A 237819-nucleotide genomic window follows, 5' to 3' on the forward strand; every position below is an offset into this window, starting at 1 on the left:
TCGCAGAGGTTCTTGGAACAGTGGAAGCAAGACATCAGGCTGATGAGAGCTTTAGCTTTTTGTGGCTGTTTCCTTTAGTGACTGTAGCAAGTTGCCTTAGTTTGTCCCTCCATCAATGGAGCATTCATTCATTCATTCAACAAACACACGTTGAGCTCCAGCTAGCGCCAGACACTGTTTCAGGCCCCAACACGCACACCTGCCCTCCTTTTGCCTCCTGGGATTGTTAGAACGGGTCATTTCAGAGTTTTGGGACTTGAAGCTGCTTAGAAAAAAGAGACTGACGTTTGCTATCCCATAACCAGAAACGAGAGCCGTTCCACGGCGAGGATAGCCATCGGGAGGGGCCCTGGCCTCCCGCCTCCCGGGCGACCTCAGGACCGGGTTCTCCCGCCCGCGGCAACAGGTCTCAGGTCGAGAGGGGCGGGGCGGGGCGGGGCGGCGCCTGGGTCCCCGCGGCCGCCGCCAGAGGGCAGCCAGGGAGCGCGCCGGGCGGCAGGGCCGAGCCCCCAGGTAAGTCCGCCTCAAGTGGGGCCGCCCCCCTTTCGGGACCCGGTCCCCCAGGGCTGGGGGGTGCGTTTGGCTCCGCGCCGGGGCCCGAGGGGGCGCGCAGGGCGGCCTGGAGCGGCGGGCGGGCCCTGTGGGCCCCTTGCGCACGGGGAGGGGGCGAGTCCCGGGCCGGCGGGGCGCGGACAGGGCCTGCCGCCGCGCTCTCCTCGCCGCCGCGCTCCCCTCGCCGCCGGCCTCGCCCGGAGCCTGGCGCTGGACCCGAGCGGCCCGGGGCGGCGCCTGGGCGCGGCCCCCGGAACGGTTCGCGCTCTGCGTCTGGCCTGCAGCCTGCCAGGGGCCCTCCAGGCAGCCCGTCGTGCGCCCCGAGCCGGGGGGCGGCGGGGGCGGCAGCGGAGGGGAGGGGCGTGGGCGGCGAGGGCGGCCGCAGACGGCAGGCGGCGCTGGGGCGAGCGTTCCCGGCGGGCGAGTCAACAAGTGCCGTGTTTACCGAGCGCCCGCCGGGGCGCGCACGTGCGGCGGGAGCGGCCTCGGTGTCGCCGCGGCCGACCGCGCCCGCGTGGGGGCAGCGCGCCACTGCCCCTGTGCCGCCCGGCCTTGCCTTGGGTGAGGGTCCCGCACTCCTGATGATCGGCGTGGAGCGCGGTGGTGGGCCTGGGCCCTGGCCGGTTGGGCTTTCGCCTGTGGTTCGGTGGTCAGGAGTGGATTCCGATGGGTGCCAGGAGTGTGTGAGGTGGGGAGGGAGGTACTTCTCAAGGCCCAGGCAGGAGTCCCCCGGTTCATCTCTTCCAGCCTGGATCCCTCTTCCAGAATCCCGCCCTGGCTTGGTTTTTCAGGCCTCGGAAACCCTCTCCCAGCAGTCAGGCCCCCCGCTGTTTTTCCCAGGCAGACGGTTTGGAGGAAGTGCTGAAATCCATCCAGGGCGCCTCCCTGCCTTCAGAATGAAGGCTCTGGACTCACAGTGGTGCCCATGACACCTGCGCTGTTGGGCGGAAGCCTCCTTTCTTGGGCTGCAGCCAGGGCTCTGCTGGGAGGTGCGGGAATTTTGTCCCCTGCCTGGTTGCTCAGAAGGCTGAGGACCTGACTTTCCCACCTGGGTCTGTAACACCCCCTTCTGCCCACCCGGAAGGTCGCCCTGGGGAGAGGTGTGATGGGGAAGGTGGAAACCCATCCACAATGAGACCAGGGCCAGGGGGATGCGGGTGAGTGGTCAGGCTCCATCTGTGCAGCCACGTGGGAACCTTTGCTCCTCCCAGCAGTCCCAGGGCTGGGGCACTCAGCCGGTGTCCCTGGACACCCTGGTAAGAGCATTGGCAGAGCCAGGGCTGCGGTCTGGTGCCCCTCCGTCCCCCACACCTTGAGAGGTTGTGCCCTTACCCGGGTCTCCATGCCCCTCCATCCTCCTGCCTCTGTCATCCACTTGGCCTCCCATCTCTTGGGGGAAAAAACAGGCATCGGAGCCATAAGCTTCCTTTTCTCTTTTCTCTCACTGTCACATTTTCCCCAGCACTCTGCACCTGCTGCCTGCCTCTCGGCTCCCCTCTTAATCCTCCGCAGCCTGGCTGCTGGTCTCACACTTTCCTGAAACTGCTTCTCTGAAAGTCGTCTTGTTTCCAAACACTGCTCTTTTGTCAGCCTTGCCCCTCTGCCCGGGAAGCTCGCCCCTGTGTGTGTGTGTCCTCTTTGCAGCCTTCTCTGCTGTGATTTCCTAGGCACCCCTCTCTCCTGGCTTTGTTCTTAATTCTCCATTGTTCCTTCGCCTCTTTGGATCCCTCTTTTCTGGGAGGTCTCGTGAGGCCCCGTGTTAACTTCTTGGGGAGCTCGCCCTCTGGGTTCTAGCTCCAGGGCTGGCTCCTTGGATGTCCAGTGACTCCCAGACTCAGGGTGTCCGAGTCTGGCCTCCTCCTCCTCCCGGGCAGCTGCCCTCGCTTCCTCCTCAGCAGTGGGTTTCCTCCTCTGCTGTCACTGTTCCCTGAAGTGTCTCTGCTGCTTCCCGCCCCTTTGTGACAGGGCTTCAGCGTCTCAGGCCAGAGTTCAGAGGCCCCTTAGCTAGTCTCTCTGATGCCAGAATTCCCTCCAGCCCCTGCAGTCCATCTGGCGTGTCACCTCTAGACCAATGGTCCTTTTCACCCTGTCACTGACCCCTCTCCCATGAGGATCTTTGGAGGCTCCGGGTTTTGCCCCACACAAAGGCCAGCTCCTCTACCTCATGTGGCTCCTCGCTCATGTGGCCTCTCTCCAGAACCACCTTCCAGGCCGCCACTTCTTCCCTCCCCACCGTGGTCACATGCTCGCCCTTCCCCTTTGGGACCAGTGCAGACACTGTCTTCCTGGGAAAGCTTGGCCTCTCCCAGCTGCACTGGAGGCCCCTTACCTGGCCTTCCCACGGCCTGTGCCCTTGGGGCCACCGTCTACCACTATCTGTCTGCTAATCGCAGGCCCCTTTGTGTTCTTGAAACCTCTCCCCTTCCTCCTGGATCCCCAGGACCAGGTACCCAGTAGGCGCTGCATAAAGGCATCCCCTGCCCCCAAAACCTCGAAGAACATGTCCTGTCATCCTTTAGAGTCTGCGTCAAACTCCACCTCCTTCTGGACTCTTCCAGTGGTCCAGATTCCCCTTGGTCTACACTCCTGCCAGGCTTATTGATGGAGTCATTACGGTTTGTGCCACCCAATTTAATCCCTTGTTCTGTTAGCCTCCAATTGTGTCATGGGTGAGAGATGCCTTTCTGGCTCTTGATCACACCAGCTGTTTGTCGAGTGGTTATGTGTCAGGCGTGTGCCAGTCTTTCCAGGTGTTTCCTCATGTGTATTATCCTCTCAGCGCCCAGCGGGGTAGGCGCTGTGATTGTTTTCATTATGCCCGTGAGGATACAAACCCAGAGAGGTCGAGGGACCTGCGGAAACCGCACAGCTGGTAGGTGGGCAGAGCCGAGGTTGGGACTCAAGTCTGTCTGACTCCGAGACTGGTTTTCAATGGTGGGATTTGTCCAGGGAAGCGTGTGCCTTGTCCAGGGAGCCACCTGGCGCAGGTGTGTGGGGTGTCCTGGTGGTTTGGGCAGCTGGTGGCTTGGGACTTTGCTGGACTCTAGGAAAAGACTTTGTAACAGAACAGATGGTTAACGGTGGGACCAGTGACTCAGGGAGGCCGTGATATCCGCCCTGGGGGCCTTTGAAACGGGCTGTGTGTGTGTGAAGAGTTGTGGAACAGAGAACCCCGAGGGACCCTCAGGTCATTTCTTCCCCTTGAGGCACTTTTAAATGCTGTTTTTGGTAAATAAAATCAACCGTGGTCCCCCAAACAGTAGCGCCTTCAACTAAGTTTCTTTAGGAGCTGTCCTTCCCTTCCCTCCACAGGTCACTGTCATATGAAAATGAGTCCCTGCTGTGAAACACAGTTGCCATGGCAACCAGTAGTGCGCAGCCCCAAGTCTCTGGCTCCTGGGTCTCTGCACGGTACGCTTCCAGGGGCTTTTTCCATCTTTGTCGCCTGAAAAAATGAAATACTCCAGTTCACTCACCTTTTGCACGGACATTTAAAATGTTTATTTCTCCAGGCAGCAATTTCTGGGCCCTGTCGGTGCCCCTGCAGGTTGTCACCGGGCTGCTGGCACACCATTAATAATGACCCCGGAATGGTGCCCCCGGTGTAGGTCACATTCGGAGTGAAATCCAGTGTCCTCTGGGTAAAAGGTCAGTGTCTGCGGCTGCCCTGCATCCTTGGTGACTGGAGAGGCAGAGGGAGAGAGCGTGGCCCGGCCTAGAGGGGAGGGCTGCTTGCCGCGGCTCTGCTCCAGCTGGAGCTGCTGAAGTCGCTTATCTTCAGTTACTCTCTCCTCCTGTGCGAGGGCTTTGCTCAGCTATCCTGGCAGGGGCTGCCCAGAGCAGGCTGCTTCAGGGGTGCCGAGAAAGACAGCTTGCCTTTGGCCGTAATCACAGCTACTAACTTTGATGAGCGCTCACTATGTGTAGACACTCTTGTCTTATTTAATCCTCAACCCAATGACGTTAGAAGTACTATTACTATCCCAATTTTACAGGTAAGGAAACTGATGCACAGAGAGGTTAAGTGCTTGCCCAAGGCCACACAGCAAGTAGGTAGTGGAGTTGGGCCTTAGTCCTAGAAGTCGGACTCCTATGACAATGCTCTTTACTTGGTGCCATGTAAACAGTGGAAGGACTATGTTTGAAGAATGAAAGGGTGAATTGGAGAGGTGGGGCAGCTTGGCTTTCTCGAGATTTGAGGCTTAAAGCGGTAGTTTTCAACTTTTTATGTCTTATGATGGTCAGAAGGCTGCAGTGAAAGGCATGTACTAGAATGTTCATAGCAGCACTATTGTAATGGCCAAGAAACCGAAAGTCACCCAGTGTCCATCGGCAGTAGAACGGGCAGATGAATTGGGGTGAATACACACAGTAGAACGCTAGACCGCTAGACAGTGGGGATGTGGAAGCAGGGCCGGGTCAGCTCTCCTTTCCCCCCGTCCCCGCTACTCTGTAGGGTTTGGGGAGAGCTCGCTAAGCCGGCAGGTGGCTCGGTGGGTTCTGCCGAGTCCATAAGGGACCCTTTTCTCGCTGCCGTGATGCCTGGGGGTAAGCGAGGCGACGTGTATCACATTCTGTTGGTTGTGGGGTGTCGGCTTGGCCCCGAGAAGCTGCAGAATACGGCTGGTGCTGGGGCCCTCGGCACAGACACCCTCAACCCTCCGGCAGCAATGAGCTGCCTGCGGAACATCGGCATTTCAAGGACTGCGCCAGCCTGTAAAGTAAGCAGCGTTTGCTGGGAGAGCAGCGGCTCCCTTCACACGGCAGTTATTTGCTGCTAAAAATACCGGAGCACCTTATGTAAGCCGGCGGTTACGCAGTTAGCACCTTATGTAAAAACCCTTAGTACTCCCTGGACAATTAATCAGGTGGGCGTTGCAGGGACTATTGTGGGCGTCATTACGAATTTGGGGTGGGTTTGCCTGGTGAGGAAGGTGGACGATCGTCAGTATCCAGCCCTGCCTGGCTCACACAGCCGCGCTCAGGCCTAATTTACGTGTTAGTGCGTTTTCCTCTTTGGTTCTGGCCGTTCCAAGCCGTGGAGCTGACGCCAGGGTTTATAAAGTTTCCTCTTGCTCAGCCCCCACCTGCTTCTCATTCATGGATAGTGCGTCCTCTGATTCTCAGAGCTGCAGCCTCTTGGGGGTAGAAGGGCCTCCTCCCCATTCAAGAGTCCTCTCAATGAGTAGCTGGGAGGGGTGGCCATTTGGTCTGTGCTACCAGTGACCAGGGCAGCCCGCTTCATGGTTGGACAGTGATTTGAATAGTCAGGGACAGCGATGGAACCAAACTGAGACACAGAACATGCCCAAATGCCAGGCTGTAACTGATGAGAAGAAATTTCACAGGGATCAGGTTTCTAAAGCCATGGGATCTAAGGCTTGGAAAGGAACGTCCCAGTGGACATCAATTTGGCAGAACCTGTTAAAATAAAAAATGTGTCTGCCCTAGGACAGAGATTCTACTTCTTGGGATCTGCCCTAAAGAAACCCTGGCCTGTGTGCGCAGCTGGAAACTTCTGAGATGGTCTTTGTGACAGTTTGCAGTGGTGAAAAACCGTACACAGTGTGAATGTTCACTGGTGATAGAATAGTTACATAAACTCGAATTTTCATACCTGGGAGTACTATGCAGCTTTGAAAAGGAATTAGATAGATCTTTCTACAACAATAATGATGAATCTCTAAGGTTGTAATGTGAAGGAAGCAAATTTTACAGTGATAAATACATTACGATGCCCTTTACAGAAATGTATACACATAGTCCTTCCTACTTTATATGAATACAAATATATGTAACACACCTACGTGTAAAAGCATATAAAAACATCTAGAAAAATACATTCCAAATTTACAATAGCTGTTATCTTTAGAGAAGGGGGAAGAGGACCAGGACTGTGTGTGGGCGTGGGGGGACGATCAAGAAGAAATTTAGCCTTCTCTGTGATATTTAAAATTTTTAAAATAATTTTGTTGATGTTTGATTTATATACCACAAATAATTCACTCATTTTAAGTATACAATCTGTTTTAAATTCTTAAAAGGAAAAGTACTTATATAATTAAAAATTAATGTCTAGGGGCCCAGCCCCATGGCCAAGTGGTTAAGTTCGCATGCTCTGCTTCAGCGGCCCAGGGTTTGGCCAGTTTGGATCCTGGGTGCGGACATGGCACCGCTCATCAGGCCACACTGAGGCATCATCCCACATGCCACAACTAGAAGGACCCACAACTAAAATATACAGCTATGTACTGGGGGAATTTGGGGAGAAAAAGCAGAAAAAAACAAAAAGATTGGCAATAGTTGTTAACTCAGGTGCCAAACTTTAAAAAAAATTAAAAAAAGAAAAGAAATGTAAAAAAAAACAATTGATGTCTAGTCTAACCCCCTTCCTGGTACAAGAAACTTCCTCCATCCGTCTCTGAGTCATGGAGGGACTGTGACAGGAAGCTCACTGTATATAGTGTTTTGCATTTAGGGGCAGCTCATGTAAGTAGAAATTCTTCCCTCTTTTGAGCTGAGATCTGCGTCTGTGTTGCTCTGCCTCTGAGTCTGTCCCTTTGGATCCATCTCAGTGGATCTTCCCTTTTCCATGAGGCAAGATTTTCACTGGTGCAAGATCCCTATCTTGCCCGCCTCCTCTAGGGGAGAAGGACTCCCCTCTTGCAGGGGTTCCTTGTGGAGTCTGTAGGGTGATATGGATCGTGCATTCCACACTCCAGGCTGTGCTCAGCAACCGTCCTCCTAAAGTTTGTGCAGAATTGGACCCTCTGCCCTCAATGTTGCTTGACCGTGACATGCACTTTAAAAATAATGGTCATTTTTTTTTTTTTTTGAGGAAGATTAGCCCTGAGCTAACACCTGCTGCCAAGCCTCCTGTTTTTGCTGAGGAAGACTGGCCCTGCCTGAGCTAACATCCGTGCCCATCTTCCTTTACTTTATATGTGGGACACCTGCCACAGCATGGCTGGCCAATCGGTGCCATGTCTGCACCTGGGATCCGAACTGGCAAACCCCGGGCCACCGAAGCAGAAGTGTGAACTTAACTGCTGTGCCACCGGGCTGGCCCCCAGTTTTTTGAATTATAAAGGAAATTCATGTTCATTGTGGGAAATTTAGAAAGCACAGCAAAGCCCAAAGAAGAAAATAAAAATCTATGCTTATCAGCCTCCAGCGATAACCCCTTAGAAATCAAGATCATTCTATATAAATGATTATGTCCGGCATTTTATTCAGCGTGTTTGAATGTCCTTGTCCTTAAGAGTATTGACTGACATAGATATACAGGACACTTTTTTCTCAGTTCAGTACTGTTTTTCTTTTATTGTTCTTATTTTTAAACCTAGAGAAGGTTTTAATATTTATGGTGTGTTGTGGACTTTTTGTGTTCTCCCAAAATTCATGTGGAAGTGCTAATGCCCAATGTGATGGTATTTGGAGATGGGGCCTTTGGGAGATGATTAGCGTTAGATGAGGTCATGAGGTGGGACCCTCATAATGGGATTAGTGCCCTTATAAGGAGAGACACCAGAGAGCTCCCTCTCCTCTGTGAGCTCACAGCACGAAGGCTGCCATCTGCAAGCCAGGGAGAGAGTCCTCACCAAGAAGCAACTTGGCTGCCACTCGATCTTGATCTTCCAGCCTCTAGAGCTGTGCAAAATGCATGTGTGTTGTTGAAGGCCCCCGTCTGTGGTGTTTTGTTATGGCAGCCTGAGCAGACTGATACGTGTGGTTTGTCCATCAGCCCTTTCATTTTATGATGTCTTCCTTTGCTTTTGGATTTGAAAGGTCTTCCTCACCCCAAGGTCGGAGAAACATCCACCTGGATTTCCTTCTGGTTCTCTTTTGGTTTCAGCTTTTCCGTGCAGCACTCTCTTTTCCATTCAATTCTAATCCAATTGAAACTTATTTTGGTTTATCATGTGAGCTAAGACCCTGATTTTATTTCTTTCTAAATCGTCGACCCGTTCTTTCAGTTCAATTTCTTTCCCTACTGACTATATTTTAAATTTAATTTATTTTTTAATACAAGCATACCTTGGAGATATTGCAGGTTGGGTTTCAGACCACTGCAATAAGGTGAATATTGCAATAAAGTGAGCCACACAAATTTTGGTTTCCCAGTGCCTATAAAAGTTATGTTTATACTGTACTTTAGTCTACTAAGTATGCAATAATAGCATTATGTCTAAAAAAAACAGTGTACATACCTTAATTAAAAAATACTTTATTGCTAAAAAATGTTAACCATCATCTGAGCATTCAGGGAGTCATAATCTGTTTGCAGGTGGAAGGTCTTGTAAAGAAAAAAAAAAAGCAGTATCTGCAAAGCACAATAAAGTGAAGCACAATAAAACGAAGTGTGCTCTATACACTATGCTCATGTTGTTCACATTCAAAAGGTGCGGAAGGCGAACCGTGGAGTCTCCCTCCTCCCTGTCCCTTAGCCTCCACGTGCAGTAACTGGTGTTCCTAGTTAATAGGTTTTTTTTTTTTTTTGAGGAAGATTAGCCCTGAGCTAACAACTGCTGCCAATCCTCCTCTTTTTGCTGAGGAAGACTGGCCCTGAGCTAACATCCGTGCCCATCTTCCTCCACTTTATATGTGGGACGCCTACCACAGCATGGCGTGCCAAGCGGTGGCATGTCCGCACCCAGGATCCAAACCAGCGAACCCCGGGCTGCTGAAGCGGAACGTGCGCACTTAACTGCTGCACCACCCGGCCCCTAGTTAATAGTTTTTGATCTTGGACACTAGGCATCCTTCCTCCTTTCCCCGACTGACTTTAATTGTTGATTATAATGTACAGACATCTCAGTTTCCAGGTTTTCCATTTTCTATTAATCTATCTCTTTTTCCTCCACCATCACATTTTTTCTTATGACTTTATTATATATTTTAACACCTGGCAGTGCAAACTCTCTTTCCGGATTTTCTTGGTTGTGCTTGCCTATTTATTCTTTCCTCTATGTGAAATTTATAATCATTTCATTGGTTTTCTACAATTATTATTAGAATCCAATTTGGAATTACATTAAATTTATAAAATAATAAATATATTGAGTTTCCCTATGCAGAAATATGGTCTGTCCCATAGTGATCCGTGCCTTCTTTTCTATCATCTCTTCTTTTATGGCACTCAGTAAAGTTTCATAGATTTCTTGATGGAGGTGGTGAACATTTCTTGTTAAGTTTGTTCCTAGGTGTTTTATGTTTTTTTGTTGCTAGGGAATAGGCTCTCTTTTTTTCTGTTTTATTTTTAGCTGGATATTGTTGGAATGTAAGAAAGGTTATTGATTTAAAAAAAGTATTGTGCAATAGGTATATATAGAAGAGCATATAAAACATATGTGTAAAGTTTAAAGAAGAAGAAGAAAGCAGACACATGCACAGCTAACTTGAAAACTAGAGCGCCATGGCCCTTTAGAAATTGCCTTTATACCTCTCCTTAAATGGGCTTTCTCTCTCTCCATCCCCAAGGGAGACGCTAACCTGAATTTTGTTGTAATCATTAACCTGCTCTTCTTTATGGCTTTACCACATAGTTTTATATCCTTACACAATACATTGTTCGATTTGTGTATGCTTTCGAACGTTTGTAAATGGAATCACACTGTTTTCCAGTTTTGTAATGAATATGTTTATGTGTGTGTGTTTTTGAGATTCATCCTCTTGTTGGATGTAGCTGTGGTTCCCTCCTTTTTCTTGCTATGTGTGAAGATACCCGATTTATTTGTCCCTTCCACTTGTTGATGGGCATTTGGGTTGTTTCTGCTTTTCCTTACTATCCCTAACATCCTTTCTGTGTGTGAGTTTCTCCAGGATGTATAGCTGGGAGCAGAATGATAAGGTCATAGGCTGCATACATCTCCACCTCCCGCTCTTCTCCAAAGTCTGAAGCAGGGTGTATTCCCCGCAGCGCTGGGCCGAGTGCGGGATGCTCCCCATCCTCATCAATACACAGTGTCATCCATACTGGTAGTTTTTGCCGGTCTGGTGAGTGTGAACCAGTATCTCACGGTGGTTTAAATTGGCATTTCGATGATTACAACTAAGGTTGAATGTGTTTATCGGCTATTTGTCTTTCCTCATTTACACACCTGTTCTTGTCTCTATCCATTTATTTCCTATTGGATTATTACTGATTCATGAGAGATCTTCCCATATTCACATTCTGGTACAATCTTTTGCTTATTATATGTTGCAAATACTTCTCTCAGTTTGTGGCTTGCTTTTTCACTATCTTTATAGCATCTTTTGATGAACAAAACAGTCAGATACTTCAGCAAGCTTATCATTAACTAAAGTTTAATATTTGTTTATGTTTCTTTTCTTTTGTGGTAAAATGCGCAAACAATGAAATGCACAAATCTCATGTGTTCTATCCAGTAAGCTCGGGTAAACACATATACCTGTGTAACCCAAACCCCTATCAGGATAGGGAACATGACTGTCACCCCAGAAAGTTCCCCGTGCCGCTTCCCGAGCAATCCCTGCCTTCTCCCGCAGGATCAACCGCTATTCTGATCTTGTTCCACTGTAGGTCAGTTTTGCCTGTGCTAAAACTTCCTATAAATGGAGTCACATAGCATGTACTCTTTTGTTAAAGGCTTCATTCACTCTCCCTTGACCTAATGTTTTCAGATTTGTCCCTGTTGTTGTGTGTCTATCAGTATTTGCTTCCTTTTTATTGGTGAGTAACATTCCACCATGTGAATTTGTACGATTTGCTTATCCACTCACCCGTTGATAGAGCCCTGGGCTGTTTTTCATTTTTGGCTGTGGTAAATGGAGTGGCTGTAAGGCTTTTTGTTGACATACATTTTCATTTCTCTTATATGTATTATTTCTCTTACATGTTTTACTTCAGTCAGGAGTGGAATCGCTGGGTCATAGGTTAGGTGTAACTTTTTTTTTTAATACTGAAGCATAAGATCCATTCAGAAAACTGCACACATCCTACGTTTACTACTTGAATAATTTTTACAAAGTGAACACACCCGTGTAGCCATCTCCCAGGTCAGGGGGTGGGACCTTGGCCCAAGCTGGGCTGCTCACCTGGGCTGTCCATTCTGGAATCTGAAGCTTGAGCACAGCGAAGCCAGGAGGGAAAGGATATTGGAGTCACTGATTCCCGCAGTGCCGTCTGATGAGACTTTGGGGCCACGATTCTTGCATCCACTAGGGTTCCTGCTTTCTCCCACATCACCGTCTTCAGCCTTCCTATTGATTCTTCCTGTTGATACCAGGTATCGCTCCAGTAAACTCCTTTCTGCTTACATCAGCCAGATGTGGCTTCTGTTGCTTGCAACCAAAGAATCCTGGTGGATTCAGTGTGCCCAACTACTCGCACCAAAAACTTAGTGGCATGTGCCCCTCATGTTGCTAAAACTCAGGGTGGGTGCTACCTTGAAGCAGTTTTTACATGACCCATTTGAACACTTGGACTCCTGGGCTAACAAGGTGAGATCTCAAACAGGAATTCACTGTAGATCTAACTTTAGAAAGTTTGCGGCAAAGCTACTTTAGACATTTAGGCTGGGGCCGGCCCGTGGCCGAGTGGTTAAGTTCATGCGCTCCACTTTGGCAGCCCGGGTTTTGCCGGTTCAGATCCTGGGCGCAGACATGGCACCACTCATGAAGCCACGCTGAGGTGGCGTCTCACGTGCCACAACTAGAAGGACCCACAAGTTAAAAATATGCAACTGTGTACCGGGGGGCTTTGGAGAGAAAAAGGAAAAATAAAATCTTAAAAAAAAAGCATTTAGGCTTGATGAGGTGGTTTTTTTCCCCCCTAACTTTAAATTTAGTTTTCAGTTTTGAAACACTTTTCTCTCAGTCTCCAGTGGGAAGTTGATGGAGAACGCTGGCTTAATTTAGAGGGTGAAATGTAGGGGTGTGCATCACTTTCCGGCCTTCGTATTTGGAAAGCAGGTCCATTTCTCTCGCTCCTCGATGTGGAGCGCAGAGGGGTTAGATGATGGGGTGCCATGATCAGAAAACAAGGGCTGGACCCAAAGTTCTTTGGCGCCATCCCTCGGGGACCGTTTGCTTAAGGAGGCGCAATAACTAAACTGTTCTCTTCTAAGAGGCCCTCATTTAGAAGTAAAAATGGAAATGAATTCTCTTCTGGTTTCTTTTTTAATGTCATCGAATCACATGGATTAGTGACAGGAAACGACCCAATTTCTACCGGTCTGTGAGTTGTCACCGTGCTTGTCCTCGTTAATGTCAGGGTCTGGGGAAGTGTTTGATCAAGGGGAAGGTGCTGTGGGTGAAGTTCACCAAGAAAAGGTCAGAGATGAACGTGAAGTCCTTTCTGACCCCAGGGGTAACAGACGGTCCAGGCTGTGTCTCGGAGCAGCCACCAAATTGCCCGTGTTTTCCCAGTTGTCATTCCACGGCCTTTCTGAGAGCCGGGTCGTGCAGAGTGATCGTCTCTACCTGTCAGTTCTAACCCTGCTGGTAGTTTTCCTCATTTGCAGAAGCCACTGGAGTGGCTTGGGGTCCGATGGCCCTGGCCTAGACACGAAGACCTTTCTCGCACTCTCCAGGCTTGTTAGGACTTTTTGACCTTCGCTCAGCAGAAACAGGACCTGGTTCTTTGCCACGCAGTCTCCCCATCTCAGGGGACCATGGAGCAGGTGACTAACTGCCATGAGTACCTTGCTTGGCCAGGGCTGCAGGTGGCTGTGGACACGAGGGTCTGCTGCAGCCATTTTTGCAGGTTGAGTGCCACACAAGGGCCCCAGTGGAAGAGGGCTTGGGTTTGTGTGGTTTATGGTGGTCGTTTTCTAACAAATGGACGTGAAGCACCTTGTTTTAGCGTTATCAGTGTATGATGACGATTTCCAAACAGGTGGAAGAGAAGTGCCTCCGTGAAGGGGGGGCCTCTTCTCATTCCACACAAAAGTGTCTCGTGGGCTGGGGTGGCCTCAGACTGCCCACAAACCCGTCTCCAGGTTTGGGTGCCATATGGTGAGCTGGGTCACCCTTGATAGGGGGATGGGGGATAACTTAGCAAAGGGGAAACATGGGAGTGAGAAGACCGTACATGGAATCTAAATTGCCTTTCTCAAATTGAAACTTTGCATCCAGGTCACTCTGAGTGTGGAGAGGACAGGCCCAGGGGGAAGCCGGGACTGAACTGTGGGCTGACCTCGCTTTGTGCAGACCTGATGTCCAGGGCGCAGCCTCTCTCGATAGCTCAGTGAGGGGTTGAAGGTTGGCACTGCAGAGGTCATTGCCTTAGAGGATGGTCACTGTGCGTCACTATAGTGGGCTCTGCTGACAGATGTAGGACGTGAACTCTTAGAGGGTTAGTATTGGAATCTGGGACAGGCATGGAGGGTGGACAGCACATTGAGGCAGGTTGGGAGGAGCTGGAAGTCAACACACTCGGGGGAGGGCTGGGTGGCAGGGGGAATGTGCTGGGGGTGCAGGTTTCATAGGGGCAGGAAGGAAAGGCACATCTCCAGAGGTTGGCAGGTGGGCATCCAGGCAGCTGTCTGTGGGGGGCTCACCAGGAGGTAACGGGGTCCTGACAAACAGACACAGCCGAGGACGGGCAGTCTCAGGACAAGAGACCTTCAGAAGTGTGGGGGATGAAAAGGGTCGGCCTGCACGCTGGCCCAGAGCCGGAGGCCAAGTGCTTTCATCACTTGCAGGCTTTTGTCCTGGCTCCACCGCTCCCTCCCTCTGTGTCCTTGAGAGGTCACTTTGTTTCTATGAAACTCAATGTCCTCATCTGTAAAATAGAAGTAATAATAGTATCTGTCTCATCATCACGAGGACTAAATGAGAAGTCTCGTGCAAAGCATTTAGAACAGGGCTGGGTGCGTGGATGGTGGGTGTTGTTATTGTCAGCGTTGAGGTCTCCCCAGTTTGGCCTGACGAGTGTCCTTTTGGCCTTGGAGCTGCCTGTGAATGAGGGTCACACTCAGACTGCAGGGCCACTGCTTTGATTTGCTCCTGACTCTGTAGACCCCACGCTTGCCTTGTTTCTGTGGCTGCTGGAAAGCTCAGAGTCAGACGTGTTGCTCAGTTTCATCATCAGATTTCTGGCGACATCTCCTCTTTCTGCTTTCTGTCTGACCTCTGTTCTCTTTGATCCTTAAGTTGTTTATTTTTTATTGCATTTAAGCTCGTAAGCTGCCTCAAGCCCTCCTTGAAATAGGCAGTTATGAATTTTGAATGAATAAATACAATTTTAGATCATACATTGAATCGGTCACAACATAAGGAGATATGCTCTGCCTGCCTGCGTCCCTGTCCCCTGCTCCTTACCTGAGTCTGGGGGGGGGTCGGTGGAGGCCGTAAGGGTTAGCACTAGGGACAGGTTAGGGTGCACCCTCCTCCCCAGCCCCACAGCAGAGAAAAAACTGCAGATTTTCTGGCTGTGAAGATGCACTTCAGGCCCAGTGGTGGGATTGGTGAGAGGGTGGGTGGAAGAGGATAAACTCTTATCAAGTACCTACTGTGCACCTGGCACCATGTAGGTCCTTAACACCCTTTGGGCTGCTCCAGGAGGCTGCCGCTAGAGATGAGTATGCTGGCTGTGGGACTGTGGAGTTCTGGGAGGTTTATTCTGTAAGTCTGCAGGAGGAGTGAGGATCTGCCCATAGAATCAACCTGGCCTCAATTGTGGGCCACATGAAGGACCGGATATAAGACCTTCCCCGGGACTTCCTCCCGCTCCTCGTACTTGCCAGGATGCATGTCTCAGTCATTTATTGACACAATATTGCTGCATAACAAACCATCCCCAAACCCACTGGCGTATGCCACTAAGCATTTATTCCCCCCTCACATATCTGTGGGTTGGGCGAGGTTTGGCTGACCTAGGCTGCTGTCTGTGGGACTTGGTTGGCTTCAAGCTGTGAGTTGGGTTTAGGTCTGTTCCATGCGTCTCTTATCCCACTTGACCAGTGACCAAGGCATGTTTGTGTCATGGTGACAGGCAGGAGTGCTAGAGAGCAAGCTCAGTTTCATAAGCACATTTCAAGCCTTTGCTCACTTCATATCCACTGACGTCCCATTGGCAAAAGCAAGTGACATGGCCATTCCCAAGCCAAGGGGCGGGGAAGTACACTGCCCACCACTAGGCCATGGCAGAGTGTGCCTGTTTCATACTATTTCAGGGAATGAAGAATTGAGACCAATAATTCAGCCTACCTTAGAATGAGTTTCATTCATTCACTCAGTAAATATTTTTTGAAAGGCTACCGTGTGCCAGGCACTGTGCTGCCTCTGGGGATGGAGTGGTGAATAGGCAGGCCTGGTTCTTGACTTGTGGAACTTGGAGTCTAGTGATGGAAATACACACTAAAGAGCTACTTCTGTTATTAATTATTTAATTACAGCTGTGATTATCAGTACGAAGGAGAAGTACAGAGCACTGGGGGGCACATACAAAAGGGCCTGACCTACCTAGTCCAGGAAGAAGAGATGGAAGAGCTCAGAATTGAAGGGTAAGACTTCATTAGGCAATGGATCCTTAATAAGATTAACAGCTGACTTCTCATCGGAAGCCATAGAAGCCAGAGGCAGTGGGATGACAAGGTCAAAGTGCTCAGAGAAAGACTGTCAACCAAGAAGTCTGTATACAGAAAGACTGTCCTTCAGAAATGAAGGACTAATTAAGATGTCCCAGATAATAAACACTGTTGCTATCAGACCTGCCCCACAAGAAATATGAAAGGGAGTCCTTCAGGCCGAAATGAAAAGACACTAGACAGTAACTCAAATCCACATGAAGAAATAAGGAGCACCTTTAAAGGTATAAATGTATTTTGTTGTAACTCTTTTCTTTGTTGGCATAAAGGAATGATTATAAAACTGTGTTGACAGGCCTGTAATGTATAAAGATATAATTTGTATAACAATAATAGCATAAAAGAGGAAGAAAGAAAGAGAGCTATATTAGAGCAAAGTTTTTGTATATATTGAGATTAAGTTGGCATTAATCAAAGCTAGATTGTTTTAAGTTAAAATGTTAATTATAATCTCAACGGCAACCACTAAGAAAATAACTAAAAATACATATTTTTATTGCATAATAAAAGAGAATTAAAATGGTATGCTATAAAATACCTATTTAATACAGAAGAAGGCAGTAATAGAAGAATATAGGAACAAAAGGATGTAAGACCTAGAAAACAAATAGCAAAATGGCATAAATCTTATCTTATCAGTAATTACATGAAATGCAAATGGACTAAACACTACAGTAAAAAGACAGAGATTGACAGAATGGGTTAAAAAAACCCAACTCCATGCTGTCTAAAAGAAACATACTTTAGGTTCAAAGATACACTCAGGTGGAAGGTAAAGGGATGAAATAAGATAGACCATGCAAGCAGTAACTAAAGGAGAGCTGAGGTGGCTATACTAATATCAGGCAAAATAGACTTTAAGACAAAAGAAGTTACTAAGAGACAAGCATTACCCTTTTGTAATGATAAAAGGGTCAATCTATCATGAAAACATACCAGTTATAAACATATATGTGCCTAACCACAGACCCCTAAAATACATGAAGTAAAAACTAGCAGAAATGAGAAAAATAGATAATCCCACAATAATAGTTGGAGACTTCAAGGTTCCACTTTCAGTGATGGGTGGAACAAGTAGGCAGAGGATCAGGAAAAAAACAGAAGATTTGAACAACACTATAAACCAGCTACCTGACAGACATCTATAGACCACTCCACCCAACAACGCAGAGTGCCTGTTCTTGGCAAGTGCACATGGAGTGTTCTCCAGGAGAGACCATAGGTTAGGTCGTAAAACAAGCCTCCATAAATTGAAAAGGGTTGAAATCATACAAAGTTTGTTCTCTGACTACAGTGAAATGAAATGAGAAATCAGCAGCAAAAATAAATTTGAGAAATTCACAAATATGTGGAGCGTAAACACACTCCTAAATAACCAATGGGTCAAAGAAGAAATCACAAGAGAAGTTAGAAAATACTTTGAGATGTATGAAGATGAAAATGCGGCATGCTAAAACGGAGGGGATACAGCCAAAGCAGTGTTTAGGAGGAAATTTGTAGCTGTAAATGGCTATGTTAAAAAAGAAGACCTCGAATCAGTAACCTTCCACCTTAAGAAAAGAGAAAAAGGTGAGCAAACTAAATCCAAAGCAAGCAGAAGGAAAGAAATAATAAAGATTAGAGCACCAAAAAAATGAAAGAGAGACCAAAAAAGGCCACATATTGTATGATTCCATTTTCAGACATCCCTCCTTTTATTCTGCTTTGCTTTATTATGCTTTGCAGATATTGCATTTTTTTACAAGACCTTCCATCAGCAAAAAGATTACGACTTGCTGAAGGCTCAGATGATGGTTAGCATTTTTTAGCAATAAACTATTTTTTAATTAAGGCATGTATTTTTTTTTTTAGACATAATGCTATTGTACATTGAATAGACTACAGTATAGTGTAAACATAACTTTTATATGCACTGGGAAACCAAAAAATTTGCGTGACTCATTTTGTTGTGGTCTGGAACTGGACCCACAATATCTTTGAGGTACGCCTATCTATGAAATTTCCAGAAGATGCAAATCCGTAGAGACAGAAAGTTGATTGGTGGTTTCCAGGGCCCCCGGAGAGGGAGGGATGGGGAGTGACTGCTATGGGTACAGGGTTTCTTTCTGGGGTGATGAAAATGTTCTGGAATGAGATGGTGGTAATGGTTGTATAACTCTGAATATCCTAAAAATGACTGATTTGTAAACTTTAAAAGGGTCAATTTTATGGTTTGTAAATTAAATTGCAATAATGGTATTAAAAATTTTTTAAAACTGTGTTGATTAGGCAAAAGGGGTTGCGGGGAGCAGGGTTAGGGGAAGCGTTTCCCAGCAGGAATGCTTGGGGCGCCTGCAGGCCCCGAGGGGAAAGAACATGGTGTGTTATGGGAAATACAGAGGCCCAACTTGGGCAGGGGGCGAAGGGAGATTTTGGTGTTATCTCCAGAGCAGTAGGAAGCCACTGCAGGAGTTTCATAGGCAGTCCCACTGTGGGGCTGGCATTTTGAAGAGCTCCCTGAGTCTGTGAGGAGGGCAGATTGGAGAGGGTCTGGAGTGGCTTTGGGGAGGCATCTGCAGTAGCCAGGTGAGAGGAACCTGCAAGGTCACCCCCCTGGATGCAGCCAGACCTGAGTCCCTTGGGTTTCTACTGGCCTCTGCTTTCTACCAGCCCACTGATTCAAATCCTCCCAGGTATTCCTAATCAGCCCAGGTGGGCTGAGGGGGGGTCAGGAAGTGGACATCACATTAATCAGCCCAACCAGGACTTGTGGCTGACCAGGGCCAGCCTAGTTGCAAACAGTAGAGATTGAACAAAAACAGAAATGTATTGCCTGGACACTGGAGTATCTCGCAGAAGCCCAGGCCCTGGAAGCGCTGAATCAGGCACGTGGCCCAGAGGGAAACCTTGAGCCCGCTCTCTGCCTTGGGTTTCCTTTAGTCTCTGTTTCGGTTCCCCCGCTTCTTCCTCTCCCTGAAGGTCACCTTTATGTTTCACGGGGCATTTCTGCATGGGGAAGATGGCCTCTCTATCATGCAGAAATGGCTCCTAAGTTTGCAAATACTATTCCAGAGAGCAGTTGAGTTGAGATGTCACTGTCTTAGCCCATTTCCCAGATTCCCAGGGAGGGACCTTGACATGTCAGCTTGGGCCGGGTGCAACCCTGAAACAGGCAGCTGAGCCCGAGGAGGCTGATCACAGTGTAAATTTGGGGCTTCTGGAGCTCACCTGAAGGCAGCTGGGCAGCTACGGTAAGGCCAGGGAGGAGAAGGGACATCGGATGGCATTCCAGGTTACCTTATGTCAAGGGTCCCTCCTCCTCCACTTTGGGTAACTCACTGGCTAGGATCAGTCTGCCCCTGAGACCTTATTTTGTCACTTGAACCGGTTTGCAAACACAGCCCTCTGACCGTCTATCTCCCCTCCCCTTTTGGCCTTCACTTTCAGCCCTCGCCTGGGCAGGGAACATTCCAGAATTTAGAATTAGTCTTACACCTTTGTGAATTCTGTCAGTTCCCCCAGAAAAGAAAGCTCTAGCCCATGCCCTGCTGAAAACCTGTTGAAAAGACTCCAGTTATTGTCATCGTCTCATTTTTCACCTGCTGTTTGAAACTCAGCGGTGCTGATTCAGGTGGCTGGAAACCCTAGTGATTGTGGAATAAATGAGCCTCTGAGTGGGGACAGGAGGGGACAGGAAATGTTGTGAAGTCCGGTGGGAGGCATGTGTGAGGGTCGGCTGCCAGTGACCTCCCACAGCCCCTCAGTGTCCAGCCTGAGCTCGTTCCCTTTCATCTGGCCCACGGGGAATGCATGCCGTGCTGCCCTTTCTTTCTACCGGGGACGCAGCGGGCAGGAGACGGGCAGGAGACGGCCGGGGGGCCAGAAGCCCCAGGCCCTCCGGGCGGGGGACAGCCATTTCCAGTCCTGAGGAGTGTGATTGATCCTGGATGGCGTTTTTTTCTCTGGCTGTGAGAAGCAGGGAATTGAAGTCCTTCAGGCGTGCTGCTCTCAGATATCAGTAGAGGGAAAAGGAGGGACTCTGCATGCAGATGTGGGATCCGAGGCTCATTTCTCTTTGGATCCCTGCAACATTTATGGGAGACCATGCAGTTCGGCGCTTTCTCATTTAGGGCCATGTGCTGGCTGCCGAGAACGTTGTTTTCAGTACAAATAATGATGCCGGTGGTGGGCACGTAGCTGGTGCCTTCCCACTGATTAGCAGTCACAAATCTCTCTGTTTAATTTCTGTTACAGCCGAGTGAAGTAGGGCAGGTTGTTTCATATGCATTTAATAGTTGAGAAAACCTCAGGTTGCTTGGGCGTGGGGAGGAGGCGTGTGTCAGCTGGTACTAAAACCTGCCTTCTGGTCTCTGATCCCTGATTCTATTCACAAGAACGCCATGGTATTCTGAATTCTGTCAGGCAAAGACTGTATTTTGTTCTTCTTGGGTTTTCCTGTCATTCTTCCATCTCTCCATTTATTCCTCCATCTTGTTCCATAAAGGAATCGAGATGCCCACAAGAATACCTATTTCTTGAATATATACATTTTGAATATGTAAGAAATATAGAAATATGTATTCATAATAAAAAGATATGGTTGACATTATATGCCAGACCTGTATGTAGATATTTTTTCTATGTATGTTTGTGTGTATGTGTGTGTATATGCAATTAAATAGAAACCCATAAAAATAAGATCAGGAAAAATATAGATTAACTGGAAAGTCAAAACCAGGGAGAGAGTTAGACTACGTATTCAGACCATAGACTTGTACAAAGTTTGCTATATTAGAACCACAGATTTAGCTCTGAGCTAATGAGCGATCAAAGCAGGAGAAAAAGTACTTACATGGTTCGTGTGGTCCATAAGGAGGATGCCAGATGCTGAGTGCTTTTCCAGGCTATTAGATCTGAAGGAAATTTCTTGCCTGAGTGGCCGTCTACGGGACCCTGAGTGCACGGAAAATATGCGGCACGTGTGGGCTGCTCTCTACTTCTGCTCCCATGGTAGACATCACTAATCAATCACGGCCCTTTCCCACTGAGGCCAGGGAGCGCTTACAGCCCCTCCAGCATGGTGTTCCAGGCAGCCGTCACCAGTGATTGGGAGTCAGCATGCAAGATGAAACCCACCTGCCATTCCTGAGTCGGGGGTGGTGGCAGTATCGGGAGGTCATGATGGATTCTGAGTGGAGAGCCACATTAAGTCGAGCCAAGCATGTCTGCAGGGGTGACATGGGTGGACACGCCCTCTTGTCCATTGGGCATGTCTGGGTTCCAGTTGGAGTGACCCGTCAGAGAGATGAGAGGGGGTGAGTGTGCCTAGAGCGACACAGGGGATGCGCTAGGAATTTCTGACTCATTACAGTCACTCATTTGTTCCACCATAAATACTTGCCTGGGAAGTGTGCCCGACCCTCTCTCCTCACCCCCGTGGTCCCAGGTTAACATCACTTCCTCAGAGATGCCTCCCACGACTTCCTCTACTCAAGTGCTCACAGATCACGTCCCTCTGTAGCTTTCTCTCTCAGCCTTTATCATAGCTCGTATGATATATTTATTTATGTTTATTTGTTTAGTGTTTTATCCTCCCTCCAAGATGGGAGTTCCAAGGTGGCAGAGACAGCACTGTCTTGTCATTGTTGTACCCCGTCCCAGCACAGGGTCCAGCACATAGTCAGTGCTTGACACAGGATAGTGGAATGAACGAATGAAAGAATAAAGAGGCGTGAAGACGGAGCAGACTTTGACCAGGGGAAGATAAAGACATGAATGAATACAACATAAGGCGACAAATGCTCAGTGCTGAAGGGAGGGGACAGACGACGAGCTAAGGGACTTCAGGGGAGGAGAGGCTGCTCCAGAGGGAAGGGGAGATCAAGGAAGGGTCATGCTGTAGCTGCATTTGCTGGGTGGAAGGATGAGGTGGAGGGGAGGGATGTCTGGGGCCCTGGAGGCAGCAGGAGCAGAGGCAGAGAGGCGGAGCTGGGGGAGAGAAGCGCCAGAATTATTTTGGGGTGCCCTTAGGCAGTGGCGGGGAGCAGGAGGAGCTACACCAGGAAAGGTGGGTCTGAGCCAGCTCCTGGAGCTCTGCCCACCGGGCTTGATTTGGGCAGCATATCTGTGAGTAGAGCAGGGATGGGGTGAGAGGGCCCTCAGGCAGCCCTGGGCAGGCTGAGGAGAGCCGGGGACATCAGGCGGCCTGAATTTGGCCCGAGAGTGTTGGAGACAGTACCCAGGGGGAACACACAACCTGTGCTCCCCAGATGATTCACTTTGCCTCTCCTGTGCCTGTCGACTCTTTGGGTCCACTCTGGCAGGCTCCCACCCCAGGACCCCTGACCAGCCCCAGCCATGCCCCCCACCACCCCAGCCTGGCCCAGCTCTCCCCGGGGGCTTTGTGCAGCTAGTTCACTGAATAACACTGTTGTGAATACATTTCTAATTTTAAAACAATATATATTGGTCACATTTGTAGCAATGTTATCTTGAGCATAGCTTCTTTTAATGTTTTTATTTTCCAGACAGAGATTTATGTTCCTAATTTCCCTCCTCTTGAGCTTTTTAAGGTGTTTTTAGTCACTTATCTAGGGAACTTTTATTTCCTATTTGTATTAATTATCAAATTACTCTATTTCGTGTCTGAGTCATTCAGTTTTTCCCTTTGGCCTCCTTCTTGCAAGTCTTACACGTGGGATTATTAAGTCGTTCGGCACCTGCTTTCGTATTTGCACCCACTGGGTGAGGTTCTGACCACCGAGTGAGGAGATGCAGGCCGATGGGGTTTGTTGCTCATGACTCCTGGATCATAGGATGAGCTACACACTCCCCGCCTATTCCTGCCGAAGGTCCTCCAGTCAGCGTGCAAGGCTGTTCATTCTAGTTGCTCTAGGCCAGAAGACCAGCCATCCTGGGGTGGTCAGATGTGGGCAGTGGAGCCTGGAAGACAGACCTGGGTCCAGGATGACCTCGGGCAGCTTCGGGCATCCCTGGGGGCATGAACAAGCAGGTCAACTTCCTGTGGTCTGGGTGAATGTCGAGGGAGCAGCTCACTCATGGTGACAGACCGGGAAGCTGCCACACCACCCCGGGGCTGTAGAAGGAGCCCACAGGGGAGGGGCGCCCTCTGGACATGTGGCTGCTGCAGTGGAGCCGAAGTTGGCCTGGGAATGAACGCTGGGGGCTTCACAGGAAAGCGGCTCCCACACTGACTTCTCCAGGCTAGCCAGCTGCTGGCACAGGCCTCTGAAGGGCCAGTCGGGCATGGACCAGGAAGCTCACTTTTGGGGTGTTTCTGTTAAGATGTCAGGCTCATTCCGGTTGGTATGCATGGTGTGTTCCCACTCCTTCCATTCCTGGACCATTGATTGCAAACGACAAAGACCCAACTCAAACTAGCTTAAGGGGAAAACTTGGGAATGAAAATGGCATGGCTGGATCCAGTGACTGACAATGCCATCAGGATTATTTACCTCCATCTCTCAGCTCCACTCGGCTTCTTTCTCAGGTTATTTCCAGGTGGCAGCAAGACGGCCATCAGCCATCCCAAATCAACATTGTTCCCACAGCTTGCTGTCACGGAGAAAGAGTGTATTTCTCATTAACTCTGGTGAGAGCCAGGGGAGGACTCCGTACACTGGGCCTGGGTCACATTCCCAGCCCTGAGCCCCACACTCTGCCTAGGGGTGGGGATATTCTGATTAGTCGGCCCCAGTCACATTCACCATGAGGAAAAGGAAGGAGGGGCCCGTTTCTCCCACCCAGCAGGACTGGGCGTGATTTCCTTGGCCCAGAGGAGGAATCATTCTCAAGGAAAGGCATGCTGGGCAGACAAATGTCTGTCCATGATGGAAGGCCAGCAGAGGCCTGGGGCTTCGCTCATGGGCACAGCTGTCTGGGGTCGAGGCAGTTTCCCGGGCACCGGCTGCACAGCAGCGCAGAGCATGCTGTGTTGTGCAGAGTGTGCACACTCAGGCCTCTTCCCATCCCCAGGTCTGGTCCATCCTGGACCTTCCAACCAAGCTGGCCTCACCCGTGCAGCAAACCGCTGGGAGCATGTGGAAACCAGGCTCCGCCACCGTGGTGGTCCCAGGGCTTTGTCCAAGCTCAGCTCCACCCCTGACACCTCTTCTCACAGCTTTTTGGCTCCGGTTCCTGGATCCACAAATCTGCCTGTGATGTCTGCGTTTGGCCCCTGTCCCTGCTGAGGTTTGAGTCTCTCTTTTGGATTCTTGACTCAGCTCAAGGCTCAGCTTGGTTTTGGTGTCACCTGCACTTTGCAGCCTGTGGCCCTGCCAGGGGAAGGACAAAGTGGCCAGGCTGGACCTGGCACAGGCAGCTCCTCTCCTCCATTGCTGCTCCTGAGCTCAGAGCACACGCTCGACGTGAAGGACCAGCTGGTTCCCAGCACACCTGGCGTTGTGGCAGCTGTTTTCCACAAACTCAGAGACAACTTGTGTCACATTCTCCCATTTGATACAATCAGTATCGCATCGGTGCTTCTCAACATTTTTGGCTACAGAACCTTTTCTTCAAATGAAGTCTTCCCTGAAAGTCCAATAGCTGAGGCCGACAAGAGCTGAGTTGCTCCCCGTTGGGGTGGATCACACCCATTTTATTCCCCCTCCAATTCCACATCAGCAGCACTGAAGAGGTGCATGACACCTGTAGGGCCCCTTGGAACCCACTTTGAGAACCTCTTTGTGATTCTGTCCATTCGTCCCTCTCAGTAGCATCTGCTTTTGTTCCCCATGGGGGATAGGTTGCTGGATGTGGTGTTTTTCTTAACCACCACAATGTTTGTTTCTGTCATTAGCTTGCTTGCACTGTGCAAAGGACAAGGAGATCCTTGTCATCGTTCTTCTCACTGCAGGCAGGCATCGGGGTGTAATGCTCCCCAGCTACTCAGGTGCTCGTCATTATCCTCGGCCTCCTCCAGCTGCATTTGGGAGGCTGTTCCATCTACAGTGTTGGTCAAGTTATCTGTGCCTCAGTTTACCTTCTTCCTGGGGAACCATACCCAATTAGATGTCCCACCCCAGCAGGTGAGGCTTCAGAAAGTTATGAGATGCTGACATCTTGTGCATGACCACTACGTGGAATGAATATTTCAGATACCTGTCCATGGAATGTATCCTTTCTAACAAAAAAATCCTTGAAATTCATTAATGTGGGCCAGACTAAAGAAACAACATCCAAAAGAATGCACACGTTCCCAAGGGAGGCCTCCCTCCAATAGGCAGTGTCCTGTGTCTGTCCAGCTTGAGCAGACTGCAGCAGATGGGCTGCGGGCTGGCCTCGGCCAGGCTTCCGTCCGCCCACGAGAATCCAGGCCTGGGTTTGGCTCCAGCTGGGCTTCCCATCGGCTGCCACTTATTGACTTAAGTCTGGGTGATTCAGATCTTCATCAGGGTCGCCCCTGACAACGGTAGTGGGAGGGAGCGTGACCTCCTCCCGTCTGGGGCACCAGCAGGGCAGAGCTCAGGCGAGGCCCCCCTTGGTTCCTGGTAGGTGTTTTGGGGTCTCTGGCTCTGAGGGGACAGAAAGATAACTTTGTATTTCCCAGAGCGGGGGGCCCACTTCATCCAGGGGTTTTCCTAGCGCTTCGCCCCCTCCCAGGGAAGGGTGTGTGTCTGTGCTGCGAGAGTGTCTGGTTAATGGTTGACAGGGGACTGGCCTTTCCAGCCTCCCCGGGTCCTGCTGCTTCAGGGGAAGAGGCAGCAGGGGTCAGAGAAGAACGGGAGCCTCCTCGGCACCCCCTGGACGGTTGTCACCCTTCCTGTACCCTGGCCCCAGTGGACAGGGTTGATTGGGGGCCGAGGGGGTGTGTGCTATGCAGAAAGTTGAGCAGCAGATGGGCCAAGGGCCGGGTGGAGCATGAGGCCATGTTAATGCACCTGAGCAACCTGGAACATTCTGTGTGATAAACGTTCTTATCACATGTCATGCTGTGTGTAGGCACTGGAAGAGGGGTGCAGGCTCTGTGCCCCCAAATTCTCACGTTGGGGATCCGCCAGGGCAAGACCAAGACAAGTCCCCAGATAACTGTGTGACAGGGCCAGAGAAACCAAGGGCCACAAGGAGGGAAATAAAGGGCCAAGGCAGCGTTTCTTAGAAGGTGAAGGGATTTTAAGTATGTTCTGTAGTAATATTAAGTATATGATACAGACAAGAATTTAAAACATTTTAATATTATGTATTTATTCACATGTGTATTAGAACTTTGTTTTCTTCAGTTGCCTTGGGTTTTTTTTTTTTTTTTTTTTCTGGTAAGGAAGATTGGCCCTGAGCTAACATCTGTTGCCAATCCTCCTCTTTCTGCTTGAGGAAGACTGGCCCTGAGCTAACATCCATGCCAGTCTTCCTCTATTTTGTATGTGGGACGCCGCTGCAGCATGGCTTGATGAGCAGTGCATAGGTCTGCGCCTAGGATCTGAACCCACGAACCCTGGGCCACCAAAGTGGAGCGTGCGAGCTTAACTGCTACACCACTGGGCCAGCCCCCAGTTGCCTTCTGTTTATGGCACATGATATGGTTTTCTATTTATGGTGGAGATACAAAGTTTCCTTTGACAGTAAATTTAAGTAAAAGAGTGAGTTGACTTAAAGAAAAATATTAAGTAAAGAAGAGTACAGGGTCCATGTGGGGAGGGCAGGCAGCATGGGAATGCCTGAGGTTTGGGAACAATGGGCTAGAGGAATTCAGACAGGAAAGGAAAGGGCTCCTGGAGGGGTTGGGCGGGTAGAGGGGAAATAGGATCCAGGTGCAGATGAGAGAGGGTAAATCTGTACTTACAGGTCCAGGAAAGTGTGTGCAGATCTTGGTATAATCCATTTCGGTTGCAGTGTATGAATTCCCTGTGGAGATGGGAGGGTGAGCTTGGACTATATTGTAGAGGACAATGAATCCCAGGGTGCAGACTCTGAACTTAATTCAGGGGGCAGTGGGAGCCATTGAAGGTGCTTGAGGAAGGGCGTGGTTCATGATTGTCTTTGAAGAGACTCATTTGTAGTGGGTACCAGGACTGGATGCAGGATGACCAGTCAGGACCTAAGAGGGTATTAAGAGGCCATGGCTGAGGACAAGCTGCCCAGCCACCCAGCTGTTCTCCCTCTGTCTCTGGCAGGCAGCCCAGAGACGTTGGAGAGAGGCAGGTCTGGGGTGGATGAGCCACGCCCCGGTCTCTCTGCGGGGAGGCAATGGGAGCCTGGCAGAGGTGCAGGTCAGAGGTTGTGCATGGAGGCCTGGAGGGGAGAGGCCTGCCTCTCCCACCTGAGCCCAGTGGCCTGTTCCTGGTGTCTCTGGCCGAGCATGGAATGTTCTGGGGGAAGTGGGTGGGGTCGGCTGAAGGAAGCTCCTTCTGGTCCTGAGCACCGCATTCCTGCAGGAGGAGGAAGTGCCTGGTTTCCTGCCCTTCAGCTCGCCAGGGCAGCCTGGCGACGTTTCATTCATCAGTAGAGCCTGCCGCGTCTCGGCACAGGTTTTTTTGTTTAACTCTCCCACTTCTTCCTTCTAGTGCAGAGGAGTTCACCAGGAGTTCAGAATCAGGTTTGGTTTAAAAAACAGGAGTTTTTTGGTTTTGGATTTTTTGAAGACCTACTATGTGTCAGGGACCATGTATGGAACTTCTGCTCTGTTATCAGAGTTCACCCTGGACAAAACCTGTTGGAAGGTATTATTCCCTCCATTGTGCAGAAAAAGAAACAGGGTGTGGAGAAAGCTAACTAGTCCCACATTATAGTCGGTTACCTACAGAGCCTGACTCCAGACTCACCTGCTGGTACTGTCTGTAGGAGCGACTGTGGACAAGATACATCACCTGGGAGAAATCATAGCACACTGTCCGTGTTCCCCTGTCTGGGTGTGGGGCTGCACCCTGCAGCGTGCTGGGGCGCATCTGGAAGGTGGGGGTGCTGAGCACCTGACAGTGTTGTGGCGGGGTTTCTGTGAGTTATGAGACGGCTAAGGTGCTATATACGTGTTCGCCGCTGTTACTGCTCTTATGACATCAAACTCGAGTTTGTGTAGTCCTGAACACTGATTTTACTGGAAGACGTTTTGGGGAGGGTATCCCTTAGGGTCGGGGAGAAGCATTGTTTTAATTTTAAAATAATTAATAGGTATGGGATAGAATGGGCAGATCTGACCTTGGAGACATTTTGCCTTTGGGCTGGCTGTTTCTGGCCGCACCGGGATGCCGGGGGATGTGGGGAGGGGTGGGGGGTGCACTCTCCTCTGTTATTAGCCTTACTGTGGTGAAAGCCTGAGAATCAAGCTGCCCTTGTCCCAGGTCTCTTGTCTCACCTCTGCAAGGTTGGTGCCCAGGACCTTAACTAGCCGTTCTCTGAAGAGTTCACTTTCCAGCTCCACAGATTCAGAGAGGCCTCTTCCTTTCCGGCAATTCTACCCAGACGACTCTCTTCCTGGAATGCCTGCCAAGCCCCTGCCTTTTCCTTTCAGCCCTCCACCAGACTCTCTTCCTCTTTGAAGCCGTCTGGGATTGCTGCAGAGAGAAATCCTGACTGCGTCTGCTCTTTGCTCCCCTGTCCTTTGCACAGTCCCAGAATTTATTAGAGTCATTGTCTGCTTCAGTCAGGATTCATCCCGCTCAGGTGCAAACCGCACTGGGTATCAGGGCGAACAAAAGAGGTGGCCCCCCTCCCTGTGGACCTTAGGGAGATTAACAAGTAAACAAAGAAATAAATGCACACGTTCAAACTGTGATACATGCAATGAAGAAAATGAATCCTTTCAGTCTTCTGCCCGAGGCTGTGTCCCCAGCCTGGGCCGTGTGCTGGGGACAGAGCGGATGTTCGTACAATAAAGGCTTGAACAGTCTGCACGTTCCCTCTGGGCGTGATGAGATCAAATCTTGAATCGACATAAGAACGTTTCGGAGGATGTGACACGTTATACAAATGTAATATTAGTAGCGCAAGACTCTTTCTCATCGATGAAGATTAGGGTAGAATTTTTTTCTCTGTAGAAGAAAATTCAAATTTTTTCCCCCATTGTATTGGGGTAATGTTTGACTTTTTTTTTAAGTTTTAGGTTTACAGAAAAAATTGAGTGAAAAGTACAGAGTTCCTACTTACTCCCCTAACCTGCCCAGTTTACCGTTATTAAGGTCTTGCATTGATGTGGTACATTTGTTACAATTGATGAGCCAGTACTGATACATTATTAATAACTGAAGTCCACAGTTTACATTAGGGGTCACGCTTGGTGGTGCACATTCTATGGGTTCTGACAAATGTATAATGACAGGTATCCACCATTATAGTATTGTCCAAAATAATAGTTTCACCGCCCCCAGAGTCCCCTGGGTTCCACCTAGTCATCTTTCCTTCTCTCCCCTGGAATCGGTGATCTTTTTGCTGTCTCCATAATTTTGCCTTTTCCGGGGAGTCGTAGAGTTGGGATCACACAGTAGACGGCCTTTCACGTTGGCGTGTTTCACTTAGCAGTATGTGTTTAAGGTTCCTCCATGTCTTTTCGTGGTTTGATAGCTCATTTTTATTGAATTTTATCCCATTGTTTGGATGTACCACAGTTCGTTTGTCTGTTCATCTGCTGAAGGACATCTTGGTTGCTTCCACGTTTTGGGAATAATGAATAAAGCTGCTGTAAACATTAGCGTGCCAGTTTTCAGTGTGAAAGTAAGTTTTCAGTTCATTTGAGTAGACGCCGAGGAGTGTAATTGCTGGATCCTATGGTAACAGTATGTTTGGTTTTGTAAGATACTGCCTTCCAACGTGGCTGTACCGTCTTGCAATGTATGAGAGCTCCTGTTACTCCACATCCTTGTCAGCGTTTGATGTTGTCAGTGTTCTGGATTTTGGCCGTTCTAATAGGTGTGTAGTGGCATCTCATTGTTATCTTAATTTGTGATTTCTTAGTGACATGATTGAGCATCTTTTCATATACTTATTTGCCATCTCTATAGCTTCTTCAGTGAGGCATCTGTTCAGATCTTTTGCTCGTTTTTTAAGTGGGTTGTTTGTTTTCTTTTCTTTTTTTTTTAATGAGGAAGATTAGCCCTGAGCTAACGTCTGCCACCGATCCTCCTCTTTTTTTGCTGAGGAAGATTGGCCCCGAGATAACATCTGTGCCCATCTTCTTCTACTTTATGTGTGGGATGCCTATCACAGCATGGCCTGGTAAGTGCTGCGTAGGTCCACACCTGGGATCTGAAGTGGTGAAACCCTGGGCCGCTGAAGCAGAGCACATGAGCTTAACCACTCAGGCACGGGGCCAGCCCCAGTTTTCTTATTTTTGAAAAAGTAGTGTTTCTCCCATTTAGAATCTTATTCCTTGTCTCTGATTTATCTGAAAGGACAGGGAAAAAGGATTTATGTGTGTATGTGGGAATGATTATCATGGGAAAAGGCTCCCAAACACACATAGTTCTGTTTAGCAAAGAGTACGGTTTGGTGTCAAGAAGTTGGGATACCCTTGAGATGAAGAGCTGGAGCTTGGAATTCAAATCCTGGGCTTGGTCAGTTACTAGCTGTGTGACTTTTGGCACGTCATTCACTTCTCTGATCCTCCGTTTGCTCAGCTGTAAAATGGGGCTGTTAAAACCAGCTGTGAAAAATAAAGGAGATGGTTCTGTAAAGTGCTTGGCACCAAGCGTGACAAAGAGTAGATGCTCAGTAAATGATGGTTCTTCTAATACGTCGTTTCACTTCTCCTATGTGACCTTCTGTGTTTCCTTTGTGTCCTAGTCTTTGAGACCCCAGAGCCCACTAGAATCCCATTTGTCCTTACAGTGTTAATCTGGGGTGTGCGCGCATATGGGAAGCATGCCATGCCAGCAGGCACCCACTTCTCAGCCTCAGCCTTTCCCCGGCCTCCCCTCACTTCCCTTGTTGGGAGCCCTGGACTCCTTCTACTCGCCTCTTCTTGGTCACTCCTGCCGCCAGCCACGTCCCCTGGGCTGCTGTTTCTCCAAGCCTGGCTACGAGTGTAGACACTCCAGCTACTCCCCATTCTGACTTCCCTGAACCACAGGCCTGTCTTGTTTGAGGGAGTGAGGCAAAGTCAGAGAGGCAGGAAGGTGACCAGGTTGACGGAGTCCACCCAGCAGTGGCTTTAGACTGGCCAGCTCCTGGCTCCTTTAGAGATGGGCCTTGCGGTCAGTTCCTGACATGGCCTCACCAACAGGCCCCCCACCCCTCTCGGGAAGGCCATATGGCCTTTCCCTCATGCTGGTTTCTCTTCCCAGTAGATATACCTTCTGCTCGCCAGGGCTCTGCCCTGCCCAGAAGTGACGCCTTCTGGGCATTTCCCACAATACGGAATGGAAGGCCCAGAAACTGCCCACATTTGCTGTGGACTGCCTGGAGACAGGGCTGTGCCTTCTAAGGTTTTTACAGCGGTCGGGAAAGTGGCAGGACTGGCCGTAGGCAGAGGGTGGATTCTGCAAAACCATTTCTCCCTCCCGCCAGAGAAGCGGCCGTTGAGTCGTTATGATCGCGGTGGGGAGGGGAGATGTATTGTCCTGTTATGAACTGACCTCCTAGGTTGTTGAGAGAGTCAAATGAATCAATACGGGTAAAATGCTTGGAGCAGAACTCACACGCGTGCAGTGTTAAATAGGATGTGGGCTGGTGTCACCACCATCAGCTCCGACTCTTTTCCCAGGGCACGCCCCTCCCACTCACTCACCCACCTCCCACCTCCCCACTCCAAACTCCTTCACTTCCCTCAGTGGAGCTCAGGGGCTTGAAAGTGCATTTTGGAAGAGGGCAATCCTTACCCCAAAGTAATGACCTGTTAGCTCAATTTAGTACAACAGCGTTCATTGAGGCCTCTAGCTGTGCTCTTCTGGGTCCCAGGAATTCCAAGGCTAATAATACTGACAGTGGTGATGATGGTGCTAGTGATGATGACAATGATTGTGATGATGATGGTGGTGGTGGTGGATGATGACAATGATGGGAATAGTGATGACAATGATAGTGATGGTGGTGGTGGTGGTGGTGGTGGTGGATGATTACAATGGTGACAATGATGGTAATGGTGATGACAATGATAGTGATGATGGTGGTGGTGGATGATAACAATGGTGACAACGATGGTGATGATGGTGATGATGATTGTGACAATGATGGTGATGGTGATGATAGTGATGGTGATGATGACGATGGTGACAATGATGGTGATGATGATAGTGATGATTGTGGTGGTGATGATAACGATGGTGACAGTGGTGGTGATGGTGATGATAATAGTGATGATGGTGGTGGTGGTGGTGGAAGATGATGACGATAGTGACGATGGTGATGGTGATGATAGTGATGGTGGTGATGATGACGATGGTGACAATGATGGTGATGATGATAGTGATGATTGTGGTGGTGATGATAACGATGGTGACAGTGATGGTGATAGTGATGATAATAGTGATGATGGTGATGGTGGTGGTGGTGGAAGATGATGACGATGATGAGCATGGTAGCCCTGCACTGAGAGTGTGCAGTGTTACGGGTCCCGTGCTGGGCATGTTCCCTGTACCATCTAAATCAGGGTTTTTGAAACTTGGCACTTTGACATTTTCGGCTGGATAATTTTATGCTGTGGGGCTGTACTGTGCATTGTAGGGTGTTTAGCAGTATCCTGGCCCGTACCCAGTAGGTTGTAACCGGTGGCACCCCCCAGTATGTCTCCAGTCATTGCTAAATGTCCCTTGGGAGACAAAGTCACCCTGATTCAGAACCACTGATCTAATTTATTCTTCCCAACAGCCTCAGGAGGCAGCTACTCATTTTCCAGATGAGGCAACTAAGGCTTAGAGAAATAAAGGAAGTTGTCCAAGGTCACTGAGCTCATAATCCAAGAGCCAGAATGCAAACCCCAGATACCTGGTCCAAAAAACAGACTTGTAACCACTGCCCTTTATCAGTCGGCAGGAGAGGAGAATTCATCTGCTCCTTGGCAGGACCACCTGGGGCATGTGACCAGGTTAGGGCCTGCTTGGTCAGCCTGGCATCCGTTGTTGGATTCATTTGGGGCTGATAAAAACAGCGGCTGCTGCCCGTTCTCTGACTCGGTTTGAACCCGGAGTGCTGAATGTATTTATGTGGAGACTGTCTCTACAGGCCCCAGGCCTTTGCCGTAACAAGGAGGTCCCACTGCTTCTCCTTCCTTTAGGCAGCCCTATTGCCTGCGGACACCTGTGGGGAGGAGCAACAGGAGTAGGCATGTTTTTCTGCAAATGGGACCTCCTAGGTTCATTGTCTGTCTGCTCCCACTGAGGCTGTGAATCTGGGTTAACGTCTGAATGGCCAAAGTACTCATTTGTAATTTTACTTTTTTTACAATAATTTATTATGAAAAATTTAAAATATAAAGCAAAGTTGAAAGAATTGCACAGTGAACACCTACATACCCAGCACTTAGATTCTGTTATTAACGTTTTACTACTCTCCTATTTCCATTTTCTGGAACCCAGGTCAGTGTCGTCTTAGCTGGTGGGTCAGTGAGCACACTGTGAATTCTCCATGAGGAGAATCCATTAATAACGTAAACAGTGGTAATGAGCCAAAGATGGTCTTCATTAACCAGGCTGATGGGGGAGGCAAAGGGTCATGGATGTCCCTACTCACTGTTAGAGTAAAACTAGTTAATACTAAGTGAATTGGAAAGTTATTTAAAAATGTCATCCAGTACTTAATCCACATCATCTTAGAGAATGGAAATAATACAAGTGCAACAATTTCAAACAACGTCATATAAATCGCCTACCACAAAGTAGGCCACGTCTGTGAAATTCTAAATTGTTGTCCTCTCTGTTCCTTTGGTGGAGCCCTCCTTTGTCTCAGGAGTAAGTGAAGACCCTGGCAGACACTCTCACCCCTTGCTGAGCTACTGCTGCTCTCTCCAGCCCAGAGTGCATGGGGCAGGGGGACCTACAGTGACATCCTGAGCCCCACCGCCTTTCCTGAGTGGGCATCAGCTACTGCTTCAGGCAAAGAGGGGATGTTCCGTCCTATGAGGCCCCATCATATTACACAGCCCTTGGTGTAAGTGATTCCCAACAGTAGACACCTTTAATACAAAGTTGGTGTTTTAATTATGCAAATTTTAGAACCTTTTTATTTTGAAATAATTTTAGACTTATGTAAAAGTTGCAAAAATGCTTCAGAGAGTTCCTGTGTACCCTTCATCCTGGTTGTCCTAACAGCTTATGTAACAATGTGATTGCTCCTCATTTTTTCCTTATCTTTCAAGACCTTCACATTTTTGAAGAGTACTGGTCAGTTATGTTATAGAATGTCCCTCAGTTTGGGTTCGTCTGATATTTTTTCATGATCAGAGTGTGGTCGTGCATTTCTGGTAAGAATTTCACAGAGGTGTTGTTGCATCCTTCTCAGGGCATCATATCGGGAGGTACGTGATGTCCGTATGTCTTGTCACTGGTGATATTAGTCTTGATCGCTTGGTGAAGGTAGTGTCTGCCTGGTTTCTGCCCTGTAAAGTTACTATTTTTCCCTTTGTAATGAATAAATATCCTGGGGGAGATACTTTGAGACTATGCAAATATCCTGTTTCTTCTCAAACTTTTGCCTCCTAATTTTAGTATCCGTCCACAGATCTTTCCTGTGACGGTTCTTCCTGTGGTCTTTTAATGTCGATTCTTCTGTTTCCTTCATTCCTTCGTTTATTAATTGGAGCTCTTCTGTAAGAAAGAGCTGTCCCCTCTATTTATTTATTCGATTGTTTATATCAGAAGGACTCATAAATATTTATTTTATCTTTTGGGTTATAATCCAATACTATTATTTTTTTTTTGCTCAAATTCTTCCAGCTTTAGCTCATTATGAAAGTTTATATTATTGTGAAAATTTTCAACCATTACAGAAAAACTGGAAGAACAGTACAAAGAAAACCTGTCGTCCCTCCACCCAGGTTTGGTCATTTGACCATATTTGCTTTCTCTCTCTCTCTGTCCCTTGCCCCTCTCCCGCAGTGTTTTCACAAATGTACCATCTGTTGCTCTTTTATTGAGGTTAATTTGCAGTTAATCTGTCCCCAGACCATCAGAGGTTGATGGTAAAATGTAAGTGGACAGCTCTTTGCCCCTGGAGACTGTGCCTGGCTGCCCTGTTCAGACCCCAGGTTCATTCTTCAATGTGCCCCGTGATTTTTTTTAGCAGCTTTATTGGGAAATAATTCACATACCATACAGGTCATCCATTTAACGTGTACAATTCAGTGGTTTTAGTATATTCACAGATAGGTGCGAGCATCACCCCAGCCAGTTTTAGAACATTTTCATCACCCAAAGAGAAACCCCCCATCTTGTAGCTGTTACCTGCCCTCCTCCCCTGTAAGACGGAGGCAACCGCTAATCTACTCTCTTTCTCTATAGATTTGCCTATTCTGGACATTTCTTTTAGGTGGAATCATATGCTTTGTGGTCTTCTGTGGCCTGGTATCTTTTTAGCATGTTTTCAAGGTTCATCCATGTTGCAGCGTGACTCAGTACTTTGTTCCTTTTTATGGCCACATAATATTCCATTGTATGGTTTTACCATATTTTGTTTATCCATTCATCAGTTGATGGACATTTGGGTTGTTTCCACCTTTTGGCTATTGTGAATAATGCTGCTACGAACATGGGTGTCCAGGTTTTGTTTAAAGATCTATTTTCAATTCTTTGGGGTATATACGTAGGAGTGGAATTGTTAGGTCGTAGCGTAACTCTATATTTAACTTTTTGAGGAACTGCCCAACTGTTTTCCACAGTTGCTGCACCATTTTACATTCACACCAGCAGTATACAAGGGTTCCGGTTTCTCCACGTCATCACCACCACTTATTTTCCACTTTTTAAGTTTTAGCCATCCTAGTAAGTTGAAGTGGCATCTCACTGTGGTTTTGACTGGTATTTCTTTGATGGCTAATGACGTTGAACATCTTTTCATGGGCTTTTGGGCAAGTGTGTATCTACCTTGGACAAATGTCTGTTCAAATCCTTTACCCAGTTTTTAGTTGTCATCTTTTTATTGTTGAGTTGTAAGAGTTCTTTATATATTCTAGACACTAGACCCTTATTAGGTATATGATTTGCAAATATTTTTTTAACCCCATTCTGTGGGTTATCTTTTCACCTTCTCGATAGTGTCTTTTGGTGCACAAAAGTTTTTAATGTTGATGAAGTCCAATTTATCTTTTTTTTTCTTTTGTTGCTTATGCTTTTCGTGTGATATCTAAGAAACTGCTGCCAAATCTGAGGTCACGGGGATTTATGCCTGTTTTTCTTCTAAGAGTTTTATAGTTTTAGCTCTTACATTTAGGTCTTTCATCCATTTAGAGTTAAGCTTTTAAATGGTGTGATGTAAGGGTCTAACTTCCTTCTTCATTTCTTTTTTTTTTTTGAGGAAGATTAGCCCTGAGCTAACGTCTGCTGCCAATCCTCCTCTTTTTGCTGAGGAAGACTGTCCCTGAGCTAACATCCATGCCCATCTTCCTCTACTTTATACGTGGGATGCCTACCACAGCATGGCTTGACAAGTGGTGTGTAGGTCCGTACCCAGGATCCGAACTGGCGAACCCCAGGCCGTTGAAGCAGAACGTGCAAACTTAACCACTGTGCCACTGGGCCAGCCCCTAACTTCATTCTTTGGCACGTGGCTACCCAGTTGTCCCAGCACCATTCATTGGAAAGACTCTTCTTCCCCCATTGAATGGTCTTGACATCCTTGTCGAAAATTCTTTGATCGTAGATGTATGGCGTTATTTCTGGGCCCTCAATTCTATTCTAGGGCACATGTTTTGAGTATCCTCGGGGCACGAGGTGCGTCCTGCCCTTAGGGAGTGTTTGGTCCTTTAGGAGAGGTCACGCACGTTCATAAACCCCCAGAAACTGGAAAACCCTGGGAAGAGGTAAAAAGTGAATGTTTAAGAAGATGCCGAGGAGGGAGCGGTTGCCACAGGCTGTGGGTTTGGAGTTGGGGGTGGCAGGGGGCTTCCTGGGGGAGGCCTGGGCTTGGACACAGGGGATGATGCCAGGTGTTTCTGTTTGTTGGAGACAAATTTGGCCAGGTGGAGCAGAGCCTGTGGATGGCCGTGAACTCCCAGGGGAGGACACTGGGCTTGATTTGGAAGTGTCTGAGCAGAGCTGGGCCTTTGCAGGGCCCGTGGGGGCAGGATCGGCTGGGTCAGGGGGGCAGTGTGGAGACAGGGGACCCACTTAGCATCGTAGGTGACTGAGGTCTGGGTGGGCACCTGGGTCAGGCGGTGGGAGTGGTGGGGAGCAGGGGCCATCATAGACCTGTGACTTGGTGTCTTTCTGCTCTGTGGGCCTAGGGTGGGGTAACAGCAGCATTTGAGGCAGGGTAGGGGAGCCCCTGCTGCCATCTCCCAGGCCTTGCGCCTCTAATGCCAGCACTGCCTGTTCTGGGAAGCCCGCGCCAGCCTGCCTCTGCAGCAGTGCCTCCAGGCTCCTCCGGCCCAGGGAACCCCGCGCCTGCTCACAACTCCTGTGGCCGATTCCTGCACGGCTCAGTTTCTGTGAACTCCTGCACACTCCTCAGTGCTGGAGCATGAGACGCTGAGGAGACCCCCTGCTCTGTTGCTTTTGTTAGGTGCCACAGCTGCAGCCGAGACTCCTTGGGGGCAGAGAGGGTGCTAGAAGGTGCCAGGGGCCAGCTGTGTGGTCTTGAGCCAGTGGCTGCACTTCTCAAGCATTGGGTCTTGAGCCCCTGCTCTGGAAGGGGACGATGATCATGCCATCCCCCTGGCATTGTGATGAATTTCGGTTGGTCACCCTGTGGCAAGCAGCCGGCAGGTCAGCAGAGCTCAGTAAAGCCAACTGCTGTCCCTTCCTGATTTGGTAGCTCGTGGTCAGGCTGAGCACGTGCACGTACATTTTAATTTGTGGGCTCCTCCTAAAAGCCTCGAAAACTTCTGGCAAAATGCTGGTGGTTCTATTTGGCCTTTTTTGCTCTTCTCTGTACCAAGCCATGTTCTGGAAGTGGTCCCCTCTCTCACTCTCAGGGGGCTCCCACTGAGTCCTTGGCAGTCTTCATCATGGTCGTTTGTGACAGGCACCCCCACTTGTTTGGGGCCTTAGCCTCTGCCAGGGGAATGGGGAGTGTGCGGAGAAGTTGACAGCTGGTGCCCGGGCAGCGTAGTACTTAACCTTGGATTTGGAACAGAGAAACGTCTGTTTGTGTTTCCATGAACGAGAGGGGACAGCTGGCCTGCAGATCGGCTAGGTCAGCTGGGGGTTGCCTTGGCTGCCAGCTTTAAACAAACAGCCAGGGCCAGGGTTCCCGCCCCGGCTCTGGTGAAGTGGGTGGAAGAAGGATGGAGAAGTACCTAGCGGAGCCCAACAAGAGCCACCTGAGAGCTAGTGTTGTGGGGGGGGGGGGGGGGGGGAGGCAGTGTGGGAAGCTGCTCCCGGGACCTGGAGCACTGCCGTTGTCAGCACAGCTGGGCACTGGGACTTTAACAAGCAGGTGAGCAGGGGTAGCCCTGTTTTCATTCCAGAGCTTCTCTGCTTCGTGGAGAGGTTTCTCTTGGGCTCCTCCAACTCCCAGGAGTGAGCTAAAATCAGATTTCCTTTGCAGAAATTCTGTTTGCCTGGCACTTTCTAGACACACAAATTGCAAATACGGAAGCAGGCTTGTATTTCTGCATTAAAAGACAAACAGCATTAACACCCATCACTGCACATACCAAGCCAGGTGCCTGGCAGCCCCTGGGAGGACCTGGGCATTTTCGGAGCAGAGAGTCCCTGGGGTCAGGGACACCTGCTGACCCTGAAGCCTTGATTTTATTCTGGTAACCCTTGAGCTGAGGTCTAATTCCATCTCCTGTTCGTTTTTTGTGCCTTTGACCTCTTTTTTGACAGTCTGGCGAATCCTATGGTACCTTTCTCAAAATAATGCACAAGCAGGATTACAGAGGGAACCAATTATATTGACTTACTGTTATCAGAATATTTTTAAAAACAAGCTTTTGATATAGTAACCTATGTGCTTTCTTTTTTTTTTTTTTTGGTAAGAAAGACTGGCGCTGAGCTAACATCTGTTGCCATTCTTCCTGTTTTGCCTGAGGAAGATTGCCCCTGAGATAACATCTGTGCCAATCTTTCTCTATTTTTGTATGTGGGTCGATACCACAGCATGGCTTGATGAGTGGTGCGTAGGTCCGTGCCTGGGATCCAAACCTGCAAACCCTGGGCCACCGAAGCACAGTGTACAAACTTAACCACTACACCCCTGGGCTGGCCCCATGTGCTGATTTGTTGAGTCATTAGGTAAACAGCCTTGCAGCAGTTCTGATAACTATTGCGATCTTAAAGTGGTGATGAGCATAAATAATATTTCAAGATATCTGCAAATCTGTATTGTGATATGAAAATATCTGTATTCTGTAGATAACCAAGACACAGGCACTGATAATACGACTGTGGTGGGTTGCCTACATTCATAATGAAAGGAAATAGAAAATTTCAGTTGCAGGTTAGTGAAAATAAAGATATCATTTGTTCCCGCCCAAGTTCATGGCTCCCCCTTAAGAACTCTCAAGACAGGCACTGACCAAAGGAGATTGTTTTCCTGTATCTTCTTTTTGCATCAACCATGACAAGTCCCTGTCTCAGGATTTAGACCCCTCTCCTGGTCCTTAGCGCCCCAGGAGCTCCAGGGGGCACTTGAGACCAGCTTGAACATCTGATCACACATACTAAAGGGCCCACCCCCGAGGTAGGGCTCTGGGTTCTGTTTTCCCATATGTTATGGGTTGAATTGTGTCCCCCAAAAGGGTATGGTTAAGTCCTAACTCCCAGAACCCCAGAATGTGACCTTATTTGGAAATAGGGGCATTGCAGATGTAACTAGTTAAGATGAGATCATGCTGGATTCTCCTTTGGTCTTAATCCACCGTGATGAGTGTCCTCTCAGAAGAAGAGAGACACACCGCACCTTTAACGGCCTAAAACATCCATTCTAGCTCACCCAAATCCCTGCCTCTTTGTCTGAGGCAGTTTTCTCATTCCCGGGCTGAAACGCTATGCAAAGCCTGCAACCAGAATAAGAGGCACAGCATCCCCCCCTTGCCTGTCACTCAAGTGCCAGCCCTCCGACTTTAAGGCCTCAGCTCCGCCCACACGTCCCCAGGGCACACGGCCATTTGAGGTCAAGAGGCACAGGGAGACGGCCACGTGGAGACACAGAGGGAAGGAGGCCGTGCGCAGGTGAAGGCAGTGATTGGAGTGATGCAGCTGCCAGCCCAGGAGGGCCAAGGAATGCCAGCAGCCCTGGAAGCCGAGAGAGGCGCGGCCCTGCCGCCGTCTTGGTTTGGGGCCTCTAGGCTCTAGAGCTGCTTGAAGCCTTGCAGCTTGAGGTGGTTTGTTACGGCAGCCCCAGGAGGCTGGTACCACGTGGGCTGAGGGGAACGGGGCACTGCTTCGGGCTTGGCTGCCAGCCTCTGGGGCTCCCCTCCTTCCTGTGTGTTCTCGGGGTGACACCTGCCAAGAAGTCTGGTTACGTTGTATTCGGCCGCTATCCTCCATCTCTGTGATGGCCTTGCTTCGTGCCCCCACCTACCCTGTTTCAGGCCTTTCAGAAATGACCACAGCGAGCTGTGCCTCTGGCGACGTGTGGGTGAAGTTGTGGCGCTAAAGTCGGAGGGCTGGCACTTGAGGGACAGGGGACGTGGGAGAGAGGAGGAGGATGCTGTGCCTCGTATTTTGGTTGCAGGCTTTGCATAGTGTTTCAGCTGGAAAATGAGAAAACGGTCTCCGCTAGAGAAAGAGGCAGGCATTTGGGTCCACTGGAATGGGTGTTTTAAGCCATTAAAGTGTGGATTTACTTCTCTAGGGAGAAGAGGCCCCCACAGCTGTAAGTGAGGCATCCTGCCTGTACACTGTGGGAGGCCTTCTGGGCACGCAAAGAACAACCCCTCTCACCCTGCTTGACCTGAGATGCTGGGCATGTGCCTGGTGCAAAGTCAATACCTAGTGCTTGTTTGTTGAGTGAATGAGGGTAAGAAACCAATAAGTAGCTGCTGCTTGTTTCTCTGAGGACAATAGCAGGCTCTGAGCTCTGTGACTCTGGAGGGGCTGTGCCACAGAACAGGCCTTGGGTGTCCAGGATGGACTACTCCTGAAGGGCACTGCCAAGAAAGGCTACAGGAATCTGAGCAGGGCTGCAGGGTCTTAGAGAGCCCCACCTGGGAGGAGGATGTAGGTGGGAGCCACGAGGATAGGTGGGGTGCCGTCGCTGGTCTAACTCCTACTGAGTCATCCTTAGAAAATGATTGCAGAATAAATTCACCCGTAATCCCAAACCCTGCTCCTCTGATGTGTGAACTCTGCATTTTCCACACGGCACATGATTATTATAGGGTGCTGTCATTGTGTCCACCATTGGGTTCTACTTCATGCACCTAATCTTGCTGTAAACCCTTTTCCAGGTCATTTGTCATTTTTTGATATTGACACTGCCATTGACTGTGCCATCGTTGACCACTCTTCAAGAGTTGGAGTCCTTTCTAGATTTCCCGTGGTTTTAGGTGGTGTAAACCACTTTGCAGAGTGGGCCAGAGGCAGGACAGGTGAGACCTGTTCAGTGGATGGGAGCCACCTGCATGTGGCTGGGAGGAAGGTTAAGGAGGTCGGGGGTGACACTGTGGGACCTGAAATTCCAGGCCCAGGAGGCTGGGCATTATTCCATGGGCTGCGGAAACTCTTGAAGGTTAGTGTTAGTTCCATGAAGGTGTACCAGACAACCACCATGTGTCCGAGATGCATTCCAAGAGCTGCAGTCTTCACAGGGGTCACATAGGTAAAGACCCGCCCCCCGCCCAGAATACAGAGTGGAATGAACTGCTGAGGGGAGGCAGGTGGGGTCGATTCTGAATGGGAGTTGGGTGGGGACGAGTTAGAGAATTCCCGGAGGAGGTGGTGCTGGGCCTCTATGGGTAGACCATGTGCAGGAGAGGCGTTTCACGTGAGTTCCAGAGACAAGACTGAGCAGCAGAACATGTCCCGGTTCCCAGTGACTTAGATCTTCCTTGACTTACGCTGGGGTTACATCCTGATAAACCCTTCGAAAGCTGAGAACACTGTAAGTCAAAAATGTGTTTAATACACCTAGCCTACTGAACATCGTAGCTTAGCCTCGCCTGCCTTAGATGTGCTTAGGACACTTACGTTAGTCCACAGTTGGGCAAAATCATCTAACACAAAGCTTACTTTATAACAAAGTGTCAACTGTCTCGTGTAACTGATGGAATACTGTACTGAAAGTGTAGACAGCGTGGTTGTCTGGGGACAGAATGGTGGTTACTGCATCGGTTGTTCACATTCACGATGGCAGGGCTGACTGGGAGCTGCTGCCGCCCAGCGTTACGAGAGAGGATCCTATGGCATATCACTAGCCCGGGAAAGATCACAGTCCAAAATTCAAAGTACAGTTTCTACTGAATGTGTATCGCTTTTGCACCATCATAAAGTTGAAAAATTGTTAAGTCGAACCATCGTAAGTCAGGGACCATCTGTAGAGTGTGAGTTCTGTGGAGGGATGTGGTGGCGGGTGAGACTGGAAGGGTAATTTGGGCCGGATCATGGATGGCCTTGCATGCAGCTTGGGTTCTTTCCTTTGGCAGTGGGGAGCCATTGAAGGTTTTTGAGCAAGAGCATCTCATGGCCTTACCTAGGCTTTGAGGATGAACTCTCTGGCTGCAAGTGAAGGGGGTGAGGTGAGCCCCAGGAGGTCCAAAGGCTGATGGGGAAGCTGTCCCACAGTCTGGGCAAGAGACAAGGAGAATCCAACTGGGACCGGGGAGGGAGGAGTCACTGGGGAAGCAGATCTGGAAGGACGCCTGCTGACAGCGTGAGTTCTAGGGCCGTTTGTCAGGTACTAGCTTCCCCGGGGCTCCTGTCTCATCTCTCGAATCTGCTTGAGCCCTGCCTCGTGCATAATTAGCCCGAGACTCCACAGAGAGTTTCCTTGGGTGCTCAGACAGGCCTTTGAGGCTTCCTGTCTGAATCTTGCATCCTCGTGACAGGTGGAGGAAGTGTCGATGCCTGGGTTCACCTTATCTTGCTGCTAGTGTCATGTTTCCCGTATCATAGTAACAGAGCAGGTGTCAGAGCCTGTTGCTAAGGGTTCCCTGGAATATTAATACCTGGGTGTAGAACTGAGGGCTGTCACACTGTGTCTTTGACGTCTCGGGAACCCTCGGCTTGGTGGCAAGTATTCTTTCATATCATCCCTGCTTTTTCTCCCTCCTTGAGGCCCTCGTCTCCTCCCCCGCTACCCCGGCCCAGGCACCCCCAGCTGTCTGGGGATGGCAAACTCCCCAGCAGCGATTGTGCAGCCACTCTGCCCTCCCGCGCCCAGGGCGGGCATGACTAAAGGATCACAGCAGAGGCTGAATGGGCCCCGAGTCCTTTCTGTGCAGCTCTCCGGGCGTCAGCTCGGATTTGGCACGGGGATGAAGCCTCTGTCCCAGCCCAGCACAGGCCCCCTGAGGTGGCTCTGGGCTCTTCCGCGGTCCTCCTCCTCAGGGCTCTCTGGCCTGTGGGTGGGGAGTGGAGTGGGTTTTGCTCTCCTCTTGCGTCTCCTGTTTGTCTCCTCCTCTGGTCTTCTGGTCTTTCCTCTGCTCACAGGTTTGAAAATCAAACTCCAAACAGCTCTGGGAGGGGTTTGGTCGGATATGAGCTCAGGGTTGGGACTTTATTTACCAAATGCCATTTCTATCAGTTATGTATTTGCCTTGATAATACTGCATAATAACCAGGCCCAGACTCCTTGATTTACAGCCTCGCTTCACTGCTCCTGAGTCTGTGGGTCACTGCTGCTCTTGCTGGGCCGTGCGTTTCATCATCATGGGTCAGCGGCTCAGAGAAAACCTCTCTCTGTGGAAGGATGCGCTTTCGTTCTCTTGGTAGCTCTTTGGAAGTGGTGTCCTGCACTTGCTGGTGACTCCTGTTTGCCTCTGCGTATGGTGTCCCCTCCTCGACCCTGCGGTCCTTCCATCCTGCCTGCCTCCTTCCTGCTGTTCTTCCCGCTTCGTTCCTTCTCTTCCCCTGAGGTCATCCATTCATACCACCTTCGGCTCTGTTATGTCCGTGGAAGTTCCCCTGGAATAAAATCAAGGAGGCGAAAGTGCCAGGGTACAGGCGGGAGAGATGAGCACACCTGGGAGCAGGTGCAGGCGAGAGGAGCTGTCCTCGCTCGGGCCTTTGTGCCTTTGCTCTTTGCTCGCCTCTGTTCTGTTCTGGCCCCGGTAGGCGGGCGGAGCCCCCGTGGGTGTGTTTAATGCTCTCTAGGGGCAGGCTGTCCTGCCCTCCGGGTATCTTTCTCGAAGTTGGGTATGGCTCAGCGAGAGCTGCAGGCTGCCCATCTTTTCCACCCTGTGTTCAGTGGTTGTAAGTTTTGGGAGGTTGGGGGTCAAACAGCAGCATTGTCCTGGAGTAGTGACGAGGTGTGCTGCTCTCTGGAGGGTACCCTCCTTTCGTCCTCACCCCAGCCTGTGGTGGGGCGGACACCCCGCCCCTTTTTAGAGGAGAACAAACGGTGGAGAGGTGTTATGTGACCACCTGGTCACTCGGAGCTCTAAGGCAGGTGCCCACTTTACCGGATTCTGAGCCCACGACGTCCGCTAAGGGGGGGAGAAGGCTTCTTCTAAGTAGGCTCGAACATTTGCAGAAGGGAGGCCCTTTTTCAGTGATTCAAGGACCATACGCATTGTTAAAACCAACTGACTGGAGATTTACAGGTAGCTTCTTGTATCTGAGTTCTGAGTTTGAAAATATAAAACCCGCCTTGGGCCGACGGAACGGGCTGCCTCCAGCAGCCCTTTTTGCGGTGACTGTTTCTAGATGTACGTCGAGGGAGTGGGCGTGAGGCCTGCAACCAGGAGGTCGGAGTGGCTGTGAACGTCACTATAGCAAAAATCGCTTCAAAAACCCATTTCAAAAAAATACACTTCCTTTCCCTTTGGGTAATTTATCCTAAGGAAATAATCAGAGATGGACACAAAGATTTGTCTCCTGGGATGTCCATTTTAGTGTTGAATGTAATAGAACAAAACTGGAAGCAATCTCTGTGCCCCTAAATGGGAAAATGATAAAACATATCCAGAATACTAAGTTAAAATTAAGAATCGTGTTTTTGAGGACTTTTAATAATGTGAGAAAGTACAGTGTGATAAGAAAGCAGAGTGAACAGTGTATGTAATACGAACCCAGTTTTATTTAAAATCTACACACAAATACCTAGGAAAAAATGAGAAGCTCTTACATTAAAATGTTAGGACTCTTCTCTGGGGGTGGGTGATGGGCCGGCGTAGGGTGTTTTCTTTGTAATGTTCTGTGGAGATGCCACGTGAGGTTGCCCAAAGCCGGCTTGGGGAGAGGAGAATTGGATCTCCCTGTCAGAATGTGCTTGTTTGCTGAGATCTGCCTCAGAAAGTTGCCTGGGGCTCACGGACCTCCATCCCCTGGGAATTTTCTCAGGAAATCGTCACCAGGCAACTCCGTTCCTGTCCCCTCATGGGGTCCCCTGAGCCCCTGCGCTGCAGGTGGAGAAACGCTTATGGGTGCAGCCTGGCTTGTCTCGCCCAGCGGGGGGCAGGTGGCACCTGCAGGCCTGGAAGGCACGCTGGCCCCTGCGGGGAGAGGCAGCTCGGCTGTCAGGAGCCCCTGGGCGCTGACTCCGCTGTGGGGAATCCTGGGGGACAGACCGCCTGCGCGTGGGCAAGTCGCAGAGCGCGCTTGGAGCCCAGCTCTGCTCCCAGCACATCTGGCTTGTTGCCTGAGTTCCTCTGTGTCTGGGAAAGGCCGTCGCTCTGATGAAATCAGTTGAATTGAACAGAGGTTCAGCGAACATCCACTTTGTAGGAGGATGAAGGCCCCCTGGGGAGCCCACAGCCCTCTGGGGAAGGAGAGATGGAGACCTGTCAATAGAAGGAAGGTGTCTGGGGCCGGTTCTCAGGTAGAACCCCCACTTCCCCAGGACCCTCTTCCTTCCCCCGCAGAACACACTCACACACACATGCACACGTGCACGCACACACACCATGACCGTGTTCCTTCCCAAGCAGAACACACACACATGCACACACCATGACCGTGTTCCTTCCCCAGCAGAACACACTCACACACATGCACACGTGCACACACACACACCATGACCGTGTTCCTTCCCCAGCAAAACACACACACATGCACACACACACATGCACACACACACACACACCATGACCGTGTTCCTTCCCCAGCAGAACACACACACATGCACACACACACATGCACACACACACACACACACACACACACACACACACCATGACCGTGTTCCTTCCCCAGCAGAACACACACTCACACACACACACATGCACACACACACACACACCCCATGACCGTGTTTCTTCCCAAGCAGAACACACACACATGCACACACCATGACCATGTTCCTTCCCCAGCAGAACACACACACACACACACACACACACACACACTCCCCACAGCCTCTTTCCTCACAGCTGGAAGGACCTGAGCCGCAGGCCCGGCCTGGGTACCCCTTCTCCCCTCGTTGACAGAGGAAGGCCAGCGCACCAGGTGGCCCTCCTTCTGCAGACACCCTGCCTCTGCTCCCTCTGGGCCCTTGGCCAGTCCCGTCCTCCCCCTCGTGAATGCCTGCTTTTTGCTCACCTTTAGACCTCTGTTTTGTTCCCTCATCATTTGGTTTCTGTCTAGGACAGATTGGCGTTTATTAAGCAGGGGTGCGGTCCATGTTGAACTCACGGGGCACTGTTCTTTGGGAGGTTTAAGGACCCACCTCTTAGGAGGACATGGGCCTGATGCGGCAGGGCCTGGGGAAGGGGCCCTCCCGCTGGAAGGGGGCAGAGCCCAGGAGGTGTGTGTTGGGTAGTGGTGAGCACGTAGCCTGGCAGAGCAGCCCCCTGGTTAAGGGGGTGTGAGAACCGGGGACAGTTGGCTGGCAAGTCAGGGAGCTGGCAGCCACTTCAGACTGAAGAGGTTTGGGAACCTAAGCTGGCTCCGTTGGCAGCTTCCTAAGTGTGGCTCCCCCAGCTGCCCTTCCTCTCGCACCGTCTGTCCTGAGGCTGCTGTCTGTGGATGAAGGACAGCTGTGCCTTCTGAGGTGCCAGCCGCAGCACAGGGCGAGCACAGCAGTCCCTGGGCTGGGTCCTGAGTCTTTGCTTGGAGCCACCCCCGTGGACATGCTCAGCCACAAACTTACCATCATTGAAGACCCTGCCAGCCAGTACCCATGGCCCCAGGTCCCAAAAGGCAACATCCTCTCATCTCCTTAGACATCTCTATAGCATTTGACTCTGCAGGCCCATCTTCCCTGAAGTTGCGGGAGCGAGAGGGGTGGGGGACACTGGGATGTCCTTCTCTTCTCTGCCCTGGGGACTAGGCTGGGGTGGGGGCTCAGATCCCACCTCCTGGCTTGGGGCAGCCGCCAGCCTCCCGCCCTAAGACCCTTCCTCAGTCCCTGCCTGCGCCCAGGCCTCCCTCCTGCAGCTCGGCAGGGCGGGGTCAAGTGTTGGAACTGCACAGGGCAGTCCCTCCAGCCTGTCTCCCTCGGGTACCGATGAGGAAACTGAGGCCAGGGAAGACAACTGACTTGTTCTTGCCTTCCAGTAAGTTCGCATAAAAGCTAGATTTTCATGGCTCTTTTCTTTCCTAGTTGAGTCTTCTTTCCACCGTCCTCCCTGCTGTACAACCCTTCCTTCCGTGCCGACGGCCCTGATAGGACGCAGAGAAAGTAATCTTGGTTAAGGGTTAGGAGACTGGCACAGTTAGCTGTGTGACCTTTCCTCAGTCTCTTAACCTCTCTCTTTTCTCTTTTGCTGACCAGAAAAGAATAATGATTAGATTTAGGAAGAACAGAACAGAATAGCCTGTGGGTGGTCGCAGAGTTGTTTTGGCTAAAATTAGAAAAACAATGTAGAGGACTGGACCCTAAATGGCTCAGAGGACAGGTAAATGTTAGTTTGGGGGTTCCCTTACCAGTGATCCCAAAAGTCTGGCCCCCTAGGAAGTGGCCCAAAGGGGACCGAAAGAGTTCATTCCCTAGAGATTCATTTGGGGCTGTGAGGAATGGCTGCGTCTCCACCTGTGTTTGCTGCTGTCTTCTCCTGGATGTCCCCACCTGTCCCCCCATAAAAGAGGTGATGACGATTTGAGCACGAGAGCACAGGACTCCAGCTCCTCCCCCTGCCCAGCTCCACACACTTTTGGTTCAGAAGCTTCTGGAGAAGATGAAATTCCCACTCTGAGATTCCCTGGCCTGCTCCTCCCCTCCGGGGTCAACACTGGTGCACCCCTGCCTCTGTGGGGGTGCCTGGCAGAGCAGAGGGGCCACTGCATCCTCTCTGTGCCCATCCTTGCTGTGCCCAGCTGCCCAGGGTAGGCAGGAAGGCTCAAAGCCTTCCCATCCTGGGAGCAGTGGCCCGAGACCTGGTGCCCCCTGCAGACCAAGGCGGGAGCGACGACACCTGTGAGGCGATGACAGGTGGCTGCCGCCGGGACACCCGGTTTACCCTGGCACAGCCTGTCCCGGTCAGGGAGACCCCCATCACTTCCATTTCTTGAAGCTCCCAGAATGTTTAAAAATAATAATAAGGATTCAGGGCTCCTGAGCTGTAGTATGTTTTAAATGTTTACGTGGAACCGAATAACGCTTTTCACACCCACACCGCGATGTGACCGTGCTATTCACAAGATAACAGAAATTTCAAAAAGCAAAACAAAACAAACCATCGTGCGGAAAAGGCTGGAAGTGGGACACCGGTTTAAAGTTGTTTGATAAGCGTGTCGTTTTTGACTCTGTCTGTGTTTTCCTGGATTCTGTGTTAGCCTCATTTGGAAGAAGGTCAAGACTTTAGATGCGAGGTCTTTGATGACCGTGGCACCCCAGCAGCCCTCCCCGGCGTGGGCCTGGCTGTGGGGTCTCCACGCGTGGCTCCTGAGGTCTAGGGTCCCCAGGTCTATTTCCCGCTGCTGCTTGGATGTGCTGAATGGGACAGAGAGGCCACTGTGGTGAATGTCGTGGCCTTGGTCCCTGTGTGGGTCAGTCAACGGCAGTCCGCAGGCTGCCCCCTGGTGGTCATCACAGAAATGGGTGACTTTGGGCTGGAACAGCAGTTCTCAAACCATGGTCCGGGGGTCCCCAGTACCTTTCAGGGGGTCCGCAAAATCAAAACTTTTCATAAGAATAACAAGACGCTTGGTCTCCTTCTCTCACAAATGTGCAGAAGATGAAAAGTTCGTCGATAGGATTTTAGATGCCACATTGGAACTAATCTTTAAGAAGCTACCATCTGTTGCATTTTGGTGCAATTGAAAGAATATCCACAATTATCTGGAAAGGCAATTAAAATAGTCCTCTCTTTTCCGACAGTAGTACATATCTGTGGGAGTCTTGATGTCCTTCATGCACTTTAACAAAACCATATGTGGCAAAAGATTGAGTGAAAAATCAGCTATGACCATCCAACTGTCTTGTTAAGCCAAACATTACAAAGACTTGTAAAAAGGTAAAACAATGCCATATTCTCACTAATTGTTTTTGTTTTGAAAATATAGTGGGTTTTTTTGTAAAATATGTGAACATCTAATGGGTCTGTGATTTTTTGGTGAATTAATAATTTTAAAGTTTTTCCTCAGTTTTAATTTCTAATATGGTAAATATCAGTAACTATAGCTCATATCATTTGGAGTTCTCAAGTTTTTTTGTTTGTTTTTTTGCAGAGGAAGATTTGCCCTGAGCTAACATTTGTGCCAATCTTCCTCTATTTTCTATGTGGGTTGCCACCACAACATGGCTGTCACTGAGTGGTGTAGGTCTGCGTCTGGGAACCAAACCTGGGCCACTGAAGCGGAGTGCACCAAACTTGACCACTAGGCCCCAGGGCTGGCCTGTCAAGAATTTTTATAGCAGTTTAATGAGATGTAGTTCACATGCCATAAAATTCACACTTTTGGGAGCTGGCCCAGTGGCCAAGTGGTTAAAGTTCCACATGCTCCACTTTGATGGCCTGAGTTCACAGGTTTGGATCCTGGGCGCAGAGCTATATCACTCACCAGCCGCACTGTGGTGGCAACCCAAATACAAAAGCAGAGGAAGATGGGCACAGGTGTTATCTCAGGGCTAATCTTCCTCAAGCCAAAGAAGAGGAGGATTGGCAGCAGATGTTATCACAGGGCCAATTTTCCTCAACAACAACAACAACAAAATTCACACTTTTAAAGGATACAATTCAGTGGTTTTAATTTATTCACGAAGTTGTGCAACCATCACCACTATCTAATTCCAGAACGTTTTCATCACCCCAAAAAGAAACCCTGAACCTATTAGCAGTCATTCCTCGTTCTTTCCTCTCCCTGCCACCACCCCAGCTCCTGACAACCTCCTGTCTCCTTCCTGTCTCTGTGGATTTGAACATTCTAGACATTTCATATAATGGAACCACACAATGTGTAGTCTTTCACGTCTGCCTTCTTTCACTTAGCATCGTGTTTTCAAGGTTCATCCATGTGTAGCAGGTATCAGTACTTCATTCCCTTTTGTGGCCGCATAATATCCCATTGTTTGGATATGTCGCATTGTGCCCTTCCTCAGTTGACATTGAATTGAAGTGACATTCAATTGAACGCACATTGAATTGTTTCCACTTTTTGGCTGTTAGGAATAATGCTGCTGTGAACATTCACGTATAGGTTTTTGTGTGTGTGGACATGTGTTTTCAGTTCTCTTGGGTATATACCTAGAAGTCGTTTCTGGGTATATGGTAACTCCGTTCAACATTTGAGCAACTGCCAGACTAAATTCCAAGCTGAATAATTTTTGAGTGTGCGGGAGTCCTGTGTTTGAGAACCACTGGTGCAGGTGGGCGCAGACCAGGGAGTGTGGATAGCTCAGTACAGCCCCTCATCTTTGCGCAGGGATTGAGATACCCTCAAACTCAGCTTTGTCTTCCCCTCTCTTCTCTCCCCCAACACATATCCTTGGTGGCCCCGAGAGAGCCAGCTAAGCTGGACTGCACAAGTTAAACCACCAGGAAGGTCTGGAGCAGGCCCGCCTCCCTGCAGGATTCCCGAGGGTGCCATTTTCATTGTAGTCCCAGTGGGCGGCACCCCCTGCAGTTGTGCAGGTGGCGGTCATGGCTGCAGCCACCGTCCCCTGCCTGCCTGCCCACTCTGCAGAGCACGGTGATCGTTGGCGGAACCTCCCGGGGAGCAGAGTCTGTGCAGACCTTGTTTGCAGAGCTGAGGAAGGCGGGTGGCTCCGGCTGCATGTGTGTACCTGGGGTCGCCACTCCGGGTCCCCCGGGTTTGGGAGCGGTGTGGGGTTTGCCCAGGCTGTCAGGCCGTCTGCCCTGGCCCAGCCCCTCCTGCTGGGCGATGTGCAGAGGACGGCAGGGGCTGCACTTGGAAGAGCCGGGGTCAGCGCTCTCCATGGCTGGCCCACTAAGTGGAAAATTGAGGAGGTGTGCCTCTTCTCTCCTGTGTGATTCTAACCCTTTGATGTCCTGCCAGTTATGTCTGATCTTGTCACTTAGTCACATGATCCTCCTAGAACTGTGAGCTTTTTGAAAGAGGAGCTTTCAGGGAACAGTTTAGCTGGAGGAGTGATTCTGATGGTGCGATTCCGGGCATCAGTGGAGAGCAATGTACTGGGATAGGTTGGAGGGGCCGATGTCTGCCATCTGAGGGACCCTGTCTGCCACCTGCACCCCTGCCAGTGACCTGCTCTTTCTTTTTCCCTCTTCTCACCTCAGATGTGACCCCCTCCCCCGGCTGGGCGCTCCAGGCCATGGCCGACACCATCTTCGGCAGCGGGAGTGATCAGTGGGTCTGCCCCAATGATCGGCAGCTTGCCCTGCGAGCCAAGTGAGTACCCCAGGGCCCCGCCACGCCTTCCTTCCCCCTCCCTGCTCCCCTCCTTTCTTTGGTGAGCTTCAGTTCCAGAGACGCAGAAAGAGAAGTTTGGACACAAGTGCTTGTCTGATGCACACCATACCCCAGGCCCTGAGCTGGGCACTTAACAACCATTCACTCATTTAACCACCGTGTGGAAATTTGTCCCCATTTTTCAGAGGAGGAAAGTGAGGCTGGCTTTGCCTAGGTCGCTTCGGTTGTGAGTGGCAGGGCTGGGACCACACTCGGGTCCATCTACTCCCAAACATGTGTTCTCTGTACCGCAGCAGACTGCGGAGAGCCAGACAGCTTCCTTTGCCTTCTCTGTTAGAGTCGACATCCCTCTGTCACTGAACCTTCAGTCCTGGGGCTCCTGGAGGCGGGAAGCCTCTGATCTCTGGGTGCCCACTTCACAGCTGAGTGCCTGGCGCCGACAGACAGGACAGAGCAGAGCTGGTCAAATGAGTGAAGAGCTGTCCCTGGGCTGAGACGCTCAGCCAGCCTCGAGGGATCCCAGGTCTCCTCCACTCATGTCAGGGTCTCTCTGTTTCTGATTTGTCCCCTTGGGGTCCTGGTTTTCCTGTTATCCCTTAGCCTGGCGACCCATCTGCTCCAGTTATGTCAGGCTGTGTCCACGGACCATCCCCCCCATGGCTGGAGACCAGGGGCGCCCGGGTGCCTCTCCTGCCTTCCAGTCCTCTCCACTCCTCTGGGGAATTGGGGATCCCTGGCATCCAGTAAGCCCAACAGCGCCCCTTCACCTGCAGATCCTGCCAATTCCGGGAGCCAGAGTTTCCCCAATGGGACCAAGTTCAAGAACTCTGCAGTTAGATGTTATGAGCCTGCAAGGGGACAGAGCTGAAACGTCAAACAGAGATAGAAAAGCGAATCCCAAAAGCGCAGGAACAGTGGAGTCCTGCGCGATTGCAGGAAACTTTGCATGACGGTCAGTTTGTCCCTCTCACTGGGATGGCTCAGCTCCTTCCAGCCCCGCAGAGCCCCCGCGGGGGGAAGGAGATGAGGGATGAAGCCAGCCCCGCTTTCTCTCTCCTCTGATGCTGGGCGAGGTGACGTGTCCCCCAGCAGGACACGAGGAGCTGGGGAGAGCTGTGTTCTTGTACTAGGGCCTAGGGTGACCCCTGGTGACCTCGCCCACAGCGTTCCCTTCAGTTCTCCCTGACCTTGTCTTGCACTCAGCAGCCAAAAGCTGTTATAGCACCTTTTAGAAGAGCCATGCTTTTATCTCCTCCCCCAGGGTGTGCTCCTTGTAATGCCAGGCTCCTCGTAATGCCAGGACTACAAGCCCCCGCAGCCAGGCACTATGCCCAGGGGAAGCCTGGGGAAATTACCTGCTGTGGCTCCAGCTCAGGTCTGTCTTCCAGGCAACATCAGCCGTTTGCTAACCCCCTCCTGTGTGTTGGGCACTGCTTGCACAGCAGCAAACGAGAGCAATGTAGTCCCTTGTCTTAAGGCACTGGTGGGGAGAGGTGAGTGTTATACAGATAATCACCCACAGGCAGTGACTCTGACAGTGGAAACAGGCAGTGAGGGTGAAGGGGGTGCCAACTTAGTCTTAATGAAGGGGGGATTGGGAGAGGCTTCCCTGAGAGTGTGATGCTTATGTTAAGTCTTGGAGGAGGGGCAAATGTTAGATGGAAATATGGGGGAGGAGCTTCTAGGTGGGAGGAACAGCATGTGCAAAGGTCCTGAGGCAGAAGGAACATGGCATACAGAGGGCCTGACAGGAGGCCAGTGTGGCTTGAATGCAGAGAATGAGGGAGTGAGTGGCATGAAGGGAAGATGGAGAGAGGGGCAGGGGCTGGATGGGGCAGGGCCTGGTCCTCCAGAGACTCACATTCTGGAGGGGGAGACAGAGGGTCCCACATTGCCTCATAGTCGTGTTTAAGCTCAGTGGTGGAGCTATGCCTGGGCCTCATGGGAACACTGAGAATGGACTTTTAACCCATCTTGGAAGGGATCAAGGAAAAGCCTCCTGGTGAAGATCATGTGTAAAAGAGTCTTTAAAAAGAACAGCAGTGAGCCAGGTGGAAAGGGGGTTTAGGGAGAGGGGCAGGCACCCCAGGTGGAGAGCACAGCCTGAGCAAAGGCCTGGAGACAGCACGCAGCCCAGAACGCAAGGGAACTAGGGGCAGTTGTTGGTGACACACACCTTGTGAGGCCAGGTGAGCTGAGAGACAAGGGCACCATACGGGGGACGTACAGGTGGGTGCTGGGCATTGCTGAAGCTTCTTCTCTGGGGGTTGCAGCCCCGTCTACACCTAGCAGCCTTGGCGTGGCCTCATTTGGCTATGTGGAGGGGACATTGCAGGGGAACAAGATGCTCAGTGGCAGCCGTGGCCGTAAGTGGGAGTCAGGGCTTGACCAGACCAGGGTAGTAAGCCTGGGAAGGAGGTTGGATGAAAAGACGTAAATTGTCGGAGCTGGTGGGTGATCAGCTGGAGGCAGAAAAGGAGGCTTGCAGGATGCCCTGAGGGAGCCTGGAAAGGCTGTCGGTAGCAGCTGCATGTGGGCTCCCCAGGCCAGGAGGCCAATGAGCCCTCACTTGCCTTTAGAAGCCCTCCAACTGTATCCCGCCTCTTCCTCCCCTGAGAGATGGGGAGGCCTGCCTGCGGGATGACAGAGGTCCAAGGGAGGAGGTCTGTAGGCCCTGGGCTGGAGCGGGGCCAGAGCGAGCTGGAGGGGAGCCTCGCCCCCTGGGATGGGTGGCAGTGCTCGTGCCCTGCCCTCCATCTCTGTGTTCCTCCGCCTGCCTTCTTCCCGTGGGAGGAGTGCCCTCAGTTTGGGGGCCATTTTCCAGTTCTCCTCTGCTGGCCTAGAAGGCCACACTGAGAGGGTGTCCTTGCCAATCACTGACCACCTGAGTTTCTGAAATGGTCAGACAGTGAAAACTAGCAGCTTGGGGTGGGGGAGTGTTTCTTTTCAGAACCGAAAGCCCCTGGGTCTGCCCAGCGCTCAGAAGGCAGGCTGGCATGTGCCCCTGCCTCCCCCTCCCGCTCCGGCCTGCCCCCACTTCCTTTCTCTTCCAGCCCTTTCTCTTCCCACCCATTGTTCCCCACCCCCCCCCCCCCCCGGCTCTGTGAGGATCCCTTGAAAAAGTGTTGGTCTTGACCAGTGCTCTGTTTTTTTTAGTGGGAGAAATAAGCCATCTAGAAGCCTGGCCCCCCAAATACAGTGCATTACTTTATACCTTTGCAAGTGCGCATTCCTCTGGCTAGACGCCCTCTCCGTCCTTCCGTTGGGAAGCACCTATTCATCCTGCAAAACCCCACACAAACACTCCTCCTGTGGTCAAGCCGTTCCTGATGGTTCCACCCCTGATAATTGTAGTATCATCATTAACTACCACTTATTAAGCAATCAGGCACTTCTATATGCAAAGCACTTTATACTTGAGCCTCATTTAATCCTCATGGTGTCCCTTAAAGAGACAGCTCAGGAAAGCAAGGATGAACAGCTGCCCACATTCTCACACCTGGGAAGGGACAGAGCCGATAGATAAGACCTTCGAGTAGATTCCAGGGTCTGAGTCCATCACCTCCACCAGCCCTCTGTCCGGACAGAGAAAGGATGTGCTTTGTAGCTCTCCTAACTTAACACAGTGCTGGCCATGCAAGAGCTGTTGGCCGCAATAGCTTGATGGCACAGTGACGGGAGACCACCAGTGTCCATGTTGTGTCAGGGAACCACCAGGAAGGCATCCACGTCCTCATCTTCCTACTCTGTGTCTTGCATCAGAGAATCTTGTCGTTTCCTTAGGGAAGCCCTTCTCGAACCGCACCCCCAGACTAAGACAGCTCCCCTTTTTCGTATGTCCTCCTGACGCTCACCTGTGTGTCCCACCCAGCGGCATGTCCCAGCACCGAATGAGCCCATCACAGTGGATGCTCAGTGCAAACGCATTGAATGAATAGCTCTTATAGTTTTTCATTGAATACATATTTGTGTAATTGATTGGGCATCTGTTTCCCCAGCATATTGTAGTTCTCCAAGGTGGTGACTTTGCCATCTTGTCCATCTCGGTGTTCCTAGCACTTGACACAATGTGTCGGAGAAGCTGGGACCCAGGGCAGGGAGTCTGGGGCTTGGTCTGCTGCCGCCACTCTCTCCCCATCTAGAAAAACAGGAAGGCTTTGAGTTCTTCCCTTTAGTCCCTGGTCACAGCCTCAGGAGGTGTCACTTCCGCAACCCAGGGGAGTGGAGACGCCTGAGCCCCACACCGTGCCGTCCTGCCTGTCCTCGCCACCCCTCCTCTTGTGCAGCTCTTATGCCCTCCTGGCCTGGAACCTCTAGTTTTCAAAGTGTGAGTCTCCTTTTATCCTCAAGTTTCGATTTTAACCTGATTACCATTCTCTCCTCTCCCATCGTAAATCCGTCTCACTTTCTTGTATGACTCAGATCTAGGTTTTCATTCCTCTCTTGATAGTCTTCCATGCTTCTCCCTCGAAACCGCACGCGCTGTGGCAGTGGCCTTCTCCATTTGCACAGCGGTGCATTTGCCCCTGCTCCCCAAGCTGCTAAGGTGCTGCCGCGTCTTTGCGGAGCCGGGTAGCTGGTGGGTGGCAGAACCGGCTTGGAGCCTGATGTCTGCCCTCTTCCCTGAACCCCTTGCCCCCGGCACCCAGCAGCTGGGCTGTCCCCAGACTCTTCTCAGGGGGGCTTTGTGGATGTGGCGGGCGTGCCCTCAAGGCATCTGTGATCTCTCTCGAGGCTGCAGACGGGCTGGTCTGTGCACACCTACCAGACGGAGAAGCAGAGGAAGAGCCAGTGCCTCAGCCCGGCTGAGCTGGAGGCCATCCTGCAGGTCATCCAGAGGGCCGAGCGGCTAGACGTCATGGAGCAGCACAGGATCGGGTGAGGGCTGCTCCCCAGCTGGGCGGGAGGGCGATGAGTGAGGGGAGAGCGAGGGCGCCTAGCACCAGGTCGGCCGGTGGGGAGTCGGGCAGCCTAGTGCTGGCTTCTCGCCACTGCGAGTGAGTCAGCTCTGCCTGGACACACCTGCAGTGTAGACGTGTAACCCGGCCCATTGAAGCTGCACAGTACCCCTCTGTGAGGTGTGGGTAGCGGCTGGTGTGTGGGCCCCGGGGTGGGGGAGGATGAACGAGTGTGTCGAAACGCGCCAGCGGCTGTGGAGCTCTGCACACAGAAGGGTCGTGTGGTTCAGCCGGGCAGGAATTCAAGTCGAGCCTGAGCAGTGGGTGGTCCCATCAAAGACTCCAACAGGAGCTGCGCTCAGCTTGTTCTGAGCTCTTCTCCTGGCCTCTGGCATCCAGCGCTGACTCCTACACAGTCTTCAGACAGCTTCGTTGTGTCTTTTGTTGTTTGTTTAATTACAAAAGCGATTCATACTTCCTAGGCAATGTGAAAAACGCAGCAGAGCGCCAGAGGAGGAAAACGCATGTGCCGTGCATTGCATCGGGCAGGAATTAATTTGATTCTGGTCTCCTTGTTCTTCTTCTGTTTATCTTTTTCTATTAAATAAATCATCATTTGAAAAAGTCAGACACTGCAGAAATGCACAGTTCTAGAAAGTGAAGGCCCCACTACACAGACCACTGCTGTCCAGAGTTTGCCGCCTGCGCTTCAATAATACTGGCATATTGTTATCATGTTATTACAAAAAGGGTTTACATTAGACAGACCAGTTGTCTTTTCCTGTCATTTGCCTCCCCACCCCCAACCTGGCTGTGGCCCCGCCCTCTTACAGACCCAGCCCTAGGGCCCTGCAGAGCCCCCTCCAGACCTGAATGTGCCTGCGCTGGTAATTGACAGGCCAGCGCTGCATCCCTGGGGCTCCCCCAAGAGGGCATGCTGGGAGCCGGTGGGTGTGTTTCACATGGGCTCCCCAGAGTGGGAAGCATTTGTGCCCCCCTCGCCCGCTGGGCTGCTGTTTTTCCTTCCCTGTGCTGTTCCCATTGTCTGTCCTCACTGTGAGCACTGGGTTTGGCAGGGGTGTGGAGTGACCCGGAAGGCAGGGCCTCAGGTTAATCATCTCTGAAGAAGGAGGTGCATCCCGGGGGTTTCCGTGAGTTAGGAGGCACAGGGTCATATTGACGGGGGGGTCCCCGAGGCAAGTGTCAGGCCAGAGCTGAAGCTGGGTTTGCCCATGGGGCCCTGCAGGTCCCTGGGGGAGGGACAGTGACCCCTGTGGAAGTCAGGGGTGCTTGCTGGAGGGCACATGGGTAGAGGCAGCCTCAGCCCAGTCTCTTCTTCTTTGGCCCCCAGGCAGAGCCTGATCACCTAGGGGAGAGCGTGGGCTGCCATGAGCTGGGGGGGGCGGTGGAGGGGGACTGGGCATGGCCCTGCTCCACCTCTTAGGAGCTGTGTGATCTTGGCAAGTGACTTCACATCTCTGAGCCTCAGTCTTCTCATCTTTAAAATACGGGAAAATAGCATCCTTCTCACTGAGGGGTTGTGAGAATTAGAGAAGATATTGTACCCCCACACTGTCCTTCATTCATTCAAGAATTTTCACCGAGAGTCCACTGGGCACTTGAGATAAAGTGGACAACAAAACAGAAGTGGCTGCCAGTCTTGTGGAGGTTGTAGTCTTACAGGTTGTCATGAAACGGAGGTCACAGTGGGCGGAGGGGCCGTAAGACCCCGAGGAGAGGCACCTACCCCACGCTTAGCGGGGCTCGGGGGATGTTCCTGGACCTCGGCATCTGCAGGTTCAGGGGGGACCTCTTTCTCTTTCTTCCTCCAGCTTCTCTGCCCACCCCGTTGCTCAAACCAAAAGCTTCCACGTCATCCTGGATCTCTCTCTTACCCCCCTCACCCTAATTCCATCAATGCTGCCTCTGAAATCCAGCCTGTCCCATGCTCCATCCCCCCTCCCTGGACAACCCCCCTCCCCGTCCCCCCGTCCCCCCCCCCCCCCCCGGCTTCCTCATCTGCACTCCCCCCGCAATCCTGACTTTGCACAGCAGCAGAGTGAGCTTTTAAAAATGTCACTCGGATCAAATCACTCCTCCACATAAGGCTCTTCAATAACTTCACGTCGATCTTTGAAAATAATCCAAACTCCATTTTGTGACCTACAAAAATCCATGTAATCCAGCCTCTCCTCGCCCCTCCAGCCTCCTTTTATCCCAGGCTCCTGCTCGCTCATGAGGGAGTAGCCACACTGGCCTTCTGACTGTTCTGATGTGCAAACCCTTTCTCACCCCTGGGCCTTTGCACTTGCTGTCCCCTCTGCCTGGAATGCTCCCCCCCACCCCCAGCTCTTCATGTGGTTTGGTCCTTGTCAGCCTTTGGCTGACAGCTCAGATGTTCTCAGGGGGCTTTCACTGATCACCTTCAACATGCCCCTGTCTCCCTCAATCTTCCTCCTCCTGTTTATTTCCTAGCACTTCCCCCTGTTTGAAGTCAGTTTGCTTGTTTCTGGGCTTTCTTCCTTTATTGAATGTAAGTTCCGTGAGAGTAGGGACCATGTCTGTCTCTGGCTTGCTTGTCACAATATTCCCATTGTCTGGCACTTCATAGGTCCTCAATTAATAGTTGGTGAGTGAATAAATGATGTTAGCCAGAGGAAGGGGTGGGGCAGGGAACAGTACCCTAGGCTAGGGAACAGCACATGGGGCATGGTTTAGTGTTGGGGCCCCATGGCAACCGTGGCTGGGCAGTGGTTGGGTTGGAGACAGAAAGCACGTTCCATCTGACTCGAGTCCTGTGTTGCAGGCGGCTGGTGGAGCGGCTGGAGACCATGAGGCGGAACGTGATGGGGAACGGCCTCTCCCAGTGTCTGCTCTGCGGGGAGGTGCTGGGCTTCCTGGGAAGCTCGTCGGTCTTCTGCAAGGACTGTCGGAAGGTAAGGCCCTGTTCTGGCCCTGCCACTCTGGCTACCCAGCCTGGACCAGCTCTGCTGCTGCTCTGTGGCTTTGCATCCTGCCTCCCAGGAGTGTGTGTTGTATGTGTGTGTTTGTGCGTGTATGTGGGCGCACATGGTATCCTGTGCTTCTTGGCAAGAAGGATGGGGGCCTGAAGGTCAAATGGCCTGGTTTCTATGGCTGCCTCTGGGTCTCATAGGCCTGGATGTGAATTCAGCTCTCCCCCTAGCCGTGTGACCTCAGGAAACTTGCTAACGTGTCATGCCTCATTTGTAAAATAAGGATGATGATCATATGTATCTTAGAGAGTTGTGAGGATTAACTATTCTATGCAAAGCTCTTAAAACCTCGTCTGGCACATTAAATACTCAATAAATGTTGTTAGTTGGTATTAAGTAAATACAGTTCTCCTCAGGGCCAAACAGTGTGCTAGGATTGTACTTTCTATTCTGTTGGCCTGCCTCTTGGGCCTTGGCCTCTCAAATGACGGTGATTTGGCAGCAAGGTCAAATGGATTTTCTCCTTTTCTTATACTGGAGAAATTGTTCTAAATTGTGCCACATATTAAATTGTTTCATATTGAGTCCAATGCTTTTCTAAATAACTTTTTGTTTTCCCTAGAGTTTCTAATTGCCTTTCTTTTTCTTGTTGACCAAAGAAAAACATGCCTTCCAATCCTCAAGATTATTTAACATCTCAAAAAAAAAATTATTTAGCATCTCAACTTTGCTCTCCATTGCATGGAGCCTGCATTTTTTTTCCCTGCCAGAAACCCTTCTAGATTCTTATTTCTGCTCCAGCTTAGACTGGTTGCTGCACAGCTGTCATCATGGGACTTCCTTTTTCTGCCCTCCTAGTTTAGAGACACTGTTCCCAAGAGACCAAGTCTTTTTTTGTTTTTCACTCTAGTTTTACTGGAACCCATCCTCCAGTAACTTCCATGTGCCAGTCACTCTTTGAAGCCTGGAGTTATTGTGAACAAGACAGAGAAGGAACCTTCTCTCTTGAGATTACATTGAGTGAGGGAACCGAAAACAAGCAATGATCAAATAAATAAGATTTCAGGAAGTAGTAAATTCTGAGAAGAAATCACAGGGGATAGAAGACTGGGGGTGGGGCATTAAGAGTTGAGAGGACTGTAAAATCCAGGGAAGTCAAAGAAGTTGGCGTGGACCTGGCCACACGGAGGCCACTGGCAGTCTTGACAAAGGCATTTTCATGGCATTCAAAAGCTGGGTGAGAGAACCAAGGCGCAGAAAGGTGAATCTGCCTAACTAAATGGAAAGCCATGACGTCAGATAAGCCAGGATTTCCATTTTCCTCCCCTGCTCTCTGACCTGTGAGGAACCGGGCTGAGGAATGTAGATTAACTGGTGAAGGGTCCAAGAACAGTGGAGGTGGGCGGGCGCCTGGGTATCAGGGAGGGTGGGCATCGTGTGTCAGCTCCTCCTCAAGCCTTCCATGGGCCGTGGACTAGATACCAGCATGGGTAGTGGGCCCGGGGACTCGGGAATGTCTTGCTCCCCATACCTGGGCAGGTGGGGTTATATTGTGTGGCTCCTGCCTTGGAGCATGGGCCCAGCAGCCTGTTCCCTCTGTCTGCCCCTCCACCCCACAACTGCTGTAAATGTCCAGGTCTGCAGGGCCACGAAGATGGGGCAGAACCACATTTCCTTTCATTGGAAATGTCTAGCGCCTCGTCACAGAGGCAGACTGCTGCCTCTGGCGGCTGAAGGGTTAATGCCAGCCGCTCCTTGGAGAGCCGTTTCCTAGGCAACAGTGGCCCTCTCAGGGGAGGACCTCAGCTGGGGGTGGGGGTGGGGGAAAGGCTCTTCCAGGCAGTCTTGCCACCCTCCCCCGCTCCCGCCCCCACCCCGGTACCCTGGAGCGCTGGGCTGGTCCGCAGGACGTTAGAAATTGTTCTTATTTTGCAGCAGACTGAGGACTAGGTCCTGGCTTGGGTGGTGAGGTGAGGAGCCCTTTGAGCTTCTGAGGGGACTTGTTCCTGGGTAAAAGTGGGAGGAGAGGGTGCTGGCTGGGGCCACAGCCGAATGATGGGCATTTGGGGGTTTCCTTCATCCATCCTTGAGAAGATTGTGTCATTCATTCATTCATTCACTCTGTGAATAGTAGAGGGCCCACTGTGTGCAGGCCCTGTTCGAGGTGCTGGGGATACTGTGAACAAGATAAAGTCCTTGCTCTCACGGAGATTATTTTCCAGGGTTGGGAGAAGAGAGACAACAAACAAACAAATACAAAATAATGTCTAGTAAACTGAGGGCTCTGTAGTGAATTAAAACAGGGCAGTGGGATAGAGAATGACTGGGAGGGCCCCTCTGAGCTCAGACCCAGACACAAGCAGGAACCAGCCCTGGAAAGATCCAGGTGGAAAAGTGTTCCAGGCAGAGGGAATAGCAAGCACGAAGGCCCTGAGGCACAAACCAGCTGGGCACATTCAAGGAACTAAGAAAGGCATCTGGGGAAGAGGGAGCGAGAGGTGGGCACAGCTGGTCACATAGAGCTTCACGGGTCAAGGTCAGGAGTGGAGATTTGATTCTGGTTTAATGGGACGCCAGTGGAGCGTTTTAAGCAGGAGTGTGACGTGATCTGATTTGTGTTTTTCAGAGATGAGCTTAGCTGCCGTCTGGGGAGTGGCTTGCAGGGGGACATGGAGTGAAAGGAGGAGACAAGTGAGGAGGCCATGGCTGTCACTGGGAGACGATGGGGTTGGGGACAAGGCAACATAGGGATGGGGCTATACGCTAAGAGAATCAGTCTCTTCAGTGTGTTCTCAGCAGACTGGAAAGGACAAGAGATGGTGCTAAAGGGTCCTAGGAAGGAAAGGGGGTCCTGGACTGCAAATGGGCCAGGGCAAGAGGTCACCTGGTCCATCCTGCGTGGCAAGGGGGTGGCGGTCCACCTGGACTTTCCTCTAAGTGCTGTTCCCATGCGCATGGCCTTGGATCACAGTGTCAGCCCAGCCACAGCGTGGTGACCTTGTGCAAGTCACTTAACCTCTCTGGGCCTCCGTGTCTTCATCTGGAAATGGGATAGTAAAGCTTATGCCATCATTGGGAGTGCGAGGAGTAAATGAGCTGAGACGGGGGAGCTGTTAGCAGAGTGTCAGGTCCATTGCAAACACTCAGTAAAGGGTACCTGTTGTTGTTAGTATCATGGCTAGTATTATTAATCCACTTCAAGGTCCTAGCTGTTCAGACTTCCCATGTGTTATCAGGAATGGCCTGACCTCCCACATATCTCAGAAGAGGTTTAGTGACATCCGTGTGTTGGTCAGCTGAGACTGCCATAACAAAATACCGCAGCCTGGACGGCTCCAGCAACAGAAGTGGATCTCTCATTGTCCTGCTGGCTGGGAAGTTCAAGGTCAAGGTGCTGGCCAGTTCGCTGTCTGGTGAGAGCACTCCTCCTGGCTCACAGACGGCCGCCTCCTCGCTGTGTCCACACTTGGTGGAGAGAGCCCTGGTGTCTCCTCCACTTCCAATAAGGACGCCAGTCCTATCGGATCAGGGCCCCACCCTTATGACCTCATTCAACCTAATTACTCACTAAACACCCTGGCCCCAAGTACTCACACCGGGGAACAGGGCTTCAACATAAGAATTTTGATGGGACAAAGTTCAGCTCATAGCACCCCGCATTTTCCTTATTAGAGTTCATGTCTTCTTGAACTTAAAATCAGAGTTCCCAGAGTTGGCCGCATGTTTCATAATTTATATAAAAGCCTCCAGAAGCCCGTGTAGCCCTCCAGCATTGCGTGGCTTGAGCCAGTGGGAACCCCTCAGTTTTTGTGCAACTTCCTCATATAAACCTAACACTCAATCACTTATTCAGTGCACTGTGGGCTAATTTTGGAGTAGGGGGATCCAGAAGGAGAGGTGTCCAGAATGGTCACTTCCCTCAGGTCCTGATGGGCCAGACAGTATTCTCTAGAATGGTGCTGACTATGGCTGGGACAAGGGTTTCCAAGACTGAGAGCAATCGGGAGGGTTGTCTGGAGGAGCTGGCTCTTAAGGCTGGGCAGGCTTCTGAGAGGCTGAGAGCAGAGCGAAGGGCATTCCAGGAGGGGGAGAGCAGCACAGCAGAGATGGAGACAGGCTGGGCCAGCACTTGACTGTGAGGATGCAGGCCCTGAGGGCAGGGAGAATGTGCTGAAAGAAGAAAGGACACAGGAGAGGATGTCAGATTTGACTTGGAATCAAGGGAACCTTGGAGGAGGGACAGGGGAGATGGGGATGGGAAGATGTGGGGTAGAGCTGAGATCTTTCGGAAGGAAATGGGGCTTGTTAGAAGGAGTTCTCTGAGGGCCAAGCTGCATTTGAGCAGAGCAGGCAGGTCTATAGGGCCCCGAGTCCCCTGGGAGATGGTCACAGAGGTTCAAATGTCCTGGGGCCACTGTGCCAGGTGGTGGTCACTTAGGAGCTGAGTCCCTGGAGAATCAGGAGGGAGGCCCAGTCTTAGCCTCAGAGCCCCCTGCAAAGCTTTAGCCCTTGCAAGGGCTCTCTGGTGTCCAGGAGGGGAGGACGATGTCATCCATTCACTCATCCAACAAATATTTTTTGTATGCCTATTGGTGCAGGCACAGTGTAAAGACACACAGATCCCTTTGGGGAGCGGGGTTAAATGGTTATGGATAATTAATGACAGTCATGATTGGGGTTATGGAGGCATCCCTGAGGGTCTGAGAGAGCTCTAATGGTACTGGCCTAATTGGGGGCATCAGGAGCCCTCTGGGCTCACCAGTTTCTGGGCGCCTCCTGTTTATTCCCATCTTTACTCTCTACCTTCTCACCTTTTGCAATGGCCTGCAGCCCTGGGTCCCATGAGGTGTGTGGGCGTGGGCAGGCTGCAGAGAGGGGGTGCTGGGGGATCTCTGACATGGGAAGTGTCCAGATCCAGGCCTGGAGGGCAGGTCCTCAGGTGCTCCTGGACACACGGAGCCGCCCCAGCAAGAGCCCTGGCAGCATTCGGCAGCCACAATGAGCACGCAGGTGGAACCCCTGGTACCGGTCCTGGTTGCAGCACCCCCTCTGTAGCTGGGCCTGCATGCAGGCTGCCTGCCCTCGTTATTGGAGAGCTGTGGTGGGAAGGGAGAGGGCCCGGCTGGTTAATTAGAGGGGCCTGGCACTCCTAATTGCTTGGGATCTGAGTCAACCGGCTTTCAGTTTAATTGAGCATCCTGCTTCACCAACGATGGGGAGGCTGGGCAGGGCTGCAGGAGAACCTGCCTGAGCCCAGGATGGCATTGTTGCCACATGGGGGAAGCAATCAGATTTGTCTCTGGTCCCAGCCAAAATATATTCCACGGTGTGGGAGCAGAGAAGCCTGCCCATGAACTGGTGGTCTTGGTATTGGGTGCTGGGTCCTGGTGAAAGAGAATGAGGCAGGCCAGCACTTGGCTCAAATCCCTGAGGGAAGTCCAGCTCGGGGGTGGGGAGAGATGGGGGGGTGTCAGGCATCGCTGGCCCAGGATGGGGAGCGCTGGAGGGAAGGGACCTGGCTGGAACCTGATCCCTGTCCCCCGCCCTGCTCACGGCTCTGAGGGGGTATATCTTGTTGGGGTCAGCCCAGACCCCCAGCAGGTGAGCTGGCAGTCACCCTAGGGCCAGTCATGCCATTGTGAGGGCCCCACCGTCATGACCTCATTGAACTCTAGTCACCTCCAAACACCATCTTGCTGGGGGTTAGAACTTCACCATGTGACTTCTGAGGGGACACAAACAGTTAGTCCATAGCACCTGCTGAACAGAAACTCGGGCGGTGGGGGCAGCGGTGTTTCTCTAACAAGCATTCCAGGGGATTCTGAGTCTCCTGGGGTTTGACAATCCCTGCTCGAGGGTCCCAGCCCCAGGCTGTCTCAGCTGGTGGTGAAGGACCTGAAGTGGCCCAGCCTTGCCTCTTCTTGTCGCCCTCCCCTGTGCCACACGCACCCACACCACACGCATACACCCCAGCTCAGGGTCTCCTGCGCCCTCCCTCAGGCCATCCTCGCTCCTGCAAACAGTGAGCACAGAGCCATTGTCCTACCTGTGATGTCCTTTAGAGTTTATAAGAGCGCTTTCACAAAAGTCATCCTTTTTAGTCCTAAGGACAAAGCTGGAAGGGAAGCAGGGGAGGTGAGGCTGTCCCCCGTCGCAGATGGAGAACAGGGGCTCAGCTGAGGTGGTGTGGCCTGCTTGGGTCCCCCGGGGCGTTCACTGCGCCCCTCCATTCCTTCAGACCAGACCAGTCACGCCACGTGCTTTCCCGTCCTTGAGAAGCAGGGACATCTTCCTAAAGAACCCAGGAGGAGAAACATCATACCCAGGGGCTAAATATTGAAAACTTTTCTTATAAAATCAGGAATAAGACAAGTTCCATGCATCTTGATCACCTATTCTATCCAACATTATACTGGAGGCCTAGCCAGTGCAATCAGGCAAGAAAAAGAAACGTATGGCATACAGATCGGGAAAGAGTAGCTAAAACTGTCATCATCCAGGAAGGACGTGACTATGTAACAGGAAAATCTGAAAGCGTCTAAATACAGGTGGTTAGAATTAGTAGGTGAATTTAGCAAGGTTGTTGTATACAGGTTTAATATACCTACAAGAAAATCAGTACTTCTATACACCGGTGACAAAAATGAGAGAAAATAAAAAGTCCAGTTTGTGACAAAGGGGGCATTGATAGGCAGTGGGAGGAGAATGGCCTTTTGAATAAATAATGCAAGGTCATTTGGATATTGATATGGAAAAAAACGTGTCTTGACTTAGCTCACACTAGGCACAAAAATCAGTTCCAGATTGATTTCAGATTTAAATGTTGAAAGGTAAAATAGTAAATATTTTGGAGGAAGAAAATAAATAAATAGATAAGAAAGGAAAGAAAGAAAGAAACAGGAGAAAAAAAGAAAAACAGGAAAAGGCTTTAAAGCGAAGGAGTGGACGCCCTATCTGCCTGGAAGATGTCTTTGGGGACCCCGAGTGAACCCAGATGGCCCTGTCCGGAGGCACGCTCCCACCTGTCCTCCGTCCAGTGCCCGCAGTGCCGGCTGGCTGCCCTCACCACCATGGGGGGAGACAGCAGAGAACAGCGCAGCCCCCTTGGGGGCCTTTTACCTCCTTTGGAGCCAGCTCAGCTCCCTAGGCCCATCCTTGCAAAGGAAGTTGAATTTCATGCAGAGCTTGTTTCTCTGCAGAATTTTTTCCTTCACTCACTCTACAGCGTTTTGTTGGGTGCTGACTATGTGCCGGGCCCCGGAGGTTCTGTGCTGAACAAGACAGGAGGCAGCCTTGCCCTCGCAACCACGACTGGTGATAAGAGCCGGTATTTTTCTCACTGACTATGCCAGACATTGTTCTAAGGCTTTTCACATGTTCACTCATTCGGTCCTCCTAACAGCCCTACAGGGTCAGAACTATTATCATTCCTCTTTTATAGATGGGGAAACTGAGGCACAGAGTGGTTAAGTACTTTGCCCAAGGTCACTCAGCTAATTCATTGTGGAGTCAGGATTTGAACCCAAGCAGTCTGGTTTGCCAGTAGCTGCTGGACTACCTCACCTGCATAAAGCTTATGACCTAGAAAGCACGGTGGACAAGAACAAGTAACTGCAATCATTCCAGAAAGTGGTAGGCAAAAACATCAAATGTTTGAGAGGGCGGGCACTGTAACAGCCAGTGGGGAGGGAGTGGGAAGGCAGCTGTTTTATTGTGGACGCACAGCGTCCAAAAATGAGGAGGTGACATTTGAGCTGAGACCATGATGAGAAAAAGTCAGGTCTGGCAGAAAGTGTCCCAGGCAGAGGGAGGGGCGTGGATGAGCCACTGGGCAGGCAGAGTCAGGCTTAAGTGAGAGTCAGGAGGAAGGCCAGGGAGGCACGGGGAGGGAGCAGGCCCCACAAATGGCCCCCCTGGCAAATGCTCTACCCCGAGCTCAACCCCCTCTTACTGTGGAGCCTGGCCTGCACTGAGCCTACGTAGTGGGGGCTGCCCCACCCCGCTCCTTGGATAGCTTGATCCCCCAAAATAGGAGGCAATTTCTGAAATTATTTATTCTTTAACTTGTGGTGAAATGTACATAACATAAAATATACCATTTTAACCATTTTTAAGTATACAGTTCAGGGACATTAAGTACATTCACATTGTTGTCCTACCATCACCACCATCATCGCCAGAACTTTCTTGAAAAACCGAAACTCTATGCCCATTAAACAATAACCCCGTTCCCACCGGCCCTGGCCCCCGGCCCCCGCCATCCTGCTTTCCGTCTCTGAGTTTGACTGCTCCAGGAGCCTCAGGGAAGCAGAGTCATCCAGTATTTGTCTTTTCGTGACCGGCTTCTTTCCCTTAATGTCTTCAAGGCCACTCCATGTGGTAGAGTCTATCAGAATTTCCTTCTTTGTTTTTTCATTTGAGTTCATAATAGTTTACATCATTGTGAAGTTTCAGTTGTACATTATTTCTTGTCTGTCACCACATAAGTACTCCCCTTCACCCCCTGTGCCCACCCACCACCCCCCTTCCCCTGGTAACCACTGAACTGTTTTCTTTGTCCATGTGCTTGTTTATATTCCACATACGAGTGAAATCATTTGGTGTTTGTCTTTCTCTCTCTGGCTTATTTCACTTAGCATAATCCCCTCCAGGACCTTCCATGTTGTTGCAAACAGGATGATTTTGTCTTTTTTATGGCTGAGTAGTATTCCATTGTATATATATGCCACATCTTCTTTATCCAATCATCAGTCAGTGGGCACTTGGGTTGCTTCCATGTCTTGGCTATTGTGAATAGTGCTGCAATGAACATAGGGGTGCATATGTTACTTTGGGTTGTTGATTTTAGATTGCTTGGGTAGATACCCAGTAGTGGGATAGCTGGGTTATATGGTATTTCTATTTTTAACTTTTTGAGAAATCTCCAGACTGTTTTCCATAGTGGCTGCACCAGTTTGCATTCCCACCAGCAGTGTATGAGGGTTCCCTTCTCTCCACACCCTCTCCAACATTTGTTATTTTTAGTCTTAGTGATTATAGCCATTTTAACAGGCGTAAGGTGGTGTTTTAGTGTAGTTTTGATTTGCATTTCCATGATGATTAGTGATCAGAATTTCCTTCTTTTTAAGGCCAAATAATATTCCACTGTGTGTATGTAATATTTTGTCAATCCATTCATCTGTCGATGGACGCTTAGGTTGCTTCCATATTTTAGCCATTGTGAACAGTGCGCCTATGAATTTGGGTGTGCCGGGATCTATTCGAGACTCTGCTTTCCGTTCTTTGGGGCGTATACCCAGAAGTGGAACTGCTGGGTCCTGTGGTAGTTCTGTGTGTAATTTTCACACTGTTCTCCATGGCAGCTGCACCACCTTACAGTCCCAGCGGCAGGGCCCTGAGGGTTAGGAGGGGGCAGTTTTTCTCAGGGCCTCCCTCCCGAATCGGGGTGCCGTGAAAGTCACCTGTATCTCTCTGTCCCCCACTCCCTTTCCAAACCCAGCCCTCAGAGGCTCTGTCCTTCCTGGAGGCCACAGAAGCAGCCGCCTCCCTGAGCAATAGCCGGTTCATCTGAGCTGCCTCCAGATTGGCCTCGCCGTGTCCTTTCTCCTGCTTGACCTAATTCAGATGTAGAAGACGTGTGTTTGTGCCTCATTACCAAGATGGATTTTTTCATTCAGCTACCGATGTTTCCTAAATTCCCGGAAAAAGTCACTTAATTCGTCTGCCCCCAGGGCCTGCCCTGGCTGCTCGTGTGTCTCCCAGGCTGCTTGGCAGGCATTGACTTGGCTGCTGTTGCCACGATGGGAGGATTGGACCAGACACCACGCAGCATCTTGGAACATCTGCCCTGCTGGGAGTCTGGTGATCAGAATGTCTCCATTAAGGCCCACTTTTCTTGCTGTCCACGTGCCTGGGGCATGCCTTTTCTTCTCCCACAGTAGCTTCTTTCTTGCCACTTTGTGCAGTGCAGAGCCCTCTCTGCTCACCCCGTCTTGCCATTGACCTTCAGCTCAGGGTCAGAGGCAGGTAAGGAGCTGCAGAGAGCCAGGGCCGGCTCCGGGAACCTCGAGGCCTCCTGGCAACAAGGCCCAGAGCTTCCTGGAGAGAGACCAGCATTAGGGTCTTTGGGTCGGTCCCTGCAGCCCTCTAGAGACCCTACCCACTTAGCTCACCTTCGGCCAAGCCCTGTCCTTCTGGAGCTCACCACTGGTGACAGATAATGCAGCGCAGTGTGAGAAGTGCTGTTGGACAGAATGCTTGGAGTGATCCTGGAGGGGAGGGGTGGCGGGGCTGGCACCTGGAGAGGTGCGGAGGCTGCAGAGTGGAGCTGACTTTGGCTGGGCCTGGAAGGGTGGACACCAAGGGGGAGGGCCTTTCAGGAGGAGGCACAGCTCTGTAGAGGCAGGGTGACGAGGAAGCGAGGGGAGTGGAGTGGTGGGCCTTGGGCATAGCTAGTGGTTTGGGGATACGGGGGAGGGAGGAAAGAAGATGGAGGGGGCAAGGGGCAGGCGGCAGGCTGAGGGAGGGAGAGAAGGAAGTGAGGACCCTGAAGGGCCCCAGGTACCAAGCTATGGGCAGCAGAGCCATCAAAGGGTGCTAAGCAGGGGACGAGAATCAGGTGGGCCTTTGGGGAGGTTAAGTCCAGAGGCAGATTTGGAGGAGGGTGTGTGTAGTGGGTTGGAGAGAGCCTGTTAGATGCTGAATTATCCAATTAGCAATAACAAGGGCCTGGATTCAGGCAAGAACAACCAGGAAGGACAGTCAAAAGATAATTAAAAGTTAGAAATAACAAAAGCTACCAGGGATCCAGAGCTCACTCAGGGCCAGGCCCCTGCCCACTTAATTGTCACTCTGGGAGGCCGTGATCCGCCCTTTGGAGGTGAGGAAACAAGTATGTGGAGGTTACGCCCTCGCCTGGCCACGGGGAGTCAGTAGTAGGGTCCCACGGCCTTGCCCAGGCCTACCTGCTGCACTGTGCTGGGTCCTGACGTGCAGGGCTGGGCTGGGCCAGGGGGTGGTGGGCACGTTGGTGCAAGTGGGGCTGAGGTTCCTGGGGGAAGCCACGTGGTCTCTGTAGTCTGTGGGCTGGATTCCAGGATGGGGGTCCGAAGAGGGGCCCTGGTGGGACATCAGCCCAGAGGTGGATGTCGTGGGGGAGACTGAAGTGACATGGGAGAGAGCAGGGATCCAGGGTGAGGAGGAGATTCCCACCAAATGGGGCATTGTGGGGGCAGCTGTCTTCTCCCCTTGAACCTGCCTCAATGACCTGTCTAGAGACATTTCTGTGACCTGTTGTCCCCGTATGGGTGTCATGCTGTTGAAGTGTCAGCCTCTCTGTACAATAAGTGAGCTAAGACTGGTCACTGGGCACTTGCTGTATGCGCTCAAGTCACTCAGGTGTGAGGGGAGTCCCACTGAGAAGGAGCGATCCCGTAAATGCCAGGGAAGCTGCCCAGTGGGGTGGGGGTGGGGGGCAGAGAAGCCCGGGGAGAGCTGGGCCTCCAGGGAGGGGTGGTTCTCCCCTGCCTCGCCCCCCAGCTGTGAGGCAGGCACCTCCCCATCCTCCGGATTGGCCCTGGTGGGGCCGTCTTTGGCACAGTCCCCAAGAGCTCCAGGCTTCTGTGCCCCATCTTGACCATGCCGCACCTTGGGCTTTACCCTGAACCCCAGCTCTACCAGTGCCTGGACCCCCGACTTTACCACTGACTGTGTTTCCAGAAGTGACAGCTCCTGTCCCCTCCTGGGCTGTGTGCCCTGGAGCCCACTCCAAGCATCCTGGTGACCCTGCCCATGCCCTGTTCCTCTCCTGCACCAGGGACCCAAGAGCTGGGTGGCACTTGATCACAGGTCAAAGCCTGTTTTCATGATCTAGAATGTTTTGTTTTGTTTTGGTTTTTTATTAAGATTATGATAGATTACAACCTTGTGAGATTTCAGTTGTACATTACTGTTAGTCATGTTGTGGGTACACCACTTCACTCTTTGTGCCCTCCCCCACCCCCCCTTTTTCCTGGTAACCAGTGATCGGTTCTCCTTGTCTATACGTTGACTTCCACCTATAAGTGGAGTCATATAGAGTTCGTCTTTCTCTGTCTGGCTTATTTCGCTTAACGTAATACCCTCAAGGTCTATCCATGTTGATGCGAATGGAACAATTTTGTCCTTTTTTATGGCTGAGTAGTATTCCATTGTGTATACATACCATATCTTCTTTATCCAATCATCAGTTTCTGAGCATTTAGGTTGGTTCCACGTCTTGGCTATTGTAAATAATGCTGTGATGAACATAGGGGTGCATGGGACTCTTGGAATTGCTGATTTCAGGTTCTTAGGATAGATACCCAGTAGTGGGATGGCTGGGTCATAGGGTATTTCTATGTTTAACTTTTTGAGAAATCTCCATACTGTTTTCCATAGTGGCTGCACTAGTTTGCATTCCCACCAACAGTGTATGAGGGTTCCTTTTTCTCCACAACCTCTCCAACATTTGTCACTCTTGGTTTGGGATATTTTTGCCAGTCTAACGGGTGTAAGGTGATATCTTAGTGTAGTTTTGATTTGCATTTCCCTGATGATTAGCGATGATGAACATCTTTTCATGTGTCTATTGGCCATTCGTATATCTTCTTTGGAGAAATGTCTGTTCATGTCCTCTGCCCATTTTTTGATCGGGTTGTTTGTTTTTTTGTTGTTAAGCTGTGTGAGTTCTTTGTATATTATGGAGATTAATCCTTTGTCGGATAAGTAGCTTGTAAATATTTTTTCCCAGTTAGTGGGCTGTTTTTTTGTTTCAATCCTGTTTTCCCTTGCCTTGAAGAAACTCTTTAGTCTGATGAAGTCCCATTTGTTTATTCTTTCTATTGTTTCCCTCATCTGAGGAGTTATAGTGTCCGAAAAGATTCTTTTGAAACTGATGTCAAAGAGTGTACTGCCTATATTCTCTTCTAGAAGACTTATTGTTTCAGGCCTAATCTTTAGGTCTTTGATCCATTTTGAGTTTATTTTTGTGAATGGTGAAAAAGAATGGTCAATTTTCATTCTTTTACATGTGTCCAGTTTTCCCAGCACCATTTGTTGAAGAGACTTTCTTTTCTCCACTGTAGGCTCTCAGCTCCTTTGTCGAAGATTAGCTGTCCATAGATGTGTGGTTTTATCTCTGGGCTTTCAATTCTGTTCCATTGATCTGTGCTCCTGTTTTTGTACCAGTACCATGCTGTTTTGATCACTGTAGCTTTGTAGTATGTTTTGAAGTCGGGGATTGTGATGCGTCTGGCTTTGTTTTTCTTACTCAGGATTGCTTTAGCAATTCACGGTCTTTTGCTGCCCCATATGAATTTTAGGATTCTTTGTTCAATTTCTGTAGAGAATGTCCTTGGGATTCTGATTGGAATAGCATTGAATCTGTATATTGCTTTAGGTAGTATGGACATTTTAACTATGTTTATTCTTCCAATCCATGTGCATGGAATGTCTTTCCATCTCTTTATGTCATCGTCACTTTCTTTCAAGAAAGTCTTGTAGTTTTCGTTGTATAAATCTTTCACTTCCTTGGTTAAATTCATCCCAAGGTATTTTATTCTTTTCGTTGCAATTGTGAATGGGATTGAGTTCTTGAGTTCTTTTTCTGTTAGTTCATTGTTAGTGTATAGAAATGCTACTGATTTACGTATGTTGATTTTATACCCTGAAACTTTGCTGTAGCTGTTGATTGTTTCTAATAGTTTTCCTATGCATTCTTTGGGGTTTTCTATATATAAGATCATGTCGTCTGCAAACAGCAAGAGTTTTACTTCTTCATTGCCTATTTGGATTCCTTTTATTTCTTTTTCCTGCCGAATTGCTCTGGCCAACACCTCCAGTACTATGTTGAATAGGAGTGGTGAAAGTGGGCACCCTTGTCTTGTTCCTGTCCTCAGAGGGATAGCTTTCAGTTTTTGTCCATTGAGTATGGTGTTGGCTGTGGGTTTGTCATATATGGCCTTTATTATGTTGAGGTACTTTCCTTCTATACCTATTTTATTGAGGGTTTTTATCATAAATGGGTGTCAGATCTTGTCGAATGCTTTCTCTGCATCTATTGAGATGATCATGTGGTTTTTGTTTCTCATTTTGTTAATGTAGTGTATCACGTTGATTGACTTGCGGATGTTGAACCATCCCTGTGTCCCTGGTATAAATCCCACTTGATCATGGTGTATAATCTTTTTGATGTATTGCTGTATTCGGTTTGCCAGAATTTTGTTGAGGATTTTTGCATCTATGTTCATCAGTGATATCAGCCTGTAGTTCTCCTTCTTTGGGTTGTCCTTGTCAGGTTTGGGGATCAGAGTGATGTTGGCTTCATAGAATGTGTTAGGGAGTACTCCATCTTCCTCAATTTTCTGGAATAGTTTGAGAAGGATAGGTATTAAATCTTCTTTGAATGTTTGGTAGAATTCTCCAGAGAAGCCGTCTGGTCGTGGACTCTTATTTTTGGGGAGGTTTTTGATTACTGTTTCTATTTCTTTACTTGTGATTGGCCTATTCAGATTCTCCATTTCTTCCTGGTTCAGTTTGGGGAGGTTGTAAGAGTCCAGGAATTTGTCCATTTCTTCTAGGTTGTTCAATTTGTTGGCATATAGTTTTTCATAGTATTCTCTTATGATCCCTTGTATTTCTTTGGTATCTGTTGTGATTTCTCCTCTCTCATTCCTAATTTTATTTATTTGAGATTTCTCTCTTCTTTTCTTGGTGAGTCTGGCTAAGGGTTTGTCAATTTTGTTAATTTTTTTGAAGAACCAACTCTTTGTTTCATTGATCCTTTCTACTGTCTTTTTTGTTTCAGTATCATTTATTTCTGCTCTTATTTTTATTATTTCCCTCCTTCTACTGACTCTGGGCTTTGTTTGTTCCTCTTTTTCTAATTCTGTTAGGTGTCATTTGAGGTTGCTTATGTGAGCTTTTTCTTGTTTAGTGAGGTGAGCCTGTATTGCAATGAATTTCCCTCTTAGGACTGCTTTTGCTGCATCCCAAATGATTTGGTATGACGTGTTCTCATTTTTATTTGTCTCCAGATAATATTTGATTTCTTCTTTAATTTCTTCAATAATCCATTGTTTGTTCAGTAGCGTGTTGTTTAGTCTCCACATTTTTGCACCTTTCTCTGCTTTATTCTTGTAGTTGATTTCTAGTTTCATAGCATTATGATCAGAAAAGTGCTTGATATTATTTCAACTCTCTTGTATTTATTGATGCTTGCTGGTTTCCCCAAATATGGTCTATTCTTGAGAATGTTCCATGCGCACTTGAGAAGAATGTGTAGCCTGCTGTTTTTGGATGAAATGTTCTATATATATCTATTAAGTCCATGTGGTCTAATTTTTCATTTAATTCTATAATTTCCTTGTTGATTTTCTGTCTGGATGTTCTGTCCATTGGTGTTAATGGGGTGTTGAGGTCCCCTACTATTATTGTATTGTTGTTGATGTCTTCTTTTAGTTGTGTTAAGAGTTGCTTTACAAATTTTGGTGCTCCTGTGTTGGGTGTGTGTATATTTATAAGTGTTATGTCTTCTTGGTGGAGAGTCCCTTTTATCATTATATACTGTCCCTCTTTGTCTTTCTTTATCTGTTTTGCTTTGAAGTCGACTTTGTCTGATATTAGTATAGCGACACCTGCTTTCTTTTGTTCATTATTAGCTTGGAGTATTGTCTTCCATCCCTTCACTCTGAGTCTGTGTTTGTCTTTGGGGCTGAGGTGTGTTTCCTGGAGGCAGCATATTGTTGGGTCTTGTTCTTTGATCCATCCTGCCACTCTGTGTCTTTTGATTGGGGAGTTCAATCCATTTACATTTAGAGTGATTATTGAAATGTGGGGGCCTACTGCTGCCATTTTGTGTCTTGTTTTCTGGTTCTCTTCAATTTCCTTTGTTTCTCGTCCCATGGTTTAGTCTGTTCTGTTGGAGAGCTGCTACTCTCTGTTGTTGTCCTTCTACTTATCTCCTTTGCTCTTGGTTTTGTAGCCCCTTTCCTTTTTTTGATTTTTCAGGAATGAGGGTTTTCCTGAGCATTTTTTGAAGAGGAGGTTTTATGGCAATGAACTCCCTTAATTCTTGTTTATCTGGGAAAGTTTTTATTTCTCCATCGTATTTGAAGGATATTTTCGCTGGGTAGAGAATTCTAGGCTGCAGGTTTTTGTCCTTCAGATTTTTGAATATATCATTCCACTCTCTTCTAGCCTGTAAAGTTTCTGCTGAGAAATCTGCTGATAGCCTGATGGGGGTTCCTTTGTAGGTTAATTTCTTCTGCCTGGCTGCCCTTAGTATTCTCTCCTTGTCATTGACTTTTGCTAGCTTCACTACTATATGCCTTGGGGTTGGTCTACTTGCATTGATAAAGTTTGGAGATCTATTGGCTTCTGTCACATGAAGTTCCATCTCTCTCCCCAGGTTTGGGAAGTTCTCAGCCATTATTTCTTTGAATGGGCTTTCTGCCCCCTTCTCCCTCTCTTCTCCCTCTGGTATAGCTATAATCCTTAGGTTGCATCTCCTAATTGTGTCTGATAATTCTCGGAGAGTTTCTTCATTTCTTTTTAGTCTTAGTTCTCTCTCCTCCTCTGCCTGCAGCATTTCTATATTCCTATCTTCCAAATTGCTGATTCTTTCCTCCATATTATCAGCCCTACTGTTCAGTGCGTCTGGATTTTTCTTAATCTCCTCTATTATGTTCTTCATTTCCAGTATTTCTGTTTGGTTCTTCTTTATAGTATCGAACTCTTTTGTGACATAGCTCCTGAACTCGTTGAGTTGTCTATCTGAATTCTCTTTTAACTCATTGAGTTTTTTAATGATGGCTGTTTTGAAGTCATCATCACTTAGGTTATATATTTCATTGTCTTTGGGATTGTTTTCCGTGTGTTTGTCATTTTCCTTCCGTTCTGGAGATTTAATATATTTTGTCATATTGCTTGATGGTGTAGATTTGTGCCTCTGCATAGAGATAGAGTTTAGTTACTGCTTCCACTTGTTTCTACTTGTGTGGGGGGGACAGCTGTTTATACTGCACCAACCAGGAACCCTATCAGCTGTTGCTAACTGGGCCTGGGCCCCTCCTCGCAGTCACAGTGATCCTGTAGGGTTTCCTCTTCAGCTGTGGGGGCCGTCACAAGGGGGCTTCAGGCTGCTGGTGCCTACTGTTGCAGACCACCTAGACGTGCTCCCTCCTTAGGGTCTGCAGCGGTGTTATGGGCTTTCCCAGCAGCCAGGGGAAGGATCACTTATATTTGCAGCTCTGTCACTGTCGGCGCCCACAAAATCTCACTTGTCCACTATGGGTCACAGCAGAGCTATGGGCATCTTCTGCAGTCTGTGGTTAGCTCGCCTAGCTATGCTACTTTTGTGCCAGGGTCTTCCAGCCTTGTTGTTGCTGGGTGGGTGCTCTCTACTAGTGCTGTGCAGAGGCTATCGCTGAGGCTGCTGTGAGACTGTAGAGTTTCCCCCGGGCCACAGAGCCGGGTCTCTGGAACTCCACCCAGCCCCAGTCCTCTCACCTAGGATCTCGGGGAGCCCCTTGCCATGTCTGGGGAATAGCTGGAGACCTTGAGTTCAGTGGCAGCTGGCCGGCTGTTGCCCTGCCTGGGATTCTCCTCTTTGGGACCCTCCCGGCGTTGTGGATGCTGGGTGGGGCCTCTTCACTAATGGCAGGTGGAGACTTTGCCTGCTGCCCGGACAGAACTCTGGAGTTTCCCCCCGGGCCGCGGAGCTGGCCACTGGAGCTCCACCCAGCCCCAGTCCTTTCCCAGGAGATCTCCGGTAGTCCTGAACCCCTCCCGGGTGAAAGCCCAGTCAGTGGAGCCGGTGGCAGCAGCTGGCGGGCCACCACGTCGTTTGGGATTCTCTCCGGGAGCCTCCCAGCATTGTGGATCCTGGGCGGCACCTCTCCGCGAATGGCAGGTAGAGACTTTGCCTGCTGCCCAGACGGAACTCTAGAGTTTCCCCCCAGGCCGCGGAGCCAGCCGCTGGAGCTCCACTCAGCCCCAGTCCTCTCCCAGGAGATCTCCGGTAGTCCCGAGCCCCTCCCAGGCGAAAGCCGGGTCAGTGGAGCCGGTGGCGGCATCTGCTGGGCCGCCGTGCTGTTTGGGATTCTCTCCGGGAGCCTCCCGGCGTTGTGGATGCTAGGCGGGGCCTCTCCACTAATGGCAGGTAGGGGTTTTCCCCGCCGCCTCAGGTATGTAACTCTGGAGCTTCCCTCTGGGCTTAGGTGTAATTGCGAGGGGCTTAGGTAGGGCTCTGGTCACCTTTTTCCACCATCACTCCTCTGGTGTGCTCTCCCTCCTGCCCTTGGTGTGTGGCGATGTTCTGGGGGCATCCGCTGGAAGAAAGCCACTTGCAGGTACTAGGCTGTTCGGGGGTCGGAGTAGGAGAGTTTTCACCTATCTCCACCTCCTCCCGGAGGGAAGTCCGTCCACCTTCCGATGTACAGCAGCGTGGGTCTCTCAGGCGTCCTGAGATGCTATATGGATATCCTTTGTTAAGCGATGAATGTCCAATTAGTTGTAGATTCGAAGGGGGAGAGACAAAGAAGACTACTCAGGCCGCCATCTTGGATCTTCCCCCCTAGAATGTTTTTTACATTTGTAAATGGTTGAAAAACTCCAAAGAAGATTAATATCTTGTGACATATTCAGATTATATGAAATTTAAATTTCAGTGTCCATAAAGTTCTGTTGGAACAAGCCACGCCCACCATTTACATATCGTCTCTGGCTGCTTTGGCACAGCCTGCAATGAGAGGGTTGAATAGTTGCAACAGAGAGCCTGAAATATTTGCTTCCTGGCCCTTTACCAAAAAAGCGTGCCCACCCTTGTCCAAGCCCATTAGCCCCCACTCTGGGGGCCAGGCTGGTGACTTCCTGCCCCTCCCTGCTCTATGTTGGTGGGGGCCAGGTGGGTGGGGCCAGGGTTGGTTACTTGGGCCCCAAAGTATTCAAGAATTTATCAAGATAGCTTCCCTTTCTTTTCTTTTTTTTTTTTTTTGTGAGGAAGATTAGCCCTAAGCTAACTACTGCCAATCCTCCTCTTTTTGCTGAGGAAGGCTGGCCCTGAGCTAACATCTGTGCCCATCTTCCTCTGCGTACCACAGCATGGCTTGCCAAGTGGTGCCATGTCCGCACCCAGGATCCGAACCAGCGAACCCTGGGCTGCCGAGAAGCAGAACGTGCACACTTAACCACTGCGCCACCAGGCTGACTCCTCCCTTTATTTTCTGACCGGTTTTCTTTTCCTGGGTTTTAAAAAGTGGTTTTCACTATTGCCTGGAGGTTAAGAGCCCTGGATTCGGGCCACCTGGGGTCTCCTCCTGGCTTGGGCAAGTTGCCTCGCCTCTCTGCTCAGTTTCTCACCTGGAAATTGGGAATAATAACAGGAGCTTCCTCATCAGGTGGTGTGAGGGTTGAAATGAGTGAAGTACATGGCGGGCAGGTGGGCAAAAAGGCAGTGATTATACCCATTTGCCAGGTGGAGAAACTGAGGCTGAGAGAGATGATTTGCACCTGGTGGCACAGCCATGGCCTTGCAGATACGCCTACAGCCCAGTTCAGAACTTTACCCTATACCCTTTGGGAAGTAAAGAGAGCTGAAGACATGTAGGACACCCCCAAAAGAAGGTGATGTCTGGTGCCAGCTTGCCAATGGGGTGCCAAGGCCGTTGACTAAGTGTCCCCAACACTGGGGAAGGGATCCTAGCCCTTAGAGCTAACCATCCATAGTAGAGGATGGTGCCCAGCCCAGGGCATCCCTCAGGCAGACCCCCCCCACATGGGGGTATGGAACCTGGCCTTGGTTTGTCACACCCCCAAGGTGGCTGGGCAGTGGCTGGACACATATGGGGGTCTGCAGGGGTTTATGGTTGTTGAGTCATGGACCAGAGTCACTGTGAGGGCAGCTCCCCATAGTTGAGTGGGCAAAAGCTTCTGTAGGCTTGGGTGGGGGTGTGGGGATACACGTCAGACTTCTTCCGCTCCCCCTCAGGCCCCTTGCCGCCGGAGCTCAGTGGCTCTTTTCCCGGGTCTGGTCAGTGTAGCTTTGAGAGAAAGCCGGCAGCAGGAAGCAGCGTTGGCAAATCTGTTGAGCAGCTGTTACTGGGAATGGTAATTTTGTGCAGCCTCTTGTCCTCTGTTGTGGTAAATAACAGATAATGACATTTCCAGTCCGTGGTGTGGACGGGCCCCGCACATGCTCCCTCACCTCGCCGGCTGCGCCCTACCAGCTGCCACACTTCCGAGGGCCTGCGATTCTTCATCGCTCTCAAATTGCCCCTGTTTTTCCTTCTGCAGCGTTGCCCGCACGGCTGTTTGCTGTTCACTGACCTTAATTCAAGGTGGATTTCTCCTGTCCTTCTCTTCCCCCGTGGGAGGGCACCAGGGCGCCGCTCCTGCTGATGGCGGAGCTGGGGGGTGCCCACCCCCTGAGGCTCCCTTTAGCCTGGACCTCCAAACCAAGAAAGAATCAGGCCTTCCCAGAGGTGGCTTGGGACTGTTCAGCTCTCTCCCTTCCCATCTCTTTCCTCCCCCTTGTCACCCCGCCTTCTATGGGAAGGATGACTCTCCCAGGTTACAGGTGGAGAAACTGAGACTGAGAGGGGTGGTGATCTGCCAGGCCTTCCAGAGACCCCTCTGCCCAGGAGCCACGCCCGCCTTGCTGAGTTTTCAGGCACACCAGGAGTGTAGTTTGGCCCTCCAGGGAGTGAGGCATGAGCACCAGGTGCCACTGCAGGACCTCCCCACCAGGCTCCCAGCTGCCTGTGGTGGAGTCTCATTCGCTTTCCAGCTCATTCTCTGCTCCTCTGCTTGTTCATCTCGTTCAACTGTGCTCTGATCAATTGCTCTGCCCTCCCCCCAGAGTCTTCAGTGGCTCCCTCCTGCCTGCAGAATCAAGTTTGACTGCCTCCACGTGGTGTCCAGGGCCCTTAATCTGTCCCCTAGGCACAAGCTGCTGACCTTAGCAGCATAAATGAAATACCCAGGCTGGGCGTTCTGAGGCCGGAGGGTCGGGCCTGACTATCCCTGGCCCAGACCCGTCACCGCTGTCCTGGAGTTCTGCTGCACGTCACCAGGGTCCCTAATTGATCGTTAGTGCTGCTGCTCCTGGAATGTTAAGAAGCCCTAGGGTGTTTGTCTAGTCTGCTATACTTTTCAAATAAAAAATCAGTTCCGACGACAGGTATTTACTGGCTTCAAGGATATTGACTGTATTGCAGGCGCTGGAGGGGGCCCGGAGAAGGGAGAGGGTATTTTCACATGGACTGACCTTTTGAGAGCTACGATGATCCTGGAAAGTCAGAGGAGGCAGTGCTGACCCCTGGGATCCGAGGGGCTGCGATGTCCCATGCTGTGTTGGTGGAGGCAGAGCTGGGGAATGTGAGGGGTCTGCTGACTTTGCCCAGGGCGTCTGTGCTCACTTGTCTTCTGGTAGACCCTAGACTGGCCTTCTCTAATCTGCCCAAGCCTTCCCCACCTCTCCCTCCCTTCTCTGTGGCCCAGCACCTCGAGTTTGTTGGGTGGCTGTCTGTGCATTCAGCTTCAGGCCCCATGGTTGTGCTCTGGGTCCCCTCCTGCCTCCCCCAGGTCCTGGCCTCTGTGGTGACCCCTCCCCCTTCCATTCTCTCCCCCTCCACCAACTCCATCCCTCAGAATAGAGATGCTCAAGTCTCCTTCAGCCTAAGCACGCATTCATTGAGCACCCACAGTGTGCAGAGCACCAGTCCGGGTTCTGCAGCTACCTCGGGGTCAGGCAAAGCTTCGGCCTTCCTCAAGCGCTCGTTCTGAGGGCCGAAATCGACAGTAGACGACACACAGGTCGGTGTTGAAAGTCCACTGATCTCCAGGGCCTCTCCACTCGCATTGCGTTCTCAGACTTCAGCCAATGCTGTGCACCAGCCCGCCTTCTCTGTCTGCTGCCTGGCCTCCCTGCCAAGCTCTGGACCTATGTGTCACCTGCGCTGGACAGCTCTTCCGACGGGCTTCACTCACACCGCAGACGTCAGTGTGTCCCAAGCCGGATATTTCTCCTGCCCCTCGTCCCCACTCTGTTGATGTCACAAGTGTCCATCCAGGTGGCCGGCAGGCAGCCTCAGGACAACCCAGAGTCCCTTCTTTTCCTCACCTCCCATACCCGGGTAGGAGTTGGAATTCCATAGGCATCTGGGAATGTTCTGGAAAAAGAGCCTCTGCTGAGAATGTGGAGGACCAATTGACCAGGAGAGAGTGACTGAATCTATATTCTCAGCAAAGGTGCTTTTTCTGAAACCCAGATCTGATCATGTCCCTCCCCTCCTTACAAGCACCGTAGGCCTCCAGCTGTCTGTGGACTCCCAACCCCACGGCACCTTGTACTTGTCACTCAGCCCCTCCCTCGCTCCCTTCCTAGCCAACTGCATGCCAGGCGCCTGCTAAATTGGGGGATTTAAATACAAACAGCAATGTCCTTTTTCTAGAGAGGGCGCAGTCACGGGAGAGGCAATTTCAATATGATGCGATCAGCGCTCCTCTAGACGTGTCAACTCCCTGTGGGAACACACGGCAGGGAGTAACTAGTGCTTCCCCAGGAGGGGAAATCAAGGGAGGGGTCATGGAGGAGGAGACATTGGAGTTATTCCTGAAGGATGCGTAGAAGTTCGTTCGCTGTGAGGCATGGCCTGGGCAACTCATGGAGGCGTGGAGGCACCCAGAGTGTGGGGAGCAGACAGTGAGGCCTGGGGGCGGGCACAGTGGGCTTGGCGAGGCTGGAGAGTCAGGTGGGGGCAAGGAGGAAGGCTCTCACATGAGTGTGCATCCGTTTTCTGCCTCTGCCCCGCAGCCTGTGAGCCTCGCCGTGCTCTCCACCTAGTCCAGGGCCTGGGAGAACCAAGGCCTCGGGAAGCTGAATGCTCTTGACGTCACTGGCCCTGACCTGCAGCTGCCCAGCCAATTCTAGGGAAAGAGGTGCTGGAGGTTAACCGAGGCCCTGACTCACCTTTCCATGGAGATTTCAAGCTTTCCAAAGCGGGGCTCTGACTTGGGTGTCTGGGCTCCGGCCCACAGACTGCTCACTTGTCCTAGAACAGCGTGTGGCAGCCCCCGAGGGCCAACTCCCCTGCAGCCATTAGCTCTGGGGCTGCTGAGAGGGGCAGGGCATTTTCAGGACGCTGGACTTGAGGACGGAAAGCCGAATGATGCAGCCTCTTCCTCGGCTGTGGCTCTGAGAACCAGGCTCCTTTAACAGGGCCTGGGCCTGGTGACTCCCAGGTGGCAGGCACGCCTCTGGGTGAGAAACTGTCTGCAGGAGGTCTTGACCCAGGGCTTCCGGAAAACAGAGGTTGGTTATGCAACCAGAGCTGAGCTCAGGGAGGCGGGAGCTGGCTTTGTCTGGGGCTTTTGAGTCCCTGTGCTCGTGTTCTTGGTAATGGCCAACGTCTGTCTTGGAAAGTGGGCTGCCATTTATCTTTAGGCCACCACTGTCCATAGGATGACTCTGTCCGCTTGCTCTCTCAGTGACGTCTGTTTCCTGGGCCTCATCAGCATCCTTCTCAATAAGTGCAGAGGTCACAGCATGGGTGAGAGGCCAGATGGAGAACAGAACCCCAGTCCAGCCGTCCACTGACTACCCTTGTGTGACCCCAGACAAATTGCTTAAGCTGTCTGCCCAGTCCCGTCCTTGTTAAGTGAATAATCTGTGTAAAGTATTCATGCCGCCCCCACACACAGTACGTGTTATATAAACTCTTACTTTTATTGTTATGGACCTGCGTCTGCATCCTGGCTCTGCCACCTCCTCGTTAACATGAATGTAGCCAAGTCACCCAGCATCTCTGGGCCTTTCGTTCCTCATCCACAATGTTCAGATCATAAAACCTCCCTCACAGGGCCGTTGTGAACGTAAGCGAGATTAAATGTGATCATGTTAATGTGTGTGGAGCGCGGAGTTTGAGCCAGGCATGGAATAAGTGCTCAATAAATGGTGGCTATTATCCTTATTACGAGTTGTAACTCTAAGTAACCACACGGCAGGGAGCAAGATGGATGGAAGCCTGCTTCCTCCACCACCTGGGTCTCCCCTGCCCTGACTCCCTCCCGGCCAGAGTGGAGTTGGAGAGCTGCAGGCTGCTGTGTGACATGGTGTTCCCGGGGACCACTGGCCCAAGTGTCATCCACCTGTGATTTGGATGGAGCCGTGTGGACCTGCGGCTGGGAGTCTGGAGGACGTGACGCGCTCAGACCCCGTCAGTTCCAGGAGCCCAGGCTGGCGGGCGGGGTGCAGAAGCAAAGGGTTTCTTCCTTTAGGGCTGTTGAGGCCTCCAGGGGTCTCGTCCCAGGACTTGTCGGAGCCAGCCAGGGTGAAGCCAGCTGTGTTCAGAGCTTCAGAGACCTCGATGAGGGTCGGGGAGCCCTGCGTGTGGTGGAATTCCATCTACCATCGATTCTCCTGCCCTCGGCAGGTGGGCTCAGGGACAGGGCTGGGGCCGGACGTGCACACCAGGCCGGGGGGGTTTAGGAGGGTTGTATTCGAGAACCCCTGATAGAACTGTTCTCAGAGGAGTGGCAGGTTCTGACGCACATTGAATTCTAGTCCTCACGCACCCCTGGGGAGAGTCAGTGCTATCACTTGTCCCCACACAAGGCCCCATGAGACCACAAAGGTCCCCTTAGGTGTCTGAGAGGACAGGTGTGGGGTCCCCACACGGCCTCCTGACCGGGAGCTGGTGGGCCTCCTCGCTCTCCGTCAGGACTCAGAGCAGCATCGTTTGGCCATTCAAAACCCAGGTTCCCTTTGGGTAAGCGTGGAAACCTCCCATGTCCTTTTGTAGCGCTATTTGAAATTTCAAAATAATCTGTGTTTGAAAAAAGTGAATATAATGTTGATGTGCTTTTCCCACTACATGTGTCCTCCTCAAGCCCCTGGAGGAGAAGGACCCCAGATGGAGTCATGGGGTGGTGGCCACAGTGGGATGTTCACGGAAACACGCATGTCAAGGGCACACCCCAGCCCCTGGGGTCGACGTCCGGCCCTTCTCAGATGGGGCGTCTGTCCCTAGCTGCCTTCTGCAGCCCTTCATCCCTTCTGTGTTTTTGAGCATCATCCCTTCTGCTCACGTGTTTCCCTGTCAGCATTCTTCAGTCCTAGTTGGACTGAATGCTCTGTCCACGCGGCAGCCTTGCTGTGTCTCTTCCTCCCAGGGGGCTGCATGGTGGGCACTGCTTGACGCCTCCCACTGCACACAGACCTGGCACCCCCGTGCCCTCCACAGGTGCCTGTGGAATGAAGACAGTTCCCTGAGACCCAGGGCTGTGTCTCACGTGGCCCCCCTTTGATCGTACATTATTAGATCTCCTGGTTCTTTAAAACCTTCCTCTCAGCTTCAGATTGGATAACCTCCATTCACCCCTTCTCCAAGCTCTTGTCTGAAACCGTGGCTGCCTCCGCTCAAGTTCCTGTCACCCACACTGCACGCCCCTCGGGCCCTTAGAGACAGCTGAAACCTCTTTTGTTTCCCGTGTTCACCTGGAAAAGAGGCAAAAACGGGCACGCAGTCTCTGGTCTGAGAGGGGATGCCGAGGGTAACCAGGATCACAAAGAGGGAACAGGCGCTGGCGGGCACAGGTGAAGGGGGCAGGTGGAGTGGCAGTCTCCCCACTCCCAGCCAGCCTGGAGGCTCCATCCAGCCTGAAGTGCCCCATTCCCCGTCAGACACACCCAGTGCGGCACGAACACAGTGATGAGCCAGAGCCACATCTGAGGCATGATTTCTTATTATGCGCCTGTGAATGTTAATAATCAAGAGCTGCTCCTGCTGCCTCCTTAACCCCCCTCTCCGCTCAGGACGGTGCTGACTGTGATGAGTGGCAGGCGGAGGGAGGAGGGGTTTTGGAAGCCAATCCTGAAACCTGCAGCGCTTCCTTTTGACTGGGAGAGGTGGCTGGGGGCTGCCCAGGCCTGGCATTTGCAGGTGGTCCCCCATGCAGCATCAGTGGCTCATTGGAGGGGAGGGACCCCACCCTGCATGGGTAACACACCTGCCACCGCAGCCAGGATGGAGGGAGGCTGGCGTCTCCCTGGCAAAGCATTAGCGTGGGAAGCACAGAGAGACTTGTCTTCCTTCTGAAATTCTTCTCTGGTCGCCTCCTGGCTGCTGTCTCAGACCAGGCAGCAGGTGGCTGGCATTCCTAAGGCTGTGTGTCTTTGGGCCCTGGTGACTCAATATTGCAGGGGTCAGGGCTAAGGGCAGTGGCTCAGTCCCGCTGGCCCCAAGGTTGTGTCTTAATGAATAGAAGGAGGGGCCTGGCTGTTCCCTCTCCCACTTGAGGCTTGACCTATCCTGTAATGTTGGAGGAGGGGCCGGGGCCCGGGGGACCAGCCCTGCCTTCACTTGGTGTGAAGGGGAGAGTGAAGGCTTAGATAAGTCTCCTGTCTGGGCAGCCACCTGGGGCTCCAACAGCATGGAGTTCACATGCCAGGCCCCTGTGGTCAAGGTGCCTGACCTCAGGCCTCAGATCCCTTGTTTGTAAAACATGGACAGTCACACCTACCTCCTAGGGTGGTTATGAAAATTAAATGAGATTCTACAGAAAACACCTAGCCTGGTGCTTGGTGTAGCATAAGTACTTGATAAAGTATATAAATATTTATAATAGGTAATCAATATCTGAACTATTTAAAGTCATTTGGCAGCAGGACCTGGGTTCCAAATACTGAATCTCTGGCACCAGGGCCATTTCTAGCTCCTGCACTCCTGGCCCACCAGGACTGGTGAGGCACCTCCAAGCCTGGCTGATGATGTCTCCGGGTCTGAGCAGAACTGAGCCTGTGATCGGGGTGGGGGGGGGGGGGGTCAGTGACCCACTGACACCATCTGGGGAGGGCATGGGGGCAGGGCTGACTATCTACCTTTGAGCCACAGTCAACCAATAAGTCCTGTCTGGCGCCTATCTGCGCATATGCTTTTAGCTTCTTTAATCCACCCTGACCCGCAAAAATCCAGATCTGATCCAAAAATGAAGTTGGGGCAAGTGATTTCCCAAAACATTTAGCATAGGTTTCCTGAAAATAGGAATTCTGCTTATCTGTTTAAAATAGATTTCAACTTAGCACAGTTTGATTTACATTTTGGCCAATATCCTCCCAGATATTTTTCTATGCATGTATCGACTTCCGAATAGATACAGGCACATATACATATTCATATGGTAGAGAATCACACTACCCATACTGTTTATAACATGCCTTCTTGACTTAATTTATTGTGAATATTGCTCCGTTTCAGTACATAGACAGCTTCATCGTGATTGTTTTCACTTTTTCTGCTTACATCATCATCACTTTTATCGCTGCATAGCTTTCCCCACAGCACAGTTGGATTTTTCCAACTGTTGAAGATTCCATCTGTAGCATCGGGCACACATTGACATGAAATGCACGCTTGTGGGCTCACTTCTTCACGTGGCTTCATGTGTGTGCTGCGATCACTTGTGTGTTGCCGTTTCTTCCTCTGCTTTGTTGGGCTGGCAGACGACCACTCTGTGAACGTCCCTTTACAGCATTGCTCCTAATGAGAGGCCGTCCCACCTGCAGACTTCCGTTCCTTGGAACTCTTGAGCAAGTCCGTTCCACGTGAGTTTTGCTGGTCCGATGGGCCACTCGTTGAGGACAGAGGGTTGAGCCCTGTTCGTCCTCATCATTCCTAGAACAGTGCTTTACATCCGCTCTCTAGTAGATGTTTGCTGAATTGAAGCACCAAATATTTTCAAATTAACCGTCTTCAATAATCATTTCTGCAGTGCAGCGTACGTCTTCCTCGCCTCCTTGTATAGAACGTTTGAGCACAATTTCATCTTTTTGTGGTTGACTGAGCATCATAAACATGGCTTTCTGTGTGATGGATGATAATAGCTCGAAGCCCTCAGGGCCTGTCAAGGGCTGTGTAGCTCTTTCGCGGTTCCCAACACTCTCAGACCGCTGTTCCTGTGAGGGGGTGGTGTCCGCATGCTGAGCACTTGTCTCCCCCCCACCCCTGGTGTCCCCCAACACTGGCACCGCACATCCGCCCTTCTTCTAATCGGGGGCAGCTTGCAAACCCCGCCATGGCGCTTCAGGGATCTGTGTGGGTCCGGGGTGCATGGTGCGGGTGGGAAGGCCTGGCTGGAGCACGGTGCCTGAGCTCTGCCACATGTGGTCTCACAGACTTTCTTGTCCTACTTTCTGACTCTGGCCTGCGGTATGAGAAGGTGAAGGTGTTGGATAGAGTGTGCAGTAGTTCAGGAAGTCGAGGGGTAACCCAAAGTGGCCTGGATTTTTTTCTTTTCTTTTTTTTTAAATTTTTTTAATTTAGTTTTTTAATTTATTTTTTATGTTTTTTAAAGATTTCATTTTTTCTTTTTTCTCCCCAAAGCCTCCTGGTACATAGTTGTATATTCTTCGTTGTGGGTCCTTCTAGTTGTGGCATGTGGGACGCTGCCTCAGCGTGGTTTGATGAGCAGTGCCATGTCCGCGCCCAGGATTCGAACCAACGAAACACTGGACCGTCTGCAGCGGAGCGCGCAAATTTAACCATTCGGCCACGGGGCCAGCCTCCAAAGTGGCCTGGATTTTAAGGACGTCAAGGAGGGCACCCACTTTGGAACAAGTCTGCACGCACAGGCGGCCTCCAGGATGCCCCATTGGGGAGGCAGGGAGGAGTGGTCATGTGGAGGGCAGGGTACACATCCCTGCCCCCACCCTTAGCAAAGGACCCTTGGTGTCGTTTCCTCCATAGCTGGGCTGTCCTGGATTCATGCCCCATACGCTGAGAGTGAGACCCACCCGGCCAGCAGTCCCACCACCCCTGGACACTCCACCCCATGTGCAGCTGTCCCTTGTCTGACCTCCATCACCCCGCCAGTCAGCATCATACCACTTGGAGGGGAGTGCACCCCGCCCTGTGCTGCTGAGGGAATGTTTCATGTTTCTATGTGACTCCTCTCCCCAGCAGGTTTGCACATTCCAGAAGCGACTGTCTTGCCTTCTCAATTCTAATACTAAACATAGCTCCCTTTTGTTCATTCAGTTATTCCACAAGTATTCTTTGTGCCAGGGACTGGAAACAGGATGGTAAACAGAAACAGACATGTCCTCTGCCCTCAGGGAGCCAACAGTCTGGTAGGAAGTGACAGTAGTCACACAGCCACACGAATGAGGGCAAAACTGCAGCCCTGACAGTGGAGAAGAGGCAAGAGCCTGTTATGGGACCCCCAGCCGGGTAAGAAGTCTAGGAAGCCGTCCTTGAGGAAGTGGTGCTTTTGCTGAGGTCTGAAGGATGCATAGTTTAATGAAGAACAACTGTGTCCAAGTGCATGCTAGGCAGAGGGAGCCGTACATGCCAAGGCCCTGTGGCAGGAGAAGCAGACTGAGGACCAGGGACTGAAGGCAGGCCAATGTGGCTGGGGCTCGGAGAATGGAAAGTGGAGCAGGGGGAGGGGTGCGAGCTGAGGCCGGCAAGGAGCTCAGGTCCAGCCTGAGCAGGCATCACACACCCTGTGAAAGGTGGGAAGGGGTCTTCATCCAGAGAGCAACAGTAAGTCTCTGGAGGTTTCTAAGCTGGCAGAGACGGGAGAAATGACACGATTAGATTTGCGTCTTGAAGAGATCACTCTGACTGCTGTGCCGGGAGCCAACTGGAGGCTGGCCAAAGTGAGGATCGGGGGGCTCTGCTGGGAGGCCAGGGTGCAGGCCAGGCCCTGGACAGGGCAGCGTGGATGGGGGAGGGGGACGGAGGGCAGCTGACAGTTGGGGCGAGGCTTACAGTTCTTAGAGATGGATGATTTGGGTGGGAATGAGGGAGAGTGGGGATCGAGGAAGATTCTGGGTTTTGGCCTGGATGACTGATGGGTGCTGGCACCCTTCACCGGGACAGACATCTGGGAAAGGACTGTGGTTGTTGCCTGCTCTTTACCATGTGCCGTGCTAAGCGCTTTCGTGAATCATCTCCCTTCATCCTCCCAACTGAGGCCCGAGTCTGCCTGTGGCCACATTTTACAGATGAGGAAATGAGGCTCAGAGAAGGTTAGTAACGAGTCCAAAGTTGCATCTAAATGGCATCCTCTGCGCTTTCCTTCCCCAAAGCCTATGACTCGTGGGCTATCCTCTGAGCTTTCCCCTGCTCCGTGTGTGTGCTAACCTGGGGTATACATTTGCAAAAGGAGTGCATGGAGTGACTGAGACAGGAGTGAGGAGAGAGCACATGCAGGCTGAGGGCCTGGAGCTTTGTCGCCTCTGCTCTGAGTCAAGCCAGGAAGCTAGACTTGGTCTGTTTAAGGCTCAGACACAGTTCCAGGCTGCAGGAGGCCTGAGGCAGCCAAGCCCGGGCAGCTAGCGCTCACTCAGGGCAATTCCGCTCAGTGGAAGCCCATCTCAGGCAGGGGAGCAGGCACCACCCCCAGGCCCCGGGGCTGTCCCTGACACGACCGTGCAGTGTTCCCTTTGCACCAAGTTGATGTTGTGCTGGCTCACACTCTCACTGGCTTTTTAAAATACACCTGCTTAATTTTCTTTATGGGAACCTGTGAACAAAGACCAAGCCCATAAGGGGAAAAGGCTCATTATCTTCTCATTGATCCAAGATTTAATAGAGCAGCAATTATATATTATTTGAACGGGAGCATGTTATCTTTTCGCTGCCGCAGATTCCCCTTCCGAAGATGCTGCAGGTGTGTAAAGGTGACCGAGGGATTGTGGGAACTGACCTTGGGTTTTCCACTAGTGATGGCTGGTAGCCTGCAAACATGGCTATGCGTGGACCAGGGAGGGTGTCCCCTGTCACGCCACCCCCCGACCCCCAACAACATCCTGTGGTGCAAGGGAGGAGGGAGTATTTGGGATATACTGCGTGTGGCTCTAGAGCACTTGAAATGTAGTTAGTGTGGCTGAGGGACTGAGTTTTTCATTTTATTTAATTTTAATTAATTTCAACTTAAATAGCCACACGTGGCTGGTGGCTGCCGCATTAGACAGGGCAGGTCTAGAGGAGAATCACGCAGGGCTTCAGAACAGGGCACGAGGGGGTGTCACTAATGATAACGACTGGCATTTATGAAGCGCTTATAATATGCTGGTTGCCTTTCGTGTGTGTCTCAGTTAATCACCAGACAACCCTAGGGGAAATGAATATTATTATCCCATTTTGCAGATGGGAACATTTGAGGCTTAGCTAGGCATCGAGTAGCTTCCCAGGGGTCCCCCAGGCCTGCCTTTCTCCAAAGCCTGTGCCCCAACACCAAGCCACACTGCCTCTGAACGAGCTCGGAGCAGTGTTTCTGGAACATGAAGTCGGTGAGAGTGCAGGATGGCATGAGGTGGACAGCCCAGGAGGACTGGGGGCTCTCAGTGATTCCGGGGTTGAGGTAGCTGACCACATGCCCCTTTCTAGGGTTTCCCATGTGCAGGAGCAGGGGCAGGGGCCCAGTCCTGGTCAGAGACTGCTGTGTCGCCCTCAAATCCGTATGTTGAAGCCCTGACTCCAATGTGATAGAATTTGGACGTGAGGCCATTGGGAGGTGATTAGGTTTAGGTGAGGCCATGAGGGTGTGGCCCCCAGGATGGAGTTGGCGACCTTATAAGAAGAGGAAGAGACCAGAGCTCTCTCTGCTGTGTGAGCAACAGCGCGAAGGCGGCCGTCTGTAAAGGGCGCTCACGGAGAACCCAACCGTGCTGACACCCTTGTCTGGACTTCCTGCTCCAGAGCAGTGAGAAGTACATGTCTGGTGTTTCAGCCATCCAGTCTATGGCATTTTTGTTACAGCAGCCCGAGCTGACTAGACAGGGGCAGAGGCTGCCGGGAAGCCCCTGGGTGTTGGTGGGGAGGCCGCTGGGCCTGGGCTCCCTGCCTGTGGCTAGAAACCTCTCTCCTGTGCAGAGCAGCTGCCCTCCCTCTCGAGAGAGAGCACAGAGGGCAGAGCCAGACTCCTCAGCCCAGGTCTTTGCTCCTAGAACCAGTGTCATGGAGCTGATGAGCACATGCCGGTTTCAGCCCCTTCCCCAGCAAAGCCTTGTCCCAGGGTCATCCCATGTCACCTTCTCTGCCCATTCATTTGAGAGCCATCAGTAACATCCCCAGGACACACACCAGCTCCCTGGAGAGCTGTGGGCACCAGCTTGGCACCTGGGCCGGGGAGGGTATTGGCCCGCTCTCCTGAGGTCTGGAAGAAGGGAGCCTCCCAAATCCTGATAGTCACTAACAGCTGTGCGACTTCAGCAGTCGTTTACATCTCTGAGCCTCAGTTTCTCCATCTGTGTAATGGAGATAACAGCCACCTCCTTCTTCCTTTATTGCAGGGTTGTGGTGCCTGGTGTGCACACGATTGCCCGATAAATTCCTCCTTCCTTCTCTGTACCCCCAGGAGGAGAGGCTGTGTGTGTTTCTTGAGCCTCATCTTATGGGCTTCTGGGGGACCCTGTCCTAAAGGTAGAAGGTGGAGGGTGAATGTTGGGAGGAGTAGAGAGGTGGCTGTAGTGGAGAAGGGAGAGTCTCTAGACCAGGTCAGGGGGACAGGCTGAGCCCCAGCCTGGCACAGATCCCAAACCCGGGCCTGGCACAGAAGTGGCCGGGCCCCTTCCCCCTTCTGAGGGACCATGGGAGCTCCAAGGGTGAGCAGCACAGCAGTGAGCAGCCTGGTCGGCACCCAGGGGACCCTCCCCAGACCTCCTGCACCGCCAAAGACCCCAAGCCTGGGCCCTTCATGAGAGCTGGGCCCCAAACATGACTAGGACGGACTTGCCTGCAGCCCAGGGAGACAGGAGCTTGGAGCAGATTACATTTTATTTGGAGAAATAGAAGAAAAGTGACATTTCTCGTACCTGACTGTTGGATGGTAGCAAATGCACGTCCCTTATGAATGTGTCACAGTTCCCCTTCCGCCACAAGCTGGCTCCCCACCTCCCGCAGCGCTGGGCTTAGCCACCCAATCAGGCAGTGACGACATGCTCTGGGAAGCCAAGTTGGTGACATTTCCCTCTCCGCAGAGAGTGTGCTTCTTGCTCAGTTGGCAGCCTGCAGAAAAGGCCAAGCAACAGATCCAGCCTTCCCGTGGCGGGGGGCAGGAGAGAGCCCCCAGCCCTGCCGGGCCCGGGCGGCTTCCATGGGGCAGTGAGATTGTTCGCTGTGCTCTAGTTTTCTGAGGAAGATGCGCTGTCGCTGAACCAGACTCCAGGGGTTAGCAGGGAGGAGGTCTGAGCCCCACCAAGTTCCCCTCTGCCTCCCGGCAGTTTCATCTGGCCTTTCCCACCACAGTTCCAGGCTGCGTGTTCCAGGGAAGAAATATGGAGTTAGAAGTTACAACCTTAAGCAGAGACTAGGTTCTGGCTACTTTTGTGTTTGGAAGAAATTATGTACTGGCTCTACAGTCAGACCTGAGTCAATTACTTGCTGTGTGAATTTGGGCAAATTCTCAAACTGTTCCGAGCCCCTGATTCCTCACCTGTAAAATGGGCCTAAAGCTTACATAATAGCGTTCCTGGGATCGTTAAACGAAGAGGCTTGGCGTAAAGTAAGTGCTCAGGCTGTCCCTGCTATTTCTCACTGTATCATCTTCTCACCTTGCCGGGCACACACGTGAGTTTTTCGCGTGGTTGCATACAAACGTATGTTTTCTTTGTTGAATAACGTCATTTCCTGTCCCCATTTCCAGGGATCGGCAGAGGCTGCTGTGTTAAGGGCGTATCACATTCTGTTGTGTTTGCCTGGTTCTTCTGGAATTGGGCGTTTGGGTTGTTTCCAGTCCTTTGCTGTTGAAAATGATGCAGCTGTGACTATCAGCACGCTTCTTTTCTGATGTGATCCTAACAGGACGTAATCGTGGGGGTGAACTTATCTCATGGAGACCCACGGGTGCCACATCCCTTGTGTTCCAAAGCCAACTGCAGGTTGTAGGTGGTCTGTGCCCTTTGGGTTATCCACCCTCCTGGCCTGAAGCACAGCCACCCCTCGGAAGATGCGGAAAGCTCCCTTGGTTAGTTTTGCCAGCCCGTCAGCCGAGGAGGAAGTGGCTGAAGTGTTGACGTTCCCGTGTCCTCTCTCTTGTAGAAAGTCTGCACCAAATGTGGGATCGAGGCCTCCCCTGGCCAGAAGCGGCCCCTGTGGCTGTGTAAGATCTGCAGTGAGCAGAGAGAGGTAGGGTGCCAGGGCAACGGGGTGGGGGCGGGCTGGGGCGGGGTCTGGGCGCACTGGCATTTGGGGAAGTTCATGGTTGGTTGCTGGGAGGGGCTTCTCGGAGGCCAAGGAGGGCCTATGGGGTGGTCAGGGAGACGGGTGGGGAGGGGCAGCCTGCTGGCTTGCCTATTCCACAGTGCAGAGGTGGCAGTGGGCCCTGGTTCTGCTGTGCCTGTGACCGTGGTTTCAACCGGAAGCCCTCATACTAAGTGGTGTTTGGTGGGGGGCTATTATTATAGTAATAGTAATGGCTGCCCTGGTTCAGTGTTGACTATGCGCCTGGCACAGCACTAAGCTCTTTACATGTGTGAGTTCATGTCATCCCTACACAACCCATAGGTGGGAGCTGTTATTATCCTCTTTCATTGATGGGGAAGCAGACACGGAGGTTAAGTAAGTTGCGGGCACCGAGCTGCTCAGTGGGGGAGCTGGAAATTGCATGCAGCCATGGTCTGCTGTGATGATGCCACGCCCACAGTCCCTTCTGAGGTTAAGGTCTAGACCCAATTTTAGGGGGAGAGATCGATGCTCAATGAGGAGTCTGAGGCAGCAACAGATGTGGGGCACGAACCTGCGTCTCCTAGCCCCCAACCCAGGGCTCTCCCCACTGTACCAGGATCGGAAGTGGGGCCGAAACAGCAGGATGTTGGCAGGCAGCTTCTGGAGAGGGCCATGGCACAGGGATTGCAGGAATGGAATGAGCCGGGCAGAGGGAGCATGCCCCTGGTTTCCCAGATGTGGAGGTTTTTCACTTCTCTGGCTTGGCCCTTGGTATGAGCTTTTAATCTGAGGATCTATAAAATGTCTCCAGTTATGGAAAATTCTCAGCCTCGCTGTCCTTGAGTATCGCTGTTCTGCCAGTCCATGTCTCCTCTTCTGGCAATCCTGCTGGATACGTTGCAGCCCCTCTCAGTCCATCCCCATAGCTCCCAACTGCTCCTTCTTGTTTCCTTCTTTATCTTTCCAGGTAAATTCTTCAATGCTGACTCCCAGTTCACTGAATCTTTGAGACCATCTCCCAGCTGGTGGTTTTGTTGGTTGTCTTCAGCATCACTTTTCCTTGGGTGTATTGGAATTGGGGTCTGTACGCTCATCTTGAGTGGGAGTCTGTTTTTCTCTCTCTCCTTACTCATCACCTTCACATGCTCTCCTTGCCGGCTGATTTTGCGGTCACCTCCACCCAGGTCCCAGGTGCCCCAGTGCAGGGCCAGGTGTCTTGGGTTAGTGATGAGCTTTGTGTCCACGGAGATAATGGGATTACATCCAGAGGCAGTCATCAAAGCTGGGGCAGTCCAGCCAGGCCCAGGCTGTGTGTGTGCTGCTTCCAGCTCCCCTCAGTGTTCATGTGCTCAGATAAGCTCTTCTTAGGGCGGGAGGGGGTCCCTGCTCTGTTCAGCCTCTTTTCCCAGGTGGGAAATCTCTTCACCAGACCCCATTTCCAGTGACTTTGGTTCTGGTCCCCCACCTCTCATGGGACACTTTTTAGTCCCTGTACCCTGGAAGACCAAGCTCCCGGCTGCCTCCACTGGCCTCTGGATCCAGAGCTCAGCAAGCTGTGCCTTTAGGCCCTCAAAATAGTAAATCTTGGAGTTTCTGATCCATTGAGATATATATCTTATTTTGAGCACAGATAAGTTTACTTATTTTTAGAATATTTTCATCCATCACTGCTGTATCTTTAGAACGGGGAAGGTACTCAAGGTGTGAACATTCTGTCTTGCCTGGAGGTCCCCGACTTCTCACCCCAAATGGAGATGATGGTACCTAGTTCATAGAAACGCTGTGAGAACTCAGCAAGGTCATAAAGTGCACAAAACATCCCGCATAGCAAAGGTACTCTGTACATGTTAGCGCCCTCCCTCCCTCACTCAGCCTGAAACTCCCCCTTTGAACTTGGGGTCCTTCTGGTTTCCAGGGGGTCCCTTTTAAGATGCAGATATCCACCGGAGGAAATTCCTTGCAGCAGCATCTTTGGGGAAGAACCTTAGCAGGATGAAATGATGGTCACAGCTGAGCTGTGGGAGGACAGAGATGAAGGAGCTGTCAAGGGAATGAAGGTGGATGGAAGGAAAGACGAATTTAGCGAACGTGATAATTCCGTGGAAGCTTCGGAGGGAGCAGCCCCGTCCAGCCCCAGCACCACTTACCCTCACGCTCCCTAACTGTCCTCAGCTCCCACATGCAGGGCGCCCCACCAAACCCGGCCTAATCTTCCAACGGCTCTGGTGTCCGGAACAGTCTGAAATAGCTCAGGATAAATTTTCTTATCTTTCTAAGGCAAAGAATATGAAGCTCTGTGTTATGCTGTGGTTTGTCCTTGAATTTCTAGAGGCCGTAACACTTAGCAAGATCCAGAAGGCTGCCTTCCCTCTGCAGCAGCAGGCGTCCCGTGGCACTGAGCAGGCGTGCATGGGCCGTGGAAGTGGGCGTCTGTGATTGTGGGGGCCTCGGGGTACCATACCCGGGTGCTGCATTTTCCTGCCTGCTTTTGGGGCGGGAGAGTGACAGGGTAATTGGTTTCCTAATGCCTTTTTTTCTTAGAAAAATATCTAATCACCACAAAGACAGAGCTATATTGAAAGAGCATTTTAAAATGTCATTTTTGGTGCCACAAATAGCCACTTCTGAGTCTGTGATAAAAATTTGGATTTGTGTCCTGCAGCAAAAGTCGTGTCTTGATGGAAGAACTTGAATTTTAACTCCTGTCCCACTCTGCCTGAACATGCTTATCTTTCCTTCTGACGCTTCACTTCCATCGTCTCTGACTGTAATTGTAAGTTTTTTCCGGAGAGAGCACAGCGCTGGTGAAAGGCCCTGGGGCCGTCGGGATGGCGTTGCTGCTTGTCTTGTGTACTTCGGCGGCGCAGCGGTGTGAGCATCAGGCCTCCACTCGTGAGGAGTTTACAGTTAAATACAGTAAATACAGTTAATAACGCATTTATTCATTCAGGCATGCAACACAGATTTATTGAGCATCTTCTATGTGCCAGGCAAAATAGCTCTTCTCGTGGGAGAGGGAGTCCACAAACACAGTAAAGTAAATTCTGCCATGTCACAGATGGTGAGAAAGGACTCAGGGTGACAGAGGGAAGGGGTGCTGGGAACATTAGGGGTAGCTGCTATTTTATATGGGGCACAGGGAAGGGCTCACTGATAAAATGACATTTGAGCAGAGATCCGAAACATTCTATGTGACTATGTGGATGGAAAGCATTCCAAGTAGAGGGTACAGCAAGTGCAAAGACCCTGAGGCAGGTGTGTCCTTGGCTTATAATGTTTATAAAGAGTTATAGGAACAGCAAGAACACCCATGTGACTGGCTTCAATCAGGGTCGGAAGAGGAGATTGGAGACGTGGCAGGGGATGAGATCATGTTGGTCCTTGTAGACCATTGTAAGGACTTTGGCTTTTACTCTGAATGAAATGGGGAGCCTTGGAGGGTCTTGAGTAGAGGAGAGACATGACCTGAATCTTCTTCCGCTTTTTAAAGGATGCTCTGGCTGCTGTGTTGAGAATAGATTGTAGATTATGACGTCAGAGTCTGTATCATGGTATGTTGTCTTTCTTATTTAATGTTGCCCCAGGTGTTTAAGTTCTTGGCTATTGTTACCCTTAGAAGTTTTCATTTTTAAAAATATTACATACATTTTACTCTTTTCTGATTAGCAAATTAATTTGGATCATTGACATTTGTAATGTATACAAAAGCATAAAGAAATAACCACACACACACAAATCCATAATCTTACCATGCAGAGACAATTGCTGTTGACATTTTGGCATATTTACTTCTGATTTTTTTTCTGTCTCTTTCTTCTTTATATTATTGAGCCTATGTTTTAAAATTAGCATTATGTCATAAGTAGTTCTCAATGTAATCAATAATTCTTTATAAACATTCTACCATATGGATACTCTGCTAATTTAGAACATCTAAGTTATTTCCTTTTTCCTCCTCTTATTAATATCTTCAGCATATATCTGTGTGCATAGCTCTTTGACTACATTTTTTATTATATCCTCAGAATGGATTCTTAGAAGGAAAAATAAACATTGGTGTCTATATTCTTTCTTATAGACCCTTGAGTTATTATTTTTTATTTATCTCATAATTAGCTGGTGTATAATTTTATGTCATCTTTTTAAATACAGTCATGCCCCACACGACAATGTTTTGGTCAACGACAGACCATATATATGATGGTGGTCCCACAACATTAGGACCATGTAGCCTAAGTGTGTAGTAGGCTAGACCATCTAGGTTAGTGTGAGTACACTCTATGATGTTCGCACACACATTTCTCAGAACACAGCCTGTCATTAAATGACGTACAACTGTAAGGGCACATGGATGGTGTATTTTCTGAGTTTTTTGCTATCTGGTAATAGCTGTTGCCTTTATACAAAAAGGACAACTTGACTAATAATACAATTGATCATTATCTTTCCCGCTCAGAATTCTGTGGATTTTGCCCCTGTTGTCCAACCACATGTGAAACACCATGAGGGAGAGTCTGCAAATGTAACAACTAGGAGAATTGGTGCCCATGAGACTAGAGATAATAGTGAAACTGTGAAAGAGATACAAATAAGCTTTTTAAATTAATTAATTAAAAGAGATAAGAGTGGGAATAGAAATCAAATTGAACAAAGAGGACCTTTGAAAAACGAATGAGCAAATTTGAAAAAGAACCAAATGAACCATTTTCATTTCCAAAAATGAAAGATATTCATTAATGAATTTAAAAACTCAATTGAACTACACTGCAGTAATTTTTTAGAGCAATAAAGCTTGTCATTCCCATTAACAGCCACATATATTTCCTTATCATTTGCTTCTTCTTGATTGTTTTTTATTTTTCTTTCTTTCTTTATTTTTTGTTTGAGGAAGATTGGCCCTGAGCTAAAGTCCGTACCAATCTTCCTCTTTTTGCTTGAGGAAGATGGTCACTGAGCTAACATCCGTGCCAATCTTCCTCTATTTTGTATGTGGGTCACTACCACAGCGTGGTTTGATGAGTGGTGTGTATGTCCATGCTTCGGATTCGAAGCTGTGAACCCCAGGCCACCAAAGCAGATCACGTGAACTTAACCACTATGCCACCAGGCCGGCCCTGATTGTTTTTTATTGTTGATCCCTGTTTGGCACTCCCAACAGCTGGAGTACCTGGTCCCTGGTTTCCAGTACACAATGGTCATGAATATGACATTTTTCGTGACCACACGAAACTAGTCTTTACCTAATTAGCCTTTTCTCACCTATCTGCTTAGGGAAGTAGTCGATCTGCCGACCTCCTGCCCCACCCCATTTCCAGTCCCTCTGTGAATGGGCGCCCTCTTCAGTCACTTTCCTGGTTTCCTGGCTGGCAAATTAATAAACACTGACATGTGTCCAAGAGTTAAAGAAACAGAAAAGAGGATGAAACAGCCCTCAGTGGGCTGGTTAAACAGCAGATCAGGCCTGAAGAACCCCAGGAAGGACCTTGCGAACCAGAAGACAGTTTTCAGGATGTCACTTGGGGGCAATGGATGAACCCGTGAAGTCGAAGTGGAGGGAAAGAGAAGGCAGGATGACAAGATCTAATGCACAACATAAAGTCATTTTCAGGGCAAGAACAGAGACGTGGGGGAGAAGCCTGAAGCCAGACTTATGCTTTTGTTCTCCTTTAAATAACCTGGCAGAGGTGTTTGTGTATATATATTTGGAAATTAAAAATTTTGGATATGCCTAGGTCGTTTTTGTTGATCTTTGTCTAGAACCAACATATTTGGATCTTGGATTCAGGAAAGCTTTTCGATTGTTTTTGCTTGTTGCTTTGTTCCCAACTATTCTGGTTTCTTCTTGGGAGCATTTTTAATGTGAAGGTTGCATTTCCCTTCTCTGTCTTCTGTATTTGTCATCTTCTACCAGGTCATTTTCAACTCCTTTTATTTTCCCTCTGTTCTGAAAAATTGTAAAGCTTTTCTTCCATGTTGCTGATTCCATTTTTTGGTCTGGCCGTGATGTGTTCCGTGTGTTGTCCTGTGCGCGTGTGTGCGCATGTGGGTCTGTCCATCTTCGGGTGCTGTGAGCTCTGCAGACCCCGGTTTACAGAGGCGGCACCTGTACCCCTTTCTTTGTCTGCGATTTCACCTGTGATGCTCTGCTCCCCGGAGGAGGCACCTTTGACTCTCTCGTGATCGTGATCAGGCCCCAGGCCATCGGAACAAGGAGGACGTGGAAGGCTGCGGACCCCTGGTTTGGTTCTTCCTGCCGCTCCCTCCTTTCCCACGACTGTGCTTTACATAAGAGAATACACCTTCCCAGATGCAGCTCGCCGTTGCCAGCGCCTTCCCCCTCCTGCCTGGTTATTTTCTGGGCATCTGTCTCCCAGGGATGGAGACGGGGTTGGAGGAGGAAGGACAAGCCCCTGTGAGGCTCCAGAAACCCACAGGCCTGCCATGCCAGGAAGCCTGCCTCAGGCCTTTGGACTCTGCGCCCTGATCTCTGCCAGACAGGCCAGGCCCAGGTGGACCTGAGACACACTTTGCGTCCAGCGCGCTCGCCTGGCGTCGGAGAGGAGCCTGACTGTAGGTTGGCGTCGGATCCCTCCTGTGCTGGGGTTTGTGTGCCCTTTTTCATGGGTTTCCTGGGCGTGTTAGTGTGAGGCTGGGGGAACTGACCAGGGGCTTCTAAACATAGGACGTTGTAAGCCAGAAATCCATTTCATTTGTTGTTTAACCTTTAATCCGGACTCATTTAAAAAAACAGAGTGACTCACTCAAAGTTATACTGTAATCAGTGGAAAAGTTAATTGGAATCTGGATTCCCCAGGATTCTGGAAACCATTCCTCCAGCCTCTCAAATGTACCTTTGGGGTAAGAAGTCGCTGAGAATGCAGGCGTTCTCTGAGGTGGGTGAACGGGAGGGGAGAGGACCAATTTGCAAGTAATTGAAAGCTGATTAATACAATTAGAGCATCTTCTCCATCCAGCCTTCGCTTTGCCTTCCCAGTTTCACGCCGCATCCTGATTATAACCCAGAGGAGGCCGGCCGCACCAGCGCTTCCTGGGTTTCCTGCAGTGCTTTGCATGTAAAAGGTGCTCGGGAGATGTTTGTGGACTGAAAGAGACATTTGCAAAAGTGGAAAGCCCGGTTCCTCCTTCAGATCACGTAGGGACCTTTTCCCAGCAGGGTGCTCTCGATTTCCTGCCGGGCTGGCCCTCTATTTCCCTCAAGTCTTGTCACAGACAGCCCTGGCTGCAGTCTCACAGTGCCCATTGATGCTGGGTCTGTATTCTCCCCTCCTGCTCCTTTCTCCTGCTTGTTGATTGACTAAAAGAGCAATTTGTAAAGTAGGAAAGTGTCTTCAGGTGGTAGTCTTTAAATCATCCCCAACCCATCCCGCTTGGAGGGTGACCAGTGGCCCAGTTGGGGCCCCAGGGAGAGTCTGCCTTGGCACAAGCCTGCAGGAGTCCGGGAGAAGCAGAGGCTCCCTCGCTCCCAGCCAGCACTGGTGGGAAGTAGCCTTGCCAGCCAGGCCCAGCATCCTTGTGGCACCTGCCTCCCAGGCAGGCGGCCTGTGCTCGCTCAAGCTGCCATCTGCTTCCCCACACTGGCTCTCTCTTGGTCCTGCTGTTACTTGCAGTTTGGAATTTTGCTGCAAACAGCTTGGCTGGAGGGCCCATCAGGAGGCCCGTGAGCACTCTCAGGAGTGGGTGGCTGCCGCTTGGGCGGGCGGCTGCCTGAGGGCCCCGCCATCTGCGTCTGGCTCGCTCTAGACTGCTGTCGTGGCGTCCCTGGGGGACCCGGATGGTCACACTTCCTCAGTGTGTTGGTCACCTCCCACGCGCCACAGCTCTGCCAAGCAGACCTGCTAGCAGTACAGGCTCCTGGCCTCCCATGCATGTGGAAGTAGCAGGAGGAGGGTCCTGGGGCCCACCAGCCCCGCTGCCTCCTGTGAGGAGGCAGAGTGGACCCCCACTACATCCCTGCCCCTTGTTTGGGGTGCACCTGAGCCTGTGTCTGTGCCCTGGAGAAAGAACTTTCCTGTCCTGGATGCTGCCCCGTTCAGGAGGGAACTGATTTCAGTCCAGTCCACTGAGCCAATTGTCCTCGCCGTGCACATCAGCAGAATCCAGTCTAGCGTCGGGGGCGGACCTTAACTGAACACCCACGATGGGCCAGGCCGGGATATGTGGCTCCATCCTCACAGGAGCCCAGGGAGGTTCTCATTATTGTCCTCATGTGACACATGGGGAAACTGAGGCTTAGAGAAAGGAGGTCACTTGCCCAGAGACACCAGGTAGTAATTGATGGAGCCAGAGGTTGAAGGCAGGCATGTCTGCCTCCAAAACTCCTTCTAACAACTCTATTTCCTATTCATTCATTTGTTCATTCATGTATTAGTCGTTGAGTATTTCCCATGTTGCTGGGCACTGTTTTAGGTCCTTGGAAAACAGCAATGAACAAAACAGCCAGAGATCTCTGCCTTGAGTTTACATTCTAGCAGGGGCTGGGGAGGCGAGAGGGAACAGACAGTAAACATAACCAAACTAATAGATAAGCAAATGGTATAGTATGTTAGATGCTGAATGGGAAGAAGAAAGCAGAGCAAGGCAGAGGGGTCAGGAGTGTCGGGTGCGGGGTGGGGAGAGAGGCTGCAGTGTTTACAGTACACCAGCCACCACGTCACGCCCATTAGGATGGCTAATAGGTAAAAGGCAGAAAATAAAGTTTTGGCGAGGATGTGGAGAAATTTGAACCCTTGTACATTGCCGGCGGGAATGTAAAATAGTGCAGCCACTATGGAAAACAGACGGCAATACCTCAAAAAAGTAACGATCCGGCAATTCTACTTCTGGGTATATACCCTAAAGGATTGCAAGCAGGGACTCAAACAGATATGGTACGTCAGTGCTCATGGCGGCATTATTCACATTAGCCTCAAGATGGAAGCAACCCAAGCATCTACTATTGGGGAAATGGATAAACAAAATGTAGTATGTACCTCTTATTGTTCATATTATTCAGCCTTAAAAAGAAAGGGAATTCTGACACATGCTGCAAGGTGGAAGAACCTTGAGATGTTATGCTAAGTGAAAAGCTAGACGCAAAAGGACAAATACTGTATGATTCCACGTCTGTGAGGTCCCTAGAAGAGTCGGATTCATGAGGATGGGAAGTGGACCGGTGGTTGCCAGGGGCCGGGGGAGGGGGAATGGGGAGTTATTCTTTAATGGGCACAGAGTTTCCATTTGGGACAGTGAAACAGGTCTGGAGGTGCATGTGGGGACAGTAGCACAACAAAGTGAATGTACTTAACACCCCTGGACTGTACACCTAAAAGTGGTTAGAATGGTAAATTTTACGTTGTATATATTTTACCACAGTAAAAAATTTGGGAGACTGGCCAGTGTGGGCCTCTTTGAGGTCAGATGTTAGCAAAGACCTGAAGGAGGCGTAGTGGGGGCGCCAGCAGCCTTCTGGGGGAGGAGCGGCCCAGGACGGGGACACACCAGCACCGGTTCACAGAGAAGCACCAAGCCGGTGAGGCTCCCCACCTTCCATGTGCCGGGTCCCAGGTGCAGGAGGGATTGGTCCAGGGGGCTCTGTAGCCGTGGGCAGTAGGGAGATGAGTTGATGTGGTCCAGTATGAAGCCTGCAGCCCACCAGGAACACAACCCACAGATCTGAGCATTTAGCTGTCGCACCATTGGGTGCCCCCCACTTACTCAGCCACCCTGGGGTGCTCAGCAGTGTGTGGGGTTGGGAACCTGTGGTCTGAGTGCAGAACAGCATCAGTGTCCCTGTGATCGTTTGGTGTGACACGGTCCTGACACCACAACCCAGCTTGTCACCTCCCCCCTCCCTGCCCCCCGAGCCTCCACAACCTGGTTTTCCCTGTGTGTGTCCCTGGGGAGGTGGGCGAAAAGCTAGGGAGAAAGCACCTGAATTTGGTCATTTTCTTGCATCAATTTGAATAAAAATTTGGGTAATCAGATTTTCCTGCCCGTTTTTCAGATGCCAGGTGACACTGGCTGGCACAATTGTGCCCCTCCCCCAGCCGGCGGTCTGGCAGATGGAGACTGGGGCGTAGAGTGTGGCTCCATCCTTCAGGAAGTATTTATTAAGCTCCTAGGTGGTGCCCAGCCCTGGAAAGACACACCCCAAGGAAATAACTCAAGAATAAACTGTCTTACTGTGGTGTCAGAAAATCCCTCTGTGATAAAAGAAAGCAGAGAGAACTGGCCTTTATCGGGATCCTCGTCTGGGCCAGGCGTGCGGCTCTGTGTCCCCACTTTCCAGCCACAGAGAAGCTCAGGGACCTTAAGTGACAAGTCCAAGGTGGCACAGCAGGGACCTGCAGAGCTGGGGTTTGAGCCTAGGCTGTCTGATGGGCTCTTGCCACTAGACCAGTTTCCTCCTCTGGTTTCTCCTGAGCCAGCAGCCACTGCCTTCAGGAATAAGTCCTCAGCCCTTCCTGTTCCGGATGGCCCACAGGCCGGATGAATGGAAGGGGCCCTTCAGCCTATCTCCCCTCATTTGCCAGGTAGAGATCCCCACCTCCCTGGGGGACTCCCAGGTCCCTGCCTTGCTTCTTCTAGCCTGGCTTTGTAAGTCGTTACATCTGGACAGGGCTAACACACCCATAAGTGCAGCCCAGCCGGACCCTGACCGTTACCTAACCTGACATATCTGAACTTGGCTTTGGGTCCCAGCCTTGGTTATCCCCTTGACCCTTGAACTTTGCCTCTTCCCAACTCGTCATTGACTTGAGGGTCGTGTCAGGCTCATGGGCCAGCTCCTGATGCTCCCTGTTTGCAGACTAAATCAGGGAGGCCCGTTCAGTAGGAGTCCCGACTGGGTCATCTCCACGTTGTGCCTGGCACCTCATGAGCACCATCTCCTATGCATGACACTTGACCTCGCGCCCCACTCCTAGCTGTATGCCTGAGAGAAACTCTCACACATGCTCCCTAGGAAACGTGACCAAGGGTGCATATAGCAGCATCTTTTGTTATAGCAAAAAAACTGGAAACAACCCAAATGTCCTTTCTTGAGACAGTAGATAGATGAATTGTGGCTATGAAATAATATACACCAGTGAAAAAAGAACTGCCACTAGACTCATCAAAGGATGAATCAGAAACACAGTGTCGTTGTGCCATTGAGTGGATTCCAACTCCTGGCAACCCTGTGGACAGCAGAGTGGAACCCTGCTCGGTCTTTCTGCACCATCATCTCACCTTCCAGTGCTGTATCAGACATCAGTCCACTGCTATTCGTAGGGTTTTCATGGCCAATTTTTTTCAGACGTGGGTGGCAGGTCCTTCTTCCAAGCCTGTCTTAGTCTGGAAGCTCTGCTGAAACCTGTCCACCATGGGTGACCCTGCTTGTATTTGAAATATCAGGTGGCATAGCTTTCAGCATCACAGCCACACGTAGCCGCCACAGTATGACAGCCAACAAATGGGTGGTGTGATTCCCTGTCTGGGAAATGAACCCCGGGCCACAGTGGTGAGAGTGCCGAATCTTAACCACTTGACCACCAGGGCTGGCTAAAAACACAATGAGCAAAAGAAAAGCAAATCACCAAAGAATACACACTGATTCAAAAACAGCTAATAGGAAATCCTTGTTTTATTTAGAAATGCACACATGCATGGCTTTTTAAGGTAGAAAAGCAGGGGATTGCTTAACACAAGATTCCTGATGGTGGTTACCTCTGGGTGGCAGGGAGGGCCTGCAGGGTCTTCCCAGGGCCGATAATGTTCAAATTCTTGATGAGTTCACAGCTGTTCACTTGACTCTGGCTCTTTGAAATGTACTGTGTTTTCATACACTTTCATATGCGTGCTAGATTTCACAGGCACACACACAAAAGGTAAGAGGAGATCACTAAAATCAGACCCAAAAAAGCATGAATCAGTGATGTCAAGAAAAACCTTTAAAATCCCCCAGAATGTAGGGGGGAAAAAAACCTGAAAACACTAAGGGAAGCAACGATGAATCTGGAAGACAGAGAAGGCCAGTGGAACCTCAGAATTATAGGTTTTCCCTGAGAAGGAAAAAGACAAGTTGGAAATGAGGCAGTTGTCACATCGATAAGTGAGGAAAACGTCCCTGCCTGAGACCCCACGCAGCCAGGCCCACAAGCCTGCCGAGGAGGGGTCGCCCAGAACTGTCCCACGTTGGCTTCGGAATATGTTTCTGAGACTGTGTTTAAACATAGGCATGTTTGTTGTTCTGGGAATGGAATCAAAATCACAAAGCTCCTCTGGAAAGACCCGGCTGGGTATAATTGGCCTGTCCAATTTTCTGATTCCAGCCCTATTCATTTCCTGCGTGTGGCCTACTCCATCTGGGAACAGAGGCTGGCTTCGCAGCCAAACACCACCAGAACACGTTTGCCCTCTCTTAGAGCTGTGTTGGAACAGGCAAGACGGTTAAATATTTGGGATTCAGAGGGATTTCATTCTGCATGCAAATGAAGCGTAAGAGGAGGCATACATACAGTGTTGACAAAGCAAGTCATTAAGAACAGTAGTGGAAGTGTCATCAGCCTGCATAGATTTGTGGAACCTGCAAGACCCTTCTGGACAAAGGGAGAAGACGGCGTGTGGAACCTGAGAGAGAAGGAAGACGGGTCCCTCTTCTCAGTGGCTTGTCGGGCCCTTTCCGTGTCGCAGGTCATGTGGGAGATGCAGGGCTGGGGGAGGGCGCCCCTTGGGGTACAGACCCTGAGTGTAGGCCGTGAGAAGGGGTGAGGCCAGAGTGGGAGGTTGGCCTGCCCTGGAGGCTCCCCCTGACCCAGGGGAACACAGCCCTGCAGTCATCAAGAGCCGTTGTTGGGTGCCACCTCCCTCTGAAGCTGGCAAAGCTCCTCCCCGGTAATTGTGTGGCAGCCTCGCAGCAGCGAGCCCCTCACCAGGGGTTAATGGAAGCCAAAGCATTTCCTCTGGTTCTGAAATAATCCAGCCAAGGTGTTTAAATGATCTGTCAAGAAAACAGCACCCTCAGAATATTTTCTCTCACTGCGTCTTTTTCCTTTCCACTATGCGGGTGAGTGCCTGCCTCCTGGACCCACCTGGTTGCTCAAAAACCCTCTTGAAATGAAGAGGAAATTTGCTCTGGCCCTGGTGAAGGCTCGGGTTCTGGGGCTGAGCCAGGAGCTGCCTGCAGAGAGCTGGAAGAAGGAGCAGGTGTGTGCTGTGTCTTTGCTAGGGCTTAATTTCCAGCTCATCTCCTGGCGAGTCTCAGGCCTGGCCCCGGTGTGGGGAGCCGGCCATCCCTCAGCCACACCTGGGGGCAGGAGACATCCCCAGGCAGGAGGAGTTTGTGCCCTTCTGCAGGTACACACACAGACCTGAGGTTTTAAGTGTCATCTTGTAAAATGCAAATACAAAAATAAAATACCCCTGGAAGGGTCTCACTTAGTTTCCCCCCACCCCCAACACCTCGATGATGAGTTAGCGCTTTAGAAGGATTCGTGGAGAGCCAGGACCTAGTGGATGCCTGGGGAGGGAGGCGAGCTCTGCCCAGCCCCCTGGTGCTTCTCAAGGCTGTTTCTGGACTCAGGATTGCTTACTCCTGCTGTACACCACAGGCTGAGGGGTTCACCCCTGGCCGTAGGGGATGAATATAGGGCAGCCATCCCGGAGCAGAATCGAGAACGTGAACACACTCTCATGAGGTAGAGAAAACACGGACCTCAGCTGTTTATAGATTGCTGCCACGGGGCCACCCATCTGCAAGGACATTTGATTGTTTCTTTCTCTGGCTCAGTCTTAACACACAGGAGGTGCTGGATAAATGTTATTTGAGTGAATTAATATCTACTGATCCGTCTTCAGAACTTGTTTGTAAGCTTCATGTTTCTGAGGTGGGGGAGCAAACACTGAGGAAAGATGGCTACTCTAACCTCTATTCCTACCAAAAGAGAAAAAGGCAGGAACAAAGAAAAACTTGAAATCAAACAGGAAGGAAAGGGAAGGAGAGAGGAAGGAAGGAAGGAAGGAAGAGAAAGAAAAAGAAAGAAAGCTGCCAGAAAATCTAGTATTTCAATACAAGAGACCTTTTTTCTGGTTTTAATTCTGCTAGTTGTTTAAGGCAGACAGGTAAATATATGCACATTTAACTTTTTAAATATTCAAGCCAACATTTGTCTAGTTGCTCACATTACACTAGAAACTGTCTATTAACTGCCCTTGCCATGAAGAATGAGGAAGCCAAGGCTTTTTTTTTTTTCAGACACTTCTTGCTTTTCATTGAGACAATATGGAATTTGGGGTCAGATTATTATCGTTAATGGATTATCCTATATGTACTTTTTTGAGCATCGTTTCTTTCACATTTTTCTTATTCCGTAGGTATATTTACATTAGTTATTTAGGCTGAATTCTGTCTTTATTTTATTGATCGCTGTGAATTTTCAGTCTCCCATTCTGGAGTTTTTTATTGTAATTCATCTGTCGGTCAACTGGACGATACTTTGGAGCAATTCTTTAGGAAGAATGGATGCCTCTCTGTTTTCTGTTTTTGCTCTCACGATCCACGGTACCTTTTGGAGATCAGAATCACAGCCATTTTCCGGACTGCAGAGGCAGCTGGAGGTGCCATCTGATGCGTTTAGAAGGGCAGATCTGGTGGTCTTCCCCGGGTTGCCTCTGTGTGGTTGCAGACGTGTGATACAGGCCTGGTGACCTGCTTCCTGCCCCACTCGCTCCTCACGCTGAACAAACGTACAGTCACATCCATGGCACAGTCACGCACTCTGTGTACCTTCTGAGTCTCCATCCTGCTCGAGTAGGGCAGCAGGGCATCCAGCTGTTAGGCACCTTTAAGGTAGGATGGTCTCAATCTGGTTTGATCGACGGATAGCATTTGTAGCATAAAACAATACCAAAAATGATTGTGTGCGTTACATCAGCACGTCTCATGTTGACTCGCCTTGCCCAGTGTCAGCTCGTCACCCTTGGCTGTAATCATGGCTTTTCATACTCAGCTTGTCACCACGGACTGCCCAACAGTCTTTGAGAGCAGTGGCCCTTCCTGTTTTCCTAGGGGTCCTGCTCTGGCTGCCTCTATGCTGGGAAGCCCTGGTTCCTGTTGAAAAACCATCTAGGTTTTTCCCATTGTCAAAATTCTGGCTCCTGGAGGTCAGGTGGTAAGTGACATCTGAGGGAAAACTTATTTTTCTTCAGAGACAGAAATTTCAGTGTTACGAACCCGTGCTGGTGTTTTCAAACCAGCCGTAATTTGACTAATCTTTTCCTCTCTTGCTCCACTACAAACAATGTTAATTACCGCGTTCTTCTCCTTTCCTGAGCTGCCCGCTTTTCTCTCTTAAGTCACATCCAGATTCAGGGTACCAGCCACAGACTGGCCTGACTCCCCCTGTGTTGACCTGCCGGGCGGCCCAGAGATTTAATAACATCGACATCCACTTACCAATCTGCTATACTTTAATGTTAATCAAAGTAACACATGCATGTGGTTAAAACAACCCACGTGTTCTGAGGAGCTCATGCTGGGGAGCAGTGGTGGCCTGCCCGGCCCCTCCTCGCCCAGCCCAGCACGCGCAGCCCTCTGGTTTTAATTCAGTGCCGGCTCCTGCCATGGCTTCCTTGATTTTTTGGTTTGAGGTATTCTCAATTGACCCCATGCTCTGAAAGGTGTGGAGCTGGCTGGCTTGGGCTTTTATTATTTTTAGCTCTTTGATTAAATTTGTAACTTTATATAATATTTGATTTTATGAGTACTGCTTTTTTACTTTTCATTTTTCCTGCCTTATATTCAATTAAAAAAAGCGTTTAATTTCAAACTTTTGTCCTCCTTCAGCTCCAAGGAATTTCTTTCTATTGCTCTCTCTGGGCAGTTTCTCATGAGGAATTTGACCCCTCGAATTGAGCTTTTTTTTTGAGGAAGATTAGCCCTGAGCTAAGTACTGCCACTCCTCTTTTTGCTGAGGAAGACTGGCCCTGAGCTAACATCCATGCCCATCTTCCTCTACTTTATATGTGGGACGCCTACCACAGTATAGCTTTTGCCAAGCAGTGCCATGTCTGCACCCGGCATCCGAACTGGCGAACCCTGGGCCACCAAGAAGCAGAACATGCGAACTTAACCACTGCACCACTGGGCCAGCCCCTCGAATTGAGCATTTTTGTCTCGTGATTTCTTTCACCTTTTTCTGTTTCTTCATCTTTGTGCTCCATATTTCAAATTTCCTCATTTTTATCTTCCATCCTTTATTTTACATTTTTATATTTCTGCACTGTGTTTTTAATTTCTAGGAGCCTTTTCTTATTCTCCAGCTGTACCTTTTTCATAGCATGTTGTTCTCATTTGGTGAATGAGCCTGTATATTTAAGTCCCTGAGTTAAACTTTCCTACTTTACTCAATTAATTAGCAATGTATCTGTTTCTTTCTCTAGAAGTGTCTAAACAGAGGATGAATGTCCTGCCAGAGGTGTGGGGGCTCAAATGGCTTCAAACGGCAATCACTTATTTGCTCACGACTCTGCAGTTTGGGCCTGGGCTCAGCGGGGCGGCCCTTTTGCTGGCCTCTCCTGGGGTCATTTGTGGGCTGCAGTCATCTGACGGTTTGACTGGGATGGGGGTCCACGAAGGCGCACTCCTCTGTGGTCGGTGCTGGCTGTTGGCTGGGGCGGCTCACTTCTCTGTGTGGCCTCTCGACCTCCAGGACACTGGACTAAGCTCTCACCTGATGGCAGCAGTGTTCCAAGCAGCGACAAAGGAAGCTGCCAGTCTCTTGGGACCTGGTCAGGAGCCCTGTGTTACTTCTGCTCAAGCCTACACCAGATGCAAGGAGCGGAGACATAGACTCCACCTCTTGATGGAGAAGGAGAAAATAATTTGGGGCCATGTTTATTCTGCTGCAGCCTCCCAGGCCGCTCCTCTCTGTCTTAGCTCAGGCTGCCATAACAAAATACCGTAGACGGGAGGCCTAAGCAACAGGAGTTTATCTCACAGTTCTGGAAGCTGAAAGTCCGAGATCGAGGTGCCGGCAGATTTGGTTCCTGGTGAGGGCTCTCTTCCTGGCTTGAAGGTGGCTACCACGCTGCTGTGTCCTCACACAGAGGAGAGAGAAGCAAGCTTTCTGGTGTCTCTTCTTATAAGGACACTAATCCCATCGGAGGGCCCCACCCTTATGACCTCATCTAAATCTAATTACCTCCCGAAGGCCCCATCTCCAAATACCTTCCCATTAGGGGTTAGGTCTTCAATAGATGAATTTGGAGGGGATGCAGTTCAGTCTATAGCGCCCTCTAAGAGCAGTGCTTCTCTCAAGTAACCTGAGTTACTTAAAGCCTGGAAATTTGCACGTGTGCTCAGTAGTCTCGGCTGACACATGTTTGTATGTGACTAGCATGTGCTGGGTGCCCTGGGTGGCTCCTGCCGTCATGGAGCTTTCAACCTGGTGCAGGAAATAGACATGTAAATAAGCAATCCTAACAGAGTGTGTGTATTGCCGTTGTTCTGTGGAAGCTTCTGGGTAAAAGTAATTTCCTAAAGGTTGGATTTCCTTAGCCCAGCCCAGGGAAGGAAGAAGGAACAGCGTGTACAAAGGCCTGGAGGCAAGAGACAGCCTGGTGTGGTCAGAGAGTGACGGTGGCTGTGTCTGGCTGACCCCCGAGTGTGGGGGCGGGAGGAGGCGAGAGATGAGGCTGGGGAGGGAGAGTTCTGGGGTCTTGTTGGCCATGCTGTGGAGTTTAGCTTGCCTGTTAGAGTTCTTGGGAGGCCAGCACTGTGTGTGTGTGCATGCATGTGTGTGCATGCATGTGTGTGCGTGTGTGCAGGTAATGAGTTAGGGAGGGCTGTGCTGCCTCTCTGCCAGGGTGGGTTGACCCTTTAAGAGGCCTTTCTTAAAATGACCAAAGTGTAAGCAAGAACACCTCTCTCTAGCAGGCCATTTCCCCTGTCTTTTCAAGACTGGGTCAACCTGGAGCTTGTTAAGCAGACAGAACACCGTCTCCCTGAAGACAGAGTCCCACGTTCTGTCCCCTGGGGACGGTTCCTTTGCTTTGCTTTCTTTGTTTGTTCGTTCAGTTGGTTGGCAACATTCCTGCCACATACAGGCTCCTTGCTGGGCCCTGGGAACGCGGGATGGCTCAGGCACTGCCCTGCCCTTGAAGAGCTCACTGCTTTCTAGTTGGGTGAGTGCTGTGGCAGCAGGACTGCGTGGCCTCTGATTCTGCACGAGGTGGCATGGAAGCCTTCCTAGGGGAAGTGTTGCTGCCTGATGGAAATGGGGATGCAGGGCACAGGAGGAAGGAACAGCACGTGCAAAGGCCGCAGACTGGACCCTTGCTCGGACCCATGGGGTGAGGGGTGGAGACCATAGAGTTCATGCAGGTGCTCTCCTGAGTTGCGTGGGAGGCAGGGAGAGGCAGTGGTAACACATGGAAGGGCGGAGCAATGGACAGGGACAGAGGTCTTGGGCCACCCCTCCCCCATCATCCCCAATGGCCGGTCCCCTAGGCCTGCCCTTCTTTCCAGCCGGGCCTGGCAATTACCACCTTCTCCAGCCACAGCCATTTAGGAAATGCCGATGATTAGCGATTGTTATCATGGTAATTAAAATTCCCTGGGAACAGCTTGGCTCCTATCCATCAGTGTCTGCAGTCAGGTTGGCCGTGAGCTGAAATCCTAATGAAAACCTGGAAGCAGAGCACAGAGCGGTGCCATGGGGAGGATCTGATGCCGCCAGCCACCCCCTGCAAGGGCCATGGTGGCTGCGCGGGTCTCTTCTCATTAAATGGCATTTTCAAGGCTGGCTGCTTTGCTGGCCTTATCACAGCAAACCACACGTGGGGAGCAGAGGGGGCTTTGCAGAATCGCACGGCTTTTCCAGAAAATGAAGATTTTCCGAACTGTGGCCCTGGACAGGGTGGACTGGGGGTTAATTCCCGCTGAGGGCTCTTCCTGCCACTGTTCCTGGGGAGGGGGCCACATGTTGATGCCAGGCAGTGGATGATGAGCCTGGATGCACAGAGCAGAAACCACGTGATTGAAAGCTACTGTTGAGTGTTTTGCAGGGTGGGGGTGGGCACGAGGCAAGAGAAGTTCTGAGGATGTGCATGGGTTGGCATGGGGGTGGCAGCTCAGAATTCAGCCCAACTGGGGTCCCTCCTGCCTCACCTCGCCACTCCTGCTCTCCCACGTGGAAGGCATTTTCCAAAATACTGAGTGTGTTTTATGCACCTCTGCCCGGGTGTGCCTCCATACAGGCCGCAGGGACTCAGGAACTGCTGCCCCTCGAGCTGGTCCAGGAGCACCAGCCAGCCTGGTCTGGTCTGGTCTGGTCTCTGCCCACTGCAGTGACATCAGGCCTTCCAACCAGACTACAGTACCAACTGAGAGAAGCAGACAGCCCCCCCAGGCCCTGTTACAGTGGACTCACAAGGATTGGCTGACCCACCTATGGACCTGCCCACTGGACCTCAGGGAGATGCTGCAGACCTGACAGACTCATGGGGTCATTGCCGCTGCTGAACATAAACATCCAGATGAATTGTGTGAAATTGATTGATAGATCAAAAATGGTTGAATACCAAAAAAAGGTTGAATATCCATTTCATGCACTTCAGCCTAATACTTTGCATCCTGTGCTCTTTATCCTTTTTCCAAAAGCACTTTACTGATCAGGATTTTCTAAGTCGGGGGTAGGCGTGGAGACGGATAGTTGCAACAGGAAGTGAGGCTGATGGCGTGGGCCCTGCTGGCTGGGATGTGCCAGGGGAGGCGGGGACAGCTGGGGCGTGGATCTCACTGGTGCTCCAGTAGAACCTGGGGGCGGATGGCTGCCTTGTGATCTGGAGTTTCCCTCAGGGAGCTTCACTAGAGCTTGCTCTGCACCATCACACCTGGCACACCTCTTTGTCCCCTTTGTCCCTCTTTTAATCTGAAACAGCAAATCCATTTGATTAGTTACAGGAACTTGGGTGAAACCCTCAGGCCAATTCCCCAGGAAGGCGACAGACTATGGATTGGGACACGTTCCAGCAAACTACCCACGGCTGCCAATTCAACCAGTGTTTATTGAGCACTTACTGTGTCAGACGTGCACTGGGAGTTTGAAGACACAGCCCTGTCCCCCTTCCCGGATGGCAGAGCCTAGTGGGAGAGACAGATAAAGATGGAAGGACCAGCCGAAAGGTGGAAGCAGCCCCAGTGTTGTCGAGGGATGAATGCATAAAGAAAATGTGGTGCACATACAGTGGAATGTTATTCAGCCTTGAAAAGGAAGGAAACTCTGACCCATGTTGCAACTTGGATGAACTTTGAGGATGTTATGCTCAGTGAAAGAAGCCAGTCACGAAAAGTCAAAGACTGCACGATTCCACTCCTAGGAGGTACCTGGAGTAGTCAGATTCTTTCTGAGTCAAATTCTCAGAAAGTGGAATGGTGGTCGTCGGCCGCTGGCGGGGAGAGCGGAATGGGGAGCTGTGGTTTAATGGGCACAGAGTTTCCGTTTTATAAGATAAAAAATGCTCTGGAGATTGGCTGCACAACAACGTGCATGTACCTAACACTCCTGAACTGTACACTTAGAAATGGTTGAGATGGTAACGTTATGTGTATTGTACCACAATTAAAAATGTTTTAATTAAAAAGAAAAGAAAAGGAAGCATGTACACTCACAGGCTGGGACTGTGGTCCCAGCTCTGGAGGAAAAGGCCAGGAGGCCGTGAGATGAGGACTCAGTGAGGACCAGTGATGCACCTGGCCCTGTGGAGTCCCGGATGCAGCTCTGTGGCGGTTCTCGGTCTCTCCCGCTGGAAGCCGCATGACAGTGAAGCGTGGGCCATGTCGCCGAGTCGCCCTCAGGGTTATCCCATCCACATCCCTTCAGACAGGGCCTCTGTTGGCTGTGAGTGGGGGAGGGTGTGCTCTCCACTCAGACAGCGTCTCCCAGGGGCGGCAGCGGGACCCCCATCCTCCCTCCTGCGGCACCTAACCCTAGTGACCTCTGGACCTGACAAGCACCTCCCAAACCCACCACCCCATGGGAACTGCTCCTGAACGTGGTCCCCAGACCAGACCCCAGATCCCACCAGGAAGTGTAGTGCGGGGTCCACGCCCTGAAGACGCTTAGCACCCCACTGGGGATTCAACTTGTCTTCCTGGAGAGAAGTCTGGCAATATGCGTCATCATCTAAATGTACACACGTCCCTCGACCCGGCGGTTTCCCTCGGAATATCTCCTAAGGCGATAACCACCTGCCTGATGACGTGTGGGCAGCAATGATGGTTGTGTCCCTGCTCACAAGAGTGAAAAATTGGGAAGAATTTCATGTCTATCAGTGGGGGTCTGATTTAATTAAATTTCATAAATCTAAACTATGGAGCCATTGGAAAGTGATGGTGGAGACCATTACTTATTAACACGAACAGTTGCCACAGTATATAGTTAAGTGGGGGGAGACAGGTTGCATCTACATAGTCCTATTCTTCTAAAAAACAAAAACAAAATTGTGTATGTGCCAGGAAAGGGTGTAAGACAATTCACACCACAGTGTTAAGCAGGCCTCTCTCCATGTGGTAACGTTATGAGTGACCTATGGTTTGCCCATTTTACTTTTTTGTTATGGTCCTAATTTTGCATGCTATGTATGTATTTCTCGTCTCAGGAAAAAAAAAAGACCAAGGAGTTTCCATGGCGGGGGTGGAGGAGGCACTGTGGTGCGGGTCCTAAGCCCCCCGGGCCCCTCTATTCACAGACGGCTTTCGAGAGCTTGCTTCATTTGGTCCCTGCAAGGCCCAGGCCGTATTGGGGGGCAGGAGGCTGGCATGCTCAAGGGAGGTCGGTGAAGCCAGTGTGGATGGATGCTCAGGCCCTCATTTAGCAGAGGCAGGCCTGGTGAGCCCCTTGCCGACCCCCCATGACCTCTTGGGCTTGGACGCCTGTTCTCAGGAGTCATGCAGCCCCTCTCAGGGACAGGTGGCCTTGGTGGCTGCAGCGTAGGTTGTTTCCTCTCCCTGTACAGCTCTTCCCTGCCCTCTAGGCATCTGGTCTGCAGGACACATAGTGCCCGCGATGATGTCTGACCCCCTGAGGATCTGTTCATCGCTCAGTCACCGTTTAGTGAGCATCTTCTTTGCATCTGTAAACTGTTGGGATGAGACTCTGAGGCCTCCAGTGTGGCGCACAGGCCACTAGAATAGTGGACAGCCTTGGGCAAGTTGCTTAACTTGTTGGAGCCTCAGTTTTCCCATCAGGAAAGTGGGGATAATAGCAGTGCTTCCCCAGAGAACTTTTGTCACCGGATGCCTCTGGGAATAGGGGAGGCACTCAGTGAATTTCAGACCGTGTGCATGCATTACCGACTCAGATAAATACACATATATTGTAGGAGGGCTGGGAGAGGATCAGAAAGGGTTTTCCCAAAGGGACACCCTGAAGCCTTCATCCCAGCAGACAGGCTCTGTGTTACACAGGAGCCACAGGAAAGCAGGCCCTTCCGCACAGGGTAGCTGAGAGGAGCGGGGAGTGATTCGAGCCAGGAAGATGATCCGGACTCAGCGGTCCCGTGCCTGGCATTCTACTGTCTCCTTCGAGAAACAGACGCACCTGGCTCAGCCAGTGAGCAGCCAGTGCCGTACAGTTAGGTGCTGAGTTTATGCAGACGCAGTACTAAGGTTAAGTTTCTCGAGGAGAACCTGCCAAGAACCCTGTGCATATGGGCCTATTAAAGGCTCTGAGAAGTCCTGCGGTAACGGAACTTGGTTTAACCTAGAGCTTCCCAGTCTATTTGTTTGGGAACCTTTTTTTTTTTTCTTTTTGGTCTGGCCCCTGTTAACATCCCACAGGTCTAATGTGGTGCAGAGGAAGTGTGGGCACTGGGAAGCACCATCCTAGAGAGAATCGGGGCAGACTCAGGCCTTCTGATTCTAAATTCTCCCTTTTGAGTAGGGCACTTGGTCCACTGGTTATAAAGCTGTCTGCATGTGTTAGATGAGCAGAGGAGGGTGACGGCGAAGATCGTGGCACCGTGTCTGTCGAGCGGCTGCCCCGTGCCCAGCACTGGGCTGTGGGACTGGATGTTCACCTGAGTCTGACCCTCACGGCCGCCCTAGGAGACGCGTGCTGTTCCTACGTTCCGCCTGTTGGAGGGTCAGGAAGGGTGATGTGTCCGGATCTCGCAGCTGCTGGGTGACAGACCCCAGGGGTCAAACCCAGGACGTCCAACTGACTGCCAAGGTTTCCTCTTCTCCGAGAAGGTCACCTCATTCCTTCACACGCTCCCATCCTCTTACGAAATACCCTGAGTGTATTTCTTTCATCAGAAAAGAGATTACGGAGCACTTAGTGTTTTTTGAAGTAGGCATTAAGGGTTCAGGGGCCTTATCTCCGCTGCTGCTCTGAATTCTGATCCGTGGCTCTCGCTGAGATTCTGTCCTCTCTGTGCCTACTGCAGAGAGTTCTCGTCCCGAGAAGCTGTCCAAGACAGCTTCCAACACTGTACCATGGCCCAGCCTCGCTTTCCCTCCAGCCTCTTCTCATGCTGCCCCAGAGTCTTGAGGGGAAGGGGTGGGCAGGAGGAACACGGGTGGCATCTATTGAGCACCTTCTGGGTGTCATGCATGGTGCTGATCATTCTCCAACTTTCCAACAGGACGTGGGTGGGGGGACCTGCATGGGAGCACGGGGAGCGCTGCTCTGATTCCTGTGTGCTAAGCTGATGTCTCCCCCGCCCAGGTCTGGAAGAGGTCGGGGGCCTGGTTCTACAAAGGGCTCCCCAAGTACATCCTGCCCCTGAAGACCTCTGGCCGGGCCGATGACCTCCACTTCCAGCCTTTGCCCCTGGAACCCGCAGAGCAGGAACCCAGAAGCACTGAGACCAGTCGTGTCTACACGTGGGCCCGAGGGAGAGGTAAGTCCCCTCTGCCCCTTCTCCCAGGATAATAGCTAACGTTTAGGCTGTCAGCCAGCCATGCGGTGCCATGAGCACCAGGCCAGTGCCTGCCACACTCTCCTCGCGGCTCCTACTGGTGTTTCCACCCTCCCTGCACCCGCACCTGGACCTCAGCGCCGTGATTGCTCTGTGTGAAGATTTGGAGGGAGGGTCTGCTGGGGGCCATTTCATAAACAAGGATGAGTTGGGGGCAGGGATGCTGTGAACAGCACTACGGGTCTTTTGCAGAAATGTGATGTCAATGGAGGGTTTTTGCAAAGAATAAGAATGCCTCTTTCCAAGGCAGACCTGTACCATCTCTTCTTGGCACTTGTCTTGCATCTCAGTAAGAGAGGACTCCTGGCTTCCCTGGTCCTAATGAGCAGAGTGACTTTGTGCCCAGCACCCTTGGTGTTTGTGGCGGCTGCACTGATGTGGGTGTGTCCCAGGGGGCCCCCATCAGAAGGGAGCTCTTCCCCCCTGGTGAGGATGCAGCGCCGGGTGTGGTAGACGGCTCTGCACGGCTTGCATGATGCTATAATGCTCATGACTTTATTTTTGAAGTTCCAGGTCTCACAATGGGTTCCAGAGGCAGACGGGGCTGGTATTAGCGGCCCCATTTTATAGATGAGTAGCTTGAGACCCAGAGAAGAGGATGGACTTACTCAGCTGGGGTGTGGCAGGGCTGGGACCAAAAGGCAGGGTGTTGCCCTCTGAGCTGTGGCTCCTTCCGCCCTGAAGCACTGAGTTTCAGCCCGAGACTCAGGGTCTGAGGGCCCTAAATGAGACAAAGCAGCCAGAGGTATGACAGGCTCATCCTGAGGCCGGGGCGGTGGACCCAAGATGGGAGACGCAGCTTCTGAGGGGCTCTCAAACATCTCTGTCTTTGGATTATAACCAGCATCAGACTATCTTTGCATCACTTGGGCTTTTTTTTTTCTTGTTACAAATGTAAGGCATGTTTATTATGAAATTTCGAAGGTTGTCAAATAATATGATTTAGAAGGTAATAATCTCCCGTAGGTTGATCCTTCCAGACATAACCGGCATTAACAGCCAGGCGTCTGTTCTCCAGCTAGCTTTCTCTCGGCCTCACTTGGCTCTGTCTGCAGCCAGCCTTCCTTCCTAGTTCCACTGGACTCCTGCCTGCTTATTCCCGCGAGTCTGCCTTCCCGCCGTCACTGCCAAAGACGAGCCCTTGTAGGGACCATGGACGAGTGCCGTGAGGAGGGGAGCAGGCTGGCCTGGCCTGGCCTGAGCAGGGCGCCGTGGCCGCCAGCCCTCAGAGGAGCCAGCAGGGGATCTACTGGGGAAGTGGCTCCCTCTTGCATCATGTCCCTTTTCCACCCTCAGAGCCGGGCTTCTCCTGCCCCAGCCCTTCAGGGCGCGTCCATGTCCCGCACAATGAGGGAAGACACTCAACTGTGGGAACAGAAGCTGGGGGACACTGGCGAGTTGCTTGGAGCAGGTTGAGGAGGAGGCCCTGAGGCCCCACCCAAGGGGCCCTCACTGCCCTGTCTGCTCCAGCATCAGCACAGCACACACGTGCACACACACACACACAGCCACGCAGACACAGATGGCCTTTTAATTATGTGGGCAATGAGGCCAGCAGCCCGCACAATTGGGGTTGGCACCGTTTGTGAGCCGAGTTTATGCGGAAGCCAGGCCAGGCGACGTGGAAGCCCCCTCGTGTGAGCTGGGTCTCTCTCTGCAGACCAGACTGGAATGCCCCCAGGCCCCCAGAGCACAGGGAGTGCCTGCTCCAGGCCAGGCCCTGCCAGGCGTATCTCAGCCTGTGATTATCTGAGTGTTCGTGCTGAGCAGGAGGAGGAGGCCCAGACGGGGGACCTCCAGGTATCACCCATGGGCAGCGGGGAAGGGCTGATGGCCCCAGGCTGATTGTGGAGGCCCAGGAGGTGTCTGCACTCACGCAGAGAGCGGGTGCACCAGCATAGGGCACATGTGGTAGGCAGGACTGAACTTGGGGAAACCCGCAATCGTGGGGGAGGGAGGAGGAGGAGCTGGTGGAGGAGGCAAAGGTGGCGTTGTGGGGGAGGCAGGAGGAAAGCAGAGAGGTTCTATGCCGTGGAAGCCAGAGTGCCGGGGGTTTGCCAGAGGGCTCAGGAGAGCCACAAACAGGCCAACTGTCCCTGAGCTGCTTGCAAGCCTGGGTGGCTGTGGTTGTCCTCTCTGATTAGCCTGTGCAGAAGCCAGGATCTGTGCTTTCTGATTGAGTTTGGGTCCCCTGGTCATCCCAGACCGGGTTGTGTACCAACAGAGGTACTCGGCAGACTGCCGAGGCTTGTGGGAGACCAGAGGCCCCAGCCAGCTGGAACCATCCTTACAGCTGGTCCTGAGCCTGGGGGCAAGGAGGGAGCCCTCCAGGAGGTCAGCCCCATGCTAGCCCTTCTGTGGCTCCCTGGTGGTCCACATGGCCTCACGGCAAATCTGTGGCAGCCTCTGGGGAGAGCTTGGGCGTGCCTGCCTCTGGGAAGCCCCCCAAGCTGCCCGGGGATGCTGCCTCATTCCTGATTCCTTCTCAGGCTGGTCCCCTTGAGGCTGTCAGGCTCCCTGCAGCAGGCAGCCCGGGGGTAGCCTTGGGAGTCTGGCGCAGGGATGTCACTGGGCCTTTCCAGACCGCTGCCCACTGGGGAACCAGTTGGTGTTTTTCCAGCTCCGAGAGTGGCTTCCCTTCTCCGCCTCCAGCCCCATCATCAGTGGTGTCCAGGTGCCAAGTAGCTGCTGGGGTCAGAGCTGCTGTTTGTGGTCCAGGTCAGAGCCTGTCTGGTAAGCCTGGCCCTCAGAGGACCCCGTTCAGCCAAAATCAAGCTTGGGCCCAGGCGGAAACAGAATGACTAGCACTGGGCTAGTCCCAGCACACTGGAAGCTGCATGCGAGCAGGGCTGTGTCAGTCCTGAACAGGCCGATTCCTCAGCATGTGGCCTGGGAGAGGCACGGGATGGATGCTCATTAGATGAATGGATGAACCACCTGCTCCAGGATGAGGGATCTTCAGTAGGGCCTGCAGGCACCTCTGGGTCAGGGGTCTGTTGGACAGCCCCAGGAGATACTTGGAGGCTGTTGAAACCACCCCTCTTGGGGCCGGCCCTGTGGCCTAGTGGTTAAGTTTGGCGCATTCCACTTCAGTGACCCAGGTTCAGTTCCCAGATGTGGACCTGCACCAATCATCGGCAGCCACGGTGATCCGCATACAAAACAGAGGAAGATTGGCATAGATGTTAGCTCAGGGCGAGTCTTCCTCAGCAAACAAACAAACAAAACCACCCCACTCTCCAGAGGCGGCTCTCCTCCTGGGCCCCTGCCTCTGGAGACCCCAGGGCCAGCATCCCCCTCCTGCCACGCAGTCCCTGCTCCCTGGCCTGGAAGCTGATCCTGGCACCAGTGTGCTCTCTCTGACCCTCTTGCCCACCCCCAGCCCTCCATCTCTCTGTCCCTCTCAGCCCTTGGGCCGGTACACCTGTGGCTCCCAGCTTCTCCCCCCAGCCCAGCCCAGGCCATTGTTTTTCTCCTGCCCTATTGGAAGAGGAAAGGTAATCAATAGATACAAGCCATGAACTTTTCAGTCCACAGAGCCATCAAGTGAAATGTATTGATGTTCCTGAGACAGGTTCCTTTTCTTCCTCCTTTAAATTTTCTTTGTTCATTTTTAATTACATAAGAATGCATGGTATATTTTAACAAGTTAATTCAAAAGGGTATGAAAAATTAAAATCTCTTCTGCTTGCCATCATTTCCAAATCCCTTTCTCCCTCTTCCTATAAACATGTACTTGATATAGGTTACTTTTTGTTTTGTTTTTTATTGCTTTTGTTTTAACAACAAAAATAGGCTCTTACCTATAACTCTGTGTGTTGCTTTTTTCAATTAAAAGATCGTCATGGGCATGACCTCCAGGTCTCTAGATACAGATTTTGGTTTATTCTTTTTAATGACTGAATAAAATCCCATCATAGTGTGTATTGTGATTTAATTATTCACCTATTGATGGACATTCAAACTGTTTATGGCTTTTTGCTGCTGCAAGCAATACTGAAACATCCTTATATGTATATCATGCTCTTATTTCCATGGGGTAGGTTTCCAAAAATGAGGTGGTGTATTTTACATTTCAATAGACGTTGCCAAACCATATTCCAAAAATATTACAGTATTTTATACTCACTTATACCTACGTCCTTGCCTGCCATGAATATTATTGGTGTTTATCCTTTTGGCCAGTATACTAGATGGAAAATGACATTTCATTATTTAACTTTGCATACTTGAGAATCTTTTCATATCTTTATTATTTATTGATTATTTAGATTTCCTCTTTTAAAAGTTGCCTGTTCAAATCCATTGCTCATTTTTTATTAAGTTGTTTACTTTCTCTTATTGATTTGTAGATGCTCTTTATATATTAGGGATATTAAATGAGTTGCAAATATTTTTCTCCTTGTTTGACTTTATGCTTTGTTTGACTTTAGTCTTTGCTTATAGTATTTTGCTGTTTAAAATCTATTTTTCTATTCAAAAATAATTTCTTTTAATTTTTGTGAAGTCAAGTACATTTGCTTTTGCTTTGCGGTTTCTAGATTTCCTGTCTTGCTTTGAAATGGCTTCCTGACCCTAAGGTTTAAAAAAAATCTGCTAAATAAAAAGTTTAAGTAATATGAGAATAAAAGGAAATTCCTTAAACATGATAAAATTACCAAAAAAGAAAAAAATATAATACCTAATATCGTATTAACTGACAAAGCATTGGAACCATGTTCTATCAAAATGCAAGTCAAGAATGCCTCCGTCATCACCATCACTTAACAGTATTTTGTAGTATTTAACTAGTGTAATAAGGCAAGAAAGTAAAGTAATCTATTTCTACTGGAAAGGAGAAGAAATTCTCTTTTTGGCAGATGATGTGACCGTATACCAGGAAGAGCCAGGAGAGCCCACTGAAACAGCCCCCTAGGATTAATGGGATAATTTGGGAAGTGACAGGACACCAAGTAAATCAATAGTTTACACAAAAAGATCAATCATCTTACTCTGTACGACTAACTAGAAGCAGAAATGGGAAAATACATCCCTAATTGCAACAAAAACTATAAAATGCCTAGAAACAAATTTTAAAAGAGAATTATAGGTCCAACATGAAGAAAATTATAGACTCTTATCCAAGGACGAAAAGTAAGACATGACCAAAAAGGAAGATGAGAATCTTGGTCCATCCAAATTAATAAGTGTAACAATTCTTGTCTGATTCCCAGGGGAGTTTGTAGACAGGAATGGACTCACATGTTTCCTTTATCCATTGAGTAAACAGAATGAGGCGTAATCATACAATGGAATGTCATTCAACCTAAAAGGAAGGAAGTACTGCACATGCTCCAACATGGGTGAACCTTGAAACTTTAGGCCCAGTGAAGGAAGCCAGACACAAAGGCCGCCTCTCCTGATTCCATTTATGAAATGTCCAGAATAGGCAAATTCCTGGAGACAGAAAGTAGATTTGTGATTGCCGGGGGCTGAGGAGGATGTGGAGATGTGGGGAGGAAGTGCTGATGGGTACAGGGTTTCTTTGAGACGTGATGAAACTGTTCTGGAATTAGTGGTGATGGTTGCACGACTTTATGAATGTACTAGAAACGACTGAATTGTGTACTTTCAAAGGGTGCATTTTATGGTATAGGACTTATAGTTCAATTAAAAAAAACTTCATTAGAAAGAATAATTTAGCAAAATATTTTTTTAAAGAATAACAAAGGAGGTGGGAGAAGTTGTCTGACCAAATGTTAAAGATTACTATGAAGTTACTTTAATCAATAGAAATGCTGCAGTATAGGCATCAGGATAAGTAGAATATTTACTTATAGAATAAATAAGTAGATAAGTGGAACACAATAGAGAAATAACAGACCTAAGAATGTATGGAAGCTGAACATAGGTAGCTTTTCAATTCAATGGGAAAATAACAGGCTTATTTAACAACTGGAGCATAATTAGATTTCCATCCCATTCCATGTGGATCCAGAAACACAATGCAGGTCGAGTAAAGAGCTAAACGTCAGCAATAACACAGTGAACGTATCAGAGAAAGGTTAGAAGTGTTGTCTCAGAAAGAGCTGGTGACTCACACTCCAGCACCTGCAGGACAGGTGGGCTGACCCCTGGGTTTGCCACTCCCTCCTCTGGACACTTGACTGTTCGATTTTGGCCAGGGATGTGCCTGCAGACCCCTTGGTGAGCCCCCACCAGCTTACTCACAGCAGGACATTCGTCCTTTCCCCAGGATGAGGTGGGGAACAGTGTGGCCTGTGTTCCTCCTGGTGACTGGCCCAGGGTCTGACCTGGCTGCCTCTGGGGAGAGGTCTCCACCCTCCTGCCCAATCACTCCAGATGGAGTGTGTGCTCCACACTACTTTTCCCTGGCAGATCTTGCTCCAAGTTGATGGCAGCAATAAATTGTCATCTTTTGTGCACTCCCAGGTCTCTTTGTTCCCCGATGAAATATAAGGTGTAAATGGCGGAACCAGTAATTCAGGCTTTTGGGGTTCAATCGCTTTGAAGCTGAGCCCACCTCTTCTGCAGGCCTTTGAGCTGGATCCAACCTTTGGGCTGTGTATAGAGAGATATTGGCTGGGAGTAGGGGTGGGAAATGCCATATTAATCTGGCATGTTGGAGTAATAAGAGGTTACATTTTTTTCTCATATACTGGAAAGCTTAGAGGAAGGCACGTGCAGCCTTGATTCAGCAGTTCAGTGATGTCAGGGCAGGTGTTTATATAATTCCTGCTTTTTCTCTCATGGTCACAAGATGGTTGCCACAGTTCCAGCCATCACTATAAAGGAAGGAAGAAAGATCAAAGGGGAGGCTGGGAAATCTAGCCTTTCGCTTCTGCAGCCTTGCATTATTATAATGGAAGCGGGCAGGGAGGAGGGGGCTGGCGCTTGTGCTGGAGGAGCCCCATGCGCTATGAGAGCTGGAGAGCTGAATTTATCGGACTGAAGTCACTACAGTGGAAATTATTCTCAGATAGGATTTTGTGTTTCTCTGCCTCCAATGCCGAGGATACTTAACATATGGGCCCTTCTTATTTTCTTCAGCCCCCAGTGCTGTGGCCAGGAAGCAACACTGCCCTGGGTCTGCTCTGTGGTGGGTCCACCCTGCCTTTCCCAGGTGTGGCTGAGCACCTGAAACGGGGTGGGGGTGGGAGGCACCGAGGCCCCATATCTAGAGTTCATACGGTGTTCAGAGGGCTTTTAGGATGTATGTCCTTTTCTCAGATGGGTGCCGGGGAGCCGGGGTTCCCAGGAGACTGACCCTGGATCAGTGAGCTTTGCTGTATTCACCTCCCAGGGACCTGGGGTGGAGTGCAGTGGGGCGCCCATCGTCTAAAGCCTTTGTCACTGCCCTGTGGCCTGGCCAGGTTGGGGAGGGCTTCCCAGTTTGCCCTCTACCCTAGACCCCAAAAAGCCTTGAGCTCCCCATAGCCATGCGGCAAAGCCGTCTTCCCATCTCTGCTGAGGCCTGGGTCGCAGTCCGTCCCCAGAACCCTGTGCAGGCATCCTCCCCCCCCCGCACCTTCGTCATCCCCCTGAGCAGAGCACAGGCCTCCTGGACAGATTTGAACCGAATTACACACTGGTTCACTGCAAGGTCTATTCCAGAAAAGTACTTCGAGGTTTTGGATCTGTCACAGTTGGGTAGTTTTAAGAAAAATAGGAATTTCACTGTCACTTCATTGGTTTTCTACGTTTATAAACAATTTTTTTTAATCCTAAACTGTGGTTCTGTTTGTGGTCCAGTGAAAGCGAGCTTCAGGGTTGTTCGAGCTAGCAGTCAGGTTCAGCTCAGGCTACAAATGTTTACCTGGGGCTGCCTTTCCCAAAGGAGCCCTCGGCTCACCTGCCCGCCCTGGAGAAGCCGAGGCGTTGGGTGCTGCCTCAGCATCAGCATCCGTGACTCACGGTCATTATCTCATCTGATGCTCAGAACAGCCTGTGGGGCAGCTGGACGGCGAAACTGACTCTGCATGAAGCATGACTAGGGGGAAGTCCGCCCAAGATCACATAGGCTGTGGCCAAGGGGGCCAGGGACCCAGGCTCCTGACTCCCAGCACCCGCTCCTCCCCTCTGAGTGTGCTACGGAGTAGAGCTGCTGCCCAGGTGGCCACAAACGCTGGCTTTCCCCTTCCGACTTGGGTTTTTGGTTGCCAGAAAGAGAGACCACCGATGCTGGCTCAAGCAAGGGGGTGGCCGCCAGGCTGCTGAGGAAGGTCTCCCAGAAGCAGGGATGGAGAGGAAGGCTTCCGAGGCCGTGGGGCTGGAGGAGCACGGCGGCAGCTCCTCTGCTGCTCCGGGAACTCTCCCAGCAGCTCCTTTCCTCAGCCTCCGCCGCTCAGCAGCTGGCACTCAGCTACGAGTCTGCATCCTTCTGTCTCGGCCTCCACCCTGCCGTTCTCAGGGCCCCATGTCCACACTTGGGGAGGAGGTGTCTGGCCCAACACATTCTTGCTCAGGTTGCCCTTTTTGCATCCAGCCTGCATCCCATCAGACATAATCTATGGTGGGGCCAATGAGGGCTGCTTTCTCCAAAAGCGGAGCTGGGACAGAGTCAGGGAAATTTGTGTTTCTTGCTCAGTTGCCCTTGAACCACAGAATTGGTGTTTTGTATCTGACAGGTAGTGAGCTCTCTGTCACGGGGAGCATTCAAGCAGAGGCTGGATATTATAGTGGTGATACTATGGTTCAGAAATGGAGAAGCTCACTATGGGCTTGTTGCTGTGTATACAGAGTTATGCCCCCATGTTGTGACCAGGGCTGGGGGCTTGGGGACACATTCTATGGGCCAGGATGGAGAAAGCCGCATGGCCCGTGACAGCTTTGAACCCAAGACCTCGTCTCGTTAGCGCAGAGCTGCAGCCGACTGAGCTAATAAGCAGTTTCGTGGCAGCCATTTCTCCATCAAATGCATATGCTGTTTCCTGACTTCTTAACGCAGCGTGCTATTTATACCAGTCGATCCATTCATTCTTAATGAGCCACGGTTGTGGATTGTAAAATGTTTTATTTTCAGACAGGATTGCTCACTGCCCAGAGCCAGCTGTTGCTATGCCGCCTTCCTTCTTTCTCTGTTCCTGAGAAATTAGCATTTTGGAAGCTCCTCAGCGTGCTCAGCTGCCCTCTCCCACCCCCTCACGAACCCCCAGTGTTTCCCCAGCAGACGTTGGACTTGCCATTTCCATCCCTTCGGCCTGGATGTGGTCCATGAACTCCCTGCAGCCTGCTCAGTCGTTGGGAATGGGGTGATGGGCAGGGGGCCCAGACTGGCTGAGGCTCAGAGAACGGGGCAGAGCCGAGCAGGGGGGCCTCCGTGTTGGGAGGTGGGATGCCCTCTGTCCTTGGAGCGCTGGGTATTTGCTGGTGTTATAGGTCACAAACTAGTGGAGCAGGGACTGGATCTGGCTCACTGCTTTAAATTCATGGACAACTTTTCTCAATGTGGAGAGTTCTCATTAAAAAGAATATGGTGTTCTGTCTTCGTTTTTGAAAGTCCGAAGGTCCACCAGTACTACCCCTCCCTGGAAAAATCGGGCAGGCTAAGTAGCCACTTCCCCCTTCACACAGGGTTTGCAGTCTCTGGTTTGCCGCAGTCCCCACCCTTCCCTGTTGTCTCTGACACTCTTGATCATCGCCTTTACGGGGTTATTAAGAAGAAAGTGAAAGAGTTCTTGTTCCCACATCCCTATGAAAAGAGGAATAGAAGTTAGACCAACAGGGACACCTGTTGTAGGAAACCGGGCACACTTCTCTGTGGAAGTGAAGGATTCTCGCATCCAGCCCACCTCACTCACTGACCCTTCCACCTGACTGTGGAAGGCGATGTCACAACTCTGTGTCCCTGCTCCCGATCCTGACCCCACAAATCCTGCCCCTAGTGGCTCTGTACCTTCTGTGGAGATGACCAGGCACTGTCTCCTCCAGGGCCTTGCTGATAAGGACTTAAGAAGCCAGGCCTTGCCGAGCTCATGTCTTGTCACGCAGGACCCCTGGGAGGAGAACTTCAGTTTTGGGAAGTCCTCCTTCCTGTCTGGGTCTTGGTTTCCCCATGAGGACGGTGAGGATGAGGGGCTGGGACAGAGAGTCCGTTCTCTTCCAGCTTTCGTCTCTTACAGCGAATGAAACGTTGTGGAGGAGTTTCTGGCAGGTGGCAAAGCAGCTCCCAGATCATGCGCTGGAAAGACCGGCCCATTTCAGCATCGGCCCCGCCTCCACACACACACACACACATGCATGCACGCGTGCACACACATGCTCACAGTCCTGGTATAGGCCGTCGATGAAATCCCATCGACCCGCGCAGCACCCCTCCGCCCCGACCCCTGCACACTGCGCTGTGGGAGGCATTCACCGAGTGCTTCTGCACCAGCTGAATCTTCCTCTCAATGTCCTTTCCCCAGGATGGTCTCTTATGCTTAATTATCGCCTTTTCTGTCTCCGTTCGTTTTCCTCCCTGCCTGGGTTCTAGAGTCCCAGGGAGCTGGAAGTACGTGGGATTTTTCTATATATAAACATAACCGAAACCGCCAAATACACATAACACAGACTGAGCCAGAAAGGGCTGTCAGAGAGGAGTGCGCGAGAGGAGGGGGGTGGTCTGAGGACGGTGCTCTGAGTCCAGCACGGCACCCTGAGAGCCACTGACTCAGGTCTTCCTGGTGTAGGCCTGCTGTTTGCATCCAGAAAATAAACAAACAAAAAAGTCACTGTCAGACAGTCCCGTGTGTGGCTCCCACCGCCCACTTCAGGGGCTGAATGCCATCCATGCCACCGGAGGCGGGAGAAGGGGGAAGGGGTGGTGCTGAGGTGCCTGAGCCTGCTGTGGGCCCCACTGGGGCAAACAGGGACCGTCAGGCTGTCCTAGGTCTTCTGTAGCCACCATTCTTCCAGGCTGCCCTGAGGGCCCGGGTGCCATTTGCCTATTGGTCCATGCAGGCGAACGGGGACGGCCTGGGTGCTACAGCAGGCTGCCATAGGGGGCAAAGGTCACTCACCGCATTCGTTGTTTCACATGATCCCCTGACAGCCTGGGGTTGGGGGTACGACTGTTGTGCCATTTTATGGAAGAGGAAACCAAGGCATGGAGAGGTCAAGTGACTTGCATTGTAATCTCGGCATGGACAGAAAGATCCCCATGGCGTTCAGGAAACTCTGCCCTCTCCCGAAATCTCAGGGAACCAGAGGCCTGGCCACATCTCGGGTGGTTGTTTTGAAAGAGAAGACCATGCATACTAATTTGCCTTGACCTTCAGAGACCTTGGTGAAGCCAAACACCAGCCCAGTGCCAGACGGGGGAGTGGAGGGGCCACCCCGAGCAGGAGCCCTGAGCTCTGAGCTGCGCGCCCCACCTGTGCCCCCTGCAGCCCTCCTGCCAGCCTGGGCGTCCTCACGGCCTTGGGGCTTGGTTTCCAGAGAGGAGAAGGCCCTCATTAGCCACACCAGGGAGGTCAGGGGCATGGCTGTCGCTTCTGATTTGCCCAGACTGAGTGACAGCCTGAGCTGACTGGATGAGGCCTCAGCTGCCAGGTGAGGTCTGGGGGCCCCTTGCCCCCATCTGAGCTGAAAGAGGAGAGCAGGGCCCAGCCCCCGCGCCAGCCCCTGGCTTCAGTTCAGCCGTGTGCCGTAGGGCACTCCCTCTCCAGCCGCTCCCGTCTGGCGTGTGAACTACAGCTTCATTCCGCCCTCTCTAGCTTCCTCAGCCTTTGGGGACCTGAGGCAAGTGAATACATCCGGCCCCTCTGACTCCAGTAAAGCCCCAGGAGCTAACAGTGCTGGCTCCCCTCCGCCCAGCGGCTCTCTCCCCGGACCTCCTGTCCATCACGGGGGAAAGGCCGACCTCACAGATGGAGCTCGGCCGACTTCCCACCTCTGGTCCAGGAGCAGGAGTAGGTGCTCGGAGAGTCTGTGTCCAGTGAGTTCCATATAGGAGGGAGGATCCGGGCTTCCCCTGCCTCAGTTGCCCCTGGGGTCCACATGGGCTCCTGACACAGCGGCAGCCCATCCCCACACCCAAGCTCTAAGCACAGACCCCATGGGCCTGGGCAGGGGCTGAGAGTCCAGCCCAAGAGAGAGGACTGGAGGGTCAAACCCAGAAGCCGGAATGTGGGACCCTGAGGGAATGTGACAGAGAGGCCCAGGGAAAGAGAGAGAGATGGAGACCCAGAGACAGATGGACAGAGATGCAGAGAGACGAGGCTGGAGAGTAAGAGAAAACTACAAAAACAGGAAGAGGAACCACGAGACAAACCCAGCAGGACTCAGCACACAGGAGAGGGCAAGAGGGACAAGAGCAGCAAAGGCAGGGGGCGATTTTTTAAAAACATCAGCCGGACAGGCACAGAGACAGACAGAAGGAAGGAGAGAGACAGAGAGCTGAGGCCGAGGAGCGCAGGGAGGAGTAGGCAGGAGGTTGGCACTCGCTCTGCTTCATCTCTGCACAGAAGCAATAATCTCCCAGAGAAAAGTAGTGCCCAGTGCATCCAAGTCAGACCAGCCCCTTGTGCCCTAAGGGCCTGAGCTGGAGCCTTCCTCTTAAGCCAGCAGGGTGGTCCTGGCCCCAGAGAAGCCCACCACCTGGCCTTTGCCTTTCCTGTTCTCTGTCAGGGATGCCAGGCGCACCCTGGCCCCAGCATTTCTATCTATAAATCAGGCCCATCTTTAAATTCCACCTCTTCCAGGAAGCCCTCCCTGACTTCCCCTCTCCCTGAATGCTCTCCCCTCCCCTTCAGAGTATCATGTTCTCTCTGGGGGGAGCTGCTCTTGTTTTCCATCCATCCATCCGTCTCCCGTTCTATCTGCAGCTCTTCCCGCAAGGGCAGGACCACAGGATTTCAATGCTGGCGACCACATCACTATCGATTTAAGGGCTCGTCTTCATTATCCGGTGCCTCCTATCTGTCTGTGAGCCCCGAGGAGGGAGTTAATTAAAATCAATGGTGAATGAATAATCAAGCACAGGAAACTCTCCACTCCCCAACTCTCGATTCCCAGTCTGGTCCGTCCGGTCCCTGCTGTTGTCCCTGGTGGTGGCCTGGGAGGGGGACCGAGGAAGGAGTGCTCCCTGGGCACCACATCCTCACCACCCATGCGCCACACCCTTGCCCCACCCTTGAAGGTGGTCGGGGCCTCTCCCACCTCACCGATGAAGAAATGAGGGTCTGAGGGAGGCGGACTCAGCCTCTCTGCCCTCCTGGGCCCATTCCTATGAGGACAGGCTGCCCCCACCTTGTGGCCTCCTTCCTGCCTGTCCAGGCGCTGGGTCTCTGGGGTCCTAGAAGGAGTTTCCAAAACAAAGGGAAAACCTGTTCCTCCGGCCTGGCCTCGGATTTGGAAGACAGCAGACTCTGTGTGAACAGTGTGCTCCCCCCGGGGCCCACTCGTCCCGTGTCCATGGCAACCAGCCTCCGACAGCCCCTCCCCCATTAGTCTGTCCCTGGCTCAGGCTGAGGCCACCAGCAGTCTGGCTCGTCCCACTTGAGTGTCCTCAGAGGGGAGGCTGTGAGGAGGCGTCTGCTTGGCATGTCCGCCCTTCTGGGGATGGCGCTGGCTCGCCACCACCTTGCTGACCACCATCCTGTCCTGCTGTCTCCGTAGAGTGCTGTGTCCTCTCCTGGGGAGGATTTTTCAGAAACCAGTCAACAAGTATTTACTGAGTGCCTGCTTGGCCCACGGCCCAGTGCTGGGGGCTGAGAGAAGGAGCCAGACGCAGCTTAAGATGTGGCCCCGCCCGCGAGTGGTTCCTGGTACCGCTGGAGAAGTCAAGGCAGCCGTTCGCAGAAAAAGAAATGCAATGCCAGATGGGGTCCGTGAGCAGCCTGAAGAGCTGCCCCAGCTGTGGTGGGGAGAGCCAGGGAGGGTCGGTCTCCATCCTTCCTTCCCCGGGGCTGGACAGACTTTCCGACAGAGGCAGGATTTGGACGGGTTCCTGGAGGATGAATTGGAATCTAATTTTTAAAAATATTTATAGGCTTGTATGGCTTTTTTAAGCCTGTAATGCCTTTTGTCCCGCTTGATCTTATTTTACTGGTAGTTATGATTGTCTCCATTTTGCAGATGAGAAGATTGAGGCTCAGAGAGGTGAAGGTATTTGTCCAAGGCAGAGCCAGAACTCTCCTTGATGGGGGGTGAACTAGAAGTCTTTCTCCCCGACACTGCAGCCCCTGCCTCTGGCGGGAAAAGGGCCAGAGAGAAACCCAGACAGCGCATGCCAGGGAGACCAGGAGGACCGGGCCTGCCTGGAGGGGAGGACTTCTGAGGGAGCAGATCCCTTAGGGTGAGGCCAGACCAGGGGTGCCCTGCATGCTGGCTGAGGAGGAAAGGGCGGAGATTCCAGCAGTAGACAGGCCCAGGTTCAAATCCCAGCTCGGCCTCTGACAGCATCCAGTGCCCTCAACATCCTCTGAAGCACAACATGGGAACCTAAGCTCCCCTGGAAGAGGCGAGTCCACCCCTGGGAGGTTGGCCTGAGCCCCAAACATGGTGGCTTCAGAGGCCAGCCCTGCACCAGCTATGTGGACCATGAGTTCAGGATGCCCCCCTCCAATAAAATAGCCCCCATTTATTAAGCACCTACGATGTGCCAGACACTGCCTGTGTTACCTCTGTTCATGCTCACAACAACCCATGAAGAGACCCATCATTCCCCCATTTCATAGGAGGGCCCACTGAGCACAGAGAGGTGAAGAAACTGGCCCAAAGTCACACAGCTGGGAAGTGGCAGAGCCAGGGCACCAGCTATCTAACTCAGAGCTGGTCCCTCTTCGCCACCCCACACCTTCCTTCTGCTGCCACCACACGGGAGCCCAGACTTGGGAGGCATCTCACTGGGATTTCAGGCTACAGGCCTGGCCCTGCTGGCAGGTGGGGCAGCCTTCCCCTGCCCCAGTGGGGACAGCTCTATGACTCTCCTCTGCAGCCGTGCCAGCCTGGTGGGCTGGGTAAGGCTAATTGGGAATGTCTGTGCATTCCCTGGGGCCTTATCATCTTTCCTTTATGTTGAAAAAATTTTTTTGTGTTTTTAGTATGCAAAATTTTCCACCATCTGCTTTGCCTTGGCAGAATGTTTGCTGAAAATATCCCTCTTCCTCTCTAATTCCCATACGTTCTGGGGGCTTTGGGGGCCTCCACGCGGAGCAGCGGCAGCTCACAGGTGTCTCCCAGGCTCCTAGGCTGCCAGCCGTCCCTGTGGCAGGCAGGCGGATGTTGTGTGGCCCAGAAGTCACATCTCCCACCTCTCAACCAGAGAGGGGCATCGGGGTCTCTCCACTGATGGAGCAAAGGTGACCTGAAGTTGAGTCCTAGGATTCAGACCTAGAGCGGCTATCCAGGTTGGCTTCATTTTGTGTGTGATGAAGCCCTGAGAGGTGCCCAGGGTCACACAAAGAGAGGCAGTGGCAGAAGCAAGTCCCCAAATCCCACTGCAGTGCTGTGAGGTCAAGTGGGCATCCTAGCTGCCCCCTGGACCGTCCCAAGCAAGGTATCGCCACAGGACAGCAGCTGCTACACATGTGCTTTGAGACAGTCCAGAAAGACTTTCCAAAGGGAAGGCGTCCCCCCACCTTCATATACCAAAACTCTGAGTTTCCATGGTGACAGTCAAATTGCGAATCCATCCAAGAGTGAGCCAGGGAAAAAAAAAAAGAAAAGCTGGCCTATCCCCAGAGAAGTGAGCATGGTGGCACTGGGGCTGTCTGCTGCTAAGGATGAGAGCTGAGCAGAGCGGGGCAGCCCTTCTGGGGCATGATGGGAAAATCTAAGGGATGCCAGGTCCCCAAGAAGTGGTCCAGGGGCTGAAGCCATTGTGGAGGGGGGGCCGTCCCGCCTCCCTGCCTCTTGGCAGAGCCAGGTGAATCCACTGGTGATGCCACTGTCTTGAGGAGGATACCGTGACCGTCTTCTCCCTGGTGTTTTCCCGTCTTCAATCTGAAAAATCAGGCGTGGGCAGAATACAAGCACTCATCACTGAGCCATCCCAGACTCAGCCTCTGGGGAATTAGGGGGAAAAAAATCAGCCTTCAGACACACAGTGTTTTGTTGAGGATGGAAGAGCAAGGGCCAAAAGATTTATGAGCCTAAAAGCTTTGTTAATAGACCTGGAAGATTTCCAGTCGCAGCCGCTGTGCGGGGAGAAAGGTGGGAACGGCAAGCGAATGGCAAATTGGCCAAGGTTGGGATTTTACGGTGACATTTGGAGGAGGAGGAAGAAGAAAGACGTCTTCCTTTCCTGCCGGAGGAAGAGTTGTGTACACGGCGTTTGCCTTGGGCTGTGTCCAGGGACATTCTCAGCAGTGTCTTCTCCGTGTGTTTCTTTCCCACTGACAGTAGGTGCCAAGGCCGGGCGTGGACACTGCTGACTTCCTTTGGTTTGTTTCTTTCAAGTGGGGTTTATTAGAGTGGATTAGAAATGGGACTGAGTTTGCACCACAAAGCCCTCTAAGCTGAGGCCTGGCTTCAGCTCGAAATCCCAGACACAATGAGCAAAGATGCCTGAGCCAAGGGAGACGCATCTGAAAGGAACGAGTCTCGTTGGCTGGCTGGTTCTCTGCCCTGTGACGCCTGTGTGAGCTCAGTGTCATCTGGGGCTGTTCCCTTCCACTGCTCTGGCCCTTTGGGGGTCTGTAAAAGGAGACAAAGGACAAGCCAACTGACTGTAACTTGGGGAGGTTCTATTTTTCCTAAACCTTGTGCAGCGTAGGCGCCACATGGGAACCAAGCAATATGGCGCCCAAACCCCACCTCCAGGGTTGATGCTTTGGACAAGACATATCCCTCACAACAAAAACTGCTCTCCCAATGTAGCACGGCACAGTCTTGTGATTTAAGTCCACTCCCAACCCAACGCTGTGACCCCACATGACAGATGACATAACAGGGAGGAGAGTGAGGAAATGGGATAAATGAGCTTGCCACCATAACCCAAGTCCTGGGACATCCTTTCTCATCATCTCCTTTTGAGCACTTGGTATTTTGTGTCCTTTGACCTGCCCATTATCACCGAAGGATCCAGATTATTTCAACATCTTGGACTCCCATGTTGCCCTGCCCCAGAATTACAAAGATCCTGCATACAAGCATGGGAGAGATGGAACATGCCAAGTCGGGAAGGATGAATAGATCACCCATAAGCATCTCTGACAGAGAAATGGGGGAACCAATGTGGGGATCAGTCACCACACTCTCCTCAGGGGTTTCTCACTGCTTAGGCTGCTGGACCCCCACCCCATCCCTACTGCTGGGATTTGGGGAGGGCAGAGTCCTTCCTGATTCCTTTGCAGCTGCCCCCAGGGAGACATGGGGAGCTGCTTGCTGCATCCTGCCCATCTCCCACTTCCTTTGTCCGGGGACCCACGGGGTTGGTGTTTAGTCAGTCAGCGAGTGAGTCAAAAATACGTAAATGCTTATAAAACTAATGCCCGTGAGGTCCAGTTGGTGGATTCATGATCAAAGAAACCCAGGCCAGGACCTGCAAAGCAATTGCAAAGTCAGTCGGGCCTTTACTTGCATTTCTCAAATAGCGTGAAGGGGACAAACGGACCACAGCCCCTCCCTGTCCCCATCTCCTCTTGATTCTATGTCACAGAAGCGCAAAAAGCCAACACAGAACTCTTCCTTGAGAGCAGAGGAGGGAAAGAAACAGCAGAAAAAGGCAAAATCCTTGAGCAGACAGGAAGGAAAAGCGGGGAACTGTCACATTAGCACCACTCTCGCCTCACCCACGTGGCTCAGGCTCTGCGGGAGGAGAACCACCCAGCCTCATTAAGGATGTGATTTGGCCCCTGCCCCCGAGGAGCCTCACAGTCTGCTGGGGAAGCAGACACAAATGCCGAAAGCAGAAAGCACTTGATGCAGTTGTAACAAATGCACAGGGTGGTCGGCCAGCCAGGCGCAGGTGATGGGGGTGGGGGGGTGCTCCCTGGAGAAGGTGGTACCCAAAAGGAGGCAGGAGGGGAGTGATGGGCAGGCCATTCTGGGCAGAAGGAAGCCAGTCACTGCGGGAGGTGCTGAGCATCAGTTTGGCAAGAGCTGCAAGCCGTGTGGGGCTCAAGGAGCCTGGGGGAGGAGAGCAGGTTGTGTGGGATGAGGTTGGAGAAGCAGACAGAGGGCAGGAGCTTGGGCTTGATCCTGAGTTGCGGGGGAGCCTTTAAAGAGGGGTCCTCCAGGATTTGTGTGTTAGCTGGAGCATCCCCGGCTGTGCAGAGGGAGGACTGGCTGTGCAGAGGGAGGTGTCTGCAGGTGGGGATCAGGAGGAGCTTGTCACAGGAGTCCACGCTGGAGGCGATGAGGCCTTGGGCTAAGCAAGAGCAGCGACTGTGGTGAGGAGGCCACTGATTCAAGAACCATTTAGGAAGTGAAACTGGCACGATGTGGGGATGAGAAAGAAGGAAGAGCCAGTTAGTCACCAGCGCTTCTCAAAGCACCTACTGTGTGCCGGCCACTCTGCTTATAAGGAAGCACAGGGAGAGAATCTTAGAGCTGAAATGGTGAGCCAGCTCCAACCCCTCTGGCTGCTTGGTTCTGTGACCTGTGACTCCCTTAGCCAAAAGATGACGTTGAAAGGCTGAAGAAGGCATGAAGGCTTTCTGGCAGGTTCTAGATCTGGGTGGAAGCTACATGGCATAGGTCCCATCATTTCCCCTCCTATACTCACAGTGGGTTTCTCTAACCCGCCAGGCTCTTCCTCCTGCTGAGCGGTCTCAGGATTCTCCCCTGCCCACTGCTCCAGAAGGGGCCTGGCGGGTCAGAGGAAACCTACTAGCCACCCTTGGTAGAGACCGATTCCGTTTCCAATCTCATCTCCCCCAAGACAGGGCCCTACGGTCGAGGGTTCTTGGGCAGATTGACTGAGCTAATGCTCACCAGACACCGAGCACAGTGCCCAGCAGAAAGCGCTCACCCCTCGTAACCCCCTCCGTCACCAGCATTTCGCACTCCCTGGGCAGAACACACTGGCCTGCCCCATCTGTCCGCTTGGTTGGTCACTTGTGGGAGCTGGCGATGACCTGTGATCCCAAACCTTTCTGTGCAGTGATCCTTATTCTTGTAATTACATCATTTAATTCAGTGTTGTGTAAATTATTGAAAAGAGATGAAAAGACACGGAGTTGTTTCATTAAAACCAAGGCTTTGGGATGTCTTGATAGCAGCCACTTGCTTAAAAAAGCTGTTGAATTAGGTGTGGGCAGGACAACTGTAAAAAACAGGAGAAAAATGGAAAAAAAGAAGATTCTGCACTCATCTGGCTTTGCCAGTGTCTTGAAGCTCTGCTCCGATTGAAAGACGCAGAATCTGGGAACCACAGACAAGGCGATATGGATGCAGTTTAGATGTGAAAGACCGTGTGGGCCCAGTGTCAAGAAGCACCTGAGCCCTCCAGGAAAGGACTGGCGAGTGGATGTGCATTTCCGTGCTTACAATTAAAACAGAATGTTTAACGTATGGATATATCCCGTATTATGACTCCCACTGTTGATTAACCAGCCAAACATGGTCCCATTCAGTCCAGAAAAAAGGATTTCTACCACAGTGGGCGCTCCCTGTGAGGCCCCCCTCTCCTGGGATTCCAGCCTCCTCAGCCTGGCTCCCTTCTTCATTCATGAGACCCCACTGCGAGTTACTGGATGAACTGGGATGAGAGCCTGGGCCTGCTGGCTCCCAGTTCAGTTCTTCCAGTGGAAGCAGAGTGAGGAACACAGGCTGTGGAGCTAGCCTGCGGGGGTTAGAAACTGGACTCCTCCACAGACCACCCTGGCAGATGCCTCAGTTTCCTCACCTGTAAAATGGGGATAATGCTCTTTCCTATCTTCCATGTATAAAGTGCCTGGGGCGTGCCATCAGCATCGGCCAGGCCTGGAATTGTCATCATTGCAGGGCCTTGCACCTTGAAGCGTTGCCAGGCAGAAGCCTCAGCGCACTTGTGCCTGCACCAAAGGGATTAATCAGCTTCTCCCACGGCAAGAGGGCTCTGATTCTGCTGCAGGGAAGGGGGACGTGTGGAGACGGCTGGCCGGGGGTGAGCCCTCCCTGCTGGAGCTGGTCGTGCTGAGCCTGAGTCCTGGCCTCCTCACACCAGGACTCACCTCTTTGATGGGCAGGAAGGAGTACCCTCCCTCCCCGGGCCGTTGTTTCCCAAGCCGCAAACACAAGGGCCGGCTGAGGTCCTTCCCTGGCCCCCTCTACACGTGTCTGCTGGTGGTGGCTCTAGGGGTGACCTCCTGTGTTGTCTGTCTTTTCCAGTGGTTTCCAGTGACAGTGACAGCGACTCCGATCTCAGCTCCTCGAGCCTGGATGATGGACTCCCGCCCACTGGAGTCAGAGACTCAAGAGGTGACAAAGCCTGGGGAGAGTCAGGTAAGTGTGGGAAGTATGCTGCTTGTTCCCCAAGCCCCAGGTGCAGAGTGGTGTGACCACACCTGGGCAGCCGTTCCCACACAGGTGTCTACGGAGTTGTTCTAGACCAGAGAGGAGAGTGGGCTGGGGGCTGGGACGATAAGGAGTTCAAGTCTTAGCACCGCTGAAGAGCAGGCGGAAAGGAGGCCCAGGTGTATCTGCAGGGGGATGGAGGGCAGGTCCAACCGGCCTCCCCGCACCGCTGCCTGCACACCTGGGGTCGTCCCCAAGCTCACTGCGAGCATCCCAGAGGAGATGTTGCCTCGCGAATGATGAGAGCTGTGAAAATCAGGTACAGAGCTCCCCGGGCTAGCTCAGCTCTGCCTGGAAACTGCAGCGGGGCCCTGAACACGCACCATGACCTCTTGGGCCTCTGGTTCCTTCTATTTAGCACAAACGGGATGAAGCAGGTGGTCTCCAAAGCGCCGTCTGAATTTAACGTCTCCGAGCTCTTCTCTGTGGCCCTGACTATGAAAGAGAATTAACCGGGGCCTTGAGGCTAGTGCAGAGATGGCCTGGGGGGCACATTCTCCTTTCCTTTACCCAGATGAAGACACTTCCCAGAAAAAGGACCAGCTTCACTCAGTTCCTCCAGAGGTTAGAACTGGGATATCTGAAGGACGTTTCAGAGAGGCTGATTTTAGTGTGTAAGAAAGCTTTATAATAACTGCCCCAAACTGGAATGAAATGCCTCAGGGTGCTGTCCTGGGACCAAGGCTGAGTGATCTCCTGCCTGAGCTCACATGGAAGGAGTTCCTGCTGGGGATGGCACTTGGGGCTAGATCAGAGATGGCACATGCCTGGCACACATCCTTCCATTCCCACTCCTGTGCCTGTGGCAGACATTACTAGTTGATCATGATACTCTTTCCCGCAGAGCCTGATGTGGCCTCAGAATCCTCCTCTGCAGTTTTCCCAGTGGTCAGTGTCAATACGTGGAGGTGACACAAGACATGAAAACTCGCCCTGGACCCGATAGTCTCTTGGGCCCCTCAGGCCAAAGATTCTGTCTTAGAAAAGTGTAAAGGAAACTCGCCTGCCAGCCTTGGTTTCCAGGGCAGGTCTTACGCTCCCCTCCTTCCCCACCACCATAGCTGTGGTCCCCTCCCTTCACGTCAACTCTCACCTGTGACCAAGCGGGTCCAGGAGATGGGAGAGGATGGCGTGCAGTATCACAGGCCCCACCTCTGCTCTCTTGGCCAGGCAAGGACTAACGACCACATTTAGGTGAGGATTCTTTAGTTGTAAAAGGCAGCAGTTAAGAACCCCATTGGGTTAACTGAAATATACACCCATCCCCCCACACACACCCTCATTCTGTGAAGGCAGGGAAAGCTCTTCACTGCCAATTTTCACATCAGTGCCTTTACTCGTTCTTTAAGTGAAACGACTTAAGGGCCCATTCGGTTCCCTCTATACGTCTTGGACCCATCAGCAGTGGCTGGGAGTGGGGTCCTGCTAGAACACGGCAACCCTGTAGGGGCGGGGGTGGCAGTTCCCCTGGTGAGGGGCTCTGGGCAGACAGTCCCGTAGGCACCCGTCACAGATCCCAAAGCAAAGATTTTAGGTGAGCTCCTTGTCGGGCTGCGATCTTCCCTCTCTGGTCAAGGTCTAAAGGGCGCCCAGCACTGAGCCATTCTCGCCCACACATGGTCTCTTGCAGGTGGCAGGGTGGAGTCACCCAAGATGGGGCTCAGCTGCCCCCCCAGCCACCTCTCGGGGAGCCAGAGCAGCCTGGCCAGCGAGACTGGGATGGGCTCTGCAGACCTGCAGGGGGGCACCCCTCCCTGGCCGGACCCGAAGGGCGCTGGTGAGTACCACACCACCCCTTCTAACCAGCTGCCTCCTCTCCTTCTCTGCTCCCCCTCCCCCACAGCTCTCCTCTCTCACTCAATCCTCCAGAACTGGAGAGTAGTAGACGAGATTTTCAATTCTCTGTGTTTACTGAGCCAGACCCACCCCTGCCGACAGTGAACAGAGAGAGGAACCCAAAATAATATGGTACCATCCCTAACCCATTCTCAGTAACTAACAGTGGTTGTTACCATCCTTGGTTTTATAAAACACGTAATCTTTCAAAGCATTTCCCCGTCTCCGTAACAGTCACAGTAACTCCTGTTTTGAGAGCACCTACTATGTGCCAGGCAATCCAGGCCTCACCAAGCCCCATTGTTCCACCCAGCCTGGGCTGGGTGCAGTGGGGGACAGTCCTTGACCTCCAGAAACCTGCCATGTAGCTGAGGAAGCCGAGTCAACTCACCCAAAACAGCCCAGACAGGGCAGGCCCACATGGAGAATTCCAGGAGCTGGCGGCCTGGACCCCCAGCCTGCCCTTGCACCTCCAGGGTCAACTTTCATTCTGTTGGAGGCGTATGCAGGAGGCCTGTTGTCCCCATTTGATAGGCGTGGAAACCAAGGGCGGGAATCCAGCTGTCCACCCCGCCCCGTGCCTGCCGTCCCAGCCTGACCATCCTGAGCTCATCATGAGATGGAGGTGGGCAGGGGGACGTCTCCTCACACTCGAGCCAGAGAAAGTTGTGCAAGCGCAGGTTTGCACCCTAGTCTCCTTCAGGAAAGACCTGATCCCTGTGTGGCCTGGCCGGAGAATCCACGGGCATGCACTGCGCACGTGTGGATCAGCGCAGCAGCTGATCCCCCAGCGGCACGGGGCCAGCGGCTCTCTGTAGGACCCTGAGCCCGCTGGCAGCTGCCCACCAGGAAATCTCGTGGGAGCAAGAAATCTCACGGGAGCGATCGCCCACTCCTCATCCTCCCTACTACCCCCTCCACTCCACCCCACCTCCTCCCCCTCCCCCTGTCGTGATGGTTCCAGAGAAGCTTCTTGGCAGGGCATGTAAGAGGCAGCAGGTGGGCAGCTCCCAGGGAGCGCGAGGTCTCTCCCCTCCCTCCAGCCTCCTCCACAGAGGATAGTTTGGGATCAAGCAGACCCTAGTTCTAGCCCCAACCCTGCCACCCATAGCCATGCGAACCTGGACAAACCATCAGGTTGAACCATATAACGTTGCATTTTTATAGATCAAAAATAGTCAAATATTGGCAATTCACTATGATTCAACCTATTATTTCTCTGCACCAAGTTGCATTATCGCTGAAGTGAGGACCACATCGTGTCCTTCACGGGGTTGCAGGGAGAGTAAAATGCCGCATCCATGTGGAGGTCCTGCCCTAAGTAGGTCTTCAGGAAATGTCCAGTAATAGATGGGGAAGGCCGTGTGGCCCAGTGCATAGAAAGGGTTCCAGGGCTTAAGAAACAACTTGAAAAGGATCAGCCTGGAGGCAAGTTTTATATTCCCATGCCCATCTGCTCCTTCTGGCATCCTAAGATCACCTGTGTTGATTGCCCCGGGTTTCAATGGGCACAGTGAAGCACAGGGAGTACACGACTTGCCTGTGGTGACGCAGCTAAGCGGAGCAGAGCCAGGCCCAGGGCACAGGTGCCCTGCCCAGAGCGCCAGCCCCAGCCGTCAGGGCAGCCCCCAGGTTAGTTTCAGACAAGAAGCTGCCTCAGGTGCGGGGCTGTTGCAGCAAGGAGCTCTCCTTCCCTGCCGTCACCTCCATCTCATTCCCCAAGGTCAAGCTGTCAACGGGGAGGATCTCTGCCTCTGCTAACCCTATAAGTGGCTTTTTTTTCCTCTCCCCCAAAGGCAAAAGGCACACCTGGACAAGGCCCCTCTAATGGTGTGGGCTCCGACGGTCCCCTCTGCCTGCTGTGGGCGGAGGCTTGTTTGGTGCCTAGAGCAGACTTTCCAGTGGAAGAGTTTGAGAGAGAGAGAAAGCCAGAGCCAGGTCCTTCCCGGCTCCTTCCTGACTCGCCCTCAGCCAGCCAGCCCTGTGGGACATGACCTCTGACTCAACAAACCAGTGTTTGGGGGGCTGAGTCTGCCTCCCCCACCCAGTGCCTTTCTGCACCCCTTCTCTCCTGGGTGCCCTCCTCTCCCCACCCCTAGCCGTTCCACTCAGCCGTGACCTTAATTTATTGTCCTTTCCCCAGCCCCCACTCCCAGGCTACCCCATGTTCATTTTAAGTTTGCACGTGTCTGGTGTTTGACTGGTAGGGAAGACCCATCTTGTGGGGCTTTCTCATATGCACTGCAGTTTCAGAGGGGGCCAGGTGGGGTCTCTCCATATTTGTGTTAATGGAAGAAGAACTCCGACCCTGAGCATTTACCCTTCAGAGCTGGACTTGGCCCCTGGAGTTGAGCGGTGGAGCCCAGAGCAAGGGGATGAGAGATCTGCCCGCCTTTTCCCTCTCCCTGCCTCTCTGGGCTGTGGGAGCAGCGTCCCCACTTCGCTCGGGGCTGGCCCAGGGGCTGCTGTGGAAGCCTGGCTCTTTGTTAGGTTTCTTGGGATCCCTCCCTTGGCCTCCCCAGGTTTTGCTCAGCTGGTGGAGCTGGGAAGGGTTCTGGGGAATACTGTGAATTCCCTCCTTAAAGAGCAGCCTTCGGCTGAGTCCCCAGCCAGGATGTGGCCCCCCCAAGCCATTAATTCACTTTTCTTCAGGAGGTTTGGTTTGGCATGAAAAGTGTGTAATTCAGAGTGCAGCCAAATGCTTCTGGAAAACGCTTTCCTGAAGAGAAAGAGAGAGTGTGTGTGTGTGCATGCGTGTGTTGGTGTCCACACCCTCCCGTCCTTCCTGCCCCTCCTTCCACGCCTCCCCGTACCCCGTCCTCGAAGGGCCTTCTTCTCTGCAGGCTCCCAGGCCCCCACCGTCAGCATTTTTGCCCTTGCCACTGGCAGACGGTAAAGACACTCACTGTTTCCCTGTGGCAAGTTATGCTTCAGAATAAAAACAATAAAGATTAGAATTTGCATTGAGCCAGTGTGTTGATCAAAAGACCACAATCGCCTGTGTTTCTGAGATGCATCAGTAGGGAAATGGATGGATGAAAATACGGTGCATTGATTTCCTGAAACATGTCCTAGGCCACAGTAAGAGGAATGAGCTGGATCTATGTGTGTTCAAAGAGCTCCCCCACCTAATGTTGAATGGAAAACACAGTGTCATCTATATAAAGAAATTTCAAGTATACATACAAACAATCAAAATGAGTTATGCACACTTATATGGACAAATGTAGAAATGTTTTTGAAATGGACAAGGGCTTCTGGTTAAATATGGTGCACTGAACACATTCGTATTTCCTCTGCCCTCCAAACCCGCACTAAAATGTCATAAACCGCAAAGACAGAAAGCACAGGAGAGGAGGTGGCAGCAGATGAGAGAGGTCTGAAAACTCTGGAAGATGGGAGAATATAACTTGTTTAGTGCCAGCTTCCGCCACTCCCCAAAGTGTCTACAAGGGAGAAAGCCAACCCAGAACACACCGTCCCTCTGCTCTGCAGAATCCTCCAAGGGCTCAGAACTTGGAGGGACCACATATCCCTCAGGTGGGAGTTCAGGATGGGTGTGGAACTAGTATTGGCTGGAAGGAGTGGTTAGAGCCCCGAGTCCCCTCTTCCAGCTCACATGGCCCCTGACTGCCCTTCCTTGACCCTGGAGGAACGCAGGTTTTACAGCTGGCCAAGGTTGAACTAGAAAGATTCTGGATGAGGGACCCCGAGCCCAGAGAAAGACTGGGGTAAGACAATGGTTAATGGGGAGACCCTCAGCCCCCAACCCTGCTAACAGCCAGGCCTGTTCCCCATCCTCCCACCTTACTGAGTTTCTTCTGGGAAACTGACCAAAGAGAAAAGATGGACAGGTCCTGACGTTGGGGATTCCCCAGTCTGCCCAGTCACCACTGTGAGATCCCCCAGTCCACAAGTCCTGTCCACGTGTACAGAGCTTCCTCTTAGCTTTGGTGTGTCTCACTCATAGTGAGAACAGCCAAGGGCGCCAACATTTCACCAAAACCAACAACCTAAAATGCAGAGACCCCAATACACAGAAGAAAGGGGTCAGAGAGCAGCCTTCTGAAGAGATTGTACCCATGAATCAGGACAAGAATGTAATGTTTTAAAAAGAAGTGTTAAAACTCTGGAAAATTAAAAATATAATAGAACATTTCCTACATTGAAGGAAACGAGCTTCCGTAGAGGGAGAACCCACCGAGTACCGGGCCAGTGACAAACCCACAGCGTGTGGACCACGGCTGCCACTGTGAGCAGCCACGTGGCAAGGCCTGTAGATGAAGATGCGCGTGGCCAGCAGCCGCAGTGTAATACCGGTCCCCTGAGGTCTTGATTCTCCCTCACTAGGTCTGGGCCGGGGGCTGAGCGTGTGCGTCTCAGGGGCTCCCAGGTGATACCGCTGCTGCTGGCTGGGGGACCACACTTCAAGCAGCGCTGGTCTAGAGCAGTGGTTGGCGCCACTGGCTGCTCATTGGAATCCCCTGGGGAGCTTTACAAGCATTCACACCGGACTCACCCCCAGAGAGTCTGGTTTAATCAATTTTGGGCACAGCCTTGACATCAAGGTTTGGTAAAGCTCCCCAGGTGACTCCAGTGTGCTGCCAGAGCTGAGAACCATTTCCCTACAGAAACCTTTCTACGTGGGCTCCAGGGGACACGCACAGAATGCTTAGAGCAGTACCTTTTGATTAGCTAAAAATTGGAAACAACCCAAATACCATCGACAAAAGAATAGCTACAAAAATCATGATATATTCCAACAATGGAATATTGTGCAATGATGAAAATGGGCGACCACACTCAACATAGATAGATCTCACAAACAACGCTGAGCAAAGAGACAGATGGCAGAAAAATACACTATGATACCATCTATTTGGAGATTTTAAAACATGCAAAAATGATACATATTAACATATATTTTATGCAGTGAAAGAATAAAGAAAAGTGTATAGAGGATAAACAACAGATTCACGATATCTCTTGGGAAGAAGAGGCATGCGGTTAAGAAGGGGTTTCAACTTTATTGGTAATGTTTAAACCAATAGATAGATGGATCTTTAATATTTATATTTTATTATTGTATTATTTTTATATGTCTGAAATCTTCCAAAATAAAAAAATTTAAGAAAGCAAGACTTCTTAGCATGAAATTTCAGGTCACCAGTATAAAAATACTAAAGAAAAAAAATCCTAAAACCTTCCAAAGAGGAAAAAAACAGGTCACATATCAAGGATCAGAGATTAAAATGACATTGAAATTCTCAAAGCAGATTTTGAAGCAGAACACAGGGTCTTCTGAATTCTGACAGGAACTGATTTCTAGTCTAGATTTATATCCAGCCAAATTTCAATGATGGTAGAAGGAAGGTATTTTCAGATGTGAATTTTATTTAAATTTACCTCCCATGCATTCTTTCTCAGGCAACTACTAGAGGATGTGCCCCAACCAAACAAGGGAGAAAACCAGAAGGGGGATACCAGGGACACAGGAAACTGGACATCTAACACGGGAGAGGAGCAAAGAGAATCCCCAGGATGATGGGGTGGCTGTGTGAGGCCAAGGCCAGCCCAGATTGGAGCGTGAGGACGGAGGAGATATTCAAGAATATACAAGGATAAGCATATGTGCGTTGGGGAGATTGTATATGGTATCATAATGTTTTATAATATATCATGATATATAATATAGTTTGTAATGATATATAAAATTGAGAAATCAAGAAATAGAATCAGCGTGAGATTCAGATCCAAGGTAAACCCCAGCAGAAGCGGCTAAGAGTTCTAAGGGTTGCCTAGAGAGGGACTTGGTTGGGGGCAGGGCATTGCTGTCTATGTTGTAAACTTCGTGGCACAGTTGCCCTTTTTAAACTCTATGCTAGGTTACATTTCTAACAATGGGATTTTTAAAATGGGAAAGTACGTATCAAACCCAGGATAAACCCATGGGGTGGAGGTGAGTGCCCTGAGGCTATAGCAGGTGAGCGAGGCAGGGAGGCCCTGAGGACCCACCTGGCAGAGGAAATACAGCCCCAGAGGTCCCTATATCCAAATATCGGCTGTGAGGGGCTATTGCCTGCGCCTCCTGGCTCTAAGTGACAGAAGCCCCTTAGACTCCCAGACCTGATGTGGCGCAAGCTCCCACGCTCAGCCCCGCCAGAATCCCCTGCCTGGGCATACCCAGGCCAGGAGACGGACCTGGTCCCTGCAGTGCCCAGGGCTAATTCCATATGTGTTTCCTAGAGACGCGTCACGGGGCTGCCGGGTTCTGAAGCAGTTTCATCCCGGGGTTATCCCGGAAGCCCTCAGCTTTCGGGGGCAAGATGGAATGCAGGTCCCCCATGGGTGTCTGAGAGTTGCCTCTGGAGTTGAGTTCTTTGTGGGCTGGTCTGGGAACCAAGAAATTCTTTTTTTACAAACTTGCTCTCTGTGTCTCAAGCAACCAACTTACAAGTTAAGTTTTGGAGCTGAGCCTTTCATGGGGACGTCAGGGGAGAGTGGTGTTCTGTGTCATCTGTAAAATTCAGGGAGCACAGAAATGACTTGGTCTGTCCCAAATACCAGCTAACCTAAGGAGCCCCTAAAAGAGGCAGCAGGCGGAAGGCTCATGAACTTGGACACCTGGGTTCAAATTCCTGCTCCACTACTTAGTACCTGAAATTACATGTACTACTCTGTGCCTCAGTTTCCTCATCTGTAAAATGAGGGTAATACTTCCTTCACAGGATGATGGTGGAAATTAAAAACCTGAAAGCGCCTGTAAAACTCCTCTCACGGCTCTTAGTTATGACTCCCACAGAATTCAGTCGGGGCGCCTGCCTCCGAGTTGTTGGGTGACGTGAGAAGGTGAGTGCAGTGGTGCTTGGCGCCTGGGGCGAGGTCACTGTTCACACTCTTCCCTCGGGGTAGTGATGGCGCTCATTCGCAGTCAGTCATCCATCTGCTGTTTACTGGGCAGCTGCCGGGTGCCAAGTGCACTGTTAGAGGCTGAGGTTCAGCAGTGGACAAAGCAGCGGTGGCCCCTGCCCGCCTGCAACGTCAGATCACCCAGTGGGCTTGTTAGGTCCAGATCACTGGACCCCACCCCAGAGCTTTTGGCTCAAAGTTCTGGAAGGGGGCTGAGAATGTGCATTTTTAAGTTTCCAAGTGATGCTGATGCTCCTGGTTGGGACACCAGACTTTTGAGAACCGTTGATCTGGTAGAACCAGTTTACCTGCATTTCCTTGGGTTGACGCCTCTAGACCGACCCATGTAGGGGAGCAGTGGGCAGGTGATGAGGACCAGGCTGGCAGAAAAAACACGGCCTCCCACAGGCCATGGGACAAGTCCTGCTGCCAAGTCCCACCCCTGGACAGAAGTGCTGCCCCCAGCTGTTGCTCAGCCCTGGAGCAAAGAGCGCCCATGGTGGATTCACCTCCAATGGGCCCAGCAAGTGAGGACCATTTCCACTCACAAAGCAGGGGCTGGCGTCTTTCCCTAATGAGAATCTGCCTGCTTTCCAGCATCGCATCTCAAGGTTCCCAGAAGCCTGCAGCCTCCATTCCGCCTGTTCCTGCCTCTCCCCTGAACTGTCTGCAGCGTGTGCCGTGTTCTGCCTCAGTGCAGGCTGCAGCAGGCTGTGGAGAGGGGAGCCACTGGGTTCAGGAGGAGGCCCATCAAGGACTCCAGGCTGCGCCCCTGCCACCCCCGCCTCCTCACACTGCTTTGTCTGCAGACAACAAACCAAGCCTCAATTCCACTGAGCCAGGGCTGGGGACAGAGGAAGCATTTGGCTGCATAATATCCGTCAAGGCCACCGTTTGTTGAATCAGGCGCCTGCCCCAAGCCTTAGGGATCCTCGCCCACCTATGAAGCAGATGCTTCTATCATTCCCATTTTACAGAAGAGGAAACTGAGGCCCAGAGAGGTCAAGTCAGCCTGTATTTTAATGCAGGGAGCACGTATTTGAAGACCGTGCTCTTGAGGCTGCAGGGCAGGGCAGGGGTGGGAACAAGTCAGGATTCTGAGGGGAGGGAGAGTCAGGCACAGGCAGAAGGGCAGCCAGGCTGTGTCAGCAGCGCAGATGGAAACTTCTAGATAAATAGGGTAAAGTCAGCCCCTTGTCTCATTGGGATATTTTCCCACTGCTGATATAACAACTAAGAATAAAGTTCAGTCACTGCACAGAGATTTTTGTCCCCATGTGGGACACTGTCACACTCCCGTGGCCCAGTGTGGCTAAGACCCCCAGGTGCTCTCATGAATCTTCTCTCATTGGGACACCCGGGGTGGGTTCAGGGAAGTGGCTTTCTTTTCAGGCCACGTGTGGACAGATGTGGGGTGGTTTGGGGTTAGAGGGTTTCCAGGAGCTCCCATCAGTCAAGCAGCCTCTCTGGGCCTTCGGAGCCCGGCTGTCTCTGGACGGACCTGCGGTTCCTGTGGGAGCCGCACCTGAACAGGGCGCCTGAGCTCCAGGAGGGGGCTGCAGTTCCACAGCCCCCAGCACACCTCACCACCCCCCACAACCGTCTCGTCTTCCCACGCCGCCTGCCTCTCTTTCCTTTACAAAAAATTTTTTGATAGTAGAATGTACATAACATAAATTTACCATTTTAACCATTTTTAAGTACAGTTCAGTGATGTTAAGGACCGTCACATGCTACCATCACCACCATCCATCTCCGGAACTTCTTCATTATCCCAAACAGAAAAACTGTGCCTATTTAATAAAATCTCCCCATTGGCCCCTCCCCCCAGCCCCTGGCACCCACCATTCTACTTTCTGTCTCTATGAATTTGAACTCCAGGAGCCTCGTACAAAGGGAAAGATGCAGCATTTGTCCTTTTGTGTCTGGCTTATTGCACTTAGCACAATGATTTCAAGATCCATCCATGTTGTGGCGTGTGTCAGAATTTAGTTCCTTTTTATGCATGAATAACATTCCATTGTGTGTATATATCACATGTGTTTATCCATTCATCTGTTGATGGACATTTGGGGCATTTCCACTTCTTGGCTCTTGTGAATAATGCTGCTGTGAACATTGGTGCGCACGGATCTGTTTGAGTCCCTGCCTTCACTTCTCCTGGGTATACACCTAGGAGTGGACTTGCTGGATTACCTGTATGGTAGCGCTATGTTTAACTTTTTGGTGAACCACCATTCTCTTTCCCCCAGCAGCTGCCCCATTTTGCAATCCCACCAGCAGTGCATGAGGGTCTGCCTCCCCTTTTAAAGCGGGATGCTGTCCTCCTGCGTCTCTTTGCCCACTGGGCTCCTGGAATGGGGAACAGAAGCCACCCAGGGACCTGAGCTGCTCCCTCGATGGCTGGAATCCCACTGGCCTCGGTGGTGGCCTCAGGGGCACACACACGACCTGTGCAGTCACACAGGGCCCCAAGCTCAGCTGAATGCTCTGCTATCACTGTCTCGAAATTCTTAATAATTTTGAACAAGGGGCCCTGCATTTTCTATTTGCACTGGGCCCTGCAGATTATGTAGCTGGTCCCGACTGGCCCGGCTGTTCTTTCTGGGCACAGACTCTAAATATGGCCAGATCCACAGGCAAGGCTGGACAAAGAGAGTCCTCAAACTCTGCTGAGGGACAGCCTGGGCTGTGGGCCAGAGCCCCTGACCGGGCATCTGGGCACTCGAGTCCTCATTCTGGCCCTGCCACCAGCCCTCTGCACTTGTCAACCCCCATCTATGAGATGGGGAAACTGGACTAAATAGAAAGTTTTCTGATCGTGTTCCCCAGAGCTCCCTGGGGTGGGGGTGGAGGCATGGGAAGTCCTGGGGGCACGTTGGGACCCATCCTCACGCCTACTGCCAACATAGGGGCTCCCCTTTGGCCCATTCTCTCCACTGGGATCCACGGCAGGAAGGAGGCCGAGGCTGGCTGGAAACCGGACCTGTCTCGACCCGCCACCCCAGGCTGCCCTACCCCTGCCCTCTGCATCTGAGGAGAGAGAAGAAGCCTCTAGCATAAGGCGACCAGGGGTGGGCCCAGCTGTGGAAGAGGGGCCCCAGGGACCAGCCAGAAATGCACTGGAAGGGGCCCTTGCCAGGGGAGATGGACGCCACACACACATGCACACACCATGCACACAGGCACAGAAAGATTCAATTGTTTACAAAATGTGTGTGACCAGTCGGTTCAAATTGCTCATCCGAAGTGCCAGCAAAGACTCTTCTGCCCAGGGGAGAGATGAGACCAAAGGAAAACGTGGCACTGGCCTGGTCCAGACCGTATGGGGAGAAGGACCCTTCCGGGCAGACATTGGCAGAGCCCCTGGCAAGGCTGTCCCCTGCAGAGAAGAGCCTCGATGCTCCAGTGTCCTCATCCCTGTCCCTTCTGCAGCTGGCACGAGGCTCTGCAGACGCCAGGCTCTGAGCTGCACGCACCCAGCCCCACCCCCCAGGCTGCCTTGTGCAGAAAGCCAAGGAGAGCACGGTGCCCCATCATACCGTGGAGAGGAAGAGGGGGAGGGGGAGGAGGCGGGCAGGCGGGAGGGGACAGGGCCCCAGGAGACCCAACAAGCTGCCCCGCGTCTTAACTGAGACAGGCTGAGCTCCAAGCCCTTTGATGCAGACCCCAGGATGTCTGCCGCTTCTTCAGTGCCAATTACTGGAGAAATAATTCAGCGTGCTCGTCCCCTGCCTCTCAGCAGACACTCTTTGGGGACATTTTAAGTCTGACTGTACCTGCTGAGCTGCTGACAAGTGAAGCCTCTCCCTCCCTCCCTCATTCCGACTGCCATCTCCTCCACCCTCTGCCCAGGCTCTTTAACGGGGAAAAGGGAGGCTGAAGCTAGGTGTTGTCGTCCCTGCCCCCAACGCAAGGGCCTGCTCAGATCAGTGCCCGACACTCGCTGCCCAGGCTCTGCTTCTAGAGGAGGGGTGGCTGAGCCGGTTCCCTAGAGTCCATCTCCCCCACCGGCTCCTTAAAGACAGTCATTCACTTTGAGTCCCTGGTTAGCTGTCAAGAAACAGCGCTGGATTGATAGATGGATAGATGGGTGAGTGGGTGGACAGGACAGATGGACGGAGGGAAGAAGGGATGAAGGGATGGAGAGATGAATAGACTGATGGAGCGTTGGGCTGGTGGATGGAGAGATGGGTGGATGGATAGGATATGTGGACCAGTGTATTGAAGACATCTGGAAGGATGGACAGAAGGATGGACTGCTGTCCTGAGGGAGGATGGATGGATGGGCAGATGGAAACAGTCTCAAGTCCAGGGCCCATCTTCTCTCCATCCCTAGGGAAGGGGCAGCGGATCAGGAGCCTACACTTCCCACAATCTATGGGGTCCCCTGCTTGGGGCTCACTCCATTCAAAGCAGCTGACAGGCACCCTGGGAAGAGCCAATGTTGAAGTCAGATCTGGCTGCTGAGGACCTGGTCTTTGGGCCTCAGTTAATACCCGACCTGGGTACCAGGCCAGGCCTCCAGGCCCCACAGCAGCTGCTGCCTGTGAGGAGGGGGTGACAGGTCTGGCCTTCCTGCCCTCTGGCTGCCCACCCCGCCCGGCTCACCCTCCAGGCTGGGCCACTGCCGAGGGGCTGCGGAAGGTGTGAGAGCCCATGTCAGGGTCCGAGCTCCCTGTGCCCCACAGCCTGCTTCAGCAACCCCCACCAGAGTTTGCCAAGCATCTCCTGCCCCCCACCTTAAACCTCACAAATTCGCTCCATCCAAACCACGGCAACGTTCCCCACACGAATAAAGCAACACTGAAGATGGATTTGTAGATGGGGCTGACTGGTTGACTTCCCGTGTTAATCAGCCACCCCTAAAGGTGTATGCAGAGCAGAACTTACTCAAACTCATTCACACAGAAATGTTTTAAAATGAATCACTCGATCTCCTCGACTCTGCCTCCTCCAGAGTGTGTAACGCGGACGTGAGCCTCAGTGTCCCTGTCAAGGAAGAGGTTGAACCAGCTGTGCTCCAGCGTCTTCCAGCCCTGCACGTCTGTGCCTTTGTGGCATCCCTCCCTTGGGCTGTGGGCTGAGAGCCGGCCTCTCAAAGTGTATCCTGGACAGGAGGCCATCACTCCATCCCGGCAGCTGCAGCAGCAGGATCTGAGAGCTGAGCCGGGCTCAGGGCCTGAAACACCAAGAGAAAAATCACTGGAAGCCCAGAACCACCGTCTCTGAAAGAGCCAGACAGAGGTGACCTGTGCAACCTGGAACAGATCCCAAGTGGGGCCTCTCCCAACTCTTAGGGCCTCCCAAGTCTAAACAGATAATTCAACACGGTTCCACGTGAAACACGCCTGCTGTGATCTGAACAGGGGCCCCACAATTCCCCTTGGGAAGGGAACTGTCTTTGTTTTGGAAAATGCTTTTTAAGGCTGATGGTGCATGATCCTGAGAACTCAGTTCAACCAGAGGCCGAAGCCACAGAAGAGAGATTAGAAATGAACAGGAGTTTAGAGGAAGGAAGAGAGGTCAGAGAGTGAAGTCAGAGAGACGGAGGGAGGCAAGGATCCCGGAGTGAAGCCCCACTGTCCCCACATGCCCACCTGTCCTGGAGCGGGGGGCGGGGGTGGCTGATGGATTGGTGTGTCAGGTTCCACTTGATGCTGTTTGCGTGGCAGGTGATGTAAGCCAGTCCTCCCCACACCCTGGATGTCCAGAACATGGCCTCCACACCCAGATGCCTCGTGGAGATGGATTTGGGGCAAGAAGGGGCCGAATTTAACATGGGGATCCCTGTGGTTCAGGATCTTGTATGTATTTCCAACACGGAGTTAATGCAGCCAAAGCAAGACCTCGGAGCTGAAGTTGACACTGACGCCCCAGGATTTTGCAGCAACCTTAGCAGAGGCTTTGGCCTTCCCCAGGACACTGAGGTGGATGTTGAAGGCCCCTCTTGTGGATCTGAGGAGCCTGGAGACCACAGCCAGGGTGACCACCCATCCCAGTTTCCCCACAACTAAGGGGACTCTCAGTGCCCAAACCAGGAAAGTTCTCAGGCACACTGGGAAGAGTGGGTCACCCTCAACAGCTGACATCTGGGTCACACGTGCCACGGCTGGGTGATAGACTAAGTTCTTCACACGCTGCACCCCACTTAGTCCCCACAACGCTGGGAGGGAGATGTGAGGAAACTGAGGCTGGGGAGAAGTTAAGCCACTTGCACAAGATAACACAGCTAGCAAGTGGGAGAGAGAGTATTTGAACGCAAGGCCCCTGCTTTAATCCGTGTGCTCATCTACACGGTCTCCTGAGGATGCTGAACTTGTTGAAAACAGCATCTTCCAGCAACCTTACTCCATGCCCTGCTCCAGGGCCTGGCTCTAGGAGTTCCCTAGGTTTCTGGAACCCCCCTATTCCTGCCAATGATTTCCCTCCATGGGACCCCTGGCTACGGGTCCCAGCAGGCCTCTGCCACCCCCGCCCCGTAGCCCAGCAGAGCCCTGTGGAACTCCACCATGCACCCACCTCTGGAGTCAGAAGAAACAAAAATGCCCCTGCTTCTCGCCTCGGCTTTGATTCTCAGCCCCGTCCCCACTGTGTTCCGTGCCCCCCCTCACCTCCCCATGTCTGCTGGGAGCCATCCCTCGTCCGCTCCTAGAGCGGGAGGCAGCGTTTCCCGCCCAGCCCAGGGATTTCCACGCTGGGAATTCAAACAGCTCAGCATGGAATAGGCTCAAACAGAGTCAGCTAATGGAAATAACAAGATGATAAATTATTCCAGGGAAAGAGCGATTTTCCTTATACCCTGCTTGACTCAGAAAACACTATGATCGCAGTAGAAATTGGAGGTGTCAGAGCTGGTGCCTGGGGAAAGAGAAATGAAAGCATTCTGCTTGCCGCTCGCTGCCAGTGCAGCCCCAGGGGTGAGAGAGAACGTGAGGTTAAGCCCAGGCCAGGGGCACGGCTGGCCCCCAGCAGGTGTGTCCTCCCTGGAAGCCTGGGGGAGCAGGACCTGCCCCAGTTAGCTGAAGAGGCTGGGGCATCAAGGGCAGAAAGCCCAGACCCTGGAGTCAGACAAAGCTGTGTTCTCTTCCCAGCTGTGGCACCAAGTGGCTGTGTGACTTTAGGCAAGTAGCTTAACCTCTCTGAGACTCAGTCTCCTGAAGATAACAATAGTGAGGATCACGTGAAATAATATATGATGCGTGCTCCAAATGGTGCCTCGTTCCTAAGAAGGGCAGTAAATGCCCTAACTCACCCGCTCTTTCTGGTTGTGCCCACTCCCCCTGATCAGAAAGGGCACAGAATAGCTACCAGGTTCTGGGTGCAAGCTCCAGCAAGGGAAGATGGGAACTGCAATCGGATGCGACCCTGGGGCCATCTGGCTACCAGGCCCGTCCCAAGGAGCAGCTCCCAGAGGTGAGCTCCTGCATGTACATGACACAGGTAACTCGGGGGGGCCCAGTCTGACCCCCGCCTCCCTCCGTCCAGCCCAGGGTGCTCTCCTCTCTCTGAAGCTTCTAGATAACTGAAGTTTATCCTTTCCCCTGCCTCTTTGGGTTTTCATTTTTGGTTTTACAATTGCTGTTTAGCCAGGTTTAAGGAAATCTCTCTGAGATGTGCTGGGAGCGCTCTCTTTTCCAGATCAACATATATGTGTCTTGTAAACTGTGCTTGACAACTCGGGGTGCTACGGAGGGGAGAAAACCTCTCTGCCCCACGTGAAATGGCCCCAGGTTATTGGAGTTGCTTCCCCCATCCCCCTAAATGCTCTGGTTAGCAGACCAGCCCCCGATGGCCCTCCCAGCCTCCTTCCGAGCCTGCTGCCCACTGCCCCGTGGAGACTCGCCGGCAGCCGGAGGGTGCAAGGAGATAAACAAGCTTTACCAGATCATTGTTTTTAATTTGCGGTAAAGCCAAAGCCTGGGCTCCGAGCTGAACTCTGTTCTCCAGACATTTTTTACTGTCCAGAGGCCTTTGATTCCCTCAGTACCCAGGAACTGGCTGAGTTCCCAGGTTGAAATCTCCTTGAAGTTTGACTGCTGAAGAAGAAAAAGAGTTTTCCCCTATTTTCTTGTTAACTCAATCCAAAGTTGGAGCTGGTCATATAAAGATTTCAAACATCCTGGACGGGATTTCCTCAACTAGACTGTTTGAGCAAATACAAATATGAAACTATGGATAAAAAGAAGTCCCAGTTTCAGGCTGAGGTGGGCCGAGGGGTGGGTACCCCAAAGAGACCATCAACTTTAAGGGGTCCGTCAACCAGGAGAACCTCTGCCAGATTTGAGGGCTGGCGTGCAGCTGCTCACATTTTTATCTCGCCAAGTAAGACTATAAAAGTATAACCATCGTAAACGATCACCCTCATTTCAGAAAAGAAAGAAAAAAGAACTGAGACAAAGACCATCTTTTTCAAATAAAAGGAATTTAACTTTGTGAAAAACTTACTCTGTTGTCCTCTGCTTTTCCCATTTTGCCGAGGCTGGGTAAAAACTTCATCACACACCTGTCAGCTTACCAGCTTTTGCAAAGCCCCAGGCAGGACCAAGCCTTGGGGCTGGATGCCAGAACTCCTGGGTCCAGGTTTGGGGCATGGGCTGGGGCTGGGGATTCCTCATGCCAGGTGGAACAGACACAAGCCTGGGTTTGCATCCAGAGCCCACCTCTTGTTAACTGTAGGACCCTGCAGAAGGCCCTGTGCCTCGGTTTCCCCATCTTTAAAATGCCAATCGTTGCCCTGCGCCCTGCATGGGCCTGTGGAGAGACCATGTGTCTGGCACAGAGGGCACGCTTACTCAATGTGTGTGTTGCTTTTTCGATGGGGCTCCCATGGCCCCTCACAGGTCTGTGTAGGTTCGGATGAATCCAGGCACAGGAATGATCTTTGGGGACAGGAAGCATCCAGGTCAGTGGGCAGAGACATGGTTGGATTCGACACCAGGCAATGCAGACCCTGCCTGGCCCTGTGGCTCCAGCAGCTCGGTGAAGTCCCTCGAGATCACGCCCAGCTCTGTTTCCTGGGCACTGAAACTTAGACACTCCGGCGGAAGACACAGCTGTGGGTACTGTGGCCCAGCCCTCCCAGGAGGGCGTTTCCCAGGCCTGGACCCTGACAGAAAGGCCACCAGGGGACCCAGCAAGGCTGAGCCATCCCCACTCCACTTCGCACACACACACACACACACACACACTCCTCACGCACACACACGGACATTCTCTTCACTGTGAGCAACAAAGGACCTCTGAACACCGACTGGTCAGTTGAGTGTGTGTATCGCCGAGTACACTGTGCATGTATGGGCACATGTGCATATGACTGACTATGCACACCTGTGTGGATGGGCACCTGTACAGGTATACGCTGATGTGTGCACACCAGTATGTGTACACGCGGTCATGTGTACAAGTGTGGGCGTGTATGCACAGGTGCGGGCATGTAAGTGTGTTTGTGGAAATATATATGCATGAGCATAAAAGAACTTAAAAGGTGGTCCTGACATCTGTCTCTCTCCCTTTCCACCCATCCTCCTCCTCCTTTCTCTCCCTTTTTCTCTTTTCTGTAACGAAAAAGAAAAACAGCAGAGGAGACTAGAAAGGGCCCGGGGGCCTGGGAGTCGCACAGACCTGGCTCTGAATCCCAGCTCTGCCATTCCCTGCCCAGGGACACCGAGCAAGTCACTTGGCCTGTCTGAGCCTCAGTCTCTCATCTGGAGGATGAAAGCTTTGCCTGACTTGCTGACAACAGGAAAATGCACAGATTCAGAGCGGCCGTGTAGTGGGACTGCACAGTTGCAGGCTCTGGGGTCAGACGGCTGGGTCTGCAGCCTGCTCTGTCGGTTTCTAGAAGGGCGACCTTGGGCAGCTTCTCACCCCTCTATGCCCTGTGTCATTGCCTGTAAGAGAACTTACCCTACGGAGGTGGGTTAAATGAGTGATGTATGTGATGCTCTTGAACAGCGCTTGGCACACAGTCGGAGCTTTATAAGGGCTGGTTATTAAAATGTATATCAAGAAGCATTTAGAGAAAAAGGGAGAAAACCCCAAAAACGCATTTAGACTTTTTAGGAGAGATGGAAATGTTCTAAAACTGTATTGTGCTGATGACTGCACAACTCTAAATTTACTAAAAAATCATTAAATCATACACTTGAAACCGTTGAATTTTATGGTGTATAAATTAAACCTCAATAAAGCTGTTTTTTCATAGAGCGTTGAGAGATCAGTGAAAAAGCAAGTTTCAGAATAATACGTGGGATATTAATGCCATTTATGAAAAATTTTTAACTCTGTAAAACAAAACTTCTCTAATACAAATATGCATAGTAAAAATATCAACCGGAGCTGGAAACGATATACGTCAGTTTCATAATTGTGCTCTCCCCTGGGATGGGGATGGGACTCAGGAAGGGGATTTTTTATCTGTAATGTTTTATTGTATTTATATTTTTATAAGACCAGGAAACCGAGACAACAGTGTCATAAAAGTGAGAACGTGAGGGGGTCAGGGGAAGTGTGCGAATAAGGGACACATCAGGGCCCTCAGGCAGCGGGTGGCACCTTCCACTTCATGACTCCTGGGGTGAAATGGTGCTGATCATGCTGGTGTTTGTTTTATAACTATTCATTACGCTGTGCATCTGCGTTTCATGCAATTTTCTGTGTTACAGTTCACATTTTTTGAAGTTAAAAAACCTCTCTAAAAAAAAAGATGAAAACGTTCATCTTGGTGGATATGCTTTGGGGTTTGTTATTTTAATCTCTATACTCCTGTGTATTGAAATTCAAAATAATTAAAACAAAATAGTGACCTGCCTTGCCGAAAGGGGTGAGGGCTGTAGAAGATAATTAGCCACCTCTGGGATGACAGGCTGAAGTGCCTGGGGGACTGGGGGACGGGGAGGTGGGCATGGAGCACCGCCTCCACCCCCCTCCTCCACCAGGGTGGTCCTGGGGCTGCCATGGCTGTTCCCCGTCCCCGTGGGAGCAGCTGCCTGCCCACCAGGTGCCCAGACTCCCAGAAGGCCAGGCAGACACTTGGCGAACGGGCCTCAGACAGCCTCCTCAATTTCCCAGGCTCTCCACGTCTCCGGCTGATGGATGACCCTCCACTCTCCCCCTCCTCCCTCTCAATGCTGCTGTCTCAAGGCCGCCCGCCCCAGGGGGAGCAGTGCAGGCAGGGAGGGGCCGGGCCAGCTGGCCGGCAGGGCCCTGCTGGCCTTCCCTCCCTCCTTCCACCCAGCCACCCTGCCTGCCACCCTGAAATCTCCCCCACCGCTGGCCTGGGCCCCGCCGCCCGGGCTGCCTGTGGTTCAGATGCCTCCCCTCAGCCACTGTGAACTGAGCGCCTGCCAGCCATGGGCCAGGCACTATGCTGGGTCCTCACCCCCGGGAGCTTGCAGACAGTAAGCAGTAGACAGGACTGCATGCAGCTGCTTTGGTAGGATTGTCAGGCCCCTCCAGGGGACGGGCTTTGAGCTGAGATGTAAAAGGTGAGAATGAACCACCCGTGAAATGATCTGGTGCAAGGATAGTTTGGAGGAGGAGCTGGCTAATGCAAGGGCCCTGAGGCAGTCCCCAGGCTTATGTCAGTGGGCCTGGGCAGGGGAGGACAGGAAGAAGGAAACAAAATGGCTTCCTCTTCAGGACTAAGTGCCCTCTGCGAAGGCCCTGTGGGAGCGGGCTCAAGGTACAGTCCCCCTGGGGGCCACCAGAACCCAGGCAGGGCCAAGGGAGAAGCCCAGGAAAACCCCACTGGCCTAACTGGGGTGGGCTTGAAGCCCTGAGCCTGAGGCTGTGCCCAAAGAATCCCAGATGGCAGGAGAGGGTAGAACACCCCCCTCCGCCCCCAACAAGGTGGTGCGCAGAGCTCAAGCCCTGGCCCTACCTCAAAGTTACTGTGTGACCTTGGACAGGTCAGGCCACCTCTCTGGACCTCAGTTTCCATGTTAACAAAGATGCACCGTGTGCGTGGCAGCCCGGCCTGCCCCCAGCTTCAGAACCCAGAACGCTGTTGGTTCCTGGGCCCACAGCCGGGCTCCGTGGGGGTGGCGGGGGGGTGCCGAGAATCCCCCGGGGCTTTGGAAGCACATCAAGTCTGAGCCCACAGCTCAAGGGCCACAAGATGGAGTCCCTTCCAGGTCCTCAAGGAACTCAGCCCTGCTGGGGAGACAGACTCTTGAAGAAAAACCCTGAGAAGTGTGCTAGGCCCTGCAACGTAGCACAGACATGGCCCCGAGGCATTGTGGAAGGAACATGGCATGGGCCTCAGGGAGGAACAAGACCCAACAGGGCACTGAAGGCAGCACAGGAGTGTGCTGGGTGGTCACGGCGGGTGAGGGCACCGGGCAGAGGCCTGACGGCTGGGCTGACGGGCGCGAGTGGGCAGCAGGCCACGTGGTGGGAGGGCACTGGATGAGCCGTGAGAGGCTGTCACTGTCCCCGAGTCTCTGACTCTAAATCCAGACAGTGAGGCGTTCCACACACTCGCCCAGAGGCAGGAGGAACCCATGGGCCGGCGGCCCCCAGGGGGCGTGTGGCGCTCAGCAGGGACATCCGGCCTCCACCCTGCACCCCTCCCACCCCAGCTCCAGCCATCTCAGCCACAAGCAGTTCCGCAAACACACCACACTCTCTCACCTGGGCTTTAGCATGTGCTGTTCCCTCTGCCTGGACCCCTTCCTCCTTCCTGCATCCCTTTGCTGGCCCAACTGCTTCTCAGCCTTCGGGTTTCAGGCCTAAGGCCAAGGCCTTGCCTCCTGGGCTGGCCGGAGGACCTCCAGCCAGGGGCTCACCCAGCAGGTGGGGCAGGGGAGGTGGGGCTGCCGCTGCTATCCCAGCCCAGGCCCTGGGCTCTCCTAGGAGGACTGGGGGTGAGCTCCAAGGCCTGGCCCTGCAGGAGTGTGGCCCCCAGGCCATTGTCCTGTGAGGGGGGAGGTTGGCCCCAGAGCTGGCAGATGCAGTGGAAGATACTAAGCAAACCTCAGCTGGGCTCGACTCCCCCAGCACACCTGCAAAGAGCTGTGTTCTGTCATCTTCAGCTTAAACACCTGTGGCAAACTTGGCCTGACAATGGGGTTTGGAGGAACAGTAACCATCACAGCCTGGGGGTGACAGGGCTGACACATCAGGACTGGTGACGGTCAAGGGCGTGGATTCTGGAGGCAAACTGCCTGGGCTCAATGTTGGCTCTGCCTCTTTGTAGTTATGGGATCTTGGGCAATTGACTTAACCTCATCTACTTAATGAATAATGTTTTATTGTAATAATTATGTGTTTATTTCAATGTGTAGTAGAGAAATATAACCAGCACATCAATTCCCATCACAGATATTATCATTAGGACAAAGCTAACCAGAATATTTAAAGCTTTTTTTTTTTTTGAGGAAGATTAGCCCTGAGCTAAACTACTGCCAATCATCTTCTTTTTGCTGAGGAAGACTGGCCCTGAGCTAACATCCGTGCCCATCTTCCTCTACTTCATACGTGGGACGCCTACCATAGCATGGCGTTTGCCAAGCGGTGCCATGTCCACACCTGGGATCTGAACCGGCAAACCCCGGGCCGCCAAGAAGCAGAATGTGCGAACTTAACCCCTGTGCCACGGGGCCGGCCCCGGAAGCATTTTTTAAGTGTGTTGATTTCTTCAAAAAATATAAAGTAAATAATACTGTAAGTTGCAGTTGAGAAGCTGATTCGTAAGTAACAGAGCTGAGGGAATGCTGGGCTAGGGGCCTGCTTGGCTATCCTTTGGGCTTTCGCTGGGGAGCCAGTGGTTTTCAGACTGTTCCTCAGACCCTGAGGTCCCCAGAAGGTTCGGGGCAGGTGGAGCAGCACGGCCTAGCAGGCGAGAGGGAGGTCAGCCAGAGCAAGGGAGTGTGGAGGATGCAGCTCTTCCCCGTGAGCTAGACGCCCCCTCTCTGGTGTCTGATCCCCCCACCCTGTCTGGGCTGAAGATGTGGTTTAGGAAGTACATGGCCACAGGGCACGGCAGGGCCCAGGGTGTGGCCAGGGGAGATGGTGTCTGAAATGAAGCCGTCAGGAAGGTGGTTGGCAGTCAGTGGTTCAGGACTGGGGCCATTGTGTTGGCCAGAAAAGGCATCAGGAGCCACCGGAATGACACAGAGGGGATGGGGGATGTGTCGATGGGGGCCGAGGTGCAGCATGCTGGTAGGAGGCTCAAAGGGATTTGGGGGGCACTCACTGCCCAGGGATGGAGGAGGACCAGGCTGGGAAAAATAATGGGAGAGGCCGAAGTCATCAGAGGTCTTGTTTACAGAGGAGCAGGGATCACCGAGGAGTGGGGACAGGGCTGAGAGCGAGGCCAGCAGCGAAAGGAGGTGTGGGGCTGGGGAAGCTCAGAGCGGCATGGGACACCAGGCCACCAGGTTGATGGGGATGAGGGTCCCAGTGGAGAGTTAGGCAGTGCTCACCAGGTGAGGCCTCAGGAGCCTTGTCTCCGCCTTGTGGAGGACTCAGGAAGTCACAGTGCCCTCCCGTGGAGAGTCCTGCCTGGTGGACCCAGGTCTGGGCTCCCAGCTCCCACCATGCCCTCCGTGGAGCCAGGATTAGGACTTGTCTCCGGGGCCGGAGATTCAGACAGCGATGTTTCCAACAATTATAATTCTTTTTTTATTGAGGCATAATTGACATAGTTTCAGTTGTACAACATAATGATTCGATACTTGTATATATCGTGAGATGATCACCATAATAAGTCTGGTTAACATCCATCACCACACATAGTTACAGAAATTTTTTTTCTTGAAGTGAGAACTTTTAAGACCTACTGTCTTAGAATTATTATTTTTAATGGTGCAATTAAAAAATTTTTTCATTGTGGGCTTATTTTTTTATTGTGGTACAGTATAGATAACACAAAATTTACCATTTTAACCATTTTTAAGTGTGCAATTCAGGGGGTTAAGTACTTTCAAATTATTGTGTAACCATCACCACTATCCATTTCCAGATTTTTATCATCCCAAAGAGAAACTCCATAAATAATAACCCCCCTCCCTCCCCGCAAGCCTCTGGTAACCTCTGTTCCACTTCCTGTCTCTATGAATTTGCCCGTTCCAGGCTCATTTTTCCTAAAGGGTAACACATGCATGTAGTCAAAACGCACAGAGCAGAGCAGTTTCCCTGTGTCCCAGCTCTCTTCCCAGATGAACCATTTTTAATCAGTTTCCTGCTTATTCTTTCGAAGGTACTTATGCATATATAAAAACATACATATGTATATATATCTTTTTATTTATATACAAAAGGAACATACTGTTTTATGCCTCTTGCTTTTTTATTCAACAACATGTCTGAGATGAAAAGCTTTTTAGTCCATGAGAATATCAATGTATTTTCCAAATCAGGGCACACACAGCTGCCTTGTCCTTTTTAATGGCTGCATAATATTCCATGGTACAGGTGAATCAGACCATATTTAACTTATCCCTTATTGATAGAAACTCTTCAATTTTCAATTTGCTACATTTACTTATGCCTGCCCTTAGTAGCAAAAATGCAACAGTACTTAGTTAGCAAGGAAAACAAATTAAATGCAATGAGATGCCCTTCCTCACGTATCAAACCAGCGGAAATTCAAAAGTCTGGCAATACCAAGTGTTGATGAGGATGCGGAGGAACTGGAACTCTCATACAGAGCTGGTGGGAATGGAAATGGTTATAACCACTTTGGAGAGCAGTTTGGCACTATCTGGTCAAGCTAAGATACGCATGTCCTTCATCCCAGCAATTCCCTATCCAGGAAACTGTAAAGAAACTCTCCCACATGTGGGCCAGGAGACAGGAATATCCACGGCAACAGGTTTATAATAGCAAAGCATGGAAAGAACTTAAATGTCCAACAATAAGAGAAAGGAGAAATAAATTGAGGTGTACTTAGAGTGGAATATTATACAGTAATGAAAACAGATAAACTATACTACATGCTTCGGCAGGAATAAATCTCAGGAACAATGGTAAGTGAAAAAATCAGTTAAATGAGGATATGTATAGTATGATATCATTTATATGAAGTTTTACAAAATGCAAAACAATGCCACATATTGCTTATAGATGCATATATATGTACTAAATGTGAAAACGAATATCTGGAGTGATCGTCATCAAATTCAAGATAGTGATTGCCTCTGGGGAGAGCAATGAGGGAGCAGGAATGACAGGGCATTTAAAATGCATTTGTGATCTTTTGTTTTAATTGTGGTAGAATATATATAACACAAAATTTGCTGCTGTAATCATTTTTAAGTGTACGACTCAGTGGCATGAGTTACATTCACAACATTGTGCAACCATCACCACTATTTATTTCCAAAACTTTTTCTTCATTGCCTCAAACAGAACATCTGTACCTGTTAAGCAATTACTCCCCATTCTCTCCTCCCCCTCAGCCCCTGATAACCTCTAATCTACTTCCTATCTCGATAAATTTTCCTATTCTAGATATTTCAAATGAGTAAAATCATATAATTTGTGCTTTCTTTCTGTCTTACTTCACTTAACATGTTTTCACGATTCGTCCAGATTGCAGCATATATCAGAACTTCATTCCTTTTCAGGGCTAAATAATATTCTATTGTATGGATATACCACATTTGTCTCTCCATTCATGTATCGATGGATGCTAGGGTCATTATTCACAATGGCCATGAGCAGGGGTGTACAAGTATCTATTTGAGTCCCTGCTTTCAATTATTTTGTGTATACACTTAGGAGTGGAACTGCTGGGTCATATGGTAATTCTATGTTTAGCTTTTTGAGGAACCTGCAATATTTTCTTTTTAAGCTGAGTGGTGGGTATGGGCCATCTGTACATTATACTCTAGACCTTTTTCGTATGACTGAAATATTTCATCAGTTTAAAAAAGTGAAATAAGTTAAAATTGGCAGCCACCATTTGCCTTGTTGATACCTTGTGAATTGCATCATCAATTCAAAGCTGTTTGAGGGAACATTTGAGGCTATGGCCCTGGGTTTCAGAATAGCCAGTTAGAGCTCCCGCGCATTCTAACCTGTTCACAATGGTGAGATCTTCACCCCAGTCCTGAAGACACCAGAACAAGACCCTGGGCTCCAGTGGTCCCCAGGCCTCTTGGGGTGGGGGTGGGGTGGTGCTACCTCATCCGAGCTGTCCCCTAAGCCTCAGGCCACACCCCCTGTCCTCCTTCAGGTTATTTCTGGAGCTTCCCCTAAGGATTCAGCATTATCCCTCACTGGCATCTGATCTCCGGGCAGAGGCAGCATGATCCTGGGCTAAGCCCCTCCCACACCCTCACCTCAGCCTCTTTCCTGCCCGGCAGCCCAGACGAGGACTGTGCAGAGGGAGGGAGGGAGGGAGGGAGAGCCTTAGCCCTTCCATCCAGCTCCTGGGTGTGAGTCCCGGCTCTGCCTCGGGAGACCTTAGCCCGGCCCTCCATCTCTAGAGACCTCAGTTTCCTCATCTGGAAAGCAAGATGGGTGGGCGAAGTGAGGGGCTCGCAGACCTGTGGTCTGCAAACCACTGGACAGGTGTCCCAGGAGGGAAAGAAGACACGCATCTCCTTCAGCCGTTTAGCCCATCCCGGCAGCTCCAAGACCATTTGACATCTGCAAAACAACATCATTAGGTGCGTGTTAACTTTTCCCCGCTGGTAGGCCGAGTGTTAGTAAATGTACTGTGACGAGTGGAATGTGTTTATGAGAATGTGCATAATAAATTATCAAAAAGAGCTGCATTTTTAATATTGCTTAATACATCAAGTTCGCCTCAGCAGCCACAGGCTATACTGCAAACGCTTACATTGACTTGCTGACGTCGGCACTCCGCCATGCTCCCATGCCGAGGCCATGGGGTCCGCCAAGGAAGAGGCAGCGATCAACCACAGTGAGCGGCTCCCATGTCCCTTCCTGACTTGCCCTCCATCATCGGACTCTAAAGGGAAATGGGGCTTCTTTCGTCACTGGGCCCCCCGCAGAATGTAGCATGGGGTCTGTCACAGGTAGGAGTTCAATAAATATTGTTAAAGTGTGGATTCACAAATAAATGAGTGACAAGGGCCTCTGGAAGGCCTCTCTCCATCAACCGGGCAACAGTGCTTGGAAATCCTCCATTGGCCCCTCCTTTGGGTAAAGAATTCCTCTAATTCCAGAGAAGGTTCCACCAGCACAGCATGCCAAGAGCTCCTCCAGGAATCAGGGAAGGGTGGAAACTGGGAGTACACGTTAGGCCAGGGCCAGGGAGGGCCCTTCCTTCCAGGGCATGGGGGCACCAGCCAGAGATGCCAACCAAGGACATCCAGCCAAGTGCAGGGTGGAGGTCATTTCCTCTAAAATGCCTGTTGCTCACTACAAGGAAAGGCTTTAACTGGTCGTTCTCAGCCAAGAAAGAAGTCCTAACGCCCTAAACGGGATGTATGAGACTCCCCAGTGGGACTTCGCCAAAGCGGTCTAGAAATTCCGACACCCCCGCCTCCTGCCTGGGTGTTGCGCATTGAACAGCGTGGAGGCAGCAAAACAGGTTGAGAATCACTGTATTAAACCATTAGCACCTTCTAACCCAGCGATTCTCATAAAAATAATCATGCATAAAAATAATCCAGGGGTGCTTGTTAAGACGCACCCATGAGTCTTCATGCACATATCCCCGTCAGTGGGCGTGAAGCAGGGGCCTGGGATCTGCATTCTTAATAGGCATCCCAGTGGTACAGACGCCTGAGCCATCCTTCCGGGAACCCCCTCCTACCTCATCTGACAGGGGCCTTTGTGTGTACTGAGAGAGCTCAGAAGCCTTTTGGGAGAAGCAGGTGTGAGAGAAGCAAGGGCATGGGGTTCCTGAGGGCTGTGGCCGAGGGCAGACTCTACCCGCTTAACTTTGCTGAAGGCCAGTCCAGCTGCCGAGCCGCCCACCCCAGCACAGAAGGCAACATGATTGATGGGGTCTGGACACGCCCAGCTGCTTACAGATCCCCACACATGCCAGCCGGTGCCCCAGCCTTGGCAAGTACATTCACTTCTCCATGCACTGTCCCCAGTGTCCTCACCTGGCATTGCCACAGACAGGGAGAGCGCTGCCAACCGCATTTCGCTGGTAGAGACACTGAGGTGGTCACAGGGCGTGTGGTGATGGTTTGCACTGGGAAGAGAATCACAATTCACTGAGCGCCTGTTGCACGCCAGGTGCTGTCCAGGCACCTGAGATGCCTCCCACCTTCATTTCTCACGAGGCCATTTGTTCGCTGCCTCCGTACTCCACAGGCGAGGCTGCGGGCCTAAGCCACCGGCCCAAGGTCAGACGCAGAAGGAGTGAGACAGGCTTTTGACTTCAAGTCTGCCTGACTCCCCTGCCCATTCAACTTCTAGAAACTGGACACCTGCCCGCATAACACCAGTTCTACCCCTCCAGGCGGCCCTACCCCGTCTCTGCTTGGCTCACAGCTGGAGGAACTCAGACCTCAGAGTGGCTCTTGACTCTGCCATCTGCTGGAGGTTGGCCCCACGTACGCCACGTGTGTCTCCAGTGGGCATCCTGGGGTTCCCTGGCTGGATCCTTTGGAGGCTGGGCCCTCCACCCCACTTCTTCCAGACCCTCCCCAGAGCCAGCACCTGCAGAGCCAGGAGCTGTGAGCTGATCCTGCAAAAAGCCAGACCCACAGAAGATCAAGAGGCCGGGAGGGAGTGGTCAGCCCCCTTCTGTCCCCAGCCGCAGTAAACACAGAGGTAAAGTCGTGAAGTCAAAAGGGCACAGGATCAGGGGTCAGGATAGCCAGGCTCTCATTCCCAGTCCCTTGGCCTGAAGTCCTGAAGCCTCAGTTTCCCCACCTGTAAGATGATGACAACACTCTCTTGCTCCTCAAACGAAGGAATTATGAAATGATGGCTCAGTGTCTGTATCTTAATACCCCATATCATTACATAATCACTTTGCAATGCAGCCACCTCTGGCACAGAGGGAGTCACTCTGTGACTATTTAAGGACTAATCCCCTTAAGCATTCCTGGAAATGAGAAACCCACTCGTGTCAGGCTTCCAGGCTCTCCTGTCCTTTCCTTGGCCTTTGACTGTTGGAAGGCTGGATTCTTCCCCCACCAGGACCTCTGATTCTCCTCAGGGAGCCCCCAGGCCAGTGCATCCCCACTGTCACCCCCTCTCTCTTCCTCTCCTCTTCCTGCTCAATTTGGGCTATCCCCATCCACAGAGCCTCAGGAGGAGCTTTGGAGAGCAAGGTTTTACTTGTGTTTCCAGCTCTGCTCTGACCTCTCGGGCACTGAAGGAGTAGGGAGGGAGAGGCAGGGGTGTGCGGAGTGGAAGCCCCCAAAAAGTCAGGACATCTGGGTTCTAATGCCAGCTCTGCCCCCAGCGAGCAGTCACCCTGGGCAAGTCACTACATCTGAGCTTTAATTTCCCCACCTGCAAAACGGGAACAGTAAAGCCTGCCTGCGACAGAGGGGAGTAGAAGGAATCTGTAGGATGACACCTTGAACGTTCTTGACACAGTACACAGTAGTTTTCAACAGTGGGTAGTGACCGTCACCGCCCGGGGCAGAACTTGCCATAAAAAACATGGTTCTCCATCATCTCTCATTCGTGAATCTCGTCTCCCAAGGGAAGGGAGAAGAGACAGCCAGCCCCAGTGCACACCTCTGATCTGTCACGCTTTGTCATAGATGGGGCCTCACCATAACGCTGCAAGGTTGGAATTAGTCCCATTTCACAGATGAGGAAACTGAGGTTCAGAGAGACCAAATGATCTGTCAGAGTGATGCAGCTGGAAGTGAGGAGGGCGAGGCCTCCTCTCTCTTCTCTCTGCTCCCCACCCTCCACATGGGTAATGGAGAGGGGAGGGGCACAGGTCTGGGGCCCCTCATCTCACAGAAGGGATCTAGCCAAGAAGATAAGCATTTCTGATCCAACAGTAGAAACCAGGGAGTAAACAGGATTCCGTCCGTCAGTGCCCAGGGCTTTCTGGGGACACACCTGTATAAGCAGCAGCCATTTCCCGGCTTTGTTCCCGGAAAGCAGGACAACAGGCAGGGCTGGGCCTCTGGGATTTGTTTAGTTATCTGACCATGTGGGAGGCCTGCGCTGTGGCCAGGCAGCGCCCTGCTGCTCCACCTCCACTGCATCCATCATTCACATCATTCACCAGGAAGGTCCCTTCTGCCCCGGCCCTGCCTGCCATCACCAGCAACTGACCACAGCTTGTGGTCAAGGTTCTTACTCACCCTGTCCCCATGGGGGGTGGGGCTGGGTCCCTCAAACCACTCACTGACCAAGTGAGAGACTGACCCGAGGTCACAGAGTGTGTGTGTGTGACCTGAGAGGAAGTGTGAACAGATTGTGCCAGCAATGACCTTGGACAGCTGAAGATGCACATGTCCTGCTAGTGTGTGAGCAGCCTGTCCTTGCACTCCTAGGAGTGTGTCTGTGTGTCCTGCTAGATGCATGGGGGGAGGGCAGTCTGTGCCCTGAGTTCCCTGATCACATTTATGAGCGTGTTTGTGCATCCTGTTAGGTGTGCTCGAGGACATGGAAGACTGTGCCCTGAGTCCCCTGATCACCTCTGTGGGCGTGTTTGTGTGTCCTGTTAGGGATGTGTGTGCATGGGGGGGGGGGGGTGTACTCTGCCACAGCAACCTCAACCAACCCTGTATGGGTCCACACGTTTGTGTGTGAGCCAGGGGACGCTTCTGCCAAGCGTCTGTACACGTTTGTGTGTGCTTGGCATGTCCTTGCACACCGGCGTGCGTCCTGTGAGAGTAAACGGAGCCCAGCAAGTGCTGGCACGCGTGGAAATGCGCGCGTGTGCGTCCTGCGGATCCCAGCGCAGCTCCCCGTCCGTCCTGCCAGTGTGCGTGAGCGGAGGGCACTCGGGGGGCCCTGCTCGCCCGGGTGTGCGCGCGCGGGGTCCCGGGCCGGCGTGCGCGCCGGTGGAGTGCGGGTGAGTGCGGCGCCGCTCGGCTCGCTCCGCGCGCTCCGCGCCGCCCGCGCAGCCCGCACACTCACACTGCTTGGCTGCTGCCGGGTGACGCGGGCTGGGCCCGCCCCCTGCCTGCCGGCCCCTGGCACTCACTCGCGCCGGCCGCCGCCGAGCAGGCAGCAGCCGCGTCAGGGCCGTCTGGGGGCACCGCCGGCGATGCCCGCAGCCCCCCCCGCGCCCCGCCGGGCCTGCTGAGCCGCCCCCGGGCCGGGGCCGCGCCGGGCCGGGCCGGGCCGCGCCCGGGCGGGGCCGCGCTGCCTGCATGACCCTCCGGCGGCGCGGGGAGAAGGCGACCATCAGCATCCAGGAGCATATGGCCATCGACGTGTGCCCCGGCCCCATCCGGCCCATCAAGCAGATCTCCGACTACTTTCCCCGCTTCCCGCGGGGCCTGCCCCCGGACGCCGGGCCCCGCGCCGCTGCGACCCCGGACGCCCCCGCGCGCCCGGCCGCGGCCAGCGCGGGCCGCCGCAGCCCCTCCGACGGCGCCCGCGACGACGACGAGGATGTCGACCAGCTCTTCGGAGCCTACGGCGCCAGCCCGGGCCCCAGCCCCGGCCCCAGCCCAGCGCGGCCACCCGCCAAGCCCCCGGAGGACGAGCCGGACGCCGACGGCTACGAGTCCGACGACTGCAGTAAGTTTCCAACACGCGACTTCTCGCCCCCTCCCCCGGCTCGGGCTCTCCCGCGCTGCCCCGACCTCGCTGGTCCCTTGGACCCCCGCGATCTCCCGTTTTCCCTCGGCATACACCCCACGCCGCGTCTCAGCCCCTCGCCTGCTGCATGCGCTCTCCGCGCGCCCTGCAGATCCAGCCCCGACACCTCCCCCGACCCCGACTGGAGAGGTGGGAAGTTTGGGGGCGCCCCCTGGGGGTGTCCCACTTCCGGGGCCCGGCTCCCCGGAGCCCGCGCCGCGCCCCCTCTCCGCCCACCTGCCGGGAGCTCCAGCGCGGGCGGCGGCTTTTGTTCCCGGGAAGGGCGGAGCTGCGCCCGGGGAGACACCAGTTGCTGCCGGCCGTGCGGTCGCTGCCCGCCCAGGAGCCTGCTGCGGGCCAGCCCCGCGGCCGAGGTCCGGGCTGGGGTGTCCGGGCAGGGGGGCCGGGGTGGGGCCGGGCCGGCCTCGTGGGTGGGCCTGGCGGCCGGCAGAGAGTGGCGGCTTTGCTGGCGCGCGGGCCGATGACCAGAGGACCGCGGGGCCGCTTGTCCTTTGGACAAACCTTGGCGGTTCCTCCTCCCGTGTCCCTGGACCCCGCCGCTGCCCTCGCCTGGGCCGCAGACCTTCGCCCACCTGTTACGCCCACTTCCCCCGGCCAGGAAGGGGCCCTGCAGCCCGCGCCGCCTCCTCCCCGGGCTGAGCCCCGAGCCCCAGGGAGTAGGCGAGCGCCGGGGTCCCCGAGGCCGAGGCCCGGCGGGCGGGCGCTCCTGGAGCCTGGCCCGTCTCTGAGGGTGCCGGCTCCGCCCAACCCGGGACTGGAGGGGAAACCGAGGCTGAAGAGGTCGCCACCAGTGCGGAATGGGTTTGCGCGGGATGGGGGTGGGGATGGAGGGAGCCCTGCTGGCAAGGCCCCCGACCCAGCTGTAGCTCCAGCCGCATCACTCTCAGACCTGGAAAGCCAGCGTCAAACGCCGGCCCTACCCAAGATGTGGACCTTTAGGGGGACGGGTCGCTCGCGGGATTCGCCAAGGCCCGCCTGGCCCCATCCCCCGCGCAGCGCAGCGAGATTGGCTGTGCCGAGCTTGGGTGCTCACAGGGGCCTGGAGCCGGGGGTCTGGAGTTTCCCGAGCATAATACGTGCTTCTGGAAGCTGACGGGGGGTACCAGTGCCACCGCGGGTGAGGGAGGGGCCGGCAGACCCCTCATCGCCCTACCTAGGGAGGCCCCGGGAGGAGTACCCGGGAGGAGGCCCTTCAGAGCTGGGCCTGTGTGGGGAAACTGCCTGCTGTGCACTTTCCCGGGCCTGGACCACAGCCCTGCGGCCAGAGCCTGGCGTATTGAGGCCCTGCCAGGGGTAGGGCGTGGGGAGCAGTCCTCTGTCTGCACTTCCCTGCCAGCTTGGGGAAATTGGGTGGCAGAGTTGATTGCCCTCAGGGCTGTGCCCGGATCTTCCCCACCCCCAGCTCCTGGCCCCTGGGCAAAGCACATCCCCTCACTTGCACACCTCCAGGCAGGTGGTCACTGGGACCCAAGTCACCCCTTTGGACGCCCTGAATCCAAAGCCACCTCCAGAAGAAGGGGTAGGGAACTCTTCCCTTTCCAGCATCTTTCTTGCTTCCCCGAGGGAGTGAGAAGGTGGGCAGGGCAGAGCTCTGAGTGTCAGGCAACCCTCCTGTTGGCACCAAGGGTCCTCTGGATGACATACGGCAGAGAGGCGAGAAATCTGGTCATTTTTTTTGGCTATCTCTGAACCCCCAGTCAAGGAGGGGACCAGAAATTCCAGACTCAGGCCAGCTGCTCCGTCTCCATTCCATCGACTCAGCAGTCCTCCACTGAGCACTGTCCTAGAGCAGAGAGTGGGTGATGGGGATAAGGGCTGGGTCTCTGGACCCAGGGAGCTCCTGGGTCTTAGCAGGGGACACACGTGCTTGGGTCAGCAGTAGCAGGCAGCCCTGGACACAGCTTTGCCGGCCTGAACTGTGGGCTGGCCACACCCGGATGACCAGGGCGCTCTGCAGAACCGAGCTAAGGAGGCCGTGTGACTGAGCCAGGGCCAGCCTGGGCCCCCTCACCCCCTTCAGGGGGTGGCCCACCCTGGGCTTGGGTCCTATTAGCGACCAAGCAAACACCCCGGGCATGGGAGCACAGAAATCTTGGCTCCTGCCGGTGGGGGACCAGGTTCTGGGGTGGAACTGTTCTCTACCCGGCACCCTAGGCTGCGCCCCCCTCTCAGCTCTGACAGCCAGATCCCTAGAATAAGCCTAAATGATTCAAGCCAGATGGTTCATTACGGCTTTAGCCAGGGTTATGCTATTTGCTGCCCTAATTATTGGATTATCTCTGTTCTAACAAAAAGAAATTAGGGCGGTTGCTCTGTTGTCCAAGGCCGAGAGTGAAGTGCTGTTTATTTATTCGGCGTTTTTTTCCTTCTCTTTAAAGCTCATCTTTTATTAAGTCACCTCAAGGCACAAGCACAAAATTAACATGTTCTGGACTGATCTAATAGAGGGGCAGTGATGGGGAGTATACGCAGCGAAGGCCGGAGTCAGAAGGGCCCCCCGGTGCACTCCCCTCCAAGTGTCCGCAGCGCGGCCTGGCTAAGCCAGACCCCACTGCTGCTGCTCTCCAGGCGGCCCTGTGCCCCACCCTCTGCAGGGGCCACTCCCTGCCTGAGATGCTCCCCCGTCTGCTCTCCACCTGTGGAGACCCAGGCCATTCTTCAAAGCTGGAAGGACCAGAGGTTTTGGGTTGCAGGTGACAGAAAGCTCAAAGCGCCTCAAACAGGGAGGGCAGCTGAGGTTGTGTGGCCCCGGGGTGGGTTGGTGCTGCCTCTCGTCAGCAACATCAGTGGTGAGGGTTCTGGGTGGCTTCTCACTTGGCCATGCTCTTTTCCTCTTAGGCTGACCTCCCTCAGGGTCCAAGGTGGCTGCTGCAGGTCCAGGTGTCACATGTAAGATCCTAAATTTGATAAGGATCAGTTTCCTCTCCCATGTCTCAGTTTAAGTGTGAGGAAACTCTCCCAGAAGTCCCCAGGAGACCTGTCCTTCTGTCTCATTGGCCAGAACTGCACCACATGCCCATGGGTACACCTGCCTCTGAGTGATTCACCCTGGGCTGACTCGGACTGAGGCCCATGGAGGCCTGGAGAAGGGTGGAGCGGAGGATTTGCTGCTGGCCTGCCTCAAAGGCCCTCAGCTGGGAGCATTTCCGGGTCCCCCTGGCTGTGAGTCCCTGTCCTGAGCCCGGTCGTGTTCTGCTCAGACCATACTTTTATGCACTCCACATTACGTGACCAGCTATGTGTGAGGTGCTGTGCTAGGCACAGAGATTCAAGAATGCCTGAGACACAATCTCTGACATCAGGGAGTTCATGGAAACTAAGACACGCAGGTGGCCCAGCAGTGAGGACGGGGAGGCAGGACCCCAAATGGGAAGTGGTGGCTTGGACAGCATTCACCTGCAGAGAGAGCTGTGCTCTGAGGCTGGGAGGGGGGAGGAAGCAGGCTGGCAGAGAGGAAGGAGGAAGGGAGATGCTCCTGGCAGAGGGACTGCTCTGTGCCCAGGTAGAGAGATGGAGGAAATACAGCCCAGAGGAGGCACAACAATGGAGTCAAGTGGCTGGAGCAAGGGGAAGAGACTGATGGTGAGGACGAAGTGGTCATATCACAGAGGACCTTGAATGCCACACCAAGGAGGTTCACCTGAGTCCAGGAGGCAGTGGAGAAGCATTAAACAACTTGAAGCAGGGGAATGAATAGATGTGTAGAAATCCTAGCCCTCTGCCTCTGAGCTCCTGGGAAGCAGGGATGTGTGGCTCATTCCTCTCTGTACCCCCTTCAGTGCCTGGCTCAGTGCCTCAGTTTCCCCAACTATAAAATGCTTTCAAGTTGGGCTTGATCATTTTCTGTGATTCTTGCCATAGTCTTTTTAAAACTATTTGAGAGGCTGACATTTTTCTTCAAAAAAGAAAAGCAGGGCAGATTTCCTATTCTCAAGGGAGTATGGGTGAGGAAGGTCGGGCGGAGGCCAAGGTCAGAATGATGCTGTCAGTCTCCATGCGCCGAGCAGAGGATGCTGAGCCTTAGAGGAACTGACAGGGGCTTGAGCTTGATTTTCTCTGAATTAGCCCCATTAAGGCTCTATAATTATCGACAAGCGGGTGACAACTCTCAAAGGCCCATTAGTGACCAACCCTCATTATTCTTCCAAGGATGTAAACTTCGGCCAGGACATGTGGTTTGAGTGGCGGCAGGGCTGGCCCCCGTGGCTCACGCAGACCGGCACCTTCACCTGCCCTCGGTGTCCTCCTCACCCACACCACAAGCCCAGGGTGCGTGTCCAACTCCAAGGCCCCCCAGAGCGGCGGCCGAGTCTTCCCCACTCCCCAGGAACAACTCGTGCTCGTCTCTCTTTTGTTTCTCTGTTGCATCCTCCTAAGATTTCAGCTAAACAAAGTGGCAGACAAAAAATGTTTGGAAGCCACTAAGCTTTAAGGCACAAACTATCAGGACAGAAGTGAAGAGGCCTGGATTCTCTGTCCAGCTCTGCTGTGCCACCCTGGCCAGATCACCTCCCCTCTCTGAGCCTCACTTCTCTGCATGGGAAATGAAGACTTTGGCCTGTCACTTCCTGAGGAGAGCTCCACTACAAGTCTCTAAAAACAGTGCCCGAGCTTCTATCCATAAACTATAATTTCTTACAAAACTTCCATTGGAGTTCAAAAAAATTGATCCATGCCATCTTGGGGCGGTACGAGGCGTGCTGTTCCTTCCTGGGAAGTGATAGCGAGTGTCGTGTCACGAGCAGCATGGGGCCCTGAAACAGGGCTGTCTGCAGAGCCGGGAGGAGCGACTCTTCTCTCTTCCTGGAGCTGAGTTTCTCAGTGGGCAGCAGGGGCCCCTCTGTCTCACCGGCTTGTCCCTCTCTGGGCTCGAGAAACAGGCCGAGATGTCGGGGTGTGTGTTTTAGCAGGGGGCGTCACACCGAGTCCTGGCTCCCGAGAGCAGCTGCAGAGCGAGCTGGTTTGAACGGCTCGGCCATGGGGATTGAACACCTGCTCTTTGCGGGTGTTGCGGGCACGGCTGAGGCGTGGTCCCTGCCCTCGGCGGCTAATGTCTAGAGGAAACGGGCCACGGGCAGGCCGGAACCGAACAGCAGACTGATTTACTGTCACCAACAGCTTTGGGGGCTATTGTTACAAAAGCATAGACCTGGAGAATCTTGGGCCTGTGGCTGTGTTAGTGTTACAGGCGTGGGGAGATGGACCCACTTACAGCACCCTCACCTGCCCACCCGCGTAGACAGGAGCGAGGACGCAGGCAGCCAAAGGCCAGATATAGTTAGCCCTAAAGCTCACGTCCTCACTCACGAAAAATACCCACGTTCCACTCAAGGCCTATTGACTCTTAGTTTGAATGCACTTCCAACAAGTATTCTCACCTGGTTTCATAGAAGAAACTAGCTATGGAACGGGAGGGACGGCTGTTTGTGCTGCCGGGGTGAGTGCTGTAACGGGAGCATCAAGCTGATGGCAAAGGAGGAGGCAGAAAAGTGAAGAAAACCTCAAAAAGCGTGGCCGCCTGGGATCACCTGGTGGGGGAACCGTCTCACGCCCCCTTCGCGTCTGGGCCGTGACCATGACGTACAGAACAGTGATCGTGGCCACGGCAGTGGCTCGGGTTATTCAGACGAGCGTAGGTGACCGTTTGTATGTTCTGTTCACGAAGGCGGGGAGGGGTGATCCAGTTTGGAGCGAGTTCGTTCCAGAAGGCATCTCAGAGGAGCAAGTACAGTTGTCAGGAAAATCGCCTAAATGGATCTGCTCCTTCTATAATTATCTGCTGAGTGCGTTCTGTCCCCCGGGCGCCGTGTTAAAGCTCTACGCTGTGAGGTCGATACTTTTGTGTCTCCATTTTGCAGATGAGGAAACTGAGGCACGGCGAGGCTAGATAAGCTGTCGAAGGTCACCCAGCAAGGAAGTGCAGAGCTAGGATTTGAACCCAGGGTCGACGTCAGAGGGCAGGTCTCCCACCTGCCACTGTGCCCCCCAAGCAAGGACAGAAACACTGAGCCATGTGCCTTACCCTGTGTTAGGAGCTGGGGAGCAAGACAGACGCGAGTGGGTGCCATGCCCTCAGAAGAAAGGGCCCCTCCATGCACGTGTCCTGACTGTGCCCGTTTCTCTGCAGACCTGGAACTTTGCTGAGCCTGGGGCCTGCAGCCGTGCAGGCCCGCGGGCCGTCTGGCCTCTGTGGCGTTTGCTCCTCTGCCGTTGTAGTGTGAAAGCAGCCAGGGACAAGGACTAAACAGATGGGCGTGGCCGGACTTGGCCAGGGGGCCACAGTTTGATCTAGACCCAGGTTCAATGCCCCTGCCCTCCCCCCAGCATCACTCCAGCCACACAGCCCCCCATGCTCAGGTCATCCTGTGGTTGGAATGCCCCCTGCCTCAGCTCCACTGCGCACTGGCCAACTCCTGCTCATCCTTCACGGCTCAGGTGAAGTGTCACCTCCTCCAGGAAGCCTTCCCTGATGACCTCAGTTCACATTGAGGCCAGGCATCCCCCTTGGATCCCTCCTTCATCGCTCCTGGCCCACCAGACTCTGTGGTGGCAAATTCTTTTCATCTGCTCCTCCCATTAAGCTGTGCTTTCCTTGGGGCGGGAACCCTGCCTTACTAATATCTCCATCCCTAGAGTCTGACGTATTGTAAACACGTGGTAAAGAATGAATGAATGAATGAATGAATGAGATGCAGGTTCACTAGCCTAGCAGCCTGTGAGCAGGTTCTAGTCTTCTGAAGACATCCTGCAACATGCACCTTGATGTCCAGACACTGCCCCCGAGGTCTGTCCCCCACACAACCCCCGCCTTCGTGCAGGGAGCCACAGCTGCTGTGGGAGTGCCCCTGAGGGTCGCAGCTGCACCCAGTTCTTGCTGCGCCCTCTGCCCGGCCCTTGGGAATTGCCCACTGCCTTTGAGAGGCTCAGGGTAGCAGCACGAGGACCCAGCTGGCTCCCCACAGCCTGCCCAGGCCCCCAGAGACCAGAGAGACCTGGGAACCACAGCCCCGGGGGTTGCCTGGGGGGCCGGTGAAGGGATCAGCCAATCAGCCCAGCCAGGGCCTGCAGCCGCACAAAGCCCTGTCTCCTCTGCCTTCTCCCGTAATCTTTGTGACGTTTAACAGGTAAGGGAAACTGAGGCATGGCGCCCAAACGGGCAGTTGCACAAGCAGGGCAGGAGGACAGGAACCGCTTTAGCTGAGTGTCCGGTACACGTGGACGCCACACTGGGCCAGCCACAGGCCAAGCAGCTCCGCGCAGGGCCTAGGGGGCTGGGCTGTGGGGCCGACAAGCTGGGGCTGACTCTTGAGCTGCCACTCATGGTGACTGGGGATGGCCGAGCCCCAGCTCCTCACCTGGAAAGCGAGGAGAACACTGCCCGTTTCCCGGGGCTGGAGGGCCTGGCCTGTGGGAGGTACTCCGTGGGTGGCAGTCGCTGTGGGGACTGCAGCAGCTGCCCAGGCCAGGCTCGTGCGGCTGCACAGGGGTGGGCCCCCTCGTGGCAGTGGGTGACCTGAGCCCTCCTCTGTCCGCAGCTGCCCTGGGCACGCTGGACTTCAGCCTGCTCTATGACCAGGAGAACAACGCCCTGCACTGCACCATCAGCAAAGCCAAGGTAGGCCCGGCCACGGCCCGGGGCCGTCCCGGAGGAGGCGCTGAGGCTGGGGGAGGCCAGCCAGCTGCTGTCTCCTGTCCAGGCCCTGGGGCAGCCGTGCCACGCAGGCAGCAGGGCACGGAGGGAGTTCCCACCTCCAGCATCCCTGCTGCCCGGAAAGGCCCCACACAGGGGTGTCTGTGGAGAGAATGAGAGAACGGAGGCCTGGCGGGGCTTTCCGGGGACAGAGGCCCCAGAGCCAGGGAGGGGAGGGAGGTGACAGGCCTGCCCTGCAGGCTGAGAGGGAGGGTCGGGTTCAGATGCCCCCCGGCCCCCCAGGGAATGGGCAGCACTGGACGTTGGTGCCATGAGAGAGGCCGACGCGACTCCAGGCAGGGGAGTGACCTGCTGCCCTGTCAGGGCCTGAGCTGGCTCTCTGGGCGGGGGCACGGGTGTCTGTAAACCCCGCTGTGGCCCTACCCCGCGGGCTGGCACTTGTCAGCGCTGGGTTCTCAGCCTTGCTGTTCCCTTTGTCCCCCACCACATCGCTCCCTCTGGGAGGAAGGTGCCAAGCTTGATGTTCTCCCGCAAGGTAAGGGCAGAGGTGCAGCCCAGTAGAGCCTCTCAGCAGAACTGTGGAAGTGCCTGGGCCGGCTAGGAGCAAGGACTTCCTGCAGAGCTGCCCGGGCTCCCCACTCCCCAGCCCCCCAACCTGTGAGCTTCTTGGTCCACCCGCCTCCCTGCCCTTGGCTCTGCCACCCGGAGGGACAGGCTGCCAGTACTGCCCAGCTGTGCCCCACCGGCCCGGGCCACCACACCCAGATGCTGTGGGCAGGCGTGAGTAGTGTCCACCTTGGGCTTCTAGAGGCCCACGCCCTCCATCCCCACTTCCCCACCCCTGCCCTCTCCTCTGGGAGCTGCTCGGGCTGTGATGCAGGGCCCACCCAGCCTGGCCTTGCAGGGGCTCCGCACCTGCCCCTAGGTCCAGAGCTGAGTACCTGGTGACCTCCAGCTGTGCCAAGGTGGAGGGCAGGCCTCAGAGCCCGAGCAGACCCTTCCGCTCTCCTTCTACCCGGCCTTGTAGAGGTTGTCCAGGCTTGGGGACTGGGAATGGGCACTGGCTGCCAGGCCACTCTGGCCAGAGCCATCCCTTCTCCTCCCCATCCCAGACACCAGGGCCCCTCCTGTGCCATGTGCCCCGACTTCACTGCCCAGGCTCCAGCGGGACTGTGCGGGCGTACGAGAGTGTGTGCATGTGTGTGCAGGCACAGGTCTCTGTGGGCACTGTGTTTGCACACATACATATGTGTGTGTCCACTTAAGGGTGTGTTGCTCAAAGCATTGGAGCAAGGCATGGGAGGACCCCAAGCCATGGCAGCTCCCCCATTCTCCAGTTCATTCTCTGCTTAGATCCTGTTCTGCAGGGGCGAGGGTGGTGCAGGAAGGGGAGGGGCTGGGCCCTGGGCTGGGTTGTGGGGAGGAGCCCCAGTGGGTGGGGGGGCTGAGGCAGGGATGACAGGCAGAGCCCCTCGGGGGTTCCTTGGAAGGAGGCCAAATGCCCTGGCTCTGGACCCTGGCTTGGCCACCTTCCTTGGGTCAGCAAAGCAGCCTCAGTTTGCTCATCAGTAAAGTAGCGTTCGTCGTCCCCACTGTGTGATGGCTGTGAGCTGAAATGAGGAAGTGCTCAGTACCTAAAGCTGTCCTCGAGGACTGCCTGGTGGCAGGCGCCCACTTCCACCCCCCGAACATGGACACATGGACACTCATTTCCACAGAGGAGCTGGGAAAACTGACAGCACTGCCAGTCCTGGACACTTCGTGGGAGAGGCTGGGATGAGGGACCTGCGTCTGGCAGGGCTGCCTCACTGTGTGAGCGCTCACGGGGCCTGAGAGCAGCGAGCTTCGTCCCAGAGCTGGCTCCACGGAGCAAGGCAGAGTTAGAACCCCAGCCGCTTCCACACAGCTCAGATGCCCCACCCCAGCCCTCAGCCGCTTCTCTGGCATCTTCCAGGGGGCTTGGTGTGTAGGAGACGGGGAGCCAAGGCCCCGCCAGCCAGGCCCTGGGTCAGCATCACCTCCTCACCTGTCACTCCCACCTGGGAGGTGGGAACTGTTAACCCCTTTACGGATGCTAAAGCTGAGGCTCACCGCCTCGCCCAGCTAATGCGTGCAGCTGAGGGCTGAACCTGGGCCGGCCTGGATCTAAACCCGGGTGCCCTTTCCCTGAAGCAGAGCAGTGGGTGGTTGGCAGCCCCCCCTCGAATCTCAACCCCTACCTGGGAGCTCCTCCCAATCGGGGTGGGGGCCCCGGGAGAAGAGGCTCCGCTCTTGGAGGGGGGCCTGGTCACGAGCAGACAGTTTGCAGTTGGTCTTTGAGTGAAGTCATGGCGTTGCCACTTCTGCCCCCCATGCCACAGCGGCCCCCTCCATGCCCAGGCACCATCCCAGGAGGAGAAATGCAGTTTTCGGAAACGAACAGGCATGAGGGCGGCTAAGCCCGTCTGCTTACGGCTCCATTTGTTCCCTGGCTGTGCACACTTGAGCGATTGCTCAAAGTGAGTGACGGATGCCATCTTGTGGAGGGTCCCTCCATGGCTAGCTGGCTGTGTGGCCTCCAGAGAGAAATTGAGAACATTTTCCCATGGCCACCAAGGGCTGTGGGGGGACGAGTGGACAGAGGGTCACGTGGACTAAGGGTCAGTGAGGGAGGTCGCCATGTTTGGGGAGTGGGGGGAGTGGTAGCAGGAAGAGGGAAGGGCCTGATCAAAGAGGATGATGAGGGCCTCAGTCAGGGGAAGGTGACTTATCTGGCCTCTGTGATAAGGAGAACAGGAAGAGAAAGGCTGGTCTCACAAAGGGGCCTCGTGACGCCCGCCCTGGGCCAGGACATTTGTAGGGATGAGCTGCACTGCCATGGGGCCCTCCTTACACCCCATTCTGGGAGGGTGGGGCCAGGTGGCATCTGGGAAGAGGGTCATGAAAGGACCCAGCCAGGAGGCCCAGGGGGCAAGGGCTGTCTGCTGACCCTGGCACCTGGAGGCCCTGGCTACTCTGTGTCCCTGAGCCCCAATTCACACCCTTTGCTGTTCTCCTCTGCTCAGGGCCTGAAGCCGATGGACCACAACGGGCTGGCGGACCCATATGTCAAGCTGCACCTGCTGCCAGGAGCCAGTAAGGTGAGGGAGTCTGCCCCAGGCCTCCTACCAGCTCTGCCCACTTGCCATGACTAAGGCCCAAGCTGGTCTTAGGGCACCCAGAGAGGCCCATCGCTCCCACACCCCTCAGAGCCCAAGCAAGCTGATGGGACCTCAGCCATTCACCTCCACCCGGAGCACCCAGTCAGCCCCACACCCTCCAGACCTCAAGTCAGCACTGCCTGCCTACTGAGTCAGGGAAACCCTCCAGAGAATTTCCAGGCCGGCGTTTTATAAGAAGCAGTTCCAGCTGGAGGTTAATATTATGTGCAAAAAAGGGTTCTGTGGTCAGATAACATTGGGAAACATTGTTAAACAGGTTTCTTTACTGCAGGGCTTATCAGAGCCTTTAATGTGTCGATTGGCAGCTCTGTGATGCCCCACAAGGGGGACGGAGTAGGCAGCGTCTGCCCAATTCTCTTGACCAGAGAACCGTTGTTTCCATGCCAGATGACCCCGTAGGCAGACCAAGCATGTGGTGCATCTAGGAAAGGAGAGAAAAAAATTTTTTTAGAAAAAAGTTGCTATTAAACAAAAGCATCAAGGTGACCCTCGGCACTGGAAGATAAAACTTCATCAGACTTCCTTACCTGTGTCTTGCAGTTCAGCATTGTTTTATTTTAATTTCGTAGGAGGCAGGGTCCCATCATCTTTTCTGGGGTGAGTCCTGCCCTGGCACCCACAGACGTCTCAAGGGGCAGGTTGTGCAGACCCCAGGCTGGGGGGGCTTCACTGGAGACCAGCAGCTTTGCTTGCACGTGTTGACCGGGGGAGGCAGGGCACGAGGGACACAGGACACGGAACGTGAGCGGCAGAGCCCGGCGGCGGGGGTTCTCGTCCAGCCTCTTCCTCAGAAGCCGAGAGCTGGGGAGCTCCTTCCTGGCCCTCAGGTGGCCTGACGGGGAGGGAGAGTCAGTAACGGGAGGGCTGCCCTGGCCACTGCTCGGGTCTCTTCCTGGCCAGTTGGACAGTCCTGCCCCAGAGCTGAGCAGCCACAGGCTGCTAGGGCCTGAGCTGACTCTGAGGCCCAAACCCTCAGCATGAGAGTGTAGGGCTGGGGCTCCCCGCCGGTCCAGGAGGGCCCCCCAGAGGGGGCGATCCCTCCTCTCTAGGAAGGCAGGGCAGCAGGAGAAACAGCGGTGGCCCGCCACCCACAGCTGGTGAAGTGGGTTCCCCACTGCAGGCCTGGACCACCTCAGGCTGCAGGTGGGACCCTCAGGGCTGTGAGGGCCGAGGGCAATGTGACCGGAGGAATGTCCCAACTCGGGAGCTCAGTGACCCTGCGTCCCTAGATTCATGGGACCTGGAGTCGGCAGTACCAGAGGCTGAGTCGAAGGGACCCCCACAGATCCCTGCATAGGATAGCCTTTTACAGAGAACCATCTCCTGATAAAGGCGGCTCCTGAATCAACTCTGAGCGAGAGGCATTATTATGCCTTTTTTATAGTGGGGACCTGACCCTGACAGAGGCCAAGTCACCCAGGGCTCCACAGGGCTTACGGTGGAAGCTGTGGATTCGAACCCAGGGCTGTCTGACCTCCAAGCCTGGGCCCAGTGTGGCACACGTCAAAGGGAGTCAGACACGGGGCTCAGAGTCTGATAGGGCAAGACGGGTAAGGGTGATAAGAACAGAGGCCCCTGGAAGCACCGAGGGGGAGTGAGGCAACATGGCAGCTTGGACAGGCAGCTCCACACGCATTCCCTAGGAGAAGTGCCCAGGCGGAGGGGACGGCCTGGGCAAAGGCAAGGAGGTGAGGGAGAGAGTGCAGGCTTCCCGGCAGCCCCGCCCCCACCACCTCCTGCAGGAGACACACACACACACACACACACACACACACACACACACACACACACACTCTAGAGGCCTGCATGGCTTACTTTCCTGGGGCTGCAGTAACAAATTACCACCAACTCCGTGGCTTAACAACAACACAGATTTCTTATCTTGCAGCTCTGCAGGTTAGAAGTCGGCATAGGGCCCACTGGCTAAGACAAGTGTCACAGGGCTGCCGTCCATTCCAGAGGCTCTAGGGAGAAGCCATTTCCCATCCCTTTCCAGCTTCTAGAGGCTGCCCGCATTCCTTAGCTTGAGGCCCCTCCTCCACCTTCAGAGCCAGCGTGGCATCTCTCTCTGACCCTCTTCCCTCATCACCTCTCCCTCTGGCTCTCCTCTCCTGCCTCCGTCTTCCGCTTTTAAGAACACTGATTCCATTGGGCCCCCACACATCATCTAGGTGACCTCCCTATTTCGAAGTCAGCTGATTAACAACCTCAGGTCTATCTGCAACCTTAATTCCTCTTTGCCATGGACAGTTAACGTAGTCACAGGTTCCAGGGGACTAGGCTGTGGCTGTCTCTGGGGGCCGTTATTCTGCCCACCGCCCTCCTTGATGCTCATGGGATCATTTTTGCTCTCGCCAGGCAAATAAGCTCAGAACGAAAACTCTCCGAAACACTCTGAACCCCACGTGGAATGAGACCCTCACTTACTACGGGATCACGGACGAAGACATGATCCGGAAGACCCTGCGGTGGGTGAGGGCCCCTGGCCGCGGGCTCTGCCAGCCCCCCGCCCCCACAGCCTTATCCACAGGGGCTGGCCCGGGATGTGCACACACACACACACACACACCCACCCAGCGCATGCAAATGCCCACTGACTCTGGAAACAAATTGAGAGCACCCAGGGCGTCTGAAGAGCTGGCCATGCCCTTTGCCCCACAGGATCTCCGTGTGTGATGAGGACAAATTCCGCCACAACGAGTTCATCGGGGAGACGCGAGTGCCGCTGAAGAAGCTGAAACCCAATCACACCAAGACATTCAGCATCTGCCTGGAGAAGCAGCTGCCGGTGAGTGGGCCCCGGCTGGGAGCTCGGGGCCAGCCACATTTATTGAGCACCTGCGATGTACCTGGCATGGTTTCAGGTGCTGGGGAGACAGACAGAAATCCCTGTCGTCACGGAGCTTGGGCAGGGGACAGGCCAAAAACGAGATAAATCACCCCAACGGATCTTATGTCAGGCAGTGATCAGGCCAGGAAGGAAAGCAGGAGAGGGGTCCATGGTTTAGATGGGTGCTCAGGGAAGGACTCCTGGGCCATCGGGGAATATTCCAGGCAGAGAGAACAGCAGGTGCGAAGCCGTGTTTGGGAAAGTGCCAAGGCCGTTGGAGGCACAGGCAAGAGGCCAACTGAGTGGGGCCAAGAGCAAGGGGAGGGGGTCCTAGGAGTTGAGAGCAGAGGTTGGGGTGGGGAAGTGGGAGGACTCGGGCCTTCACACTGAGTGAGATGGAGCATGGGAAGGGGCTGGGGCGCCTGACTACATTTAACAGGCTCGCTGGGCTCAGAGTGGGAAGGAGGGAGGGGATGAGCAAGACCCAGGCCTGGGGGGGCAGCAGCGCAGGGGGTGAAGTGCAGGATCCTGGAGGGTGAGGGGCCAGATGTGGCGCTCCCAGGTGTGGGGACAGCACCTGGAAGGATGAAGGGTCGTTATCTGTGATGTGGAGGACTGGGGGAGGAGCGGCTGGGGATGCTCAGGGCTCAACCGGAATATGTGAGGCGTGAGACACCCGGAGGAGACGGAAAATAATTCTTTCCCAGAAATCGCAATTGTTTGAAAATGATGTCAAAACCAATTCTGCCCCCTGGCCGTCTGCAGCAGCCGAGTCCTCCCAGAGTCTCGGTCCATTTGTCTTGGCCCTCCCTCCCTCCCGCCCCTCCCCTCCCCCAGAGGCTCAGAAGGGCTGGGAGCAGTTGGCCGGGAGGCCCCAGGTCCTGAGAAACTTTGACCCTCTGGCAGCCCAGTGTTGAGGGCACAATCCCTTTCTCAGATATTTTTCCCAGAGCCCAGCAGGCATCCCACGGGCCCACCTCCTGTGGGGCTGGGACGGATGCTCAGCACAGCCTGGCCTGAGTCAAGCCCTGGGAGCAAGTGGATCTGAGGCCAGAGCTCCTTGCCCCAGTCCCAGCTCTGTCTTTTTGCATACCTTTATCAAACTGTATTCCCTTGTCATGTGCCCTCCCACTCGCAGACATTTACACGATGGATATAACCTTTTTCATTGTATTATTAGTCACAGACACCAGGTAACCCGGTTTTTCCACATGATCCATGTCACTTATGAAAGGCAACATCAACTTCTTCTCTAGTTGTGTTCCTCAGTTGTGACCCCTGGCATAAACAACTGGGGGGGGGGGGTGAGCATGCGTGTGTATGTGTGTGAGTGTGAATCGCACGTGAGAGCCTCGTGTATGTGTGTGTCTACGTGTGAAAGAGTGTGCGTGTGGGCACGTGTTCAGGTGTGTGGAATGCGTGTGTTCATGCACGTGGATGCGTGAGCGTGTGCGTGCCTGTGCACGGGGCGTGATCAGGGCCTTGCTGAGCCTCACTTGCCAGGAGCTCATTGGTCTAGATTCGGAGACGCATGGCGACCACAGGGGTGCAGTTTGAGCTAACTGCTCTGGCAGTAAAGACACGTTTTGATGGTATATTGTAGATTTTACATAGTTTGTGAACATTAGTCGTGAGTACTGAACGATGCCCAGTCCAATGGTTTTCATGTGAAACGACCCAAAGTGTAATATCCAACCCCCAAAACACAGCTGGAAACAACCCTGCTCATTTGTATTGTTCAATTTTCACACATCACACCAGCTAGCTCAAGAGCCGTGGTTTCATGAGGCTGTCACACGGAAGCCCTAGGCCCTAGTTAAATCTCACACACCTAGTCTGGTCCATCGATAGTGGCTGACTGAGCGCTGTGGTGAGAAAGATGCTGAGGCTGCATCTGAGCTCAGGGTGAATGCTGTGATCAATTAGCCATGTCTGCTCTGGCATCGGAGTTGAGGAAGGTGGCCCTTCCTTACCTCACACAAGCCCCATCTCCAGAGAGGTGTAGGTGTGGCCCCTGCCTACCAGAGGCCATGGGCGGCCGTCACTTTAGTGCCAGGCAGAGGACAGTTGTGGGCAAAGGGACATGGCTGGGACTTCGTGTGAGAGGAGCCTGGCAGAGAGACCTAAGGCAGGGCCCTTGGGGGTCACAGGACTCCAGCTGGGTGTGTCTGGGTGGATGGAAGGTAAAGGAGAGGGGTCTGGATGAGCAACAGCCAGAAGATGGAAACGGGTGGTCTCAGGAGGGACAGGAATGGAGAAACACTGGGCTGTCTGGGGCGGGGAGGCCAGGCGGTGAGGCCTCGAGTTGAGGTCTGACCCCAGAGGCAGGCACTGGGCAGATGCTGGGGCACAGGAGGGTGGCCCCTGGCTGCCCCAGCTCCCCCTGGGTTGGGAATGTATTGAAGCTCTCTTGTGGGTTCTCCCCAAGGGGACCACCCCCTGCCCCCTGAAAGGCTCCAGGCAGCACCTTCAGGGGCATTGGGGCCGGGGGACGCCCCCCCAACCCATCAGCCTCCTTTTGGCCTGGGCCAGTGGACAGCCTTGGTGGCCCGTGGCTGAGGGAGGAGGTGGGAGCAGGAGAGGACAGCGAGTGACCGCCTGCCCCGCAGGTGGACAAGACGGAGGACAAGTCCCTGGAGGAGCGGGGCCGCATTCTCATCTCCCTCAAGTACAGCTCGCAGAAGCAGGGCCTGCTGGTCGGCATTGTGCGCTGCGCACACCTGGCCGCCATGGACGCCAACGGCTACTCGGACCCCTACGTGAAAACGTGAGTGTGCAGCCCAGGCCAGCGCCTCCTCCCTCACCTCAAGGGGCGGGCGGTCTGTGTGACAAGACCGGTGGCTCGGTGGGGCGAGGACTCGGGGACCCCCTGAAGCGCCGTGGACGCTCTGCCCACAGGGACGTGTTCTCTTCTGTGCCCCTTCGGCAACGCTGTGGGTTAAGCCTGGGGGCCCCATTTCACAGATGAGGAAACTGAAGCCCGCAGAACTTGAGTGACTTCTCAGGCTGCACAGATGGAGAGTTGTTATCTCCTGATGCCCCGTTCAGGCCGTTCCGTGAGCACATGGGAGGGGCCGTGAGCAGGTGGCAGCAGGGGCAGGAGAGGGACGAAGCCCGTGTCACAGTGACCCCCATAGTGCTCTGGGCCCCCCACAAACAAAAGATGGCTATTAGTCTGTGTTCCCAGCGAGACTCTCTCGAAGGGCGGGACTTGGGGAGGAATTTGGCTCAGCAAAAAGATGTTCCTGCTCAGGCAGAGGGACAGAGGCGTTAAGAAACAGAAGCAGGGATGGACCTGGCTTGCAGGGACAGAGAGCAGGCCCAGGTGACAAAGGCCGTGTGGATGTCTTGACACCACAGAGAGGCCAGTGCTGCTGCGTGGCACAACTCTGGGGCCACCAGTCCTGAGAGCCCCTGTCATTTTTCTGTCACTTTTTAAATCAGGAGACAAAAATGGTGTAGCCGCTTTGGAAAAGGGTCTGGCAGTTCCTCAAAAGGTTAAACATAGAATTACCATGTGACCCAGCAACCCCACTCCTGGGGATATGCCCAAGAGAACTGAAAACAACGTCCACACGAAAACTTGTGCACGAATGTGCACAGCAGCACTATTCCAAACAAACAAAAGGTGGAAACCACCCAGATGTCCCTCACCTGATGAGTGGAGAAACGAAACGTGCACACCCACACAATGGAATATTATGCAGCCATAAAAAGGAGCGAGTGCTGATTCATGTTACAATGTGGATGAAACTTGAAAACATTATGCTAAGTGAAAGAAGCCAGGCACAAAAGGCCACACGTCATATGATTCCTTTTATATGAAATGTCCAGAACAGGCAAATCTATAGAGACAGAAAGTAGATTAGTGATGACCAGGGGCTGGGGAGAGGTTGGGAGGAAGCGCCAAGCGACTGCTAATGGGCACTGGATTTCTTTCTGGGTGATAAAAATGTTCCACAATTGATTGTGGTGATGGTTGCACAACTCCATGAATATATTGAAAACCATCGAATTGTATACTTTAAAAGGGTGCATTGTACAGCATGTAAATTGTCTCTCAGTAAAGCTGTTATTTTTTAAAAACCCAGTGCCACCAGGCTCCAGGAGCAATGCCCAGGCATAATGGGAAGCTGACCAGCATCACGGGGGAGGGCAGGGTCCCTGCAAATGGTGCAGGGACTGCTAGTTTTCCATATAAAAAGCGATGAGCTGGGTCCCAACTCAGCCTTTAGCAAAATAATGATTTCCAGTGGATTGGCGACCACCGTGAGAAGCACTATAACCGTTCAGGGGGCTCCTGATGACCTTGAGGGAAAGTTGGCAATATGCAGTAGGCTAGGTAAGCGTCTGCGCCCTATGGCCGCCTCATTCCCCTGCCAGGTTTGTGGCCTAGAAGCCCACGCACGGTGGAAAGCTGTTTATTGCAGCACTGCTTGTCCTGGCGATAAACTGGAAATAGCCAAGCATTCTTCAGGAGCGGAATGATTAATAAAATGTGGCGTATGCATATAATGGAGTACTATGGAGTTAAAATGAATAAATTAGGACTAGATGAATTAACACGGACAGCTATGCCAAACACGCTGAGCCCAAAAGTGAACTGCAGCACGGAGCCCACAGAGCGAGGCTGTGCCTGTACATTTCTACAGGCGGCTCCCAGGAGCCATGGTCTCCGCGGAGGGAGGGGAAGGGACTGGAGAGGGGAGCAAGGTGCCTCCACCTGTACCTGTGATGCTACTTTTCTTCCTGAGGGAAGTAGAATCTGAAGCCAAAATGGTGGGAAAAGTTTAAATCAGGCTCGGTGCCTGCCTGCCAGGTTGACGGGGATTCCAGGGTCCCCTGCTGAGTTATCCAGAAAGCAGGGTCTCACCTGGTACAGGGGGTCCAGCCAACTCCCATGGCCAAACAGAGGCAGCCCTGGCAGGGCCCGTCCACCGCACCTGGGGCTCCTCTGCCACAGGTGTGGGAGCTGCTGGGCCCACTGCAGCCATGGCCCACCCCCCAGCCACGGGCCAGGTCAGCGTGGCCTTTGAAAGATGGGCAGACAAGTGGGTGGCTCCCCGTATCAGAGACACGATCCTCTGAGGGCCCCACCGCGGCCTGGAAACCCCCATGTCTGATTAAAATCCCCTGAATGAGACGTGGGGTCTGCTGTCCAGGGCTCCCCATCTCTGAAAGGCCCCTTCACGGACCATGGGCCTCTTTCTTGCTAAAAGCAGGGGAAACAAAGGCACAGGTTAGATTCTGAGCAGGGTGCCCCCGAGGCTGTGTCATTGGCAGGGGACCTGTGACCCCAAGAAGAGAGCCGGCTGGGGAAGTGCTAGGTGACAGATGCTGAGGGGCAAAGCTAGATGGGCTCAGGCCTTTTGGTGCCTCATTTTTTTTTTTTAAAGATTTTATTTTTTTCCTTTTTCTCCCCAAAGCCCCCCCGTACATGGTTGTATATTCTTCATTGTGGGTCCTTCTAGTTGTGGCATGTGGGACGCTGCCTCAGCGTGGTTTGATGAGCAGTGCCATGTCCACGCCCAGGATTTGAACCAACGAAACACTGGACCACCTGCAGCAGAGAGCGCGAACTTAACCACTCGGCCACGGGGCCAGCCCCTGGTGCCTCATTTTTTATAAACCTCACCCCAGGGGACACCTGCCTCAGTTTCCCCAGGCTGAAAGCTGACCCCAGATCCACCTCTTCAGGGTATGATGGAAAAAACCAGGGGTCACTGTGAGAGTGATAATGATCACTAATGTGCACTGAGTAACTGCTCTGTGCCAGGGGCTGGGCCTCAGTGGACCCTCCCAAGAGCCTCTGCAGTCACATCTGTCACTGTCTCCATTTTACACCCGGGGGGACTGAGGAAATGAAGCACTTGCTGTGCCACCTGGGCATCTCCTTCCTTCTCTGGCCCTCTGGTCTCTGCGAGGGGCCTTAGGTGAGCAGCAGTCGCTGTGCAGAAGGGACGAGGGGTGGCGCTGCTGGGTGGGAGGAGTGGGTCCTGACAGTGAGGGAGGGGGCAGGCCTCAGGGGCTTTGCCAGCGTGGCTCCCTGCCTACACAGGTCGCACTCCAGAGGAGCTTCAGCTGGAGTGGTGAGGTGAGGCGGGAAGGGTGCTCCTGGCAGAGGAGACAGCAGGACAGAGGACCATCTGAGGGAACTGTCTCTGGCTGGAGGCCCTGAGGCTGGTGGCCACCATGAGGGCCCGGTGGCCGGGTGAGGGGTCACTGGATGGACCAGCCGTGCGGCGCTGAGGGCGTGGGGATCCTGGAACAACTTTCCTTCCAGAGGCTTCCAAAGGCCGGGTGGGAGATGCTCCCCTGTTCCTCCTCCTTACGCCCAGAGCAAAGGACAGGTTGCAGAAAACAAAATACCAATAAATAGCAAAATGGCCAGCAAGCGTATGGAAGCTTGTCAGGAACTGAAGACATTCACCATCTCTGGGTGAGGCTTAAGAGAACCCCCAGCGTGTTTTACAAGTCAGGTTGATTGAGTATAATTTACATACAGTAAGTTTCTCCCCCTTTGAAGTTTGACTGACGATCCGATCTTGCTACCACCACCGCAGTCAAGACAGCGAACATTTCACCCTAGAAAGCTCCCCCAGGTAACCACTCACTTGTTTTCTGTCCCAATAGTTTGCCTTTTCCAGACTTTCTTAAAAAGCAACCATACAGTGTGTCACCTTTTGAATCTGGCTGCTTTCGTGGTATCACACGCGGTGGGGCATCCATGTGGCTGCGAGAGCCAGCAGCTTAGTCTTTCTTTCTGCGGAGCATGGTGCACCAGACAGAGCAGCCACACGTGTGATCAGTTCCTTTCGGGTTGAAGAGCACGTGGGTTGTGTCCAGTTTTCGGTGACTCTGCAAAGCTGCTGAAGACCGGGTTTCTGTGTGGACCTGTGTCTTCATTTCTCCCTCCAACCCCCAACTTTTGTCAATACGTAATTTCTAGTGTTTCTGTAAAGAACTAGTATTATTTATGTAATGAAAGTCACAATTGAAAAAATAATAAATGCAAAGTAAAGGAACAATGAGATACCACTTTCTACCTTTCAAACCAGCAAGGGTTTTTAAGGTGATGCTACTCCACTCTGTCGAGGGCAGTGTGCCAACCACACAGCCTTTCCAGAGGGCCGTTTTGGCAAAAGGAAGCAAGCAGCTTGACACGTGCAGGCCTTTGGGTGGGTAATTTCACTTCTAGGAATTCTTTCATTCATCCAGCAGATGTTTATGGAGCTACCCAGTGCCAGGCACTGAGCTGGGTGCCAGGAAGCTGGTGGTGGGTGAGACAGAAGCGGTCCTTGCCCCCAGAGACCCTCAGCAAGGGCAGGGAAGTTGTCACTCAAATGTCTATGCAGGGACAGGGTGAGAAGTTCTGCAAAGGAGAGGTTCTAAACCTCCTGTCCTGGCTTCTGAGCACCAGCCCTGTGCTGAGCAGCTGTGTGACCTTGGACAAGTCCCTCTACCTCTCTGAGCCTCCCATGAAGATAGCTGTTCTGCATTCAAAGTCTAAGGCACCTATGGAGGGAGCTGGCTCGCAAGCCAGGCTTCCTTCTTGCAGAAGCATTGCTGTTACTGCCCTGGAGGCATTTTTCCTCCCTCAACGCTTCAGTGACGGAGCGGCAATGGTTGTACAACCCTGGGAATATACTAAAAACGCTGCATTGTACACTTTAGAAAGATGAACTTTATAGTATGTGGATTATATCTCAATAAATCTCCCATTAAAAAGAAGAAAATTTCCAACAAGGGACCACCTCTGCTAAAAATGTTTTTCTGGTGGGAAATGTGAGCTTTGTGAAAGTCAGACTTCCAGAAACAAGGAAAATCCTCTTTCCTAGCGGGATGGAGGGGCTCCGTGTTAGCTCCAGAAATGGGCATGTGAGCAGAAGTCCAGGTGAAAAAGGAACCACTTGCTTCTCCCTCTGCTGCTGGCCGCCCACCTCCGCCACACAAAGTGGTGCTGGGGAATCCGACGACCAGGACGAACGGGGCCCAGGGACGTCTCTCCCGGGACAAAAAGCTCTTCCAGGCCCCGCTGGCTGCCTCTGACCCACAGCTTCTCCCCGACCCTCTGCCTGTCCCTTGGTTATAATTCCAGGTACCTGAAGCCCGATGTGGACAAGAAATCCAAACACAAGACGGCAGTGAAGAAGAAGACCCTGAACCCAGAGTTCAACGAGGTGCGAGGGGCTGGGGGGCTGCAGGGAAGCCATGCACTCTCCCCTGGGGCACGGGGCCCTGCAGGGACTGGGTTTCCAAAGGCCACTGTGGGAGATGGAGAGCTGGAGAGCTGGAAGAGAGGGTGGTTGGGGGCCGACAGGAGAGCTCCCAGCCGTGGGGGGCAAGGGGAGGGGCAAGGCCAGGCTGAACCAGGCCAAGGTGGTACAGATGGAGGGGAGGGGGCCTGGAAAGCTCCTCAGAGGATCGAATTGACGGGGTTGTGGCCATGGTGGATGTGGATGTGGAAGTAGGGGACCCAGCAGCAGGAGGAGGAGGCCCCAGGGAGATGGGAGAAGCTCTGGGTGGGATGTGGGGACTGAGATGCCCCGGGGAGATGGGTAGGTCAGGTGCAGAGGGATACCCAGGTCCTCGGCCCAGCAGGGGGGTGGTGGGGGGCTGCGGCTGGAGAGGAGGTCCGAGGAGCGAGAGGAGGGAGAGGAGCAGAGGGGCCTCCGGCAGGGCACAGGCGGAGGAGGCTGAGGAGATGCTTCTGGAGAGTGAGGGGGATACTGGATGCAGGAGCATCCCAGAAGCGGGTAGGAGAGATGGTTCTACCAGAAGGGAGTGGTCAGCAGAGCCAGACCCAGGAGAGGTCAGTCATGCCAAGACTGCCAGGTGTGCACAGACTTGGCAATAAGGAAGCTCTTGAGAGAGCGGCTTCGGTGACAAAGGGCAGATGGGTTGGAGGGAAGGGGAGCCCGAGGACCCGGCTGGGCTCTCAGGCAGAAGATGGGTGAGAACCCACCATCGTCCGCCACCTGCACTGCCCGCCCTCCCATTCAGCCCTCCCACACTCCCTCGGTTCCCGCCCTCACCACACCTCAGAGCCCTCCTGGCCACCGGCCCAGTTCCAGGCATTGGCCCTGACTCTCCTCTTCTGGCCACCAGGAGTTCTGTTACGAGATTAAGCACGGGGACCTGGCCAAGAAGACCCTGGAGGTCACCGTTTGGGATTACGACATTGGAAAATCGAATGATTTCATTGGTAAGAGGAGGTGATGAGAGAGCCACATGCCCGTCCTGGGTTCAGCAAAGGGCACTGGCCCTGATTGAGGCCACAGACCCTCCTTCCAGGCCTCTGGGGAAAGCTGGGGCCATAGACCACCTCTCCCCAGACATGAGGGGCCTCAGACACTATCCAGCCTGACCCCATATGACAGAGGAAGAGAGGCCCAGAGAAGGAAAGAGGCCTGGGAGGGTCACACAGCAGTCCCTGGTGGAGCTGGGCTGAGAGGTAACAATGGTCAGTGCCTCTGGCTGGACTCAGCCTTTATGACCCCGAATTCCTGGTGGGCTTGGTGGCCGTGCACACTGGAGCCGCCCTGGCCCTTTCTTCCCCTTTTTTGCCCCCATCCTTCATCCTCTAACACATGCCCCTGCACTCTGCCCCCAGCACAGCTCTGGTCCTGGGGGATGGAAGGGCAGGATCCTGGGCCCCAGTGGGGGGGCGGCCAAGAGTGTGGCGCAGGGGTGAGACCACTGTTTACTCTCAGAGCCCGGGGGGCAGGGTGGAGAATCTGGCCTTGGAACTCGAATCTTGGAGAGGGTGTCGGGGGGCCCTGGTCCCAGAGGGACAGGCCTGTGGATGACCCTGGGAGTCAGGAGATCACTGGGTCCCCGCTGCCCCCTCGGCTCCCCTCCTGCAGGTGGCGTGGTCCTGGGCATCAACGCCAAGGGCGAGCGCCTGAAGCACTGGTTTGACTGCCTGAAGAACAAGGACAAGCGGATCGAGCGCTGGCACACGCTCACCAACGAACTCCCGGGGGCCGTGCTCAGCGACTGACCCGCCCTCACCTGCTGCCGCACCCGCCCTGCCCTCAGCTGGCCCAGCGCGGGCCGGGCCCTGGGCTTCCTCAGCTGCCAGCGAGGGCCTTGGCCCCCATGTCAGGGGAGATCCAGGACGCCTGCTCGGACACAGAGCCACTGTAGCCCCCGCCTGGAGGCCACGGAGGGCCCAGCCACTCGGAAGGACAGTGAGGGCAGAGAGCTGGGCCTGCTTTCAGCCCCGGGTTCCCGAGAGGGCCGGAGATGGGAGGAGAGGACCCCGGCCTCAGCACCCACCTGGGGAAGGGGAAGGGGCCGTCCGGGGATCGAGGACCCTACTAGCGGTCAGCAGGAAGTCACAGGGGACCCCAGGCTGAGAGAACAGGAGTGTAGGGGCATCCTGGCAGGCAGTGAGAACTCCTGAGAGGGACACTGGGGAGGGGGCATAGCGGGGAGGAGATTGTGGACAGAGGCAGGACAGGACTCTGGAGCAGTTTTATTCCCAGAAGGAGGTTCTGACTGCATCCCTTCATCTCTGGCGTTACTGGGCAGGTGGCAGAAAGGCGACACGAGAGCCAGGAGTCTGGGGATGTTCCTAGAGGCCCCAAGAACGTGAGCAATTGGCAGGTGCTGCACTCGATGATTCCACGAGCCCCTGGGAATGAAGAAGACCCAGGGCCTGCCCTCAGGGAGTTCCCATCTAGTCAGGATGCTGGAAACAGCCCATCACACTGGGAGTGAGGAGTGCCAAGGCCAGGCTGGCCCACTGCAAGTGCTGTGGATTCTGCCAACTCTGCTGGGTGGGCAGGGAGGGCTTTCCAGAGGAGGCGATGCTTCAGAAGACCTTGAAGGACGAGTGGAGTTTCCAGGCAGACAAAGGAGAAGGGCAGTGCAGGCAGAGGGAGTGTCCACAAGGCCTGGAGGGAGAGAGTGGTGATTGGGCCAGGGGTGCTGTGCAGGACCCAGGGTCTCTCTCTGGGGGGGCAGGCTTCCTCAGGACAGGAGTGGGGCCCAGCGGGGACAGCAAGCAGCCCCGCTCCCGTCTCACCCCTGGCTGCCAGGCCAGCCTGGACTCCTCGCTGTGGGGGAAGTGGCGGGAGCACGGTGGTGAAACTGACGTCGGTGCAGGGTCAAGTTCAGGCCTCACCCGCAGTCCTCCCACCTTCTGTCTTTCTCCTCCGGAGGAACCCAGAGGCTGGCTCCTGCTTCTTGTTCCCAGCTTAAGCATCAGGCCAGCTCAAGAAGAGAGAAGGGTCCCTTTCTTTTGCATGAAAAGGAGCAAAGAGTCCTCCTTGTCCTCACCCTCCTCTTCCCTTCCCCTGCCCAGGCCTGGGCCCTTCTGGGGTCAGGGCTGGGTAGTGGGGGGCCCCAGGTGGCTGCCCAGGCATCTGGCCCTGCCGTGGCCACTGACGTCCCTCTCAGGAGTGCTGGGTGGCAGTGCAGGGCCTCGTTTCTGGGAAGCCTGTGGGGCCAGCTCCGCCCTCCAGGGACTGAGAGAGACCCTGCCTGGTGGGCCTGTCTGTACCCTGAGGCAGGGTCCCCAGGGAGGGGTTGACGGCATCGAAATCTTGGGGCCCAGGTCTGAAGCTGCAAACTTCTCCTGCCCTCTGAGGGGCCTTCAGGAATGCTGGATGGAGAAATGCAGAACCACAGAATTTCTGTATTCAACCCATCCCTGCACTGATGGGAAACTGAGGCCAGAGAGGGAAAGTGACTTGCCAAAGGCCTGCCAGCCCTGCCACAGCTGGGGTGGCCCAGGCCCAGGGCCCCCGGCCCCCTCCAGCCCAGAGCTCTGGACACCACACTTCGGGGGAAGTAGGGTGCTGGACGCACACGAGAGCCTGCTAGCTGCCCACCTGGGGCTCGCCCCTGCCCGCTGCCCACCCACACCAACGCTCGGAGCAGGGGGCACAGGGGTCGAACCCTCTGCTGCAGACACAAAGCACATCACCATCTGAGGCCTGGGGTGATGATTCGAATCCCACCAAGTGCCATCAGCCCTTTCCCAGTTTGCAGGGAAAACAGGACCCTGGCCCCCACACAGGACCTGGCAAGCTCTGCCGGTCGTGGAGCCTTGGCTCCCCGTCTTTAAGAAGGCTTTGCGTGTGTTGAAGGTTTTATGTGCACCGTCTTAATGAATCTTCACAACCCTCCAGAATGGGTTGAACTGTCACTCCCATTTGACAGATGAGGAAACTGAGATTCAGAGAGTATGGTAGTGTAGCAGCATCACACAGCGGGAAGGGGCGGACCGGGACTCAAGCTCAGGTCCTCTGATTGCCACACTGTCTGGTGTCTGGGGGACTGTACTCCCCAGGCCCCTCCCTCCCGGGCTGGAGGGCGCAGTAGAGGTACTCAAGGAAAGACTCGTCAAGCGCTGGTGCGTGATGGAGGTGTGGGGCCATGTCACTGTCTTGCTGTCTTGTCCTCTAGATGGCTTTGAAATCATTTGTGCCACTTAGGGCTTCCCCCAAGGTCCCCACAGCCCAGGCCAGAACTCAGCTGTCCCTCAGCCTGTGGGCCTGGCCCTGCTCCTCAAGGGGGCTGAGGCAAGGACTCCTCTTTTCTCTACGCAGCTGGAATGGGGGAAGCTCTGGGGGGCTAAGAGGGGAGATGGTCCGTTTTTGAGGGGCCTCGTGTCTGGGTGAGCTCAGGGAGCTTCTTAGCGTTGCCTTTTGGAAGGCCTCGTTCAGAGAGGAGCCTCACAGCCTCCTGTGAAGACATGGAAATGCCGAATGGCAAAGCTGGAGGGGGCTGTGAGTCTCATCTAGTACGATTTCCTTATTAGACACATGGGGAAACTGAGGCCCAACGAGTGGAAGGGGCTTATCCAGGGCCCAGCTGGGACAAGAACCCAGGACTCCTGGCACCCATTCCAGGGCCCTCTACTGCTGCAGGCTGTGCAAGTGTAGACTTGGTTTCGAAAGATGGTCCCAGCTCACCACAGTGACAGGCTGGGAGATGGGGGTTCTGGACAGCAGGACCAAGTGAAGGATGGGGGTGCGTGGGCAGGAGGCCCCCCCAGGGAGTGACGGAACCTTCCCCAGGCCCCTGGCACTGTTCTGGACCCCTTGCAGATTGTACCTCTGTTAAAGCAAAAGCTCTTTAAGAAGCTGCAGTATCAGCTCTGCCTTCGGCCCCAAACTGGCATCTTTCTTCTGGTCCATCAGCCCCACAAAGACGGGAAATTTGACGCCAAAAAAAAAAAAAAAAAAAAAATCTCATTCCAAAGTCAGGTCCCAGTAACCAAGGGGTCCCACTTGGCTGCGTCCACCTCCCCCCGCATCTCCCTCCCTGGTCTCCGCCCCGCCCCCGTCCCCACGAGCCAATCCCCGACGGGCCCGTCTTCCAACCCTGAAGCGGTAACCTCCTGACCTCTAGTGGCGAGAGTGAGGAACTGCACCTCCCCGGCCCGCGCATGACCTGCCCTTTGTTCCTTCTCCAACCGAGAGAACCTGCCGTTGCATGGACTCTGGCTGTCGTCGGCGCAGACGCTCGTGCACTGCTTCACACCGTTTTGCTACCATGTGACGGCTGCAGAACCTGTCCTTAAACTGCAGCCCCACACACAATTTTTGTACTTTCGTCTGACCTACCCGAAGGTGTCCTTTTTAAGTCTTATTTATTAATATTTATAATGACATATAATCCAAAGTAAATGGAAATGTTCATTGCATCATATTGGCCTGGGAGACTTTCATTTTGATCAGTTTGAATGGGTGGGCGGGAAATAAGGAGAGAATGGCCACGGGGGCTTATTCAGCACATTTTTCTCCTTTGCTCTTCACCAAGAACCCATTTGAGGTAAGTTCCCATGTTGCAGATGGGGGAACTAACGCTCTGAGAGGTTAAAATATTGGTGCAGAATCACACAGCTGGTAAGTGTCAGAACCAGGATTCAACTCATGCCTCCTAAGACTTTTTACACCGGGATCTGCATGTCATGCTATCATCCAGTCATTCGACAAACAGCTGTGGGTATTAACTCTAATGCCAGGCCCTGGTCTAGGCACCTGGGGCAGAATCATCAGGAAGTCAGTGAATAGACAGAAATATAATAGTGATGTGTTAAAAGATGATACGAAAAAAAAAGATGGGTCTAAAGGACCTACATGGGCAAGGGAGGTTGGGCTTAAATAAGGAGGTCAGGCCGTCCTCCAGAGAAGGTGCCTTTGAGCTGAGACTTGGAGGGGACGAGGGAGGGAGCTAGGGGCACATTTGGGGAAGAGTGTTCTCGGTGGAGGGAACAGCCAGTGCCCTGGAGGGGGCAGGCCTGGCATGACTGGGGAGTAGCAGGGAGACCCATGTGGCCAGAGCAGGGCCGGGCAAGGGAAGAGTGGGAGCTGAGGGCGCAGGGGGATGGGACCAGCTCGGGTGGGACTTTATAAAGATTGTGGCTTCTGGGCTGGCTGTGGCTGAGCGGTTAAGTTCACATGCTCCCCTTCAGTGGCCCAGGGTTTCACCAGTTTGGATCCAGGGTGTGGACCTAACATGCTCATGAAGCCATACTGAGGCGGCATCCCACCTGCCACAACTAGAAGGATCTACAACTAAAATATACAATTATGGGGCCAGCCCGTGGCCAAGTGGTTAAGTTCGCGAGCTCTGCTTCGGCAGCCCAGGGTTTCACTGGTTCAGATCCTCAGCGCGGACATAGCACTATTCATCAAGCCATGCTGAGATGGCATCCCACATGCCACAACTAGAAGGACCCACAACTAAAAATATACAATTATCTACGGGGGGTATTTGGAGAGAAAAAGCACACACACACAAATATATATATATATACACATACACACAACTATGTACTGGGGGTGTTTAGGGAGAAGAAGGAAAAGTAAAAAATGAAAATAAAGTCTTAAAAAAAAAAAAAGACTGTGGCTTCACTCTGGTGAGATGGGAGCTGCCTTTGGTCCTAACAGGCCACCTGGGAGAAGAACAAACCCGTGGTCCGGGGTGAGTGATCAGACTCAGTTTGGAGGTCCCTCTGGTGGTGATGTGCTAGTGGGTCCAGGGCTCACGGCCTGCTGGTTTCCAGTATGCAGAGCAGCAGCGGCTGGGTCCTAACCCACAGAAGGCGTGCCTCTGGTCGAGGTTGTGGCCCCAGCCTCCCTTAGTGACAGCCTCCAGGCAGGTCTGACTTTCCTGGCCGCCCGCCCATTCTCTGAACTAGCTGATGCCCTTGCCGCGCATTCCTTTTCCGCTTCCGTTAACTAGAGTTGGATCCTGTTATTTTCGACAAGGAACCCTGCTTGGTGCTCTGATGCAACCTGATCGTCTAGGTCTCAAGTGTCTCCTCCTTGAAGGCCTGCCCTGACGACCTCACCACTTTCTCCTGGTCACCCTGCTTTCTTTTCTTCAGGGCGTTTATCGCCGTAACCATCTTGTGTACTTGCTCATTCCTGTCTCCCCCGCTAACGGTCATGAGAGTTGGGGCCACATCTGTCCTATTTACCATGGTGACCCCGGACCGGGACTGAGCACAGAGGAAGCATCTAATAGGTATTTGTTGACTGAATGGATGAAAGCTGCCAACACGGACTTTGTTTGAAAGGAGCCAAATCCACGTGCCTGGAGCATGCAATGATGAGGATGCGGGGGCTGAGCCCAGGTGAGTGTGCATGAGACTCCTGTTAGCTCCAGACACTCCGGGGGTACAGATGAGAAAGACCCCAGATGCCACAGGGTTATCCTGAGCAGAGAAAGGGAGAGAATGAGAAGAGGAGGGGAAAGAAGGGAGAAAGGAAGAGTGGAAGGAGAGGGAGAGAGAACGAAGAAGGCTGAGGGGAACTGAGGAGGAAAGGAAGGGGTGGGACGGCAGGAGTGGGCCTGGGAAGAGCCGTGAAGGCGGGCGGGGGTCAGGAAGGCCAGCCACTGCTCCAGCGCATGCCCCGAGCCCCAGCGGAAGGGGCAGCCCAGGATGGGCGGAAGGTGCAGCTTTCCGTAGTGTCCAGCCCCCAGGGAGAGTGCTCCAGGCAGGGGCTGAAGAGGGGTCTAGAAACAAAGCACACCGGGAGGATGTCCCCACATCAAGGGCCAGCAGCAATGGGGACAGAGAAGCAGACTCATTGTCCACTGGAGCCAGGGTTGTAGTAGTAATCCTGATCGCCGAGATTCGTTGGGGCATGAACAGGCACCGTGCTAGACTCTTTACGAACTGCTAACTGGATCATCTCCCAGCCAGGAAACCGCACAGAACAAGTCTGGAGATGAGTGGAAGATGAGATGGAGCGCTAAATGGCAAGGCCGACAGATGGAAGGCTCAGAGCTCAGCCCTGAGGCTGAGAAAGGCCTGGCTGTGTGAGGCAGGCATAGGTGAGGGGCAGGACGTGGGCACATATGGCTTCCCGGGAGCGGCACTGCCCTCTGTGGGCGCTGAGGCCTGGCCGCGGCATTGCTTGCTCACAGGGACACCCTAGGGCAGCCCCCAATGAGTAGGGCAGCCTCCTCCAGAGACTCTGCTCTACCCCAAAAAATTCCCCCCCAGTGAAGGCAGCAGCCACGCACGTCCGCCCCACAAGCCCTGAGCACAGGGGCGGGGGGAGTAAAAAGAGGACTGTCTGGGGGCAATTAGTTCCTGTTATTTGAGTGGGAAGGGAGGCCTCGAGGACTGTGAGAAAATAACAGGGACCAGAGAGAAGGTGCCAGGGTTACAATCTTAGCAGCAGTAACACCTATGGTGAGCTTTCAGTAAGGCATGCAGACTGATCCAAGTGTTGTACTCATTGAATCCCCATAATCATGAGATACTGTTTTAATCCTCACTTTTCAGATGGGAAAACTGAAGAAGAGAGGGGCATGCTCAAGGATAATTAAAGAGCAGAACTGGGATTTGATCCCATGCCTTGTATCAAGACTCCAAACTCTTTGATGTCTATACTGTGCTGCTGGACAAAGTAGATGGTGTTGCCAGGCCTGGTATAAGACTCCAGGTCCCACCGAGTCCCTTGCAGGTTCAGCTGCGCTTGCCCGCAGGCTCCCAGACGCAGCAGGGTCCTACTCTGAGGGCAAGGATTTCTCGGGGCTCACCCTCAGGGTCCTCGCTGTCAGTCTTGAGCGAATGCAGCACTCCTCTTTGCCAATAGGCTCCCAACTGTCACAAGCCCCAGTTCCCCTCTGTGTGTCCCTTGGCCACAGCCAGGTGAGAGCTCTAGTCTGGAGAAGAGATGGAACTGGGGGGCACTTGCCTGGCTGCCCAGGGGCCAGCTGTGAGACAACATGAATTTACTGCATTATGGGAATCGGAAAACTGGGGAACCAAGATCTCGCAGAGCCTCCTGGGTTCTCCCCTCCACTGCTGTGCGCCCTCGTCTGCCCTCCTGCCCCTCTCCGCACACTCGCTTTCTCAGATGATACACCAGCACATCAATGACCCAAAATGGTGGCCTCAGCCCTGAGTCGGAGTGGCTTTCAGCTTGGCTCTCCACAGCTACCTAGGAACATTTTCTGATTCTTCGTTTAGCTTCTCAGGAGAGAAATGGCTCAGTCCAGGTTATGACTCACTTCCTTGGCCCAAAGGGCCAGGGGGTGAGGTCACACAATAAAACAATGGCTGTGGACAAGGCACACGGGGTCAAACATGTCTGTCACAAGAAGTCCCTGAGCATTATGAGCCAGTGGGAAAGGACGAAGGAGAGGTGCCAGGCATGGGAAAGAAGGGACAGGAGCCAAGGCACAGTGCCACGGTATCCTAGGGCAGATGCCATTCCAACAGCAAAGGCTAGGAAACAGCCCAGACCAAAACACTAAAAAACAAGGGAAAGATTTAAACGATCAACAGAGTGAAAAAACACCACTATGGTCCATCTGAAGGCTGGAAAGTCAGGCAGCCATTTCCATTTTTAATTATGAACACTGTGAGGTATCTTGGAAATATGTGATAGAAAGTGAAGGGAAGAAAGAAGGATTAAAATTGAGTGCAGAGTGCCATCCTTTTCATGTTCAATGTTCTCATTGTGATAAAATATACATAAAATTTATTATTTTAACCACTTTCAAGTTTACAATTCAGTGGCATTAAGTACATTCACCATAGTGCAATCATCACCATGCTATTTCCAGGACTTTTTCATCATCCCAGAAACTCTGTATCCGTTAAATAGTAACTCCCCATTTCCCACTACCCTAGACTCTGGTATCCTCTATTTTTTTCTGTCTCTATGAATTTGCCTATTCTACATACCTCATATAATTGGAATCATATAATATTTGTTCTTTTATGTCTGGATTATCTCACTTAGCATAATATTTTCAAGTTTCCTCCATGTTGTAGTGTGTATCATAACTTTGTTCCTTTTAATGGCTAAATAATATTCCATTGTATTGATATACCACATTTTGTTTATCCATCCACCTGTTGATAAACACTTGGGTTCTTTCCATCTTTGGACTATTGTGAATAATGCTAGTAGGCACATTGTTGTACAAGTATCTGAACCCCTGCTTTCAATTCTTTTGGGTATATACCTAGGAGTGGAAGGGCTGGGACATATGGTGAATCTGGTTTAACTTTTTGAGGACACACCCAGCTGTTTTCCACAGCAGCTACAACATTATACATTCCTACCAGCAATGCATGAGGGTTCCATTTTCTCCACATCCTCACCAAAACTTATTATTTTCTGTTCATTTTTATAATAGCCATCCTGGGGCCAACCCCATGGCCGAGTGGCTGGGTTCGCACACTCTGCTTCAGCAGCTCAGGGTTTCACTGGTTCGGATCCTGGGTGCAGACCTAGCACTGCTCATGAAGCCATGCTGAGGCAGCATGCCACATGCCACAAATAGAAGGACCTACAACTAGAATATACAACTATGTACCGGGGGGCTTTGGGGAGAAGAAGGAAAAAAATATATTTTTAATAGCCATCCTAATGGGTGTGGAGTAGTATCTCATTTTGGTTTTGATTTGCATTTCCCTAATGATTGGTGATGTTGAATATCTTTTCATGTGCTTATTGGCCGTTTGTATATCTTCTTTGCAGATATGTCTACTCAAGTGTTTGGCCCATTTTTGGAATTGAGTTCTTTTGTTGTTGAGTTGCAGAAGTTCTGTATATATTCTGGACATTAATCCTTCATCAGATATATAATTTACAAATAGTTTTCCCATTCCATGGATTGTCTTTTTCCTCTCTTGGCAGTGTCCTTTGATGCACAAAAGTTCTTCATTTTGATGAAGGCCAATTTATTTTTTCTTTTGTTTCTTGTGTTTTTGCTGTCATATCTAAGAAATCATTGCCAAATCCAGTGTCATGAAGGTTCTCTCCCATGTTTTCTTCTAAGAGTTTTATAATTTTATCTCTTAAGTTTATGTTTTTCATTCATTTTGAGTTAATTTTTCTATATGATATATGGTAAAGGCCCAAATTCATTCTTTTGCATGTGGATATCCAGTTTTCCCGGCACAATTTGTTGAAAAGATTGTCTTTTCCCCATTGAATGGTCTTGACATCCTTTTTGAAAACCAAAGGGCTTTCTATTCTATTCCTCTGGTCTGTCTGTCTGCCCTTATGCCAACACCACAGTTTTGATTCCTGTATTAAGTTTTAAAATCAGGAATTCTGAGTTCTTCAAGATTTTTCTTCTTTTTCACAATTATTTTGGTTATTCAAGGTCCCTTCAGATTCCATATGAATCTTAGAATCAAATTCTCTATTTATACAAAAAATGTATACAAAAAATCTCTATTTATACAAAAAAAAGGGCATTGGAATATTAATAAGGATTGAATTGCATCTATAGATTGCTTTGGATAATATTGACATTGTAACAACATTACGTCCTCCAATCCATGAACACGAGATGTCTTCCATTTATTTATGTCTTCAGTTTCTTTCAGCAATGTTCGTAGTTTTCAGTGTACAAGTCTTTCACTCTCTTGTTAAATTTATTCCTAAGTATTTTGTTCTGTTTGATGCAATTGTAAATGGAATTCTTTTTTAATTTCCTTCTCAGAATGCTCATTGCTGGTGTGTAAGAATGCAACTTATTTTTGTGTGTTGATTTTGTGCTGTGCAACTTTGCTGAGTTGGTTTATTAGCTCTAACAATTTTTTGTGGAATCTTTAGGATTTTCTACATGTAAGATTATGTCGTCTGCAAACAGAGATAATTTTACTTGTTCCCTTCCTTTTAGATGCCTTTTATTTCTCTTTTCCTGACTAATTGCTCTGGCTAGAACTTCCAGTAGTATGTTGAATAGAAGTAGAAAAAAAGGCATCTTTATCTTTTTTCTGATCTTCGGGAAAAAGTTTTCAGTCTTTCACTTTTGAGTATGATGTTAGCTTGGGTTTTTCATATATGACCTTTATTATATTGAGGTAGTTTCTTTTTTTTTTAAAGATCGGCACCTGAGCTAACATCTGTTGCCTATCTTTTTTTTTTTATTCTCCCAAAGACCCCCAGTATGTAGTTGTATATTGTAGTTGTGAGTGCCTCTGGTTGTGCTACGTGGGACTCCACCTCAGCCATGGCCTGATGAGCGGTGCCATGTCCACACCCAGGATCTGAACCTGCGAAACCCTGGGCCACTGAAGCAGAGCGTTCGAACTTAACCACTCAGCCATGGGGGCGGCCCCCACAGGGTAGTTTCATTCTATTCTTAGTTTACTGAATGTTTTCATCATTAAAGGGTGTGAAATGTTGTCAACTGCTTTGTCCACATCAGTTGAAGTTTTTTCTTCATTCTGTTACTATTGAGTATTACATTGATTGATTTTCATATGTTGAACCGTCTTTGCACAGGAATAAATCCCACTTTGCCATGGTGTACAATCCTTTTCATATGTAGCTGAATTCAGTGTGCTAGTATTTTGTTAAGGGTTATTGTATCAATATTCATAAGAAATACTGATCTGTAGTTTTCTTTTAGTTTCTTTGTCTGGATTTGATACCAGAGTAATACTGTCTTCATAGGACGAGTTAGGAAAGTATTTCCTCTTCTTCGATTTTTTGGGAAGAATTTGATCGGTGTTAATTCTTCTTTAAATCTTTGATAAAATTCACTAGTGAAGCAATGTGGTCCTGGGCATTTCTTTGTTGAGAAGTTTTGAATTACTGATTCAATCTCCTGACTCGTTATATATCTATTCAAATTTTCTTTCTTTATGAATCAGTCTTGGCAGTTTGCATGTTTCTAGGAATTTGTCTGTTTCATCTAGCTTGTCCAATTTGTTGGTAAACAATTGTTTATAATACTCTCTTCTAATTTTTTTTGAGGCCACATCGGTTTATAACATGGTGTAAATTTCAGAGGTACATCATTATATTTCAGCTTCTGTATAAACTGCCTCATGTTCACCACTAAAGTCTAGTTTCCATCCATCACAATACATGTGTACCCCTTTACACCTTTCACCCTCCTCTCACCCCCTTCCCCTCTGATAACCACCAATCTGTCCTCCATATCTTATAATTCTTTTTATTTCTGTAAAATTGTGATGTTCCCTTTAATGTCCAATTTTAGTTATTTGAGTCTTCTTTCTCTTTTTCTTAGTCAATGTAGCTAAAGGTTTGTCAGTTATGTTGGTATTTTCAAAGAACCAACTAGTGGTATCACTTTTGTTTTTAATATATGCAATTATAGCTATAAAATTCCCCTCATAGCACTGCAGTTGCTGCATGTCTTACATTTTGGTATGTTGTGTTTTCATTTTCATTCATTTCAAGGTATATTCTAATTTCTCTTGTGATTTCTTCTTTGACTCATTGGTTGTGTCAGAGTGCGTTGTTTAATATCCACATATTTGTGATTTTCCAGTTTTCCTTATGTTACTGATTTCTAATTTCATTCCATTGTGCTTGAAGGTGCTTTGTATGATTTCAATCTTGTTAAATTTATTAAGGCTTTGTTACCTAACCTGTAGTCTATCCTGGAGAATGTGCCATACATACTTGAGAAGAATGTGTGTTCTCCTGGTTTGGAGTGGAGTGTTCTGTATTTGTCTGTTAGATCTAATTGGTTTATAAAGTTCATATTCTCTGTTTCCTTATTGATCTTTTGCCCGGTTGTACTATCTATTATTGAAAGTGAGGTATTAGAGTCTCCACCTATTATTATCTAACTGTCTATCTCTCCCTTCAATTCTGTCAATTTTTGCTTCATATATTTTGGGACTTGTTTGTTAGGTGCATGTGTTTATAGTTGTATTTTCTAGTTACATTGAAACTTTTATCAATGTATAATGTCCTTCTTTGTCTCTTATAACCTTTTTTTATTTATGGTCTATTTTGTCTGACTACATTATTGTAGCCATTCCAGCTCTCTTTTGGTTACTATTTGAAGGGAATATCTTTTTCCATCCTTTTGCTTTCAACCCCTTCATGTCCTTATATCGAAAGTGTGTCTTTTGTAACACACTTCAGCCCTAAAGACGCTCACAAACTGAAAGTGAAGGGATGGAAAAAGATAGTCTACACAAATGGAAATGAAAAGGAAGCTGGGGTAGCAATACTTATATCAGGCAAAATAGACTTTAAAACAAACACTGTAACAAGAGACAAAGAAGGGCACTACATAATGATAAAGGGAACAATCCAACAAGAGGATATAACACTTGTAAAGATCCATGCACCCAACATAGGAGCACCTAAATATACAAAGCAATTATTAACACACCTAAAAGGAGAAATAGACAGCAACACAATAATAGTAAGTGAATTTAACATTCCACTTACACCAATGGATAGATGATCCAAACAGAATATCAATAAAGAAACATCAGCCTTAAATGACACATTAGATCAGATGGACTTAGTAGATACATACAGAACATTCCATCCAAAAACCACAGAATAGGGGTAAGCCCCCATGGCCAAGTGGTTAAGTTCACACGCTCTGCTGTGGCGGCCCAGGGACATGGCACCACTCAACAGGCCACACTGAGGTGGTGTTCCCACATGCCACAACTAGAAGGACACACAACTAAAATGTACAACTGTGTACTGGAGGGATTCAAGGAGAAAAAGCAGAAAAAGAAACACACAGAATATATATTCTTTTCAAACGCACATGGAACATTCTCCAGGATAGATTACATATTAAGTCACAAAACAAGCCTCAATAAATTTAAGGAGATTGAAATAATATCCATCATCTTTTATGACCACAAGTGTATGAAACTAGAAGTCAGCTACAGGAAGAAAATCACAGGGGCTGGTCCTATGGCCAAGTGGTTAAGTTCATGGGCTCCACTTTGGTGGCCTGGGGTTAGCCAGTTCAGATCCTGGGCACAGACCTACACACTGCTGATGAAGCCATGTGTGGCAGCGTCCCACATAGAAGAACTCGAATGACTTACAACTAGGATATACAACTGTGTACTGGAGCTTTGAGGAGAAGGAAACAAAGAGGAAGATTGGCAAAAGATGTTAGCTCAGGATCAATCTTCCTCAAAAAACAAAAAGAAAAGAAAATCAGGAAAGCCACAAATACGTGGATATTAAACAAAGTGCTACTGAACAATGACTGGCTCAATGAAAAAATCAAAGGAGGAATCAAAAAATACCTAGAGACAAATAAAAATGAAAATACAACATACCAAAACTTATGGGATACAGCAAATGTGGTTCTAAGAGGGAAGTTTATAGCAATACAGGCCTACCTCAACAAACAAGAAAAATCTCAAGTAAATAATCTAACAATGCACCTAGAGTAACTGAAAAAAGATGAACAAAGCCCAAAATCAGTAGAAGGAAGGAAATAATAAAAATCAGACCAGAAAGAAATGAAATAGAGACTAAAAAAAAAAAAAAAAAAAAAAAAAAAAATCAATGAAATGAAGCATTGCTTCTTTGGAAAGATAAACAAAATTGACAAACTTTTAGCTAGACTCACCAAGAAAAAAGAGAGAAGGCTAAAATAAATAAAATCAGAAATGAAAGAGCAGGAATTACAACAGACACCTTAGAAATAAAAAATATTCTAAGAGAATACTATAAAAAGCCATACACCAACAAATTGGATAATCTAGAAGAAATGGATAAATTCTTAGAATCATACAACCTTCCAAAACTAAATCAAGAAGAAATAGAGAATTTGAATAGACCAATCACTAGTAAGGAGATCAAACCAGTAATCAAAAACCTCCCAAAAAATAAAAGTCCACGACCAGACAGCTTCCCTGGTGAATTCTACCAAACATTCAAAGAAGACTTAATGCCTATCCTTCTCAAACTCTTCCAAAAAACTGAAGAGGAGGGGAAGCTTCCTAACTCATTCTATGAAGCCAACATCACCCTGATACCAAAACCAAACATGGGCAACACACAAAAAAAAGAAAATTACAGGCCAACATCACTGATGAACATCAATTCAAAAATCCTCAACAAAATACTAGCAAATCAAATACAACAATTCATTAAAAAGATCATATACCATGATCAAGTGGGATTTATTCCAGGAATGCAGGGAGGGTCCAACATCCACAAATAAATCAACATGATACATCACATTAACAAAACGAAGAATAAAAACCACACGATAATCTCAATAGATTCAGAGAAAGCATTTGACAAGATACAGCATCTGTTTATGATAAAAACTCTGAATAGGTATAGAAGGAAAGTACCTCAACATAATAAAAGCCATATATGACAAACCCACAGCTAATATCATTCTCAATGGAGAAAAACTGAAAGGGATCCCTCTAAGAACAGGAACCAGACAAGGATGCCCACTTTCACCACTCTTATTTAACATAACATTGGAAGTCCTAGCCAGAGCAATCAGGCAAGAAAAAGAAATAAAAGGGATCCAAATTGGAAAGAAAGAAGGGAAACTGTCACTATTTGTAGGTGACGTGATTTTATATATAGAAAACCCTAAAGAATCCAGAGAAAAACTATTAGAAATAACAAATGAATACAGTAAAGTTGCAGGATACAAAATCAGCATACAAAAATCATTGTGCTTCTATACACTAACAATAAAGTAGCAGAAAGAGAAAATAAGAATACAATCCCTTTTACAATTGCAACAAAAAGAATTAAATAACTAGGAATAAACTTAACCAAGGAGGTGAAAGACCTCCACACTGAAAACTATAAAACATTGTTGAAAGAAATAGAAGACAGAGAGAAATGGGAAGACAGTCTGTGCTGGTGGATTGGAAGAATTAACATAGATAAAATGTCCATACTTCCTAAAGCAATCTACAGATTTAATGCAATCCCTAGCAAAGTTCCAAAGATATTTTTCATGGAAATAGAACAAAGAATCCTAAAACTTATATGGAACAACAAAAGACCCCAAATAGCCAAAAAAATCCTGAGAAAAAAGAACAAAGCTGGAGGTATCACACGACCCAATTTCAAAATATAATACAAAGCTATAGTAATCAAAACAGCATGGTACTGGCAGAAAAACAGACACACAGATAAATGGTACAGAAGTGAGGGCCCAGAAATAAACACATATATTTATCAGCAGCTAATTTTCAACAAAAGAGCAAATAACATGCAATGGAGAAAGGAAAGTTTCTACAATAAATGGTGTTGGGAAAATTGGACAGCCACATGCAAAAGAATGAAAGTAGATCATTATCTTACACCATACACAAAAATTAACTCAAAATAGATTACAAACTTGAATGCAAGACCTGAAACCATGAAACTTCTAAAAGAAAATATAGGCAGTCTGCTCTTCAACATCGTTCTTAGCAGCATATTTTCAAGTACCATGTCTGACCAGGCAAGGGAAACAATAGAAAAAATAAACAAATGGGACTACATCAATCTAAAAAGCTTCTGCACAGCAAAGGAAACTATTAACAAAATGAAAAGACAACCTAACAATTGAGAGAAGATATTTGAAAACCATATATCTGATAAGGGGTTAATATCCAAAATACACAAAGAACTCACATCACAGCAACAAAAAACACACCTGTGAGGTGATGGACTATAATTAGTTTTTGGGTGGTGAACATGATGCAATCTACACAGAATTCGAAATATATTATGATGTACATCTGAAAGCTATATAATGTTATAATCCAATGTTACTGCAATAAAAAAAAAAAAAACTAACAAGCCAATCAAAAAATGGGCAAAAGATCTAAACAGACATTTCTGCAAAGAAAATATACAAATGGCCAACAGGCACATGAAAAGATGTTCGATACCACTAATTATCAGGGAAATGCTGGTCAAAACTACAATGAGATATCACCTCATGTCCATCAGAATGGTCAGGATTAACAAGACAGGAAATAACATGTGTTGGAGAGGATGTGGAGAAAAGGGAACTCTCTCACACTGCTGGTGGAAGTGTAAACTGGTGCAGCCACTATGGAAAACAGAATGGAGATTCCTCAAAAAATTAAGAACAGAACTACCATAGGATACAGCTATTTCACTGCTGGGTGTTTATCCAAAGAACATGAAAACACGAATGTGTAAAGACATATGCTCCCCTATGTTCATTGTAGCATCATTACAATAGCCAAGACTTGGAAGCAAACTAGGTGTCCATCAAGGGATGAATGGATAAAGAAGATGTGGTATATACACAAAATGAAATACTACTCAGCCATAAAACATGATGAAATCTGGATATTGGTGACAACATGGATGGGCCTTCAGCATATTATGCTAAGTGAAATAAGTCCAAGGGAGAAAGTCAAGTACCATATGATCTCACTCATAAGTAGAAGATAAAAACAACAACAAACAAACACATAGAGACAGAGATTGGATTGGTGGTTACCAGAGGGGAAGGGGGGAGGGAAGAGGGTGAAAGGGGTATTTAGACACATGTGTGCAGTAGTGAATTGTAATTAGTTTTTGGGTGGTGAATATGATGTAATCTACACAGAAATAGAAATATAATGATGTACACCCAAAACTTATATAACGTTGTGAACCAATGTTACCACAATAAAAAAGCAAAGTAAAATAAAGCTATTCCAATTAGGTTACTATCCAATGTAATGCCTTCATAGTCCTTTTCAACACCTTAATTTGTCACACTATTCCTTGCTTGAAATTTCCCTTGTCTATTCTGAAGAATTTGGCAATTTCTATTGCCTCTTGTTGCCTGGAATCCTTTTGCATAGATATCAGTGACAAAAAGCAATATAGCTTCATCTAAAATAAATAAATAAATAATAAAGTGAGTCTTTTGTAGAGCATATAAATGGGCTATGTTGGGTTTTTTAATCCAATCTGCCAATCTCTGCTTTTTAATAGGAGAGTTTAACCCATTCACATTAAATGGGATTACTGATAAAGGATTTACTTCAGCTATGTAGTTGTTTTCTATACATATTTGTCATATATTTTTTGTCTTATATTATATATTTGTCTTATATATTTTTGGTTCCTCAATTCCACCATTACTGCTTTTTTTATATTTAATTTTTTGTAGTGTACCATTTTGATTCCCTTCTTCTTTCTTTTCCTGTATATTTTAAAGTTATTTTCATAGTGGTTACCTTGAGCATTACAATTAACATCAAAGATTTGTAACAACCTACTTTGAATAATACAAACTTAGTTTCAATAAAATACAAACATTTTGCGCTGAAAACCTCTGCCCCTCCCCTTTATATTATTCTCGTTACAGATTACATCTTTATACATTGTATGCCCATTTGCATGTATTTATAATTATTGTTTGATAGATTTTCCTATTAAATCATATAGAAGAAAGAGAAGTTACAAACCATATCTAAAGTACAATAACACTGGTTTTTATATTTACCTATATAGTCATTTTCTCCAGTGTTCTTTATTTTCTCTTGTGGCTTTGAGTTACTGTCCTTTCATTTCACACTGAAGACTCCATTTAGTTCTTCTTGTTGGGCAGGTCTGCTGGTAATAAGCTCCCTCTGTTTTTGTCTACCTGTGAATGTCTTAATTTCTCCTTTATTCTTGAAGGATAGTTTTGCCAGAGATAGATTTCTCGGTTGACGGTTTTTCTTTCGGGACTTTGAATATGTCATCCCACGCCTTCTGGCCTCTATGGTTTGTGAGGGGAAATCAGCAGATAATATTGAGGATTTCTCGTGCTGATAATCAGTCCTTTCTTTCTGTTTTGTATTCTCTTTATATTTTGGTTTCAGCAATTTGATCTTTCAGTTGATTCTGCTTGGAGTTCATTGAACTTCTTGGACATGTCCATTCATATTTTTCCTCAGATTTGGAGAGTTTGGGGCCATTATTTCTTCAAATAATTTTTCTGCGCCTTTCCCTTTTTCCTCTCTTCTGGGATTCCAATGATGAATGTGTTGGTGTGTTCAGTGGTATCCCACACCTCCCTTGAGCTCTATTCATTTTTCTTCCTTCTTTTCTTTCTGCTTCTCACAGTGGGTAATTTAAGTTGTCTTATCTTCAAGTTTATTGTTCCTTTCTTCAGCCTGCACAAATCTTCTGTTGAAACCCTTGAGTGCTTCAGTTAGTGTTCTTATGCTATAGCTGTCATATGTATTACATTACATGCTATTGAACCCACAATGCAATGTTATCATTTTTGCTTTAAATAGTCACATGCACTTATAAAGAAACAAAAAGGGAAATAATATTTATTCCATATTACCACTTTAAATACTCTTCACTCCTTCCTAAACATCTACATTTCTATCTAGTAGCATTTCCTCTCAACCTGAAAAACATTCTTTAGAATTCCCTATTATGAAATCTGCTCACAACTAATTTTTACTTTTCCTTTATCTGAAAATATCTTTATTTACTTTCATTCTTTTTTAAAAAAAGAATTTTATTTTTCCTTTCTCCCTCCAAAGCCTCCTGGTACATATTTGTATATTTTTAGTTGTGGGTCCTTCTAGTTGTGGCATGTGGGATGCCACCTCAACATGGCTTGATGAGCAGTGCCATGTCTGCACCCAGGATCTGAAACAGCGAAACCATGGGCTGCCATAGTGGAGCACATGAACTTAACCACTTGGCCATGGGGCTGGCCCCTAACTTTGATTCTTGAAAGATGTTTTCACTAGATATAGAATTCTGGGTTGGCTTTTTTTTTATTTGAGCACTTTAATTTTGCTATTCCATTGTCTCTGGCTTCTGTTGTTTCTAACGAAAAGTCAGTTATTTGAATCATTATTTGTCAACATGTCAATATGTACATATGCTGTTTTCAATATTTTACCCCTTGATTTTCACCAATTTGATTATAATGTACCAAAGTGTTCATTTTCTTTGTGTTTATTTTGCTCAGTTTTCACTGGGCTTCTTTTTCTTTTTTGCTGAATAAGATTGGCCCTGAGTTAACATCTCTTGCCAATCTTCCTCTGTTTACTTGAGGAAGATTGTCACTGAGCTAACACCTGTGCCAATTTTCCTCTGTTTTGTATGTGGGACACTGCCACAGCATGGCTTGATGAGTGATATGTAAGTCCGTGCCTGGGATCCAAACCCATGAACCCCAGGCCACCAAAGCAGAGCGTGTGAACTTAACCACTGTGTCACCAGGACAGACCCTCCTCTTTATTATTTTTTTTTTATTGAGCTTATGGTATTTTACAACAATGTGACATTTCAGTTGTATATTATTATTTGTCAGTCACATTATAGGTGTGCCCCTTCACCCTTTGTGCCCAGCCCCCACCTTTGTTCCCCCGGTACCACTAAATAGTTCTTTTTGTCCATGTGTTTGTTTATCTTCCATAGATGAGTGGAATCATACAGTGTTTGTCTTGCTCCATCTAGCTTATTTCCCTTAATATAATACCCTCAAGGTCCATCCATTTTGTTGTGAATGGGACAATTTTCTCTTTTTTTATGGCTGAGTAGTATTCTATTATATGTATATATAATACCATGTCTTCTTTATCCAATCATTAGTCAGTGGGCACTTAGGTTGCTTCCATGTCTTGGCTGTTGAGAATAATGCTGCAATGAACATAGGGGTGCATAAGTCTCTCTGAATTGCTGATTTCAAGTGCTTTGGATAAATACCCAGTAGTGGGATGGCTGGGTCATATGGTATTTTTATCTAGTTTTTTGAGAAATCTCCATACTCTTTTCCATAGTGGCTGCACCAGTTTTCATTCCCACCACCAGTGCATGAGGGTTCCCATTTCTCCACAACCTCTCCAACATTTGTATTTTTTGTCTTGGTTATTATAGCCATTTTTGTTGTTGTTGTTTAGGAAGATTATCCCTGACCTAACATCTGCTGCCAATCCTCTTTTTTGCTGAGGAAGGCTGGCCCTGAGCTAACCTCTGTTGCCCATCTTCCTCTACTTTACATGTGGGACGCCTACCACAGCATGGCTTGTCATGCGGTGCCATGTCCGCACCCGGGATCCGAACCAGTGAACCCCGGGCCACCGAAGCAAAACGTGCACACTTAACTGCTGCGCCACCGGGCTGGCCCTATTATAGCCATTCTAATGGGTGTAAGGTGATATCTTTTTTTTTTTTAAAGATTGACACCTGAGCTAACAACTGTTGCCAATCTTTTTTTTTTCTCCTGCTTTTTTTTTCTCCCCAAATCCCCCCAGTACATAGTTGTATATTCTAGTTGTGGGTCCTTCTAGTTGTGGCATGTGGGATGCCACCTCAACATGGCCTAATGAGCGGTGCCGTGTCCGCACCCAGGATCCGAACCCTGGGCCGCCGAAGCGGAGCGCGCAAACTTAACCACTCAGCCATGGGGCTGGCCTCGTAAGGTGATATCTTAGTGTAGTTTTGATTTGCATTTCGCTGATGATCAGTGACGTTAAGCATCTTTTCATATGCCTATTGGCCATCTGTATATCTTCTTTGGAGAAATGTCTGTTCATATCCTCTGCCCATTTTTTGATCAGATTGTTTGATTTTTTTGTTATTGAGTAGCGTGAGTTCTTTATATATTATGGAGATTAACCCTTTGTCAGATATATGATTGCCGGGGTCCAGCCTCGGCAGAGTCCAGGTTCCCGCGGGAGAGATGGCGTCGGCGAAAGTGAAAGTGCAAGACGTGAGACTCGATGCAGTTGCAAACAAGTCCAATTTATTTCAGGGACGGGGCACACATATATAGTAAAAAATTATGTGAGGTGGTCTGACTATTGTCGTCATAAGATCAATAGGTGGGGGGTAGTGCGTAACTAAAGATGATTATTTCCCTACATGCGAGGGCTGTTATCCAAAGACCATATGTGCAGCAAGCATACATATCAATTGTTAGGGAAGAGGTTATGTAGTTTCAAGGTCTTCAAAGAAGCTGGGAGGACAGCCAGTCTATAATCAACGGAACACAGACCCCCTCATCCTTAGGGGTTGCTCATTATTTTTAGAGATATGGTTCTGCCTGTTTCCACAAGGTTTCCAGAGCAGAGAGGAAAACATTAAGCAATGATAGGCTTTGAAGTAAGGAGTTCAGAAAGAAGGACCAAGGATTCTGCCTAAAGAATTATGTTCCCTGGAGAAGTGCCTTGCACGATTCTCCTTCCATTGCCAGACCTTGTCACAATACAATGGTAACTAGAGTGGGGGAATGCTTCTCACATATGATTTGCAAATATTTTTTCCCACTTGGTGAGTTGTCTTTTCTTTTCAATCCTGGTTTCCCTTGCCTTGTAGAATCTCTTTAGTCTGATGAGGTCTCACTTGTTTATTTTTTGTTTTGTCTCCCTTTTCTGAGAAGACATCATGTCCAAAAAGATCCTTTTAAGACTGTTGTCAAAGAGTGTACTGCTTGTATTTTCTTCTAGAAGTTTCATGGTTTCAGGTCTTACCTTCAAGTCTTTGATCCATTTTGAGTTTGTTTTTGTGAACAGCATAAGAGAATTGTCTACTTTCATTCTTTTACATGTGGTTGTCAAGTTTTCCCAACACCATTTATTCAAGAGACTTTCCTTTTCCATTGTATGTTCTTAGCTCCTTTGTTGAAGATTAGCTGTCCATAGATGTGTGGTTTTATTTCTGGGCTTTCAATTCTGTTCCGTTGATCTGTGTGCCTGTTTTTGTATCAGCACCATGCTGTTTTGATTACGGTAGCTTTGTAGTATATTTTGAAGTCAGGGATTGTGATGCCTCCAGCTTGGTTCTTTTTTCTCAGGATTGCTTTAGCAATTCGGGGTCTTTTGTTGCCCCAAATGAATTTTACGATTTTTCTTCTATTTCCGTGGAGAATGTCATTGGATTATAATTAGGATTGCATTGACTCTGTAGATCGCTTTAGGTAGTATGGACATTATAACTACTTTTATTCTTCCAACCCATGTGCATGGAATGTCTTTATTTCTTTATGTCATCATCAATTTCTTTCAGTAAAGTCTTGTAGTTTTTATTGTATAGGTCTTTCACTTCCTTGATTAAATTTGTTCCAAGATATGTTATTCTTTTTGTTGCGATTGTGAATGGGATTGTGTTCTTGAGTTCTCTTTCTGTTAGTTCGTTATTAGAGTATAGAAATGCAACTGATTTTGTAAGTTGATTTTGTACCCTGCAACTTTTCTGTAATTGCTGATTATTTCTAATACCTTTCTGATAGATTTTTTAGGGTTTTCTATATATAAAATCATGTCATCTACAAACAGTGAGAGTTTCACTTCTTCATTGCCTATTTGGATTCCTTTTATTTGCTTTTCTTGCCTAATTGTTCTGGCAAAAACCTCCAGTGCTTTGTTGAATAAGAGTGGAGAGAGTGGGCACCCTTGTCTTGATCCTGTTCTCAGAGGGATGGCTTTCAGCTTTTCCCCACTGAGTATGATGCTGGCTGTGGGTTTATGATATATGGCCTTTATTATGTTGAGGTGGTTTCCTTCTATACCCATTTTATTGAGAGTTTTTTTTATTATAAATGGATGTTGGATCTTGTCAAATGCTTTCTCTGCATCTATTGAGATGACCATGTGGTTTTTATTCCTCTTTTTGTTAATGTGGTGTATCACATTGATTGATTTGTGGATGTTGAACTATCTGTGCGTCCCTGGTATAAATTCCACTTGATCATGGTGTATGATACTTTTAATGTATTGCTGAATTCGGTTTGCTAATATTTTGTTGAGGGTTTTTGCATCTGTGTTCATCAGCGATATCAGCCTGTAATTTTCCCTGTTTGTGTTGTCCTTGTCTGGCTTTGGGATCAGCGTGATGTTGGCCTCATAGAATGTGTTGGGAAGTGTTCCATCTTCCTCAATTTTCTGGAATAGTTTGAGAAGGATAGGTATTAAATCTTCTTTGAATGTTTGGTAGAATTCTCCAGAGAAGCCATCTGGTTGTGGACTTTTACTTTGGGGGAGGTTTTTGATTACTGTTTCAATCTCTTTACTTGTGATTGGTCTATTCAGATTCTCTATTTCTTCTTGACTCAGTTTTGGGAAGTTGTAAGAGTCTAAGAATTTATGCATTTCTTCTAGGTTGTCCAATTTGTTGACATATAGTGTTTCATGGTATTCTCTTATAATCTTTAGTATTTCTGTGGTATCTGTTGTAATTTATCCTCTTTTTTTTTTTTTAGATTTTTAATTTTTTCCCTTTTTCTCCCCAAAGCCCCCCAGTACATAGTTGTATATTCTTCATTGTGGGTCCTTCTAGTTGTGGCATGTGGGACGCTTCCTCAGCGTGGTTTGATGAGCAGTGCCATGTCCGTGCCCAGGATTTGAACCAACGAAACACTGGGCCACTTGCAGTGGAGCACACGAACTTAAACACTTGGCCATGGGGCCAGCCCCTATCCTCTTCCATTTTTATTTTATTTATTTGAGTCTTCTCTCTTTTTTTCTTTGTGAGCCTGGCTAAGGGTTTGTCAATTTTGTTTATTTTCTCAAAGAACAAGCTCTTAGTTTCAGTGATCCTTTCTACTGCCTTTTTTGTTTCAATTTCATTTATTCCTTCTCTAATTTTTATTATTTTCCTCCTTCTACTGACTTTGGGCTTTGTTTGTTCTTCTAATTCTATTAGGTGTAGTTTGAGATTGCTTATTTGAGATTTTTCTTTTTTGTTCAGGTGAGCCTGTTTTGCAATGAATTTCCCTCTTAGGACCACTTTTGCTGCATCCTAAATGAGTTGGTATGGTGTATTTTCACATTCATTTGTCTCCAGGTAATATCTGATTTCTCCAATGATCCATTGGTCATTCAGGAGCATGTTGTTTAATCTCCACATCTTTGCCCCTTTCCAAGTTTTTTCTTGTAATTGATTTCTAGTTTCATCACATTAGGGTCAGAAAAGATGTTTGATATTATTTCAATCCTCTTAAATTAATGGAGACTTGCTTTGTTTCCCAACATGTGGTCTATCCTTGAGAATGTTCCATGCACACTTGAGAAGAGTGTGTAACCTGCTGTTTTTGGATGGAGGGTTCTATACATATCTATTAAGTCCATCTGGTCTAGTTTTTCATTTAATTCTACTATTTCCTTGTTGACTTTCTGTCTGGATGATCTATCCAATGATGTAAGTGTGGTGCTGAGACACCCTATTATTATTGTATTGTTGTTAATCTCTCTTTTTAAGTTTGTTAATAGTTGCTTTATGTAGTTTGGTGCTCCTGTGTTGGGTGAATACATGTTTATAAATGCTACGTCCTCTTGATGGAGTGTCCCCTTTATCATTATATACTGTCAATCTTTGTCTCCCTTTACCTGTTTTGTCCTGAAGTCTACTTTGTCTGATATTAAGTATGGCGACACCTGCTTTCTTTTGTTTGCCATTAGCTTGGAGTATCATCTTCCATCCCTTCACTCTGAGTCTGTGTTTGTCTTTGGGGTTGAGATGTGTTTCCTGGAGAAAGCATATTTTTGGGTCTTGTTTTTTAATACATCCAGCCACTCTGTGTCTTTTCATTGGAGAATTCAATCCATTTACATTTATCATTGACTTTTGCCAGCTTTACTACTATATGCCTTGGAGTTGGTCTTTTTACATTGATAAAATTTGGAGATTTACTGGCTTCTGTCACGTGGATTTCCAGCTCCCTCCCCAGGTTTGGGAAGTTCTCAGCTATAATTTCTTTGAACAAGCTTTCTGCTCCATTCTCCTTCTCTTCTCCCTCTGGGATTCTTATAATCCTTATGTTTCATTTCCTAATTGAGTCAGATATTTCTTAGAGAGTTTCTTCATTTCTTTTTAGTCTTACTTCTCTCTCCTCCTCTATCTGAAGCATTTCTATATTCCTGTCCTCCATACTATTAATTCTGTCCTCCACGTTATCAGCTCTACTCTTCAGGGAGTCCAGATTTTTCTTTATCTCATCCATTGTGTTTTTCTTCTCCAACGTTTCTGATTGGTTCTTCTTTGTAGTTTCAAGCTATTTTTGACATAGCTCTTGAACTCGTTGAGTTGTCTATCTGTATTCTCTTTTAAATTGTTGAGTTTTTTTTTTTGTTTTGAGGAAGATCAGCCCTGAGCTAACTACTGCCAATCTTCCTCTTTTTGCTGAGGAAGACTGGCCCTGAGCTAACATCCATGCCCATCTTCCTCTATTTTATACGTGGGACACCTACCACAGCATGGCTTTTGCCAAGCGGTGCCATGTCTGCACCCGGGATCCAAACCGGCGAATCCCAGGCCGCCAAGAAGCAGAACATGCGAAATTAACCACTGCGCCACCGGGCCGGCCCCTTAAGTTTTTTAATGGTAGCTGTTTTTAATTGTTCGTCATTTAGGTTATAGATTTCTGTGTCTCCAAGATTGATTTCTGGGTACTTGTCATTTTCCTTCCGTTCTGGAGATTTAATATATTTTTTCATACTGCTTGATAGTGTGGATTTGTGCCTCCGCATAGAGATAGAATTTGGTCACAGCTCCCACTTGCTGTCACTGGAAGTAAGGGGGAGGAGCTGTGTAATCTGTACCCACCAGGGTCCCCATCAGCTCTTCCTGTCCAGACCTAGGCCACTCCTTGGGACTGCAGAAGCCCTGGGGGGCCTCCCACCAACTGTGGCAACAATCACATGGGGGCTCCAGTTTCCTGTCACCTGTTCTCACAGACCCGCCTAGATGCACTCCCCGCTTAGGGACTGGAGTGGTGTTATGGGCTTTCAAGGCAGCTGGGAGCTTGTTTGCCCAGTTTTGCAGCTCCACTGCCATCTGGTCCTAGGTTTACCAGCTGTTGTGCTTGGTGGATGGGGCCTCCCCACTGACTCTGAGCCAGTGCCACTCCCTGGGACTGTGGTGGCACTGTGGACTCTCCCACTGGTCGAGAGTGTGATCACACAGGGGCTCAGGGCTGCTGCCGCCTGCTCCCACAGTCCTGTCAGTCATACTGCCCCTTTGGTGCTGCTGTGATACTGTGGACGTTTGCAGTAGCTGGGGGCACTTTTGCCTTGGCCACAGATACACCACCATCGGTTCCTACATCGCACAAGCCTTTGTGCTTGGTGGGTGGGGCCTCTCCACTAGGGCCAAGCCAAGTCTCTCCCTGGGGCTGCAGTGGGACTGTGGACTTTCCCACTGGGCCAATGAGCAATCACACTCGGGCTCAGCGTTGTCACCACTCTGTCCCACAGTCCCACTGGGTCTCACTTGCCCCTCCAGGGCCACAGCAGAGCTATGGACATTTAAGGCAGCTGGTGATTTGTTCACCTGGACCCACAGCTGTGCTGCATCTGCTCCCAGGTTGCAACAGCCTTTGTGCTTGGTGAGCAGAGCCTCCCCACTGGGTCTGAGCCCCAGTCACTCCCTGGGGCCGTGGTGGGACTGTGGGCTTTCCCCCTGGACCAAAGAACAATCATGGGGTCTCATGGCTGCAGTCACCAGTTTCCACAGTTGTGCCAAAGTGCTCTCCCACCCTCAGGGCCACAGTGGTGCTATGAGCACTTCAGCCAGGAGAGAGTCACTCGTGGGTACTGGGCTGTCTGGGGGCCAGAGTGTTCTCACCTATCTCCACCTCCTCCCCAGTGGGTAGTCTATCCACCTTCCGATGGATAGCTGTGTGGGTCTTTCAGGCATCCTGAGGTACTGTGTGAGTATCCTCCATTGATCAATGAATGTCCAATTAGTTATAGTTCAAAGGGGGAGAGAAAGGGAACCACTCACTCTGCCATGTTGCTGACATCACTCCCCTCTCCTCCTTTTTTTTTATGTGAGCCACCGCCACAGCATGGACACTGGCAGATGAGTGGTGTGGTTCCATGCCCAGGAACCGAACTCAGGCCACCAAAGTGGAGCATGCCACTAAGCCATTGGGGATGGTCCTTCACTGGGCTTCTTGAATTGTAAATTTGTCTTCCTTAAAATATAAGAAAATTTTACTCATTCTTCACATATTTTTTCCATCCCATTTTTTCTCTTCTCTCCTTCTGGAACTACACTTACAAGTATGCTAGAACTTCCAATATTGATACTATTTCACAGGTCACCCGAGGCTGTGCTCATCATTTTTTAAAAAAAATCTCTCTTCCTCCTTCAGATGGGATAATTTCTATTTAGCTACCTTCAGGTTCACTGATCCTTCTATCATGTTCCTTCTTATTCTGCTGTTAAGCACATCCAGTGAATTTTTATTTCCGACAATGTTATTTTTCAGTTCCAAAATGTCCACTTGGTTCTTTATTATAGTTTCAATATCTCTGCTGAAATTTCCTCTTTTCATTTGTCACAAACATATTTTCCTTTCATCCTTGAACATAGTTATAATAGCAGCTTTAAAATCCTTGTCTGCTATGATGGGAGGACAACAGTGAAACTCTTTGTCTGCTACTTTACATATCTGAGTCATCTCAGGGACAATCTCCATTGATTGTCTTTGAGTATGGCTCATGTTTTCCTGTTTCTTCATATGCTGAATAGTTTCTTTGAGAAATCTCCATACTGTTTTCCATAGTGTCTACACCAGTTTGCATCCCTACCAGTAGTGTATGAGAGTTCCTTTTTCTCCACATCCTCTGCCACACTTGTTATTTCTTGTCTTTTTAATAATAGCCATCTGACAGGCAGGAAGTGATATCTCATTGTGGTTTTGATTTGCATTTCCCTAATAATTAGTTATGATGAACATCTTTTCATGTGCCTGTTGGCCATCTGTATATCTTCTTTGGAAAAATGTTTATTCTGATCCTCAGCCCATTTTGTAATCTGGTTTTGTTGTTGTTGTTGAGTTGTATGAGTTCTTTATATATTTTTTGGTATTAATCCCTTATCAGAGATATGAATTGCAAATATCTTCTCCCGATTGGTAGGTTGTCTTTTCATTCTGTTGATGGTTCTTTTGCCTTGCAGAAACTTCTTAGTTTGATGTAGTTCATCTCTTTATTTTTCATTTTGTTTGCCTTGTCTGAGGAGACATACTTAAAACGATACCACTAAGACCAATGTCAAAGAGCCTACCGACTATGTTTTTTTCTAGGAGTTTTATGGCTTCAGGTCTTATATTCTTTAATGCGTTTTGAGTTAATTTTGTATAGTGTAAGATAGTAGTCTGCTTTCATTCTTTTGCATTTGACTGTTCACTTTTCCCAACATTACGTATTGAAGAGATTTTCCTTTCTCCATTGTATGTTCTTCGCTCCTTTATTGAAATTTAGCTGTCCATAAATGTGTGGGTTTATTTCTGGGCTCTCAATTCTGTTCCATTAATATGTGTGTCTGTTTTTCTGCTAGTACCATGCTGTTTTGATTACTATAGCTTTGTAGTATGTTTTAAAATCAGGGAGTATGATACCTCCAGCTTTATTCCTTTCTCTCAGGGTTGCTTTGGCTAGTCGAGGTCTTTTGTTGTTCCATATAAATTTTAGGATTCTTTGTTCTATTTCCATGAAAAAAGTCCTTGGGATTTTGATAGGAATTGCATTGAATATGTATATTGTTTTAGGTAGTATGGACATTTTACCTTTGTTAATTCTTCCAATCCGCGAGCACAGACTATCTTTCCATTTCTCTCTGTCTTCTATTTCTTTCAACAATGTCTTATAGTTTTCAGTGTAGAGGACTTTCATCTCCCTGGTTAAGTTTCCTCCCAGATATTTTATTCTTTTAGTCGTGGTTGTAACTGGGATGGTATTCTTGATTTCTCTTTCTGCTGGTTTCTCATTAGTGTATAGAAACACAACTGATTTTTGTATGTCCGTTTTGTTCCCTGCAACTTTACTATATTCGTTTACTATTTTTAATAGTTTTTCTGGTGGATTCTTTAGGGGTTTCTATGTATAAAATCGCGTCATCCACAAATGGTAACAATTTTACTTCTTCCTTTCCAGTTTGGATAACTTTTATTTCTTTTCCTTGCCTAATTGCTCTGTCTAGGACTTGCAATACTATGTTAAATAAGAGTGGCGAGAGTGAGCATCCTTGTCTTGTTCCTGCTCTTAGGGAGACAGCTTTTGTTTTCCACCATTGAGTATGATAGCAATGGGTTTGCCATATATGACCTTTATTATGTTGAGGTATTTGCATTATTTTTACGTGGTGCTCGCCCTAGATATTACCATATATCCTTAACCTCTCAAGGTCTTCTTAGACTTAATATTATATCACTTCAAGTAATATGTAAGAAACTTTCAATTAAATAAATCCACTTACCACCCCCTGGCCACCTCTTGTGCTATAGTTACCACATATATGATGTGCCTAAATATATTATTAATTCCACAATATAGTTATAATTTTTGCTTTAAACACTTATAAGGTTTTTAAAGAAATTGAAAAGTATTTTATATTTTTATTCATATTTACCATTTCAAGTGTTCTTCCATTCCTTCTTGAAGATCTGTTATGAACGCCAACTGTTCTATCTTGTCCTTAGTGCCACAGAAGAAAAACTGTTGGTGCTATTGGCATCTAATCACCCCAGAGCTTTCAGGCATGGGCTCCTGAACACAAATGCAAAACAAATTTTAGCAAATCGAATACAAAAATATTTTTAAAGGATAATACATAACAACTGGGGTTTACCCCAAGAATGCAGGGTTGGTTTAATATTCAAAAAGCAATCAATGTAATTTGTTATATTAAGAAAGAAAATTCATATTGTCATCATCTCAATAGATGCAGAAAAAGCATTTGACAAATTCAACTTCCATTCCTGACAAAAATTCTCAGTAAACTGGGAATAGAAGTGAACTCCCCAACCTGATAAAGGGCTTCTGCGGAACATTTACAGCTAACATCATACTTAAAGGTGAAAGACAGAAAGTGCTCCTCCATAAGATCAGGAACAATACAAAAATGTCTGCTCTGACCACTTCCATTCAACGTTGTATCGGCGGTTCCAGTCAGTGCAATCAGGAAAGATAAACAAATAAAAAGTCTCCAGATTGGAGGAAAAAAGAAGTTAAAATCTTATATTCTCAGACAATATGATTGTCTATGAAGAAAATCTGATGAGATCTACAAAAGGAAAAAAAAAACACTGCTAGAACTAAGTGAATTTAGAAAGGTTGCAGGTTACAAGATCAATACACAAATATCAATTTTATTTCTATATACTAGCAATGATCAGTCAAAAACGAAATTTTAAAAAGCAAGCATTCACAAAAATATCAAAAAATATGAAATACCTAAGGATAAGTCTGACAAAAAAAGTGAAAGACCTGTACACTGAACAATACAAAATATTGCTGAAATTAAAAAAGGCCTAAACTGTTAGAGATATTCCTTGTTCATGTATCAGAAGACTCAGTATTGTTATTAGAACAGATAACTTCACTAAAGAAGATATACAGATGGCAAACAAGCACATAAAAAGATGCTCAACATCATTAGTCATTAGGAAAATACAACTTAAAAACAGAATGAATTGCCACTATACACCTGTTAGAATGAAAAAATTAAAAAGACTGATCAAAGGGCTGGCCCCGTGTCCGAGTGGTTGAGTTCACGTGCTCCGCTGCAGGCGGCCCAGTGTTTCGTTGGTTCAAATCCTGGGCACGGACATGGCACTGCTCATCAGACCACGCTGAGGCAGCGTCCCACATGCCACAACTAGAAGGACCCACAACGAAGAATATACAACTATGTACTGGGGGGCTTTGGGGGAAAAAAGGAAAAAATAAAATCTTAAAAAAATAATAAAATAAATTTTTTTAAAAAGACTGATCAAGCCAGCTCTATAGTGCAAAGAATAGTGCATTGGACTTCTAAAAAGACTGACGGTACCAAGTTCTGAAGAGGATATGGAGAAACAGGAGCTTTCAGACACTGCTAGTGGAAATGTAAAATGGCACAATCGCTTTGTAAAACAGTTTCTTAAAAAGCTAAATATAGGGGCCAGCCTGGTGGCGCAGTGGCTAAGTTCACATGTTCTGCTTCTCGGTGGCCCGGGGTTCACCAGTTCGGATCCCATGTGGTAGGCGTCTCACATATAAAGTAGATAAAGATGGGCACGGATGTTAGCTCAGGGCTAATCTTCCTCAAAAAAAAAAAAAGCTAAATATACACCTACCATACTATCCAAACATTCTACTCCTATTCATCCACAAAAAAAGGAAATATATGCCCACATAAAGACTTGCACACAAACATCCATAGCAGCTTTATTTGTAACAGACGAAAATTAGAAACAACCCAAATGTCCATCAGTAGGTGAACAGATAAACAAGTTGTGGTATATCATAACAATGGAATACTTCTCAGCAATAAAAAGACGAACTATTGATACACACAACATGAATGAATCTCTAAAAAATTATGCTGAGTGAAAAGAGCTAGACACACACCTCTAAAAAAAAGAGTACATGCTGTATGATTCCATTTATATAAAATTCTAGAAAATGCAAACTAATGTAAAATAAGAGAAATCAGATTATTGGTTGCTTAGGAATAGAGGAAGGCAGAAATAAGGAAATTATAAAGTACAATAAGGACACTTTTGAGGGTGAAGGCTATATTGACTATCTTGATTGTGATAATGGTTTTACGGTGGTAAACATATGTCAAAACTTAAACTGTATAGTTTATATACACGCACTTTATAAGTCAATTATACCTCAATAAAGCTGGTTTTTTAAATGAAAAAAGTTATAAGTATATCTTTCAGGAATTTTCTAAAGATAGGCAAGAACACATACAGAATACTTTTCCTGTTTACACACATAAGATCATGCATGTTATGTATCTTACTTTTCTCATTTAACATTATATGCGGACATCTTTCTATGTTAGCAGAAATGGTTTACTTCATTTTTTTTCTAACAGCAACACACTATACACAGTAAGAATGTACCATGACTGACAGGCATTTAGGTTCTTTCTAATTTGCTATTACAATGCTGAAATGAACTTATTTTGCATATAGTTGTCAGCATACACACACAAGCAAATGGTGCCTGTGTTTAAAACTTTCATTTATCTTGTCAAATAGTCATCTAAAAAAACCTCTCAGAATCTACATAAAACTGTTAGAATTAATAAATTAATTTAGTTGGGGCCAGCCCAGTGGCGCAGTGGTTAAGTTTGCATGTTCCGCTTCTCTGCAGCCCAGAGTTCGCTGGTTCGGATCCCGGGTACAGACATGGCACCGCTTGGCAAAAGCCATGCTGTGGTAGGCATCCCATGTATAAAGTAGAGGAAGATGGGCACGGATGTTAGCTCAGGGCCAGTCTTCCTCAGCAAAAAAAAAAGAGGAGGATTGGCAGCAGTTAGCTCAGGGCTAATCTTCCAAAAAAAATTAATTAATTTAGCAAGGTCATGGAATACAAGGTCAATATACAATAATTAATATAAGTAACAACAATTTAACAATGAAAAACAATTAAATACTATTTAAAATAACACCAAAAAATCAAATACCTAGAAATAAATCCAACAAAAGGTACCAGATCTCTATATAGAAACTACAAAACGTTCCTGAAAAAAATTAAAGATCAAATTAAATGGAGGAATACACTATGTTCATGGGTTAAAGGACGTAATTGTATAAAGATGTTAATTCTTCCCAAATTTATTCATAGATTCAACAAAATCCTAATCAAAATCCCAGCAGGTTTTTGTTGTTGTTCTTCCATTATTGAAATGGACAAGCTGATTCTAAAACGTATATGGAAATGCAAAGAGCCAAGAATAACCACTACAACCTTGAAGAATAACAAAAAACTGGAGGGCTCACACTACCAGATATTGAGTTATTTTAAGCCTACAGTGGGGGCCAGCCTGGTGGTGCAGTAGTTAAGTGCACACGTTCCGCTTCAGCAGGCCGGGGTTCCACCAGTTCAGATCCCGGGTGCGGACATGGCACTGCTTGGCAAAAGCCATGCTGTAGTAGGCGTCCCATATATAAAGTAGAGGAAGATGGGCACGATGTTAGCTCAGGGCCAGTCTTCCTTAGCAAAAAGAGGAGGATTGGCAGCAGATGTTAGCTCAGGGCTAATCTTCCTCAAAAAAAAAAAAAGACAAATATATTTAAAAAAAAAAAACCCTACAGTGTTGCATTGGCACTAGGACAAATAGATCAATGGAACAATAAATGGTGCTGGGTCGATTCAATATCCATAAGAAAAAATATTATTTTTAACATCTCTCTATTACCATGCACAAAATACATTCTAGATGACTCACCCTGAGCTAACACCTATGCCAATCCTTCTCTATTTTTCGTATGTGGGACACCTCCAAAGCATGGCTGGTGAGTGGAGCAGGTCTGCACCTGGGATTCAAACCAGCGAACCAGGGCTGCCAAAGCTGAGTACGTGGAACTTTAACCACTTGGCAATAGGGCCAGAGGCGCAGCAAATAGTTCTTAAATGGGACATATAAAACACTTGAAAATATGGATAAATTGGACTATAGTAAAATTAAGATCAAACTTTTTTGATTAAGATCAACTCCTGATCAAAAGATATCATTAAGATAACAAAAAATCAGAGCACAGAATAGAAGACAATTGCAATAACAACTTCAAAGACATACTCTATGCCTAAATATATAGAGACATCCTAGAAATCAACAAGAAAATGACAACCCACTAGAAAAACAGGCAAAAATGGGCATTTAATCAAAGAGGATATCCAAATATCCAATCAACATACTAAAAAGTCCTCAGGCTCATTAATCTTCAGGAAAAGACAAATTAAATCCAGAATGAGACACCACTACACACCCACCATAGGACTACAACTAAAAGCCAACCATCGAAAAGCCACTGAGGACATGGAGCAATGGGATTCCATGCACTGCCAGTAGGACTGTAAGTCAGTACCAGCACTTTGGAAAACTGGTTTGCAATATCTACTAAAGCTGAACCTACGTCTTCCCTATGACCCAGTAATTCTGTTCTTAGGGATATATACAACATTAATGCACACGTGTATATACCAAAAAACATGTACAAGAATGTCCATAACATCATTGTAACATCCAACAATGGAAAATATGTCCATCCATAGAATACAAAGTGGTATACTGAGGCAACAGAATGCCGTATAGCCATGAAAACACACTATTAGTACAGGCAACGACATGGACAAACCCCACAAACACAATGTTGAGGGGAAAAAAGGCTAAATGATTTCATTTATATCAAGATCAAAAACAGACAAAACTAAATCGGTGGTGATGATCAAGATACTGATTTCAGTTGCAGGAGTGAGGGGATGATTAATAACTGAGAGGCATGAGGCAGTCTTCTAGGATGCTGGTCTTGTTCTATTTCTTTCTTTCATTTTTTTTGGTGAGGAAGATTCACTCTGAGCTAGCATCTATTGCCAACCTTCCTCTTTTTACGCTTGAGGAAGATTAGCCCTGAGCTAACATCTGTGCCAGTCTTCCTCTGTTTTGTTTGTGGTTTGCTGCCCAGAGCATGGCCTGACAAGTGGTGTAGGGCTGCACCCAGGATCTGAACCCACAAACCCAGGCCACTGAAGCAGAGCACACCAGACTTAACCACTACGCCATGCAGCTGGCCCTCCTCTTCTAGTTCTTGCTGTGAGTGGTGGCTAAATGGTGTCTTCCCTTTGTGAAAATTCATCAAGCTGTCCACATTTCAGGTATATAGTTTTTCTTTATACACGAATAAAAAATTTACCTTAAAAAATCAACAGTATATAAGAATGTTTCTTTACCTCCTCACCACAACAGAGTATCCTAGAAGTTTGGTCTTTGCCAATTATAATCTTTGCCAAGGTGAAACTGGCATCTCTTAATTGTTTTGGCTTACACCTCCTCAACAACGAGCGAACTTGAGTGAAAAACTATCTTTAAAATGTTGTTTGTTCCTAGAATTCTGTTGAAAGCAAATTCTGAAGTTCAGCAGTTATTGGGGCCTCTTATCATGGCTACAAATGTGCCGCTAATTCATGGGAAAGAAGCCTTAAGTGCTGAAATGAGCCCTGTCTCCACCCTACAGCACCAGGATTTTAAGTGGCAAAGAAAGGGTCTTTGTGGAAGGCCCAGAAACAAACCATATGGGATGGAAGTATGAGTGCTAAGTGAGCACAAGGAGTTTAAGCACAACTGGGAAAACGGATAGTGATAGCTTTAGACAGGGGAAGAAAGCCCCTGGACGTGATTCATACTGCCCAGGTTGTCCAAGTATGCATTGTTAACTGCAGTTATGTGAGAAACAAATTCCAAAAACCAAGGGACTTTTTAAGAAAAAGAATTTTCAGCCCTCCCTTTTAATAATAATAGCAAGCCTGGAGGGTGACGTCAGCAACATGGTAGAGAAAGCTGTTCCCTTTATCTCTCTCCCATCAAACGACAACTAAATGGACACTCACTGATCATTGGAGGATACCCACATAGCACAACAGGATGCCTGAGAGGCCTGTGCAGTTATACCCTGGAAGGTGGATGGACTACCCTGGGGAAATTGGGTACTCTGGCCCCCTGGCAGCCCTGTGCACACAAGCTACTGCTCTCCTGGCTGGAGTGCCCATAGCACCGCTGCAGTTCAGAGGGTGGGAGTGTACCTCAGTGCAACTGCGGGAACAAGTGACGGCAGCACTGAGCCTCCATGACTGCTTTCCCATCCAGTGGGAGAGCTCACAGTGCTGCTGCAGTCCCCAGGGAGTGGCCCAGGCTCAGACCCAGTGAGGAGGCTCCTCCCACAAAGCACAATGGCTGGTACAACCTAGGAAGAGCCACAGTGGACCTGTGTTCCCAAGTGAATGAGTTCTCAGCTTTAGTGAATACACATAGTACCTCTGTGGCCCCGAAGTGAGGAGTGCATCGCAGCGGGACTGTGGGAGCAGGCGGCAGCAGCCCTGAGCCATTACATGATCCCATTTCCATCCAGTGGGAGAGCCCACAGTGCTACTCTGGTGCCCAGGGAGTGGCCTACACTTGGACCCAGTGGGGAAGCCCTGCCCACCAAGCACAACAGCTAGTGTGACCTAGGAGATGGCAGCAGATCTGCACACCTGGGCAAACGAGTTCCTGGCTGCTGCAAATGTCCATCGTACCACTGCAGCCCCAAAGGGGGAGCGCATCCCAGCAGAACTGTGGGAACAGATGGCAGCAGCCCTGAGACCATGCATGATCCCTTTCCTATTCAGAGGGAGAGCCCACGTGGCCACTGTGGTCCCAAGGAGTGGCCCAGTCTTGGACAGGCACAGCTGACAGGGATTGCAGCAGGCTCAGGATACACAGCTCCTGCCTCTGCCCCAGTGGTGACAGGTGGAATCTGTGACCAGATACTATCACTATAGAAAGGCACAAATCCACACCATCAAACAGTATGAAGGGGTATATTAATATTCGGGACCAGAAGGAAAAAGACCAATACCCAGAAATAAATCCTGAAGGCACAGAAATTTACAATCTAAATGGCAGAGAACTCAAAATAGCTATCATAAAAATAACAAAAAAACTCAAGTTACAAAACTTAGAAAGACAATTCAATGAAATTAGGAATAAAATTAATGAACGGAGGAAATTCTGCACAACAGAGATTGAAACAATAAGGAAAAGCCAATCAGAAACGTAGGAGATGAAAAACACAATGAATGACATAAAGAAAAATCTGGAGCCCTTAAATAGCAGAGCTGATATTATAGAGGACAGAATTAACAATTTAGAGGATAAAAATATAGAAATGCTTCAGATGGAGTAGGAGAAAGAACTAAGACTAAAAGGACATGAAGAAATTCTGAGAAATATCCTACTCAATTAGGAAATGCAACATAAGGATTATAGGTACTCCAGAGGGAGAAATGAGCAGAGAGATTGTTCAAAGAAATAATAGCTGAGAACTTCCCAAACCTGGGGAAGGAGCTGGAATTACAAGTAAAAGAAGCTAATAGAATGTGTGATTACGTCAACATAAAATGACCTCTCCAAGGCAAATATTAGTAAAACTGACAAAAGTCAATGACAAAAAATATTAAGGGCATCAAGGCAGAAGAAAATAACCACAAAGGAACACCTATCAGGCTGTTAGCAGATTTCTCAGCAGAAACTTTAAAGGCTAGGAGAGAGTGGAATGATATATTCAAAATTCTGAAAGACAGAAACCATCAGACAAGAATACTCTATCCAGTGAGAATGATCCTTCAGATATGATGGAGAAATAAAAACCTTCCCAGATAAACAAAAGCTGAGGGAGTTCATTGCCACAAGACCCTAAACCCCCCCACAAGAAATGATCAAGAAGGCCCTCATACCTGAAAAAAAAAAAAAAAAGGAAGAAGGGGTTCAGAAAACCTTGAGGAAGGAGATAAATAAGGAGACAAAATGAGAAAATTGCAACCCTCTATCGGAACAGGATGGCAAACATGTAATTATAACATTAAACATAAAAGGAAGGAAAATACCAAGAATAAATATAACGAGGTCATTTTAACCACAAACTCACAACACAAAACAGAAAAAGTTGTGACAACAATAACTTAGATGGGGGAGAGGAAAGGGATGGAACCTGCTTAGACTAAGGAAATAAGAGGCCATCAGAAACTGGACTATCTCATCTATGAGATTTATTTTTTGGGGGGGAAGATTAGCCCTGAGCTAACATCTGCTGCCAATCCTCCTCTTTTTGCTGAGGAAGCCTGGCCCTGAGCTAACATCCATGCCCATCTTCCTCTACTTTACATGTGGGACATTTACCACAGCATGGCTTGCCAAGTGGTGCCATGTCTGCACCCAGGATCCAAACCAGTGAACCCTGGGCTGCTGAAGCAGAACATGTGAACTTAACCACTGTGCCACCAGCCTGGCCCCTATGAGATCTTTTATATAAAGCTCACAGTAACCACTAAACAAAAAATCAGAACAGAGCCACAAATGATAAATAAAAACTGAGAAAACCATCAGAGAGCACCACCAAACTGAATAGGCAGTCCAAAATACGCATGACAAGAAATAAAGGAAATACAGAACAACTGGAAAACAAGTGATAAAATGGCAGCAATAAGCACTCATATATCAATAATCACTCTAAATGTAAATGGATTGTGTTCCCCAATCAAAAGACACAGAGTGGCTGGATGGATTAAAAAACGAGACCCAACAATATGTTGCCTCCAGGAACACATCTCAGCTCTACAGACAAACACAGACTTAGAGTGAAGGACGGAAGATGATATTCCAAGCTAATGACAAACAAAAGAAAACAGAAGCTGCCATACTTATATCAGACAAAGTAGACTTCAAGATTAAAAAGGCAATGAGAGACAAAGAGGGGCAGTATTTAGTGATAAAAGGGACACTCCACCAAGAGGACATGACACTTATAAATATATATAGACCTATCACAGGAGCACCAAAGTACATAAAGCAACTATTAATTGACCTAAAAGGAGATATTAACAGCCACAAAATAAGAGTAAGGGGGCTTAACACCCCACTTTCATCAATGGATAGATCATCCAGAAAGTCAACAAGGAAATAGTGGAATTAAATGAAAAACTAGACCAGATAGACTTGATATATATAGAACACTATCCAAAAACAGTAGGTTACACATTCTTCTCAAGTGTGCAGGGAACATTCTCAAGGATAGACCATATGTTGAGAAAGAAAGCAAGCGTCCATAAATTTAAGAGGATTGAAATAATATCAAACATCTTTTCTGACCATAATGCTATGAAACTAGAAATCAATTCCAAGAAAAAAACTTGGAAAGGGGCAAAGATGTGGAGATTAAACAACACACTACTGAATGACCAATGGATCATTGGAGAAATCAGATATTACCTCGAGACAAATGAATGTGAAAATACACCATACCAACTCATTTGGGATGCAGCAAAAGCTGTCCTAAGAGGGAAATTCATTGCAAAACAGGCTCACGTCAAGAAACAAGAAAAATCTCAAATAAGCAATCTCAAACTACACCTAATAGAATTAGAAAAAGAACAACAAACAAAGCCCAAAGTCAGTAGAAGGAGAAAATTAATAAAAATTAGTGAAGAAATAAATGAAATTGAAACAAAAAAGACAGTAGAAAGGATCACTGAAGCTAAGAGCTTGTTCTTTGAGAAGATAAACAAAATTGACAAACCCTTAGCCAGGCTCACAAAGAAAAAAGGAAGACTCAGATAAATAAAATTAGAAATGAAAGGAAAGGGGCCGGCCCCATGGCTGAGTGGTTAAGTTCGCACACTCCACTTCAGCGGCCCAGGGTTTCACTGGTTTGGATCCTGGATGCAGACATGGCATCGCTCATCAAGCCATGCTGAGGCAGCATCCCACATGCCACAACAACAAGGACCCACAACTAAAAATATACAACTATGTACAGGGGGCTTTGGGGAGTAAAAGGAAAAAAATCTTTAAAAAAAAAAAAGAAAAGAAAGAAATGAAAGGAGAAATTACAATGGATACCACAGAAACGCAAAAGACTATAAGACAATACTATGAAAAACTATACGGCAACAAATTGGACAACCAAGAAGAAATGGATAAATTCTTAGACTCTTACAAGCTCCCAAAACTGAATCAAGAATAGAGAATCTAAATATACCAATTACAAGTAAAGAGATTGAAACAGTAATCTAAAAACCTCCCAAAAAGTAAAAGTCCAGGACCAGATGGCTTCATTGGAGAATTCTACCAAACATTCAAAGAATATTGAATACCTATCCTTCTCAAACTATTCCAAAAAATTGAAGAAGATGGAATGCTTCCTAACACATTTTATGAGGCCAATGTCACCCTCATCCCAGAGCCAGACAAGGACAACACAAAGAAGGAAAATTACAGGCCAATCGCTGTATGAACACAGATGCAAAAATCCTCAACAAAATATTGGCAAACCAAATACAGCAATACATTAAAAGGATCATATACCATGATCAAGTTGGATTTATACCAGGGATGCAGGGATGATTCAACATCCACAAATCAATCAACGTGATACAGAACATTAACAAAAAGAGGAATAAAAACCACATGGTCATCTCAATAGATGCAGAGAAAGCATCTGACAAGATCCAACATCCATTTACGACAAAACTCTCAACAAAATGGGTATAGAAAGAAACTACCTCAACATAACAAAGGCCATATATGACAAACCCACAGCCAACAACATACTCAACAGGGAAAAACTGAAAGCCATCCTTCTGAGAACAGGCACAAGACAAGGGTGCCCACTCTCTCCACTCTTATTTAACATAGAACTGAAGGTTTTGACCAGAGCAATTAGGCAAGAAAAAGAAACAAAAGGTATCCAAATTGGCAAGGAAGAAGTAAAACTCTGTTTTCAGAAAACATGATTTTATATATAGAAAACCCTGAAGAATCCATCAGAAAACTATTAGAAATAATCAACAACTATAGCAAAGTTGCAGGGTACAAAATCAACTTACAAAAATCAGTTGTCTTTCTATACTCTAATAACAAGCTAACAGAAAGAAAACTCAAGAATACAATCCCATTACAATCACAACAAAAAGAATAAAATATCTAGGAATAAATTTCATCAAGGAGGTGAAAGACCTATACAATGAAAACTATAAGACATTATTGAAAGACACTGATGACTTGGCCAGCCTGGTGGCACAGCATTTAAGTTTGCATGCTCTGCTTTGGTAGCTCGGGGTTAGCCAGTTCAGATCCCGGGTGTGGACCTATGCACCGCTCAAGCCATGCTGTGGCAGGCGTCCCACATATAAAGTAGAGGAAGATGGGCACGGATGTTAGCTCAGGGTCAGTCTACCTTAGCAAAAAGAGGAGGACTGGCGGCAGGTGTTAGCTCAGGGCAAATCTTCCTCAAAAAAAAAAAAGACATCGATGATGACATAAACAAATGGAAAGATATTCTATGCACGTGGATCGGAAGAATAAACATAGTTAAAACGTCTATATAACCTAAAGCAATCTACAGATTCCATGCAATCCCAACCAGAATCCCAATGTCACTCTTCACAGAAATAGAACAAAGAATCCTAAAATTTATATGGAGCAACGAAAGACCCCAAATAGCTAAAGCAATCCTGAGAAAAAAGAACAAAGCTGGAGGCATCACAATCCCTGACTTCAAAATATACTACAAAGTCATAGTGATCAAAATAGTATGGTACTGGTACAAAAACAGACACACAAATCAATGGAACAGAACTGAAAGCCCAGAAATAAAACCACACATCTATGGACAGCTAATCTTTGACAAAGCAGCTAAGAACATACAATGGAAGAAAGATGGTCTCTTCAATAAACGGTGTTGGGAAAACTGGACAGCAACATATAAAAGAATGAAAGTAGACCGTTATCTTTTGTCATACACAAAAATTAACTCAAAATGGATTAAAGACTTGAAGGTAAGACGTGAAACCATAAAACTCCTAGAAATATAGGCAGAACACTTTGACATCGGTCTTAGAAGGATCTTTTTGAATACCATGCATACACAGGCAAGGCAAACAAAAGGAAAAAATAAGAAATGGGACTTCATCAGACTAAAGAGCTTCAGCAAGGCAAAGGAAACCATCGACAAAATGAAAGGACAACCTACTAACTGGGAGAAAATATTTGTAAATCATATATTCAACAAGAAGTTAATCTCCAAAATATATAAATAACTCATACAACAACAACAACAATAAATTCAATCAAAAAGAATAGGCAGAGGATATGAACAGACCCTTTTCCAAAGACAACATACAGATGACCATGTACAGGTACGTGAAAAGATGTTCTGTGAAACATCAGGGAAATGCAAATCAAAACTACAATGAGATATCACCTTACACCTGGTAGAATGGCTATAATTAGCAATAGAAAAAACAAATGTTGGAGACCATGTCGAGAAAAAGGAACCCTCATGCACTGCATGGAGGGAATGCAAACTGGTTCACTCACTGCGGAAAACAGTATGGCGATTTCTCAAATTGAAAATAGAAATTCAATACAACCCAGCTATCCCACTACTGGGTATTTATCCAAAGAACTTGAAATCAACGATTCAGAGAGTTACGCATCCCTGTGTTCACTGCAGCATTATTCACAATAGCCATGACATGGAAGCAACCCAAGTGCCCATCGACTGATGAATGGATAGAGATCATGTGATATATATACATAATGGACTACTCAGCCATAAAAAAAACAAACCATCCCACTTGCAACAACATGGATGGAGCTTGAAGGTATTATGTTAATCAAAATAAGCCAGACAGAGAAAGACAAACACCATATGATTTCACTCATATGTAGAAGATAAACGAATATGTGGACAAAGAGAACAGATTAGTGCTTACTAGAGGTGAAGGGGGTTGGGGGTGGGCATAAGGGGGGTAAAGGGGCACATATATATGGTGACTGACAAATAATAAAACGTACAACTGAAATTTCACAATGTTATAAACTATTATCAGCTCAATTAAAAAGACAAAACAAAAAAAATAGCAAGCCTGTACCGTCAGCCTGGCACGATGAGCCGATGGTACGAGTGCTAATCCAGGATCTTCCCGAAAGCAGTAATTGAGACAGTGCAGGGACTCTTTCTTAAAAAGCAGGAAAGTAATGTATTTTATATGTGTTTTCACCCAAAGGGACTAAAAACGAGTTGACCTTAAGGTATTAAGACTTGGTCCTCTAGAAAACTCAGTTATAACACTGAGGCAACTTGACTATCCATATTTACTGGTTATCTATATCAATTATGGCTCTACTTATCCAAGTTAAACTATTTTAAATTGAAGAACTCCAATTGTAAAAAATGTTTTTAAATTTCTAAACAAATTGCCATAGTAAGCCTGACATTTCCACTTTAGACAGTAGCCACCTAAGAGCTCTAAATATATTTATCATTTATATTCTAGTTCCTCAATTCTAATATGACGTATCTATATTTTTCAATTCTTATATATTACAGCTTAATATGCATATTACAGCTTACTATGCACATTACAGCTTTTGAAGAAGGCATGTATCAGTTGTAAAACATGCTGATCTCAGAAATGTTAAAATATCTTTAAGTGATCATTTTTGGATAGAGAAAATGTATTTCAATACAACACTAACAGTTTTGATAAAAACCAAAAAGGCAGAATGGCTTAATTAAGAACATGGGCTCTTCAGCCACACAAACCCAACTCTGAATCCTGTTTGACTACTACTGGCTGTGTGGTTTGGGGAAACTTCCTCAACTTCTTCCTATCCCAGTTTTCCTATTTGCAAAACGCAGGTGACAACTCACCTAATTGACTACCTGTGTGCTAGACTGCAGACATCGCTGAATAATGAGCACAGTGCCTGGTACACAGCCGATACTGAATGTTAGCTAAATACTAGTTATTGTCAATATTACAAACCTCATCAACTCAACGAAATGAGATATGAAACAAGGTTTGATTTTGCTGATCCGGGTTGGATGTGGTATTGCCATTTCCTAAAAGCTCACAATTCCTCTCATGACCCATCCTAGAATTTTATTAGGGGGTCCCTATGAACTATTACTTGTTACAATTTTCCAAACAAAGCAAGATCTATCTTTATACCAACTTCTCAGCATGCTCACTCTCCTCGCCACTGCCCTTTGGTCAATAACATAGCAGCTAATTTGGGATCTTGTTGGCAACCTCTCAAGTAGCTTTGGTTTGGGGAAGGAGCCAAGTTAGATACTTAGATTTATTCTATCAACTTCCCCTTACAATGATCTAACTTAAAAAAGTTCAATCTTATCTTCCTAGAAGCAGCAAAACATAACTTCAGAGATTCACTTTTCTGGTCACCCATTCCAGAACCCAGGCATGGGTATAAATCCATTTATTAATGCTCCTAACATCTTAGAAAACTTTTGGCTTAAAAACTTTTTGGGGGGGCCGGCCCCGAGGCGAACTGGTTAAGTTCGTGGGCTCCACTGATTCAGCGGCCTGGGGTTTCGCCAGTTCAGACCCTGGGTGCAGACCTAGCACCGCTCATCAAGCCCCACTAAGGTGGCGTCCCTCATAGCAGAACTAGGACTTACAACTACAATACACAACTATGTACTGGGGGGCTTTGGGGAGAAGAAAAGAAAAAAAAAAAGACCGGCAACAGATGTTAGCTCAGGGCCAATCTTAAAAAAAAAAATTTTTCAAAACAAA

At 50.3% G+C, this 237819-nt stretch overlaps 2 protein-coding genes and 1 long non-coding RNA gene across 3 annotated transcripts; 2 read left to right on the forward strand and 1 right to left on the reverse strand.

The window, feature by feature from the left end:
• The first annotated feature begins 442 nt into the window (after positions 1–442).
• RPH3AL (rabphilin 3A like (without C2 domains)) lies at positions 443–145990 on the forward strand. Its single transcript, XM_070562852.1, is given in 10 exon segments — positions 443–513; positions 51868–51979; positions 56735–56878; positions 59705–59834; positions 93914–94000; positions 117748–117922; positions 138239–138352; positions 140055–140170; positions 140172–140201; positions 145688–145990. Coding segments are annotated over 9 exon segments (957 nt in total). The 5' UTR covers positions 443–513; positions 51868–51902; the 3' UTR covers positions 145772–145990.
• Positions 145991–161776: 15786 nt separating this feature from the next.
• LOC139074116 (uncharacterized) lies at positions 161777–170226 on the reverse strand. The gene is made up of 3 exons (XR_011523569.1): positions 170072–170226; positions 166204–166295; positions 161777–164770 (listed from the first exon to the last, which is right to left on the reverse strand). It is a non-coding gene; the product is annotated as an uncharacterized lncRNA (long non-coding RNA).
• Positions 169228–195161, forward strand: DOC2B (double C2 domain beta). Its single transcript, XM_070562853.1, has 9 exons — positions 169228–169774; positions 177391–177470; positions 180551–180625; positions 183065–183174; positions 183368–183494; positions 186146–186303; positions 191635–191716; positions 192645–192741; positions 193403–195161. The coding sequence occupies exons 1-9, from the start codon at positions 169402–169404 to the stop codon at positions 193537–193539; spliced, it is 1239 nt and encodes a 412-aa protein (XP_070418954.1). The 5' UTR covers positions 169228–169401; the 3' UTR covers positions 193540–195161.
• Positions 195162–237819: the final 42658 nt, after the last annotated feature.

The sequence above is a fragment of the Equus przewalskii genome, chromosome 10 (assembly GCF_037783145.1).
Source record: "Equus przewalskii isolate Varuska chromosome 10, EquPr2, whole genome shotgun sequence".
Classification (NCBI taxonomy): domain Eukaryota; kingdom Metazoa; phylum Chordata; class Mammalia; order Perissodactyla; family Equidae; genus Equus; species Equus przewalskii.

Coding starts and splice junctions, on each gene's coding strand:
- DOC2B (XM_070562853.1), top strand. CDS start 169,402: ATGACCCTCCGGCGGCGCGGGGAGAAGGCGACCATCAGCATCCAGGAG. Junction 169,775..177,390: donor CTACGAGTCCGACGACTGCA/GTAAGTTTCCAA, acceptor CTCTGTCCGCAG/CTGCCCTGGGCACGCTGGAC. Junction 191,717..192,644: donor TGAACCCAGAGTTCAACGAG/GTGCGAGGGGCT, acceptor TCTGGCCACCAG/GAGTTCTGTTACGAGATTAA.